The following is a 288,358-nucleotide window of genomic DNA, read 5'->3' on the forward strand; positions in this document are numbered from 1 at the left end:
TATCATCATTTCTCAGTAAAATCACAAAAAAAACAAAACCCAAAAAAAAAAAATCCTAAAATCCGAGAGAAGCGGCGCGATCGCGAAGGAGGAGGCGCGATCAAGGATCGCGAAGGCAGCGCGATCAAGGATCCTGGGGTGCGACGGCGCAATCGCGAGGGCTGGGGTGCGTCGGCGCGATCGCGAGGGCTGGGTGCGTCGGCGCGATCGCGAGGGCTGGGTGCGTCGGCGCGATCGCGATGCTGGGGTGCGCTATCGCGATCGGTGCTGGGGTGCGACTGCGCAAGATCGCAGTGCCAGGGTGCAACGGCGCGATCTCGCGGTGGGTGTGGCGGTGCTCGTCGGACGGGGGTGAAGATCGGACCGGCTTGAGGCTGCGTTTGTTGCTTGACTGGAGCTGTGTTTCTGGAGCTTGACTTGAGGCAGCGAGAACGCGAGGGGAAAATGAGGGCTGAATTCAATTGAAGGTAAAATACAAGTGGAAACGAATTTCCGGGTCAGAGGCCTAAGTTTTACAGTCAACAGAAAATATTTTCCGTTTGACCATATTTTCAGCACCTGCCAAACACCCGAAAACGCGGAAAACCATTTCCTGAAACCGTTTACCGTCGAAACAAACGCAGCCTAAGGGTAAAAAGTCATTACAATTACTAAACAAATAATAAAGAAAGATCCAGAAGGTGCTGGACAAGTCGGTCAAGAAAAAGAGATAACATGAAATAAATTAGGAGCAAAAGACAAAACAAACCCTTTCAGCCTGCTCGTATATTAAGGGTAAAAAGTCATTACAATTATTAAAAAAAAAAAAAAAAAAAATCCAGAAGGTGCTTGTTAGACACGGTCAAAAGAATCCCGCAAACAATAAAGAAATAACAATAAAGATAGAGGAAAAAGCTGGTGGACAAAGCTCAATTACAAGTTGATGAAAATGACAAAACAAAGACAGCAGCAATAAACACAAAACAAACACAGAAACAATAAACAAATAGCACGCATGGTGCTCGACAAAAGCACTGCTCACCAGGTGCATTCGCTCTTTTTAATATAGATAATAGAAGTAAGAATACAAAACTATTATGTTCTGTCATTTATTTCCACTCTTTCGTTTCCTGGAAATTGAAGAAGCGTGGGACTGCTTTCATACATGAAAGGCTCTTTTTTCAAAGCGTTCACACCCTTTCCCAAATGTTCTTGGATGGAAAACCGAAGACCCGTGATACTTTACATTGCTGTTGTCAAACAAATGCCAAATGCCAGCTCACAATTCCTTTACATACACCCACACCCACTCTCACTCTAAAACTTTCTTCTATTATTTAACTCCAAATTTCCATTTCGATTTGATCTCTCTGTCTGATTCAATTCACTCCTTTTATCAATTTCGCAATCAAACACTGATTCAGAGCATTTCAATCAAGTCTGAGCCTCACAGAACCCGGGGCTCTTCTGCTGCAAGACTCAATCTTCAAAACCGTGATCCTACTGTCAAAAAGGTATAGTTCATCAAAAGGTATAGTTCTCCCATTTCTTTTAGTTCCCCCACTTTATCAAATCTCTGATCTTCTCGATCTTTTGCTTATAGATCCCAATGGTTTTCCTGACCAACGAAGGAGCCTCCTCCTCTTCTTCCACTTGTCGAAAGAAGTATGATGTCTTCTTGAGCTTTAGAGGTGAAGATACCCGTACAGGTTTTACTACCTATTTGTATAAGGCTTTGGAACAAAAAGGCGTTAACACCTTTATGGACGATAAGCTTCCGAGGGGAGAAGAAATTTCTGCGGAACTTCTCAAAACAATCGAAAAGTCCATGATTTTAGTTATTGCGTTTTCTAAAAACTATGCAGGGTCCAAATGGTGTTTGGACGAACTTGTTAAGATTGTTGAGTGTTGGGAAAATGACCAAATGGTTCTCCTTCGACCGATTTTTTATAACGTAGAACCAAGTGAAGTACGTAAACAATTGGGAAACTTTGGGATAGCGCTAGCTAACCATGAAAAGGAGTTCAAGGAGAAGGGAAACTTTGGGATAACACTAGCCAACCATGAAAAGGAGTTCAAGGAGAAGATGCAGAGATGGAGGGAAGCCTTAAGTAAAGCAGCTAATGTGTCTGGATCACATTATCAGGAAGGGTATGTACCTTTTTTTTCTTTTTTTCTTTTTGAGAAAGATACGTATCTAATTGTTGATATAATGATTCATGCTTTTATACTTCTAATGGTTTACCAAAACCACTACAGGCAAAAGTATGAAAATATTTTTTGATCATATCATTTGGTAGGAAGATAGTTAGCCTACAAAGGTGAAGTTGAAAAATTTTAAACTTTCCGGTTAAGAGTTTCACCCATATATATATATATATATATATATATATTTTTTTTTTCCCAAAATTTTGTTGATTATTTCTTTCCAACATTGGTAGTGGACAACGGTGGCTCTAAATTTTTTTTTTCTAAGAAACTTAAATTATGCAAAATCTAATTTAAAAAAAAAAGAACTTGAATATATTATCAACCAAACCAAAAAAAAAAAAAAAACCACTCAAAAACATGAAATTTTACAATTTTTTATATCTTAAAATCTTCATTATTAATACTATTAGCTTCATTATTAGTTCTAAGATTAATTATTATTATTGTTAAGTGAAATGGAATACAATACACTTAGAGCCATGGGAATCCGAGTACAATACCATCAATTAAACAAACAAATAAAAAGCACAATTATGAAATTTATATATAAAATAATATAACATAAACTTCACAATAGTATTTTATAAGCTAGTGCCTATAACTACTACACACACTGATTTTTTCTGTCATTGAACAACACGTGTAGTGATCTTAGGTCACTGATTTTTCAAAAATATCAATTAATAAAATATAATATACACTTACTAGTTACTTTACTAAACAAGAGTCAAAATCAAACTTCACGTATAAAACTTACATTGAACACAGGCCGCACTATAGCATTAGTCATGTAAATGATTATTAAGTTCTCGATCCAAATCTTAGTATATTAAAATCCTACATCATTAAGACGTTTTAAATCTCTCTAGGATCTATACTAAAGTGGGATTTGTGTGGGATCCCGGTCTGGATCTTAGATTTTTATAAGATCGCGATCCTATAATGATACCAAAGATCTTGTGCTATTAAGGAAAATTCAAAAAAAAATTTCTTGTTCATTTTTAGCCTCCAAATGGAGCCTAAAGGCCCCAAACTGAAAAAATAAATAAAAAAATAGATCAACTTAGTAGCCCTTGCCTAGATTTATATTTTTAAAAAATGAAAATTTAAAAAAAAAAAAAAAAAAAACTCTTCACCTCACCCTAACCTAATCGACAAAATCACAAAAGATAGAAGAGAAGAGAAGAGAAGAAAGAGATTAGAGAGTAGAGGGCTAGTGCATGAAGGACTAGAGATTAGTAATGAATTTGAGTTTGATGATGCCAATGAAAGTGAAGTGAATGAACCTCCAAATGCAACATTAAGAGATTTCCATAATTATCCAATGGATGATGCGGTGTGGTTTCTAACAATGTTGAGAATGTTGTTTATGATGATCAACCTTAATTTGAAAAACCTAGTCAAGATAACCAAAACTTTGGTCATGATGTTTGAGTGTGTTTGTGGTGTTGTTTGAATCATTATTATTTAGTTTATGTTATTTATGTGAAACATTATGCATTGTTATTTGTTTTGTGTTGTTTAAAGTACCATTGTTTTATGTTTTTATAAAAATTAATTGTAAATTATAAATATAGGTTTTTTTTAGGTTTTTTAATTGGAAAGTAGGATTTTATGATCCTTGTCCCGATTCTACAATCCGATCCCCAAACCCTCTCATCGATTCTATGTGAGATCTCAATCCTAATAACCTTGGTCATATATGATAGGCCAAGAATGTATTGACCCGTAGTGATGAATTAACCAATTAATTTAGCCAAGTTAATTAATTAATCCAATTAACATGCAATAACGTGGTAGCATAAACAAATCACCAACTAAGTTAATATTCAGCGAAAAATAAAGTTGACACGGTGATTTGTTTACGAATAGGAAAAACCTCCAAGGCAAAAACCCCACCAAGCGATTTTAAGGTCACCACTCCTGAGACTCCATAATTATCACAACAAGCAATTACAAGTAAAGGAATCCTAATACCTTATACCAACCTATAGTTGAACCCTTACCCCAATACCCAATTGGACTTGTTCTGTAGTAACAATCTCTCCATTTAATGCACGGCTCCTAGTACGTGACTAACCAATTCGATGCACAGATCCAAGTACATGACTAACCACCAACTTGAGAAGGATGTTAGCTGCAAAGTTCATCAGTTCATCACATGATGAAGATCACGAAACTCTTTGGTTACAAAACCTTTCGGTGTACAATTGCAGGAGCTTCTTGAAGAGAAAAATGAACTAGGGCATATGTCTCTGATCACAATATGCTTGTGAAAAACTTTTGCACTGAGTTGCATTAACTGTGACGACCCTTAAAATAATCCTTATATATGTTTAAGGTTGTGAGAAAAGAAAGCCTAAACATGTATCCACAGATTGGAGTGAAATTAGATTTGAAAAACTGATTTTCATAAATCTCGATAGATAGGCTATATATTGAGAGTTGTCGAGCATCGGGCTTAAACAGTCTTCTAAACCTCGATAGATACTAGCTGTCGAGCTAGCTATCGAGTTTTAAAATCCAGCACTTCTTCACTTGATTCTTGGACCGATTTGCATGACTTTAACACTAGAACTTGAAACTTTGTTTCTTGAAGTATTAAACACATCCTAGATCTACCCAATTACAAGTAAAGTACGTTTTGTCAAATGATTAGCCAATTCTACATTTACATATGTTCCTAACACGGTTCACATATGTCCTAATAATTTTCCCCTTTGGCAATCCTTAACAAAACCACAATAAACAAATGAATATATGAGAGAAGTCATAAATCACTCAACTCATACTCACTTGTTGAATACAATAAAATCTATCCTAACACAAATTCTTGAAAAACTTTGCAAGAAGAGAGTTCATGGCAAGAAAGACTTTGACAATCTATATTTCTGATACACATTAATCAAAACCCATCACGGCAACTTAGTGTGAGATAGAGATAAAAGATTGCATACAATAAATAAGAAGCATGTGCATAAAGAGAGAAAAGAAACAACACATGAAGAGATAGGTGAAAGAATGTAATAACAACCTATATATATATATATATATATATATATATATATATCAAAAAGAATACAAGGTTTGCTATCACAATGTAAGAACAATGTATCTCAAAAGTAAAGAAAAGAAAAGATACAAAGAGTCCTCACTACATCCCTCAAAAAGAAAACACCCCCCTAACAATTATATCTTCTATAACTAACTCACCCTCTATGTACATGACTACTCTCATACCCAAAACTACTCTTCCCTTTTTGTTACGAATGACAAAGGGTAAATCACTACGAAACAGTCATCTCATCATCATTGGAAGAGCTAGCATCCTCATCCTCATTAGCAGCACCATTAGAGTCACCATCGTCGTCCTCGTCCTCAGAAGCCTCTAGAGAAGGAGAGGGAGACTCTACGAAGCTACCAAGGCGAGCCTGTCATCGTGCAATACGACTAACACGGGTGTTCACCTGGTACCACTTAGTAGTGAGCTTATCAAGGCGAGCATCCATGCGCTGAAGCTGCGCCATGACCACCTTAAGGGTCGCACCATCCGCAAAAGTAGAAGGAGTGGATGTGGATGAAGCAGAAAAAACAGAAGGAGTCGATGTCTTGGTCCGTGGCCACTTCGGTTGAAGCTGGGCCTCGCTCCGTCTAATGGCAGTAGCGTTTCTGGCACACATCACTGAAAAGTAAGGAGACTCGGGATGGGAGATAGACGCATGACGGAGAATCCTTGTGATAGTAGAAGAAAAAATGAGCATATTATGGGTCATTGTATCCTTATAGACTTCTATAAGGGATAATATGAAGTGAGAGGGAAAATCTATGGTGATTCCCTCAATAAGGGATAACAAAAGTCAAGCATGAGACTTAGTAATCGAATTATAGTGAGACAAGGGATGTAGAACAAATGTCATCACCATATTCCGCCAGTTTCAATCGAAGCTTCAACTGAAATCCTCAAAACTTTAATCACCATATTCCGCAAAAGTTTTTCATCCGACATTTGTTCTACATATAAATAAATATAAATATATATATATATATATATTTATATATATATATATATATATATATATATATATATATATATATATATATGTAGAACAAAGGAAGATGAAGGAAAAGATGAATAACAATATTAAAGTAGAGCGTAGTGGGGAGATAAAAAGGTAAGGGAAGAAGAAAGGTTGAAGAAAGTGTAAATATTTTTTAAAAAAGTGAATGTAAAAAAAATTATAGGAAAATTGGAAATAAAAAAGAATTATATATAGATATTAAAACCGACAAAAATGAATATATAAAGTCAATAATCTATTTATATATATATATAGTAAAAAAAATAGCAATAAATAATAAATAATAATTATGTGGCGAATAACGTGGCGATGAGGTGGCGCAATAGGAGCTCAGTAACAATAAATGTCACGCTTTAGTTTTTAGTAATATATAGATATAGATATAGATTGACAAATTTTTCTTTAGCTTGAAATTGGTAAGTTTGTTGTTGGGCTTCCCCCCCTCCCCCCAAAAATGATTTAAGATTGGCAATTATTAAATTTTGTTGTTGGCTTTGCTTTAAAAAAAATTAGATCAATAAATTTTATTGTTGGACTTTTTCTTTTTGTTTAAAAGGGCAAGAATATAATCAAGAGAGGCCAAATTTAATTATATTGGGCTTACTTCAATTACCTAAAAAAAATTTAGGGTGTTTGCAATTTTTTTAGGATGCACAATATATTAAATATGCTACCACTAGTAGTGGGTTTCCAATAAATATGATACCTCACGAGAGGTGAGTTTTCATGCAACTACTTGCTAAGATTCCAAAAGTAATCTAGAAGGCATATTTTTAAAGAGAAAAAAAAAAGATTATGTTAATATTAAGAGAAATGATATATCTGAAATCTACATGTACTTTATTTAAAAACGTGTTAGTTGTAACTTATGACTCACAAAACTAGATATCTTAAATTTCGTTCATCTGCTAATCTAACTCATTATATGTTATGTTTTCTTGTGCTATGTGATTGGCAGCCGCACTACATATAAATCTGAATATGAATTTATACAAGGAATTGTTGAAGAAATATCAAGTGCTACATTTAATGGGAGACCATCATATGATGCTGAAAACCTGGTTGGAATAAATTCTCGTGTAAAGGACATAATGTCACTTTTAAATATTGAGTCAAATGAAGTTGGCATTTTAGGGATTCATGGACTTCCTGGAGTAGGTAAGACTACAATTGCAAACGTTGTTTATAGCATAATTGCTCATCGATTTGAAGGAAGCTGTTTTTTGGAGAAGGTTAGAGAAGAGTCTATAAATTATGGCATGATACGACTACAAGAGAAACTTCTTTCAAAGATCTTACAAGATAACTATTTGAAGGTAGAAAGTGTATTCAAAGGAACCAATTTGATAAAGGAGAGAATTGGTTGTAAAAAGGTTCTTTTAGTTCTCGATGATGTGGATAATTTAGAACAAATAAAAAAATTGCTTGGAAAATGTGACTGGTTTGCTTCAGGGAGTATAGTCATTATAACAACAAGAGACAAACATGTGCTAACCACTCTTCCAAAAGGTCATCTAATTTACAAGGTCAAAGAACTAGGTCCATGTGAAGCTCGTGATCTTTTTAATATGCATGCCTTCCACACAAATGAGCCCAAGGAGGAAGATTATTCAGAACTTGCAGAGCTGATTATATCTTATGCTAAAGGACTTCCACTAGCTCTAAAAGTAATGGGTTCTAATTTGTGTGAAAAAAGTATATGTGAATGGAGAAGTGCATTTGAAATGTATAAGAACATTCAACATGAAAAAATTCAAGAGATACTCAAAATAAGTTTTCTTGGATTGAGTAAAAACGAAAAAGATATTTTTCTTGATATTGCATGTTTCTTTAAGGGACGCAACAAGGATTATGTTGTAAAGATATTAGATGCTTGCGACTTATTTCCAGATTTTTGTATTAGAAGGCTTATTGATAAATGTCTCATAACCGTTGAACATGGCACATTGGGGATGCATGACTTGCTACAACAAATGGGTAGAGAAATAGTTCAAGAAGAATCTGAAGGGCTTGAAAATCGTAGCAGAATATGGTGTCATGAGGATGCTAATAAATTACTAACTAGAAATAAGGTATAAGTTCTTTTGCTTAACCTTTTATTTTTCCCCAAATATATTTTTCATTTATTTTTTCCTTTTCAATATTGAAGAAAAAAAAATTTTTGTTTAAAGTTTTTAAAATAATTATACTTTTGTCGGATTTTGTTATGAAGTGCAACTAATTCTTTGTCTTATCTAGGGGTCGGATAAAATTCGAGGCATAATGTGGTGCGAACCTGAACCAATAACAGTATCATTAAAAGCTTCAGCTTTCAAAAAGATGGAAAATCTCAAATTTCTTATTGTTAAGAATGTACAAACTTCCAAAAAACTTAAATATTTTTTCCATGAATTAAGATTGTTTGAATGGTCAGACTATAATTTTTCCTTGCCATCCGAATTTTGTCCTCCAAAACTTGTTGGACTGGAGGTGTCTTGCATTAGGTTACCAAATTTATTCGGGCAGGTATGAGTTTATTTTTTGTGAATCTTCATTACCGTAAATGTTATTTTTAAAATTAGATGAAATGATTTTTTTTTTTTTTGGTTTTTTTTTAGGGGTGCCATAACAAATATTTGAGAAGTATCAAGTTGGAAGGGTGTCAATCCATCACAAGAGTACCTGACTTATGCGCACCAAACTTAGAGACACTGGACATTTCTTGTTGTGATGAATTAATTGAGATTCATGACTCTATTGGACTTCTTGATAAGCTTGAATTTTGGAGCCTCCGTTACTGCAAGAAACTTCAGACTCTTCCGAGGACCCTCAAGTTGAATAAACGTTTCGAGCTACGGAGCTGCCCAAGGCTTGAGAGGTTTCCCGATGTGCACCCTGGAACGAAATGTAATATCACTGTGACTGATTGTAATATCAGAGAATGGCCTTCATCACTAAGATATCTCACCAAAGGTATTATCAAATTAAAGATAAAGGCATGTGTAAACCTTGGGAAGTTTTTGGATAGCACCAATAAATTGCAACTGCTTGAGGAAATAGATACCCCTATTCTCGACTGCTTTTATATTATTGGGGCATATTCTGAAAATCCGGATTTCCTAAGCTATAATGGAATTTTAATTGATTTAGATTTTTGGTTGGAGTATGATTACTTCCCGGCATTGAGATACATGCGTATAGATAACTCCAATATTGTTAGTATCCCCGAATGCATTAGCAGATTATCTAGATTAAAAAGGATTTACATAGATAATTGTAAGGAGCTTCGGGAAATTCAAAATCCAAGGCTTCCACAATCTATTAGAGAAGTGAAAATAACAAATTGCCCATCGTTGCTTCCACAATCATCAAGCAGATTATTGAATGAGGTGAGGTCTCTCTCTTTGATAATTAAGTAGTAAATATACAATTTTTTTTTGTTAACTTCTTTCACAAACTTCAATTTCTTGTTTTTGTTTAATGCAAGCAGTTTGGAAAAATTCTAGGGATTCTACCGATTAGAGTCAGTGAAGGTGCAAGAACCGACATATTAATGGATCTCTTTGATGACTCTGAATCTGAATCTGAATCTGATTCTGAAATTGAGGATTATTGTATTTTTCTACCAGGAACTGAGATTCCAAAGTGGCTTAAATTCAACCATCAGAGTTTTGGAAATTACATATCATTCAAGGTTGGTTGCAAATTTCCAAAATTGGCCGTCTGTGTTGCTTTTCGTTCAACGGAGGCTCAGATACGCAGAGAATTTAGTGTTCACGTTTCCGTCAATGGTTGTAAGCAGTATTTCAATTCTACAGAAACAGAAGAAAGTTGCGAGGAACTGTGGTTATTTTCTCTAGGGCGTTGGAATAAACCAAATCTATCTGAACAGAATCAGGTGGAGGTGGAGGTGGAGGTGGAGGTTTATGAGGTAGGAAATCACACTGATTTTATAAAATGGTGGGGGGTGAATGTAGAATGCATCTGCTGTCCTCAGAAATCAGATATTACTTACTTGCCGCTTCTGAGTGACAGGAATGGTTGTGGGTCATCCTCAGTTTTGAATGACACTGAGCTCTCGCCTTTTCAACCTGTTTTCCCCACTTCTTATGGCTCAGTTATGGATTGCGGGGCTTTTAACAATGAAGGAGATTTAGGGAATTCAATGGAACCAACAAATACTGGTTTTGAACCTGGTTTGACAAATGGGTTTGACTTCGGCTTTGCCCAGCCAAATTTGGAGTTAGGCTCAGGTGTTAGTAGTGGGTTTCATTTGGGTTCGTCTTCAATGGCCCATGCCAGTGTAAATGATGACTCTGATTTCTATATGGGTTCGTCTTCAATGGCCCATGACTGTTTTCAACCTGTTTCCCCCACTTCTTATGGTTTTGAACCTGGTTTGAAGGGCTTTCTTGGTGATTTGAATGTGTCATTGTCAGCCCCTAATAACTCTGAACTCCTTGCATTGTTACCTGGTCCAAATATGGATCATCAGGTTTCCAATACCGTAAATGACTTGAGGCTTTTGAAGGGCATTCATAATGATGGGTGTGATTCAGATGAAAGAGAAAGTGAGCCTCCTCTGTTCCCTGATTCGACAAATGGGTTCGACTTCGGTTTGGCCCAGCCAAATTTGGATTTGGGCTCATGTGTTAGTGGTGGGTTTCATTTGGGCTCGTCTTCAATGGCTCATGACTGTGTAAATAATGACTCTGATTTCAATATGGGTCCACCACCGAAGAAAGCGAGGACATCTTGATCAGACTTCAAAGAATCATGCCTCTCTTTGTTTCCCTGATTCCCATCTGCTCCAACGCCAAGTTAGTCCCCTTCACTAGTAAGTATTACAACTCCAAACCCTCTCTTTTTTTGGTTGTTTGAATGGTAATGTTCTTAATATACAACGAGTGCTTGCTTTGTTTGTTGGACATATATACATAAATGAAGTGCTTTTATGGTCTTTTGCTTTTATTCAAGTTTATGTTGTGTTTTGCACGCTTGAATATTCTATGAGTAATAGCTTACGGCCCTTGTAGTCATGTGGTATTTGTTTTCCTTAAAAGCGGTTTATAAAGTAAAAGGTGTGATTTTGGAGTGAAAGTTGCTACTCTGTTGAGATTGTAGCATGCTATGTCTGTTTTATTAAGTAATCGCAATAGAAAAATTCCAGGAGCGAATTTGCAGTTTAACAAAGAACAATTTGCTTATTCATTGAACTGTTGTGTGACATAATTAAATTCTGCAGCTTGGAAACAATCAAGCATCGGAATTTCTGAGGACTTCATCAAATGATTGGTCTACATGACAATGGACTTGCAGCTGTAGCAAGTGATTCTATTCAATGCTTCTGGTCATCATTTCATAATGCCCTCGTATAACTTCTTTGCTGGTTAGCCTCTACTCAATAATAGTTCGTGATCAACTTGTAGAGTAAACCTGATTATCTTCTACTGCCAGGAACTGAGATTCCAAAGTTGTTCAAATTCAACCATCAGATTTCTGGAAATTCCATATCATTTAGGTTGGTTGCTATAGATTTTGGAAATTCAACCATCGTAATTGGCCATCTGTATAGCTTTTCATTCAACTGAAGCACATATGTGCAGAATTTTTCATGTTCACTTTTCCATCAATGGTTATAAATAAAAAACCGATTATCTAAAGTACAGGAGAAAGCTAGGAGGAACTGTGCTTATTTTCTAAATCTCTTGGGCAATAGAATAAACCAAATCTATCTGAACAAAATAAGGTTGAGGTTGAGACTGGGCTAAAGATGAAGCTTCATCTTCCTTTTGCAAACAACACATAATTATGATGTAAAAGAATATCCCTAAAGACATAGTGGCACCATTCTCTACCATTGTGTGCCTCCTTTAGTTACATATTTGGGTTCCTCTCTCTCTCTCTCTCTCTCTCTCTCTCTCTCTCTCTCTTCATTCATTAGGGAATCATGAATTTTAATGCAATTATAAATTATAAAATAAGTATTTAATTTCTTTTATTCATTTATTGTAATGTGGCTACCTGGCCTTGTTGCTGTGAAGTAATTGGTGGCGCCTAAGATATCTATCCACCTTGCAATTTGGATTTCTATTATTATGATATCTGTCTTTTATTGATCATATTTGTCTGCTTCTGGTGCATAATGTTTGCTTAGCTTAACATCAATCAAGAGCCAAGTAAGGTTACCTTCAATGTTTTGGAATGGCTCAAGACCTCTGTCGTTAACAGTGAGGCCCAATTTCTTCCTTTCTTGATTTTAAGTTTGGGTTATGTACCATATCCTTAGATATTCAATTTGGTTTTTTGTTTTTCATGTACATTTTTTTGTTGCTTTGGTGAAGGCATATTAATATTGAAATGTACTAGAATCTATGATGATTTTTTTTTTTTTTTTTTACTTATCAAAAAAAAAGAATCTATGATGATTTTTATAACATATATTTACTATGTATGCTGAATCTGTGTATTATTACTTTTTGACCGTAAAACAAAAATCTTGAGTTCAATTTGAATGAAGATTCAAGATGATATTGAGGTTTTCATAAATAAATTATAATTTTTTTTTTTTAAAAAAAGAGATGATATTAAGGTTATATATAGAAGCTGGGTGAGCTGTAAATCAACTTGAAGGAATAGACTTAAATAAGATTCTTATTATTTCCAATCTTCAGGTTTTGATATATGAATGTGGAGTGAAGGTATAGAGAATCGCTGTATTATGTCGTAAAGAAAGCTACCTTGATTTCATTTATTATTTTTTGTACTACTAGCTTCCAAGCCGTGAACTCTAAGTCTTAGACATCCCAGAATATTTCCTCCCTGCTCACTTACAGTTTTTCAACTAAGGGAGATAAATTTGTAAAATAAAATCCCACAATTTAAAACCTCCACTAAACCCACGTTCTCAGCAGTTTACAACCTCATCGTCTCTTATCCTTTTTGAAATTGAAATAGACGCACTCTCTTTTCTCTTAGCTCTTATCTTCTTGAAATTGAAACAGATGCAATCCATTATGTGAAACTTTTAAGCATCTCATGAATTTTTCAAACTCTGGGAGTTTCACAACAGAATGAGAAAATTTTCCACAAACAATGACTCAGAAGGTATTTATATTTTTTGGGTTTGGGGGGCAGGGGTGGTTTGATACCATTGTTTTTGGCTGCTTTCATTTTGTACTGGTATTATTTTAACAGTTATTAGTAGCTCATTTTTTTTTTTCCCTTTTCTGCATTAGATACAAACTTTTTTTGGGTTGAATTTGTTTGTTACAATTGCATCAGGTACTACATTCCTTTAACATTTATTAAATTATTGTTCTTTTTAAAATAAATTTATGAAAGTATCATGCAATTTAGAATCAAACGGAACACTAATGGGGGTGAGTATCGACTTACCATTGTTTTTTAGTGTTGCTACTTCAAGAGTAAGGTGAACAAGGATAGGACCTTGCTCCAAATATTTATCAAGAATGTGGGAAATAGTCAAACTTTATAACATCAACAAACTCAATTCACTACAGATTTTCAGTGCACAATAGTCAATCCAAAGGTATGTTCCTTGCAATTTTAATTCTTAATAAAGAACTTGATTACATTATGTGAAATTTAAAGATCTCACACTTCCTTATTCTTCATATTGAGCAGAGCAATCACCACTGGAAGTTTCAGCAAAAGGTGCATTCAACGAAATTTAATGAAAAATACCATGTCATCAATCAAAAGGTATGTTCTATCAAGTTTTCTTCATTCTCTTACATATTTGGTTTATGATTGGAATTTTTTTTTTAAATGCAACAGAGATACAATCGGGTTACATTTTGTCAACAATGATTCCACTTTCTGCTCTCTGCCAGATCCCAATGCCAAGAATGTAATTTTGTCATCTTTTTAGGTTTTCAAATAATGTCATTGATTTAAAATATTTATTTGGTTTTCAGTTGTATCTATAGTTGTGCTAAGGTTTTCGGTACTATCTCAAATTGGAAAGTATGGAAAATTATGACACTAAATCCAAAAATAAAAAGCCTCAGAGCATGCGTGAAGTGCATGTGATGTGGCTGCTTATTATTATTATTTTTTAACCTGAGTCAATAAGTAATTGCTTAATTTCCTTCAATGTTTGATTTCATTTAAGGTGTAGTTGCATTTTCCCTTCTAATTAAAGAATAATAAATAATGAATTGAGCCATGCAATGAGTAGTATGTAATGAGATTAATTTATATTTAGAAGAAAATGCTAAACTTTGCAGTTCTGTTGTAAATCAGATTGGCAGTAAATAGGAACTAGATTTCCTAAAGTGAAGTGGTAGAAATTGATCTTGCATTCATATATTAGGTGTCTCAGGTTCAATTCTTAGACACCAATATACCTTAGATCTATAAAGGCAGGCTGAATCAAGTAATGCATACTGTGATAAATTCTTGAAAGGTCCTATTAGTCTAAAGGATTATTTTTGTTGTTTCTTTTTTTGGTTTTAGTTTATCATGTTCAAGGGAGTTTAAAACCTCTGAGGCATCACTGTACAAGTTGTTTTGCAGATCCCCTGCTTTAGTGATGTTCTGGTGAATATTCAGGAATGGGAGGATCAGCACATACTCTACTTTGAAAATCTCTTTAACCAATTTTTCCTTCCATTTAATAGCATCTGATAGCTACAAAAATCCATACCTCTTTTCCCTTTTTGGTGCCTGGATCAACTTCAACACTTAAGAAGGAGACGTAAGGTGAAAAGTAAGCTCCTCTGCTATGGCATGAACTAAAATTTTATTATTCAGTCAATTAGGTTTAGAAATTTAATTCTATTTGTAAAAATTAATTTTTTAAATCTTTGCTTGTTTTTATGTTTGATAAACAATGCAAAATAGCTATTACAAAGGACTATATCTATGTTAAGGTCATCAAGATGTTACACTTCTACAGCTAAAAAGGTAGGTAACGTATTTGTATTTTGTTCTGGAAGGTATCTTTTGAAGTGCTTCTAGCTTTTGGAGTACTAAGAACAAGTTCACCATTTGAATTCAAATATTAAGACAATAATTTGATTCTTTTAAACCAAAAAGATATTTGGTCTGCTTGACAAGTACCAATCAATCATGTTAGCAGTTTTTTTTGATGTTCCATTATTTTGGACAAGATAGAAGAAATTCACGTAACTTATGGACCTTGTCTGACGAGTAAAAGATATTAAAACATAAGATCTGTGATATGCCTTGTAGGTGTTCTTTACCTTAATTTTCTTGGCCAAAAAAATTGAGATAGGTGTTTGTTGAGATTTTGGTTTTTCTAGTGATATTTCATTATTTTTAACCTGATAAATCCACGCTAGGTCTTACTAGAAAAGAACTGACATAATAAATTTTCAACATTAGACTACTCAAGCAGCTAATTGTTGGAAATTTGGGAGTGGTTGCCAAATGAAGATGACTTCTAGTTGAAAAGAATAGGGGTTACTAAGTTTGTTGATAAGACTAAATGCTTTGGGATCTATTCTCATAGAAGCTAAATGGATAGTGGGAATTGGGAACTCTATTCCTATCAGCCCTAACTTTTGGCCTAAAGTAAGATCCTTTGTGTTTTGGAGAACACATATTTCAAGGGTTTTTGAGTTTGTTGATTAAGTAGCATCACAATGGAACAGTGCATTGGTGACGTTATTATTTGCACCTCATGTAACCAAATCTATTGTTAAGAAGCCTCCTAGGTTGGGAGTTGCAAATAAATTGATTTGGTCCCATGTATCTGTCATGTCTCTTTAGAGTCATGTAAGTCTATTGGCTTCTCCAAAGTGAATGCTTAGACGGAAGAAGTAGAACTCAGACATAGTTCTCAGACGTCAGTTGCCCTGTGAGAGCTAAAACTTCCTTTCAAAGTCCTTACTTTTCTATTAAAACTACAAATGACTGTCTTCCACCGAGAAGGGAATTTGCTAAGAGGAATTTAATCAATGATGCTTCTTACCCTTTCTGTGCTACAATAGAGGAGTCCTTGGACTACCTACTTATTACCGAATTGCATAGTCAATTCAGAATTGGGTTGCTATTTGGTTGGATATAGTGTACAAGGCACAAGACATGTGTCATCAGTTCACTTTCTTCTTTTCCAACACTTGTTGGCCTATTGGATCCATAAAAAACAAAGTGCCTGCATGAAGCTATAAGTGTTGATGTTAGTGAAGTCCTGAGTCCCATTGTTACCTGTTTGCAATTTGTAGGGATGCAAGAAACACATGACGACAGGGATCCTATTAAATTTCAAAAAATTTAGTTCTGTTTGTAATAATTGACAAGCACTAATTGAAGGGAGTAAAAGCAATTGAAATCAATTGAGGAGTGCTGCACTTCTTTGTAGGGATTAAATTGGGAGACCCGTTTTGAATTGTTTTTACCAATAATGTGCTCTACAATGCTACAGTTGTTTGTTTGGTTATTAGTGAAGCACTACTTTTATGAATGTAAGGTGAAGGGTGTGGTTATGGGTTTAAGATTATGGGTACAAGTGTAATTACCATGTCCTTTTTATTTTTTTCTTTTTAAAGAGTAAAATGGAGGATGAAGTTGTGTGTTATAAGACCAACCAAGTGCACGTGTAAATTACTAATAAAGAAAATTATCTGCAGATGTATTAGTCAAATTTTCACCATATATATATATTGGTAGTGAACCTATCACTAATGGAAATGCATCTAACGCTGACACTTTAATGGTGCATCAAATGCTGACACTTTAATTTTGGTTTTTCTACTGCCTATTAAAGTGTAAAGTTGTGTTGGTAATTAGTACCAAGATATATCATATTTTTAGTGTAAGATATAAATTTTGTCATTGCTATCCTTCTTCTTTATCCTCACTATTCTTATTTAGGACTAGCAGCTATTAATCACTATACCAAGTTTTTAATCTATGTCTTTGTCTCCTAGCTTTTTCCCACAACAAAAAATTTCTTGGCAGTATAGCACATGAATAGATGTTGAAGGTGTGAATCACTCTCTTTCTCTCTTTCATAATATGTCTTTATGATGATGTGAAACTTGTAGAGAATTTGGTAAATATAATTATTGTTGGATGCTTCAAATGGTTGTGTATTGAGGTGTGTATGCTGACAATAATCAAATCCATAAGATATTTAATAATTAGAAACTCATGATTGGGGCATTTTCTTGAGTTGATATTTTTGGGGGAAAAAATGTCATTTTCTGTAGATTATTCTAGTGCATTGGTCAAATGGGTTGCATTTGTCCGCATGGTTCAATTTTTTGTCATTAAAGTGCAGTTTTTTTTTTTTTTTTAAAAAAAACATTAATGTCGAAGTAACCTTTGCCACACTTTATTGCAAACTTATATCTTTTAACTTGTATAAATATATATTTGATAAAGTAGATGGAGGTCAAGATAGTGGAATCAACACCTAGCAGATGCTTGTGTAACTTACTGATCAAAAAATAAATATTTAAAAGATGCAATATTTTCTTTGTATTATGAGCAAGCATCAACTCTCTGAATTTATTAATGCAACACTGGGATTTTGATTATTATTATTATTATTATTTCTTTTGAATAAATGAACATAACTTTAATTAATGAAGGTACAAGCAATCTACATAAAGAAACAGTCTAACAACCTGGACCAAACTAGAAGCCACTTAGGACGACCTAACACTATCAAACACAGAGGAGGGGCCATGCCTCAAGCTACACAAACATATAACTGGAGTAGTATTCTCGATGCTTTTATGCAAAAACAACATTTATATATCTGGCCTTATGCCTAAAAGCTTGGGATTTCGTTTATTTACTGTGAGGCTCTGGAAAAAGTCTTACAAGTCAAGCTAATGTGGCAAGTGGCAATTGTGATACGATAGTGTTGAGATGGACGTGGAAAACAGTGATCCAAGTATTAACAAATGTATACCTTGTCCTTTAGGGGATTTAATGTGAAAAAATCTCTCCTTCATCTATTGAGAAAACCCTTAGTTATCTTCATCAAAGATTATTTAGTTGGAATGCTTTTCAACCAAGTCATTTGAAGATGTGTTAAAAACTATTTGCTTTCCAGTGATTGAGAAAATAATATTTTCTTGAATAATCTTGTTCTAATCAAAATTTTGGGGGCAAATTGGCAAGGGATGGGGCTGTAGTTTAAAGCTCAATTAATCCCCAAATGAGTGTTTGTTTGCTCATCACTTGTTAAATGTCTGGTTTAGTGTTATGACATAGGACAAAACCAAAACTTGATACCACGAAATTGCAAAATGGAAACAATAAAGATCACCTAGGAGTCAGCGCCTAGTATTGTTTGGAGTCGACACCAAGCGAGATAGAAGACCTAGGAGTTAGCATCTAGCATTGGTGGGAGTCAACACTAGACCATTGAAAAATTCCCAAGAGAAATTGTTATTAATCAAGAAAATTGTAAATTGTCTCCAAAGGCGTAAAATATAGATTACTATGACCAAAAAAAAAAAAAATTCTATTAGACTTATGAAACCTGATTCTAGTTGATTTGGGAAATCCCGATGATTGATTCATAAAAATAACCTTGACTCTAGGAAATTAATAAAATAACCCAATTAACTTCTAAGGCTTAAAATAAAACACAATTGACTTCCAAAAATAAATATTTCTTTGCGCTTTATGCACTATGATCTTTCATCTTTACCTCAGATTTGGTGCAAATTATTGTTACCAGAACCTATGCATTTATGACTGCTTTGATAGCCAATGAAAAGTAAATTCATTCACTTGGAATTAGCATTTGACTTTGCAATAGAATTTGTAACCAGCACATGGTTTATAATTTGGATTTCTGCTTATTGGTTTTTTCATTGCATCTGAACAGCTTGCAACTTTTTCTTATAGCTTGTTTATATGGTGGACAATGTAACTGATCCTTGTAAATGACCAAATTTAACATCATTTTTTCATATAATCATATGCTAAATTGTCTTTTCAAGTGCTATTACTATGGGTCATTTATCGCTTTTGATCCTTTGTGCATTAACTATTATTTTGAGGGAATATCGTATGTGTAAATTTGATTTTAATGTTTGAATCTTTCAGGTACCAAGAGAGAGTGCAATTAAAGGAGCCGATTGTAGCAGTTCAAAGAGTTTCTTTGCTGATTATTAGATGGATGGTGGTGTAGGTCTTTTAGCGGTTCAAAGAATTTCTTTGTTGATTAGTTTCATCACAACTTTTCACTTTAGATTTCTTTGGTAATCCTATCCATGACCTTCATTTGGCATCCTGATGACAGAGTATTGTTTACCATGCCTTTTACATGGTGGTGTTGGTTGATATTTTTTGAGAGGATTATGATGTATTTATTTTTGGTGGATCATGTTTCTTTCCTTCATTTAAGTTTTTCTTTGTAATGTGTTATGTCTCTCTTTCTGTATTCAATCTTTATTTTCCCTAGGAGGACTTGGTGAGGATCATAAGGCATTTAATTTTGGTGTATCATGTTTTTACTTATAATTTCTTCTTTTCAGTTTTTGGACTTCTCCCTCCCATTTGTTTGAAACAAAGTAAGTTGAAGGCTTTTTGCTCAAGCTGGGAGAAAATTTAACGAGATAATTCCTGATTATGCAAAATTTGCATTGTTTATTCTTTAAGTTGAAGAGTAAAGCAGATATCATCTTTATCCCATAATATCCTGTCCTTTTAAATGGTTGTTGTTGATGACTTAGTTGGATTTTTATCATTATCATTATGATTGATGGATAAACATATCAAATAGAAGAGAATGAGTGATTAAACCAATCACAAGGGGTACTTTTACAGCTTCATACTGCCATTCATAGGCAAAAAAATTTATTCCCATGTCTAAATATAGCTAACCCTGATATGGATTGCGATGCCTTTCTTCCATGTAGATTTTGAATTTCTATCCAAAACAAAGATAAGGGAATCTTGATGTTCAATGTTTAGTGCCAATACTGGCCGATTGACCCTCTTTATCATATGTTCCTCTACAGGAGAAGGCTATACGTGATTAGGGCACCAGTCAAATTTACCATCAAAATATACAGTTGCTAGTAGGCTATTGGCAGTGTTGCCCCTAAGGCCTCTGTCTTTTGCTGATTACTGGGTTTTACGTATTCGTTGATTTTCTCCACATAGCTTAGCAGTGCCTTGTGGTGGGTAGTAAAAAAATTTGAAATGGCAGTGACTTGTGGGATGGCGGTTGTGTTTGATGTTTTTAGCTTAGGGGTAGAGATGCCAATTGGGGCTTCAAAGTGGACATATGGATTTTGGGTGTGCTATGAATGGGACAGAGGGTATACACCGATTTGATAAAGTGAGTGGTGGCATGCACTCACTTCGCTATACTTCATCATCATGTGCTAATTGAAGTCATTGGTTTTGTATGGGGTGCAATGAAAGGCATTGGTTTTCCATTACCTACATTATCTTCATGTGCTAATATAAGTCATAGGAAAAAGTTCCCTCTTTTTCTTGATATATAAATTGGAATAACTATCAAAATTTTGTGATATTCTGGCTCCAACTTTAGTTTAAATTTAATTGTTGGGATAAGCGCAAGAAGGAATTAGAGCTCCGGGGCAAAACGTAAAGTACTTTGGTGGGAATAGGTACTTCTAGATTTGGCAAGAAAGCTAATGTGTTTTATGATATACTGTTCATGATTTTTCTGGTACACTATGACACTAGATTTTGGGTTGTAGTCTTCTACAAGCCAAAAGATTATATATATTTCTTTAATCATTGTATTAAAAATTTTAATTTCTTACTAAATGGTTCATGCCTTGCATTTATAGTACAAATGTGGGCAACAAAGAAACACTTGTTTAAGAAATTTAGGACCCGTTTGGTACATGTGTTTAAACACATGTTTTCAATTTTTAAACAACATTACACATTTTTACACACTTTTTCATCCACACGTATTTCTAAAAAATACAAACAACGTTACCAAATGGCCCCTTAGGTTTGTTTTCATATATGTGTTAAAAGCAAATTGATTGATCTTGAATGTATGATTTGTTAAGCATCACCAGGGTGAGATCAGAGAAAGCTGTATTAAGTGGTTACTTGGTCAGTACAAAAAAAAAAAAAAAAAAAAATTAGTGGTATTGATTTATTTGGTTGATGAGTGTTAGAAAATGGTGAATGCTAGGAAAAAAGTGCATTGTGAAATATGCTGAAAAGATTTGGTGTCCTATGACTCAGACAAAAACTTTTGCGCAACATTTGTTTGAACCAGCTCAATAGTCAGTAGGTTACTATCAAAAAAAAAAAAAAAGTCCGTAAGTTTCATAGTCTTGGTAATTGGGATAAGGCTTTGTCTAGGTTTTGGTGTCTCCGTGCCTGTGTGTTGGTTTTTTTTTTTAATGATATCGGTTTATCTTGTTAAATTTTTCTTGAGAAGTAATTGTCTTATCAATGTGTGATGCCATTTAAGGTTACCAGTCGCATATCCGTGTGTTGCATGTGATAATTTTTTTTAGGATGGTCTCATTAAATATTTTATTAATTATATAATTTTAGTTATTAACTATTGGTTTTTAATTAGTTTTTAAGTTAACAAAAACCTTAAATATACCTTTTTTTACCGTTGTACACACACACAGAGTGAATCTTTACACATAAAACTCTATATATCCACTTTTTTGGATACGTAAAATTATAGACTACTACTCCATAATGATAGTGGCAAATTAATTTTTTATATATTTTTTAGTGATCTCATTTGTAATGCTTCTTATCATTATCATATATTTACTAACTGATGATTTGCATAACAAAGGCAATAAATGAGAGGTAACATTATTCATTAGATTTTCAAAAGTAATAGTGTTTGAAAAATATATATTAAATAAGGTTAAATGAAATGTCAAAAAATGGATTTTTAAATTTTTTAACTTTATTTCTTATGTAATTTCTACTACTATCAGATAACATCTCTTTTTTAGTTATAATTAATATAATTTCCATTGTTAGAGTATGATTAGTTTTAAATTTAAATTTAGTACGATGATTGTATTTAATGGTTGATTGTTAGTTTAATTTTTTAAGTGAATTTAACGGTTTATGTTACTATACTACAAAATTTTTAATGTTCTCCACACGGTAATCTCTATTTTATTTTTTACTTCTCCGTGCAACCTCTTTGTTTTCCAATCAATGATTACCAATTGAAGTTTGGTTTTTTTTTTTTTTCCCTTTTTCTACTCTTTATTACTTTGTATTGGTTTTTTCTATACCATCTCTCTCTCTCTCTCTCTCTATTGGCAACCTATCGTTTTCCAAAATTTGATGATGATTTTATGACACTAAGTATGCATTATTAGTTTTTTTTCTTTTTTTAATTTAGTGTTTCTAACTTGATTTTTTTTGTATTTCATTCCTCCTATGATGCATTGGGTGTGAGAATGAGTGTTTCCTTAGCATTACTCCACTTAATGTGGACAATTTTATTTATTTATTTTAGGCAAAATATTATATTTTAAAATTTTTAAAATAAAAAAGGAGTGGAAATATAAATAATTTAATGATATATATGGGGGATGTGGCTGAATTTAAATGTTAAATAAAACGATATGAGAAACAAATAAAAATAAAATACATAACAATAAACACTAACTTATCCAAATAATTCTATGTAATATAATGATAGTATATTCTTATATACTATTTTTAATTATTTATAATGCAATATGATAATATTTAACAATTAAAGGCATAAAAAAAATAAAAATAAAAACTTTAAACACAAAACTAAATCCCATAAACCAAAATAGAGTTCTATAGAATACAAAACTTTATCAAGCTAAAATAGATATGCAATAAAAATAAAAATAAAAATCTACCAAAAAATTGAGGGAGAAAGAGTGGGAAATAACCACTTTTTTTGTAAGTGAAAATTATGTAAAAAATGGAAGAGACAATGAAAAATTTATACTAAGAGGATGATAATAAAAAGAAACAAAATAAAGGAAGATAAAAGGAACAAAGAAGAGTGATATCAAGGTAGAATGTTTGGAGTGATAAAAAGGTAAAGAGAATGAGAAAGGTTGGAGAAAATGTAAATGTTAAAAAAATGAGTACAATTTGATGAGCACAATTTTCTTTTATTTGAATTTAAGTAAAATATTACATTTTTTTTATTTTTTAAAACAAAAAGAGAGAGAGAGAACATATAAATAATTTAATGATAAGGAGGATGTGATTGAATTTCAATATTGAGTAAAACAGAAGAGAAAAAAAATAAAAATTATAAGATATAAAAATAAATACTAAATTATCCAAATTATGCTATGTAATGGAATACTATTTTATTTTTATCTACTATCTTTAATTTTTTATAATGTAATCATATAAAATTTAACAATCAAAGAGCAAAATAATAATAATAATAACTTAAAACACAAAACTAAATCAGATCAACCTAATTTAGAGTTCTTAAAAACACAAAAATTTATCAACCTAAAGTAGAGATGCAATAAAAAATAAAAATCCACCAAAACATTGAGAGAGAGAGAGAGAGAGAGAGAGAGAGAGAGAGAGAGAGAGAGAGAACCTTTTTATGAGAGAAAACTATGCAAAAAATGTAAAAGCGTGACAAATAAAGCAAGATGAAAGGAAAGATGAATAGCAATATTAAAGTAGAGGGTAGTGGGAAGATGAAAAGGTAAGGGAAGATGAGATGTTGAAGAAAGAGTAAGTATTTAAAAAAATAAGTGAATGTAAAAAAAAAAATTATAATTTTAAGGACTTGATTTGGTTCCCAAGCCTTTAGGGAAAAATATTTAGGCTCAAAGAGCCCAATACAATAAATTTATAGAGAGTGGGCTGGAAAACCAGGCTCTACTGAATCTGAAAATATAAATAATTTAATGATAAGGAGGATGTGGTTGAATTTCAATATTGAGTAAAATAGAAGAGAAAAAAATAAAAATTATAAGATATAAAAATAAATACTAAATTATCCAAATTATGCTATGTAATGGAATACTATTTTATTTTTATTTACTATCTTTAATTTTTTATAATGTAATCGGATAAAATTTAACAATCAAAGAGCAAAATAATAATAATGATAACTTAAAACTCAAAACTAAATCATATCAACCTAATTTAGAGTTCTTAAAAACACAAAAATTTATCAACCTAAAGTAGAGATGCAATAAAAAATAAAAATCCACCAAAACATTGAGAGAGAGAGAGAGAGAGAGAGAGAGAGAGAGAGAGAGAGAGAGAGAGAGAGAGAACCTTTTTGTGAGAGAAAACTATGCAAAGAATGTAAAAGAGTGACAAATAAAGCAAGATGAAAGGAAAGATGAATAGCAATATTAAATTAGAGGGTAGTGGGGAGATGAAAAGGTAAGAGAAGAAGAGATGTTGAAGAAAGAGTAAGTATTTAAAAAATAAGTGAATGTAAAAAAAAATTATAATTTTAAGGACTTGATTTGGTTCCCAAGCCTTTAGGGAAAAAGATTTAGGCTCAAAGAGCCCAATATAATAAATTTATAGAAAGTGGGTTGGAAAACCATGCTCTAATGAATCTGATAATAATTATAGTGAGCCCAAATGAAAAGAAAACAGGAGTAAAGTGGTTTTGCTCAAGTAAATTGTTCTCGGCACAGTCCGAGAAGACTAGATCTTATATATGTTTCTTTTAAATTTGGTTACAAGTCCAGTTCTTAATGCTACAGTGGTTTTTCTCTCCTTAATTTCAAATACCCCAACTGTAAGGGGATTCCCTTCTCATTATATACCCCTCTTTTCTTCATCTTCACAGTCCACATGTAGGTCAAGCTATTGACTTTGATCTTTGTCCCATCAGCACTTTTTTGAAGTCTTTAGGAGTAGTTGTAAGGCTGCTTGCTACTGTTCAGGTATCACCTCCACATTAATACGGCTAAAGGATTAGTTGCAGAACATTCAATGCGGTGGTAGTAACTTTCCTTTAGATATTTCTTAAGTTCCTTTTGTTCTATGCTTCCCTGATGTTTATCCTTATCAATAGAACCCTTCGAAATGTTGCCCTTAAGGGTAGACCAATCCCTCAGACCTTTGCCTTGCTTAGCCGAGGAGGCACTCCTCCTCGGACTACCTTTCCAACAAAAGATTGTCCATGACGCTCTAATTCACACTTCTTCCCTATTATCTTCTAGTCCTCGGACTAATAGACGCCCTTTATATATGCTTATGGGCCCTTTATCCCTACAATAATAAAAAAGGAAATAAAAAAGAAATATATATAGATGTTAAAACAGACAAATATGAATATGTAAAGTCAATAATCTATTTATATTTATATATATATATATATTTTTGTAAAAAAAAAGGAATAAATAATAATTATGTGGCGAATGACGTGGTGATGAGGTGCGCAACAAGAGCTTGGTAGCTAAGAATGCCACGCTTCAGCTTTTAGTAATATATAGATATAGATTGGTGTGTTTCTTAGTTCGATGGATATGTTTGGATCGCCTAGTAATGAACCAATTATAAAAAGAAAGAGAAAAACTGGACCTTTTTGATGGTGTCAACCTTTCCACTCTTCAACTTGAAGTATTTATTTTTCAGATTTTTGTATGAGTAGATTCTTGTGGTTGGCTGCATCCAGTTTTCTCCTTTTCTAAAATTTATAGACTAGCTGAATATATGTATGTATTCTTTGGGTGAGATTTTGTATACGTCATTTCTACTTTAGGACTGGCATTTATTCTAACAAAATGTGTTCTTTATTAAAAAGAAGAAGAAGAAGATAAGTAATTATCTTATTCTTCTCAATGCACATTATTTTCCAAAATTTTCAGGTTCTATATCATAGATGAAAAGGTGCCTTTGTGCTTGGTCAAGAAATTGAGTTTTTGATAAATACTATTGACACAGTTTTTTTTTTTACATATTTAAATAAATAATTCTTTTTTTAGAGTGTTTCAATTTATGACATCCACTCCTGATGATAACTCTTTATCATCAGACTAAAACACCAATCAGTTTTTGGTGTAGACGAGGATTGAACCTCAGATCTATTATACAACCATCAGAAACTTTACCAATTGAGTTAATTGAAACCCATAAATAACACAAAAAACCAAAGCACACAAACAATGTGCTAATTAAGGGCAAAAAAAAAGAAAAAAAGAAAAAAACCAGAAGTGCTTGAAAAAAAGGGGCGTGTACAACGATGGTAGCGAGATAGAGAAAGAGGGGGAGACAGAGAGTGATTTGCTAATTCAAATATGGGGAAAGTGGGAACTAAATTTAGCACAAAGTTTAGAACTATGTATTTAGCACATCTTTTTATCGAGTTGTATTTTTTAGGACTTTATGTGATGATTTCTTGTCATTGCAATAGAACCATTTTATAGTGTCGGATGAAACAATTTGCCGTTGAACCCACATATTGTGGTAGGTTGAAGTTCTTGGAGGTTTTAGAGCTTGATTTTGGAAGAGCTCCGAGGCTTCTAAATGTGTGTGAATATCTCTCCACAAGAGAGAGGAGGGTCTCTATTTGTTGGAGTATTGGGAAGATGTGATGACACGTGATTGACTATCATTAAAGGGCTTTGCCTCTCCTTCTTCTTCCTCACACTCTTAACAGTTTCAGAAAGAGGGTTCAAATTGTGCATGGTTGGGTGGTTGCCCCTCTCTGAACCCAATGATTTCACCAACTTGGCTCTTCAAATCAACTACCCATGACCCTTCTCTTCCAAACCAAAACCCACAAAAAAAAAGGGCTATCATTAATGACATGTGTCATAATTTAAATGAAGGGACTTTATGTCTTATTCTCTAAGGGACACATGACATTATTTGATTAGTCATAGTGTTTTAATTTAAAATAACACATGGCAGCTTTTAATTATAATGCTTATGTCATTTAAATTAACACGTGCTAACATTTGATTGGTTCTTAGGTTTTCTATATAATCTTTATTCTTTGAGACTTAGAATATTGCCATTGGCTTTTGAATAATGACAGTGGAACCCACTAAGTAGCACGTGGTATCTTGTAATTAGCCGTTTTAAATGTATTACATGAATTTAGTGGTTTTACATGGCAATTTGAGGTTGGTATAAAATTTCACTCTCTACACCTATATTTTCAAAAATAATAAATTAAACATTTAAACTATAAGGTTTTTAAAAAGTGATAAATTAAATTTGAGATTTCAAAAGCTCAACAAGTCTCGAGTTGAATTTCTCATTTGCACGTATAAGTAATTGGATTTAATTTTATAGGTTTTTTTTTTTAATTTAAGTATATTAGATTTTTGCACTTGTTATTTCTGCTTCACTATGTGATTTTGTTAGTAAATTTAGCTTCATTGTGTTATTTCAACATATCTAAACTGGATGTTTGCTCTTTGTTTCAATTTTTATTTATTCATATTTATATTTTGAGTTTTATTTGGTAGTCATGTTTGAAAAATTGGAATGATGATATAGAGTATTTTATTTGTTACCTAACATTCAATTATTGGGTTTTAATGTTCTTGACCTATAACCTTATGGAAGCTTTGATGACAAATATACCTTTTGCATCTTGTTCTTCTTTATTTATTTATTTTGCTTAAAATGGTGTTTGATCACTAAAACTAAGTAAACAAAACATCGTAGCTAAACACATAAAATGTATGATGATAAAAAAGCAATATGAATAACAAAGTCCTCATTATGGATGGTTGCAGGTATTTGATAAAAAAAACTTCAATTGCAGCATATGACAACATTTATTGTGAAAATTAAATATTGTGACAATGTTTTAGTAAAATTCAATTACTGATTGTTGGAAGATGATATTTGTAAACTCAGTTTTGTGTAATCAAAATTCTTATATGAATGAGATTCTAATTTTATGAAAAACATTTTTTGGTACATGGTTTCATATTTCTACAAATAAAAAGCACTATCTTAATTTTCTCACTCGGGCAGCACATGCATGTACCACCCAAACTAGTCTTTTAAAAAGTTTCTTAAAATAAGTAATAATTAGACCATATAAATAAGAGTTTTACAAATGTATGCTTTTAGGACATACATTAGTTAACTATTTTAGAAAACTTTTTATTGAAAAATGAAAAAGTGACTAACTTTTTTTACACCATTTCAATTTCTCATAATTTTTTTTTTATAAAATGGACGATTAATGTGTGCCCTAATGGGCATACATTAACCTGACTGTAAAAATAAAAGGAAAATTGTTCTTTACTATGTAGTTGCAGCAAGGCAAATTTCTGTGATTGATGGAAGAAAAAAGATGTACATTGCATTGCGTGTTGTAGAAAAGTAAGAAAATTATTATGAGTCTCGTTAATGTATGCTCTTGGAGCATACATTAATCATCTATTTTAAGAAAGTTTTTATAGAGAATTGAGAAAGACATTAAAACAATTAATCATTTTTTCATAAAAAATTTTCAAAAAATGAATTATTAATGTATCCTGTAGGACATACAATAGTAAAACTTATTTATTATTTCTATCACCCTATCTAACCTCACAATTTTTATTTTTCAGTTTACTTTCGCTTTTAACTTTTCTTGACTTTTTTTTCTTAAACCTTTTTTAATCAATGGTTAAGATAGAAAGTTGTTTCTTGCAACCATCAATATCAACCACTCTTTTGTTTCTTGAAAACTAGAATATTGCACTTGATATAATTGGTATGGGTGGTCGAGATTTATAGTTGCAGCAAAAAGCAACTTTAAATCTCAATCATTAAATATAAAATATGAATAAAAAATAAATAAAAGTTAAAAAGTTAAAAAAAAATTGTGAAGGATTGGAGTGAATTGTACGATGCAATTGAATTATCCCAATACAAGAAGTGAATGTACCAAGAAACTGTACCTAAATTTTGCCTAAGAAAATAAGATAATTTGGGAAGGGTGTTTGGAAATTACATAATCGTTTCGGTTTTAATACAAAGTTAAATTAAACAGCAAAATCAGTTAAATTTATATCAATTTTAAATAAAATAAAATAAAAATTTGTTTTAGTTAGTATGTAAGTGAACTTCTCAAAAAAAAAAAAAAAATCCTATTCTGGTGGAAATATGCCTATGAAAACATTTATAATATATGTGTGTGTGGAGAGAAATGTATATTTGAAATACCAAATTTAAAGCTGTTTTTTTTTTAAAGGGAAATGCATTACAAAATGCTACAGCTCACTTGACACTTCTTAATATTTCTAACGGGAATGTCAATGGGTTAAATCCCTCTACCCTATTATTGTAACTATCATATAATTAAAAAAGTTTTTTTATTTTATTTTAACAAAACATATATCAAACTAGAAATAGTTTTTTTTTCCTCTCTTGTAAATAAGTGGGTGTGAAGAGATTTGAACCAAAGTTCTCCTCACAAAAAACCATATGGTTGGTGGCAACTCATATGATTGGTGGCAACTCGTAGATAAAATGGAGAAATAATAAATAGACTCATTAATGCGCACACATCACTTAAGCGTCCACACAATTCACACACGCCACAACTTGTCTCACCAAGAAACCATCAAGACATAAAGTGGTTTGGGCTGTTGGCCATCTAAATCTGGCAGAAGATGCTCATGTGGAGAAAAGATCACATGAATTCGACAGTTGAATCTTGCGGTCAAGGAAATCAAAGTTTCCAAAGGCTTATATGTGCTATTGAATTGGAAGATCATTGGAAAACATTCACCTTGGTGAAAGAATCATTGAGATTTTACGGTCATGGAACCCAAAGTTCTTTTTAAGGGCAGGGACAATGACTCGTGTCTAGAAGTGTGCTAGGATTTTTTGTTCGAGGGGCCAAATTGAAATACCAATATTTATATATATATATATATATATATATATATATATATATAAACTTTAATATTAAAGTAAGTGTTAATTCATAATTAATTGTATCCAAAATGAAAAACTTTGATGTATATATATTTACAAAATAATTCTTAGGAGAACTTATAATTTTTTAAACTATACTGACAAAAGTTGTTTAATTTGAACATTTAATACTAGACTTGTACAAAAATATCATAAAAATGAACTCTTTTTTTTTTTTGAGGAAATAAAAAGAACTTCTTATGCCCTACAAAATTTATACTCAATGATAATCTTTTTTAGAATAAATTTATACTCAGTAAACTTTTTAAAAATTTCAATTTCAATAAGAATTACAAAATTGTCTACCAAAGTGAATAAAAAAATCAATTTAATAGTCCCTAAGACATGAATGATACAAAACTTTAATAGATACAGCTGCAAAATTCACATTAAAAAATGAAATTTAGAAAAAAAAAAAAAAAAAACACATTGTTTCTATAATTAAGTGGCCAATTGTGAAATTCCTTCATTATTTTAAGAGCACCATTGGACTAAATCAAATATTTGGAGGGGCTATCTACTATTTTGTTGGCTACATTTTTAAAGTTTTTGATAATTATAAATACAATAAAAGAAATTTTAAAAATTTTATTGTGTCCATCTTAAGTTAGTCTCAGATTCAATATCTCACTATTGGATTAGAAGAATGTGGTGAAATGTCAATGTTGGTAAAGGATGGTGTCAATTAGATAGTCGGATTGTGACAACAAAGCGGTCAGAGTGTGCAAATGTTGGTCAAACATTGATCTAACTCAATCAAACTTTAGATCTGGTTTCTTGATCACAGTATTTGACTAGATTTGGCTGAGTTGAAAAGTTGGAGAAGAATTGGGGGGGGGGGGGGGGGGGGGGGTTGATTTGTGTTTCAAGTGAAATTAGGGTTTTCCCTATTTTTCTTGATTCATGTTTCAGATGGGCAAAACAAGATAGCAAGAAAATCCATGAAACACAAAGTCCTCTTTATTAAGACCACCTCTTCGCCACTGTGAATCACAGCTTCAGTTACTTATTAATTTCATTATAACTCTTTTTAAAATTCTTATGGGCAAGATACATAATTACTTTAAAAAAACCAAGTCCATCTAACTTAAAATATCATGTTCGATTAGACGTTAAAATTGTTAATATCTCTACCACTGCGAACCTTGGCACGGTAGTCACTCCACAAGTACAAAACTATAAATGCTTGTGGGGTGTGGGATAAGGACCGATGTTCAAGTCTCCAGAAAGAAGTTTCACACACATATACACTTAGATTAAGCTAGAGTAAAAATTCTATCTTGTATAAAAAAAAATTGTTAATATCTCTCAAATTAGGGGTAATTCTACGGTACTCCTTTTTTTTTTTTGGGTATTAGTTAGCAACCTACTATTCCAAGTTACCAAAACATCACATTTGACGGTTCTATTCTCATATTGTGCAATTCTAACATTATATATGACAGTTCTTTTATCACATTTGGCAGTTCTCTTTTTTTTTTTCTCACATTTAACGGTTTCATTCTCATATTGTGTAGTTCTAAATCGCATATAATAGTTATTTTGTCACATTTGATGGTTCCCTTGTTGTTTTTCTCACATTTTACGGTTTCATCCTCATATTGTACAGTTCCAACATCACATGTAATAGTTCTTTTGTCACATTTGACAGTTTCATTATTTTTTCTCACATTTGACAGTTTTATCCTCACATTGTACAGTTCCAACATCATGTGTGACAGTTCTTTTGTCACATTTGGCGGTTCCCTTATTTTTTTCATCACATCGTACGGTTCCATCCTCACATTGCCAACCAATGTCATCATTCAAAAACTTTAAAATTGTTTCATTTATTTATTTTTGAGAAAATTAAAACTTTAAAATTGTTTCTTTGATATTATATACTACGATTTGTGGTTCATTCATCCTTATACATTTACTTGATATTTATTGTTCTCTTAGGAGCATATATGACTTTTGTGAGAAAAAATCAGTTGTTAACATAAAAACATATTTTAAATGTTTTGATCCTAGCCAAACAAAATTATTGAAAGTGTAAATCACATAATTTTAGATTGCTTATATACTGCAAAATCCAAAATTATTAGAAAATACTTAGATTGCTTATACACTGTTCATGATTTTTTTGGTACACTATGACACTTAGATTGCTTATATGCATTATTGTCTTTTCAATAAGCCTCTGTTGTTGCCTTCATCATTGTCATCACCCTTGTCGAGAGAGTGAGATCAAGAGATAGAGATAGAGGTTTGGAGAGATTTGATGGGGACTGTGGAATAGCTTAGAGAGAGGAGAAGAGATTTTTTTTTTTATAAGTGGAGAAGAGAAATTGGTTTTGTTTGGTTTTAGTTAGGAATTGTAATTGGAAATGGAATTGGAAGAAAGAGATAGTTTGAACATGTTTCCAACCAAAGATTGGGGAAAAAATATGTTTTTTCAAATATTTTGTTTTTTTTAAACTTTGTTCAACATACTTTTTAGATCTTAATTTTAGTGGTTTTTGGTTTTTAATTCTGTTTTTTTTATTTAGTTAAAATTAAAAAAATAATTTTTTAAATTTTTATGCTGATGTGGCATTATATTCTGTATAATTATATTATTTATTTATTTCACTATCAGTCACGTTAGTTGTTACTGTTAGTTGGGTGGCAAAAATAACTTAAATATTAAACATTAATTAGTTTCGGCGAAAATGCACTTTTGGTCCCTACATTTTGGGTCAATTCTCATTTTAGTCCCAAAATTGATTTCGTTACAAATATCGTCCCTAAAAAAAGAAAATCGTTTTTAAAATGGTTCCTGCCGTCAACCCACTAACAGAAACTTCCTACGTGGCAGACGGAATGACTTGCTTGCTGACGTGGCTATTAAAATATTATTAAAAATAATTATTTGGCAATTTTAAAATAACACATCACCATTTTAATATTTTAAACAATGCCACGTCAGAAAATTTATATTAAAAAAATTAAATTTAAAAAAAACCTTAAATCTAATTTAATTAAAGAAATTATAACTTATCATTATTAATTTTCAAACATTACAACTTGTTCTTTGTTCTTTGTGTTCTTCCCAATCAAACCCAGATTACATGAACACAAACCTAGCACCCACTAACTCAAACCCAGATCACAACAACAAACGAAAATCACAAATAGAGATCAAACACAACGAAACCCAGATCACATCCCAAACGAAAATCATCAGCGAACCCAACCACCGATCCGTGTTCACAACTCCCACATGCAACACTCCAAAATTTTCCCATTGTTTTCACAGCATCAAGATCCCATGGCCTCCATGATCAAAACCTCGAAGATCAACCTCTTAATCTGCTCACCGTTGGTCAATATTGGGTGTAAGGTTTTGAGCGGAGATGAGATTATGAGATTTGAGAGTATGGGGTCATCTCGGCTTCACAACCACTAATCTAGGCTCCAATATCGAATCGGTGACTGGGGTTTCGTCGGTGATTGGGGTTTCGTACAACGGAGCCATACCGAATCAGCACATCTTCGTGATGGGTTTTCTTTCTTGAACGACTTCGAAGACAGTGGCGGTGAGAGTTTGGGTTTTCTTTCTTCGTGACGGTAGCGGCGGCCTCACTGAGTCTTGAACGACTTTGACGACGGCGACCTCATCACTAGATTAGAGAGAGTTTGGGTCTAAGAGATTTCGTTGAGGGTGAAGAGAGAAAGAGAGAATTAGAGACAGAGAGAGTTTAGAGATGAGATTAAAAGAAAAAGTAAAAGAAAAAGAATTAAGGTTAAAGAAAAAGAATTAAAAGGATAATTACATTTGTTTTATTAAAAATAGGGTTGCTACGATCAATTTTTTTGTTTTAATTATTTAAGGTTTTTTTTAAATTTAATTTCTTTTTTATATAAATTTTCTGACTTGGCATTGTTTAAAATATTAAAATGCTGACGTGTTATTTTAAAATTGCCAAATGATTATTTTTAATAACCACGTCAGCGCCACGTCAGCAAGCAAGTCATTCCGTCTGCCATGTAGGAAGTTTCTGTTAGTGGGTTGACGGCAGGGACCATTTTAAAAACGATTTTCTTTTTTTAGGGACGATATTTGTAACGAAATCAATTTTAAGATCAAAATGAAAATTGACCCAAAATATAAGGACTAAAAGTACATTTTCGTTATTAGTTTAAGAAGTAAAAGTAGTTAAAATAAAAGATGAGAATCAAAATAAAAAAAGTCCAAAATATAAAAACTAAAGGTGCGCCAAGTGTAAATTGTTTCTCTCTCATGTCGTAGCTGCTCTCTGTCAATCAGTGGAGTAGTTGGTAAAGCAGAGTCCTCTCCCACGTTCTTCTTCCCCCTCAAACGCGTGTCCTGCGTTCGTGTCAATGAATGGAGTTGTTGGCTGACTACAAAGGCTACCAAAGGGATAACATCAAATAAATTAAGAGCAAAAGACAAAACAAACCCTTTCAGCCTGCTTGTATATTAAGGGTATAAAAGTCATTAAAATTATTAAACAAATAATAAAGAAAGATCCCAGAAGGTGCTGGACAAGTCGGTCAAAAACAGAGATAACTCAACATGAAAGAGTTTAACTTCGGTCAGAGCTAGCACAAAAGTGAGGTTTTACGCCACCAATGAATAAACGCTACGTCATCACTTTGCTAAAAAAATCAATACACATTAGAACGCAGAATCATAACTCAATTAATCCTTACAATCCGCAAACGCGAATACACGACAGGCCTGAAGAGCTAAACACCTAAACCCCAAATCTCATTTCCTCCTTTCCTCTTAGCACCGGAGCTCCATACGCCGCCACACACGTCATTTCTGGAGCTGGGCCCACCGCACCGAACCTCAAGGTGTGTTCTTTTAAGATTTGTTATTTCTCCAAATTTTGGATTTCGAAATTTTAATGGGTTTGGGTTATTTTTTAGATATCAATCACTTGATTTGGTATGAGTTTTCTTGATTTGGTATGGATTTTGATTGAATTCTTAAGTGGTAGGTTCAAACCCTAAAAAAAATCTGATTTGGTATGATTTTTTTTTTTTGAGGTTTTTTATGTATTGTGGATCCCCTGTATTGCTCTGCCCGTTGTGCTTATTGACTGTATAACATTATCATTGTTGTTGACATCTCATAATATGCTCATTGTATTGTGATCAGATAGCACCTTCTCCCGCCCCATATATAAGGTTTAGAAGGTGAAGTCATGAGTTCAAATCTCCTAGGTTTGTGTGAGTTGTGTTTGTAATTCCTTGATTTTCTCAAACTTGTAAATGGTTCATTGTCCTATTTTTTGCCCAATACTAATAGCAATAGCACTGATTTTCTGTGTGTTGATTTAAGGGTGTTGTGAAATTCTTTTGCTCACATCTTCTCTTCTGAAATTGAGGATAATTTTATTTTACTACCAGATACTGAGATTCCAAAGTCGCTTAAATTCAACCATCAGAGTTTTGGAAATTCCATATCATTCAAGGTTGGTTACAAATTTCCAAAATTGGCCGTCTGTGTCGCTTCTCGTTCAGCGGAGGCACATATAGACAGACAGTTTTGTGAACACGTTTCCATCAATGGTTGTAAACAGATATTCAATTATCGATACCCAAGAGATAGCTGCGAGGAACTGTGGTTATTTTCTAAATCTCTAGGGCAGTTGTACAAACCAAATCTATCTGAACAAAATCAGGTGGAGGTTGAGGCTATATGTAGAATCAAAGACTACAATGTAATTGGTTCTCGTTTTGTGTTAGGAAATCACACTGATTTTATAAAATGGTTGGGGGTGAATGTAGAATGCATCTGCTGTCCTCAGAAATCAGATATTACTTACTTGCCGCTTCCGAGTGACAGGAATGGTTGTGGGTCATCATCAGTTTTGAATGACACTGAGCTCCCACCTTTTCAACCTGTTTTCTCCACTTCTTATGGTTTTGAACCTGGTTTGAGGGGCTTTCTTGGTGGTTTGAATGTGTCATTATCGGCCCCTAATAACTCTGAACTCCTTGCATTGTTACCTGGTCCAAATATGGATCATGAGGTTTCCAATACCATAAATGATTTGAGGCTTTTGAAGGGCATTCATAATGATGGGTGTGATTCAGATGAAGGAGAAAGTGAGCCTCCGCTGTTCCCTGATTTGACAAATGGGTTCGACTTCGGTTTTGCCCAGCCAAATTTGGAGTTGGGCTCAAGTGTTAGTGGTGGGTTTCATTTGGGTTCGTCTTCAATGGCTCATGCCTGTGTAAATGATGACTCTGATTTCAATATGGGTCCACCACCGAAGAAAATGAGGACATCTTGATCAGACTTCAAAGTCTTTGTTTCCCTGATTCCCATCTGCTCCAACGCCAAGTTAGTCCCCTTCTCTAGTTAGTATTACAACTCCAAACCCTTTCTCTTTTTTTGGTTGTTTGAATGGTAATGTTTTGAATATGCAATGAGTGCTTGCTTTGTTTGTTGGACATATATACATAAAGGAATAGCTTTTATGGTCTTGTGAATTGGGTTTGTTTCAGCTCGTCTTATTCAAGTTTTTGTTCTGTTGTGCACGCTTGAATATTCTATGAGTAATAGCTTACGACCCTTGTAGTCATGTGGTATTTGTTTTCCTAAAAAGCGGTTCATAAAGTAAAAGGTGTGATTTTGGAGTGAAAGTTGCTCTGCTGTTGAGGTTGTAGCCTGCTATGTCTGTTTTATTAAGTAATCGCAATAGAAAAATTATAGGAGTGAATTTGCAGTTTAACAAAGAACAATTTGCTTATTCATTGAACTGTTGTGTGACATAATTAAATTCTGCAGCTTGGAAACAATCAAGCATCGGAGTTTCTGAGGACTTCATCAAATGATTGGTCCGCATGACAATGGACTTGCAGCTGTAGCAAGTGATTCTATTCAACGCTACTGGTCATCATTTCATAATTGGCTCGTATAACTTCTTTGCTGGTTAGCCTCTACGCAATGATAGTTTGTGATCAGCATGTAAATATTTCAAAATTGATTTTGATTTCAGAGTAAACCTGATTATCTTGTACTGCCAGGAACTGAGATTCCAAAGCCGTTCAAATTCAACCATCAGAGTTTTGGAAATTCTATATCATTCAGGTTGTTTGCTATAGATTTTGGAAATTCAACCATCGTAATTGGCCGTCTGTATTGCTTTTCATTCAGCAGAAGCACATGTATGCAGATTTTTTCATGTTCATTTTTCCATCAATGGTTGTAAATAAAAAACCAATTATCTAAAGTACAGGAGAAACCTATGAGGATCTGTGGCTATTTTCTAAATCTCTTGGGCAATTGAATAAACCAAATCTATCTGAACAGAATCAGGTTGTGGTTGAGATTGGGCTAAAGATGAAGCTTCTCTTAACTCTTGCCACCTTCAGTATCCTTATTCAATCTCTTCATCTTCATTTTGCAAACAACAAATAATTATGATGTAAAAGAATATCCCTGAAGACATAGTGGCACCATTCTCTACCAAGGTTAGCGTCCTTTAGTTACATATTTGGGTGCCTCTCTCTCTCTCTCTCTTCATTCATTAGGGAATCATGAATTTTAATGCAATTATAAATTATAAAATAAGTATATCATTTCTTTTATTCATTTATTGTAATGCGGTTACCTGGCCTTGTTGCTGTGAAGTAATTGGTGGCGCCCAAGATATCTATCCACCTTGCAATTTGGTTTTCTTTTATTATGATATTTGTCTTTTATTGATCATATTTTTCTGCTTCTGGTGCATAATGTTTGCTTAGCTTAACATTAATCAAGTGCCAAGTAAGGTTACCTTCAATGTTTTGGAATGGCTCAAGACCTCTGTTGTCAACAGTAAGGCCCAATTTCTTCCTTTCTTGATTTTATGTTTGGGTTAGGTACCATATCCTTAGATATTCAATTTTGTTTTTTGTTTTTCGTGTCCATTTTTTTGTTGCTTTGGTGAAGGCATATTAATATTGGAATGTACTAGAATCTATGATGGTTTTTATAACATATATTTGCTATGTATGCTGAATCCACGTATTATTACTTTTTGACCAAAAAAAGAAAATCTTGAGTTCAATTTGAATGAAGATTCAAGATGATATTGAGGTTTCCATAAGTAAATTATTTAAAAAAAAAAAAAGGAGAGATGATATTAAGGTTATATATAGAAGCTGGGTGAGCTGTAAATCAACTTGAAGGAATAGACTTTAATAAGATTCTTATGATTTCCAATCTTCAGGTTTTGATATATGAATGTGAAGTGAAGGTATAGAGAATCACTTTATTATGTCATAAAGAAGGCTATCTTGATTTCATTTACTGTTATCTGTACTACTGGTTTCCAAGCCATGAACTCTAAGATTTGGATATTCCAAAATATTTCCACCCTGCTCACTTACAGTTTTTCAATTAAGGGGGATAAATTCGTAAAATAAAAGCCCACAATTTAAAACCTCCACTAAGCCCACGTTCTCAGCAGTTTACAACCTCATCATCTCTTATCCTTTTTGAAATTGAAATAGATGCACTCTCTTTTCTCTTAGCTCTGATCTTCTTGAAATTGAAACAGATGCAATCCATTATGTGAAACTTTTAAGCATCTCATGAATTTTACAAACTCTGGGAGTTTCACAACAGCATGAGAAAATTTTCCACAATCAGTGACTCAGAAGGTATTTATTTTTTTGGATGGGGGGGGGGGGTGGTTTGATATTATTGCTTTTGGCTGCTTTCATTTTATATTGGTATTATTTTAACAGTTATTAGCAGCTCAATACTTTTTTTTTTTCCCCCTTTTTTGCATTAGATACAAACTTTTTTTGGGTTGAATTTGTTTGATACAATTGCATCAGGTACTACATTCCTTTAACATTTATTGAATTATTGTTCTTTTTTAAATAAATTTATGAAAGTGTCATGCAATTTAGAATCAAATGGAACACTAATGGGGGTGAGAATTTTTAGGAGGTGGTACATGGTTTTTTAGTGTTTCTACTTCAAGAGTAAGGTGAACAAGGATAGGACCTTGCTCCAAATATTTATCAAGAACGTGGGAAATAGTCAAACTTTATAATATCAGCAAACTCAATTCACTACAGATTTTCAGTGCACACTAGTCAATCCAAAGGTATGTTCCTTGCAATTTAAATTCTTAAGGCAGAACCTGATTCCATTATGTGAAATTTAAACATCTCACACTTCCTAATTCTTCATATTGAGCAGAGTAATCACCACTGGGAGTTTCAGCAAAAGGTACATTCAACGAAATTTAATGAAAAATACCATGTCATCAGTCAAAAGGTATGTTCTATCAAGTTTTCTTCATTCTCTTACATATTTGATTTATGATTGGATTTTTTTTTAAATGCAACAGAGATACAATCGGGTTACATTTTGTCAACAATGGTTCCACTTTCTGCTCTCTGCCAGATCCCAACGCCAAGAATGTAATTTTGTCATCTTTTTAGGTTTTCAAATAATGTCATTGATTTAAAATATTTATTTGGTTTTCGGTTGTATCTATAGTTGTGCTAAGGTTTTCGGTAGTATCTCAAATTGGAAAGTATGGAAAATTATGACACTAAATCCAAAAAGAAAAAGCCTCAGAGCATGCGTGAAGTGCATGTGATGTGGCTACTTATTATTATTCTCTTTTAACAGGAGTCAGTAAGTAATTGCTTAATTTCCTTCAATGTTTGATTTCATTTAAGGTGTAGTTGCATTTTCCCTTCTATTTAAAGAATATTAAATAATGAATTGAGCCATGCAATGAGTAGTATGTAATGAGATTAATTCATATTTAGAAGAAAATGCTAAACTTTGCAGTTCTGTTGTAAATCAGATTGGCAGTAAATATGAACTCGATTTCCTAAAGTGAAGTTGTAGAAATTGATCTTGCATTCATATAGTAGGTGTCTCAGGTTAAATTCTTAGACACCAATATACCTTAGATCTATAAAGGCAAGCTGAATCAAGTAATGCATACTGTGATAAATTCTTGAAAGGTCCTATTAGTCTAAAAGATTATTTTTGTTGTTTCTTTTTTTGGTTTTAGTTTGTCATGTTCAAGGGAGTTTAAAACCTCTGAGGCATCACTGTACAAGTTGTTTTGCAGATCCCCTGCTTTAGTGATGTTCTGGTGAATATTCAAGAATGGGAGGATCAACACATACTCTAGTTTGAAAATCTCTTTAACCAATAATTTACCTTCCATTTGATAGCATCTGATAGCTACAAAAATCCATACCTCTTTTCCCTTTTTGGTGCCTGGATCAACTTCAACACTTAAGAAGGAGACGTAAGGTGAAAAGTAAGCTCCTCTGCTATGGCATGAACTAAAATTTTATTATTCAGTCAATTAGATTTAGAAATTTAATTCTATTTGTAAAAATTAATTTTTTAAATCTTTATTTGTTTGTATGTTTGACAAACAATGTGGAACAGCTATTACAAAGGACTATATCTATGTTAAGGTCATCAAGGTGTTACACTTCTACAGCTAAAAAGGTAGGTAACTTATTTGTATTGTGTTCTGGAAGGCATCTTTTGAAGTGCTTCTAGCTTTTGGAGTACTAAGAACAAGTTCACCTTTTGAATTCATATTAAGACAACAATTTGATTCTTTTAAACCAAAAAGATATTTGGTCTGCTTGACAAGTGCCAATCAATCATGTTAACAGTTTTTTTCTGATGTTCCATTATTTTGGACAAGATAGAAGAAATTCTCGTAACTTATGAACCTTGTCTGATGAGTAAAAGATATTAAAACATAAGATCTGTGATATGCCTTGTAGGTGTTCTTTACCTTAATTTTCTTGGCCAATAAAATTGAGATAGGTGTTTGTTGAGATTTTGGTTTTTCTAGTGATATTACACTATTTTTAACCTGATAAATTCATGCTAGGTCTTACTAGAAAAGAACTGACATAATAAAAGTTTCAACATTAGACTACTCAAGAAGCTAATTGTTGGAAATTTGGGAGAGGTTGCCAAATGAAGATGATTTCCAATTGAAAAGAATAAGGATTACAAAGTTTGTTGATAAGACTAAATGCTTTGGGATCTATTCTCATAGAAGCTAAATGGATAGTGGGAATTGGGAACTCTATTCCTATCAGCCCTAACTTTTGGCCTAAAGTAAGATCCTTTGTGTTTTGGAGAACACATAGTTTAAGGGTTTTTGAGTTTGTTGATTAAGTAGCATCACAATGGAACAGTGCATTGGTGACGTTATTATTTGCAGCTCATGTAACCAAATCTATTGTTAAGAGGCCTCCTAGGTTGGGAGTTGCAAATAAATTGATTTGGTCCCATGTATCTGTCATGTCTTTTTAGAGTCATGTAAGTCTATTGGCTTCTCCATAGTGAATGCTTAGACGGAAGAAGTAGAACTCAGATATAGTTCTCAGACGTTAGTTGCCCTGTGAGAGCTAAAACTCCCTTTCAAAGTCCTTACTTTTCTATTAAAACTACAAATGACTGTCTTCCACCGAGAAGGGAATTTGCTAAGAGGAATTTAATCAATGATGCTTCTTGCCCTTTCTGTGCTACAATAGAGGAGTCCTTGGACTACCTACTTATTACCGAATTGCATAGTCAATTCAGAATTGGGTTGCTATTTGGTTGGATATAGTGTACAAGGCACAAGACATGTGTCATCAGTTCACTTTCTTCTTTTCCAACACTTGTTGGCCTATTGGATCTATAAAAAACAAAGTACCTGCATGAAGCTATAAGTGTTGATGTTAATAATGTCCTGAGTCCCACTATTACCTGTTTGCAATTTGTAGGGATGCAAGAAACACATGACGACAGGGATCCTATTAAATTTCAACAATTTTAGTTCTGTTTGTAATAATTGAGAAGCACTAATTATGATTGAAGGGAGTAAAAGCAATCGAAATCAATTGAGGAGTGCTGCACTTCTTTGTAGGGATTAAATTGGGAGACCCATTTTGAATTGTTTTTACCAATGATGTGCTCTACAATGCTACAGTTGTTTGTTTGGTTATTAGTGAAGCACTACTTTTATAAATGTAAGGTGAAGGGTGAGGTTGTGGGTTTAAGATTATGGGTACATGTGTAATTACTATGTCCTTTTTCTTTTTTTCTTTTTTAAAGAGTAAAACGGAGGGTGAAGTTGTGGGTTATAAGACCAACCAAGTGCACATGTAAATTACTAATAAAGAAAATTATCTGCAGATGTATTAGTCAAATTCTCACCATATATATATTGGTAGTGAACCTATCACTAATGGAAATGCATCTAATGCTGACACTTTAATGGTGCATCAAATGTTGACACTTTAATTTTGGTTTATCTACTGCCTATTAAAGTGTAAAGTTGTGTTGGTAATTGGTACCAAGATATATCTTATTTTTAGTGTAAGATATAAATTTTGTCATTGCTATCCTTCTTCTTTATCCTCACTATTCTTATTTAGGACTAGCAGCTATTAATCACTATACCAAGTTTTTTAATCTGTCTTTGTCTCGTAGCTTTTTTTCCCACAACAGAAAATTTCTTGGCAGTATAGCACATGAATAGATGTTGAAGGTGTGAATCACTCTCTGTCTCTCTTTCATAATATGTCTATATGATGATGTGAAACTTGTAGAGAATTCGGTAAATATAATTATTGTTGGATGCTTCAAATGGTTGTGTATTGAGGTGTGTATGCTGACAATAATTAAATCCGTAAGATATTTCATAATTAGAAACTCATGATCGGGGCATTTTCTTGAGTTGATATTTTTGGGGGAAAAAATGTCATTTTCTGTAGATTATTCTAGTGCATTGGTCAAATGGGTTGCATTTGTCCGCATGGTTAAATTTTTTGTCATTAAAGTGCAGTTTTTTTTTTTATAATTTTAAAAAAAAATTAATGTCGAAGTAATCTTTGCCACACTTTATTGCAAACTTATATCTTTTAACTTGTATAAATATATATCTGATAGAGTAGATGGAGGTCAAGATAGTGGAATCAACACCTAGCAGATGCTCGTGTAACTTACTGATCAAAAAATAAATATTTAAAAGATGCAATATTTTCTTTGTATTATGAGCAAGCATCAACTCTCTGAATTTATTAATGCAACAATGGGATTTAGATTATTATTTTTATTATTTCTTTTGAATAAATGAACATAACTTTAATTAATGGAGGTACAAGCAATCTACATAAAGAAACAGTCTAACAACCTGGACCAAAGTAGAAGCCACTTAGGACGACCTAACACTATCAAACACAGAGGAGGGGCCATGCCTCAAGCTACACAAACATCTAATTGGAGTAGTATTCTCGATGCTTTTATGCAAAAACAACATTTATATATCTAGTCTTATGCCTAAAAGCTTGGGATTTCGTTTATTTATTGTGAGGCTTTGGAAAAAGTCTTACAAGTCAAGCTAATGTGGCAAGTGGCAATTGTGATACGATAGTGTTGAGATGGGCGTGGAAAACAGTGATCCAAGTATTAACAAATGTTTACCTTGTCCTTTAGGGAATTTTATGTGAAAAAATATCTCTCTTTCATCTATTGAGAAAACCCTTAGTTATCTTTATCAAAGATTATTTAGTTGGAATGCTTTTCAACCAATTCATTTGAAGATGTGTTTAAAACTATTGCTTTCCAGTGATTGACAAAATAACAAAATAATATTTTCTTGAATAGTCTTGTTCTAATCAAAATTTTGGGGGCAACTTGGTAAGCGATGGGGCTGTAGTTTAAAGCTTTGTACACCCCATTATTCTCTTGGTTGTATAAAAAGCTCAATTAATCCCCAAATGAGTGTTTGTTTGCTCGTCACTTGTTAAATGACTGGCTTAGGTGTTATGACATAGGAAAAAACCAAAACTTGATACCACGAAATTGCAAAATGGAAACAATAAAGATCACCTAGGAGTCAGCGCCTAGTATTGTTTGGAGTCGACACCGAGCGAGATAGAAGACCTAGGAGTTAGCATCTAACATTGGTGGGAGTCAACACTAGACCATTGAAAAATTCCCAAGAGAAATTGTTATTAATCAAGCAAATTGTAAATTGTCTCCAAAGGCGTAAAATATAGATTACTATGACCAAAAAAAAAAAAAAAATCTATTAGACTTATGAAACCTGATTCTAGTTGATTTGGGAAATCCCAATGATTGATTCATAATAATAACCTTGACTCTAGGAAATTAATAAAATAACCCAATTAACTTCTAAACTTAAAATAAAACACAATTGACTTCCAAAAATAAATAAAAATAAATATTGTTACCAGAACATATGCATTTATGATTGCTTTGATAACCAATGAAAAGTAAATTCATTCACTTGGAATTAGCATTTGACTTTGCAATAGAATTTGTAACCAGCAAATGGTTTGTAATTTGGATTTCTGCTTATTGTTTTTTTCATTGCATCTGAACAGCTTGCAACTTTTTCTTATGGCTTGTTTATATGTTGGACAATGTAATTGATCCTTGTAAATGACCAAATTTAACATCATTTTTTCATATAATCATATGCTAAATTGTCTTTTCAGTGCTATTACTATGGGTCATTTATCGCTTTTGATCCTTTGTGCATTAACTATTATTTTGAGGGAATATCATATGTGTAAATTTGATTTTAATGTTTGAATCTTTCAGGTACCAAGAGAGAGTGCAATTAAAGGAGCCGATTGTATCCGTTCAAAGAGTTTCTTTGCTGATTATTAGATGGATGGTGGTGTAGGTCTTTTAGCGGTTCAAAGAATTTCTTTGCTGATTAGTTTCATCACAACTTTTCACTTTAGATTTCTTTGGTAATCCTATCCATGACCTTCATTTGGCATCCTGATGATAGAGTATTGTTTACCGTGCCATTTACATGATGGTGTTGGTTGATATTTTTTGAGAGGATTATGATGTATTTATATTTGGTGGATCATGTTTCTTTCCTTCATTTAAGTTTTTCTTTGTAATGTGTTCTGCCTCTCTCGTTTTGTATTCAATCTTTATTTTCCCTAGGAGGACTTGGTGAGGGTCATAAGGCATTTAATTTTGGTGTATCATGTTTTTACTTATAATTTCTTCTCTTCAGTTTTTGGACTTCTCCTTCCCATTTGTATGAAACAAAGTAAGTTGAAGGCTTTTTGCTCAAGCTGGGAGAAAATTTAATGAGATAATTCCTGATTATGCAAAATTTGCATTGTTTATTCTTTAAGTTGAAGAGTAAAGCAGATATCATCTTTATCCCATAATATCTTGTCCTTTAAAATGGTTGTTGTTGATTACTTAGTTTGATTTTTATCATTATCATTATGATTGATGGACAAACATATCAGATAGAAGAGAATGAGTGATTAAAACAATCACAACGGGTACTTTTACAGCTTCATACTGCCATTCATAGGCAAAAAAATTTATTCCCATGTCTAAATATAGCTAACCCTGATATGGATTGCGATGCCTTTCTTCCGTGTAGATTTTGATTTTCTATCCAAAACAAAGGTAAGGGAAACTTGATGTTCAATGTTTAGTGCCAATATTGGCCGATTGACACCCTTTATCATATGTTCCCTTACAGGAGAAGGCTATACAGGATTAGGGCACCGGTCAAATTTGCCATCAAAATATACAGTTGCTAGTAGGCTATTGGCAGTGTTGCCCTTAAGGCCTCTGCCTTTTGCTGATTACTGGGTTTTACGTATTCGTTGATTTTCTCGACATAGCTTTGCAGTGCCTTGTGGTGGGCGGTAAAAAAATTTGAAATGGTAGTGACTTGTGGGATGGAGGTTGTGTTTGATGTTTTTAGCTTAGGGGTAGAGATGCCAATTGGGGCTTCAAAGTGGACATATGGATTTTGGGTGTGCCAGAATGAGACAGAGGGTATACACCGATTTGATGTGGTGAGTGGTGACATGCACTCACCTCGCTATACTTCATCTTCATGTGCTAATTGAAGTCATTGGTTTTGTATGGGGCGCAATGAAAGGCATTGGTTTTCCATTACCTACATTATCTTCATGTGCTAATATAAGTCATAGGAAAAAGTTCCCTCTTTTTCTTGATATATAAATTGGAATAATTATCAAATTTTTGTGATATTCTGGCTCCAACTTTAGTTTAAATTTAATTGTTGGGATAAGCGCAAGAAGGAATTAGAGCTCGAGGGCAAAACGAAGTACTTTGGTGGGAATAAGTACTTCTAGATTTGGCAAGAAAGCTAATGTGGTTTATGATATACTGTTCATGATTTTTCTGGTACACTATGACACTAGATTTTGGGTTGTAGTCTTCTAGAGGCCAAAAGATTATATATATTTCTTTAATCATTGTATTAAAATTTTTAATTTCTTACTAAATGGTTCATGTGTTACAATTACAGTACAAACGTGGGCAACAAAAACCCACATGTTTAAGAAATTTAGGTTTGTTTTCATGTATGTGTTAAAAGCAAATTGATTGATCTTGAATGTATGATTTGTTAAGCATCACCAGGGTGAGATCGAAGAAAGCTGTATTACGTAATTACTTGGTCATGTGTACAGAAAAAAAATTATTCTACTGGTATTGATTGATTTGGTTGATGAGTGTTAGAAAAAGGTGAATGCTAGGGAAAAAGTGCATTGCGAAATATGCTGAAAAGATTTTGTGTCCTATGGCTTGGACAAAAACTTTTTGCGCTACATTTGTTTGAACCGGCTCAATAGTCAGCAGGTTACTATCCAAAAAAAAAAAAAAAAAAAAAAAAAATAGTCAGTAGGTTTCATAGGCTAGGTAATTGGGATAAGGCTTTGTCCAGGTTTTGGTGTCTCCATGCTTGTGTGCTGGTTTTTCTTAATGATATCAGTTTATCTTATTAATTTTTTCTTGATAAGTACTTGTCTGATCGATGTGTGATGCCTTTTAAGGTTACTAGTCGTATACCCGTGCATTGTGCGTGATAATTTTTTTAGGATGGTCTCATTAAATATTTTATTAATACTATAATTTTAGTTATTAACTATTGGTTTTTCATTAATTTGAAAGTTAACAAAAACCTTAAATATACCTTTTTTTTTTACCTTCATACACACACACACACACACACATATATTGAATCTTTACACATACCTTTAAGAAAACTCTATATATTCCGCTTTTTTGGATGTGTAAAATTATAGACTACTACTCCATAATAATAGTGGCTAATTAATTATATATATATATATATATTTTAGTGATCTCATTTGTAACGCTTCTTACCATTATCATATATTTACTAACTAATGATTTGCATAACAAAGACAATAAATGAGAGGTAGCATTGTTCATTAGATTTTCGAAAGTAATAGTGTTTGAAAATTATATATATATATATATATATATATATATATATATATATATATATAGACACACACACACACATTATAAATAAGGTTAAATGAAATGTCAAAAAATGGATTTTTAAATTTTCTAACTTTATTTCTTATGTAATTTCTACTACTATCAGATAACATCTCTTTTTTAGTTATGGTTAAAATGATTTCCATAGTTAAAGTTTGATTAGTTTTAAATTTAAATTTAGTAATATGATTGTATTTAATTGTTGATTGTTGATTTAATTTTTTAAGTGAATTTAACGGTTTATGTTACTACACTGTAAAGTTTTTAATGTTCTCCACACGGTACCTCTATTTTATTTCTTACAATCTCTTTGTTTTCCAATCAACAATTACTAATTGATGTTTGTTTTTTTTTCTTTATCTACTCTTTATTACTTTGTATTGGTTTTTTTCCTATACCATCTCTCTCTCTCTCTCCATTGGCAACCTATCGTTTTCCAAAATTTGATGATGATTCTATGACATTAAATATGCATTATTAGTTTTTTTATTATTTTAATTTAGTGTTTCTAACTTGATTTTTTTTTTTTTTTTTGTATTTCATTCTTCCTTTGATGCATTGGGTGTGAGATTGAATGTTTCCCTAGCATTACTCCACTTAATGTGGACAATTTTATTTATTTAATTTAGGCTAAATATTATATTTTAAATTTTTTAAAATAAAAAAAGGAGTGGAAATATAAATAATTTAATGATATATGTGGGGGATGTGGCTAAATTTAAATGTTAAATAAAACGATATGAGAAAAAAATAAAAATAAAATACATAACAATAAACACTAACTTATCCAAATAATTCTATGTAATATAATAATAGTACATTCTTATATACTATTTTTAATTATTTATAATGCAATATGATAGTATTTAACAATCAAAGTCATAAAAAAATAAAAAAATAAAACTTTGAACACAAAACTAAATACCATCAACCAAAATAGAGTTCTAAAAAATACAAAACTTTATCAAGCTAAAATAGATATGCAAGAAAACTAAAAATAAAAATCTACCAAAAAATTGAGGGAGAAAGAGTGGAAAATAGCCACTTTTTTGTAAGAGAAAATTATGTAAAAAATGGAAGAGTGAATGACAAATTTATACTAAGAGGATGATAATAAAAAGAAACAAAATAAAGGAAGATAAAAGGAAAGAAGAAGAGTGATATCAAGGTAGAATTTTTGGGGAGATGAAAAGGTAAAGAGGAGGAGAAAAGTTGGAGAAAGTGTAAATGTTAAAAAAATTAGTACAATTTGATGAGCACAATTTTCTTGTATTTGAATTTAAGTAAAATATTACATTTTTTATTTTTTAAAACAAAAATAGAGAGTAAATATAAATAATTCAATGATAAGGAGGATGTGGTTGAATATCAATATTGAGTAAAATAGAAGAGAAGAAAAAAATAATAAAAATTATAAGATATAAAAATAAACACTAAATTGTCCAAATTATGCTATGCAATGGAATACTATTTTATTTTTATCTATTATCTTTAATTTTTTATAATGTAATCGGATAAAATTTAACAATCAAAGAGCAAAATAATAATAATAATAATAATAACAACAACAACAACTTAAAACACAAAACTAAATCATGTCAACCTAAATTAGAGTTCTTAAAAACACAAAAATTTATCAACCTAAAGCGGAGATGCAATAAAAAATAAAAATCCACCAAAACATTGAGAGAGAGAGAGAGAGAGAGAGAGAGAGAGAGAGAGAGAGAGAGAGAGAGAGAGAGAGAGAGAGAGAGAGAACCTTTTTGTGAGAGAAAACTATGCAAAGAATGTAAACGATTGACAAATTTATAGTAAGAGGGAAGGGATTAGAAGAGACAAATAAAGGAAGATGAAGGGAAAGATGACTAACAATATTAAAGTCAAGGAAGATGAAGGGAAAGATGACTAACAATATTAGAGTAGAGGGTAGTGGGGAGATGAAAAGGTAAGAGAAGAAGAAAGGTTGAAGAGAGTAAGTATTTAAAAAATAAGTGAATGTAAACAAAAAATTATAATAAAAATGATATAAAAAAGAAATATATATAGATGTTAAAACCGAAAAAGATGAATATGTAAAGTCAATAATCTATTTATATATATATATATATATATTTGTAAAAAAAAAAGGAATAAATAATAAATAATAATTATGTGGCGAATGACGTGATGATGAGGTGGCGCAACAGGAGCTCAACAGCAATAAATGTCACACTTCAGTTTTTAGTAATATATAGATATAGATTGGTGTGTTTCTTAGTTGGATGGATATGTTTGGACAGCCTAGTAATGAAGCAGTTATAAAAAGAAAGATAAAAACTGGACCTTTTTGATGGTGTCAAGCTTTCAGATTTTTGTACGAATGGATGCTTGTGGTTGGCTGCATCCAGTTTTCTCCTTTTCTAAAATTTATAGACCAGCTGAATATATTTATGTATTCTTTGGGTGAGATTTTGTATACATCATTTCTACTTGAGGACTGGCATTTATTCTAACAAAATGCGTACTTTATTCAAAAGAGAAGAAGAAGAAAAGTAATTATCTTATTCTTCTCAATGCACATTATTTTCCAAAATTTTCAGGTTCTATATTATAGATGAAAAGGCGCCTTTTTGCTTGGTCAAGGAATTGAGTTTTTGATAAATATTGTTGACACAGGTTTTTATATATATATATATATATATATATATTTATATTTATATTTAAATAAATAATACTTTTTTTTAGAGTTTTTCAATTTATGGCATCCACTCTTTATTATTAGACTAAGACACCAATCAGTTTTTAGTGTAGGCAAGGATTAAATCTCAGATCTCTTATACAACCATTAGAAACTTTATCAATTGAGCTAATTGAAACCCACAAATAACACAAAAAACCAAAGCATACAGACAATGTGCTAATTAAGGGAAAAAAAAAAAGAAAAAAAAACCGGAAGTGCTTGAAAAAAAGGGGTGCGGTCAACGATGGTGGCGAGATAGAGAAAGAGAGGGAGACAGAGAGAGTGATTTGCTAATTCAAATATGGGGAAAGTGGGAACTAAATTTAGCACAAAGTTTAGAACTATGTGTTTAGCACATCTTTTTATTGGGTTGTATTTCTTAGGACTTTATGTGATGATTTGTTGTCGTTGCAATAGAACCATTTTATTGTGTCGGATGGAACAATTTTCCGCTGAACCCACATATTGAGGTAGGTTTAAGTTCTTGTAGGCTTTAGAGCTTGATTTTGGAAGAGCTCCGAGACTTCTAAATGTGTGTGAATATCTCTCCACAAGAGAGAGTAGGGTCTCTATTTGTAGGAGTCTTGGGGAGATGTGATGACACGTGATTGGCTATCATTAATGACATGTGTAAGTGCACAATTGCACCTGGCCCCAAGAACAGTTATGGGCTCAGGCCCAATGAGCCTTAAACAATATGAATTTGTAGAGTGTGGGCTTGAAACCCAGGTTAGAAATGTTTGAGGATTAAATGACAAGCCAAAGATTGCAAACACTTGAAAACAATAAGGAATATTATAAATCAACCTGCTCGGACGTAAGCCGAGAGCTGTTCTTATATTATCTCTTTCCCCTTTTTTTTTCTTTTCCTTTTGGATTACAAAAAAGTCCGGTCCCTCTTTCTGTTCTAGGTTGCTCCTTAAATACTCTTCTTTTTGATACTTTGTACACGTGTTGCCCCAACTCCCCCTTAGCCTAGATATTTCTTTTCTCAGTGTCTTTGAATAGTAACTAGAAGTTTCCCTTCCACTGTTCAGGTGTCACTTCCCCATTAATGCGGCCAGGGTGGTAGATGCAGGGTCTTTAATGTGGAGGTGGCAACCTTTATCTTTGGTATTTCTCTAACACCGGTGCTTCTAGAACATTCAAGGGTTCACCCACTTTAACCATTGGTCTTGACCATGTCGTTCCCTAACCTTTACCGTGAAGTCCCGGGTTCTCCGGTGTCCGTCCGAAGGGAAATTCATCCTCGGCTGGATCCTCGGATCCTCGGCTTATGGGCCGACCCATAGCACTGACAAGATCTAAACCCAAGAGCAGGTCGACCTTCCTTAGCATGGCCCAATGACCCATATCCCCATCAGGGTCTTTTTGCTCCCCACAATAGCCCCTAAAAACTCTAATTTTCAACGTCCGAGGAGAAAAATAGGGTTTTGATATGATGAGAACCTACTCCACACACTTTGTGAATGATTGCACGCGTAGAAATCGTTTCACATCCCAAAAGATGCCACTTGGCGGTTTCATTTTCAAAAACGCGCGCATTTATTACCATAAGTTATACCTTGTCTCCCACGTTCAACGGTGAGATGAGCATCCAACGGTCCTTATCATTCCACGAAAATTTGGGCGGGACGAGCATAATTTCGGGGCCGCTTTTCCGCACATCGTGACGCTTCAGGAACCTGCGCCTTCATTTAATTCCCCAGGGGCTAATCCCATCAAAACATCAGCAATCATACTTTACCTATAGAAAACCATGGAAATTTGCACACCTTCAACTTTGTAAGTTCTTGCTCTCTCTATTCTTAACCTTTTCTCCTCGGACATAGTCCTCTACTGTCTTCGTAGATATTCTTCCTTTTAGAGTTTAGCCTTTCGTTCTTTTCTGATGGGTAGGTTCAAGTGTCTAGTTGATACCGCCGCTGGAATGGAAGGCTTTAGGGCCAAATATAACATTCCCGGCGATGTAGGTTTGAAATATTGCCCGGCAGAAGCCGTGGCCTATTCTAGAAAAGAGGGAGAGGTTATCATCCCAATGATAGCCTTCATAGAGGGTGGGATAACCCTCCCAATGAAACCTGTAACTAGGGAATACCTTCGCAACCACCGGTTGTGTCCCAATTAGTGCCTCCCAAACGTTTTTAGGGTTTTGGGTAGTGTTGATGCTCTGAACGAGCAAATGGGTTTGAACCTCACCTGGCACGATGTCGTTTTTCTATACGAGTCCCACAAACTTTCCAATGTAGGTTACTACATTAAATATCACTCCAGTGTCGTTAGGCTAATCTCGTGTCTGCCCAAATCCAACAAAGGTATGAAGGACGACTACCTGATCGTCTTTGGAAACTGGCACGACGGCCTCCACTGCCCAGTTGAGTGGGGAGATCCAAGTGTGACACCTTAGGATTAATCTCTCCCTCTCACACCTTCCTTTAATACTCATGGACATGAACACTAACATGTATTTATAGTTGTTTAACTTTATCACTTGCTGTTGGAATCTGACCATGTTGTTCACTTTCACGTCTTTCGTTGCAGATAAGCAACACGTGCGTCCACGCTTGAGCCATTGCAGCGTTGCCGACCTAAACCGAGTGCTTCACTCCGAGGTGTTCGTCAGCGAGGACTTACAACTTAGAGCTGCTCATCTGATTTTGGGGTACACTCCCATCTCCTCGGACTTCCAGGAGATAGAAAACGCCATCGTCGCGGGTGACCGAAGGCGAAGGAAAATAAACGTAGCCCGGCCCAACTTTTTGGACGACCGCGATCTCCCGGATGCCCCTCACACCGTTTTGTACAACCAGCCCATAGCAGCAATTCCCCTCGCCGTGCACTCACAGGCAACTGTCGTTCCAGAAGAGCAGGTGTCTTCTTCACATACACTAGACGAAGAAATAGATCAATTCCAATTTGAAGACACCGAAAGACCTCGAGGGAACCAGTTCGTCGTACTCTTTGACGAGGAAGAAGAAGCCACTGAAGCTTCTGGAATTGCAGGGTTAGTTGTCGCCCATCCAGAAGACGACTCCGAGGAAGATATGGACAGGATGAAGGGTCTCCTAACCAACAGATCTGCGAAGGTTGCTGGGAAAAAGACGGGGGGGTCCTAAGCTCTTCAAAATTTGCCACCTCCCCCTCCTCCAGCTGAGCCAAAACTTCCAGCCGAGGATCCCAAAAAGAAGAGAAAGGGGGAGGCCGAGGGGACGATCAACAAAGACCCCAAAAAACCGCGACAACAACTCCCACCGGTTCAGCAGCAGAAGCTGGACAAAGGCAAGGGTAGGGCCCCCTCAGTTGAAAGCGGGGAAATTAGGGACGAGGCCGAAGTGCGCCGAGCACCGACCACCTAGTCCCCTGACTTAAGACTGGACGGCACACCCATCTCCTGCCAATCCAGTATAAGGGCGGTTCAACAAGGCCATGCCCACCACTTGGCCGAAGTGTTGGAACGCCCTCTTCTGCTGCCCAAGGACATGGAGACCTTGAAAAAAATGAGCCAGCCACAACTATTCCTCTCTTTAAAAAGAGACTTAGCGCTGGTAAGTTTACCCCTTTTTAGGAAGATTCCACTTTTAACAATATACATTAATTTTTTACTATTCCTAATTCCATCACACTTTGTTGCAGGCCATTCAGGAGGTCTTTGTAGCCGAGAAGTTCATAGAAGACACTCGGAAGAAGGCTAGAACTGAGCAAGAGATTAGGATAGAGACTGAGAAGTCCTTGGGCACAGCCCTTGCCCAGAACGAGAAGCTTACCACGGAGGTGGCTGATCTAAAGAGAGAGAAGAATGGGGTCGAGGCGAATCTGAAGACCATGAAGACCCAGATAGAAGGACAGCGCAAGCTCCTTCGTGAAAGAGATGAAGAGCTCTCCCAAGCCCAAAGGGAGCGCTCGGATCTGGAAAAGGAACTTGCGCTGATGAAGGAATAAGCCAACTCATTCCAACGCTCTTTAGAGGCTGCCAAGCAGACGAGCTACGAGGAAGAGGTAGCAACAACCGAGGAGCAGCTGACAGAGACCTTCGCGGCTTTATGCTTGGAGTACTGTCAGAAGGTCTGGGGGGAAACCCTAAACGTAACCAGAGTTCCTCTATCCTCGGACCTGAGGAAATCCGAGAACGTTTGGCTTCCCCTGGAGATACAGGAGATTGAAGAGGCTCCTACTGCTACTCCTACCCCTGAGTCAACTCTCCCTGCTCTGCCTCCGATGGTCCGACAGCAAATTCCTGATCCTACAGAACCTTCAGGTTCCAACAAAGAGAAGGAAGGAGGAGGGGATGCAGAGAAGGACTTGAGCCAGATAGTGGAACCCAACGTCCTTCCAACGAAGACAACGGATAAAGGAAAGCAAGTCTTGACTCCCTTTGAGCTAAAGTTGAGAAAGACCGAAGCCACCAGTACCTCTCAGCAAGACCCCCCTCCAAAGGCGTAGGACCTAGCTTAGGACTTCTCTTCTTCCATGTTTGAATTAAATATGTAATATATATTTGAATGATTAATGAAAAACAATTTCATTTGATTCTCACCTATGTTACATCCATTTTACTTTACTCTTTTTGTATTTGTTATAAAGATTGCCATTAGTACATAGTCAAAAGGGAAAGAACAAAAAAATCTAACTCCAACTATCACACAATCATAACCTCCACGTAGTCATTTGCATGTTTTAGCATTAAAAATTTAACAGCAGATGACATGATTGAGATATTTTAAACAATGCCTTGATAAAAAGAAACCTCATATAACAGTTAAATCCTTATAATGTGTGGTATTGTGTTTAGTAGGATGTAAGATCCGAGGACCATTCCTTACCTAAATTTGCTTAACGCTTAAAGAGATAAAACTTAAGACCTGAGTTAATGACCAGTAAGGCACTAATTTCCAGACGCAATAAGAAATTAACTCTAATCAAGCTTGGGGTCCGAGGACCGGACTTAATCAATTTCCTATTTGATTCTTAAAGATTGTAACTTCAAACGTTAATTTTCCCAAAGTAGGAGGTCCGAGGACCCGACATAACTAAGGTTCTGTTTAACAAATGTTAAGACATCAATTTCCACAAGGTTTGTGGTCTGAGGACAATACTTAACCAATTTCTGTTTGATTCTTAAAGATTGTAACTTCAAATGTTAATTTTCCCAAAGTAGGAGGTCCGAGGACCCGACATAACTAAGGTTCTGTTTAACAAATGTTAAGACATCAATTTCCACAAGGTTTGTGGTCTGAGGACTACACTTAACCAAGTTTCTGTTTGATTCTTAAAGATTGTAACTTCAAATGTTAATTTTCCCAAAGTAGGAGGTCCGAGGACCCGACATAACTAAGGTTCTGTTTAACAAATGATAAGACATCAATTTCCACAAGGTTTGTGGTTCGAGGACTACACTTAACCAAGTTTCTGTTTGATTCTTAAAGATTGTAACTTCAAATGTTAATTTTCCCAAAGAAGGAGGTCCGAGGACCCGACATAACTAAGGTTCTGTTTAACAAATGATAAGACATCAATTTCCACAAGGTTTGTGGTTCGAGGACTACACTTAACCAAGTTTCTGTTTGATTCTTAAAGATTGTAACTTCAAATGTTAATTTTCCCAAAGTAGGAGGTCCGAGGACCCGACATAACTAAGGTTCTGTTTAACAAATGATAAGACATCAATTTCCACAAGGTTTGTGGTCCGAGGACTACACTTAACCAAGTTTCTGTTTGATTTTTAAAGATTGTAACTTCAAATGTTAATTTTCCCAAAGTAGGAGGTCCGAGGACCCGACATAACTAAGGTTCTGTTTAACAAATGATAAGACATCAATCTCCACAAGGTTTGTGATCCGAGGACTACACTTAACCAAGTTTCTGTTTGATTCTTAAGAACAGTAGCTTCAAGTGTCAGAGACACTCATAACTTTAAAATGTTCACTGAAAAAAGCACATTTTATTAATAATAATACCTTCTAAGATTGTTTACATTCCATGGGCGTGGTACAATTTTTTCATCTAGGTCAGTTAGCCGATATGACCCTATGCCGACTACTGAAACGATGCGATAAGGGCCTTCCCAGTTGGGTCCTCGCTTACCCCAAGCTGGGTTCTTAGAAGTGCCTACAACTTTCCTTAGTACAAGATCACCAGGTGCAAGTGGTCTTAGCTTCACGTGGGCATCATATCCCCGTTTTAGCTTCTGTTGATAATAAGCCATTTGGACCATAGCTGCCTCGCGCCGTTCCTCAAGCAAATCTAGGCCTTTCTCCAAGAGTCCCGCGTTATTCTCTGGATTAAAAGAGCTCGTCTTTAGGGTAGGAAAACCAGATTCCAGAGGTATCACCGCCTCGGCTCCATAAGTCATAGAGAATGGCGTTTCTCCAGTGGACCTGCGCGGTGTGGTCCGATACGTCCACAGAACATGAGGGAGCTCTTCTACCCATCTACCTTTCGCATCGTCCAACCTTTTCTTCAGCCCACTGACAATGACCTTGTTAACAGCCTCGGCTTGCCCATTTCCTTGAGGATAAGCTGGGGTGGAATATCTATTTATGATACCCATGTCACCACAATACTTCCTAAAAGCCTTACTGTCGAACTGAACACCATTGTCTGAGATGAGTGTGTGTGGTATACCGAATCTAGTGATGATGTTTTTCCAGAAAAACTTTTTGGAGTCAACATCTCTAATATTTGCTAAGGGCTCGGCCTCAACCCATTTAGTGAAATAGTCTGTTCCCATGATAAGCCATCTTTTGTTACCTGTTGCCCTCGGAAATGGCCCAACTATGTCTAGTCCCCACTGTGCGAAGGGCCAAGGACTGGAAAGGGGGTTAAGAACTCCTCCAGGTTGATGAATACTAGGGGCGAACCTCTGACACTGATCACATTTCCTGGCATAGTCTTGAGCCTCCCTTTGCATATTGGGCCACCAATAACCCTGAGTCAGAGCTCTGTGGGCCAATGACCTTCCTCCAGTGTGGCTGCCACAAATCCCTTCATGCAGTTCTTCTAGAAGCCCTTCCGTTGAATCAGGGTGTACACACAACAAGTACGGTCCTGAAAAGGATCGTTTGTACAGTTTCTGGTCTTCGGACAACCAGAAGCGTGGCGCCTTTCGGCGTATCTTATCTGCTTCAGATTTGTCCTCAGGAAGGACATCATTCCTAAGAAAAGATATGACCGGGTCGATCCAACTAGGTCCAGGCCTTATCAGATGGATGCGAGGCGCGTTGGTAATGACAAGAGAGGGTTCTAGTAAATCCTCAACGAGGATAACCCTAGGTAGACCTTGAGCCGAGGACGTTGCCAGTGTGGCTAAGGAGTCTGCATGGGTGTTTCCGCTCCGAGAGATATGAGTTAAGGCAAAAAAGTCAAATTCAGTTTGCTGGCGCTTGATCTGGGCCAAATATTCCTGCATCCTTGGATCTCTAGCCTCCATGGTCCCCGTGACCTGGCCAACCACCAGTTGAGAGTCCGAGAAGACATGGATTTCCTTTCCACCCATTCTACGCACCATTTTCATGCCTACCAAGACCACTTCGTATTCGGCCTCATTATTAGTGGCCGAGAATGCCAATCTCAAAGATTTTTCGAAAACAATTCCCTCAGGGGACGTCAGGACAAGTCCAACACCTGACCCTCTCTGATTGGCTGCTCCATCCACACACACTTCCCAAATCGGCGATACCGCAGCTGTGATTACACCAACTGATTTTTCACCCATGTGGGCCTCTTTTAAAGTTTCTTCCAGCAATGGCTCGGCAAATTCTGCCACCAAGTCAGCGAGGACCTGGCCCTTCACCGAGGTGCGAGGCTTGTATTTAACATCAAAAGCCCCCAGGATGGTCCCCCACTTTGCTATTCTTCCTAAGTAGTCGGCGCTACGCAACACTGCCTTGAGGGGCAATTGGGTCAGAACAATCACTGTGTGGGACTGAAAATAATGGGGAAGCTTTCGTGTGGCATGAACCACGGCTAGGAGCGCTTTCTCTAGGGGTTGATAACGCACCTCGGCTTCACCTAAAGACTTACTAACGTAATACACCGGTCTTTGCACCCCGTTATCATCTCTTATCAGGACCATGATGACCGCGTGGACGGCCACTGCCAGATAAGCAAACAAAATCTCATGTGCCTCAGGACGAGACAAAATGGGTGGCCGAGAAAGATATTGCTTGAGCTGTTGAAAAGCTAACTCGCAGTCCTCGGTCCATTGAAACTCTTTCCACTTATTCAACAGTTGGAAGAAAGGACGACACCGATCAGCTGACCGAGATATGAATCTATTCAAGGCAGCAATCATTCCTGTTAGCTTCTGGATTTCTTTTGGGTTCCGAGGAGACTGCAAGTCCTGAATAGCCTTAACCTGCACCGGATTTACCTCTATGCCTCTATGAGTAATCATATATCCCAAGAACGTTCCAGACCCCACGTCGAAAGAGCACTTTGAGGCATTGAGGCGCAACTTGTACTTTCTCAATATCTGAAAAGTGTCGGCCAAATCTTTCACGTGTGAGGGTATTGTTTTGCTTTTCACCACCATATCATCCACATATACTTCAATGGTTTTTCCCATTTGCTGTTCGAACATTCTAGTCATCATCATTTGGTAGGTAGCCCCAGCATTCTTCAAACCAAATGGCATGGCCTTATAATGATAATTCCCCGTCGGAGTAATGAAGACAGTCTTCTCTTGATCCTCCAACGCCAAGGGAATTTGGTGGTAACCCTGGAAGGCGTCCAAAAAACTCATCCGAGGATGTCCGACAGTGGCATCCACCAGTTGGTCAATACGTGGCATTGGGAACGAATCTTTAGGACAGGCCTTGTTTAGATCAGTAAAGTCCACGCATACTCTCCTTTTGCCGTTCTTCTTTTTAACAACAACAGTATGAGCCAACCATTCAGGGTAGAAAACTTCTTTGATAGCCCCCGCCCTTTTGAGTTTAAGAACCTCTTCCTTCACAGCCTCAGAATGTTCTCTGGAAGATCGCCGAGGTGGCTGTCTCCTCGGAACAATAGCTGGGTTAACATTTAAGTGATGACAAATGAAGCCCGGATCCACGCCTGGAGCCTCATAAGGATCCCACGCAAAAACATCAACATTGTCCTTCAAGAATTCTAACAATTCCATCTTCTCTGGGTGTGGCAAAAGTACACCGACTTGGAAGAATCTCTCTGGGTCATCGGCTACTGGAAACTTCTCTAACTCCTCGCAATGTGTCTCATCTCCTGTCACCATTCCAGATGAATCAAGAGCTGTTAACTGCTATAAGTCTTTGGTGATTAAAGCCGAAGACTTGGCTTCTGTCTGATGTAGTACCGCAGCTGATATGCACTGCCTGGCTACCGATTGGCTGCCGAGGATTTCCTCAACACATTCCCCAGAGGGGAATTTGACTTTAACGTGCAAGGTAGAGGAAACAGCCCCAAGCGCGTGCAGCCAGGGCCTGGTGAGGATGGCTGTATATGGAGAGTACGCGTCAACCACAATGAAATCCACCTCAACCGTTTCTGAGCCAGATTGAACGGATAAACGGATCTGTCCCTTCGGCACGACGGCTCTCCCTTCGAAGCTTATAAGCGGCGAGTCGTAAGGAGTTAGATCTTCCAACTCCAACCTTAGCCCCTTAAATAGATCAGGGTACATAATATTTGCACCGCTGCCCTGATCTATCATCACCCTTCTCACATCATAGTTCCCTATCCTGAGGGTGACCACAAGAGCATCGTCATGGGGCTGGATAGTCCCTACCTTATCCTCCTCAGAGAAACCTAAGACGGGCAAAGCGCCCTTCAACCTCTTCGGCCTACTACCCACATCCTCGGCCTGAGGATGTGAAACTGCCATCACCCTAGTGGGACCTGAGTCGGTCCTACCAGGTGCAGCGAAGATAACATTAATTGTTCCCAATGCTGGCCGAGATGAATTATTCCTCTGGTTGTTTGAGCCAACTTGGTGACACCGCCTGGGGGTGACACAAGTGCTGCTTTAACTTTCCCTCACTGACGAGCTGCTCCAGATGGTTCCACAGGGTCCGACAGTTCTCGGTAGTGTGGTCTACATCCTAATGGTACTGACAGAAAAGGTTTTGATTTCTTTTCGCAGGGTCCCCTGCCATCTTGCTGGGCCATCTGAAGAAGGGCTCCTTACGAACTTTCTCCAGCAACTGATGTACTGGTTCTCGGAACACCGTGCTTACGGCCTGAGGTGCTGCCGAGCCGGATTGCCCAACGTAATCTCTCCTTGGCTTGTTATTGTGGTACCTGTCCGACCTGAAATCCCTTCTCTCCTGCGGGATAACCTTCTCCTTACCCTTTCCTTGCTGTTGGTCTTCCTCCACCCTCTTGTACTCGTTAATACGATCCATGAGACGACGTACGCTGCGAACGGGCTTTTTGGTCAAAGACTTTCTCAAGTCATGATCAGTAGGAAGACCCACTTTAAAGGTATTAAGCGCCACCTCATCAAAGTCGCCATCTATTTCATTAAACATCTCCCAATAACGGTCAGAGTATGCTTTCAGCGTCTCCCCTTCCCTCATAGTCATGGATAACAACGAATCCAATGGCCGAGGTACTCTGCTACACGTAATGAACCGCGAAGCGAATGCTCTAGCAAGCTCTCCAAATGAACCTATAGACCCTGATTTAAGGCCGTTGAACCACCTCATAGCAACAGGTCCCAGGCTAGAGGGGAAAACTTTACACATCAAGGTCTCGTTGTGAGAGTGCACTGCCATCCTCTGGTTGAAGTGACTCACGTGCTCCACCGGATCAGTCTGGCCGTTATAAATGGTAAAAGTGGGCTGGGTAAACCTTCTGGGAAGCCTTCCTTTCTCAATCCTAAGTGTAAATGGAGATTTGGAGAGTTGGTGCAACGCCCTACTCATAGTATCGTTACCTAAGCCCCTAGAACGAAGCTTCTTACGTCGGCGGGTTGGCTGGTCGTCCTCCTCACCGGAAGATGTTGCACTGGTGGGAGAACGTGAGCTTAAGCTGTAGCCACCTCCCCTATCCTCCTCCGAGGAAGAATTAGATGAGGACGGTGAAGACCTATGCTTAGCACGGCGTAACTTTCTCTTCAAACGATTAATTTCCTTCTGCATGGATTTAGAACCCTCATCGTGGGTGGTGCTACCCCCCTCATGAATATGGCTAGCGCCTGGGTATTTTGTATGGACACTTCCCTCATGATCCCTATGACATTCAAGACGTTCGAAATGATCTTCCGGTTGTGATCCTTGTGATTCTGCATGGTGAGAGCCTAAGCCTGCCATCCTACCCCCACCTCTTCTAGACTAGGTTTCCCATAGACGGCGACAATTGTAAGTGCACAATTGCACCTGGCCCCAAGAACAGTTATGGGCTCAAGCCCAATGAGCCTTAAACAATATGAATTTGTAGAGTGTGGGCTTGAAACCCAGGTTAGAAATGTTTGAGGATTAAATGACAAGCCAAAGATTGCAAACACTTGAAAACAATAAGGAATATTATAAATCAACCTGCTCGGACGTAAGCCGAGAGCTGTTCTTATATTATCTCTTTCCCCTTTTTTTTTCTTTTCCTTTTGGATTACAAAAAAGTCCGGTCCCTCTTTCTGTTCTAGGTTGCTCCTTAAATACTTTTCTTTTTGATACTTTGTACACGTGTTGCCCCAACTCCCCCTTAGCCTAGATATTTCTTTTCTCAGTGCCTTTGAATAGTAACCAGAAGTTTCCCTTCCACTGTTCATGTGTCACTTTCCCATTAATGCGGCTAGGGTGGTAGGTGCAGGGTCTTTAATGTGGAGGTGGCAGCCTTTATCTTTGGTATTTCTCTAACATCGGTGCTTCTAGGACATTCAAGGGTTCACCCCCTTTAACCATTGGTCTTGACTATGTCATTCCCTAACCTTTACCATGAAGTCCCGGGTTCTCCGGTTTCCGTCCGAAGGGAAATTCATCCTCGGCTGGATCCTCGGATCCTCGGCGTATGGGCCGACCCGTAGCACTGACAAGTTCTAAACCCAAGAGCAGGTCGGCCTTCCTTAGCATGGCCCAACAGCCCATATTCCCATCAGGGTCTTTTTGCTCCCCACAACATGTGTCATAATTTAAATGAAGGAACTTTATGTCTTATTCTCTAAGGGACACATGACATTATTTGATTAGTCATAGTGGTTTAATTTAAAATAACACATGACAGCTTTTTATTATAATGCTTATGTCATTTAATTTAACACTTGCTAACATTTGATTGGTTCTTAGGTTTTCTATATAATCTTTATTCTTTGACACTTGGAATGTTGCCATTGGCTTTTGAATAATGACAGTGGAACCCACTAAGTAGCATGTGGTATATTGTAATTAGCCGTTTTAAATGTATTACATGAATTTAGTGGTTTTATATGGCAATTTGTGATTGGTATAAAATTTCACTCTCTACACCTATTAGTGGTTTTATATGGCAATTTGTGATTGGTATAAAATTTCTCTCTACACCTATATTTTCAAAAATAATAAATTAAACATTTAAACTTTAAGGTTTTTAAAAAGTGATAAATTAAATTTGAGATTTCAACAAGTCTCAAGTTGAATTTTTCATTTGCATGCATAAGTAATTGGATTTAATTTTATAGGTTTTTTTTTTTTTTTTTTTTAATTTAAGTATATTAGATTTTTGCACTTGTTGTTTCTGCTCCACTATGTGATTTTGTTAGTAAATTTAGCGTCATTGTGTTACTTCAACATATCTAAACTGGATGTTTGCTCTTTGTTTCAATTTTTATTTATTTATATTTATATTTTGAGATTTATTTGGTAGCCATGCTTGAAAAGTTGGAATGATGATATAGAGTGTTTTATTTGTTACCTAACATTGAATTACTGGGCTTTAATGTTCTAGACCTATAACCTTATGGAAGCTTTGATGACAAATATACCTTTTGTATCTTGTTCTTCTTTATTTATTTTCTTGCTTAAAATGGTGTTTGATCACTAAAACTAAGAAACAAAACATCGTAGCTAAACACATAAAATGTATGATGATAAAAAAAGCAAATGAATAACAAAGTCTTTGTTATGGATGGTTGCAGGTATTTGATAAAAAACTTCAATTGCAGCATATGACAACATTTATTGTGAAAATTAAATATTGTGACCATGTTTTAGTAAAATTCAGTTACTGATTGTTGGAAGATGATATTTGTAAACTCAGTTTTGTGTAATCAAAATTTTTATACGAATGAGATTATAATTTTATGACAAACATTTTTTGGTACATGGTTTCATATTTCTACAAATAAATAGCACTATCATAATTTTCTCACTCTGGCAGCACATGCATGTACCACCCATACTAGTATTTTAAAAAGTTTCTTAAAATAAGTGATAATTAGACGATATAAATAAGAGTTTTACAAATGTATGCTTTTAGGACATACATTCGTAAACCATTTTAGAAAACTTTTTATTGAAAGATGAAAAAATGACTAACTTTTTTTTACACCTTTTCAATTTCTCATAAATTATTTTTTAAAATGGACAATTAATGTGTGCCCTAATGGGCATACATTTTATTTATATCAATTTTAAATAAAATAAAATCATAATTAGTTTTAGTTAGTATGTAAGTGAACTTCTCCAAAAAAAAAAAAATCCTATTCTGGTGGAAATATGCCTATGAAAACATTTATAATATATATGTGTGTGTGGAGAGAAATGTATATTTGAAATACCAAATTTAAAGCTGATTTTTTTTTTTAAAAGGGAAATGCATTACAAAATCCTACAGCGCAGTGACACTTCTTAATGCTTCTAACGGGGATGTCAATGGGTTAAATCCCTCTACCATATTATTGTAACTATAGTATAACGAAAAAAGTTTATTTTTTTTAACAAAAAATTTATCAAACTAGAAATAGTTTTTTTTTCCCTCTCTTGTAAATAAGTGGGCGTGAAGAGATTTGAACCAAAGTTCTCCTCACAAAAAACTGTATGGTTGGTGGCAACTCAGATAAAATGGAGAAAAAATAAGTAGACTCATTAATGCACACACATCGCTTAAGCGTCCGCACAATTCACACACACGTCACAACCTGTCTCACCAAGAAACCATCAAGGCATCAAGTGGTTTGGGGTGTTGGCCATCTAAATCTGACATTAACAATCTAAAGGGTATCGAAGATGCTTATGTGGATAAAAGATCATAAGAATTCAACAGTTGAATCTTGCGTTCAAGAAAATCAAAGTTTCCAAAGGCTTGTCCATCTTGAGCTAGTTCAGATTAAAAAATGTACTATTGAATTGAAAGATCATTGGAAAACATTCACGTTGGTGAAAGGATCATTGAGATTTTATGGTCAAGGAACTCGAAGTTCTTTTAAGGGCAGAGACAATGACTTGTGTCTAGAAGTGTACTAGGATTTTTTGTTTGAGGGGCCAAATTGAAATGCCAATATATATATATATATATAAACTTTAATACTAAAGTAAGTGTTAATTAATAATTAATTGTATCCAAAATGAAAAACTTTGATGTATATATATTTACAAAATAATTCTTAGGAGAACTTATAATTTTTTAAACTCTAATGGCGAAAGTTGTTTAATTTGAACGTTTAATACTACACTTGTACAAAAATATCATAAAAATGAACTTCTTTTTTGAGGAAATAAAAAGAACTTCGTATGCCCTACAAAATTTATACTCGATGATAATCTTTTTTAGAATAAATTTATAATTAGTGAACTTTTTAAATTCATTTTCAACAAGAATTACAAAATTGTCCACCAAAGTGAATAAAAAAATCAATTTAATAGTCCCCAAGACATGAACGATACAAAACTTAAATAGCTACAGCTGCAAAATTCACATTAAAAAAAATGAAATTTAGAAAACAAAAACACATTGTTTCTATAATTAAGAGGCCAATTGAGAAATTCCTTCATTATTTTAAGAGCACCATTGGACTAAATCAAATATTTGGAGGGGCTAACTACTATTTTGTTGGTTAAAATTTTGAAGTTTTTGATAATTATAAATACGATAAAAGAAATTTTAAAAATTTTCTTGTGTCCATCTTAAGTTAGTCTCAGATTCAATATCTCACTATTGGATTAGAAGAATGCTGTGAAATGTCAATGTTGGTAAAGAATTGTGTCAATTGGATAGTCGGATTGTGACAACAAAGCGGTCAGAGTGTGCAAATGTTGGTCAAACCTTGATCTAACTCAATCAAACTTTAGATCCGGCTTCTTGATCACATTATTTGACCAGATTTGGCCAAGTTGAAAAGTTGGAAAAGAATTGGGGGGGGGGGGGGGGGGGGGGGAGGGGTTGATTTGTGTTTCACGTGAAATTAGGGTTTTCCCTATTTTTCTTGATTCATGTATCAGATGGGCAAAACAGGATAGCAAGAAAATCCATGAAACGCAATGTCCTCTTTATTAAGACCACCACTTCGCCATTGTGAATCACAGTTTTAATTACTTATTAATTTCATTATAATCTTATGGGCAAGATACATAATTACTTTTTAAAAAAAGTCTATCTAACTTAAAATATCATGTTCTATTAGACGTTAAAATTGTTAATATCTCTATCACTACGCACCCTTGGTACGGTGGTCATTCCACGAGTATAGATGCTTGTGGGGTGTGAGGGGCAAGGGTCGGGGTTCAAGTTCCCAAGAGGAAGCTTCACACACATATACACTTAAATTAAACGAGAGTAGAAATTCTATCTTGTATTAAAAAAAAAAATTGTTAAATCTCTCAAATTAGGGGTAATTCTACGGTACTCCTTTTTTTTTGGTACGATACCCATTAGTTAGCAACCTGCTCTGACATCACATGTGACAGTTCTTTTGTCACATTTGGCGGTTTCCTTATTTTTCTCACATTTAACGGTTTCATCCTCATATTGTGCAGTTCTAACATCACATGTAACAGTTCTTTTGTCACATTTGATTGTTCCCTTATTTTTTTTCTCACATTTTATAGTTTCATCCTCACATTGTGCAGTTTCAACATCACATGTAATAGTTCATTTGTCACATTGGACAGTTTTCTTGTTTTTTCTCACATTTGATGGTTCCATCCTCACATTGTGCAGTTCCAATATCACGTGTGACAGTTCTTTTGTCACATTTGGCAGTTCCCTTATTTTTTTTCCTCACATCGTACGGTTCCATCCTCACATTTCCAACCAATGTCATCATTCAAAAACTTTAAAATTGTTTCATTTTTTTTTTATTTTTGAGCAAATTAAAACTTTAAAATTGTTTCTTTGATATCTTATACTACGATTTGTGGTTCATTCATCCTTACACATTTACTTGATATTTATTGTACTCTTAGGAGCATATATGACTTTTGTGAGAAAAATCAGTTGTTAACATAAAAAACATATTTTAAATGTTTTGACCCTAGCTAAACAACATTATTGAAAGTGCAAATCACATAACTTTAGATTGCTTATATACTAAAAAATCCAAAATTATTAGAAAATACTTAGATTGCTTATATGCATTATTGTCTTTTCATAAATGAATAATTTGGACTTCATATAGTCTAATATGTATGATGCTTTGCTAACCAATATCATCAATCAAAAATTTTAAAATAGTTTCTTTGATATTATATATTACGATTTGTGGTTCATTGATTCTCACATGTTTACTTGATATTTATTGCACTCTTAGGAGCATATGTAGCCTTTGTGTGAAAAATCACTAATTGACCCTATCCAAACGACATTACTGAAAGTGTAAGTCACATAACTTTAAATTGCTTACACATTCTAAAAGTCAAAATTATTATAAAAAAAAAATTATTTGAACAAAAATATTTTAAGACTAAATAGTTTTATTTTTATAGCTGTTTCAAAAATGTCTAATCTTAAATGGTATATAAGATATAAGAACTAAAGGGTTAGTTATGATTCTAAATTTATCTTTTAAATAAAAATATATCTTAAGTGGAAGCAAATCTAAGAATAAGAAATTTATGAGTAAACTTTTGTTAGGAATAATGGTGTTTGTTATTCTTAATCTTTTTGAAATGCAAGCTACCGACCTTGGCTCTTCCTTTTTTCATCCATTTTCAGCTCCAATCTCACTCTCTCATTTCTCAAAACTTGATTATGTTTATTACTCAATTCATAATTGTATTGAGAATGAATTTATAATGTGTATGCAGACATTTGAAAAGTTTGAAAAATCAAAATTTTAAATATGGAGTATGTGTTTCAAGAAGTTTTTTAGTCACTGCGTTTTGAACAATATTTACAACCCTAATTTGGATCTCATTTTTCGATGCTTGGATGAATGCAAAAACAAAGAATCATAAGGTATCCGTGTTCAGGGACCTTGCTTAGAAGAATGTTACACAATGCACGTTGGGAAGCACCATTAGATTTAGCAGGTACTCTCTCTCTCATAGAAACTAAATTTGACCCTACTGGAAAAATTCCATAATTATCTCAATTGTGCTTGATTTTACTCTATGGTAATGTGTGAAGGTGGTAGGTTAAAAAAAAAAGTCACAGAGAGTAACAAATCCCCCCAAAAAAAGAAGCACCTAAATTTAGGAAATGATAATAAAATAAGGAGTAAGTTAAGTGCCACAAGGCCCAAAACGATTTCTACTACTTTTACCACAATTTGCTTACTTGGTGAGTTGTAAGTGGTGAAAATAAATAGTGGGTTCATGATTCCATCACTCACGAGTCGCCATAGGATAAAGTTGTGGAATTAGTTACGGTACCAGACTTACTCTAAAATAAGGGTAGTGTTAACGAGCACCGTACAATGCCCATTAATAAATAATTTTATGTTAATAAAGTTAACTTTTTTACCAATTTTATAGGGCGTAGAGCCAATAAAACCAACTTTTCGAGTTTCATTGTCACTTCAGTATTATTTTAAGTCATTTTATCAATTTGTACAAATATTTTATTAAGTGAACCCAACAATAATTCATCTTTAATGGACACGGTCACCACCATGCTAGGTACCCACTCTTCACTCATGTTACCTTAGATGGTACAATGAACCCATACTTCAAAAGCATAAAAGAAAATAAATTATATCAAAACTTTATCTCCCTAATATTTAAAACGTGAAAAAATTATGTTAAAAGAATAATAAAGTCAACAGAAAAAATGCAGCAAAGATTCAATACAATATATATGAAATTCTACAATTCCTCTCTTTGATATCCAAAACACAAACTACATAGTTAAAAAAAATAAAATCGATGAAAAGGAAAATGAGATGAATAAGAACTTTTTGTTTGTAAGTTCAACATATATTAAACATAGTCTACATTTTGTATTGTACAATTTTTTTCTTCTTTTGGCTTTTTTTTAATATAATAATTTGTTTCAATTATGATGGTTTGTAGGTACTATGAACTCCTCTTATTTTGCACAATCGAGAAAAATGATAATTATGACATGTAGGAGAAATCAAAATTTTGTAAGCAATCTAGATGCTCCTGCAATATAAGAAAAAGTAAGGCTATTACATTTCGACAAAAGACCCACACCCAAGTTCCATAGTTTTGGGTCCGCTATCCTGGTCATAATTTTCCTACCCCAAAGGTAAAAGCCCTTCCCTTTTTGGCCGGTTGTGGGCGAGGAGGGTTTTAAACCCCCCGACATTGTGGTTCATAGGCACATGCTCTATTCCTTTGGCTATGGGCCCCACCCTGTCTCCACTGGATATGTTCCCGAGAGTACCCTAAAAATAAAGAACCTTTTCTCTCCCTAGCCATTTTGGGTATTTTTGCTAACTTGGAGTTGAAAATGAGTAGTGTGTTGGATAGAGACATGAATATGAGTTATTGAGCATACAATAGAAGTAATTTACTACTAAATAACTTTAACAATTAATGTTGATACTTTTCAAAGAGAGATTTTTGTAGAAAGATGAGTTGTTTTATTGACAATTGTGTCATTTTTTTAGTGTAATGTTAGTAGGCTTTTGATAAAGTTACATTTTTCTTATATTAATAAAGTAGTGTGTGTGTGTGTGTGTGTATTCATAATATAAGTGTAAGTGCACAATTGCACCTGGACCCAAGAACAGTTATGGGCTCAGGCCCAATGAGCCTTAAACAATAAGAATTTGTAGAGTGTGGGCTTGAAACCTAGGTTAGAAGTAAGTGAGGATTAAATGACAAACTAAAGATTGCCAGTATTTGGAAACAGCAAGAAGTAATGTAAATAGGTCTCCTCGGACGTAAGCCGAGAGCTATTCTTATATTATCTCTCTCTCTTTGTCTTTTTTCTTTTTAGGTTACAAAAAGTTCCCCCATGTTTCTGTTCTAGGTCCCTCCTTAAATACTCCCCTTTTTAATACTTTATACACGTGTTGTCCCCAACTCCTCCCTTAGCCTAGATATTTCTATTCTTAGTGCCTTTGAACAGTAACTAGAAGTTTCCCTTCCACTATTCAAGTGTCACTTCCCCATTAATGCGGCCAGGGTGGTAGGTGCAGGGTCTTTAATGTGGAGGTAGCAGCCTTTACCTTTGATATTCTTCCAACATTAACGCTTTTAGGACATTCAAGAGTTCACCCCTCTTAACCATTGGTCTCGACCGTGTCATTCCCCAACCTTTACCATGAAGTCTTGGGTTCTCTGATGTCAGTCCGAGGGGAAAACCATCCTCGGCTAGATCCTCGGATTCTCGGCATATGGGCCGACTTAAAGTACTAACAATTGCTAACTCCAGGGTCAGGTCGGCCTTCCTTAACACGGCCCAAAAGGCCCACGTTCCCACCAGGATCTTTTTGCCCCACACAATAGCCCCTCAAAACTCTAATTTTCAACGTCCGAGGAGAAAAATAGGGTTTTGATCCGACGAGAACCTACTCTACTCACTTTGCAAGTAATGGCACGTGCGGAAATCGTTTCGCGTCCCAGAAGATGACACTTGGCGGTTTTATTTTCAAAAATGCGCGCATTTATTACTGTAAGTTACTCTTTGTCTCCCACGTTCAACGGTGAGATGGGCATCCAACGGTTCTTATTACTCCACGAAATTTTAGGCGGGATAGACACAATTTCGAGGCCGCCTTTTCGCACATCGTGACGCTTCGGGAACCCGCGCCTTCATTTAAGTCATCAGGGATCAATCCCATCAAAACAACAACAATCATTCTTCACCAGCAGAAAACCGTGGAAACCCGTACCTTCAACTTTGTAAGTTCTTACTCTCTCTATTCTTAACCTTTTCTCCTCGGATACAGTCCTCGGCTGTCTTCGTAAACACCCTCCCCTCTAGAGTTTAACCTTTCGTTCTTTTCTAATGGGTAAGTTTAAGTGTCTAGTTGATACCGCCGCTGGGATGGAAGGCTTTAGAGCTAAATACCATATTCCCAGCGACGTAGGGCTAGAATACTGCCCGGCAACAGCCGTGGCCGGTTCTAGGAAAGAGGAAGAGGTTATCATCCCTATGATAGCCTTCATAGAGGGTGGGATGACCCTTCCAATGAAACCCGTAATGAGGGAGTATCTTCGCAACCACCGGTTGTGCCCCGACCAATGCCTTCCAAACGTTTTTAGAGTTCTAGGTAGTGTAGATGCTCTAAACGAACAGATGGGTTTAAACCTCACATGGCACGATGTCGTGTTCCTATTAGAGTCCCACAAACTTTCTAAGGTAGGTTATTACATGAAATCTCGGTCCGGCACCGTTAGGTTAATCTCCTGTCTGCCCAAATCAAACAAAGGCATGAAGGACGACTACTTGATCGTGTCTGGGAACTGGCACGACGGCCTCCACTGCCCAGTTCAGTGGGGGGATCCAGGTGCGACGCCGTAGGATTAATCTCCCCACAACACAACTTCTCCTAACACTCACACAGAAATGCGTATTTGTATTTACTTATATTTGTTAAATATTTGTGTGAATCTGACCAGGTTTGTTTGTGTTGACGTCTTTTCTGCAGATAAGCAGCACGTGCGTCCTCGTCTGAGTCACTGTAACGTTGCCGATCTAAACCGAGTACTTCGCTCCGAGGTGTTCGTTAGCGAAGACTTACAACTCCGGGCGGCTCACCTCATTCTCGGATACACTCCCCTTTCCAAAGACTTCCAGGAGATAGAGGACGCCATTATTGCAGGCGACCGAAGAAGAAAGAGGATAAACGTAGCTCGGCCCCACTTTTTGGACGACCGTGACCTCCCGGACGCTCCTAACACCGTTTTGTACAACCGGGCGATAGCAGCAGTCCCCCTTGCCGTGCACGCACAAACGGTGTCATTCCGGAAGAGCGGTGTCTTCTTCACACACCCTTGACGACGAGATAGATCAATTCCATCTCGAAGACACCGAGAGACCTCGCGGAAACCAGTTTGTGGTACTTTCCGACGAGGAGGAAGAAGGCACCGAGGCCTCTGGAATTGCAGGGTTTGTAGTTGCCCTTCCCGAGGACGAATCTATAGAAGACATGGGACGAATGGAGGGTCTTCTCACTAACAGGGCTGACAAAGTTGCAGAGAAGAAGAAAACGGTGACGTACCAAGTTCCCCCAGCCTTACCTCCTCCTCCTCCTTTAGCTGAGCCAAAACCGCCGGCCCGAGGATCCCAAGAAGAAGAGGAAGGGTGATAATGACGGGGCGATCACTAAAGACCCCAAGAAACCACGCCAACACCTCCCACCGGCCCAGCAGCAGAAGCTGGACAAGTGCAAGGGTAGAGCACGTTCAGCTGAACTTGGGGAAATCAGGGATGAGGCTGTAGTGCACCGAGCACCGGCCACTGGTCCCCGATCTAAGGCGGGACGGCGCTCCTATCTCCTGCCGGTCCGGTATAAGGGCGGTTCAACAAGGCCACGCCCACCACCCGGCCGAGGTCCTAGAACGCCCTCTTCTCGCCCAATGACATGGAGACCTTGTAAAAAATGGGCCAACCACAACTATTCCTCTCTCTAAAAAGAGACTTAGCGCTGGTAAGTGTTTCTCCTTTTAACAATATTTATAAGTAAATTAGTTTTTGTTATTCCTAACTCCATCATGCTTTTTTACCGGCTATTCAGGAGGTCTTTGTAGCTGAAAAGTTGATTGAAGACGCTCGGAAAGTAGCCGGGGCTGAGCTCGAAACTAGGGTGGGCGAGAAGACCTTAGGTACGGCCCTTGCCGAGAACGAGAAGGCGACCTTGGAGGTAGCAGAGCCGAGGAGAGAGAAGAATGGGGTCGAGTCAAACTTGAAGACCATGAAGACCCGGATAGAAGGACAACGCAAACTCCTTAAGGAAAGAAATGAAGAGCTCTCCCAAGCTCGAAGGGAGTGCTCGGATGCGAAGAAACAGCGGCTCGATGAAGGAAGAAGCCGGCTCCTTCCAACTCTCTCTTCAAGGCGCAAGCAGGCAAGTTTTGACGAAGGGGTAGCGACCACCGAGGAACAGCTGACAGAGGAATTCGCGGCTTTATGCCGCGAATACTGTCAAAAAGTATGGGGGGAAGCTTTAAACGTAGCAGGAGTTCCCCAGTCTTCAGATTTGAGGAAGTCCGAGAACGTTTGGCTTCCCCTAGAAATACAGGAGATTGAAGAGGCTCCTGCTGCTACTCCTACCCCCGAGACAACTCTTCCTGCCCTACCTCTGATGGTCCCACAGCAAATTCCTGATCCTACAGAACCGTCTGGTTCCAATAAAGAGAAGGAAGGAGGAGTGGATGCAGAGAAGGACTTGAGCCAGACAGTGGAACCCATCGTCCTTTCAACAACGACAGTGGATAAAGGAAAGCAGATTATGACTCCTTTTGAGCTGGAGTTGAGAAAGACCGAGGGCACTAGTACCTCTCAGCAAGATCCTCCTCCAACAGCTTAGGACTTAGCTTAGGGCTTCTCTTTTTCCATTCTTTTTTTTTGTTTTTGAATTATATATTGTAATGTATATTCAACTTGATTAATGAAGAACAATTTCGTTTGCTTTTCACTTGGATTGTGTCTACTTTTTCTTTATTCTTTATGTACTTATTACAAAAGTTTTCCCATTAAGTCATATCAGAAATTTCTCAGAGCATCAAAATCTAACTCCAAGGATTGCACAATCATAACTTCCACATAATCATGCTTATATTACTAAAGATTTAATACAATGTGACATAGTTAACACGTTTGAATAATGCCTTGATTAAAAAAGGAAAGAGGACTTCATATAACAATTAAGCCCTTATAATGCATAACACTGTTTCTAGAAGGATGTAAGATCCGAGGACAATTCCTTACACAAATTTGCTCAATCCTTAAAGATATAAAACTTAAGATCCGAGTTAATAAACAGTAAGGTATTAACATCCAGACACAATCAGAAGTTAAGTTTAATCAAAATCATAGTCCGAAGATAAATCTTAAGCAATCTTTCGTTTAATTATTCAAAATTGTAACTGTAAATGATAAGACATCAATTTCCACAAGGTTTGTGGTCCGAGGACTACACTTAACCAAGTTTCTGTTTGATTCTTTTAAACAGTAACTTCAAATGTTAATTTTCCCAAAGTAGGAGGTCCGAGGACCCGGCATAACTAAGGTTCTGTTTAACAAATGATAAGACATCAATTTCCACAAGGTTTGTGGTCCGAGGACTACACTTAACCAAGTTTCTATTTGATTCTTTAAAACAGTAACTTCAAGTGTTAATTTTCCCAAAGTAGGAGGTCCGAAGATCCGGCATAACTAAGGTTCTGTTTAACAAATGATAAGACATCAATTTCCACAAGGTTTGTGGTCCGAGGACTACACTTAACCAAGTTTCTGTTTGATTCTTTAAAACAGTAACTTCAAATGTTAATTTTCCCAAAGTAGGAGGTCCGAAGACCCGGCATAACTAAGGTTCTGTTTAACAAATGATAAGACATCAATTTCCACAAGGTTTGTGGTCCGAGGACTACACTTAACCAAGTTTCTGTTTGATTATTTAAAACAGTAACTTCAAATGTTAATTTTCCCAAAGTAGGAGGTCCGAAGACCCGGCATAACTAAGGTTCTGTTTAACAAATGATAAGACATCAATTTCCACAAGGTTTGTGGTCCGAGGACTACACTTAACCAAGTTTCTGTGTGATTCTTTAAAACAGTAACTTCAAATGTTAATTTTCCCAAAGTAGGAGGTCCGAAGACCCGGCATAACTAAGGTTCTGTTTAACAAATGATAAGACATCAATTTCCACAAGGTTTGTGGTCCGAGGACTACACTTAACCAAGTTTCTGTTTGATTCTTTAAAACAGTAACTTCAAATGTTAATTTTCCCAAAGTAGGAGGTCCGAAGACCAGGCATAACTAAGGTTCTGTTTAACAAATGATAAGACATCAATTTCCACAAGGTTTGTGGTCCGAGGACTACACTTAACCAAGTTTCTATTTGATTCTTTAAAACAGTAACTTCAAATGTTAATTTTCCCAAAGTAGGAGGTCCGAAGACCCGACATAACTAAGGTTCTGTTTAACAAATGATAAGACATCAATTTCCACAAGGTTTGTGGTCCGAGGACTACACTTAACCAAGTTTCTGTTTGATTCTTTAAAACAGTAACTTCAAATGTTAATTTTCCCAAAGTAGGAGGTCCGAAGACCCGACATAACTAAGGTTCTGTTTAACAAATGATAAGACATCAATTTCCATAAGGTTTACGGTCCGAGGACTACACTTAACCAAGTTTCTATTTGATTCTTTAAAACAGTAACTTCAAATGTGAGAGCTGGCCATAACTTTGAAATATTAATTGACAAAAGCTTATTTGATTAATAATAATACCTTTTAAGATTATTTACATTCCAGGGACGTGGTACAACTCGTTCATCTAGGTCAGCTAGCCTATACAACCCTATGCCTGCTATTGAAACAATGCGATAGGGGCCTTCCCAGTTAGGTCCTAGCTTACCCCATGCTGGGTTCTTAGAAGTGCCTACAACTTTCCTTAATACAAGATCACCAGGTGCAAGTGGCCTTAGCTTCACGTGGGCATCATACCCTCGTTTTAGCTTCTGCTGATAATAAGCCAATTGGACCATAGCTACCTCACGCCGTTCCTCAAGTAAATCAAGATCTTTCTCTAGAAGTCCCTCGTTTTTCTCTGGACGAAACGAACTTGTCTTTAGAGTAGGAAAACCGGATTCCAGTGGTATCACCGCCTCGGCTCCATAAGTCATAGAGAATGGAGTTTCTCCAGTGGACCTACGCGGTGTGGTCCGATACGTCCACAGGACATGAGGGAGCTCTTCTACCCACCTGCCTTTCGCATCGTCTAACCTCTTCTTAAGCCCGTTGACTATGACCTTGTTAACGGCCTCGGCCTGCCCATTTCCTCGAGGATAAGCTGGAGTAGAGTATCTATTTATAATACCCATCTCACCACAATATTGCCTGAAGGCCTTCTTTGTCAAATTGAACGCCATTGTCCGAGACGAGTGTATGTGGTATACCGAATCTAGTAACAATATTTTTCCGGATAAATTTCTTGGAATCAACATCTCGGATATTGGCCAAAGGCTCGGCCTCGACCCACTTAGTAAAGTAGTCTGTTCCCACGAGCAACCATCTTTTGTTTCCAGCAGCTCTCGGAAAGGGCCCTACAATGTCCAAGCCCCATTGCGCGAAAGGCCAAGGGCTGGAGAGAGGGTTAAGAACCCCTCCAGGTTGGTGGATATTAGGGGCGAACCTCGACACGATCACATTTTCGGCATAGTCACGAGCCTCCCTCTGCATATTGGGCCACCAATAACCCCGAGTCGGGGCTCTATGGGCTAAGGACCTTCCTCCGGTGTGGCTTCCACAAATTCCCTCATGCAATTCCTCCGGTAATGATTCGTTGATTCGGGGTGTACACACAACAAATACGGTCCCGAAAAGGATCGTTTGTATAGCTTCAGTCCTCGGACAACCGAAACGCGGCGCCTTTCGACGTACCTTTTACGCTTCAACTTTGTCTTCGGGAAGGATGTCATTTTTGAGAAAAGATATGATCGAATCCATCCAACTAGGACCAGGCCTTATTAGATGGATGCAAGGTGCGTTAGCAGCTATAAGAGAAGGTTCTACCAGATCCTCAACGAGAATCACCCTTGGTAGACCTTGAGCCGAGGATGTGGCCAATGTAGCCAAAGAATGCGCATGAGTGTTTCCACTCCTAGAGACATGAGCTAAGGCAAATGAGTCGAATTCGGCTCGGCGACGTTTAACACAGGCCAAATATTCTTGCATTACGGGGTCTCTAGCCTCCATGGTCCCCATGACTTGGCCGACCACTAATTGAGAGTCCGAGAACACATGGATTTCCTTGCCACCCATCTTATGTACCATTTGCATGCCTACCAAGGCTGCTTCATACTCGGCCTCATTATTAGTAGCCGAGAAAGCCAATCTCAAAGATTTTTCAATGACAATTCCTTCTGGGGACATTAGAACAAATCCAACGCCAGACCCTTTATGATTCGCAGCCCCATCCACATAAACTTTCCAAGCCGAGGGCGATCCGGTACGTGATCACACCAACTGATTTTTCACCCATGTGTGCTCCCTTTGAAGTTTCTTCTAACAATGGTTCGGCAAACTCGCCACCAAATCGGCGAGGACACGACCTTTCACCGAGGTACGAGGCTTGTACTTAACATCAAAGGCTCCCAAAATGGTTCCCCATTTTGCCACTGCAGAATAATCGGCACTACGCAACACGGCCTTGAGCGGCAACTGGGTCAAAACAACCACAGTATGAGATTGGAAATAATGAGGAAGTTTGCGCGTGGCGTGGACTACAGCCAGAAGTGCTTTTTCCAAGGGCAAATAGCGCACCTCGGCTTCATTCAAGGACTTACTAACATAGTAGATCGGCCTCTGCACTCCATTTTCATTCCTTATAAGGACTAGGCTCACCGCGTGAATAGCCACGGCCAGATAAGCGAATAAAACCTCGTCCACCTCAGGGCGAGATAAAATGGGTGGCCGAGAAAGATATTGCTTAAGCTGTTGGAAAGCTACCTCGCAGTCCTCGGTCCCTTTGAAACCCTTTCCACTTGTTCAACAACTGAAAGAAAGGACGGCACCGGTCAGCTGACCGAGAAATAAATCTATTCAGCGCAGCAATCATTCCGGTCAATTTCTGAATCTCCTTTGGGTTCCGAGGGGGCTGCAAATTCTGAATAGCCTTAACCTGCATTGGGTTCACCTCTATGCCCCTATGAGTGATCATATACCCTAAGAACTTTCCAGATCCCACGCCAAAAGAACACTTGGAGGCGTTAAGGCGCAACTTATACTTCCTCAGCATCTGGAAGGTGTCGGCCAAATCTGTCATGTGCGAAGGTACCGTCTTACTCTTTACCACCATATCATCCACGTATACTTCTATGTTTTTCCCCGATTCTTTGTTCAAACATTCGGGTCATCATTCTTTGATAAGTAGCCCCAGCATTTTTTAACCCAAATGGCATGACCTTATAATGATAGTTCCCCGTTGGAGTAATGAAAGCAGTCTTCTCCTGATCCTCTAACGCCAAGGGAATTTGGTGGTAACCCTGAAAGGCGTCCAAGAAACTCATCCGAGGATGTCCGACGGTAGCATCTACCGGTTGATCAATCCGTGGCATTGGGAAAGAATCTTTAGGACAGGCCTTGTTCGGATCGGTAAAGTCCACACATACTCTCCACTTGCCGTTTTTCTTCTTAACGACAACGGTATGAGCCAACCATTCGGGGTAGAAAACTTCTTTGATAGCCCCCGCCCTTTTGAGTTTAAGAACCTCTTCCTTCACGGCCTCGAATGCTCTCGGGAAGATCGCCGAGGTGGCTGCCTCCTCGGAACGATGGCCGGATTGACGTTTAAACGATGACAAATAAAGCTCGGATCTACGCACGGAGCCTCATAAGGGTCCCACGCAAAGACATCTACATTGTCCTTCGAGAATTCCAACAACTCCATCTTCTCTTGGTATGGCAAAAGTATGCCAACTTGGAAGAACCTCTCTGGATCATCTGCTATCACAAACTTCTCTAACTCCTCGCAAACAGCCTCATCTTCTGTCATCGCTCCAGGTGCCTCCGGAGCTGTTAATTGCTATGACTCCTGGATGGGTAAGGTTGATAACTCGACTTCTGACTGACGAAGTACTGCAGCCGATATGCATTGCCTGGCCACTACCTGGCTGCCGAGGATTTCCTCAACATGTTCCCCCGAGGGGAACTTAACCTTAACGTGCAAGGTAGAGGAGACGGCTCCCAGAGCGTGCAGCCATGGCCTGGCGAGAATGGCTGTATATGGAGAGTACGCATCTACCACAATGAAATCTACTTCAACCGTTTCTGTGCCGGATTGTACGGGTAAACGGATCTGTCCTTTCGGCACAACGGCTCTCCCTTCGAAGCTAATAAGAGGTGAGTCATAAGGAGTTAAATCTTCCAACTCCAACCTTAACCCCTTAAATAGATCAGGGTACATGATATCTGCACCGCTGCCCTGATCTATCATCACCCTCTTCACGTCATAATTCCCTATTCTGAGGGTAACCACAAGAGCATCGTCATGGGGCTGGATAGTCCCTACTTTATCCTCCTCGGAGAAACCCAAGACAGGTAAAGTGCTCTTTAATCTCTTCGGCCTGCTACCCACATCCTCGGCTGCGGATGGGAAACCGCCATAACCCTAGTGGGACTCGAGCCGGTCCTACCAGTGCGGCGAAGATAACATTAATCGTCCCCAATGCCGGCCGAGATGAACTATTCCTCCGGTTGTTTGAACCAACCCGACCGACCCGCCCGCAGGTGACACAAGTCTTGCTTTAACTTTCCCTCACCGACGAGCATTCTAAATGGTTCCACAGGGTCCGACATTTCTCGGTAGTGTGGCCCACATCTGATGGTGCGACGAGAAAAGGTTTTGATTTCTTCTCGCGGGGTCACCTGCCATTTTGCCGGGCCATCCGAAGAAGGGCTCTTTACGAACTTTTTCTAATAGCCGATGCACCGGTTCTCGGAACACGGTATTTACTGACTGGGGTCTGCTGCCGAGCCGGATTGTCCGAAGTAATCCCTCCTCGGCTTGTTGTTGTGGTATCTGTCCGACCTGAAATCCCTTCTCTCCTGCGGGATAACCTTCTCCTTTCCTTTTCCCTGCTGCTGGTCTTCCTCTACCCTTTTATATTCATCAATACGATCCATAAGACGGCGTACGCTGCGGACGGGCCTTTTCGTCAAAGACTTTCGTAGGTCGTGATCAGGAGGGAGGCCCACCTTAAAGGTATTAAGTGCCACCTCATCAAAGTCGCCGTCTATTTCATTAAACATCTCCCAGTATCTGTCGGAGTATGCTTTTAGTGTCTCCCCTTCCTTCATGACCATGGATAGCAACGAGTCCAATGGCCGAGGGACTCTGCTACAAGTAATGAACCGCGAAGCAAATGCCCTAGTTAGTTCCCCAAACGAGCCTACAGACCCCGATTTGAGACCGTTGAACCATCTCATAGCCACAGGTCCCAAGCTGGAGGGGAAGACTTTACACATCAAAGTCTCGTTGTGTGAGTGCACTGCCATCCTTTGGTTGAAGTGACTCACGTGCTCCACCGGATCAGTCCGGCCATTATAGATGGTAAACGTGGGCTGGGTGAACCTCCTGGGAAGCCTCCCCCTTTCAATCCTACGTGAAAACGGAGATTTAGAGAGTTGGTGCAACGCCCTACTCATGGTATCGTTGCCTAAGCCCCTTGGACGAAGCTTCTTACGTCTGCGGATTGGCTGGTCGTTCTCCTCACCAGAGGATGTTGCACTGATGGGGGAATATGACCTTGAACTGTAGCCATGTCCCCTATCCTTCTCTGAGGAAGAACTAGATGAGGACGGGGAAACCTTACGTTTAGCACGGCGTAACTTCCTCTTCAAACGATTGATTTCCTTCTGCATGGATTTAGAGCCCTCATCGTGGGTAGTGCTACCCCCGCCACGAGTATGGCTAGCCCCTGGATATTCTGTATGGACGCTTCCCTCACGATCCCTACGTTGTTCAAGACGTTCAAAATGATCTTCCGGTTGTGATGCTTGTGACTCTGCATGATGAGAGCCTAAGCCTGCCATAATATCCCTACTACTTCTAGACTAGATCCCCACAGACGGCGCCAATTGTAAGTGCACAATTGCACCTGGACCCAAGAACAGTTATGGGCTCAGGCCCAATGAGCCTTAAACAATAAGAATTTGTAGAGTGTGGGCTTGAAACCCAGGTTAGAAGTAAGTGAGGATTAAATGACAAACTAAAGATTGCCAGTATTTGGAAACAGCAAGAAGTAATGTAAATAGGTCTCCTCGGACGTAAGCCGAGAGCTATTCTTATATTATCTCTCTCTCTTTGTCTTTTTTCTTTTTAGGTTACAAAAAGTTCCCCCATGTTTCTGTTCTAGGTCCCTCCTTAAATACTCCCATTTTTAATACTTTATACACGTGTTGTCCCCAACTCCTCCCTTAGCCTAGATATTTCTATTCTTAGTGCTTTTGAACAGTAACTAGAAGTTTCCCTTCCACTATTCAAGTGTCACTTCCCCATTAATGCGGCCAGGGTGGTAGGTGCAGGGTCTTTAATGTGGAGGTAGCAGCCTTTACCTTTGATATTCTTCCAACATTAACGCTTTTAGGACATTCAAGAGTTCACCCCTCTTAACCATTGGTCTCGACCGTGTCATTCCCCAACCTTTACCATGAAGTCTTGGGTTCTCTGATGTCAGTCCGAGGGGAAAACCATCCTCGGCTAGATCCTCGGATTCTCGGCATATGGGCCGACTTAAAGTACTAACAATTGCTAACTCCAGGGTCAGGTCGGCCTTCCTTAACACGGCCCAAAAGGCCCACGTTCCCACCAGGATCTTTTTGCCCCACACAATAAGTGAAGAATTTAATTATATTTGCTTCATCTTTATGCCATTCAAAACATATAGAAGATGAATCGTTTGTAAGGAGTACTAGAAACAAATTCTAATCACACTTATAATTATTTACAAAATATCTCACCTTCTATAATAATTGAATATAAAAGCATTATGTTTCCTTAAAAAAATTATATAAAAATTACAAAATTTAAAAAACTTTCAAATAACAAATATAGATAACTTAATTTAGAAAATCTAATATATCAATTATATTTTGTTAGAAAATAATCACTTCATTTAAGAATTGTTTGGGACTAACACTTATAAGTCTGATCTACTATTTTCATTTTTTCCTTAACAAAACAAACAAATTGTCAAATTTTTCATTGCATCGAATGAGCCTGTAACTAGTGATATATAAAAATTAAAGTATAGTATTTAATGTTGTTATATTCCTGTTGTGCCGCATTATTATCCATATCCGTATCATCATTTTTCCTATCAATTTATGTTGTGAAATACTAACGGATTCCCTTAGGGTAATGGTTAATAATCAATTTAAAGAAAGTTTTTGTGGGAAAAGAAAAGAAAAGAAAAGAAAAGAAAAAACAATTAATATTTTGACAGATTTTTTCATTTCTCAAAAAAGTTGTGTCAAAACTTTCCTAAAATGGATTATTAATTATTACCCTAAAGACACCCATTAGCATTACCCATTTAGTTTATGATGTTTATTATATCCCAACAACTATTCGGCTACTTTAGCCCACATTTAAAAATCTATACATGCAATTACCGTTTCTTTCTTGGTTGACTCTCGGTATGCTGGCCATCTCTCAAAGTTTGTTTGTCTTCTTCAATTAATGAGATGTTTTCACATTGGAGGCCTTCAATTAATAGTTTAATGGTTCTTATGGTATCTCCCCAAACTCGATTATCCACGTATGATGTTCTCTCTTCTTTTATTGAGTCGCTAATCTGTACATTACATCAGATAGTTAGCAAATGTTAAATATATTCACTTTATTCAATCATATAATGAATTAAAAACGAATAAAATTGAGTAATTTTAGTTCAAAAAAAAGGTTGAAAATAATGACTTCTGATTAGCTCAACTAGTAAAGTCTCTTTGAGTTGTCCCACATCGGTAAAATGTGATATTGAGAAGGGGTTTATCACTTGCTCCGCGACACTAACTGCCACGTGCAGTTTTGGTGTTGGCGTGTAAGTGTATTCCCTTATCCCATCCCCTTTCCCCTATATATATATGTGTGTGTGTGTGTGGTGTGTGTGTTTGTTTCTCAAAAAAAAAAAAAAATTAGTAAAGTCTTTGATGGTTGAATAAAAGATCAGAACAGATTTCATAAGTTGAAACTTTCTCAAAGAAAAAAAAGTTGAAAATAGATATAAAAAATTGGTCATACATATATACAACTTTAATCTCAAGTATAATTTGAGAATGAACTTATAAGACAAAACAAAAATATACACATCTTGAGGAAATTTTTTTTCTTTTTTATAAGATGAAACAAAAACACATCATTTATGTTTCTACCATTATTCACATTAGTGCTCTAGTTGTTCTTTCGGGAAACCTAGAGTTTCAATGGGAAGTTTGGGCGATTTAACACCAAAGTTTCTATCTTTCCTTCTATTCACCTCAATTCCATCTCTCCCATTTAATCTTTAGGAGACTACCTAAACTACCATCTTCTTTCTCTAACAAACAGTGATATAATTTTTTGTATTTTGATATGAATTTTGGATTTAAATTGATCAGTCCATATAGGAGGAAGCGGCATTAAATAGCATCAAAACAGGGAGGCTAACATCAATCATTGCTATTGTACCATGTAATTAATGAATACAAATCTTCTATACCATTTTTTCTGTATCACTTTATATTCCACCAATAGCAACTTGTTATGTATTGATTTTTTTTTTTTCATTTTAAACTTCAGTTATTTTATAAGGAAAATAAAATCAATATATGACAAGTTGTGATTGATAGAATATAGAGTAGCACACAACAAATGATATAGAGGATATGTATTCGTAATTAATAGTAGCCAAAATAACATGGATAATCGATGGAATATGATACATATACATAGAAGTGAAATACAAATCTCAAATTTCTAAATGGTGGAAGAAAATATTGATGTTTGGATTTTATTGCATATATACAGCATCAAAAGAACTCTGCCAGTGGTTGGAGATGTTTGGTTTGCATTCTGATGGTTCCTTGAATTCCCATTGGCACATATCAGATGCAACCCTCCACGTCAGCCTGTTGAAACCATTTCAACCAATCCCATATATATCATAAGCATTCTAAACCTTTTATATATCTATACTACCCATGGTACAAAATTTTCATCTGTGAGTGACAGAAATGAAACCACAAAAAAAAAAAAAAAAAACACCTATACTATTTTGGACCAAAAAAAAATTTATATATATGATAAAATTTTAATTTGAATTGTTGTAGGTAAAACTAGGTTAGGTATAAGGCTCAATGTTTATAATGAGGATAATTCTAAATTAACCTTGGCTACATGTATTAAAGTTAAGATCATAGCATAACTGGGATTTAAGACAATATAATAATTCAACTGGCTTTTGGACCTTGGGCTATATTTCTAATGCTATCAAATAAATAAATGATACATGTCGTTCTCTTGTTTCTAAAAAGAATCGTTCTCGCATATATTGATTAAAAATTGTTTCAGCCTATGATCATAAGAGTTAGTGAGAGTTAGTGATTGCTATGGACTAAAAAAAAAAGAAAAAAAAAAGAGTTAGTGCTTACTGGTTGGAAGTAAAAACAATTCCGAGGATATCACTTCACATCACATAATTAAATGACGTTGAAAGTTTTATCACTCATTGCTCATTGGTATTTAGTTGATTGACTAGTCTATATTATGAGGATAAATATATTTCAAATCTTCCTTCTTACTTTTTGAAACAATTGAATTATTGGTATTAAGTGATTCCCTTTATAATTCAGTTGTGCGAATCTTTTCCATTCTAAACTTCTAAACACTTTAGTGATAAAATAAACCTAGGTATTGTACAGTAAGGATTCACTTTGTTTGTTCTAAGAATAAACTAGGACTAGATTGATTGATTTTAAGAATCAATTAGAACTAGATTGATTGATTTCCCTCAAAAGACACATGTCCCACTCCACAATTGGAAAAATAAAATAAAATTGTATTTAATTGTTGTCCCTTAAAAAAATGCCATCTGGACTTTGCCGTTGATTGGGTCATAAATCATAAGAAACATGCCAAGTTAGGCAAAGTGGACTAATAAAAGTGCCCTTACTTAAAATATATATTAACAAACACCAAAATCCTTTTTTATTGGGGTAATTACACATCATAATCCACTTAAGAAGGTGTCAAACACCTCCTTCCCCTATATATATGTGTGTGTGTGTTTGTTTCTAAAATAAAAGATACTCAGTGTTGTTGAGTTGTCCCACATCAGTAAGTTGTGATATTGAGAAAGTTTTTATCACTTGCTCCGCGACATTAACTGCCGCATGCAGTTTTGGTGTTGACGTGTGAATGTATTCCTTTATCTCATCCCCTTCCCCTATATATATGTGTGTGTGTTTGTTTCTCAAAAAAGGTGTCAAAAATACTTGTATCAATAATTCACTTTTGGTCAAATTAGGCAACTCAGGCAAAACTTCCTTACACAATGGACTACTTTTCTAAAATTTGCACACTTGTTCTCTTTTTTTCTAAAACAATTATGCTTTTCTTTTTTTCTTTTCTTTTTTTTTTCTTTTTTTTATCCTAATCTTATAGATCTTTTGATAGACTGATGTCCACAAAACACCCGTAAATGTACACGCACCAAAGATCTTATAGCTATCTACTCAATCTAAAATTTAAAAAATGTTAGAAAAATTATACAAAAATTAATACACTTTAATACAAAATAAAACAAAAAATATAATGGAAAAAAATAGTGATAGAAACGGACAAAATGGCCCATAAAAGAAGTACAAATAGATTGGTTAAAAGAGACAGTCAAATAATGTTAGAGACAAATATTTTTTTAAAATTTTTTTTATATTTTGTTAAGATAACAAGTTATGATTAATGGAACATTATTTTTACTAGCTTCACAACTAGTCTTAATTTGTAATTTTTTGAACTTCTCATCATCCAATTGGTCACTATCTTGGGGGAATCCTTCTTTTGAACACACATACTCTCGTTGTCTTATACCATCTTTTGAATATCTAAGTTTGTTTTTTCAAACACTAAACCCCATTCATATGGCATAATCACTTTACAATTTATATGCTTCATTCTCATTGTGTACCAACATTCCGAGCAAATTTTCATTATCTTGGAGGTCTTCATCATTGACTCTAATATCTATGATTATAAAACACCACTGTGATTATAAAACACCACAAAATATGTTTCTTCGGGAACTCAAATCAAAAGCATATTAAAAAACAAGAGTGATGAGAATGGTGTGTACAAACTATTAACCCATAAGAAATAGTTCATTTTTTTTACTATTCACTTTTTTTAATTTTATTAAATAGTTAAAGGAAACACCACACATACACACACACACACACACACAAGAGAGAGGGAATGCGTTTTATCACAAAGACATATCATAAACTTATAAAAAAATTATCCTCTTTACATCTATAAACTAGATAGGAAGAAAACAACACACACACACACACACACACACACATTAGTACACTCATATTGGACTTTTATGAAATACATAGAAGGCACCAATTAATAAACTAGTTAGAGCAAGAAAAATAAACATTGAAGAGTGAAATGAGTTTTTGTTAAATACTTTGATCAGTCATGGTTAGTTGCAATGTTGGAGTTTGGACAACCACCTAAAACAATCCAGCAATGCAAAAGTAGGGAGATGATATTTGATGATGATGAATTAGATCTGTGAAACTTAGTTCAAGACTATCAAAATTTAAAAAGTTGACATTGAGAAGGATTTGTATTACAGGAAGACTGAAAATTTTAGTGCTTTTTGAAAAAATAACTTGGATTCAAAAGATAGAATTGTTATTGGCGAAAAACCCAATTAAAGCATTCACATCCAGAAATTGTATCCTATCTTATTTTACCATCTCAAAAAACTACTTTATCAATTATACCATACCATTTTACAATATTCCCAGCATCTCAACTTTTATTTTACAATACAACATATTAAAATAATATTTCTACACAATAAATAATATATCCCAAAATCATATCTATTATCTCCCATCTCTCTCCTCTCTCTAATTTTTACCTCTCTTCCAGCTACAACTTCCACCAAAGCCTTCATTTCCGACAAGGTGGTGAAATAGTCCAAAGCCATAATCTTATTCAGCCTCTCTCTTAATGCCGAATCTACAACAACACACAAAAAATCAAAATCACACACTCCAATTATTCAAAATTGATTCAAAACAAAGAGAATAATATTCAAATAAAATATTATACAAGTAAGGCCTCACTGCCCACCACTACCAAAACAAAACCCACAAATGACCAACAAAAACCCAGCAACATGGGACCCAAACCCAACAAAATCGGACCTAAACACCGACGATCTCCAACGACTAACAAAACCCAGCAACACCAGACCCAAACCCAGCAAAATCGGACCCAAACACCAACGATCTCCAACAACCAACAAAACCTAGCAACACCAGACTTGAGAGAGCCATGACCCACAACCCACTTCAGCCATACCTAATTCAGCCATACCCACCACTACCTTTGAGCACAGGTCACAAAAAAAAAAACCCACAAAACACAGAACTCCAAACTCGCCAATCCACCGATTCGCTAACCAATGACCCACACACCAGCGTGGAGGCCTAACCACCGGCACAAAGAGAGAGAGTGAGAGTTGAGAGCAATTCAGAGAGAGAGAGGAAGACAAAATGAGGAAAAAGAGAGAGTTGAGAAGTCTGACAAAGGAGAGAGAAAGAATTAAAAAGATTAAAAAATAAATACAATAGTCTACAGTGCCATCATAAAAGTAGGATGGCATTGTAGCAGTATTGGAAATTTTTTTACAATTCTAGATGTTGAAGGTTTTTGAGAGACAAATGATAAATAAAAGCAACATATGGAATTTAGCATTCCGGATGCGAATGCAAGGGAGGGAATGAAACTATTCTATTATAATGAAAATGTGTGGGTTTGGTTTGCTTTGGTGGTTTGGGTTAAAGTGGCTGATGGCTTAACTTTGGTTTTGGTTTTAAGAGGTAAGCTGTTTAGATTAATCTCAACTAGAGTTAAGTTTGTATTTATTGCGTGGTTAAAGTTGATATCTGCTAATTGTCCAAATGGCAGATCACCATTGGTTGGGAGGACCACATCAGCACATCCATGTGGTCCTCCGTTATGGCTAATAATTTCTCGAGAGTGAAGGAAACCAAATCCCTCTAGGCCTATATTTTGTGTTCGCCTAATTTGGGCAAAAATGGAGAGAAATCTCCTGTAGCCACAAATGTTGACTTTTCTGAACTCCAAAAATTACTTTTGTGCTAATTTCCCTATTTCGTTAGGATATAAATGCAAAAAGAGTTATGCTAACAGGTGCCCTTAAGGCAATGGTTAACAATTCATTTTAGGAAAGTTTTGACACCACTTTAATGAAAAATGGAAAAAATTGTCGAAACATTAATTGTTTTTTTTTCTTTTCCCATAAAAACTTTCTTTAAATGGATTATTAATCATTGCTTTAAGGGCATCCGTTAGCATTTCTCAAAAAAGAAAACATTTTTCTTTTTATTTCTCTATTATTTGCAACCCAAACCAAAAAAAAAAAATGTTCAGTATATTCCATTCTTTTCTTTTCTCCTTCCCTCCTTGGTACCAAACATGCATGTGAGAAACATTTTCTATCCTTTCTTTTCCCATTCTCTTTTTTCGATCTTTTCCCAGCCCTTAATTGCAAGTTGCAACCAAACACAGTGTTAGTTTCCTAGAAATTCAAAAAGCATGGGACTCCTCCATACATGAATACCTTTTTTCCTTTTCAAAGCGTTCACTTTCCCTTTCCTAATTGTTAACTTTTTATATATATATATATATATATTTTAATCAATGATTGAGATTAAAAGTCACTTTTTACAATTACCAATCTCGACCACTCTTTAGTTTCCTGAAATCTGAAAAAGTGTGGATCGTGGAATAAATTTGTATACTGCATTGCGCGTTGTCAGGAAAAAGTAAGAATAGATAATTATTATGTTGTGCAATAAGCGCTGGACCCAAAAAAAAAAAAAAAAAAGGCTGAAAACATAGACGCACAGTCTGTAAACGCAAACCAGACGCACTGTTTATGAAATGCATTTACATGGGAAAGCATCACACACCTTTCTCTCCGGACTTCTTCTTTTCCTCTTTTTATTTTTTTTTTATTTTTTATTTTTTATTCTCTTTCTTGTTTCTTATCTCTAAGTCTCTAACTTTATCTCAGTCCCTCGATCCTGTGTTTGTGTTTATGAACAGAGCAACCATATCAGCTCGTTCAAATTTTTTGTCTATTTTACACGAAAAAACTTACTTTTTCTATTTTACACATTCACTTTTACAAAACACCCACATCAGTTTATCTATTCTACACATTTATTCAATAAAATATTCATTCTTTTCCCATAAAAACTTTCTTTAAATGGATTATTAATCATTGCTTTAAGGGCATCCGTTAGCATTTCTCAAAAAAGTAAACATTTTTCTTTTTATTTCTCTATTATTTGCAACCCAAACCAAAAAAAAATATGTTCAGTATATTCCATTCTTTTCTTTTCTCCTTCCCTCCTTGGTACCAAACATGCATGTGAGAAACATTTTCTATCCTTTCTTTTCCCATTCTCTTTTTTCCTTTTTTTCCCATCCCTTACTTGCAAGTTCCAACCAAACACAATGTTAGTTTCCTGGTAATTCAAAAAGCATGGGACTCCTCCATACATGAACAACTTTTTTATTTTTCAAAGCGTTCACTTTCCCTTTCCTAATTGTTTACTTTTTTTATATGTATTTTTTAATCAATGATTGAGATTAAAGGTTACTTTTTACAATTACCAATCTCGACCACTCTTTAGTTTCCTGAAATTTGAAAAAGCGTGGATCGTGGAATAAATTTGTATACTGCATTGCGCGTTGTCAGGAAAAAGTAAGAATAGAAGACTATTATGTCGTGCAATAAGCGCTGGACAAAAAAAAAAGGCTGAAAACGCAGACGCATAGTATGCAAACGCAAACCAGACACACTGTTTATGAAATGCATTTACATGGGAAAGCATCACGCACCTTTCTCTCCGGACTTCTTCTTTTCCTCTTTTTTTTTTTAATTTTTTTTTATTCTCTTTCTTGTTTCTTATCTCTAAGTCTCTAACTTTATCTCAGTCCCTCGATCCTGTGTTTGTGTTTATGAACAGAGCAACCATATCAGTTCGTTCAAATTTTCTGTCTATTTTACAAGAAAAAACTTACTTTTTTCTATTTTACACATTCACTTTTACAAAACACCCACATCACTTTATCTATTCTACACATTTGTTGAATAAAATATTCATTCTTTTTACATTCTTTTCCCATAAAAACTTTCTTTAAATGGATTATTAATCATTGCTGTAAGGGCATCCGTTAGCATTTCTCAAAAAAGTAAACATTTTTCTTTTTATTTCTCTATTATTTGCAACCCAAACAAAAAAAAAAATGTTCAGTTTATTCAATTCTTTTCTTTTCTCCTTCCCTCCTTGGTACCAAACATGCATGTGAGAAACATTTTCTATCCTTTCTTTTCCCATTCTCTTTTTTCCTTCTTTTCCCATCCCTTACTTGCAAGTTGCAACCAAACACAGTGTTAGTTTCTTGGAAATTCAAAAAGCATGGGACTCCTCCATACATGAATAGCTTTTTTCTTTTTCAAAGCGTTCACTTTCCCTTTCCTAATTGTTAACCTTTTTTTTATATATTTTTTAATCAATGATTGAGATTAAAAGTTACTTTTTACAATTACCAATCTCGACCACTCTTTAGTTTCCTGAAATCTGAAAAAGCGTGGATCGTGGAATAAATTTGTATACTGCATTGCTCGTTGTCAGGAAAAAGTAAGAATAGAAAACTATTATGTCGTGCAATAAGCGCTGGACCAAAAAAAAAAAAAAGGCTGAAAATGCAGACGCATAGTCTGCAAACGCAAACCAAATGCACTGTTTATGAAATGCATTTACATGGGAAAGCATCACGCACCTTTCTCTCCGGACTTCTTCTTTTCCTCTTTTTATTTTTTTTATTTTTTATTTTTTATTTTCTTTCTTGTTTCTTATCTCTAAGTCTCTAACTTTTATCTCAGTCCCTCGATCCTGTGTTTGTGTTTATGAACAGAGCAACCATATCAGCTCGTTCAAATTTTCTGTCTATTTTACACGAAAAAACTTACTTTTTCTATTTTACACACACTTTTACAAAGCACCCACATCAGTTTATCTATTCTACACATTTATTCAATAAAATATTCATTCTTTTTACATTCTTTTCCCATAAAAATTTTCTTTAAATGGATTATTAATCATTGCTTTAAAGGCATCCGTTAGTATTTCTCAAAAAAGTAAACATTTTTCTTTTTATTTCTCTATTATTTGCAACCCAAACCAAAAAAAAAAAATGTTCTGTATATTCCATTCTTTTCTTTTCTCCTTCCCTCCTTGGTACCAAACATGCATGTGAGAAACATTTTCTATCCTTTCTTTTCCCGTTCTCTTTTTTCCTTCTTTTCCCATCCCTTGCAAGTTGCAACCAAACATAGTGTTAGTTTCCTAGAAATTCAAAAAGCATGGGACTCCTCCATACATGAACAACTTTTTTCCTTTTCAAAGCATTCACTTTCCCTTTCCTAATTGTTAACTTTTTTTATATATATTTTTTAATCAATGATTGAGATTGAAAGTTACTTTTTACAATTACCAATCTTGACCACTCTTTGGTTTCCTGAAATTTGAAAAAGCGTGGATCCTAGAATAAATTTGTATACTGCATTGTGGGTTGTCAGGAAAAAGTAAGAATAGAAAACTATTATGTCATGCAATAAGCGCTGGACCAAAAAAAAAAAAAAGGGCTGAAAACGCAGATGCACAGTCTGCAAACGCAAACCAGACGCACTGTTTATGAAGTGCATTTACATGGGAAAGCATCATGCACCTTTCTCTTCGGACTTCTTCTTTTCCTCTTTTTATTTTTTTTTTATTTTTTATTTTTTATTCTCTTTCTTGTTTCTTATCTTTAAGTCTCTAACTTTATCTCAGTCCCTCGATCCTGTGTTTGTGTTTATGAACAGAGCAACCATATCAGCTCGTTCAAATTTTCTGTCTATTTTACAAGAAAAAACTTACTTTTTTCTATTTTACACATTCACTTTTACAAAACACCCACATCACTTTATCTATTCTACACATTTATTCAATAAAATATTCATCCTTTTTACATTTTTTATTATTTCCTTCCCTCTCCTCCTCTCTGAACCCTCTCACAGACCCAACCTAAATCCAACCACCAGCCAGCTAGCCACCACCATCAAACCCACCCAGCCACCACCATCAACCCACAATCATCAACCACCATCACCCCATAGAAAATCTAAACAGAAATTTCAAACCCCACCGTAAATCCAAACCCCAAAGAAAATTGAGACCCCTGAACCCATCATCAACAACTCATCGTCTCGATCTTCGGCGGCGTTGGAGTTCGAGACCTTGGCCCCACGAAAAACCCCATGGCACCAGAGGAGGCACTGGAGCTGTCCAGGTAGTAACGAGCTTCGCCCTCCATGTCCAATCAATTCTCCGTCACCGTCTCCGTTTCCAAACGGATTGTTGGATTGGAGAGGCTGATCGGCGTTCCCAACTAATTCGCCGCCCAAACTCGCCGATCGGACTCAGTCTATGGCGCGCGAGATCTCCGCCAGACTCTGTCCATGGCGCGCGAGATTTCCGCCGAGATCAGCCTAAGATTTTGAAGAAGAAGGAGAAGCTGATCGGGAAAGAGATGAGAGGAAGAGAGAGTTGTGATGAATGGTAAAGAGAGAGCTGAGATGAGAGAGTCAAGCGTAGTATGAGAGAGAAGAAATTATTAAATTAATCTATACACGAGCTACGGTGACCGTGTATATATGCACGGTCACTGTAACATTTTTACATTTTTGCACCATTTTAGACAACTTTACATCTATTGATATGAATATTTTTTGAGCAAAATGTATAAAATAAAAAAAATTATGTATTATAAAATATTTTCCACCATCTGAAATTATAAATTGTTTCTCTCTCGTGTTTGTTTTATGATTTGCTCATAGCTACTCTATGTCAATCAGCGGAGTAGTTGGTAAAGCAGAGTGCTCTCCACCGTTCTTCTTCTCCCTCAAACGCGTGTCCTGTGTTCGTGTCAATGAATAGAGTTGTGGCTGACCACAAAGGCTACCAAAGAGATAACATCAAATAAATTAAGACCAAAAGACAAAACAAACCCTTTCAGCCTGCTTATATATTAAGGGTAAAAAAGTCATTACAATTATTAAACAAATAATAAAGAAAGATTCAGAAGGTGCTGGACAAGTCGGTCAAAAAAAGAGATAACATGAAATAAATTAGGATCAAAAGACAAAACAAACCCTTTCAGCTTGGTTGTATATTAAGGGTAAAAAAGTCATTACAATTATTAAAAAAATAATAAAAAATGATCCAGAAGGTGCTGGATAAACACAGTAAAAAAAATTAAAAAAAAAGGTGGACAAAAGAATCCCACAGACAATAAAGAAATAACAATAAAGATAGAGGAAAAAGGTGGATGACAAAACAAACACAGAAACAATAAACAAATAGCACACAAGGTGCTCGACAAAAGCACAGTTCACCAGGTGCATTCGCTCTTTTTAATATAGAAGATAATAGAAGTAAGAATAGAAAACTTTTATGTTCTGTTATTTATTTCCGCTCTTTAGTTTCCTGGAAATTGAAGAAGTGTGGGACTGCTTTCATACATGCTCTTTTTTCAAAGCGTTCACACCCTTTCCCAAATATTCTTGGATGGAAACCCAAAGACCCGTGATACTTTACATTGCTGTTGTCAAACAAATGCCAAATGCCAACTCACAATTCCTTTACATACACCCACTCTCACTCTAAAACTTTCTTCTATTTAACTCCAAATTTCCATTTCGACTTGATCTCTCTGTCTGATTCAATTCACTCCTTTTATCAATTTCGCAATCAAACACTGATTCAGAGCATTTCAATCAAGTCTGAGCCTCACAGAACCGGGGCTCTTCTGGTGCAAGACTCAATCTTCAAAACCGTGATCCTACTGTCAAAAAGGTATAGTTCATCAAAAGGTATAGTTCTCCCATTTCTTTTAATTCCCCCACTTTATCAAATCTCTGATCTTCTCGATCTTTTGCTTATAGATCCCAATGGTTTTCCTGACCAACGAAGGAGCCTCCTCCTCTTCTTCCACTTGTCGAAAGAAGTATGATGTCTTTTTGAGTTTTAGAGGTGAAGATACCCGTACAGGTTTTACTACCTATTTATATAAGGCTTTGGAACAAAAAGGCATTAACACCTTTATGGACGATAAGCTTCCGAGGGGAGAAGAAATTTCTGCGGAACTTCTCAAAACAATCGAAGAGTCAATGATTTTAGTTATTGTGTTTTCTAAAAACTATGCAGAGTCTAAATGGTGTTTGAACGAACTTGTTAAGATTGTTGAGTGTTCGAAAAATGACCAAATGGTTCTACTTCGACCAATTTTTTATAATGTAGAACCAAGAGAAGTACGTCATCAATTGGGAAACTTTGGGATAGCGCTAGCAAACCATGAAAAGGAGTTCAAGGATAACATGGAGAAGATGCCGAGATGGAGGGAAGCCCTAGGTAAAGCAGCTAATGTGTCTGGATCATATTATCAGGATGGGTATGTATCTATTTTTTTTATTTTGAGAAAGATATATATGTAATTGTTGATATAATGATTCATGTTTTTATACTTCTAATGGTTTACCAAAACCACTGCATGCAAAAGTATGAAAGTATTCTATTTTGATCATATCATTTGGTAGGAAGATAGCCTACAAAGGTGAAGTTGAAAATTTTTAACCTTTCCAGTTAAGAGTTTTACCCATATATATATCCAAAATTTTGTTGATTATTTCTTTTCAACATTGGTAGTGGACAACGGTGGCTCTAAATTTTTTTTTTAAGAAACTTAAATTATGCAAAATTTAATTTTAAAAAAAGAACTTGAATATATTATCAACCAAACTAAAAAAGAAAAAAAAAAACCACTCAAAAACATGAAATTTTACAATTTTTTTTTACAAATTTTTATATCTTAAAATCTTCATTATTAATACTATTAGCTTCATTATTAGTTCTAAGATTAATTATTATTATTGTTAAGTGAAATGGAATACAATACACTTAGAGCCACGGGAATCCGAGTACAATACCATCAATTAAACAAACAAATAAAAAGCACAATTATGAAATTTATATATAAATAATATAACATAAAGTTCACAATAGTATTTTATAAGCTAGTGCCTAGAACTACTACACATACTGATTTTTTCTGTTATTGAACAACACGTGTAGTGATCTTAGGTCACTGATTTTTCAAAAATATCAATTAATAAAATATAATATACACTTACTAGTTACTTTACTAAACAAGAGTCAAAATCAAACTTTAAGTATAAAACTTACATTGAACACAGGCAGCACTACAACATTAGTCATGTAAATGATTATCAAGTTCCCGATCCAAATCTTAGTATATTAAAATCCTACATCATTAAGACATTTTAAATCTCTCTAGGATCTATACTAAAGTGGGATTTGTGTGGGATCCCGGTCCAGATCTTAGATTTCTATAAGATCGTAATCCTATAATGATACCAAAGATCTTGTGCTATTAAGGAAAATTCAAAAAAAAAATTTCTTGTTTATTTTCAGCCTCCAAATGGAGCCTAAAGGCCCCAAACTGATAAAAAAATAAAAGATCAACTTAGTAGCCCTTGCCTAGATTTATATTTTAAAAAAATTAAAATGTAAAAAAAAAAAAAAAAAAAAAAAAACTCTTCACCTCACCCTAACCTAATCGACAAAATCATAGAAGAAAGAGACTAGAGAGTATAGGGCTAGTGCATGAAGGACTAGAGATTAGTAATGAATTTGAGTTTGATGATGCCAATGAAAGTGAAGTGAATGAACCTCCAAATGCAACATTAAGAGATTTTGATAATTATCCAATGGATGATGCGGGCCATGTGGTTTCTAACGATGTTGAGAATGTTGTTTATGATGATCAACCTTACTTTGAAAAACCTAGTCAAGATAACCAAAACTTTGGTCATGATGTTTGAGTGTGTTTGTGGTGTTGTTTGGATCATTATTATTTAGTTTATGTTAATTCTGTGAAACATTATGCATTGTTATATGTTTTGTGTTGTTTAAAGTACCTTTGTTTTATGTTTTTATAAAAATTAATTGTAAATTATAAATATAGGTTTTTTTTAGGTTTTTTAATTGGAAAGTAGGATTTTACGATCCTTGTCCTGATTCTACAATCCAATCCCCAAACCCTCTCATCGATTCTATGTGAGATCTCAATCCTAATAACCTTGGTCATATATGATAGGCCAAGAATGTATTGACCCGTAGTGATAAATTAACAAATTAATTTAGCCAAGTTAATTAATTAATCCAATTAACATGCAATAGCGTGGTAGCACAAACAAATCACCAACTAAGTTAATATGCAGCGAAAAATAAATTTGACATGGTGATTTGTTTACGAATGGGAAAAACCTCCAATGCAAAAACCCCACCAGGTGATTTTAAGGTCACCACTTCCGAGACTCCACTATTATCACAAGCAGTTATAAGTAAAGGAATCTCAGTACCTTATACCAACCTATAGTTGAACCCTTACCCCAATACCTAATTGGACTTGTTCTATAGTGACAATGTCTCCGTTTAATGGACGGCTCCCAGTACGTGACTAACCAATTCGATGCACGGATCCAAGTACATGACTAACCACCAACTTGAGAAGGATGTTGGCTGCAAAGTTCATCAGTTCAACACATGATAAAGATCACGAAACTCCTTGGTTACAAAACCTTTCGGCATACAAATGCAGCAGCTTCTTGAAGAGAAAAATGAACTAGGGCATATGTCTCCGGTCACAATATACTTGTGAAAAACTTTTGCACTGAGTTGCATCAACTGTGACGGCCCTTAAAATAATCCTTATAGATGTTTAAGGTTGTGAGAAAAGAAAGCCTAAACATGTATCCACAGATTGGAGTGAAATCAGATTTGAAAAACTGATTTTCATAAATCTCGATAGATAGGCTATCTATCAAGAGCTGTCGAGCATCGGGCTTAAAAAATCTTTTAAACCTCGATAGATACTAGCTGTCGAGCTAGCTATCGAGTTTTAAAATCCAGCACTTCTTCACTTGATTCTTGGACCTATTTGCATGACTTTAATACTAGAATTTGAAACCTTGTTCCTTGAAGTATTAAACACATCCTAGATCTACCCAATTACAAGTAAAATACGTTTTGTCAAAGGATTAGCCAATTCTACATTTACATATGTTCCTAACATGGTTCACATATGTCCTAATAATTTCCCCCTTTGGCAATCCGTGACAAAACCACAATAAACAAATGAACATATGAGAGAAGTCATAAATCACTCAACTCATACTCACTTGTTGAATACAATAAAATCTATCCTAACACAAACTCTTGAAAAAATTTGCAAGAAGAGAGTTCATGGCAAGAAAGACTTTGACAACCTATATTTCTGATACACTTTAATCAAAATACATCACGGCATCTTAGTGTGAGACAGAAATAAAAGATTGCATACAATAAATAAGAAGCATGTGCATAAAGAGAGAAAAGAAACAACACATGAAAAGATAGGTGAAAAAAATGTAATAACAACCTATATATATATATATATATATATATATATATATATATATATATATAAAAGAATACAAGGTTTGCTATCACAATGTAAGAACAATGTATCTCAAAAGTAAAGAAAAGAAAAGATACAAAGAGTCTTCACTACATCCCTCAAAAAGAAAACACTCTCCCTAACAAATATATCTCCTATAACTAACTCTCTCTCTCTATGTACATGACTACTCTCATATCCAAAACTACTCCTCCCTTTTTGTTACGAATGATATAGGATAAATCGTTGAGAAACAGTCATCTCATCATCATTGGAAGAGCTAGCATCCTCATCCTCATCCTCATCAGCAGCACCATCAGAGTCACCATTGTCGTCCTCGTCCTCAGAAGCCTTTGGAGAAGGAGAGGGAGACTCTACGAAGCTACCAAGGTGAGCCTGTCATCGTGCAATACAACCAACACGGGTGTTCATCTGATACAACTCAGTAGTAAGTGTATCAAGGCGAGCATCCATGCACTGAAGCTGCGCCATGACCGCCTCAAGGGTCGCACCACCCGCAGAAGTAGAAGGAGTGGATGTGGATGAAGCAGAAAAAACAGAAGGAGTCGATGTCTTGGTCCGTGGCCGCTTCAGTTGAAGCTGGGCCTCGCTCCGTCTAACGGTAGTATTGTTTATGGCACACATCACTAAAAAGTAAGGAGACTCAGGGTGGGAGATAGACGCATGACGGAGAATCCTTGTGATAGTAGAAGAAAAAATGAGCATATTATGGGCCGTCGTATCCTTATAGACATCTATAAGGGATAGTATGAAGTGAGAGGGAAAATCTATAGTGAGTCCCTCAATAAGGGATAACAAAAATCGAGCACGAGACTTAGTAATCGAATTATAGTGAGACAAGAGATGTAGAACAAATGTCATCACCATATTCAGGAACCTTAGACCTTTAGCAAAGCTCGAGCAAGGGGTGTTTTGACGTTCACCCCAAAATGAAGGTCACGAAGTTCCTTGGTTACAAAACCTTACGGTGTACAAATGCAACAGCTTTTTGAAGAGAAAGATGAACTAGGGCATATGTCTTCGGTCACAATATGCTTGTGAAAAACTTTTGCATTGAGTTGCATTAACTGTGACGGCCCTTAAAATAATCCTTATATATGTTTAGGGTTGTGAGAAAAGAAAGCCTAAACATGTATCCACGGATTGGAGTGAAATCAGATCTGAAAAACTGATTTTCATAAATCTCGATAGATAGGTTATCTGTTGAGAGTTGTTGATCGAGATTTAAAATCCAGCACTTCTTTACTTGATTCTTGGACAGATTTGCATGGCTTTAACACTAGAACTTGAAATCTTATTTCTTGAAGTATTAAACACATCCTAGATCTACCCAATTATAAGTAAAGTGCGTTTTGTCTAAGGATTAGCCAATTCTAAATTTACATATGTTCCTAACATGATTCACATATGTCATAACAATATATACATAGTCATGGAGAGAGAGAGAGAGAACTATGCAAAGAATGGAAAAGAGTGACAAATTTATAGTAAGAGGGAATGGATAAGAAGAGACTAATAAAGGAAGATGAAGGGAAAGATGAATAACAATATTAAAGTAGAGGGTAGTGGGGAGATAAAAAGGTAAGGGAAGAATAAAAGTTGAAGAAAGTGTAAATATTTAAAAAATAAGTGAATGTAAAAAAAATTATAGGAAAATTGGAAATAAAAAAGAAATATATATAGATATTAAAACCGACAAAGATCAATATAAAAGTCAATAATCTATTTATATATATATATATATATATATATATAGTAAAAAAAATAGCAATAAATAATAATTATGTGGCGAATGACGTGGCGATGAGGTGGCGCAATAGGAGCTCAGCAGCAATAAATGCCACGCTTTAGCTTTTATTAATATATAGATATAGATATAGATTGACAAATTTTTCTTTAGCTTGTAATTGGTAAGTTTGTTGTTGGGCTTCCCCCCCTCCCCCCAAAAATGATTTAAGATCGGCAATTATTAAATTTTGTTGTTGGCTTTGCTTTAAAAAAAATTAGATCAATAAATTTTATTGTTGGACTTTTTCTTTTTGTTTAAAAGGGCGAGAATATAATCAAGAGAGGCCAAATTTAATTATATTGGGCTTACTTCAATTACCTAAAAAAAATTTAGGGTGTTTACAATTTTTAAAAATACACAACATTTTAAATATGCTACCACTAGTAGTGGGTTTCCAATAAATATGATACCTCGCAAGAGGAGAGTTTTCATGCAACTACTTGCTAAGATTTCGAAAGTAATCTACAAGGCATATTTTTAAAGAGGAAAAAAAAAGATTATGTTAATATTAACAGAAATGATATATATGAAATCTACATGTACTTTATTTAAAAGCGTGTTAATTGTATCTTATGACTTACAAAACTAGATATCTTAAATTTCGTTCATCTGCTAATCTAACTCATTATATGTTATGTTTTCTTGTGCTATGTGATTGGCAGCCGCACTACATGTAAATCTGAATGTGACTTTATACAAGGAATTGTTAAAGAAATATCAAGTGCTATATGTAATCGGAGACAATTATATGATGTTGAATACTTGGTTGGAATAAATTCTCGTGTAAAGGAAATAAAGTCACTTTTAAATATTAAGTCAAATGAAGTTTGCTTTTTAGGGATTCATGGACTTCCTGGAATAGGTAAGACTACAATTGCAAACGTTGTTTATTGGATAATTGCTCATCAATTTGGAGGAAGTTGTTTTTTGGAGAAGGTTAGAGAAAAGTCTATAAATTGTGGCATGATACAACTACAAAAGAAACTTCTTTCTAAGATCTTACAAGATGACTCTTATTTGATGGTAGACAGTGAATTTGAAGGAACCAATTTGATAAGGGAGAGAATTTGTTGTAAAAAGGTTCTTTTAGTTCTTGATGATGTGGATAATTCAGAACAAATAAAAAAATTGCTTGGAACATGTGATTGGTTTGCTTCAGGGAGTGTAGTCATTATAACAACAAAAGACACACATGTGCTAACCGCTCTTCCAAAAGGTCGTCTAATCTATAAGGTCAAAGAACTGGGTCAATGTGAAGCTCGTGATCTTTTTAATATGCATGCCTTTCACCCAAATGAGCCCAAGGAAGATTATTCAAAACTTGCAGAGCTGATTATATCTTATGCTGAAGGACTTCCACTAGCTTTGAAAGTAATGGGTTCTGATTTGTGTGAAAAAAGTATATGTGAATGGACAAGTGCATTTGAAATGTATAAGAACATTCAACATGAAAAAATTCAAGAGATACTCAAAATAAGTTTTATTGGATTGAATAAAAACGAAAAAGATATTTTTCTTGATATTGCATGTTTCTTTAAGGGACGCAACAAGGATTATGTTGTAAAGATATTAGATGCTTGCGACTTATATCCAGTTTTTGGTATTAAAAGGCTTATTGATAAATGTCTCATAACCGTTGAAGATGGCACATTGTGGATGCATGACTTGCTACAACAAATGGGTAGAGAAATAGTTCTAGAAGAATCTAAAAGGCTTGAAAATCGTAGCAGAATATGGTGTCATGAGGATGCTAATAAATTACTAACTAGAAATAAGGTATAAGTTCTTTTGCTTAACCTTTTTATTTTTCCAAATATATTTTTCATTTATTTTTTCCTTTTCATATTGAAGGAAAAAATATATATATATATATTTTTTGTTTAAAGTTTTTAAAATAATTATACTTTTGTCGGATTTTGTTATGAAGTGCAACTAATTCTTTGTTTTATCTAGGGGTCGGATGAAATTCGAGGCATAATGTGGTGCGAACTTAATCCAAAAACAGTAACATTGGAAGCTGAAGCTTTCAAAAAGATGGAAAATCTCAAATTTCTTATTGTTAAGAATGTACAAAATTCCAAAGAACTTAAATATCTTTCTAATGAATTAAGATTGTTTGAATGGTCAGGATATAACTTTTCCTTGCCATCCGAATTTTGTCCTCCAAAACTTGTTGGACTGGAGGTGTCGAATATTGCAAATTTATTCGAGCAGGTATGAGTTTATTATTTGTGGATCTTCATTTCCCTAAATGTTATTTTTAAAATTAGATGAAATGAATTTTTTTTTTTTAGGGGTGCCACTACAAATATTTGAGAAATATCCAGTTGGAAAGGTGTCAATCCATCACAAGAGTACCGGACTTATGCGCTCCAAACTTAGAGAGATTGTACATTTTTAATTGTGAAAATTTAATTGAGATTCATGACTCTATTGGACTTCTTGATAAGCTTGAAAGTTGGTTCCTCAGTCACTGCAAGAAACTTCAGATTCTTCCGAGCACCCTCAAGTTGAATAAACGTTTCAATCTATGGAACTGCCCAAGGCTTGAGAAGTTTCCCAATGTTCACCCTGAAAGAAAATGTTTAATCGATTTCACTGTGTATGATTGTAATATCAGAGAATGGCCTTTATCACTAAGATATCTCACCGAAGGGATTATCAGATTAGAGATACGGGAATGTGAAAACCTTGGGAAGTTTTTGGATAGCACCAATAAATTGCAACTGCTTGAGGAAATAGATACCCCTATTCTCAACAGCTTTCGTATATTCAACCACAATCCGGAGGAACTCGTATGCTCTGGAGATATTTTAATTGATTTAGATTTTTGGTTGAAGAATGATTTATTCCCGGCATTGAGATATATAACTATAGAAGACTCAAATATTGTTTGTATCCCCGAAAGCATATTTAGCTTATCAAGTAGATTAAAAGGGATTTACATACATAAGTGTAAGGAGCTTCGGGAAATTCAAAATCCAAGGCTTCCACAATCTATTAGAGAAGTGCAAATAACAAGATGCCCATCGTTGCTTCCACAATCATCAAGTAGATTATTGAATGAGGTGAGGTCTCTCTCTTTGATAATTAAGTAGTAAATATACAATTTTTTTGTTAACTTCTTTCACAAACTTCAATTTCTTGTTTTTGTTTAATGCAAGCAGTTTGGAAAAATTCTAGGGATTCTACCGAATAGAGTCAGTGAAGGTGCAAGAAGCGACATATTAATGGATCTCTTTGATGATTCTGAATCTGAATCTGAATCTGATTCTGAAATTGAGGATTATAATATTTTATTACCAGGAACTGAGATTCCAAAGTCGCTTAAATTCAACCATCAGAGTTTTGGAAATTCCATATCATTCAAGGTTGGTTGCAAATTTCCAAAATTGGCCGTCTGTGTTGCTTCTCGTTCAGCAATGCCACGTCTACAAATATTTTCTGTTCACGTTTCCATCAATGGTTGTAAACAGACATCCAATCATCTATATGGGTCAGATAGCTACGCGGAACTGTGGTTATTTTCTAAATCTCTTGGGCAGTTCGATAAACCAAATCTATCTGAACAGAATCAGGTGGAGGTGGAGGTGGAGGTTTATCCTTATGAGCTAGGAAATCGGATAAAATGGTTGGTAGTGAATGTAGAATGCATCTGCTGTCCTCAGAAATCAGATATTACGGTTAACAGATTTGAATGTAAAAGAGTGTCAGTTTGAATGGTAAGTATTACAACTCCAAACCCTCTCTTTTTTTGGTTGTTTGAATGGTAATGTTTTTAATATACAACGAGTGCTTGCTTTGTTTGTTGGACATATATACATAAATGAAGTGCTTTTATGGTCTTTTACTTTTATTCAAGTTTTTGTTGTGTTTTGCACGCTTGAATATTCTATGAGTAATTGCTTACGGCCCTTGTAGTCATGTGGTATTTGTTTTCCTTAAAAGCGGCTTATAAAGTAAAATGTGTGATTTTGGAGTGAAAGTTGCTACGCTGTTGAGATTGTAGCCTGCTATGTCTGTTTTATTAAGTAATCACAATAGAAAAATTCCAGGAGCGAATTTGCAGTTTAACAAAGAACAATTTGCTTATTCATTGAACTGTTGTGTGACATAATTACATTCTGAAGCTTGGAAACAATCAAGCATTGGAATTTCTGAGGACTTCATCAAATGATTGATCTGTATGACAATGGACTTGCAGCTGTAGCAAGTGATTCTATTCAATGCTTCTGGTCATCATTTCATAATTGGCTCGTATAACTTCTTTGCTCGTTAGCCTCTACTCAATAATAGTTTGTGATCAACTTGTAGAGTAAACCTGATTATCTTCTACTGCCAGGAACTGAGATTCCAAAGTCGTTCAAATTCAACCATCAGATTTCTGGAAATTCCATATCATTTAGGTTGGTTGCTATAGATTTTGGAAATTCAACCATCATAATTGGCCATCTGTATTGCTTTTCATTCAGTTGAAGCACATATGTGCAGAATTTTTCATGTTCACTTTTCCATCAATGGTTGTAAATAAAAAATGATTATCTACAGTACAGGAGAAAGCTAGGAGGAACTGTGGTTATTTTCTAAATCTCTTGGGCAATAGAATAAACCAAATCTATCTGAACAGAATAAGGTTGAGGTTGAGACTGGGCTAAAGATGAAGCTTCATCTTCCTTTTGCAAACAACACATAATAATGATGTAAAAGAATATCCCTAAAGACATAGTGGCACCATTCTCTACCAAGGTGTGCCTCCTTTAGTTACATATTTGGGTGCCTCTCTCTCTCTCTCTCTCTCTCTCTCTCTCTCTCTCTCTTCATTCATTAGGGAATCATAAATTTTAATGCAATTATAAATTATAAAATAAGTATTTAATTTCTTTTATTCATTTATTGTAATGTGGTTACCTGGCCTTGTTGCTGTGAAGTAATTGGTGGCGCCCAAGATATCTATCCACCTTGCAATTTGGATTTCTTTTATTATGATATCTGTCTTTTATTGATCATATTTGTTTGCTTCTGGTGCATAATGTTTGCTTAGCTTAACATCAATCAAGAGCCAAGGAAGGTTACCTTCAATGTTTTGGAATAGCTCAAGACCTCTGTTGTTAACAGTAAGGCCCGATTTCTTCCTTTTTGGATTTTATGTTTGGGTTATGTACCATATCCTTAGATATTCAATTTGGTTTTTTGTTTTTCATGTCCATTTTTTTGTTGCTTTGGTGAAGGCATATTAATATTGAAATGTACTAGAATCTATGATGGTTTTTATAACATATATTTGCTATGGATGCTGAATCTGTGTATTATTACTTTTTGACCGAAAAACAAAAATCTTGAGTTCAATTTGAATGAAGATTCAAGATGATATTGAGGTTTTCATAAATAAATTATTATTATTATTTAAAAAAAAAAGAGATGATATTAAGGTTATATATAGAAGCTGGGTGAGCTGTAAATCAACTTGAAGGAATAGACTTAAATAAGATTCTTATTATTTCCAATCTTCAGGTTTTGATATATGAATGTGGAGTGAAGGTATAGAGAATTACTGTGTTATGTCGTAAAGAAAGCTACCCTGATTTCATTTATTATTTTTTGTACTACTAGCTTCCAAGCCGTGAACTCTAAGTCTTAGACATCCCAGAATATTTCCTCCCTGCTCACTTACAGTTTTTCAACTAAGGGAGATAAATTTGTAAAATAAAATCCCACAATTTAAAACCTCCACTAAACCCACGTTCTCAGCAGTTTACAACCTCATCGTCTCTTATCCTTCTTGAAATTGAAATAGACGCACTCTCTTTTCTCTTAGCTCTTATCTTCTTGAAATTGAAACAGATGCAATCCATTATGTGAAACTTTTAAGCATCTCATGAATTTTTCAAACTCTGGGAGTTTCACAACAGAATGAGAAAATTTTCCACAATCAATGACTCAGAAGGTATTTATTTTTTTTGGGTTTTGGGGGGGGGGGGGGGTGGGTTGATACTATTGTTTTTGGCTGCTTTCATTTTGTGTTGGTATTATGTTAACAGTTATTAGTAGCTCAATCTTTTTTTTTTTTTCCCTTTTTGCATTAGATACAAACTTTTTTGGGTTGAATTTGTTTGTTACAATTGCATCAGGTACTACATTCCTTTAACATTTATTAAATTATTGTTCTTTTTAAAATAAATTTATGAAAGTATCATGCAATTTAGAATCAAACGGAACACTAATGGGGGTGAGTATCGACTTACCATTGTTTTTTAGTGTTGCTACTTCAAGAGTAAGGTGAACAAGGATAGGACCTTGCTCCAAATATTTAACAAGAATGTGGGAAATAGTCAAACTTTATAACATCAACAAACTCAATTCACTACAGATTTTCAGTGCACAATAGTCAATCCAAAGGTATGTTCCTTGCAATTTAAATTCTTAATACAGAACCTGATTCCATTATGTGAAATTTAAACATCTCACACTTCCTTATTCTTCACATTGAGCAAAGCAATCACCACTGGGAGTTTTAGCAAAAGGTACATTCAACGAAATTTAATGAAAAATACCATGTCATTAGTCAAAAGGTATGTTCTATCAAGTTTTCTTCATTCTCTTACATATTTGTTTTATGATTGGAATTTTTTTTAAATGCAACAGAGATACAATCGGGTTACATTTTGTCAACAATGGTTCCACTTTCTGCTCTCTGCCAGATCCCAATGCCAAGAATGTAATTTTGTCATCTTTTTAGGTTTTCAAATAATGTCATTGATTTAAAATATTTATTTGGTTTTCAGTTGTATCTATAGTTGCGCTAAGGTTTTCGGTACTATCTCAAATTGGAAAGTATGGAAAATTATGACACTAAATCCAAAAAGAAAAAGCCTCAGAGCATGCGTGAAGTGCATGTGATGTGGCTGCTTATTATTATTTTTTTTAACCTGAGTCAGTAAGTAATTGCTTAATTTCCTTCAATGTTTGATTCATTTAAGGTGTAGTTGCATTTTCCCTTCTAATTAAAGAATAATAAATAATGAATTGAGCCATGCAATGAGTAGTATGTAATGAGATTAATTCATATTTAGAAGAAAATGCTAAACTTTGCAGTTCTGTTGTAAATCAGATTGGCAGTAAATATGAACTAGATTTCCTAAAGTGAAGTGGTAGAAATTGATCTTGCATTCATATATTAGGTGTCTCAGGTTCAATTCTTAGACACCAATATACCTTAGATCTATAAAGGCAGGCTGAATCAAGTAATGCATTTTGTGATAAATTCTTGAAAGGTCCTATTAGTCTAAAGGATTATTTTTGTTGTTTCTTTTTTTGGTTTTAGTTTATCATGTTCAAGGGAGTTTAAAACCTCTGAGGCATCACTGTACAAGTTGTTTTGCAGATCCCCTGCTTTAGTGATGTTCTGGTGAATATTCAGGAATGGGAGGATCAGCACATACTCTACTTTAAAAATCTCTTTAACCAATTTTGCCTTCCATTTAATAGCATCGGATAGCTACAAAAATCCATACCTCTTTTCCCTTTTTGGTGCCTGGATCAACTTCAACACTTAAGAAGGAGACGTAAGGTGAAAAGTAAGCTCCTCTGCTATGGCATGAACTAAAATTTTATTATTCAGTCAATTAGGTTTAGAAATTTAATTCTATTTGTAAAAATTAATTTTTTAAATCTTTATTTGTTTTTATGTTTGATAAACAATGCGGAACAGCTATTACAAAGGACTATATCTATGTTAAGGTCATCAAGATGTTACACTTCTACAGCTAAAAAGGTAGGTAACTTATTTGTATTGTGTTCTGGAAGGTATCTTTTGAAGTGCTTCTAGCTTTTGGAGTACTAAGAACAAGTTCACCATTTGAATTCAAATATTAAGACAATAATTTGATTCTTTTAAACCAAAAAGATATTTGGTCTGCTTGACAAGTACCAATCAATCATGTTAGCAGTTTTTTTTTTATGTTCCATTATTTTGGACAAGATAGAAGAAATTCATGTAACTTATGAATCTTGTCTGATGAGTAAAAGATATTAAAACATAAGACCTGTGATATGCCTTGTAGGTGTTCTTTACCTTAATTTTCTTGGCCAAAAAAAATTGAGATAGGTGTTTGTTGAGATTTTGGTTTTTCTAGTGATATTTCATTATTTTTAACCTGATAAATCCACGCTAGGTCTTACTAGAAAAGAACTGACATAATAAATTTTCAACATTAGACTACTCAAGCAGCTAATTGTTGGAAATTTGGGAGAGGTTGCCAAATGAAGATGACTTCTAGTTGAAAAGAATAGGGATTACTAAGTTTGTTGATAAGACTAAATGCTGTGGGATCTATTCTCATAGAAGCTAAATGGATAGTGGGAATTGGGAACTCTATTCCTATCAGCCCTAACTTTTGGCCTAAAGTAAGATCCTTTGTGTTTTGGAGAACACATATTTCAAGGGTTTTTGAGTTTGTTGATTAAGTAGCATCACAATGGAACAGTGCATTGGTGACGTTATTATTTGCACCTCATGTAACCAAATCTATTGTTAAGAAGCCTCCTAGGTTGGGAGTTGCAAATAAATTGATTTGGTCCCATGTATCTGTCATGCTTTAGAGTCATGTAAGTCTATTGGCTTCTCCATAGTGAATTCTTAGACGGAAGAAGTAGAACTCAGACATAGTTCTTAGACGTTAGTTGCCCTGTGAGAGCTAAAACTTCCTTTCAAAGTCCTTACTTTTCTATTAAAACTACAAATGACTGTCTTCCACCGAGAAGGGAATTTGCTAAGAGGAATTTAATCAATGATGCTTCTTGCCCTTGCTGTGCTACAATAGAGGAGTCCTTGGACTACCTACTTATTACCGAATTGCATAGTCAATTCAGAATTGGGTTGCTATTTGGTTGGATATAGTGTACAAGGCACAAGACATGTGTCATCAGTTCACTTTCTTCTTTTCCAACACTTGTTGGCCTATTGGATCCATAAAAAACAAAGTGCCTGCATGAAGCTATAAGTGTTGATGTTAGTAAAGTCCTGAGTCCCATTGTTACCTGTTTACAATTTGTAGGGATGCAAGAAACACATGACGACAGGGATCCTATTAAATTTCAAAAATTTTAGTTCTGTTTGTAATAATTGACAAGCACTAATTGAAGGGAGTAAAAGCAATTGAAATCAATTGAGGAGTGCTGCACTTCTTTGTAGGGATTAAATTGGGAGACCCATTTTGAATTGTTTTTACCAATAATGTGCTCTACAATGCTACAATTGTTTGTTTGGTTATTAGTGAAGCACTACTTTTATGAATGTAAGGTGAAGGGTGAGGTTGTGGGTTTAAGATTATGGGTACAAGTGTAATTACCATGTCCTTTTTATTTTTTTCTTTTTTAAAGAGTAAAATGGAGGGTGAAGTTGTGGGTTATAAGACCAACCAAGTGCACGTGTAAATTACTAATAAAGAAAATTAATCTGCAGATGTATTAGTCAAATTTTCACCATATATATATATTGGTAGTGAACCTATCACTAATGGAAATGCATCTAATGCTGACACTTTAATGGTGCATCAAATGCTGACACTTTAATTTTGGTTTATCTACTGCCTATTAAAGTGTAAAGTTGTGTTGGTAATTAGTACCAAGATATATCATATTTTTAGTGTAAGATATAAATTTTGTCATTGCTATCCTTCTTCTTTATCCTCACTATTCTTATTTAGGACTAGTAGCTATTAATCACTATACCAAGTTTTTAATCTATGTCTTTGTCTCGTAGCTTTTTCCCACAACAAAAAATTTCTTGGCAGTATAGCACATGAATAGATGTTGAAGGTGTGTTTCACTCTCTTTCTCTCTTTCATAATATGTCTTTATGATCATGTGAAACTTGTAGAGAATTTGGTAAATATAATTATTGTTGGATGCTTCAAATGGTTGTGTATTGAGGTGTGTTTGCTGACAATAATCAAATCCATAAGATATTTAATAATTAGAAACTCATGATTGGGGCATTTTCTTGAGTTGATATTTTTGGGGGAAAAAATGTCATTTTCTGTAGATTATTCTAGTGCATTGGTCAAATGGGTTGCATTTGTCTGCATGGTTCAATTTTTTGTCATTAAAGTGCAGTTTTTTTTTTTTTTTTAATTTTTAAAAAAACATTAATGTCGAAGTAATCTTTGCCACACTTTATTGCAAACTTATATCTTTTAACTTGTATAAATATATATCTGATAGAGTAGATGGAGGTCAAGATAGTGGAATCAACACCTAGCAGATGCTTGTGTAACTTACTGATCAAAAATAAATATTTAAAAGATGCAATATTTTCTTTGTATTATGAGCAAGCATCAACTCTCTGAATTTATTAATGCAACAATGGGATTTAGATTATTATTTTTATTATTTCTTTTGAATAAATGAACATAACTTTAATTAATGGAGGTACAAGCAATCTACATAAAGAAACAGTCTAACAACCTGGACCAAAGTAGAAGCCACTTAGGACGACCTAACACTATCAAACACAGAGGAGGGGCCATGCCTCAAGCTACACAAACATATAATTGGAGTAGTATTCTCGATGCTTTTATGCAAAAACAACATTTATATATCTGGCCTTATGCCTAAAAGCTTGGGATTTCGTTTATTTACTGTGAGGCTCTGGAAAAAGTCTTACAAGTCAAGCTAATGTGGCAAGTGGCAATTGTGATACGATAGTGTTGAGATGGACGTGGAAAACAGTGATCCAAGTATTAACAAATGTATACCTTGTCCTTTAGGGAATTTTATGTGAAAAAATTTCTCCTTCATCTATTGAGAAAACCCTTAGTTATCTTCATCAAAGATTATTTATTTGGAATGCTTTTCAACCAAGTCATTTGAAGATGTGTTTAAAACTATTTGCTTTCCAGTGATTGAGAAAATAATATTTTCTTGAATAATCTTGTTCTAATCAAAATTTTGGGGGCAACTTGGCAAGGGATGGGGCTGTAGTTTAAAGCTTTGTACACCCCGTTATTCTCTTGGTTGTTTAAAAAGCTCAATTAATCCCGAAATGAGTGTTTGTTTGCTCATCACTTGTCAAATGACTGGTTTAGGTGTTATGACATAGGACAAAACCAAAACTTGATACCACAAAATTGCAAAATGGAAACAATAAAGATCACCTAGGAGTCAGCGCCTAGTATTGTTTGGAGTCGACACCAAGCGAGATAGAAGACCTAGGAGTTAGCATCTAGCATTGGTGGGAGTCAGCACTAGACCATTGAAAAATTCCCAAGAGAAATTGTTATTAATCAAGAAAATTGTAAATTGTCTCCAAAGGCGTAAAATATAGATTACTATGAAAAAAAAAAAAAAAAAAAAAAAATTCTGTTAGACTTATGAAACCTGATTCTAGTTGATTTGGGAAATCCCAATGATTGATTCATAAAAATAACCTTGACTCTAGTAAAATTAATAAAATAACCCAAGTAACTTCTAAGACTTAAAATAAAACACAATTGACTTCCAAAAATAAATAAAAATAAATATTTCTTTGTGCTTTATGCACTATGATCTTTCATCTTTACCTCAGATTTGGTGCAAATTATTGTTACCAGAACATATGCATTTATGACTGCTTTGATAGCCAATGAAAAGTAAATTCATTCACTTGGAATTAGCATTTGACTTTGCAATAGAATTTGTAACCAGCACATGGTTTATAATTTGGATTTCTGCTTATTGGTTTTTTCATTGCATCTGAACAGCTTGCAACTTTTTCTTATAGCTTGTTTATATGGTGGACAATGTAATTGATCCTTGTAAATGACCAAATTTAACATCATTTTTTCATATAATCATATGCTAAACTGTCTTTTCAAGTGCTATTACTATGGGTCATTTATCGCTTTTGATCCTTTGTGCATTAACTATTATTTTGAGGGAATATCGTGTGTGTAAATTTGATTTTAATGTTTGAATCTTTCAGGTACCAAGAGAGAGTGCAATTAAAGGAGCCGATTGTAGCAGTTCAAAGAGTTTCTTTGCTGATTATTAGATGGATGGTGGTGTAGGTCTTTTAGCGGTTCAAAGAATTTCTTTGTTGATTAGTTTCATCACAACTTTTCACTTCAGATTTCTTTGGTAATCCTATCCATGACCTTCATTTGGCATCCTGATGACAGAGTATTGTTTACCATGCCTTTTACATGGTGGTGTTGGTTGATTTTTTTGAGAGGATTATGATGTATTTATTTTTGGTGGATCATGTTTCTTTCCTTCATTTAAGTTTTTCTTTGTAATGTGTTATGTCTCTCTTTTTGTATTCAATCTTTATTTTCCCTAGGAGGACTTGGTGAGGATCATAAGGCATTTAATTTTGGTGTATCATGTTTTTACATATAATTTCTTCTTTTCAGTTTTTGGACTTCTCCCTCCCATTTGTATGAAACAAAGTAAGTTGAAGGCTTTTTGCTCAAGCTGGGAGAAAATTTAACGAGATAATTCCTGATTATGCAAAATTTGCATTGTTTATTCTTTAAGTTGAAGAGTAAAGCAGATATCATCTTTATCCCATAATATCCTGTCCTTTAAAATGGTTGTTGTTGATGACTTAGTTGGATTTTTATCATTATCATTATGATTGATGGATAAACATATCAAATAGAAGAGAATGAGTGATTAAACCAATCACAAGGGGTACTTTTACAGCTTCATACTGCCATTCATAGGCAAAAAAATTTATTCCCATGTCTAAATATAGCTAGCCTTGATATGAATTGCGATGCCTTTCTTCCATGTAGATTTTGAATTTCTATCCAAAACAAAGATAAGGGAATCTTGATGTTCAATGTTTAGTGCCAATACTGGCCGATTGACACTCTTTATCATATGTTCCTCTACAGGAGAAGGCTATACGGGATTAGGGCAGCGGTCAAATTTACCATCAAAATATACAGTTGCTACTAGGCAATTGGCACTGTTGCCCTTAAGGCCTCTGTCTTTTGCTAATTACTCGGTTTTACGTATTCGTTGATTTTCTCCACATAGCTTAGCAGTGCCTTGTGGTAGGTAGTAAAAAAATTTGAAATGGCATTGACTTGTGGGATGGTGGTTGTGTTTGATGTCTTTAGCTTAGGGGTAGAGATGCCAATTGGGGCTTCAAAGTGGACATATGGATTTTGGGTGTGCCATGAATGGGACAGAGGGTATACACCGATTTGATGTGGTGAGTGGTGGCATGCACTCACTTCGCTATAGTTCATCATCATGTGCTAATTGAAGTCATTGGTTTTGTATGGGGTGCAATGAAAGGCATTGGTTTGCCATTACCTACATTATCTTCATGTGCTAATATAAGTCATAGGAAAAAGTTCCCTCTTTTTCTTGATATATAAATTGGAATAACTATCAAAATTTTGTGATATTCTGGCTCCAACTTTAGTTTAAATTTAATTGTTGGGATAAGCGCAAGAAGGAATTAGAGCTCCGGGGCAAAACGTGAAGTACGTTGGTGGGAATAGGTACTTCTAGATTTGGCAAGAAAGCTAATGTGGTTTATGATATACTGTTCATGATTTTTCTGGTACACTATGACACTAGATTTTGGGTTGTAGTCTTCTAGAAGCCAAAAGATTATATTTATTTCTTTAATCATTGTATTAAAAATTTTAATTTCTTACTAAATGGTTCATGCGTTACATTTACAGTACAAATGTGGGCAACAAAGAAACACTTGTTTAAGAAATTTAGGGCCTTTGGTACATGTGTTTAAACACATGTTTTCAATTTTTAAATAACATAACACATTTTTTTACACATTTTTTCATCCATACGTATTTTCAAAAAATACAAATAACGTTACCAAATGGTCTTTAAGTTTGTTTTCATATATGTGTTAAAAGCAAATTGATTGATCTTAAATGTATGATTTGTTAAGCATCACCAGGGTGAGATCAGAGAAAGCTGTATAAAGTGGTTACTTAGTACACAAAAAAAAAAAAAAAAAATTTATTGGTATTGAATGATTTGGTTGATGAGTGTTAGAAAAAGGTGAATGCTAGGAAAAAAGTGCATTGTGAAATATGCTGAAAAGATTTGGTGTCCTATGACTTGGACAAAAACTTTTGCGCTACATTTCTTCTCCTCGCTAGCGTAGGAGCCTTTCTCTCTCGCCTGGGGCGAGTTTTCTTTTTCTTTTCTTCCCATTGCTGATCGGATCGTTGGCAGTAGGGCCGTTGTCAGTAGAGCCCACCACCCTTATCCCCATCCAACCCAATCTAAACCTTTTCCACTACCCACTCAGCTTGGCTGCAGCCTTGTCCACGAACCACTACTAGGATGGACCCAGACTTTCTTGACCGAATTCAATGCATATCGTTGACTGCGGAAGAGAAAGCCGATATTGTAGTCAAACAAAGCCACCGCGAGAAGACTTTAGAAGAATGTTCCCTCAGCCTCCTTGGACAACTACTCACAGATAAGCCGTACAATCAAAAGGCAGCCAAGAACCTCTTTCGATCTGTTTGGAAGCTTGGAAATGACTTAAAGATCATCGGCGTAGGGAATGGAGTGTACCAGTTCCGCTTCAAACTTGAGAGCCAGCTAAGGTGGGTTGTCGAGAATGGCCCTTGGAGCTTCAACAACCACCTCTTAGTAGCTTTGCGATGGGAGAAGGGCATGTCGGCACAGAACATCACCTTCCCTAGCATCTCCCTGTGGGTCCAGTTGTGGGGCTTGCCATTCGACCTACTTAATGCTGAAGCGGCCGAGGATATAGGTAGCAGTTTGGGGAGAGTTGTCAGCGTAGACCAAACGGCCCTCTCCTCGGACCAACCTAGGTTCCTCCAGGTTCACGTGGAGATACCTCTCAACCAACCGCTACGTCGGAGGGGTCCGGTGGTCTGTCCCGAGGGTGAGAGGGCATGGGTGGAGTTCAGGTATGAACACATCGATGGGTTGTGTTTTTCATGAGGAAGACTTGGGCATGAGACAAAGACATGCACACTGACTACACCATGCGCCATGGATGGAGAACAACCCTATGGAGATTGGCTTTGGGCAGGGGGACGACGGAGACTAGCCGGAGCGAACAGGCAATCCAAGAGCCCTCCTACGAGGCCCACTGCTGAACCCACTTCACATCAAACGGCGCCGCAAAGCCCGAGGATAAATTCGTTGATTTTGGTGACAGGATCTTCGGATGGAAAAGGCCAGGAAAAGAATCCCGAAAATTGGGGAGACCGCCAAAACCGGGAAAAGGTCTTAGGCCCCACACCAAATGATTTGTCCCATCAAAATGAACCTAACGAGGAGGACGCTGACATAGGCAAGCCAGCTTTAGGGCCAAAAGCAAGTGAGACAGATCAACAAGTTTCAGGGACAAGCATGCAAGGTGATGTACCCCTGGTACAAAACCATGCAACGTCCCCTAACCCCTTAGAAACTCCAAAAAAGTGGACGAAAATAGAAAGACCACAAAATTTCAACATGGAGATAACTGAGTCACTCCTATCAGGGGAGGTGGGACACAAGAGAAAAAATACAGTGGCCTTTGGCTCAATAGAGGAGGAGGCAGGTGGAAGTGGAAAGTGACACAGGAGCATGGAAGTGGCTCATCCTATCACAGTTACAATAGCGGCGGCTGGGACCCAGCCTCGCCGACCCCAATGATCATCATGAGCTGGAACTGCAAGGGGCTTGGGAACCGCCGTGCAGTTCAAGTACTCGCCAACTTGGTCAGATCGAAAGGACCCACAGTTTTGTTTCTAATGGAAATGAAGCTGTCTATATAGGAAATGGAACCCATAAAGAACGAGATTGGCTTTCATTCCATGCTAGCAATTTCGAGTGTTCGTCGAAGTGGAGGGGTCGCGCTCTTATGAAAGGATACAATCACGGTAGACCCACAAACTTTTTCTCTCAACCATATTGATGTACACGTTACTGTCTCTCATCAGGAACCTTGGAGGTTGACTGGAGTGTATGGCCACCCCGAGGAACAGCAGAAAAAAGAGACATGGACCATGCTAAAGAACCTCCATACTCGGGCAGCTCTACCATCGGCATGTATCGGGGACTTCAACGAAGTTCTCCAATCCTCAGAAAAGAGTGGCGGGCTGTCCAAACCGCTTGGGGTAATGCAGGAGTTTCGAAACACCCTACTACAATGTGACTTGGTCGATATAGATTACCAAGGCTATCCATATACTTGGCGGAATGAGAGGTTTAGCAACGCATTCGTGGAACTTCGCCTTAACCGAGCTTTAGTGAACTTGAAATGGAAGGAAAGGTTTCCTATGGCAAAGGTTTGGCACAAAACGGCTTCATATTCGAACCACGACCCCATCACATTGCATACTGACACCAAGAGTAACCCAAGGGACCGAAGGAAGAAGTTACAGAGGTTCGAAGAGAAATGGGCCACGCATGAGTCGTGCGAGGGGCTCATTCGAACATCCTGGTCACAAGCCCAACCAATGGGGAGCCCGATGTTTCGCTTGTTCGAAAAAATAAAGAGATGTAGACAAGACCTGGTGAGGTGGAGCCGAGAGACTTTTGGGAATACACACACCAAGCTGACTGCAAAGCAGAGTGAGCTACAAGAGTTGGCTTCTACAAACTACGGCCTCAATCTTGAGCGTATCAACTCAATGAGAAAGGAGGTGAATGGGTTGTTGCATGATGAAGAAGTTTTTTGGAGGCAGTGCTTTCGCGCTATCTGGCTTCCGGCGGGTGACAAAAATACTAAGTTTTTCCATCTAAAAGCCAGTCAGCGGAGGAGGAAGAACCACATAGAAGGGCTAATAGATGAAGCAGGAGTATGGCAAGTCGATGGGAACAAGGTTCCAGGAATGATTGAGGAGTATTATCAGAGACTTTTTACAACCTCAAACCCAACACACATGGAGGCAGTGCTCAACTCTGTGGAACGTGTCGTGACAAATGGGATGAGACATTCTTTGCTGATACCATATACGGGAGATGAGGTACGAGTGGCCCTGTTTCAAATGCATCCCTCCAAGGCACCAGGGCCCAATGGAATGTCTCCGTTCTTCTTCCAACGGTTTTGGCCCATCGTAGGGCCGGATGTCACCTCGGCGGTTCTCTCGGTGTTGCACTCAGGTCACTGCTTGCGGAAGATGCAACACTCCCACGTGGTGCTCATACCCAAAAAACCAAACCCGAAATACATCACTGAATATCGGCCCATTAGCCTGGGAAACGTGGTTGCCCGCGTGGTTTCAAAGGTATTAGCAAATCAAATAAAGAAAATCCTGCCAAGCGTCATCTCTGACTCCCAGAGTGCATTTATCCCTAGCAGACTAATCACAGACAATACCTCGGTGGCATACAAAATGTTGCACCGCATGCAAAACAGACGAAAAGGAAAAATAGGACATATGGTAGTAAAGTTGGATATTAGCAAGGCCTACGATAGAGTTGAGTGGAACTTTCTCAAACAAATTATGCTAAAGATCGGTCTACCTGAACAATGGGTTGCCTTGGCCATGGAAACGGTGTAAACGGCCTCCTATTCTTTCCTCATAAACGGCGAGCCAAGGGGGCATATCACACCAACCCGGGGGATCAAACAAGGTGACCCTCTTTCCCCTTATCTTTTCCTTTTGTGTGCTAAAGGCTTTTCTTCTTTATTAAAGCAGGCCACCTCATCAGGACAGTTGCATGGCATCCCTTCATGTTGGGGGGGAGTGCAGATTTCGCACCTCCTCTTCACCGATGATAGTCTTCTCTTCTGCGAGGCCACCCCAAACGACTGTCAGAAACTCCTGAGCATCCTCGGTGCTTATGAAGCAACCTCAGGGCAAGCCGTTAACTGACATAAAACTTCCCTTTTCTTCAGTCAAAATACAAGGCCTGAGACTAGAGAGGAAATCCGAAGCATGCTGGGTGCCCATGTGACTATCGATTTTGATAAATACCTTGGATTACCTATGGTGGGAGGGAAATCTAAAGTCAATACATTTAAGGAGCTGCAAGAGAAGATTACAAAAAGGGTGATAGGGTGGAAGGAGAAGAATATATCGAAGGCCAGACGAGAGGTCTTAATTAAAATGTTGCTAAGGCCATTCCAATGTACTCTATGAGCTTATTCAAAATCCCTAAGACAATTTGTGATGGGATAAACTCTGCCCTCTCTAAATATTGGTGGGGGCAGACCCGTAATGAGAAAAAAATTTACTGGATAAAGTGGAGCAAGCTTTGCGGACCGAAATGGAAAGGGGGAATGGGATTCAGGGATATACATGCATTCAATTTAGCAATGCTGGCCAAACAAGCATGGCGACTGCTCACAGATACCCACTCACTTTTTTACCGAGTTTACAAGGCTCGCTATTTCCCATCATGCACTTTTATGGCGGCCAAACTGGGAACAAACCCTTCCTTTGTATAGCGAAGTTTGCTTCAGGCCAGCGAGGTGATCAGAGAGGGTTCGATTTGGGAAGTGGGCGATGGGAGATCAATTGGGGTTAGTTCTCACAAGTGGCTACCCCGACCCCCACAGTTCTTGGGTGGAGTAAATACATGCTTGAAGGTACGAGACTTGGTTAGTGAAGAAACAAACAAGTGGAACCTCAGCTCGTTGGCGGCCACGTTTACCCAGTCCACAGTGAAGGACATTTTGCGGTGTAAGAAGGGGACCTTGAACTCGAGGGATAGTTTGAAGTGGAAGGAAAGCAAAAACCGGGTCTTCTCAGTTCGAACAACATATCAGGTGGCGCTCAGACTAAACAAACCTCCTACTGGGGAACACTCCTTGGAAGCACATGACCAGCGCATGTGGAAGAAGTTATGGTCACTCAATATTCCCCCAAAGGTCCGCACCTTTATGTGGCGGGCATGCTTGGATGTCCTCCCCACCAAAGCTAACCTCGCTTGGCGGAAGGTGCAAATAGATGACAGATGCTCTATATGTTGCCAGCAGAGTGAAACTACGAGCCACATCTTATGGGAATGCCCGCTAGCCCATAACGTGTGGGCCTTAGCACGGGGAAAGCTTCAAAAGAGCAGCTCAGTTACTGTCAACTTCTTTATGCTGGCACGTCAAATGACAGGGAGGCTTGACAGAAAGGAGCTCGAAGTGTGGTCTATTACAGCGTGGTCTATATGGAATGCAAGGAACCGTGTCCAATTCAAGCAAGTGCAGACCCACCCCACTGATAATATAGGCAAGCGTCTGAGTTATTAGAAGAGTACCAACGGTTAGCCAAGCCTCCCTCAGGTACACCCTGAATATCAGGGGTTGGTGTGGCTCAAAGAAGGACGATATTGGCCTTAGTGGGGCTGTGCAAGCTTCGCATGGTTGGACGTGGAAAATCTTTGCATGGTTTTATCAGGCGGGGGCGTAGTGGGAAACCAGCAGGCAAATTTTGCTTTAGAAGGGATTGGGGATGTGATGTTTCCCTGCTTTTTCTTTGTCCTGGGTGTCAGGCTAGGCTGTGTAGGCCTGAAATATCTCAGGACCCTTACTTACTCTTGTACCTTGTTATTGTTTTAATATAAATTCTAACTTTTCAGTCAAAAAAAAAAAAAAAAAGGCTACTATCAAAAAGAAAAAAAGGTCTGTAAGTTTCATGGTCTTGGTAATTGGTATAAGGCTTTGTCTTGGTTTTGGTGTCTTCGTGCCTGTGTGCTGGTTTTTTTTTAATGATATCGGTTTATCTTGTTAAATTTTTCTTGAGAAGTAATTGTCTTATCAATGTGTGATGCCATTTAAGGTTACCAGTCGCATACTCGTGTGTTGCGCGTGATTATTTTTTTTTAGGATGGTCTCATTAAATATTTTATTAATTATATAATTTTAGTTATTAACTATTGGTTTTTAATTAGTTTTTAAGATAACAAAAACCTTAAATATAGCTTTTTTTACCTTTATACACACACACACAAAGAGTGAATCTTTACACATAAAACTCTATATATCCACTTTTTTGGATGCGTAAAATTATAGACTACTACTCCATAATGATAGTGGCAAATTAATTTTATATATATTTTTTAGTGATCTCATTTGTAATGCTTCTTACCATTATCATATATTTACTAACTGATTATTTGCATAACAAAGACAATAAATGAGAGGAAACATTGTTCATTAGATTTTCAAAAGTAATAGTGTTTGAAAATTTTTTATATATATTTTAAATAAGGTTAAATGAAATGTCAAAAAATGGATTTTTAAATTTTTTAACTTTATTTCTTATGTAATATCTACTACTATTAGAGAACATCTCTTTTTTAGTTATAATTAATATGGTTTCCATAGTTAGAGTATGATTAGTTTTAAATTTAAATTTAGTACTATGATTGTATTTAATGGTTGATTGTTAGTTTAATTTTTTAAGTGAATTTAACGGTTTATGTTACTACACTGTAAAATTTTAATGTTCTCTACACGGTAATCTCTATTTTATTTTTTACTTCTCCGTGCAACCTCTTTGTTTTCCAATCAATGATTACTAATTGAAGTTTGGTTTTTTTTTTTTTCTACTCTTTATTACTTTGTATTGGTTTTTTCTATACCATCTCTCTCTCTCTCTCTCTCTCTCTCTCTCTCTCTCTCCATTGGCAACCTATCGTTTTCCAAAATTTGATGATGATTCTATGACACTAAGTATGCATTATTAGTTTTTTTTTTTTTTTTTTAATTTAGTGTTTCTAACTTGATTTGTTTTGTATTTCATTCCTCCTTCGATGCATTGGGTGTGAGAATGAGTGTTTCCTTAGCATTACTCCACTTAATGTGGACAATTTTATTTATTTATTTTAGGCAAAATATTATATTTAAAATTTTTTAAAATAAAAAAGGAGTGGAAATATAAATAATTTAATGATATATATGGGGGATGTGGCTGAATTTAAATGTTAAATAAAACGATATGAGAAACAAATAAAAATAAAATACATAACAATAAACATTAACTTATCCAAATAATTCTATGTAATATAATGATAGTATATTCTTATATACTATTTTTAATTATTTATAATGCAATATGATAATATTTAACAATTAAAGTCATAAAAAATAAAAATAAAAACTTTAAACACAAAACTAAATCCCATCAACCAAAATAGAGTTCTATAGAATACAAAACTTTATCAAGCTAAAATAGATATGCAAGAAAAATAAAAATAAAAATCTACCAAAAAATTGAGGGAGGAAATAACCACTTTTTTGTAAGAGAAAATTATGTAAAAAATGGAAGAGTGAATGAAAAATTTATACTAAGAGGATGATAATAAAAGAAACAAAATAAAGGAAGATAAAAGGAACAAAGAAGAGTGATATCAAGGTAGAATGTTTGGAGAGATGAAAAGATAAAGAGAAGGAGAAAGGTTGGAGAAAGTGTAAATGTTAAAAAAAATGAGTACAATTTGATGAGCACAATTTTCTTTTATTTGTATTTAAGAAAAATATTACATTTTTTTCTTTTTTAAAACAAAAAGAGAGAGAAAAAATATAAATAATTTAATGATAAGGAGGATGTGGTTGAATTTCAATATTGAGTAAAATAGAAGAGAAAAAACAAATAAAAATTATAAGATATAAAAATAAATACTAAATTATCCAAATTATGCTATGTAATGGAATACTATTTTATTTTTATCTACTATCTTTAATTTTTATAATGTAATCGGATAAAATTTAACAATCAAAGAGCAAAATAATAATAATAATAACTTAAAATACAAAACTGAATCATATCAACCTAATTTAGAGTTCTTAAAAACACAAAAATTTATCAACCTAAAGTAGAGATGCAATAAAAAATAAAAATCCACCAAAACATTGAGAGAGAGAGAGAAAACCTTTTTGTGAGAGAAAACTATGCAAAGAATGTAAAAGAGTGACAAATAAAGCAAGATGAAAGGAAAGATGAATAGCAATATTAAAGTAAAGGGTAGCGGGGAGATGAAAAGGTAAGGGAAGAAAAGATGTTGAAGAAAGAGTAAGGATTTAAAAAATAAGTGAATGTAAAAAAAAATCATAATTTTAAGGACTTGATTTGGTTCCCAAGCCTTTAGGGAAAAAGATTTAGGCCCAAAGAGCCTAATACAATAAATTTATAAAGAGTGGGCAGGAAAACTAGGCTCTAATGAATCTGATAATAATTATAGTGAGCCCAAATGAAAAGAAAATAGGAGTAAAATGGTTTTGCTCAAGTAAATTGTTCTCGGCACAGTCCGAGAAGGCTAGATCTTATATATGTTTCTTTTAAATTTGGTTACAAGTCCAGTTCTTAATGCTATAGTGGTTTTTCTCTCCTTAATTTCAGATAACCCAACTATAAAGGGATTCCCTTCTCATTATATACCCCTCTTTTCTTCATCTTCATCGTCCACATGTAGGTCAAGCTATTGACTTTGATCTTTTTCCCATTAGCACCTTTTTGAAGTCGTTGGGAGTAGTTGTAAGGTTGCTTGTCACTGTTCAGGCATCACCTCCACATTAATACAGCTAGAGGATTAGCGGCAGAACATTCAATGCGGTAGTAGCAACTTTCCTTTAGATATTTCTTAGCTTCCTTTTGTTCTATACTTCCTTGATGTTTATCCTTATCAATAGAACCCTTTGAAATGTTGTCCTTAAGGGTAGACCAATCCCTCTGACCTTTGCCTTGCTTAGCCGAGGAGGCACTCTTCCTCGGACTACCTTCCCAACAAAAGATTGTCCATGACGCTCTAATTTGCACTTCTTCCCTATTATCTTCTAGTCCTTAGACTAATAGACGCCCTCAAACAAGGCCCACAACCCAATATACGCTTATGGGCCCTTTATCCCTACAATAATAAAAAAGGAAATAAAAAAGAAATATATATAGATATTAAAACAGACAAATATGAATATGTAAAGTCAATAATCTATATATATATATATATATTTGTAAAAAAAAAAGAATAAATAATAATTATGTGGCGAATGATGTGGTGATGAGGTGCACAACAGGAGCTCAACAACTATAAATGTCACGCTTCAGCTTTTAGTAATATATAGATATAGATTGGTGTGGTTCTTAGTTCGATGGATATGTTTGGATAGCCTAGTAATGAACCAATTATAAAAAGAAAGAGAAAAACTGGACCTTTTTGATGGTGTCAACCTTTCCACTCTTCAACTTGAAGTATTTATTTTTCAGATTTTTGTATGAGTGGATGCTTGTGGTTGGCTGCATCCAGTTTTCTTCTTTTCTAAAATTTCTAGACCAGCTGAATATATCTATGCATTCTTTCAGAGTTTAACTTCGGTCAGGAGCTGGCGCAAAAGTGAGGTTTTACGCCACCAATGAATAAACGCCACGTCATCACTCTGCTGAAAAATCAATACACATTAAAACACACAATCATAACTCAATTAAACCTTACAATCCATAAACGCGAACACACGACAGGCTTGAAGAGCTAAACACCTAAACCCCAAATCTCATTTCCTCCTCTCCTCTTAGAACCGGAGCTCCATACGCCACCACACGTCATTTCTGGAGCTGGGGCCGCCATACCGAACCTCAAGGTGTTCTAGTACTTCATTTTCTAAATCTTTTAGTAAATGGTGCCAACTTTAGCTTGTGGTTCAATCTTTTTTCTGTCACTATTTTTAATTTTGTTGTTGACAGCTTTATCTATCCATCTAAACTTTTCAAACGAAACCTTTTACACCCATATGAATGATGGCTGAACTCACGCTTCCTTGTAAATTCATAATAGGCTTTGGGTGCTGAATCAAAAACAGGAAAAATATGGGTGAGAACTACTGAACTGATCAGTGTACAAATGGTTTTTCTTTTCACATGTTGAATAGCTACATTGTTGTCTTCCACTGTAATCGCCTCATGAATTCATAAGATGCTAGTTTATCACTGTAATTATTCCTAGTTACTTTTTTTTTTTTTTTTGATAATTCAATAGTTGGGGGAGGGAGACTTGAACTTTGGACGTCACCTTTAGAAATACTAGGAGTCCACTAATTGAGTTACAAGGCTCTTGGCTAAATTTATTAGAGCTGTTTTTCGGCAGATACCTATAATTTATTCATTGTTTCAGATATGACATATCTCTGGCATGTCTAATTCACTGTATAACATTATCATTGTTGTTGACATCTCATAATTTGCTCATTGTGTTGTGATCAGCTAGCACCTTCTCCCGCCCCATATATAAGGTTTAGAAGGTGTAGTCATGAGTTCAAATCTCCTAGGGATTGATTGAGATTTTCTTGATTGAAAGTTCATAACTTTCTGGTTAGATAATATAGAACTTTGTATCAGGTTTACATAGAAGTTGAGGTCTGGTTGCATCCTATACAGCTGTGATCTGTTTGGATCGTGTGAATCTTTGAAAGAATGCAAGGTTTCAAATTGCCTTCTCATCTGTTTACAAAAGCAAAAGTAAATGGAAGGTTTGATCTTTATATTCTAAAATATTTTTTTTACATTTTTTCCCTCACCTCTTTGAATTTGTGTGATAGAATTTAAACTTTGTAAAGGGTCTATTGTATGATATTTGGATTATGTGCATGCTCATAACTGTCCCCAATCAAATAAGTTTGCTAATGGGTTTGCAAGCTAACCATCTCCTAAATACAACTAATCAAGATTCCACAAATAACAAAATTGGAGTATTTTGTGAATTTCATTATATGGAGAGCAAAATTTGACCCCCTAAATATGGTTGTTTATTTATAAGCAATGAAGAGTTGTAATAATAATAATAATAATAATAATAATAAACACATTTGAAAGTGACTTATACCTTCATTGCCAAAGAAAATACACATTTTAAAAGTCACTTATGTTGAAACAAACACTTGAAAATGTTGCCAATGCTCTCTTGTTTTTTTACAAAATTTTCTAGTAAACATTTTTTTTTTTTTTTTGCAATTGTTTCTTGAGTGAACGACCCTTCTTACTCGAGTAAATTCTTCAATAATAGAAAAAAAAATTTAGACTAAAAGTCTCACTTATCCCTCACTCAAGCAAGGTCTTTACAGAAAGTTTGCTTGTCCTTTACTAGAGCCGAACTTAAATCGCTTGAGCAAAACTAAATTTTGCTAGAGAAAATTTAAATCTTGATTAAGTGAGATTTTGAAATTAATTTTACATTACAATACAACCATGTATAACTTCAATGTGGTAAAGGGTAGGAAATATAATGATAGTATTATACAACTCTTTCATGTGCATAATCAATAACAATGCTTTCTGTGCATCCTATCAACAGTCCTTTCCAGCAACACCAATAACTGCTCCAACTTTAGTCTTCCCTATTGCAAACCAACATAAAGAAATAACTCAAGTTAATAACAGAAGTGGGTCTAGAAATGGCCTTACATCTAATTATAAACATCAAGTTTAGATTGAATTAAAACTCAAATTCAAATTGACTCAACTAGAACCACTTTTTCTTAATTAAAGTGACATACATATGAAATCAACTGATGGTTAATCCAAGATAACATAGGATACTAAGGATATAGTATGCAAACTTTGGAAAATTTGATCTAAAAGAAAGTTAAACAGAGCAAATACATCAATTTAGATATGATAAATTTTTGGTAACAGTTGAAAGTTTTGTCCATCAAATTAAAAAAAAAAATTATACATACTTAATACACACACACACACACACACACACACAAGATTTTATTAGAATTTTGCTCCCTGGCCCTAACATAGATCTGCCAATGTAACAAATTTTGGAAGCAGGACTGAGTTTACTGAAAGACTCTCAGCAAGCCAACATGCGAGGCCAGCTGTGATAAACCCAACTGGTTGTCCTGATATGATGGGGCTAATGAACTAAGAATATAGGCAGAATCTTTCCTATATTTTAATTATTTTGCTAAAATAAAATACTTACAGCCCTCTCAATTACAATAATGTGTACTCTTCAGTATAGTCCTGTTGATGGTTTGGCTTTTGTTGATTGTTGGGGTTGTGATTCACTGGACTACAAGTGACATAAAACTATAGGTTCTATTAGTCCACAAATATTGCGTAGAAACCCATGTTTTGCAAGTTTTGAGTTTTGACCTCAATACCTTTTACTCTTATCTTTAAATGGTCACACACCCTGATTGACTTAATCAACCTATATGGCTAACTAATGTACATCATAAAGAACAATTCTACCAACTAAATCAACACATACCAAATCAAGTGATTGATATCTAAAAAATAACCCAAATCCATTAAAATTTCAAAATCCAAAATTTGGGGAAATAACAAATCATAAAAGAACACACCTTGAGGTTTGGTGCGGCGGCCCCAACTCTAGAAATGACGTGTGTGGCGGCGTATGGAGCTTTGGTTCTAAGAGGAGAGGAGGAATTGAGATTTGGGGTTTAGGCGTTTAGCTCTTCAGGCCTGTCATGTATTCGTGTTTGTGGATTGTAAGGTTTAATTGAGTTATGATTGTGTGTTCTAATGTGTATCAATTTTTCAGCAAAATTGTGACGTGGCGTTTATTCATTGGTGGCTTAAAACCTCACTTTTTTGCCAGCTCCTGACCGAAGTTAATTTAATCCCTACATTTTGACAACAGTCAATTTGGTCCCTATTACTTTCAACATACAATCAATTTGGTTTCTACCGTAAACTTAATGGAAAATGTCTACGTGGCAAACACTTTGTAAGGTTGGCATGTCTAATATTAAAAAATGAGAGATGCTATGTCCATAATATTTTTACAATATTTTCACAACAAATCATAAGTGGTTAGTTATTATTGGTTCAAATTTGAACCTAGCATTAAGATTACTTTTTTACCCTAACAATAACAACCAGAAACAAACTGTTACTTATGATTTGTTGTAAAAATGTTGTAAAAATATTGTGAACATATCATTTTTAAAAAAAAATTAAATGAGATGACGATGTTTCTAAATTTTATTGGCCATGTCAATGAATAGTTGGCAAAAAATGCATAGCTTTTACAAATATATTTCTTTTATTTTTTTTTCCTCTCTTTTTTTTTTTCTTAACTTTCTTTAGTCAAACATATATATAATTTTCATTTTATTTTCAATAACAATTTTCTTCATTGTTTCGGCAAACAACAATTGAACGTGCATAGCTATCTCACCTGGTGGAGACCGTGATTTGGAAACCCCTCTATCTCAATAATTGTGGGTTATTGTGTTGTGCTGTATTGTATACCAAGTGAATGTATTGCAGCCAAAGCCACTAGAAACCCATATAGAGGAAAAACTTTCATATGCAGTTGCTAACCAAATGGAGAGGACATGGATCTAATCCGAGTTTTATGTCAAATTGGCAAACTTGAACAGAGCAATCGTTCTAGACTATTTTGAATAAGAATCGGGGGTCCACTAGGGGGCTGGATTTGGAGCAATTGGGATTTGGATCCACATGGGAGAGGAGGATGAGGAGGAGAAATCCCAAGAAGGTTAGTTTCTAAGGCATGAGATCCGGGTCTGGCACAGTTGTGGTAGTTGATGATGGGATTTTTCTTTCTGATTTTGTTTGAGCGAGTGGTTTGGAGAGAGGGAGAGAACCCATAAAGGACTTGATTGTGCTATCTCTAGAGAGATAACAGTGGCAGTGAGTGCGGTTCTAGTGGTGGCGGTAAAAGAGTTGTCCTAACATGGGAGAGACGGAGTAGGAGATTGGGAGAGACGGAGGGTTGTCCTGGGGTTGGGGAAAGAACAATGAAGAATGTTCTGGGTTTGGGAAGAAGAACAATGAAGTATGTGGGAAAATAAAATTAATTTTTATTAAAGAAATTGTTCGAAAAATTGAAAGAAAAAATAGAGGAAAAAAATTGGAAAAGAAAAATAAATATATTTGTAAAGGTAGATGTGGTTTTCTTGTTTTCCAACTAAGCACTGACATGACCAATAAAATCTAAACATATTAGCATCTCACTTAATTTTTTAATTTAGTCATGTCAACTTTACACACGCAAACATTTTTTTTGTTTTGTTAATAAGCTAGTGGAGGCTAAATTGATTGCTACTAAAATATAAGGATCAAATTAACATGTGAGTTTTAACACAATAATTTAAATTTTAAACAACATTACACATATTTTTATCCATATGTATATCAAAAATATCCGAATAATATAACTCAAACTATTCTACCAAACACCCTTTAAAATATAATAACCAAAATAATATTTTTGCATTTTTCTTTCTTTTTCACCTTTTTCTTTCTTTGCCCTTCCCCTACTTGCAAAGTGTTAGTTTCCTGAAAATTCAAAAAGCGTGGGACTGCTTCATACATGAAAAAGGCTTCTTCTTCTTTTTTTCAAAGGGTTCACTTCTCCTTTCCTAATTGTTAACTTTTTTTTTTATACTTTTTTTTAATCAATGGTTGAGATTAAGGTGGTGCTTGCGTTTTTTTTTTTTTTTTTTTCCTGAACAGCATCTCTGGCCCTGTTTATTGTCCATAAACAATAATTTTAGGCTTATAAACAGCATCAAGCGTATGAACAATAACTTTTTTATTATTTTCAATTTTTAACAAATTAAGTAATATCTAAACGGACCTCAAAATTACTTTTTACAATTATCAATCTCGACTACTCTTTAATTTCCTAAAAATTGAAAAAGCGTGGATCATGAAATAAATTCGTCTATTGCATTGCGCGTTGTGAGGAAAAAGTAGAATTGCGCATTGTCAGGAAAAAGTAGAATTTGTATGTTGCATTGCGCGTGGATTATGCTTTGTCATTTATTTCCACTCTTTTTAGTTTCCTGGAAGATGAAAAAGCGTGGGACTGCTTTCATACATGAGGCTCTTTTTCAAAGCATTCACACTCGTTTCCAAATGTTCTTGGATGGAAAACCGAGACCCATGATACTTTACATTGCTGTTGTCAAATAAATGCCAAATACAAAATAAAATTGTATTTAATTAGAACTAGATTGATTGATTTTAAGAATCAATTAGAACAAGATTGATTGATTTCCCTCAAAAGAAACATGTCCCACTCCACAGTTGGAAAAACAAAATAAAATTGTATTTAATTGTTGTCCCTTACAAAAATGCCATCTGGACTTTGCCGTTGATTGGGTCATAACTCATAAGAAACATACCAAATTAGGCAAAGTGGACTAATAAAAGTGCCCTTACTTAAAATATATATTAACAAACACCAAAATCTTTTTTTATTGGGGTAATTACACATCATAATCCACTTAAGAAGGTGTCAAACATATTTGTAATAATAATTCACTTTTGGTCAAATTAGGCAACTCAGGCAAAACTTCCTTACATAATGGACTACTTTTCTAAAATTCCCACACTTGTTCTCCTTTTTTTCAAAACAATTATGCTTTTCTTTTCTTTTCTTTTTTCTTTTTTTAAAAAATCCTAATCTTCTGGATCTTTTGATAGACTGATGTCCACAAAACACCCGTATAAATACACGCACCGAAGATCTTATAGCTATCTACTAAATCTAAAATTTATAAAATGTTAGAAAAATTATACAAAAATTAATACACTTTAATACCAATATAAATATATATATATATATATATAAATTATACAAAAATTAATACACTTTAATACCAATATATATATATATATATAAATTATACAAAAATTAATACACTTTAATACAAATATATATATATATATATATATATATATATATATATATAATGGAAAAAAAATATTGATAGAAAGGGACAAAATGGCCCATAAAAGAAGTACAAATAGATTGGTTAAAAGAGACAGTCAAACAATGTTAGAGACAATAATTTTTTTTTTAATTTTTAATATTTTGTTAAGATAACAAGTTATGATTAATGGAACATTATTTTTACTAGCTTCACAACTAGTCCTAATTTGTAATTTTTTGAACTTCTTATCATCCAAACGGTCACTATCTTGGGGGAATCCTTCTTTTGAACATCTAAGTTTGTTTTTTCGAACACTAAACTCCATTCGTATGGCGTAATCATTGTACAATTTATATGCTTCATCCTCATTGTGTACCACCATTCCAAGCAAATTTTTAATATCTTGGGGGTCTTCATCATTGACTCTAATATCTATGATTATAAAACACCACTGTGATTATAAAACACCACAAAATATGTTTCTCTGGGAACTCAAATCAAAAGCATAGTAAAAAACAAGAGTGATTAGAATGGTGTGTATAAACTATTAACCCATAAGAAATAGTTCATTTCTTTACTATTCACTTTTTGAATTTTATTAAATAGTTAAAGGAAACACCACACACACACACACACACACAACAGAGAGGGAATGCGTTTTATCACAAAGACATATCATAAACTTATAAAAAAATTATCCTCTTTACATCTATAAACTAGATAAGAAGAAAACAATACACACACACATATTAGTATACTCATATTGGACTTTTATGAAATACATAGAAGGCACCAATTAATAAACTAGTTAGAGCAAGAAAAATAAACATTGAAGAGTGAAATGAGTTTTTGTTAAATACCTTGATCAGTCATGGTTAGCTGCAATGTTGGAGTCTGGACAACCACCTAAAACAATCAGGCAATGCAAAAGTAGGGAGATGATATTTGATGATGATGAATTAGATCTGTGAAACTTAGTTCAAGACTATCAAAATTTAAAAAGTTGACATTGAGAAGGATTTGTATTACAAGAAGACTGAAATTTTAGTGCTTTTTGAAAAAATAACTTGGATTCAAAAGATAGAATTGTTATTGGCAAAAAACCCAATTAAAGCATTTGCATCCGGAAATTGTATCCTATCTTATTTTACCATCTCAAAAAGCTACTTTATCAATTATATCATACCATTTTACAATATTCCCAGCATCCCAACTTTTATTTTACAATACAACACATTAAAATAATATTTCTACACAATAAAATAATATATTCCAAAATCATATCTATTCTCTCCTATCTCCCTAATTTTTACCTCTCTTCCAACTGCAACTTCCACCAGAGCCTTCATTTCTGGCGAGGTGGTGAAATAGTCTGAAGCCATAATCTTATTCAGCCTCTCTCTCAATGCCGAATCTACAACAACACACAAAAAATCAAAATCACACACACCAATTATTCAAAATTGATTCAAAACAAAGAGAATACTATTTAAATCAAATATTATACAAGTAAGGCCTCACTGCCCATCACCCACCACCCCCATTGCCAAAACAAAACCAACAAAAACCCAGCAATACCGGACCTAAACCTAGCAAAATCGGACCCAAACACCGACGATCTCCAACGACCAACAAAACCTAGCAACACCGGACTTGAGAGAGCCACGACCCATGACCCACTTCAGCCATACCCAATTCGGCCATACCCACCTCTTTCTTTAAGCACAGGTCACCAAAAAAAAAAAAACCCACAGAACCCAGAACTCCAAACCCGCCAGTGCACCGATCCATTAACCCACGACCCACACACTGACGTGGAGGCCCAACCACCGGCACAAAGAGAGAGAGTGAGAGTTGAGAGCAATTCAGAGAGAGAGAGAGATAGAGAGGGAGACGAAATGAGGAAAAAGAGAGAGTTGAGAAGTCTGACAAAGGAGAGAGAAAGAATAAAAAAGATTAAAAAATAAATACAATAGTCTATAGTGCCATCATAAAAGTAGGATGGCACTATAGCAATATTGGAAAAAATTTTACAATTCTTTACTTTTACAATTTTGAATGTTAGAGGTTTTTGAGAGACAAATGATAAATAAAAGAAATATATGGCATTTAGCATTCCAGATGCAAATGCAAGGGAGGGAATGAAATTATTCCATTATAATGAAAATGTGTGGGTTTGGTTTGCTTTGGTGGTTTGGGTTAAAGTAGCTGATGGCTTAACTTTGGTTTTGGTTTTAAGAGGTAAGCTGGTTAGATTAATCCAAACTAGAGTTAAGTTTGTATTTATCCCGTGGTTAAAGCTGACATTTTCTAATTGTCCAAATGGTAGATCACCATTGGTTGGGAGGATCACATCAGCACATCCACGTGGTCCTCCGTTATGGCTGATAATTTCTCGAGAGTGAAGGAAACCAAATCCCTCTGGGCCTACATTTTGTGTTCGCCCAATTTGGGCGAAAATGGAGAGAAATCTCCTGTAGCCACAGATGTTGACTTTTCTGAACTCCAAGAATTACTTTTGTGCTAATTTCCCTATTTCATCAGGATATAAATGTAAAAAGGGTTATGCTAACAGGTGCCTTTAGGGCAATAGTTAACAATTCATTTTAGGAAAGTTTTGAAACCATTTAATGAGAAATGGAAAAAGCTGTTGAAACATTAATTGGTTTTTTTTTTTTTTTTTTTCATAAAAACTTTCTTTAAATGAATTATTAATCATTGTTTTAAGAACATCAGTTAGTATTTCCCAAAAAAATAATTTTTTTATTTCTCTTTTATTTGCAACCCAAAAAAAAAAAATTGGTATATTCCATTCTTTTCTTTTCTTCTTCCCTGCTTGGTACCAAACATGCATGAGAGAGACATTTTCAATGTAAAGTATAACGAGTCTTCGGTTTTCCATCCAAGAACATTTGGGAAAGGGTGTGAACGCTTTGAAAAAAGAAGCAGTCCCATGCTTTTCAATTTCCAGGAAACTAAGGAGTGGAAATAAATGACAAAACATAATCCACGCGCAATGCAATATACGAATTCTACTTTTTCCTGGCAACGCCCAATGCAATTGACGAATTTATTCCATGATCCACATTGAAGCGTCAGTACACCCTATCACACAGGATTGTAGCTCAAACAAAACCAAAAAAACCAAACACGTTACGTTCAGAAGAAGCCCTTACCTGGAGAAAACAGAGACCGGTGCTAACGCCTCCTCTCCTCTGCTCCTCTGACCAACGGAGCTCCTCCCCAAATACTGCGGTTTGTTCCGATTTCCCCTTTATTGTTTGCTTAGTTATCTCCCCAATATTTAGGTTTCGAAATTTTGATGGGTTTGGGTTATTTTTTGGATATCAATCTGTTCATATTGGTATAGGTTTTGTTGATTTATATGGGTTTTGCCTTTATTTTTTTTTTTTTTGGGGTATTTTCATGGGTTTTGATTAGATTCTTAAGTGATAGGCCACCCACCTGTACAGACATAAATTTCTTGGAAGTTCATGGATTTCGTTTTAATGGATACAGACTTAAATTTCTTGTACCACTCTTGAATTTGGCATCTTCTTCCTTCATTTTGTAAATTAAGTATATAATAAAAAAGTTGAGCTTCCTTTCTTCCTGCTGTCAATTAGAACTGCAGTCTGTTACAAGAAAGCCATACACAAATGATAAGTAACTAGCAATCTGTTAGATTTTTCTTTTGGACTCAATAAGTCATTCCTGGTTCCTGATCATCAAATAATTCAGAACACACGCGCACACACATACTCTCTATTGCTTCACTGCTCATAATAAAGAAGCTCGTACCTGTAAATAGGCTTATCAAAAGAAAAATCTAACAGATTGCTAGTTACTTATCATTTGTGTATGGCTTTCTTGTAACAGATTGCAGTTCTAATTGATAGCAGGAAGAAAGAAGCTCAACTTTTTTATTATATACTTAATTTACAAAATGAAAGAAGAAGAAGTGAATCGATGCCAAATTCAAGAGTGGTACAAAAAATTTAAGTCTGTATCCATTAAAATCGAAATCCATGAACTTCCCAAGAAATTTATGTCTGTACAGGTTGGTGGCCTATCACTTAAGAATCTAATCAAAACCCATGAAAATACCCCAAAAAAAAAAAAAAAAAAAGCAAAACCCATATAAATCAACAAAACCTATACCAATGTGAACAGATTGATATCCAAAAAATAACCCAAAACCATCAAAATTTCGAAACCTAAATTTTGGGGAAATAACTAATCAAACAATAAAGGGGAAATAAAAAAATAAAGGCACCGGACTCTGTTTTCTCCAGGTAAGGGCTTCTTCTGAACGTAACGTGTTTGGTTTTTTTGGTTTTGTTTGAGCTACAATCCTGTGTGATAGGGTGTACTGAGGCTTCAATGTGGATCATGGAATAAATTCATCAATTTCATTGCGCGTTGTCAGGAAAAAGTAGAATTGCGCGTTGCCAGGAAAAAGTAGAATTGAAAAAGTAGAATTGCGCGTTGTCAGGAAAAAGTAGAATTCGTATATTGCATTGCGCGTGGATTATGTTTTGTCATTTAACTCCTTAGTTTCCTGGAAATTGAAAAGCATGGGACTGTTTGAAGGGCTCTTTTTTCAAAGCGTTCACACCCTTTCCCAAATGTTTACAAATGCCAAATGCCAACTCACAATTCCTTTACATACACCCACTCTCACTCTAAAACTTTCTTCTATTTAACTCCAAATTTCCATTTCGACTTGATCTCTCTGTCTGATTCAATTCACTCCTTTTATCAATTTCGCAATCAAACACTGATTCAGAGCATTTCAATCAAGTCTGAGCCTCACAGAACCCGGGCTCTTCTGCTGCAAGACTCAATCTTCAAAACCGTGATCCTACTGTCAAAAAGGTATAGTTCATCAAAAGCTATAGTTCTCCCATTTCTTTTAATTCCCCCACTTTATCAAATCTCTGATCTTCTCGATCTTTTGCTTATAGATCCCAATGGTTTTCCTGACCGACGAAGGAGCCTCCTCCTCTTCTTCCATTTGTCGAAAGAAGTATGATGTCTTTTTGAGCTTTAGAGGTGAAGATACCCGTACAGGTTTTACTGCCTATTTATATGACGCTTTGAAACGAAAAGGCATTAACACCTTTATAGACAATAAGCTTTCGAGGGGAGAAGAAATTTCTGCGGAACTTCTCAAAACAATCGAAGAGTCCATGATTTTAGTTATTGTGTTTTCTAAAAACTATGCAGGGTCCAAATGGTGTTTGGACGAACTTGTTAAGATTGTTGAGTGTTGGGAAAATGACCAAATGGTTCTCCTTCGACCGATTTTTTATAACGTAGAACCAAGTGAAGTACGTAATCAAGTGGGAAACTTTGAGATAGCGCCAGCTATCTCAAAGTATAACATGGGGAAGATGTTAAGATGGAAGGAAGCCCCAAGGAAAGCAGGAAGGGTATGTATCTTTTTTTTCTTTTTTTCTTTTTGAGAAAGATACGTATCTAATTATTGATATAATGATTCATGCTTTTATACTTCTAATGGTTTACCAAAACCACTACAGGCAAAAGTATGAAAATATTTTTTGATCATATCATTTGGTAGGAAGATAGTTAGCCTACAAAGGTGAAGTTGAAAAATTTTAAACTTTCCAGTTAAGAGTTTCACCCATATATATATATATATATATATATATATATATTCCAAAATTTTGTTGATTATTTCTTTCCAACATTGGTAGTGGACAACGGTGGCTCTAAATTTTTTTTTCTAAGAAACTTAAATTATGCAAAATCTAATTTTAAAAAAAGAACTTGAATATATTATCAACCAAACCAAAAAAGAAAAACAAAACCACTCAAAAACATGAAATTTTACAATTTTTTTTTACAAATTTTTATATCTTAAAATCTTCATTATTAATACTATTAGCTTCATTATTAGTTCTAAGATTAATTATTATTATTGTTAAGTGAAATAGAATACAATACACTTAGAGCCACGGGAATCCGAGTACAATACCATCAATTAAACAAACAAATAAAAAGCACAATTATGAAATTTATATATAAAATAATATAACATAAAGTTCACAATAGTATTTTATAAGCTAGTGCCTATAACTACTACACATACTGATTTTTTCTGTTATTGAACAACACGTGTAGTGATCTTAGGTCACTGATTTTTCAAAAATATCAATTAATAAAATATAATATACACTTATTATAATAAACAAGAGTCAAAATAAGAGTCAAGAGTCAAAACAAGACAAGAGTCACTGATTTTTCAAATAATAAACAAGAGTCAAAATCAAACTTTAAGTATAAAACTTACCTTGAACACAAGCAGCACTACAACATTAGTCATTTAAATGATTATCAAGTTCCCGATCCAAATCTTAGTATATTAAAATCCTACATCATTAAGACGTTTTAAATCTCTCTAGGATCTATACTAAAGTGGGATTTGTGTAGGATCCCGGTCCAGATCTTAGATTTCTATAAGATCGCAATCCTATAATGATACCAAAGATCTTGTGCTATTAAGGAAAATTCAAAAAAAAATTTATTGTTTATTGTCAGCCTCCAAATGGAGCCTAAAGGCCCCAAACTGATAAAAAAAAAAAAGATCAACTTAGTAGCCCTTGCCTAGATTTATATTTTAAAAAAATTAAAATGTAAAAAAAAAAAAAAAACTCTTCACCTCACCCTAACCTAATCGACAAAATCACAGAAGAAAGAGACTAGAGAGTATAGGGCTATTGCATGAAGGACTAGAGATTAGTAATGAATTTGAGTTTGATGATGCCAATGAAAGTGAAGTGAATAAACCTCCAAATGCAACATTAAGAGATTTTGATAATTATCCAATGGATGATGCGGGCCATGTGGTTTCTAACAATGTTGAGAATGTTGTTTATGATGATCAACCTTACTTTGAAAAACCTAGTCAAGATAACCAAAACTTTGGTCATGATGTTTGAGTGTGTTTGTGGTGTTGTTTGGATCATTATTATTTAGTTTATGTTAATTCTGTGAAACATTATGCATTGTTATATGTTTTGTGTTGTTTAAAGGACCTTTGTTTTATGTTTTTATAAAAATTAATTGTAAATTATAAATATAGGTTTTTTTTAGGTTTTTTAATTGGAAAGTAGGATTTTACGATCCTTGTCCCGATTCTACAATCCGATCCCCAAACCCTCTCATCGATTCTATGTGAGATCTCAATCCTAATAACCTTGGTCATATATGATAGGCCAAGAATGTATTGACCCGTAGTGATGAATTAACCAATTAATTTAGCCAAGTTAATTAATTAATCCAATTAACATGCAATAGCGTGGTAGCACAAACAAATCACCAACTAAGTTAATATGCAGCGGAAAATAAATTTGATATGGTGATTTGTTTACGAATGGGAAAAACCTCCAATGCAAAAACCCCACCAGGTGATTTTAAGGTCACCACTCCCGAAACTCCACTATCATCACAACAAGCAGTTATAAGTAAAGGAATCCCAGTACCTTATACCAACCTATAGTTGAACCCTTACCCCAATACCTAATTGGACTTGTTCTGTAGTGATAATCTCTCCGTTTAATGGACGGTTCCCAGTATGTGACTAACCAATTCGATGCACGGATCCAAGTACATGACTAACCACCAACTTGAGAAGGATGTTGGCTGCAAAGTTCATCAGTTCATCACATGATAAAGATCACTAAACTCCTTGGTTACAAAACCTTTCGGCATACAAATGCAGCAGCTTCTTGAAGAGAAAAATGAACTAGGGCATATGTCTCCGGTCACAATATACTTGTGAAAATTTTTTGAACTGAGTTGCATGAACTGTGACGGCCCTTAAAATAATCTTTATATATGTTTAAGGTTGTGAAAAAAGAAAGCCTAAACATGTATCCACAGATTGGAGTGAAATCAGATTTGAAAAACTGATTTTCATAAATCTCGATAGATAGGCTATCTATCGAGAGCTGTCGAGCATCGGGCTTAAACAGTCTTTTAAACCTCGATAGATACTAGCTGTCGAGTTAGCTATCGAGTTTTAAAATCCAGCACTTCTTCACTTGATTCTTGGACCTATTTGCATGACTTTAATACTAGAACTTGAAACCTTGTTCCTTGAAGTATTAAATACATCCTAGATCTACCCAATTACAAGTAAAGTACGTTTTGTCAAAGGATTAGCCAATTCTACATTTACATATGTTCCTAACATGGTTCACATATGCCCTAATAATTTCCCCCTTTGGCAATCTGTGACAAAACCACAATAAACAAATGAACATATGAGAGAAGTCATAAATCACTCAACTCATACTCACTTGTTGAATACAATAAAATCTATCCTAACACAAACTCTTGAAAAAATTTGCAAGAAGAGAGTTCATGGCAAGAAAGACTTTGACAACCTATATTTCTGATACACTTTAATCAAAATCCATCACGACATCTTAGTGTGAGACAGAAATAAAAGATTGCATACAATAAATAAGAAGCATGTGCATAAAGAGAGAAAAGAAACAACACATGAAAAGATAGGTGAAAAAATGTAATAACAACCTATATATATATATAAAAGAATACAAGGTTTGCTATCACAATGTAAGAACAATGTATCTCAAAAGTAAAGAAAAGAAAAGATACAAAGAGTCTTCACTACATCCCTCAAAAAGAAAACACTCTCCCTAACAAATATATCTCCTATAACTAACTCTCTCTCTATGTACATGACTACTCTCATATCCAAAACTACTCATTCCTTTTTGTTACGAATGACAAAGGATAAATCATTGAGAAACAGTCATCTCATCATCACTGGAAGAGCTAGCATCCTCATCCTCATCAGCAGCACCATCAGAGTCACCATTGTCGTCCTCGTCCTCAGAAGCCTCTGGAGAAGGAGAGGGAGACTCTACGAAGCTACCAAGGTGAGCCTATCATCGTGCAATACAACCAACACGGGTGTTCATCTGATACAACTCAGTAGTAAGTGTATCAAGGCGAGCATCCATGCACTGAAGCTGCGCCATGACCGCCTCAAGGGTCGCACCACCCGCAGAAGTAGAAGGAGCGGATGTGGATGAAGCAGAAAAAACAGAAGGAGTCGATGTCTTGGACCGTGGCCGTTTCGGTTGAAGCTGGGCCTCGCTTCGTCTAACGGTAGTATTGTTTATGGCACACATCAATAAAAAGTAAGGAGACTCGGGATGGGAGATAGACGCATGACGGAGAATCCTTGTGATAAAAGAAGAAAAAATGAGCATATTATGGGCCGTCGTATCCTTATAGACATCTATAAGGGATAGTATGAAGCGAGAGGAAAAATCTATAGTGAGTCCCTCAATAAGGGATAACAAAAATCGAGCACGAGACTTAGTAATCGAATTATAGTGAGACAAGGGATGTAGAACAAATGTCATCACCATATTCAGGAACCTTAGACCTTTAGCAAAGCCCGAGCAAGGGGTGTTTTGACGTTCACCCCAAAATGAAGGTCACGAAGTTCCTTGGTTACAAAACCTTACGGCGTACAAACGCAACAGCTTTTTGAAGAGAAAGATGAACTAGGGCATATGTCTTCGGTCACAATATGCTTATGAAAAACTTTTGCATTGAGTTGCATTAACTGTGACGACCCTTAAAATAATCCTTATATATGTTTAGGGTTGTGAGAAAAGAAAGCCTAAACATGTATCCACGGATTGGAGTGAAATCAGATCTGAAAAACTGATTTTCATAAATCTCGATAGATAGGTTATCTGTTGAGAGTTGTTGATCGAGATTTAAAATCCAGCACTTCTTCACTTGATTCTTGGACAGATTTGCATGGTTTTAACATTAGAACTTGAAATCTTATTTCTTGAAGTATTAAACACATCCTAGATCTACCCAATTATAAGTAAAGTGCGTTTTGTCTAAGGATTAGCCAATTCTAAATTTACATATGTTCCTAACATGATTCACATATGTCCTAACAATATATACATAGTCATGGGGAGAGAGAGAGAGAGAGAGAGAGAGAGAGAGAGAGAGAGAGAGAGAGAGAGAGAGAGAGAGAACTATGCAAAGAATGGAAAAGAGTGACAAATTTATAGTAAGAGGGAATGGATAAGAATAGACAAATAAAGGAAGATGAAGGAAAAAATGAATAACAATATTAAAGTAGAGGGTAGTAGGGAGATAAAAAGGTAAGGGAAGAAGAAAGTGTAAATATTTAAAAAATAAGTGAATGTAAAAAAAATTATAGGAAAATTGAAAATAAAAAAGAAATATATATAGATATTAAAACCGACAAAGATCAATATAAAAGTCAATAATCTATTTATATATATATATATAGTAAAAAAAATAGCAATAAATAATAAATAATAATTATGTGGCGAATGACGTGGCGATGAGGTGGCGCAATAGGAGCTCAGCAGCAATAAATGCCACGCTTTAGCTTTTAGTAATATATAGATATAGATATAGATTGGCAAATTTTTCTTTAGCTTGTAATTGGTAAGTTTGTTGTTGGGCTTCCCCCCCTCCCCCAAAAAATGATTTAAGATCGGCAATTATTAAATTTTGTTGTTGGCTTTGCTTTAAAAAAAATTAGATCAATAAATTTTATTGTTGGACTTTTTCTTTTTGTTTAAAAGGGCAAGAATATAATCAAGAGAGGCCAAATTTAATTATATTGGGCTTACTTAAATTACCTAAAAAAAATTTAGGGTGTTTACAATTTTTAAAGATACACAATATTTTAAATATGCTACCACTAGTAGTGGGTTTCCAATAAATATGATACCTCACAAGAGGAGAGTTTTCATGCAACTACTTGCTAAGATTCCGAAAGTAATCTACAAGGCATATTTTTAAAGAGAAAAAAAAAGATTATGTTAATATTAAGAGAAATGATATATATGAAATCTACATGTACTTTATTTAAAAGCGTGTTAATTGTATCTTATGACTTACAAAACTAGATATCTTAAATTTCGTTCATCTGCTAATCTAACTCATTATATGTTATGTTTTCTTGTGCTATGTGATTGGCAGCCACACTACATGTAAATCTGAATGTGACTTTATACAAGGAATTGTTAAAGAAATATCAAGTGCTATATGTAATCGGAGACAATCATATGATGTTGAAAACCTGGTTGGAATAGATTCTCATGTAAAGGAAATAAAGTCACTTTTAAATACTAAGTCAAATGAAGTTTGCTTTTTAGGGATTCATGGACTTCCTGGAATAGGTAAGACTACAATTGCACACGTTGTTTATTGTATAATTGCTCGTCAATTTGAAGGAAGTTGTTTTTTGGAGAAGGTTAAAGAAAACTCTATAAATTGTGGCATGATACAACTACAAAAGAAACTTCTTTCTAAGATCTTACAAGATGACTCTTATTTGATGGTAGATAGTGAATTTGAAGGAACCAATTTGATAAGGGAGAGAATTTGTTGTAAAAAGGTTGTTTTAGTTCTTGATGATGTGGATAATTCAGAACAAATAAAAAAATTGCTTGGAACATGTGATTGGTTTGCTTCAGGGAGTGTAGTCATTATAACAACAAAAGACACACATGTGCTAACCGCTCTTCCAAAAGGTCGTCTAATCTATAAGGTCAAAGAACTGGGTCAATGTGAAGCTCGTGATCTTTTTAATATGCATGCCTTTCACCCAAATGAGCTCAAGGAAGATTATTTAAAACTTGCAGAGCAGATTATATCTTATGCTAAAGGACATCCACTAGCTCTGAAAGTAATGGATTCTGATTTGCGTGAAAAAAGTATAGGTGAATGGACAAGTGCATTTGAAATGTATAAGAACATTCAACATGAAAAAATTCAAGAGATACTCAAAATAAGTTTTATTGGATTGAATAAAAAAGAAAAAGATATTTTTCTTGATATTGCATGTTTCTTTAAGGGACGCAACAAGGATTATGTTGTAAAGATATTAGATGCTTGCAACTTATATCCAGTTTTTGGTATTAAAAGGCTTATTGATAAATGTCTCATAACCGTTGAAGATGACAAATTGTGGATGCATGATTTGCTACAACAAATGGGTAGAGAAATAGTTCTAGAAGAATCTAAAAGACTTGAAAATCGTAGCAGAATATGGTGTCATGAGGATGCTAATAAATTACTAACTAGAAATAAGGTATAAGTTCTTTTGCTTAACCTTTTTATTTTTCCAAATATATTTTTCATTTATTTTTTCCTTTTCATATTGAAGGAAAAATATATATATATATATATATATATATATATATTTTGTTTAAAGTTTTTAAAATAATTATACTTTTGTCGGATTCTGTTATGAAGTGCAACTAATTCTTTGTTTTATCTAGGGGTCGGATGAAATTCGAGGCATAATGTGGTGCGAACTTAATCCAAAAACAGTATCATTGGAACCTGAAGTTTTCAAAAAGATGGAAAATCTCAAATTTCTTATTGTTAAGAATGTACAAAATTCCAAAGAACTTAAATATCTTTCTAATGAATTAAGATTGTTTGAATGGTTAGGATATAACTTTTCCTTGCCATCCGAATTTTGTCCTCCAAAACTTGTTGGACTGGAGGTGTCGAATATTACAAATTTATTCGAGCAGGTATGAGTTTATTATTTGTGAATCTTCAATTTCCCTAAATGTTATTTTTAAAATTAGATGAAATGAATTTTTTTTTTTTTTTGGTTTTTTTTTTAGGGGCGCCATTACGAATATTTGAGAAATATCAAGTTGGAAAGTTGTCAATCCATCACAAGAGTTCCTGACTTATGCGCTCCAAACTTAGAGACATTGTACATTTCTTATTGTGATGAATTAATTGAGATTCATGACTCTATTGGACTTCTTGATAAGCTTAAATGTTGGAACCTCCGTTCCTGCAAGAAACTTCAGACTCTTCCGAGGACCCTCAAGTTGAATAAACGTTTCGATCTATGGATCTGCCCAAGGCTTGAGAGGTTTCCCGATGTTCACCCTGAAACGAATTGTTTAAGCGAGTTCACTGTGTCTAATTGTAATATCAGAGAATGGCCTTCATCACTAAGATATCTCACCAAAGGGATTATCGGTTTAGTGATACAGAAATGTGAAAACCTTGGGAAGTTTTTGGATAGCACCAATAAATTGCAACGGCTTGAGGAAATAGATACCCCTATTCTCGACAGCTTTTATATTCGTGCGGAATATTCTGATATTCCGGATGTCCTAAGGTATAAGGGAATTTTAATTGATTTAGATTTTTGGTTGAAGAATGATATCTTCCCGGCATTGAGATATATATATATATATATATATATATAGGACTCCAATATTGTTAGTATCCCCGAATGCATTTTTAGATTATCTACATTAAAAGGGATTTACATAAATAATTGTAAGAAGCTTCGGGAAATTCAAAATCCAAGGCTTCCACAATCTATTAGAAAAGTGAAAATAAAAAATGCCCATCGTTGCTTCCACAATCATCAAGTAGATTATTGAATGAGGTGAGGTCTCTCTCTTTGATAATTAAGTAGTAAATATACAATTTTTTTCTGTTAACGTCTTTCACAAACTTCAATTTCTTGTTTTTGTTTAATGCAAGCAGTTTGGAAAAATTCTAGGGACTCTACCGAATAGAGTCAGTGAAGGTGCAAGAAGCGACATATTAATGGATCTCTTTGATGACTCTGAATCTGAATCTGAATCTGAATCTGAATCTGGATTCTATCCTGATTCTGATTATGAAATTTTACTACCAGGAACTGAGATTCCAAAGTCGCTTAAATTCAACCATCAGAGTTTTGGAAATTCCATATCATTCAAGGTTGGTTGCAAATTTCCAAAATTGGCCGTCTGTGTTGCTTCTCGTTCAGGGGAGGCACGTTTCGTCTGGGTTTACGTTTCCATCAATGGTTGTAAACAGACATTCAATGAGCGATACAAGGTAGATAGCTGCGCGGAACTGTGGTTATTTTCTAGATCTTTTGGGCAGTTGAATAAACCAAATCTATCTGAACAGAATCAGGTGGAGGTTGAGGTTAGATGTACAATCGAAAACTGCAATGGAAATCACACTGATATTATAAAATGGTGGGGAGTGAATGTAGAATGCATCTGCTGTCCTCAGAAATCAGATATTACTTACTTGCCGCTTCCGAGTGACAGGAATGGTTGTGGGTCATCCTCAGTTTTGAATGACACTTCTTATGGTTTGAAGGGCTTTCTTGGTGATTTGAATGTGTCATTATCGGCCCCTAATAACTCTGAACTCCTTGCATTGTTACCTGGTCCAAATATGGATCAAGAGGTTTCCAATACCGTAAATGATTTGAGGCTTTTGAAGGGCATTCATAACGATGGGTGCGATTTGAGTTTGTCACTAAATGATTCAAATGAAAGAGAAAGTGAGCCTCCTCTGTCCCTGATTTGACAAATGGGTTTGACTTCGGCTTTGCCCAGCCAAATTTGGAGTTAGGCTCAGGTGTTAGTAGTGGGTTTCATTTCGGTTCGTCTTCAATGGCCCATGCCAGTGTAAATGATGACTCTGATTTCTATATGGGTTCGTCTTCAATGGCCCATGACTGTGTAAATGATGACTCTGATATCAATATGGGTCCACCACTGAAGAAAGCGAGGACATCTTGATCAGACTTCAAAGAATTATGCCCCTCTTTGTTTCCTTGATTCCCATCTGCTCCAACGCCAAGTTAGTCCCCTTCACTAGTAAGTATTACAACTCCAAACCCTCTCTTTTTTTGGTTGTTTGAATGGTAATGTTTTTAATATACAACGAGTGCTTGCTTTGTTTGTTGGACATATATACATAAATGAAGTGCTTTTATGGTCTTTTGCTTTTATTCACGTTTTTGTTGTGTTTTGCACGCTTGAATATTCTATAAGTAATAGCTTACGGCCCTTGTAGTCATGTGGTATTTGTTTTCCTTAAAAGCGGTTTATAAAGTAAAAGGTGTGATTTTGGAGTGAAAGTTGCTACGCTGTTGAGATTGTAGCATGCTATGTCTGTTTTATTAAGTAATCGCAATAGAAAAATTCCAGGAGCGAATTTGCAGTTTAACAAAGAACAATTTGCTTATTCATTGAATTGTTGTATGACATAATTAAATTCTGCAGCTTGGAAACAATCAAGCATCGGAATTTCTGAGGACTTCATCAAATGATTGGTCTGCATGACAATGGACTTGCAGCTGTAGCAAGTGATTCTATTCAATGCTTCTGGTCATCATTTCATAATTGGCTCATACAACTTCTTTGCTGGTTAGCCTCTACTCAATAATAGTTGGTGATCAACTTGTAGAGTAAACTTGATTATCTTCTACTGCCAGGAACTGAGATTCCAAAGTTGTTCAAATTCAACCATCGTAATTGGCCATCTGTATTGCTTTTCATTCAGCTGAAGCACATATGTGCAGAATTTTTCATGTTCACTTTTCCATCAATGGTTGTAAATAAAAAACCGATTATCTAAAGTACAGGAGAAAGCTAGGAGGAACTGTGGTTATTTTCTAAATCTCTTGGGCAATAAGGTTGAGGTTGAGACTGGGCTAAAGATGAAGCTTCATCTTCCTTTTGCAAACAACACATAATTATGATGTAAAAGAATATCCCTAAAGACATAGTGGCACCATTCTCTACCAAGTTGTGCCTCCTATAGTTACATATTTGGGTGCCTCTCTCTCTCTTCATTCATTAGGGAATCATGAATTTTAAATTATAAAATGAGTATTTAATTTCTTTTATTCATTTATTGTAATGTGGTTACCTGGCCTTGTTGCTGTGAAGTAATTGGTGGCGCCCAAGATTTCTTTCCACCTTGCAATGTGGTTTTCTTTTATTATGATATTTGTCTTTTATTGATCATATTTGTCTGCTTCTGGTGCATAATGTTTGCTTAGCCTAACATCAATCCAGTGCCAAGTAAGGTTACCTTCAATGTTTTGGAATGGCTCAAGACCTCTGTCGTTAACAGTAAGGCCCAATTTCTTCCTTTCTTGATTTTATGTTTGGGTTATGTACCATATCCTTAGATATTCAATTTGGTTTTTTGTTTTTCATGTCCATTTTTTTGTTGCTTTGGTGAAGGCATATTAATATTGGAATGTACTAGAATCTATGATGGTTTTATAACATATATTAGCTATGTATGCTGAATCTGTGTATTATTACTTTTTGACCGAAAAACAAAAATCTTGAGTTCAATTTGAATGAAGATTCAAGATGATATTGAGGTTTTCATAAATAAATTATTATTTTTTTTTAAAAAAAAGAGATGATATTAAGGTTATATATCCCACACCCCACAAGTATAAGTGCTTGTGGGTTGTGGGGGGCAAGGGTCAGGGTTTAAGTCTTCAGAAAGGAACTTTACATACATATACACTTAGATTAGGCTAGAGTAAAATTCTATCTTGTATCAAAAAGAAAAGAAAAGGGTTATATATAGTAGCTGGGTGAGCTGTAAATCAACTTGAAGGAATAAACTTGAATAAGATTCTTATTATTTCCAATCTTCAAGTTTTGATATATGAAAGTGGAGTGAAGGTATAGAGAATTGCTGTATTATGTCGTAAAGAAAGCTACCCTGATTTCATTTATCATTTTCTGTACTACTGGCTTCCAAGCCGCGAACTCTAAGTCTTAGATATCCCAGAATATTTCCTTGCTGCTCACTTACAGTTTTTCAACTAAGGGAGATAAATTTGTAAAATAAAAGCCCACAATTTAAAACCTCCACTAAACCCACGTTCTCAGCAGTTTACAACCTCATCATCTCTTATCCTATTTGAAATTGAAATAGACGCACTCTCTTTTCTCTTAGCTCTTATCTTCTTGAAATTGAAACAGATGCAATCCATTATGTGAAACTTTTAAGCATCTCATGAATTTTACAAACCCTGGGAGTTTCACAACAGCATGAGAAAATTTTCCACAATCAATGACTCTGAAGGTATTTATTTTTTTTGGGTTGGCGGGGGGGGGGGGGGGGGTTGATACTATTGTTTTTGGCTGCATTCATTTTATACTGGTATTATTTCAACAGTTATTAGCAGCTTAATACTTCTTCTTTTTTCCCTTTTTTGCATTAGATACAAACTTTTTTTGGGTTGAATTTGTTCGATACAATTGCATCAGGTACTACATTTCCTTAACATTTATTAAATTATTGTTCTTTTTTAAATAAATTTATGAAAGTATCATGCAATATAGAATCAAATGGAACACTAATGGGGGTGAGAATTTTTAGGAGGTGGTATATGGTTTTTTAGTGTTGCTACTTCAAGAGTAAGGTGAACAAGGATAGGACCTTGCTCCAAATATTTATCAAGAATGTGGGAAATAGTCAAACTTTATAACATCAGCAAACTCAATTCACTACAGATTTTCAGTGCACAATAGTAAATCCAAAGGTATGTTCCTTGCAATTTAAATTCTTAATACAGAACCTGATTCCATTATGTGAAATTTAAACGTCTCACACTTCCCTATTCTTCATATTGAGTAGAGTAATCACCATTGGGAGTTTCAGCAAAAGGTACATTCAACGAAATTTAATGAAAAATACCATGTCATCAGTCAAAAGGTATGTTCTATCAAGTTTTCTTCATTCTCTTACATATTTGATTTATAATTGGATTTTTTTTTTTAATGCAACAGAGATACAATCGGGTTACATTTTGTCAACAATGGTTCCACTTTCTGCTCTCCGCCAGATCCTAACGCCAAGAATGTAATTTTGTCATCTTTTTAGGTTTTCAAATAATGTCATTGATTTAAAATATTTATTTGGTTTTCGGTTGTATCTATAGTTGTGCTAAGGTTTTCGGTAGTATCTCAAATTGAAAAGTATGGAAAATTATGACACCAAATCCAAAAAGAAAAATCCTCAGAGCATGCGTGAAGTGCATGTGATGTGGTTACTTATTATTAGTCTTTTTTAACAGGAGTAGTAAGTAATTGCTTAATTTCCTTCAATGTTTGATTGCATTTAAGGTGTAGTTGCATTTTCCCTTCTAATTAAAGAATAATAAATAATGAATTGAGCCATGCAATGAGTAGTATGTAATGAGATCAATTCATATTTAGACACCAATATATTAGGTGTAATGAGTAGTATGTAATGAATTGATCATGCATTCATATATTAGGTGTCTCAGGTTCAATTCTTAGACACCAATATACCTTAGATCTATAAAGGCCAGCTGACAGTTCAATCCTTATCTTGCAGGTACAAGACCTCTTTCAATGCACAGGAACCTCTCCCCAGAGTCTCAAACACGGATGTTGAACCCCAATCTGCATTAGGAGCTTGGCAACTTATCCTAAAAGTTGCTGGTTTCCAGAGTAAAAGGAAGAAAAGACTTGCTTATGTATATGAAGTTGTTAACCTACAGGGAGCATGTGTGTTTTTGGTATCAGCAGTAGTGTAGCTAGGACAGCATTGGTGGTGTTGCTTGAAGCTGTGGTGGAAGCATGTTTCACTGCTTTTCATCGTGGTCTTCAGCAGATTTTGATTCTAAGTGATAACAGAGGCCTCCTCCAAACTTTGCACAACAGAAGAACCTCTAGTTGGCAGGACAATATTAGACTTGCGGATCTCAATTTTTGTTTTCAAGCTGGCTTATTCTGCAAAATGATCTTAGTCCTCTCTTTGCTTATCAAACCTTTATATGTTTTAGCCAAAAAGGCAACCTGTGCGCCTATAAACTTTAGCTGGTTTAATCCAGCTCTTTTGTGAATGTTTCGTGTTTGTATTCTCTGTTTTATGTACTCCCTGTTCTTATGGTATCATAAAAACAAAAAAAAAATCTATACATGCAATTACAGTTTCTTTTCTTGGTTGCCTCTCGGTATGCATGCCATCTCTCAAAGTTTGTTTGTCTTCTTCAATTAAATAGATGTTTTCACATTGGAGGCCTTCAATTAATAGTTTAATGTTTCTTATGGTTTCTCCCCAAATTTGATTATCCACATATGATGTTGTCTCTTCATTTATCGAGTCGCTAATCCGTGCATTGCATTAGATAGTTAGCAAATGTTAAATATATACACTTTATTCAATCATACAATTAATTAAAAATGAATGAAAATAAGTAATTTTAGTTTAGAATAAAGTTTGAAAATAAATATAAAAAATTGGTCATACATATATACAACTTGAATCTCAAATATAATTTGAGAATGAACTTTTTATAAGACAAAACAAAAATACACACATATTGAGGGGAAAAAATTGTCTTTTTTATAAGATGAAACAAAAACACACTATTTATGTTTCTACCATGCTATTCACATTAGTGCCCTTGTTGTTCTTTCGGAAACCTAGAGTTTCAATGGGAAGTTTGGGCCATTTAACACCATAGTTTCTTTCTTTCCTTCAATTCACTTGAATTCCATCTCTCCCATTTAATCCTTACAAGACTACCTAAATTATCATCTTCTTTCTCTAAGAAACAATGATAAAATTCTTTGTATTTTGACATGAATTTCGGATTTAAATTGATCAGTCCATATAGGAGGAAGCTGCATTAAATAGCACCAAAATAGGGAGGTTAACAACATAACATCAATCATTACTATTGTACCATGTAATTAATGAATACAAATCCTCTATACCATTTTTTTTGTACTACTTTGGGTTTCTTTGGATACCGCTTATTGCTGAAAACTAAAAACAATGTAGCCAAATAATTTTTAAATGTGTGAATAGTGTCGTGGGACTCAGTTTTAAAGTTGATTTTGCCAGATTTTGTACTTGTGGGTCCTGTGAACAGTGCATGGGACCTAGGAAAAAAAATGCAGACGCGCAAAACGTGTAACTTGAAACTATCCAAACTCACACTTTGTGTTCCACTAATCATAACTTGTCATGTATTGATTTTTTTTCCATTTTAAACTTCAGTTATTTTATAAGGAAAATAAAATCAATACATGGCAAGTTGTGATTGATGGAACATGATAAGTTGTAATTGGTATAAAGGATATGTATTTGTAATTAATAGTAGCCAGAATAACATGGATAATCTATGGAATATGATATATACATAAAAGTTAAATGCAAATCTCAAATTTCTAAATGGGGAAGAAAATATTGATGGTTGGATTTTATTGCATACAGCATCAAAAGAACTCTGCCAGTGGTTGGAGAAGTTTGGTTCACAGTCTGATGGTTCCTTAAATTCCCATTTCTGGCACATATCAAATGCAACCCTCCCCATCAACTTGTTGAAACCATTGCAACCAATCCCATATAGATCATAAGCATTCTATACCCTTTATAAATCTCTACTATCCATGGTACAAGATTTTCATCTATGAGTGACACAAATGAAACCATTAAAAAAAAAAAAAACACCTATGCATATATGATAGAATTTCAATTTATAACACTCGCAGAAAGACTGGCTCTAATACTATAAAATAATAAAATATTATTGAATTGTTGTAGGAAAAACTAGGTTAGGTATAAGGCTCAATGTTTATAATGAGAATAATTCTAAATTAACGCTGGCTACATGTATTAAAGTTAAGATCCTAGCTAACTGGGATTTAAGGTAGTTTTTAATTTGGTAGGTGTGTTTAAATAACAGTTTTCAGTTTTTTTTTTTTTTTATAAATACGTGTGGGTGAAAAAGTATGTGGAAATACATGTAATGTTGTTTAAAAACTGAAAATGTACCAAACATGTGTTAGATAAATAAATGATACACGTCGTTCTCGCATATATTGATTTAAAATTGTTTTAGCCAGTGATCATAAGAGTTAGTGCTTACTATTGACTCAAAAAAAAGAAAAAGAAAAGAGAGAGAGAGAGAGAGAGAGAGAGAGAGAGAGAGAGGGAATTAGTGCCTATTGGTGGGAAGTAAAAAAAAAAAAAAAATCTGAGGATATTTCTTCATATCAAATGATTAAATGATGTTGAAAGTTTTTATAACTCAATGCTATTAACTCTATTGACTAGTCTCTTTTATGAGAATAAATATAATTCAAATCTTCATTCTTCACTTGTTGAAATAATTGAATTATTGGTATTAAAAGTTATTCCTTTTGTTATTCAGTTGTTCGAACTATTTCCTTTCTAAACCTCCAAACACTTTGTGCATGAGAAGATGCTGATTAAGCTATAAGGTTCTTGGCCCCCCTTTCACTTATTGTAAAAATTGAATTATATAATAAAAAAAACAATTAAATTAAAATATCAAAAAAATAAAAAAATTCAGCAAATGTGTTATTTTTCTTTTAATATTATTTTTTTGAGAAAAAGGTAAGGAAGTTTTATTAGCGTAAATCAATTTGGAATACATTCTCGAAATCAAATGGTAGGTCTTCTATCCAAACATCTAACCCTACTACAAATGAAACTGCTCTTCGCACAAGGGCATGAACTAAACAATTGCCCTCCGTCTTAACATGCTTAAAAGTAAACCAAAAACCAAAAGTTTGGATAGAAGATGTGTTTGTTAGGTACAAAGGAAAATAATAATCCTATAAAACAACTACAGAGGATTTGTTAGGTAAGAAGATTAGTGGATCAAATAAACCTGGGTATTGTAAAGTAGGATTCACTTTGGTTGTTCTAAGAATAAACTAGGACTAGATTGATTGATTTTAAGAATCAATTAGAACTAGATTGATTGATTTCCCTCAACAGAAACATGTCCCACTCCACAATTGGAAAAACAAAATAAAATCAATATATATCTATATCTATCTATCTATATATATAATAACAGAAGCTAAGAGAAAGTGGGTTCCTATAATTAATCAGGTGCTGGAAAATAGGAAAAGTGTCTATCTAAAATTCAAACATGTTTTACTTTAAAAAGCGATACATTACATTTTTTGGTAATGCTAAAACACCGCTTCAAAGCTACAAATTATAATTTTTCACTGCGTTAAAACACTTTTTGGGAGCCCGGTATAAAAGGAAACTAACCGCTTAAAAAAAAAAAAAAAACTTGCTCCATGGTGATAGAAATAGAGAGGCGATGAGACCTGGAGAAAGAAATAGAGAAAGAGGCAGAGTTAGAGACATCTCAGGCCAGTACCACTGTCGGACTCTGACCACCAAAATTCTTGCTTCCCTCAACTAGCGATGCACTGTTACAGAGTGAGTTTTCTTTTTTTGCTTTCTTTGTTTTTCGATTTTTTTTATAAATTTTTATAAGTAAAAACCTAAATCTGTGATAACTATAATTTATGTTTACTGCAATTTGGGTCGCTCACCAGACTTAGACCGCTGGAACTGCAAGCACACAGAAAGAAATCGTCAAGCCATACATCCGCCACCCAGATCGTCGAAACCGGCTCCGGTCTTTTTTCTTTCCATTTTTTAGATTTGGGTATGAAATGTTACTTCAATTGATTTTTTTTTTTGTTGAATGGGTTTAGATTTGATTCATTTTTGTTTTGGGATTTTGGGTTTTCTATCAAAATGTTTGTTTCCTCAATTTTAGATATTTGCTTTTGTTTTGTTTTTTGTTTTCTGTTTCATTGAGATTATTGAAACTCTTCCCCTGTTCGTTCTCTGGCCGTTTCGTTTCTGCAACTCCATACACACAAGGTCAGTATAGCTTTGTTAATTTTGCTATTTCGGATACTAAATCTGTGTAGTTTACCAAATTTGGCCCACTTTCGTTCCATTTATGTTTTCCGTTTCAAAACAACAGACATAGGGAATGGAAAATCCAAAATCACAAACCAATCTTACCTCTTCAAAAATTGAAAAGAACCCTTTTCTTTTATCAAGGAACAATAGCATCTCTTACAATCTGACCCATTTTGTAACTATCAAATTCTCCCATTTGATCAGACACACATGGATAAACCCTTTCCTCCATCAAATTCCTTACGCATATTTATTCCTTATTAATTGTTGTTGCTCTCTATCAATTGGTAAGCCCTATATCTTCTCTAAATTTCATTGACTTCCTATGCATTTCATGCATCAAAGTAAGGTATTTCCATGCTCATGCATAATGATTAATTTAGCATTAGTCAAAAACTTGGGTTAGCAGATTTTCATATGAATGTTAGGATTGTGAAAGGGAAGTTTGTCCTACCCATTGCATTTGGGTGTAAAAATTTGACAGAATCAAAATATGCTGTTGTTTTTTACAGTAGCAGGTTTAATTATGCACTTGAAGTGTTCAATAAAATGCCTAAAAGATGCAAGGTTGGTTTTTATTGGGATGCTTTGGTCTCAAATTAACGTCTCTATTTTTTTGTTTTGAGAATTTTTCCAAAGTGAAATTTTGAGCAGAAACAAACAAATAAATAGCAAATAGTTTGTTAAATAAATGTGTTACTGCATATTAAGGGATTATTTACTTAATATGGTTGTGTGATTATTTACTTTTTGATAGTTTGTTTGGCATGTGTCTATCTTTCATCTCTCTTCTGTCATTTTAAAAAACCTTCTTACCCTTTCCTTTTTTGTTGAAATTCAGATTCGCTGAGTTTTTCCTATCAAGTACTAATAATTCATTAATATGCCAAATTTTCGAGGGCCTCAATTACATTTTCACTTATCAGTAATTTTGTATATTCAATGACATTTTTTTCCTCACGTGCTAATGTAGATCTATCATCTCGGCTCTGGCTTATAAGACAGTTGGTAGCTATTCAAGAAGAGCTACTTGATTAAATAGAAGGGTCAGGCCAGCCTAATTTTCCTTCGTTGCTTTCATTTAAATTTGTATCTCTTTATCATTTGTTAATATTTGATTAAAAAAAACTTTAAATAAAAACAGTTTAAAAAAGATGGGTTTAGTATTTTTCTTTGAATTCTTTGGTCTCAAAATATCATCATTACTATTTTTTTTTAAAGCACTGGGAGTATCACCCTATTGAAAATAGATGTGTTTACAAAAGGCCTAGGAGAAGATAGAACTATGAGAAATTTAGAAAATATAGCTACTGATGGAAGAGAAAACTAATTGCCATTAACACGTTACCATCAGATTGTCGGAACTACCATCGGTAAAGGTTTGCTTTTCTTTCTTTCTTAGATCTGGGTATGAGATTGGTTGGATTGAATTTATTTAGGTATTTGGATTACACTAGGTTTTGATTTTTGATTTTTTTTTTTTTGGGTTTTCACCGTAAAGAAACAGGATTTTTTTTAGATTACAGAATCACTAAAAAATATTGGTTTTAGTTTGGGTACTTCTATTTCTAATCTTAACCAAATTTTTGTGATTAAATAAGTATAGGATTGAATGTTGCATTTGATATTTTTTTTTTTAGGTTTTTTTGCCGTATACCCATAATCAGTAAAGTTTTTGTTTTTTTTTTTTTCCTTTTCTTTTTCAAATCTGGGGTTTGAATATGATTTAGGTTTGGATTTTTTGGTTCGATTGCTTTAGATTTAGTTATTTGAGTTAAAAAATTAAAATGCAATTGGAACTCGAAAGGCTTGAGATATAGAGATAGGAGAGACAGTGTTCATAGGGCGCCAAGAGATAAATATTTAAGGCCGGCCAAAACCATTAACTTTTCCTCTACCATCCATTCCCTTGCCAATCTTAGACCACCGGAACCACAATCACAAATAGAAACAATTTGTAAGGCGCACAACGGAATGAGAGAGACTCAAAGTTCTAAGGGAAAAAAAAATCAACTTTGATTCTTATTTTTCAGATTTGTATATATATATATATATATATATATATATATATTTTGTTAATGCTATTTTTCTCTTCTTGCTTTCTTCTTATTCTCTGAATTATATTTGGTTTTCCTTTTCTTTCTTCTTACTTTTTCTTTTTTCTCTGCAGCCGTTCTATGGCATTTTCTGTTGAAATGTTGAACTGCAATTGCTGTTAAAAACTGTTTCAGTATCAAACATGAAAAATTTGGGGATTTTAGAATAACGACATAGATATTTGAGATTATAAAGTAGAGAGAAAAATTAGAGTCTTCACACAGTCAAATTGCCGAAATCGTTACCTGTAAAGTTCTTTTTTTAATTTTTAAAATCTTTGAAATACTTTGTTTGATAGGAGCACATTGCATTAGAAGAAATTTTTGAAGAACGAAGTGGATTTTCAACAGAAAATGCTAAAGCGATGGTACAAATTCAGTGGCTATGGCCAAGAGAAGAAGTAAGATTGATCTTTATTTGTCCAATTTTGAATACTTGGCACTGATTATTTACCAGTGGAAATGATATGAACTTTTTTTTCTCCTCAAAATTCTTAATGCATATAACAGTGAAAGCCAATTTTGGATTCATAAACAAGCTTGGAGTTGATTGGTGGTGCTTCCATGACAAGGATATACCCCTTGATGGCAAACCCTAGCGGTGAGTCATCTTTTAGGTCATTGTGCTAATAGAAGGTGAAATTCCTGTTGCTTACTTATTTTAATCAATGGAATCAGAAGCAGATGTGAAAATTTTGATATTTTGTTGTTTCTAATTTTTTTTAATAATATTCAGCTTTTTTTTTAATAGAATTTAAGAATCTCCCACAAAACCAGTCATTTGGCATTGTTATCTTTGTACAAGGAAAGTGACGCAAACATGGATGAAGTAGTGGCCCTTGCCAAGAAGCTTCAGGTAATTTTATATGAATTGTCTTTGGATTTAAATTTTTGGTGGTGGGGGAATTCTTTGTACTTTTGGAGCTTCTGGGTATATATAGATGTTATACTTGGTTCAAATTTTGTGTGTATTTGACAATGCATGTGTCATTCTCAATTTTTGTGAAGTTTTGGTAGGAATGAGCTTTGGCACAAATGGTACTTCCTTCCCCCAAGTTGTAGGGTGAGATCATGGATTTTAAAACCTATTGGGTGTTTGTGTAACTCAACAATAAGTTTGTTTTTTTTGGTTATTCAAAGTTTTTATAAGAAAACAGATTTGTTATTTAAAGTTTGGTTTTTGTTAATTGTTTACTTGGGTTGTAGTTTATAAATGTGTTATCTTTGGGATGTTGTTAGTTGAAAATGGGAGTTTTTTGGGGTCAATGTTCCAATGGAGTCTGCTTTTTGGTTAGTGAATGTGTTGTTTGTTTTACTGGATGCCTAATTATGACATGCTAAAGGAGGAAATTTTTATATTTGTAGAATGCATGCTTGTTTTCCCATTAAGTTTGTAAATGGACTCCTTTCCCCCTCTCTGTCTGCACATGGGGTTCTATCCCCATACTTAGTTCTTAGTAATAAACCTTTAATTCTTCTTCTTTTGATTTATGTAGATAATCCTTTATATATATATATATATATATATATATATATATATATATATATATATATATATATAATTTTCTAGGCTGCTGCAAAGTACGAACATCGGAGAGAGAACTTTTTCAATGAGCTGGAGATTGTCTTTGCTGATGTGGTATGGATATATCGATCATCATCATCATCATCATACATAAATACATACATATATGCATTTAAAATCACAGTAAGCTTGGCTTACATCACTGCTTGGTATTGGGCATGATCTGGAAGAGAAACCTTGGTGTATGATAATTGTCAACATTATAGCATTACTTGAAAATTTTGAGTATATTAAAAACGAAGTTCAGTTTTTGAACCCATTTATAAAGAACTAGAGTTTTTATTTATTTTATTTTATTATTATTATTTTTTTTTAATAATTTATAAAGGTTTAAATCAATTCCCCCCCCCCCCCCTTTCTTCCCCCTTTTCCATCTAAATTTATTAGAATCTGATAGTTATAGGTAACCAAAGCTGAGAACATATGGAGTTTAACTTTAGTCTTATTTGATTTCCCAAAAATTGATCAATAACTTGCTGAGATGGGGGAGACTCCAGTGCAATTTGTTCGTGTAATCATGTGTAGTGAATTGTGGATATAAATCAAACTTTTACTTCCTATATTAAATTTTAATTGAAATAGCTTTATAGTCTCAATAAGGATCAAGAACGCCCTGACTCTCTTGAGGCTCAAATATCCACACATTTCCTTTTTCTTGATTTTATCAATTTGAGTACTCATTGACCAACTAAAAACCTTAATAATTTAAGTATATGAATTGTGGCATTAAACCATGTGCTATTTTTGTCATATCCTGGAAAAGAAACCAAGCATACCCAACCTTCAATGACCTGTGAAGCTTAATCCTGTGTTTTCCTGCCAAGTAGAAGCAAGTTAAGGTGGAAAATTAAATTTTATGATGCATACATTGATGTAAACATTTTTGTTATTGTCAACCCTTTAATTTCTTGGACCCGTTTGGGCTTATAGTTGTCAATCGGACTCAAATTAGAGTTGTGAATGGGATTTACATTACTTTGATTCAAAAGAACAAAATCAAGCCCTCTCTCAAAACTCTTTTTAAAAAACAGAGAATGCCAAGAAGAAACCTGCACTTGACCATAAATTAGTACTCAAAATAGCTAAATTGAGATTCAGTGACTGATAGAAGTCAGTTCTTTACATGGCAGGAAGAAAAAGAGAAAGAAAGTCATGCCCCCGTCAGACATCCAATTTATCTACTTTTTTCCTTTCTCTGCTTTCTACAAATCCTTTGGAGATTGGTACCCCTCTCCTGGCTTATTAGATATTTACTGAATAACCTGCTTCACAGTGAGCATAAAGCATTTTTGTAAATCAGTATCACAAAAAATAGTGTCATCTCCTCATACATTCAATTGTTCTTCTTCCACGTGTTCACAAAAAATAAAATAAAGGTATCAATGGTTGAGTTCTTAACTGAAATCTCTTATCTATGTATATGAACTGTGTTTTGAAGCATATTTGAATGCCAAATGTTTGTTGAAATGAGTGATAAATGAGTGATAGAAAATCTAATAGCCTATGTGCAAATAAATATTAGCTACAACACATTGCCAAACCATTTAGACCAACTTTATAGCAATTCATTATTGTTGTCTCTTTTACTTTCCACAAAGTTTTATGCTTAGAGCTTTAACATAATATGTAATTCATATCTATGAGAAATACCTAATTCGAGGCAACTGGCCTCCAAGAATGAGAAATAAGATTTAGAGAGAATAGAGAAGATTAGGAGAGAACCGTTGCTTATTTCATTCAACGGTCCTTACAATCACCACTCAAGCAAACCACTAATATCCAATTTTCTTGAGTATTCAAAGCTATTCCAAGTAAAGCCATATATGTTGCATTCTAACAACCTATATATCTAACTAACTGACAGCAACTAACAGATGTTAACAGCTTTTATGGTAAAAGACTAACAACTCCCTAACTCTAATGCAGCGGGTTAGGACAAGTGTACGTTAGGCAACATCAACAATAACAGCTATGGCAGCAAGTCAACTTTAGCAGCAACATCACAGGTGTTGCTTGATGACTCTTAACATATACTATATTGTTAAGTAATAAAATAGTTTACTATATTTTAATATACAAGTTACAAGGAAATTTATAATGCATGGGTTAAATATGATCTGTCATGATTTATTATTGCATAATATTTTCCTTGAGTTTGGCAATGATTTGATTTGATGCAATGATTTTCTCTGTTTGGGTTTTTACCAGAATGAGACCGATTTTCAGAATTTATGATGGCTGAACCAATGCTCATGACTGGTGGCAATAATGCTCAACATAAGTTGCTGCATAACTCATGTTGGTGGTGCTGCTGGAGGTTTAAGTAGCTGCATAATTGTTGGTGTTGTTGTTGCTTAAAGTCAAATTCCTTTTTCAGACACTATATGCTTAAATATACTACATTATTTAAGTTTGAATGTATGCCGTGGAAGTATCATAACTAAGTTTATGTCGAATGCAAAGCTCATAATTAAAATGTAAAATGTTCCAGCGCATTGCGCGAGTTAAACACTAGTACATATAAAAGCAGAGACCTCATGTGAGAGTACATGAGGTCCTGCCACATGGCACTCTAATATTGCATTTAACTTTTTTTTACCTTTTTTTCATTAAGTTTTTTTAACCGTTACCCAATAGATCATAGTAACTTCTTTTTACTGTCTTGCCACATGGCACTCTAATATTGCATTTAACTTTTTTTACCTTTTTTCATTAAGTTTTTTTAACCATTACCCAATAGATCATAGTAACTTATGTTTACTATTGTATAAATTTAGCATTTTTTACCTCTTTTTATTAAGTTTTTTTTTATTGTTACCAATTGATCATAGTAACTTCTTTTTACTATTATATAAAATATGGGTTGTTCTTGACAATTAGACCCATTAGACCAAAATTAATTCACTATAAAATAAACTACCTTTTAAAAGTAGACCAAACCTTATGAATAACTCAAGTCAGTTCTTACTTTACATATTATGACCCAAGTTTGACCATTTTCACATGTAAATCAAAGCAAAAACTCTTACCCTCTTACAATCTCTCTTCTTCCTCCCCCACGTATAGGTGATACTTCTAGAAAATCTCATTCTCATGAAATCATGTCTTCATTTTTCCCCAATTTCAATTCAATATACTTTTGTCTATTAATAATGTTCTATGCAATTTATGCAGACTAATTCTCTGTCATCGACCAGTGCAACAAAAGTATATATAAATTTTAAGATCCCTGAGGTTGCTGAAATAATTGACAAGTGCATATTTCTAAAATTTATAATAATAAAAAAGTCTAATAAATATCATATACGATCTCACAAAATGCCATTAACTTAATATTTTCTCTAAAAAAATTCAATGATAGGAATGGTAAAAAACATGATCCTATACAAGAAATACTAAAATTACATGCAATAAAATTTTCATAGGAGGATTTATCTTTAAATATTATAAAGACAATAGTAAAGATAAAATGCATTGAATGAGATCCTACGAAACAGGTTTGTTAATCATTTCAATTTATACTCATCATTTATGTAAAAAAAAATAATCATACATTATATTATTTACATTAAAAAAATAATACATATTAATTTCAAAGTCCATTGCAAGATGTAAACTATTAGGGTATTGCAATAATAAGTAATATTGATACAACAATATGTTGATATTACATTTTATGCGTACTTTGTGAAATGAATGTCAAACCACAAGCAAAATCATTTTGGGATGCAAAATGTGAAACAAAAATAAATCTTTCTATCCCAAAGTTAGAGGCACTCACATTAACTACATACTCTCCAAATATTTATAATATATTTATCTCACTATAACTACTATATATATACAATTGCAAACTACTTCAGATACATGATTCAAATTGAAGTTTTTGATGCAACTATCAAAACAAATTTTGTGATATTTGATTGAGATGCCGAGAAAATCCTAATTGAATTTACAAGATATTTTGTTGAAAAATAAACTGAAGTACAACTTATTTAAATTATTGTAAAAAGTATTGATATTGGAGAACGAATTCCACGTGAGTTGAAAAAAATATTAGGAAAAAAATGGATTTCTCTACTTCATTTGAATGAATTCAATCTAAAGGATAGTTTGAAAATTACATAGTTGCTAAGATTTTTTATGCACTCTCAAATGATAAAAAGGTATGGAAGAAAAAAAAAACACATTTTAATATGCTATATTAATTCTTTTTTCTGCACTATTTCAAAATTAACAAAAATAAAAAATAAAAATATTTACAAAAAACTGTAACATCATTAAAATTTAATATAAATGGAAATACTATGAAAAATCTTAGTAACAAAGTCCAAATTTTGTAAGATCCAATTAAGAATCTCTCGATGCCAATTCATTAGTGAGTAACACAAATGATGCAACAAAAGGAAAAAAAATGATAAAAGCTCAAAAATTGAACAAATATGTACGGACTAAACTTCAAACGTTGAAGATAAAGAAACTGATGATGATAACAAGCATCACCATACCTTAATAACAAAGATTGAAAGAAAAAAAATCGTAATAAAACTTTTTATTACATCATATAATAAAAATCAATAATATAGAATGAATTAATATGCTTTTATTAACTTTTATTATACAATATTACTCCAAGTTGTTTTAATTATTGCTCATTACTTGAACAAAATAATTATAATAGATATATGTGAACAATTTATAATTGTTACTTTTTATAATAAACTTATTACTAACAAAATTTTATAATAAATATGCTATAATATATGTTTAATATTTTTCAAAAACAAATTTACATAAAACATTACAACAGTATCCGTGCATCGCACAAAAAACTTACTAGTTGTATTTAATTGTTGTCCCTTACAAAAATGCCATCTGGACTTTGCCGTTGACTGGGTCATAACTCATAAGCAACATGCCAAAGTAGGCAAAGTGGAGTAATAACAAACACCATAATCCTTTTTTATTGGGGTAATTACACATCATAATCCACTTAAGAGGTGTCAAGCATACTTGTATCAATAATTCACTTTTGGTCAAATTAAGCAACTCTGGCAAAACTTCCTTATATAATGGACTACTTTTCTATAATTTGCACACTTGTTCCCCTTTTTTTTCAAAACAATTATGCTTTTTTTTTTTTTTTTTAATCCTAATCTTCTGGATCTTTTGATAGACTGATGACTGATGTCCACAAAACACCCGTAAAAGTACAAACACAAAAGATCTTATATCTATCATACTACCCTATCTACTACATCTAAACTTTAAAAAAATGTTAGAAAAATTATACAAAAATTAAGGGGTCTTTTGGTATGAGATTTTAAGCAACAATTTTCAATTTTTAAACAATATTAGACGTATTTTTACACATTTTTTTCGCTCACACGTATTTTTAAAAAATACAAACAACATTACTAAAACAATGTTACCAAACGAACCCTAATACACTTTAATACAAAATAAAACGAAAAATATAATGAAACAAAATGGCCCATAAAAGAAGTATGAATAGATTGGTTAAAAGAGACCGTCAATCAATGTTAGAGACAATTTTTTTAAAATTTTTTTTTAAAATTTTGTTGAAATAACAAGTTTTGATTAATGAAACATTACTTTTACATAGATCAATCATTAAAATGTTTTTTTTTTATTATGCACAAATTATAATATAAAGCCTTATATGATGAATCGGTGTCAATGAATCTATCACTCAGGTTAATCCACTCCTCACATCACAAGTATATATAAAAATAAACTGTAATTTTTTTTTGAGGGAAAAATAAATTGTAACTAATATATATAGTACCACGCTTTTATAGACTTACCATATATTATTTTAATACACCCAATATAACTTAGTAGACCATTAAATTTTATTATACACTGATGTGGCAACCACGTCAGTTTTTGTTATTAATTAAGTGACAAAAATGACTTAAATATTAGGCGTTAATTAATTTAAAGACTAAAAATAGTAAAAATAAAATATAAAAATTAAAATATAAAAATTAAAATATAAAAAATTACAAAACATAGAGACTAAAAGTTTACGCCCATTATAAATTGTTTCTCTCTCACGTTTGTTTTATGATTTACTCATAGCTGCTCTCTGTCAATTAGTGGAGTAGTTGGTAAAGCAGAGTCCTCTCCCGCGTTCTTCTTCTCCCTCAAACGCGTGTCCTGTGTTCGTGTCAATAAATAGGGTTGTTGGCTGACCACAAAGGCTACAAAGGGATAACATCAAATAAATTAAGAGCAAAAGACAAAACAAACCCTTTCGGCCTGCTTGTATATTAAGGGTAAAAAAGTCATTACAATTACTAAACAAATAATAAAGAAAGATCCAGAAGATGCTGGACAAGTCGGTCAAGAAAAAGAGATAACATGAAATAAATTAGGAGCAAAACACAAAACAAACCCTTTCAGCCTGGTTGTATATTAAGGGTAAAAAGTCATTACAATTATTAAAAAAATAATAAAAAAAGACCCAGAAGGTGCTTGTTAGACACGGTCAAAAAAAAAAGAGGTGGACAAAAGAATCCCGCAAACAATAAAGATAGAGGAAAAAGCTGGTGGACAAAGCTCAATTACAAGTTGATGAAAATGACAAAACAAAGACAGCAGCAATAAACACAAAACAAACACAGAAACAATAAACAAATAGCACGCATGGTGCTCGACAAAAGCACTGCTCACCAGGTGCATTCGCTCTTTTTAATATAGATAATAGAAGTAAGAATACAAAACTATTATGTTCTGTCATTTATTTCCACTCTTTAGTTTCCTGAAAATTGAAGAAGTGTGGGACTGCTTTTATACATGAAAGGCTCTTTTTTCAAAGCGTTCACACCCTTTCCCAAATGTTCTTCGATGGAAAACCGAAGACCCGTGATACTTAACATTGCTGTTGTCAAACAAATGCCAAATGCCAACTCACAATTCCTTTACATACACCCACACCCACTCTCACTCTAAAACTTTCTTCTATTATTTAACTCCAAATTTCCATTTCGATTTGATCTCTCTGTCTGATTCAATTCACTCCTTTTATCAATTTCGCAATCAAACATTGATTCAGAGCATTTCAATCAAGTCTGAGCCTCACAGAACCGGGGCTCTTCTGGTGCAAGACTCAATCTTCAAAACCGTGATCCTACTGTCAAAAAGGTGTAGTTCATCAAAAGGTATAGTTCTCCCCTTTCTTTTAATTCCCCCACTTTATCAAATCTCTGATCTTCTCGATCTTTTGCTTATAGATCCCAATGGTTTTCCTGACCAACGAAGGAGCCTCCTCCTCTTCTTCCACTTGTCTAAAGAAGTATGATGTCTTTTTGAGCTTTAGAGGTGAAGATACCCGTACAGGTTTTACTACCTATTTATATAAGGCTTTGGAACAAAAAGGCATTAACACCTTTATGGACGATAAGCTTCTGAGGGGAGAAGAAATTTCTGCGGAACTTCTCAAAACAATCGAAGAGTCCATGATTTTAGTTATTGTGTTTTCTAAAAACTATGCAGGGTCCAAATGGTGTTTGGACGAACTTGTTAAGATTGTTGAGTGTTGGAAAAATGACCAAATAGTTTTACTTCGACCGATTTTTTATAACGTAGAACCAAGTGAAGTACGTAATCAATTGGGAAACTTTAAGATAGCGCTAGCTAACCATGAAAAGGAGTTCAAGGAGAAGGGAAACTTTGGGATAGCGCTAGCTAACCATGAAAAGGAGTTCAAGGAGAAGATGCAGAGATGGAGGGAAGCCCTATGTAAAGCAGCTAATGTGTCCGGATCACATTATCAGAAAGGGTATGTATATTTTTTTCCTTTTTTTCTATTTGAGAAAGATATTTATCTAATTGTTGATACAATGATTCATGCTTTTATACTTCTAATGGTTTACCAAAACCACTACATGCAAAAGTATGAAAATATTTTTTGATCATATCATTTGGTAGGAAGATAGTTAGCCTACAAAGGTGAAGTTGAAAAATTTTAAACTTTCTAGTTAAGAGTTTCACCCATATATATATATATATATATATATATATATATATATATATATATATATATATATATTCCAAAATTTTGTTGATTATTTCTTTCCAACATTGGTAGTGGACAACGGTGGCTCTAAATTTTTTTTTTAAGAAACTTAAATTATGCAAAATCTAATTTTAAAAAAAGAACTTGAATATATTATCAACCAAACCAAAAAAGAAAAAAAAAACCACTCAAAAACATGAAATTTTACAATTTTTTTTTACAAATTTTTATATCTTAAAATCTTCATTATTAATACTATTAGCTTCATTATTAGTTCTAAGATTAATTATTATTATTGTTAAGTGAAATAGAATACAATACACTTAGAGCAACAGGAATCCGAGTACAATACCATCAATTAAACAAACAAATAAAAAGCACAATTATGAAATTTATATATAAAATAATATAACATAAAGTTCACAATAGTATTTTATAAGCTAGTGCCTATAACTACTACACATACTGATTTTTTCTGTTATTGAACAACACGTGTAGTGATCTTAGGTCACTGATTTTTCAAAAATATCAATTAATAAAATATAATATACACTTATTATAATAAACAAGAGTCAAAATAAGAGTCAAGAGTCAAAACAAGAGTCACTGATTTTTCAAATAATAAACAAGAGTCAAAATCAAACTTTAAGTATAAAACTTACATTGAACACAGGCAGCACTACAACATTAGTCATGTAAATGATTATCAAGTTCCTGATCCAAATCTTAGTATATTAAAATCCTACATCATTAAGACGTTTTAAATCTCTCTAGGATCTATACTAAAGTGGGATTTGTGTAGGATCCCGGTCCAGATCTTAGATTTCTATAAGATCGCAATCCTATAATGATACCAAAGATCTTGTGCTATTAAGGAAAATTCAAAAAAAAAATTTTTGTTTATTGTCAGCCTCCAAATGGAGCCTAAAGGCCCCAAACTGATAAAAAAAAAAAAGATCAACTTAGTAGCCCTTGCCTAGATTTATATTTTAAAAAAATTAAAACGTAAAAAAAAAAAAAAAAACTCTTCACCTCACCCTAACCTAATCGACAAAATCATAGAAGAAAGAGACTAGAGAGTATAGGGCTAGTGCATGAAGGACTAGAGATTAGTAATGAATTTGAGTTTGATGATGCCAATGAAAGTGAAGTGAATGAACCTCCAAATGCAACATTAAGAGATTTTGATAATTATCCAATGGATGATGCGGGCCATGTGGTTTCTAACAATGTTGAGAATGTTGTTTATGATGATCAACCTTACTTTGAAAAACCTAGTCAAGATAACCAAAACTTTGGTCATGATGTTTGAGTGTGTTTGTGGTGTTGTTTGGATCATTATTATTTAGTTTATGTTAATTCTGTGAAACATTATGCATTGTTATATGTTTTGTGTTGTTTAAAGTACCTTTGTTTTATGTTTTTATAAAAATTAATTGTAAATTATAAATATAGGTTTTTTTTAGGTTTTTTAATTGGAAAGTAGGATTTTACGATCCTTGTCCCGATTCTACAATCCGATCCCCAAACCCTCTCATCGATTCTATGTGAGATCTCAATCCTAATAACCTTGGTCATATATGATAGGGCAAGAATGTATTGACCCGTAGTGATGAATTAACCAATTAATTTAGCCAAGTTAATTAATTAATCCAATTAACATGCAATAGCGTGGTAGCACAAACAAATCACCAACTAAGTTAATATGCAGCGGAAAATAAATTTAACACGGTGATTTGTTTACGAATGGGAAAAACCTCCAATGCAAAAACCCCACCAGGTGATTTTAAGGTCACCACTCCCGAAACTCCACTATCATCACAACAAGCAGTTATAAGTAAAGGAATCCCAGTACCTTATACCAACCTATAGTTGAACCCTTACCCCAATACCTAATTGGACTTGTTCTGTAGTGACAATCTCTCCATTTAATAGACGGTTCCCAGTACGTGACTAACCAATTCGATGCACGGATCCAAGTACATGACTAACCACCAACTTGAGAAAGATGTTGGCTGCAAAGTTCATCAGTTCATCACATGATAAAGATCACTAAACTCCTTGGTTACAAAACCTTTCGGCATACAAATGCAGCAGCTTCTTGAAGAGAAAAATGAACTAGGGCATATGTCTCCGGTCACAATATACTTGTGAAATTTTTTTGCACTGAGTTGCATCAACTGTGACGGCCCTTAAAATAATCTTTATATATGTTTAAGGTTGTGAGAAAAGAAAGCCTAAACATGTATCCACAGATTGGAGTGAAATCAGATTTGAAAAACTGATTTTCATAAATCTCGATAGATAGGCTATCTATCAAGAGCTGTCGAGCATCGGGCTTAAAAAATCTTTTAAACCTCGATAGATACTAGCTGTCGAGCTAGCTATCGAGTTTTAAAATCCAGCACTTCTTCACTTGATTCTTGGACCTATTTGCATGACTTTAATACTAGAATTTGAAACCTTGTTCCTTGAAGTATTAAACACATTCTAGATCTACCCAATTACAAGTAAAATACGTTTTGTCAAAGGATTAGCCAATTCTACATTTACATATGTTCCTAACATGGTTCACATATGTCCTAATAATTTCCCCCTTTGGCAATCCGTGACAAAACCACAATAAACAAATGAACATATGAGAGAAGTCATAAATCACTCAACTCATACTCACTTGTTGAATACAATAAAATCTATCCTAACACAAACTCTTGAAAAAATTTGCAAGAAGAGAGTTCATGGCAAGAAAGACTTTGACAACCTATATTTTTGATACACTTTAATCAAAATCCATCACGGCATCTTAGTGTAAAACAGAAATAAAAAATTGCATATAATAAATAAGAAGCATGTGCATAAAGAGAGAAAAGAAACAACACATGAAAAGATAGGTGAAAAAATGTAATAACAACCTATATATATATATATAAAAGAATACAAGGTTTGCTATCACAATGTAAGAACAATGTATCTCAAAAGTAAAGGAAAGAAAAGATACAAAGAGTCTTCACTACATCCCTCAAAAAGAAAACACTCTCCCTAACAAATATATCTCCTATAACTAACTCTCTCTCTATGTACGTGACTACTCTCATATCCAAAACTACTCCTTCCTTTTTGTTACGAATGACAAAGGATAAATCATTGAGAAACAGTCATCTCATCATCACTGGAAGAGCTAGCATCCTCATCCTCATCAGCAGCACCATTAGAGTCACCATTGTCGTCCTCGTCCTCAGAAGCCTCTGGAGAAGGAGAGGGAGACTCTACGAAGCTACCAAGGTGAGCCTGTCATCGTGCAATACAACTAACACGGGTGTTCATCTGATACAACTCAGTAGTAAGTGTATCAAGGCGAGCATCCATGCACTGAAGCTGCGCCATGACCGCCTCAAGGGTCGCACCACCCGCAGAAGTAGAAGGAGCGGATGTGGATGAAGCAGAAAAAACAGAAGGAGTCGATGTCTTGGTCCATGGCCGCTTCGGTTGAAGTTGGGCCTCGCTCCGTCTAACGGTAGTATTGTTTATGGCACAAATCACTAAAAAGTAAGGAGACTCGGGATGGGAGATAGACGCATGATGGAGAATCCTTATGATAGTAGAAGAAAAAATGAGCATATTATGGGCCGTCGTATCCTTATAGACATCTATAAGGGATAGTATGAAGCGAGAGGAAAAATCTATAGTGAGTCCCTCAATAAGGGATAACAAAAATCGAGCACGAGACTTAGTAATCGAATTATAGTGAGAAAAGGGATGTAGAACAAATGTCATCACCATATTCAGGAACCTTAAACCTTTAGCAAAGCCCGAGCAAGGGGTGTTTTGACGTTCACCCCAAAATGAAGGTCACGAAGTTCCTTGGTTACAAAACCTTACGGCGTACAAACGCAACAGCTTTTTAAAGAAAAAGATGAACTAGGGCATATGTCTTCGGTCACAATATGCTTGTGAAAAACTTTTGCATTGAGTTGCATTAACTGTGACGGCCCTTAAAATAATCCTTATATATGTTTAGGGTTGTGAGAAAAGAAAGCCTAAACATGTATCCACGGATTGGAGTGAAATCAGATCTGAAAAACTGATTTTCATAAATCACGATAGATAGGTTATCTGTTGAGAGTTGTTGATCGAGATTTAAAATTCAGCACTTCTTCACTTGATTCTTGGACAGATTTGCATGGTTTTAACACTAGAACTTGAAATCTTATTTCTTGAAGTATTAAACACATCCTAGATCGACCCAATTATAAGTAAAATGCGTTTTGTCTAAGGATTAGCCAATTCTACATTTACATATGTTCCTAACATTATTCATATATGTCCTAACAATATATACATAGTCATGGGGAGAGAGAGAGAGAGAGAGAACTATGCAAAGAATGGAAAAGAGTGACAAATTTATAGTAAGAGGGAATGGATAAGAATAGACAAATAAAGGAAGATGAAGGAAAAAATGAATAACAATATTAAAGTAGAGGGTAGTAGGGAGATAAAAAGGTAAGGGAAGAAGAAAGTGTAAATATTTAAAAAATAAGTGAATGTAAAAAAAATTATAGGAAAATTGGAAATAAAAAAGAAATATATATAGATATTAAAACCGACAAAGATCAATATAAAAGTCAATAATCTATTTATATATATATATATATATATATAGTAAAAAAAATAGCAATAAATAATAAATAATAATTATGTGGCGAATGACGTGGCGATGAGGTGGCGCAATAGGAGCTCAGTAGCAATAAATGCCACGCTTTAGTAATATATAGATATAGATATAGATTGGCAAATTTTTCTTTAGCTTGTAATTGGTAAGTTTGTTGTTGGGCTTCCCCCCCTCCCCCCAAAAATGATTTAAGATCGGCAATTATTAAATTTTGTTGTTGGCTTTGCTTTAAAAAAAATTAGATCAATAAATTTTATTGTTGGACTTTTTCTTTTTGTTTAAAAGGGCAAGAATATAATCAAGAGAGGCCAAATTTAATTATATTGGGCTTACTTCAATTACCTAAAAAAAATTTAGGGTGTTTACAATTTTTAAAGATACACAATATTTTAAATATGCTACCACTAGTAGTGGGTTTCCAATAAATATGATACCTCACAAGAGGAGAGTTTTCATGCAACTACTTGCTAAGATTCCGAAAGTAATCTACAAGGCATATTTTTAAAGAGAAAAAAAAAGAAAAGATTATGTTAATACTAAGAGAAATGATATATATGAAATCTACATGTACTTTATTTAAAAGCGTGTTAATTGTATCTTATGACTTACAAAACTAGATATCTTAAATTTCGTTCATCTGCTAATCTAACTCATTATATGTTATGTTTTCTTGTGCTATGTGATTGGCAGCCGCACTACATGTAAATCTGAATGTGACTTTATACAAGGAATTGTTAAAGAAATATCAAGTGCTATATGTAATCGGAGAAAATCATATGATATTGAATACCTGGTTGGAATAGATTCTCGTGTAAAGGAAATAAAGTCACTTTTAAATACTAAGTCAAATGAAGTTTGCTTTTTAGGGATTCATGGACTTCCTGGAATAGGTAAGACTACAATTGCAAACGTTGTTTATTGTATAATTGCTCGTCAATTTGAAGGAAGTTGTTTTTTGGAGAAGGTTAGAGAAAACTCTATAAATTATGGCATGATACAACTACAAAAGAAACTTCTTTCTAAGATCTTACAAGATGACTCTTATTTGATGGTAGATAGTGAATTTGAAGGAACCAATTTGATAAGGGAGAGAATTTGTTGTAAAAAGGTTCTTTTAGTTCTTGATGATGTGGATAATTCAGAACAAATAAAAAAATTGCTTGGAACATGTGATTGGTTTGCTTCAGGGAGTGTAGTCATTATAACAACAAAAGACACACATGTGCTAACCGCTCTTCCCAAAGGTCGTCTAATCTATAAGGTCAAAGAACTGGGTCAATGTGAAGCTCGTGATCTTTTTAATAGGCATGCCTTTCACCCAAATGAGCACAAGGAAGATTATTCAAAACTTGCAGAGCAGATTATATCTTATGCTACAGGACATCCACTAGCTTTGAAAGTAATGGGTTCTGATTTGCGTGAAAAAAGTATAGGTGAATGGACAAGTGCATTTGAAATGTATAAGAACAGTCAACATGAAACAATTCAAGAGAAACTCAAAATAAGTTTTATTGGATTGAATAAAAACGAAAAAGATATTTTTCTTGATATTGCATGTTTCTTTAAGGGACGCAAGAAGGATTATGTTGTAAAGATATTAGATGCTTGCGACTTATATCTAGATTCTGGTATTGAAAGGCTTATTGATAAATGTCTCATAACCGTTGACAAACATGGCACATTGGAGATGCATGACTTGCTACAACAAATGGGTAGAGAAATAGTTCAAGAAGAACCTGGAGGGCTTGAAAATCGTAGCAGAATATGGTGCCATGAGGATGCTAAGAAATTACTAACTAGAAATAAGGTATAAGTTCTTTTGCTTAACTTTTTATTTTTCCAAATATATTTTTCATTTATTTTTTCCTTTTCAATATTGAAGAAAATATATATATATATATATATTTTTTTTTTTGTTTAAACTTTTTAAAATAATTATACTTTTGTCGGATTTTGTTATGAAGTGTAACTAATTATTTGTCTTATCTAGGGGTCAGATAAAATTCGAGGCATAATGTGGTGCGAACCTAAACCAATAACAGTATCATTAAGAGCTTCAGCTTTCAAAAAGATGGAAAATCTCAAATTTCTTATTGTTAAGAATGTACAAACTTCCAAAAAACTTAAATATTTTTTCCATGAATTAAGATTGTTTGAATGGTCTGACTATAATTTTTCCTTGCCATCCGAATTTTGTCCTCCAAAACTTGTTGGACTGGAGGTGTCTTGCATTAGGTTACCAAAATTATTCGGGCAGGTATGAGTTTATTTTTTGTGAATCTTCATTACCGTAAATGTTATTTTTAAAATTAGATGAAATGATTTTTTTTTTTTTGTTTTTTTTTTTAGGGGTGCCACAACAAATATTTGAGAAGTATCAAGTTGGAAGGGTGTCAATCCATCAAAAGAGTACCGAACTTATGCGCTCCAAACTTAGAGACATTGTACATTTCTAATTGTGAAAATTTAATTGAGATTCATGACTCTATTGGACTTCTTGATAAGCTTGAATGTTGGAACCTCCATTACTGCAAGAAACTTCAGACTCTTCCGAGGACCCTCAAGTGGAATAAACGTTTCAATCTAGGGAGCTGCCCAAGGCTTGAGAGGTTTCCCGATGTTCACCCTGAAACGAAATGTTTAGGCGATTTCATTGTGTTTGATAGTAATATCAGGGAATGGCCTTTATCACTAAGATATCTCACCAAAGGGATTATCAGATTAAAGATACAGGAACGTGAAAACCTTGGGAAGTTTTTGGATAGCACCAATAAATTGCAACTGCTTGAGGAAATAGATACCCCTATTCTCAACAGCTTTGATATTCTTTTGGGATATTCTGAATTTCGGGATGTCCTAAGCTATAAGGGAATTTTAATTGATTTAGATTTTTGGTTGGAGAATGATTTCTTCCCGGCATTGAGATATATACATATAAAAGACTCCAATATTGTTATTATCCCCGAATGCATTTTTAGATTATCTACATTAAAAGTGATTTACATAAATAATTGTAAGAAGCTTCGGGAAATTCAAAATCCAAGGCTTCCACAATCTATTAGAAAAGTGAAAATAAGAAATTGCCCATCGTTGCTTCCACAATCATCAAGTAGATTATTGAATGAGGTGAGGTCTCTCTCTTTGATAATTAAGTAGTAAATATACAATTTTTTTTTGTTAACGTCTTTCACAAACTTCAATTTCTTGTTTTTGTTTAATGCAAGCAGTTTGGAGAAATTCTAGGGACTCTACCGAATAGAGTCAGTGAAGGTGCAAGAAGCGACATATTAATGGATCTCTTTGAGGATTATGAAATTTTACTACCAGGAACTGAGATTCCAAAGTCGCTTAAATTCAACCATCAGAGTTTTGGAAATTCCATATCATTCAAGGTTGGATGCCAATTTCCAAAATTGGTCGTCTGTGTTGCTTCTCGTTCAGTGGAGGCACATGAAGCCAGAAATATTTATGTTCACGTTTTCATCAATGGTCGTAAGCAGTATTTCAGTCATATACGCACAGAAGAAAGCTACGAGGAACTGCGGTTATTTTATAAACCACATCTAGGGCAGTACAATAATCTATTTGAACAGAATCAGGTGATGGTTGAGGTGGAGGTTGATGATACTTATAGACTGGTGTTTGAACAGAATCAGATAAAATGGTTAAAGCTTCCCCATTTTACTGATACTATAAAATGGTGGGGGGTGAATGTAGAATGCATCTGCTGTCCTCAGAAATCAGATATTACTTACTTGCCGCTTCCGAGTGACAGGAATGGTTGTGGGTCATCCTCAGTTTTGAATGACACTGAGCTCTCGCCTTTTCAACCTGTTTTCCCCACTTCTTATGGCTCAGTTATGGACTGCGGGGCTTTTAACAATGAAGGAGATTTAGGGAATTCAATGGAACCAACAAATACTGGTTTTGAACCTGGTTTGGCAAATGGGTTTGACTTCGGCTTTGCCCAGCCAAATTTGGAGTTCGGCTCAGGTGTTAGTAGTGGGTTTCATTTGGGTTCGTCTTCAATGGCCCATGCCAGTGTAAATGATGACTCTGATTTCTATATGGGTTCGTCTTCAATGGCCCATGACTGTTTTCAACCTGTTTTCCCCACTTCTTATGGTTTTGAACCTGGTTTGAAGGGCTTTCTTGGTGATTTGAATGTGTCATTGTCAGCCCCTAATAACTCTGAACTCCTTGCATTGTTACCTGGTCCAAATATGGATCATGAGGTTTCCAATTCCATAAATGATTTGAGGCTTTTGAAGGGCATTCATAATGATGGGTGTGATTCAGATGAAAGAGAAAGTGAGCCTCCTCTGTTCCCTGATTCGACAAATGGGTTCAACTTCGGTTTTGCCCAGCCAAATTTGAAGTTGGGCTCAAGTGTTAGTAGTGGGTTTCATTTGGGTTCGTCTTCAATGGCCCATGCATGTGTAAATGATGACTCTGATTTCAATATGGGTCCACCGCCGAATAAAGCGAGGACATCTTGATCAGACTTCAAAGAATTATGCCTCTCTTTGTTTCCCTGATTCCCATCTGCTCCAACGCCAAGTTAGTCCCCTTCGCTAGTAATTATTACAACTCCAAACCCTCTTGTTTTTTGGTTGTTTGAATGGTAATGTTTTTAATATACAATGAGTGCTTGCTTTGTTTGTTGGACATATATGCATAAATGAAGTGCTTTTGTGGTCTTTTGCTTCTATTCAATGCTTCTGGTCATCATTTCATAATTGGCTCGTATAACTTCTTTGCTGGTTAGCCTCTACTCAATAATAGTTTGTGATCAACTTGTAGAGTAAACCTGATTATCCTCTACTGCCAGTATCTGAGATTCCAAAGTCGTTCAAATTCAACCTTCAGATTTCTGGAAATTCCATATCATTTAGGTTGGTTGCTATAGATTTTGGAAATTCAACCATCGTAATTGGCCATCTGTATTGCTTTTCATTCAGCTGAAGCACATATGTGCAGAATTTTTCATGTTCACTTTTCCATCAATGGTTATAAATAAAAAACCGATTATCTAAAGTACAGGAGAAAGCTAGGAGGAACTGTGGTTATTTTCTAAATCTCTTGGGCAATAGAATAAACCAAATCTATCTGAACAGAATAAGGTTGAGGTTGAGACTGGGCTAAAGATGAAGCTTCATCTTCCTTTTGCAAACAACACATAATTATGATGTAAAAGAATATCCCTAAAGACATAGTGGCACCATTCTCAACCAAGGTGTGCCTCCTTTAGTTACATATTTGGGTGCCTCTCTCTCTCTCTCTCTCTCTCTTCATTCATTAGGGAATCATGAATTTTAATGCAATTATAAATTATAAAATAAGTATTTAATTTCTTTTATTCATTTATTGTAATGTGGTTACCTGGCCTTGTTGCTGTGAAGCAATTGGTGGCGCCTAAGATATCTATCCACCTTGCAATTTGGATTTCTTTTATTATGATGTCTTTTATTGATCATATTTGTCTGCTTCTGGTGCATAATGTTTGCTTAGCTTAACATCAATCAAGAGCCAAGTAAGGTTACCTTCAATGTTTTGGAATGGCTCAAGACCTCTGTCGTTAACAGTGAGGCCCAATTTCTTCCTTTCTTGATTTTATGTTTGGGTTATGTACCATATCCTTAGATATTCAATTTGGTTTTTGTTTTTCACGTCCAATTTTTTGTTGCTTTGGTGAAGGCATATTAATATTGAAATGTACTAGAATCTATGATGATTTTTATAACATATATTTGCTATGTATGCTGAATCTGTGTATTATTACTTTTTGACCGAAAAACAAAAATCTTGAGTTCAATTTGAATGAAGATTCAAGATGATATTGAGGTTTTCATAAATAAATTATTATTATTATTATTTTTTTAAAAAAGAGATGATATTAAGGTTATATATAGAAGCTGGGTGAGCTGTAAATCAACTTGAAGGAATAGACTTAAATAAGATTCTTATTATTTCCAATCTTCAGGTTTTGATATATGAATGTGGAGTGAAGGTATAGAGAATCACTGTATTATGTCGTAAAGAAAGCTACCTTGATTTCATTTATTATTTTTTGTACTACTAGCTTCCAAGCCGTGAACTCTAAGTCTTAGACATCCCAGATTATTTCCTCCCTGCTCACTTACAGTTTTTCAACTAAGGGAGATAAATTTGTAAAATAAAATCCCACAATTTAAAACCTCCACTAAACCCACGTTCTCAGCAGTTTACAACCTCATCGTCTCTTATCCTTTTTGAAATTGAAATAGACGCACTCTCTTTTCTCTTAGCTCTTATCTTCTTGAAATTGAAACAGATGCAATCCATTATGTGAAACTTTTAAGCATCTCATGAATTTTACAAACTCTGGGAGTTTCACAACAGAATGAGAAAATTTTCCACAAACAATGACTCAGAAGGTATTTATATTTTTTGGGTTTGGGGGGGGGGGGTGGTTTGATACCATTGTTTTTGGCTGCTTTCATTTTGTACTGGTATTATTTTAACAGTTATTAGTAGCTCAATCTTTTTTTTCCCTTTTCTGCATTAGATACAAACTTTTTTTGGGTTGAATTTGTTTGTTACAATTGCATCAGGTACTACATTCCTTTAACATTTATTAAATTATTGTTCTTTTTAAAATAAATTTATGAAAGTATCATGCAATTTAGAATCAAAAGGAACACTAATGGGGGTGAGTATCGACTTACCATTGTTTTTTAGTGTTGCTACTTCAAGAGTAAGGTGAACAAGGATAAGACCTTGCTCCAAATATTTATCAAGAATGTGGGAAATAGTCAAACTTTATAACATCAACAAACTCAATTCACTACAGATTTTCAGTGCACAATAGTCAATCCAAAGGTATGTTCCTTGCAATTTTAATTCTTAATAAAGAACCTGATTCCATTATGTGAAATTTAAAGATCTCACACTTCCTTATTCTTCATATTGAGCAGAGCAATCACCACTGGAAGTTTCAGCAAAAGGTGCATTCAACGAAATTTAATGAAAAATACCATGTCATCAGTCAAAAGGTATGTTCTATCAAGTTTTCTTCATTCTCTTACATATTTGGTTTATGATTGGAATTTTTTTTTAAATGCAACAGAGATACAATCGGGTTACATTTTGTCAACAATGATTCCACTTTCTGCTCTTTGCCAGATCCCAATGCCAAGAATGTAATTTTGTCATCTTTTTAGGTTTTCAAATAATGTCATTGATTTAAAATATTTATTTGGTTTTCAGTTGTATCTATAGTTGTGCTAAGGTTTTTGGTACTATCTCAAATTGGAAAGTATGGAAAATTATGACACTAAATCCAAAAAGAAAAAGCCTCAGAGCATGCGTGAAGTGCATGTGATGTGGCTGCTTATTATTATTATTTTTTAACCTGAGTCAATAAGTAATTGCTTAATTTCCTTCAATGTTTGATTTCATTTAAGGTGTAGTTGCATTTTCCCTTCTAATTAAAGAATAATAAATAATGAATTGAGCCATGCAATGAGTAGTATGTAATGAGATTAATTCATATTTAGAAGAAAATGCTAAACTTTGCAGTTCTGTTGTAAATCAGATTGGCAGTAAATATGAACTAGATTTCCTAAAGTGAAGTGGTAGAAATTGATCTTGCATTCATATATTAGGTGTCTCAGGTTCAATTCTTAGACACCAATATACCTTAGATCTATAAAGGCAGGCTGAATCAAGTAATGCATACTGTGATAAATTCTTGAAAGGTCCTATTAGTCTAAAGGATTATTTTTGTTGTTTCTTTTTTTGGTTTTAGTTTATCATGTTCAAGGGAGTTTAAAACCTCTGAGGCATCACTGTACAAGTTGTTTTGCAGATCCCTTGCTTTAGTGATGTTCTGGTGAATATTCAGGAATGGGAGGATCAGCACATACTCTACTTTGAAAATCTCTTTAACCAATTTTGCCTTCCATTTAATAGCATCTGATAGCTACAAAAATCCATACCCCTTTTCCCTTTTTGGTGCCTGGATCAACTTCAACACTTAAGAAGGAGACGTAAGGTGAAAAGTAAGCTCCTCTGCTATGGCATGAACTAAAATTTTATTATTCAGTCAATTAGGTTTAGAAATTTAATTCTATTTGTAAAAATTAATTTTTTAAATCTTTATTTGTTTTTATGTTTGATAAACAATGCAGAACAGCTATTACAAAGGACTATATCTATGTTAAGGTCATCAAGATGTTACACTTCTACAGCTAAAAAGGTAGGTAACTTATTTGTATTTTGTTCTGGAAGGTATCTTTTGAAGTGCTTCTAGCTTTTGGAGTACTAAGAACAAGTTCACCATTTGAATTCAAATATTAAGACAATAATTTGATTCTTTTAAACCAAAAAGATATTTGGTCTGCTTGACAAGTACCAATCAATCATGTTAGCAGTTTTTTTTTATGTTCCATTATTTTGGACAAGATAGAAGAAATTCACGTAACTTATGAACCTTGTCTGATGAGTAAAAGATATTAAAACATAAGATCTGTGATATGCCTTGTAGGTGTTCTTTACCTTAATTTTCTTGGCCAAAAAAATTGAGATAGGTGTTTGTTGAGATTTTGGTTTTTCTAGTGATATTTCATTATTTTTAACCTGATAAATCCACACTAGGTCTTACTAGAAAAGAACTGACATAATAAATTTTCAACATTAGACTACTCAAGCAGCTAATTGTTGGAAATTTGGGACTGGTTGCCAAATGAAGATGACTTCTAGTTGAAAAGAATAGGGGTTACTAAGTTTGTTGATAAGACTAAATGCTTTGGGATCTATTCTCATAGAAGCTAAATGGATAGTGGGAATTGGGAACTCTATTCCTATCAGCCCTAACTTTTGGCCTAAAGTAAGATCCTTTGTGTTTTGGAGAACACATATTTCAAGGGTTTTTGAGTTTGTTGATTAAGTAGCATCACAATGGAACAGTGCATTGGTGACGTTATTATTTGCACCTCATGTAACCAAATCTATTGTTAAGAAGCCTCCTAGGTTGGGAGTTGCAAATAAATTGATTTGGTCCCATGTATCTGTCATGTCTCTTTAGAGTCATGTAAGTCTACTGGCTTCTCCAAAGTGAATGCTTAGACGGAAGAAGTAGAACTCAGACATAGTTCTCAGACGTCAGTTACCCTGTGAGAGCCAAAACTTCCTTTCAAAGTCCTTACTTTTCTATTAAAACTACAAATGACTGTCTTCCACCGAGAAGGGAATTTGCTAAGAGGAATTTAATCAATGATGCTTCTTACCCTTTCTGTGCTACAATAGAGGAGTCCTTGGACTACCTACTTATTACCGAATTGCATAGTCAATTCAGAATTGGGTTGCTATTTGGTTGGATATAGTGTACAAGGCACAAGACATGTGTCATCAGTTCACTTTCTTCTTTTCCAACACTTGTTGGCCTATTGGATCCATAAAAAACAAAGTGCCTGCATGAAGCTATAAGTGTTGATGTTAGCAAAGTCCTGAGTCCCATTGTTACCTGTTTGCAATTTGTAGGGATGCAAGAAACACATGACGACAGGGATCCTGTTAAATTTCAAAAATTTTAGTTCTGTTTGTAATAATTGACAAGCACTAATTGAAGGGAGTAAAAGCAATTGAAATCAATTGAGGAGTGCTGCACTTCTTTGCAGGGATTAAATTGGGAGACCCGTTTTGAATTGTTTTTACCAATAATGTGCTCTACAATGCTACAGTTGTTTGTTTGGTTATTAGTGAAGCACTACTTTTATGAATGTAAGGTGAAGGGTGTGGTTGTGGGTTTAAGATTATGGGTACAAGTGTAATTACCATGTCCTTTTTATTTTTTTATTTTTTAAAGAGTAAAATGGAGGATGAAGTTGTGGGTTATAAGACCAACCAAGTGCACGTCTAAATTACTAATAAAGAAAATTATCTGCAGATGTATTAGTCAAATTTTCACCATATATATATTGGTAGTGAACCTATCACTAATGGAAATGCATCTAACGCTGACACTTTAATGGTGCATCAAATGCTGACACTTTAATTTTGGTTTATCTACTGCCTATTAAAGTGTAAAGTTGTGTTGGTAATTAGTACCAAGATATATCATATTTTTAGTGTAAGATATAAATTTTGTCATTGCTATCCTTCTTCTTTATCCTCACTATTCTTATTTAGGACTAGCAGCTATTAATCATTATACCAAGTTTTTAATCTATGTCTTTGTCTCGTAGCTTTTTCCCACAACAAAAAATTTCTTGGCAGTATAGCACATGAATAGATGTTGAAGGTGTGAATCACTCTCTTTCTCTCTTTCATAATATGTCTTTATGATGATGTGAAACTTGTAGAGAATTTGGTAAATATAATTATTGTTGGATGCTTCAAATGGTTGTGTATTGAGGTGTGTATGCTGACAATAATCAAATCCATAAGATATTTAATAATTAGAAACTCATGATTGGGGCATATTCTTGAGTTGATATTTTTGGGGGAAAAAATGTCATTTTCTGTAGATTATTCTAGTGCATTGGTCAAATGGGTTGCATTTGTCCGCATGGTTCAATTTTTTGTCATTAAAGTGCAGTTTTTTTTTTAATTTTTAAAAAAACATTAATGTCGAAGTAACCTTTGCCACACTTTATTGCAAACTTATATCTTTTAACTTGTATAAATATATATCTGATAAAGTAGATGGAGGTCAAGATAGTGGAATCAACACCTAGCAGATGCTTGTGTAACTTACTGATCAAAAAATAAATATTTAAAAGATGCAATATTTTCTTTGTATTATGAGCAAGCATCAACTCTCTGAATTTATTAATGCAACAATGGGATTTTGATTATTATTATTATTTCTTTTGAATAAATGAACATAACTTTAATTAATGAAGGTACAAGCAATCTACATAAAGAAACAGTCTAACAACCTGGACCAAACTAGAAGCCACTTAGGACGACCTAACACTATCAAACACAGAGGAGGGGCCATGCCTCAAGCTACACAAACATATAACTGGAGTAGTATTCTCGATGCTTTTATGCAAAAACAACATTTATATATCTGGCCTTATGCCTAAAAGCTTGGGATTTCGTTTATTTACTGTGAGGCTCTGGAAAAAGTCTTACAAGTCAAGCTAATGTGGCAAGTGGCAATTGTGATACGATAGTGTTGAGATGGATGTGGAAAACAGTGATCCAAGTATTAACAAATGTATACCTTGTCCTTTAGGGAATTTAATGTGAAAAAATCTCTCCTTCATCTATTGAGAAAACCCTTAGTTATCTTCATCAAAGATTATTTAGTTGGAATGCTTTTCAACCAAGTCATTTGAAGATGTGTTAAAAACTATTTGCTTTCCAGTGATTGAGAAAATAATATTTTCTTGAATAATCTTGTTCTAATCAAAATTTTGGGGGCAACTTGGCAAGGGATGGGGCTGTAGTTTAAAGCTTTGTACACCCCATTATTCTCTTGGTTGTTTAAAAAGCTCAATTTATCCCCAAATGAGTGTTTGTTTGCTCATCACTTGTTAAATGTCTGGTTTAGTGTTATGACGTAGGACAAAACCAAAACTTGATACCATGAAATTGCAAAATGGAAACAATAAAGATCACCTAGGAGTCAGCGCCTAGTATTGTTTGGAGTCGACATCAAGCGAGATAGAAGACCTAGGAGTCAGCGCCTAGTATTATTTGGAGTCGACATCAAGCGAGATAGAAGACCTAGGAGTTAGCATCTAGCATTGGTGGGAGTCAACACTAGACCATTGAAAAATTCCCAAGAGAAATTGTTATTAATCAAGAAAATTGTAAATTGTCTCCAAAGGCGTAAAATATAGATTACTATGACCAAAAAAAAAAAAAATTCTATTAGACTTATGAAACCTTATTCTAGTTGATTTGGGAAATCCCGATGATTGATTCATAAAAATAACCTTGACTCTAGGAAATTAATAAAATAACCCAATTAACTTCTAAGACTTAAAATAAAACACAATTGACTTCCAAAAATAAATAAAAATAAATATTTCTTTGCGCTTTATGCACTATGATCTTTCATCTTTACCTCAGATTTGGTGCAAATTATTGTTACCAGAACATATGCATTTATGACTGCTTTGATAGCCAATGAAAAGTAAATTCATTCACTTGGAATTAGCATTTGACTTTGCAATAGAATTTGTAACCAGCACATGGTTTATAATTTGGATTTCTGCTTATTGGTTTTTTCATTGCATCTGAACAGCTTGCAACTTTTTCTTATAGCTTGTTTATATGGTGGACAATGTAATTGATCCTTGTAAATGACCAAATTTAACATCATTTTTCATATAATCATATGCTAAATTGTCTTTTCAAGTGCTATTACTATGGGTCATTTATCGCTTTTGATCCTTTGTGCATTAACTATTATTTTGAGGGAATATCGTATGTGTAAATTTGATTTTAATGTTTGAATCTTTCAGGTACCAAGAGAGAGTGCAATTAAAGGAGCCGATTGTAGCAGTTCAAAGAGTTTCTTTGCTGATTATTAGATGGATGGTGATGTAGGTCTTTTAGCGGTTCAAAGAATTTCTTTGTTGATTAGTTTCATCACAACTTTTCACTTTAGATTTCTTTGGTAATCCTATCCATGACCTTCATTTGGCATCCTGATGACAGAGTATTGTTTACCATGCCTTTTACATGGTGGTGTTGGTTGATATTTTTTGAGAGGATTATGATGTATTTATTTTTGGTGGATTATGTTTCTTTCCTTCATTTAAGTTTTTCTTTGTAATGTGTTATGTCTCTCTTTTTGTATTCAATCTTTATTTTCCCTAGGAGGACTTGGTGAGGATCATAAGGCATTTAATTTTGGTGTATCATGTTTTTACTTATAATTTCTTCTTTTCAGTTTTTGGACTTCTCCCTCCCATTTGTTTGAAACAAAGTAAGTTGAAGGCTTTTTGCTCAAGCTGGGAGAAAATTTAACGAGATAATTCTTGATTATGCAAAATTTGCATTGTTTATTCTTTAAGTTGAAGAGTAAAGTAGATATCATCTTTATCCCATAATATCCTGTCCTTTAAAATGGTTGTTGTTGATGACTTAGTTGGATTTTTATCATTATCATTATGATTGATGGATAAACATATCAAATAGAAGAGAATGAGTGATTAAACCAATCACAAAGGTCAAAGGGTACTTTTACAGCTTCATACTGCCATTCATAGGCAAAAAAATTTATTCCCATGTCTAAATATAGTTAACCTTGATATGGATTGCGATGCCTTTCTTCCATGTAGATTTTGAATTTCTATCCAAAACAAAGATAAGGGAATCTTGATGTTCAATGTTTAGTGCCAATACTGGCCGATTGACACTCTTTATCATATGTTCCTCTACATTATCTTCATGTGCTAATATAAGTCATGGGAAAAAGTTCCCTCTTTTTCTTGATATATAAATTGGAATAACTATCAAAATTTTGTGATATTCTGGCTCCAACTTTAGTTTAAATTTAATTGTTGGGATAAGCGCAAGAAGGAATTAGAGCTCCGGGGCAAAACGTAGAGTACTTTGGTGGTAATAGGTACTTCTAGATTTGGCAAGAAAGCTAATGTGGTTTATGATATACTGTTCAAGATTTTTCTGGTACACTATGACACTAGATTTTGGGTTGTAGTCTTCTACAAGCCAAAAGATTATATATATTTCTTTAATCATTGTATTAAAAATTTTAATTTCTTACTAAATGGTTCATGCGTTACATTTATAGTACAAATGTGGGCAACAAAGAAACACTTGTTTAAGAAATTTAGGGCTCGTTTGGTACATGTGTTTAAACACATGTTTTCAATTTTTAAACGACATTACACATATTTTTACACACTTTTTTATCCACACGTATTTCCAAAAAATACAAACAACATTATCAAATAGACCCAGAACTCCAAACCCGCCAATGCACCGATCCATTAACCCACGACCCACACACTGACGTGGAGGCCCAACCACCGGCACAAAGAGAGAGAGTGAGAGTTGAAAGCAATTCAGAGAGAGAGGGAGACGAAATGAGGAAAAAGAGATAGTTGAGAAGTCTGACAGAGGAGAGAGAAAGAATAAAAAAGATTAAAAAACAAATACAATAGTCTATAGTGCCATCATAAAAGTAGGATGGCACTGTAGCAATATTGGAAAAAATTTTACAATTCTTTACTTTTACAATTTTGAACGTTAGAGGTTTTTGAGAGACAAATGATAAATAAAAGAAATATATGGCATTTAGCATTCCAGATGCGAATGCAAGGGAGGGAATGAAATTATTCTATTATAATGAAAATGTGTGGGTGGTTTGCTTTGGTGGTTTGGGTTAAAGTGGCAGATGGCTTAACTTTGGTTTTGGTTTTAAGAGGTAAGCTAGTTAGATTAATCCAAACTACAGTTAAGTTTGTATTTATCTCTTGGTTAAAGTTGACATTTTCTAATTGTCCAAATGGTAGATCACCATTGGTTGGGAGGATCACATCAGCACATCCACGTGGTCCTCTGTTATGGCTAATAATTTATCGAGAGTGAAGGAAACCAAATCCCTCTGGGCCTACATTTTGTGTTCGCCCAATTTGGGCGAAAATGGAGAGAAATCTCCCGTAGCCACATATGTTGACTTTTCTGAACTCCAAGAATTACTTTTGTGCTAATTTCCCTATTTCATCAGGATATAAATGTAAAAAGGGTTATGCTAACAGGTGCCTTTAGGGCGATAGTTAACAATTCATTTTAGGAAAGTTTTGAAATCACTTTAATGGGAAATGGAAAAAGTTGTCGAAACATTAATTGATTTTTTTTTCCCATAAAAACTTTCTTTAAATGGATTATTAATCATTGTCTTAAGAACATCGGTTAGTATTTCTCAAAAAAATAAATATTTTTCTTTTTATTTCTCTTTTATTTGCAACCCCAAAAAAAAAAAAAAAAAAAGTTTCGTATATTCCATTCTTTTCTTTTCTCCTTCCCTGCTTGGTACCAAACATGCATGAGAGAAACATTTTCAATGTAAAGTATAACGAGTCTTCGGTTTTCCATCCAAGAACATTTGGGAAAGGGTGTGAACGCTTTGAAAAAAGAAGCAGTCCCATGCTTTTCAATTTCCAGGAAACTAAGGAGTGGAAATAAATGACAAAACGTAATCCACGCGCAATGCAATATACGAATTCTACTTTTTCCTGACAACGCGCAAATGCAATTGACGAATTTATTCCATGATCCACATTGAAGCCTCAGTACACCCTATCACACAGGATTGTAGCTCAAACAAAACCAAAAAACCAAACACGTTACGTTCAGAAGAAGTCCTTACCTGGAGAAAACAGAGACCGGTGCTAACGCCTCCTCTGACCAACGGAACTCCTCCCCGCCGCACACGTTAGTAGAATTGCGCGTTGTCAGGAAAAAGTAGAATTCGTATATTGCATTGCGCGTGGATTATGTTTTGTCATTTAACTCCTAGTTTCCTGGAAATTGAAAAGCATGGGACTGTTTGAAGGGCTCTCTTTTTCAAAGCGTTCACACCCTTTCCCAAATGTTCTTGGCTGGAAAATCGAAGACCCGTGATACTTAACATTGCTGTTGTCAAACAAATGCCAAATGCCAACTCACAATTCCTTTACATACACCCACTCTCACTCTAAAACTTTCTTCTATTTAACTCCAAATTTCCATTTCGACTTGATCTCTCTGTCTGATTCAATTCACTCCTTTTATCAATTTCACAATCAAACACTGATTCAGAGCATTTCAATCAAGTCTGAGCCTCACAGAACCGGGGCTCTTCTGCTGCAAGACTCAATCTTCAAAACCGTGATCCTACCGTCAAAAAGGTATAGCTCATCAAAAGGTATAGTTCTCCCATTTCTTTTAATTCCCCCACTTTATCAAATCTCTGATCTTCTCGATCTTTTGCTTATAGATCCCAATGGTTTTCCTGACCAACGAAGGAGCCTCCTCCTCTTCTTCCACTTGTCGAAAGAAGTATGATGTCTTTTTGAGCTTTAGAGGTGAAGATACCCATACAGGTTTTACTACCTATTTATATAAAGCTTTGGAACAAAAAGGCATTAACACCTTTATGGACGATAAGCTTCCGAGGGGAGAAGAAATTTCTGCGGAACTTCTCAAAACAATCGAAGAGTCAATGATTTTAGTTATTGTGTTTTCTAAAAACTATGCAGAGTCCAAATGGTGTTTGGACGAACTTGTTAAGATTGTTGAGTGTTGGAAAAATGACCAAATGGTTCTATTTCGACCAATTTTTTATAACGTAAAACCAAGTGAAGTACGTAATCAATTGGGAAACTTTGGGATAGCGCTAGCTAACCATGAAAAGGAGTTCAAGGATAACATGGGGAAGATGCCGAGATGGAGGGAAGCCCTAAGTAAAGCAGCTAGTGTGTCTGGATCACATTACGAGGAAGGGTATGTATTTAATTTTTTTTTGAGAAAGATATGTATCTAATTGTTGATATAATGATTCATGCTTTTATACTTCTAATGGTTTACCAAAACCACTACATGCAAAAGTATGAAAATATTCTATTTTGATCATATCATTTGGTAGGAAGATAGTTAGCCTACAAAGGTGAAGTTGAAAAATTTTAAACTTTCCAGTTAAGAGTTTCACCCATGTGTGTATATATATATATATATATATATAAATTTTTTTTTTCCAAAATTTTGTTGATTATTTCTTTCCAACATTGGTAGTGGACAACAGTGGCTCTAAATTTTTTTTTCTAAGAAACTTAAATTATGCAAAATCTAATTTTAAAAAAAAGAACTTGAATATATTATCAACCAAACCAAAAAAGAAAAAAAAAACCACTCAAAAACATGAAATTTTACAATTTTTTTTTACAAATTTTTATATCTTAAAATCTTCATTATTAATACTATTAGCTTCATTATTAGTTCTAAGATTAATTATTATTATTGTTAAGTGAAATGGAATACAATACACTTAGAGCCACGGGAATCCGAGTACAATACCACCAATTAAACAAACAAATAAAAAGCACAATTATGAAATTTATATATAAAATAATATGACATAAAGTTCACAATAGTATTTTATAAGCTAGTGCCTATAACTACTACACATACTGATTTTTTCTGTTATTGAACAACACGTGTAGTGATCTTAGGTCACTGATTTTTCAAAAATATCAATTAATAAAATATAATATACACTTACTAGTTACTTTACTAAACAAGAGTCAAAATCAAACTTTAAGTATAAAACTTACATTGAACACAGGCAGCACTACAACATTAGTCATGTAAATGATTATCAAGTTCCCGATCCAAATCTTAGTATATTAAAATCCTACATCATTAAGACGTTTTAAATCTCTCTAGGATCTATACTAAAGTGGGATTTGTGTGGGATCCCGGTCCAGATCTTAGATTTCTATAAGATCGCAATCCTATAATGATACCAAAGATCTTGTGCTATTAAGGAAAATTCAAAAAAAAAATTTCTTGTTTATTTTCAGCCTCCAAATCAGGGTAGCTAGTTTCGTACCGTACCGGCCGGTACGGCCGATATTTTCCGTTTCGGTGCCTGAAACGGTACAAAGACTTCCTCATTTCGTACCGGTTTAAATACCGGCAGTACCGGGAGCGTTTCGGCTGTACCGGCAGAAATACTGGATTTCGGCCGGAAAATTGATACCGGCCTGAAACAAAAACACAGATTTCTTTGTAGTTTTTCACTCACCTAATCTGCGTTCCTCTAATCTTTGTGACTCTGTGTTCGTCTAATCTTCTTCTTCTTCTTTTTCTTGCTGTTGATTTCGTCATCAAAATCCATATCTTCTTCATCTTCAAGGTCTCGCATAAGCTCCTCAACATTGATAATGTCAGGCTCTTCCACTGTCACACCTGTCTCTATGCTCTGCTTCTGCTCTGTTTCTTCACAAATCAACTCGATCTGAGCTCTGAGCTCTGAGCTCTGATACTCGGACTCTTGGGGAGAAAGTCAGCATACCCATCTGACGCATTTACTTGGAGAACTTGATCTTGTTTTAGATAGCCAATGCTTTCTTTATTTTTCTTTTTTATGTCTTGTTGCAGGTGCCCACATGATGGTCAGTCAAGGAGTACTAGCCTTTTGAAATTTGAATTGAGACAAGACCTAGTAGTAGAGTTAAACATGTGGAGGAGATAAAATCAAGATAGAAATAAAGAAAAATAACTTGTAAAAGTAAAAGAGAATGAATGGAGGTGAAAAAAAAAGTGAGTTATTAAAAAATATTTGTTGGCAGAGATTAATGGAAAGTCGAGATACGTATATCTAAAAAAATTCTTTACAATATTTTCACAATAAGTTTTAAGTTTTAGGTTGTTATGGGTTTTTATTGGTGGAGCAAAAAAGTTATTTTAGTAGTAGGTTCAAATTAGAACTAATAAAAAATAGTCACATATGATTTATTGTATTAAGTGTTGAGAAAATATTGTGGACGTAGCACATTTATAATTTATATATATTAAATATATAAAATAGCGGTAAACCCGAAACGGTACACCGGTATTGACCGGTACCCGAAATATATCGTACCGCTAGCCAAACCGGTACAGCCTCCGGTACGATATTGACTTCCTTGCTCCAAATGGAGCCTAAAGGCCCCAAACTGATAAAAAAAAAAGATCAACTTAGTAGCCCTTGCCTAGATTTATATTTAAAAAAAATTAAAATGTAAAAAAAAAAAAAAAAACTCTTCACCTCACCCTAACCTAATCAACAAAATCACAGAAGAAAGAGACTAGAGAGTATAGGGCTAGTGCATGAAGGACTAGAGATTAGTAATGAATTTGAGTTTGATGATGCCAATAAAAGTGAAGTGAATGAACCTCCAAATGCAACATTAAGAGATTTTGATAATTATCCAATGGATGATGCGGGCCATGTGGTTTTTAACAATGTTGAGAATGTTGTTTATGATGATCAACCTTACTTTGAAAAACCTAGTCAAGATAACCAAAACTTTGGTCATGATGTTTGAGTGTGTTTGTGGTGTTGTTTGGATCATTATTATTTAGTTTATGTTAATTCTGTGAAACATTATGCATTGTTATATGTTTTGTGTTGTTTAAAGTACCTTTCTTTTATGTTTTTATAAAAATTAATTGTAAATTATAAATATAGGTTTTTTTTAGGTTTTTTAATTGGAAAGTAGGATTTTACGATCCTTGTCCCGATTCTACAATCCGATCCCCAAACCCTCTCATCGATTCTATGTGAGATCTCAATCCTAATAACCTTAATCATATATGATAGGCCAAGAATGTATTGACCCGTAGTGATGAATTAACCAATTAATTTAGCCAAGTTAATTAATTAATCCAATTAAAATGCAATAGCGTGGTAGCACAAACAAATCACCAACTAAGTTAATATGCAGCAGAAAATAAATTTGACACGGTGATTTGTTTACGAATGGGAAAAACCTCCAATGCAAAAACCCCACCAGGTGATTTTAAGGTCACCACTCCTGAGACTCCACTATTATCACAACAAGCAGTTATAAGTAAAAGAATCCCAGTATCTTATACCAACCTATAGTTGAACCCTTACCCCAATACCTAATTGGACTTGTTCTGTAGTGACAATCTCTCCGTTTAATGCACGGCTCCTAGTACGTGACTAACCAATTCGATGCACGGATCCAAGTACATGACTAACCACCAACTTGAGAAGGATGTTGGCTGCAAAGTTCATCAGTTCATCACATGATGAAGATCACGAAACTCTTTGGTTACAAAACCTTTCGGTGTACAATTGCAGCAGCTTTTTGAAGAGAAAAATGAACTAGGGCATATGTCTCTGATTACAATATGCTTGTGAAAAACTTTTGCACTGAGTTGCATCAACTGTGACGGCCCTTAAAATAATTCTTATAGATGTTTAAGGTTGTGAGAAAAGAAAGCCTAAACATGTATCCACAGATTGGAGTGAAATTAGATCTGAAAAACTGATTTTCATAAATCTCGATAGATAGGCTATCTATCGAGAGCTGTCGAGCATCGGGCTTAAACAGTCTTCTAAACCTCGATAGATACTAGCTGTCGAGCTAGCTATCGAGTTTTAAAATCCAGCACTTCTTCACTTGATTCTTGGACCGATTTGCATGACTTTAACACTAGAACTTGAAACCTTGTTCCTTGAAGTATTAAACACATCCTAGATCTACCCAATTACAAGTAAAGTACGTTTTGTCAAAGGATTAGCCAATTTTACATTTACATATGTTCCTAACATGGTTCACATATGTCCTAATAATTTCCCCTTTTGTCAATCCTTAACAAAACCACAATAAACAAATGAATATATAAGAGAAGTCATAAATCACTCAACTCATACTCACTTGTTGAATACAATAAAATCTATCCTAACACAAACTCTTGAAAAACTTTGCAAGAAGAGAGTTCATGGCAAGAAAGACTTTGACAACCTATATTTCTGATACACTTTAATCAAAACCCATCACGGCATCTTAGTGTGAGACAGAGATAAAAGATTACATACAATAAATAAGAAGCATGTGCATAAAGAGAGAAAAAAAAACAACACATGAAGATATAGGTGAAAGAATTTAATAACAAACTATATATATATATATATATATATATATATATATATATATATATATATATATATCAAAAAGAATACAAGGTTTGCTATCACAATGTAAGAACAATGTATCTCAAAAGTAAAGAAAAGAAAAGATACAAAGAGTCCTCACTACATCCCTCAAAAAGAAAACACTCCCCCTAACAAATATATCTTCTATAACTAACTCTCCCTCTATGTACATGACTACTCTCATACCCAAAACTACTCCTCCCTTTTCGTTACGAATGACAAAGGGTAAATCACTGTGAAACAGTCATCTCATTATCATTGGAAGAGCTAGTATCCTCATCCTCATTAGCAGCACCATTAGAGTCACCATTGTCGTCCTTGTCCTCAGAAGCCTCTGGAGAAGGAGAGGGAGACTCTACGAAGCTACCAAGGTGAGCCTATCATCGTGCAATACGACTAACACGGGTGTTCACCTGATACCACTCAGTAGTGAGCTTATCAGGGCGAGCATCCATGCGCTGAAGCTGCGCCATGACCACCTTAAGGGTCGCACCATCCGTAGAAGTAGAAGGAGTGGATGTGGATGAAGCAGAAAAAACAGAAGGAGTCGATGTCTTGGTCCGTGGCCACTTCGGTTGAAGCTGGGCCGCGCTCCGTCTAACGGTGGTAGCGTTTCTGGCACACATCACTGAAAAGTAAGGAGACTCGGGATGGGAGATAGACGCATGACCGAGAATCCTTGTGATAGTAGAAGAAAAAATGAGCATATTATGGGTCGTTGTATCCTTATAGACATCTATAAGGGATAGTATGAAGTGAGAGGGAAAATCTATAGTGATTCCCTCAATAAGGGATAACAAAAATCAAGCACGAGACTTAGTAATCGAATTATAGTGAGACAAGGGATGTAGAACAAATGTCTTCACCATATTCCGCCAGTTTCAATTGAAGCTTCAACTGAAATCCGCAAAACTTTAATCACCATATTCCGCAAAAGTTTTTCATCCGACATTTGTTCTACATATAAATATATATATATATATATATATATATATATATATATATATATATATATATATATATATGTAGAACAAAGGAAGATGAAGGAAAAGATGAATAACAATATTAAAGTAGAGGGTAGTGGGGGGATAAAAAGGTAAGGGAAGAAGAAAGGTTGAAGAAAGTGTAAATATTTTAAAAAAAAGTGAATGTAAAAAAAATTATAGGAAATTGGAAATAAAAAAGAAATATATATATAGATATTAAAACCGACAAAAATGAATATATAAAGTCAATAATCTATTTTTATATATATATATATATATATTGTAAAAAAAAATAGCAATAAATAATAAATAATAATTATGTGGCGAATGACGTGACGATGAGGTGGCGCAATAGGAGCTCAGCAACAATAAATGTCACGCTTTAGCTTTTAGTAATATATAGATATAGATATAGATTGACAAATTTTTCTTTAGCTTGTAATTGGTAAGTTTGTTGTTGGGCTTCCCCCCCTCCCCCCAAAAATGATTTAAGATTGGCAATTATTAAATTTTGTTGTTGGCTTTGCTTTAAAAAAAATTAGATCAATAAATTTTATTGTTGGACTTTTTCTTTTTGTTTAAAAGGGCAAGAATATAATCAAGAGAGGCCAAATTTAATTATATTGGGCTTACTTCAATTACCTAAAAAAAATTTAGGGTGTTTGCAATTTTTTTAGGATACACAATATATTAAATATGCTACCACTAGTAGTGGGTTTCCAATAAATATGATACCTCACGAGAGGTGAGTTTTCATGCAACTACTTGCTAAGATTCCAAAAGTAATCTAGAAGGCATATTTTTAAAGAGAAAAAAAAAAGATTATTTTAATATTAAGAGAAATGATATATCTGAAATCTACATGTACTTTATTTAAAAACGTGTTAGTTGTAACTTATGACTCACAAAACTAGATATCTTAAATTTTGTTCATCTGCTAATCTAACTCATTATATGTTATGTTTTCTTGTGCTATGTGATTGGCAGCCGCACTACATATAAATCTGAATATGAATTTATACAAGGAATTGTTGAAGAAATATCAAGTGCTACATTTAATGGGAGACCATCATATGATGCTGAAAACCTAGTTGGAATAAATTCTCGTGTAAAGGACATAATGTCACTTTTAAATATTGAGTCAAATGAAGTTGGCATTTTAGGGATTCATGGACTTCCTGGAGTAGGTAAGACTACAATTGCAAACGTTGTTTATAGCATAATTGCTCATCGATTTGAAGGAAGCTGTTTTTTGGAGAAGGTTAGAGAAGAGTCTATAAATTGTGGCATGATACGACTACAAGAGAAACTTCTTTCAAAGATCTTACAAGATAACTATTTGAAGGTAGAAAGTGAATTCAAAGGAACCAATTTGATAAAGGAGAGAATTGGTTGTAAAAACGTTCTTTTAATTCTCGATGATGTGGATAATTCAGAACAAATAAAAAAATTGCTTGGAAAATGTGACTGGTTTGCTTCAGGGAGTATAGTCATTATAACAACAAGAGACAAACATGTGCTAACCACTCTTCCAAAAGGTCATCTAATTTACAAGGTCAAAGAACTAGGTCCATGTGAAGCTCGTGATCTTTTTAATATGCATGCCTTCCACACAAATGAGCCCAAGGAGGAAGATTATTCAGAACTTGCAAAGCTGATTATATCTTATGCTAAAGGACTTCCACTAGCTCTAAAAGTAATGGGTTCTGATTTGTGTGAAAAAAGTATATGTGAATGGAGAAGTGCATTTGAAATGTATAAGAACATTCAACATGAAAAAATTCAAGAGATACTCAAAATAAGTTTTCTTGGATTGAGTAAAAACGAAAAAGATATTTTTCTCGATATTGCATGTTTCTTTAAGGGACGCAACAAGGATTATGTTGTAAAGATATTAGATGCTTGCGACTTATATCCAGATTTTTGTATTGGAAGGCTTATTGATAAATGTCTCATAACCGTTGAACATGGCACATTATGGATGCATGACTTGCTACAACAAATGGGTAGAGAAATAGTTCAAGAAGAATCTGAAGGGCTTGAAAATCATAGCAGAATATGGTGTCATGAGGATGCTAATAAATTACTAACTAGAAATAAGGTATAAGTTCTTTTGCTTAACCTTTTATTTTTCCCCAAATATATTTTTCATTTATTTTTTCCTTTTAAATATTGAAGAAAAAATATATATATATATATATATATTTTTGTTTAAAGTTTTTAAAATAATTATACTTTTGTCGGATTCTGTTATGAAGTGCAACTAATTCTTTGTCTTATCTAGGGGTCGGATAAAATTCGAGGCATAATGTGGTGCGAACCTAACTCAATAACAGTATCATTAAGAGCTTCAGCTTTCAAAAAGATGGAAAATCTCAAATTTCTTATTGTTAAGAATGTACAAACTTCCAAAAAACTTAAATATTTTTTCAATGAATTAAGATTGTTTGAATGGTCAGACTATAATTTTTCCTTGCCATCCGAATTTTGTCCTCCAAAACTTGTTGGACTGGAGGTGTCTTGCATTAGGTTACCAAAATTATTCGGGCAGGTACGAGTTTATTTTTTGTGAATCTTCATTACCGTAAATGTTATTTTTAAAATTAGATGAAGTGATTTTTTTTTTTTTGGTTTTTTTTTAGGGGTGCCATAACAAATATTTGAGAAGTATCAAGTTGGAAGGGTGTCAATCCATCAAAAGAGTACCGGACTTATGCGCTCCAAACTTAGAGACATTGTACATTTCTAATTGTGAAAATTTAATTAAGATTCATGACTCTATTGGACTTCTTGATAAGCTTGAATGTTGGAACCTCAGTCACTGCATGAAACTTCAGACTCTTCCGAGGACCCTCAAGTTGAATAAACGTTTCGATCTATGGAGCTGCCCAAGGCTTGAGAGGTTTCACGATGTGCACCCTGAAACGAAATGTTTAAGAGATTTCACTGTGTCTGATTGTAATATCAGAGAATGGCCTTCATCACTAAGATATCTCACCAAAGGGATTATCAGATTAAAGATACAGGAATGTGAAAACCTTGGGAAGTTTTTGGATAGCACCAATAAATTGCAACTGCTTGAGGAAATAGATACCCCTATTGTCGACTTGTTTTGTCTTATTGGGGGATATTCTGAAAATCGGGATTTCCTAAGCTATAGTGGAATTTTAATTGATTTAGATTTTTGGTTGGAGAATAATTTCTTCCCGGCATTGAGATATATACATATAGGAGACTCCAATATTGTTAGTATCCCCGAATGCATTTTTAGATTATCTACATTAAAAGTGATTTACATAAATAATTGTAAGAAGCTTCGGGAAATTCAAAATCCAAGGCTTCCACAATCTATTAGAAAAGTGAAAATAAGAAATTGCCCATCGTTGCTTCCACAATCATCAAGTAGATTATTGAATGAGGTGAGGTCTCTCTCTTTGATAATTAAGTAGTAAACATACAATTTTTTTTTGTTAACTTCTTTCACAAACTTCAATTTCTTGTTTTTGTTTAATGCAAGCAGTTTGGAGAAATTCTAGGGACTCTACCGAATAGAGTCAGTGAAGGTGCAAGAAGCGACATATTAATGGATCTCTTTGATGACTCTGAATCTGAATCTGAATCTGATTCTGATTCTGAAATTGAGGATTATGAAATTTTACTACCAGGAACTGAGATTCCAAAGTGGCTTAAATTCAACCATCAGAGTTGTGGAAATTCCATATCATTCAAGGTTGGTTGCCAATTTCCAAAATTGGCCGTCTGTGTTGCTTCTCGTTCAGTGGAGGCACATGAAGCCAGATATTTTTATGTTCACGTTTTCATCAATGGTCGTAAGCAGTATTTCAGTCATATACGCACAGAAGAAAGCTACGAGGAACTGCGGTTATTTTATAAACCAAATCTAGGGCAGTTTCATAAGCTATTTGAACAGAATCAGGTGGTGGTTCAGGTGGAGGTTGGTGATACTTATAAAATGGTGTTTGAACAGAATCAGATAAAACGGTTAAAGCTTCCTCAGAACCATTTTACTGATACTATAAAATGGTGGGGGGTGAATGTAGAATGCATCTGCTGTCCTCAGAAATCAGATATTACTTACTTGCCGCTTCTGAGTGACAGGAATGGTTGTGGGTCATCCTCAGTTTTGAATGACACTTCTTATGGTGATTTGAATGTGTCATTATCGGCCCCTAAAAACTCTGAACTCCTTGCATTGTTACCTGATCCAAATAAGGATCATGAGGTTTCCAATACCGTAAATGATTTGAGGCTTTTGAAGGGCATTCATAATGATGGGTGTGATTCAGATGAAAGAGAAGGTGAGCCTCCGCTGTTCCCTGATTCGACAAATGGGTTCAACTTCGGTTTTGCCCAGCCAAATTTGGAGTTGGGCTCAAGTGTTAGTGGTGGGTTTCATTTGGGTTCGTCTTCAATGGCTCATGCCTGTGTAAATGATGACTCTGATTTCAATATGGGTCCGCCACCGAAGAAAATGAGGACACCTTGATCAGACTTCAAAGTCTTTGTTTCCCTGATTCCCATCTGCTCCAACGCCAAGTTAGTCCCCTTCTTTAGTAAGTATTACAACTCCAAACCCTTTCTCTTTTTTTGGTTGTTTGAATGGTAATGTTTTGAATATGCAATGAGTGCTTGGTTTGTTTCTTGGACATATATACATAAAGGAATAGCTTTTATGGTCTTGTGAATTGGGTTTGTTTCAGCTCGTCTTATTCAAGTTTTTGTTCTGTTGTGCACGCTTGAATATTCTATGAGTAATAGCTTACGGCCCCTGTAGTCACGTGGTATTTGTTTTCCTTAAAAGCGGTTTATAAAGTAAAAGGTGTGATTTTAGAGTGAACGTTGCTACGCTGTTGAGATTGTAGCCTGCTATGTCTGTTTTATTAAGTAATCGCAATAGAAAAATTCCAGGAGCGAATTTGCAGTTTAACAAAGAACAATTTGCTTATTCATTGAATTGTTGTGTGACATAATTAAATTCTGCAGCTTGGAAACAATTAAGCATCTGAATTTCTGAGGATTTCAACAAATGATTGGTCTGCATGACAATGGACTTGCAGCTGTAGCAAGTGATTCTATTCAATGCTTCTGGTCATCATTTCGTAATTGGCTCATATAACTTCTTTGCTGGTTAGCCTCTATTCAATAATCTTCTGTGATCAGCACGTAAATATTTCAAAATTGATTTTGATTTCAGAGTAAACCTGATTATCTTGTACTACCAGGAACTGAGATTCCAAAGTCGTTCAAATTCAACCATCGGAGTTCTGGAAATTCCATATCATTTAGGTCGGTTGCTATAGAATTTGGAAATTCAACCATCGTAATGGCCATCTGCATTGCTTTTTGTTGAAGCTGAGATAGAGATAGAAGACAATAAAGCTAATTCCCAAATTGAGACAAACGACAGATATAATAGAGTTGGGCGAAACGGCAGTAGCAGTAGAGACAGCACAAGCAAAACGACAAGAAAAAGACCAAAAGGGAAAACGCACCGTATCACTTAACTATTCAGTTGTTAGTTAGTTATTGGTTCTGCCAGATGTCATCAGTTCATTTGTTGAAGCTTGAATTAGTTAGTTATGATTTTTGGAACTAATTACAGAGTCTCTAGAGCCCTCTGTTTTCGTGTGTATATAAATATCTTGTATAGCTGATTATTGATTAGGATCTTGTAACAAAACTCTTTTGCAATTAACAGAGTTAGTTTTCTCTCAATTCTCTCTATTTCTCTTTGCTTTGTGTTTCAGTTTTTCACATGGTATCAGAGCGAATTTTCTTTCATTTTCCTACCTACCAAACAGAATTTTTCTTTCAGAATTAGTTTTTCTTTGTTTTCATGGCCTCAGATTCTTCGAGTGTACCTTCTTCCTCATCTACGCAAACTGCAAGTGCAGCCATGGTAGATGAATCAGCCAACAACCCTTATTTCTTGCCAGCGAATGAGAATCCTGGTTTGATTCTTACATCTCAGCCTCTCACTGGTCCTGAGAATTACATGACTTGGGCAAGATCTGTGTTTCTGGCTCTGAGTTCCAGAAACAAGTTTGGATTTGTTAATGGCTCAATTGCAGAACTTGATCCAACTTCACCTCTATTCAACTCCTGGAATAGATGTAATACCACGATCCTTTCATGGCTAACCAACTCACTCAGTCCTGATCTTAAAGCAAGTGTGATGTACATCAATTCTGCAAAAGACTTGTGGATTGATCTCAAGAACAGGCTATCTCAAGACAACACACCAAGATTATTTGAGTTGGAAAAGGAGATTTCACATTTGGTTCAAGGATCACTCTCAGTGAGTTCCTATTTTACCAAATTCAAGACTTTGTGGGATGAGTTTGTGAATAACCAACCTTTCACTGTTTGCAATTGTGCCTGTGTTTGTGGTTCTAAATCATCTCAGTTAGATGCACAACAAAAGGAACATGTTTTTCGTTTTTTGATGGGCTTAAATGATAGCTATGGCAATTTGATTGGGCAAATCTTGCTTATTGAACCTTTTCCTTCTCTTAGCAAAGTTTGTTCTTTGGTTTTACAAGAGGAAAAAAGGAAAAATATAGGCAGTTCTGTTAATATGGTTCAACAGTTGGATGCTGTGGTAATGTATGTGAATAACAATAGGTCTTTTCAAGGGAATCAAGGACAAAATAGAAATGGTGGGAAAGGAAAGAAAGATAGACCTGTTTGTACTTATTGTGGCTTTACTGGACATATAGCAGACAAGTGCTATAAGCTTCATGGATATCCTCCTGGATATAAGCCTAAAGGAGGTAACAAGTCAATGGCTAATCAAGTTTCAGGTTCTTTTGGTTTTGATACTAATAACATTGGTTTTCATAATGCTCAATCCAATGTTCTTCCTGCCTTGGGAGTTCAATCTGATGGTATGATTCAGAATATGGTAGCTGCTTCTTATGCTGCTCAAAGTGGTTTTCAGAATGGTGTTGGAACTACACCCTTTGGTGTTACACATGGTGTATCTGGTGGTTCTAGCAGTGGTGGTGCTGGTATCTCTATGCAGCAGTCTTCTCACTCACTGCAGCCTCAATGTCCTATTTCATCAGCTCAATGTGAGCAATTACTCTCTTTTCTCAAAGGGTATGTAGGAACTAGTTCAGGGTTTGGCACTCAACCTAGTCATGTTGCTTCTATCATGAATTCCAATAGCATTTCTGGTTCAACACAGCCACTCCTGCCCTCACCTTCTTCCAATTTCCCTAGTTTCTCAGGTAACCCTTTTTGGATCCCTCCTAATTTCTCCCATTCTATGTTTTCTGCTCAAGTAGTTGATAGGACTACTTTGAAATCTACTTCTTGGATCATAGATACTGGTGCTACAGATCATATGGTCTATTCAGTCACACATTTCACTTCTATTACATCCATTGTCAATACTTGTGTCTATTTGCCAAATGGGGATCAAGCCTTAGTCACACATGTAGGCACTGTTCAAATTTCACCTACTTTTGTCTTAACTGATATGTTGTGTGTTCCCACATTTGGTTTCAATTTAATCTCAATTAGTAAACTTACCAAAAACCTGTCTTGTTGTCTCATGTTTTTTGGTCAATGTTGTTTCATTCAGGACCTTGCTCAATGGAGCATGATTGGTCAGGGTAGAGAGAGCAATGGCTTATATTTGTTGGATTCCTCATCTCAGCACAAGTCTTCTGCTCTCACTGCTGCTACCAATCCTTCAAGTACTGATCTATGGCATACTAGACTAGGGCATCCCTCCTTTTCTAAACTTCATTTGCTAAAAGGTGTTGTAAACATTGATATTTCTAATAAAACTGCTTGCTGTGACATTTGTCATTTTGCAAAACAGAAAAGATTACCTTTCCCTATTAGTACTCATGTTTCTACTGCTCCTTTTGAATTAATGCATTGTGATCTTTGGGGGCCTTTTGCTACTTGTACTACTGAGGGTTTTAAATACTTTTTAACCATTGTAGATGATTTTTCTAGGTGTACTTGGATGTATCTACTTAAACTCAAGTCTGACACTAAGTTTTTACTTCCCAATTTCGCTTATATGGTAAAAACTCAATTCAATAGTTCCATTAAGACAATTAGGAGTGATAATGGTACTGAGTTTTACCTCAAAGATTTCTTTCAATCCAATGGTATTTTGCATCAGTTGTCTTGTGTTGACACACCTCAACAAAATGCCATTGTTGAAAGGAAACATCAACATATTCTTAATGTTGCTAGAGAATTGAAGTTTCAATCTCAAGTTCCCTTATGTTTTTGGGGTGACTGCATTCTCACTGCAGTTCATTTGATTAATAGGATTCCTTCTAAGTCTTTAGGTAATAAAACACCTTATGAAATGTTATTTCATGTTTCCCCTTCTTATCAACATCTTAGGTGTTTTGGTTGCTTGTGTTTTGTTTCTACTTTACCTTCTCACAGACATAAATTTGATCCTAGGGCCAGAAAATGTGTGTTCTTAGGTTATCCTCATGGCATTAAAGGTTACAAAGTATTGGATCTTGCAACTAATTCTATTTACATCTCTAGAGATGTTGTGTTCTATGAGTCAATTTTTCCTTATGCTTCTGACTCTTCTCCTTCTACTTCTTCCTTAACTGATTTTTTCTTCCCTCATGTCATTTCTAATCCTTCTTGTTCTTCAGATTGCTTTCTTCCTACTACCTCTAATCCCTCTATCTGACATTCTCAAGATTCTATTACTCCTTCATCTGCTCCATCTGTTTCTGAACCTCTCACTACTTCTACACCTGATCCTATTACTTTGGACTCTCCAAAGTTATCAGATCATGGTCATGAACCTGTTTCTGATTCAGCTGTTTTGAATGATCCTCCTCCTTTAAGAAGATCTACCAGACCTCATGTTCCTCCCTCTTATCTTTCAGACTATTCTTGTAAGAGTGTTAGTGCTAAACCTCAATCTGGTCTCCCTTATGCTCTTTCTGATTACTTGAGTTATTCTCACTTGGGTTCCACTTTCAAGTCTTTTGTTCTAGCAGTCAGTGCTGCTCCATCCGAGCCTGTTTCTTTTCATCAAGCTGTTCAATTTCCTGAATGGAGGGCTGCTATGGACAAGGAGATTGAAGCTTTGGAGGTCAACAACACATGGACTTTAGCTCCTTTACCTCCTGGTAAGACTGCCATAGGCTGCAAATGGGTCTATAGACTCAAATACTTGCCTGATGGATCTATTGAAAGATACAAAGCACGTTTGGTTGCCAAGGGTTTCACTCAAAAACTTGGTCTTGATTATTATGAAACCTTTTCCCCTTTTGCAACATCTGTTTCAGTCAGAATTGTCTTTTCCTTGGCTGCTGTGAATGGTTAGTCTTTGCATCAAATGGATGTCAATAATGCCTTCTTACATGGTGACTTAGTTGAGGATGTTTACATATCTCTACCACCTGGTTTTCACAGCAAGGGGGAGGGTTTAGTTTGTAAGCTGAATAAAAGTCTTTATGGTCTTAAACAAGCATCAAGACAATGGTTTCAGAATCTTTCAACTACCATATTGCAGCTGGGGTTTGTGCAGTCCAAATCAGATTTTTCCTTGTTCACACATTCACAAGGAAGCTCTTTTACTGTGCTTTTGGTTTATGTTGATGATATCTTGCTTACAGGAAATAATCCCACTTGTGTTACTGCCTTGAAGAAGTTGCTTGATGATCAATTTGGTTTGAAGGATCTTGGTTCATTAAGGTATTTTTTGGGTTTAGAGGTGGCAAGGACTGATGCAGGCATTAGTTTGACACAAAGGAAATATGCCTTAGACATCTTGAAAGACACAGGTTTTATTTTTTGCAAGCTTGTGAAGTTTCCTATGGAACAAAACCTGAAGTTGTCCAAGTATAAGGGTAAGTTACTTGCTGATCCAGGTATGTACAAAAGGCTTATAGGGAGATTATTGTACCTGACCTTAACTAGGCCTGATATAACATATGCTGTGCACAAATTGAGCCAATTTGTTTCACAACCTAGAGAACCTCATTTATTGGCTGCACATAGAGTTCTTCAATTCATTAAAGCTTCTCCAGGAAAAGGGATTTTCTTCCCTAGTAATACTGAATTGCACATTAAGGCATTCTGTGATGCAGATTGGGCTGGTTGCCCTGATACTCGTAGGTCTCTCACTGGATATGCAGTTTATTTAGGGGATTCTTTGATATCCTAGAAATCTAAGAAGCAAGGGGTTGTGTCTCGGTCATCTGCAGAAGCTGAATATAGGGCCATGGCAAGTGTAGCATGTGAGATTACTTGGGTCATGCAATTGCTCAAGGATTTGAGTATTGATCATCATAGGCCTGCCATGTTGTTCTGTGATAACCAAGCAGCTCTTTACATAGCTGCCAACCCAGTGTTCCACGAACGTACCAAACACATAGAGGTTGACTGTCACTTGGTTAGGGACAAAATTTTGGAGGGTAAGATCAAAACATTTCATGTCACCACTAATTCTCAAGTTGCAGACATATTTACAAAACCTTTGGGAATAGCAGCTTTTTCACGATTGTCAAGCAGGTTGGGCTTGAAGGATATATTTCAACCCAAGATTTTAGAAGTCCAAGTCACAGAGCCTCAGCCACTAGACTTGAGGGGGAGTGTTGAAGCTGAGATAGAGATAGAAGACAATAAAGCTAATTCCCAAATTGAGACAAACGACAGATATAATAGAGTTGGGCGAAACGGCAGTAGCAGTAGAGACAGCACAAGCAAAACGGCAAGAAAAAGACCAAAAGGGAAAACGCACCGTATCACTTAACTATTCAGTTGTTAGTTAGTTATTGGTTCTGCCAGATGTCATTAGTTCATTTGTTGAAGCTTGAATTAGTTAGTTATGATTTTAGGAACTAATTACAGAGTCTCTAGAGCCCTCTGTTTTCGTGTGTATATAAATATCTTGTATAGCTGATTATTGATTAGTATCTTGTAACAAAAACTCTTTTGCAATTAACAGAGTTAGTTTTTCTCTCAATTCTCTCTATTTCTCTTTGCTTTGTGTTTCAGTTTTTTACACTTTTCATTCAGCTAAAGCACATATGTGTAGAATTTTTCATGTTCACTTTTCCATCAATGGTTGTAAATAAAAAACCAATTATCTAAAGTACAGGAGAAAGCTATGAGGAACTGTGGCTATTTTCTAAATCTCTTGGGCAATTGAATAAACCAAATCTATCTAAACAGAATAAAGTTGTGGTTGAGACTGGGCTATAGATGAAGCTTCTCTTAACTCTTGCTACCTTCATCATCCTTCTTCAATCTCTTCATCTTTCATTTTGCAAACAACAAATAATTATAGATGTAAAAGAATATCCCTGAAGACATAGTGGCACCATTCTCTACCAAGGTGTGCCTCCTTTAGTTACATATTTGGGTGCCTCTCTCTCTCTCTCTCTCTCTCTCTCTCTCTCTCTCTCTCTCTCTCTCTTCATTCATTAGGGAATCATGAATTTTAATGCAATTATAAATTATAAAATAAGTATATTATTTCTTTTATTCATTTATTGTAATGCGGTTACCTGGCCTTGTTGCTGTGAAGTAATTGGTGGCGCCCAAGATATCTATCCACCTTGCAATTTGGTTTTCTTTCATTATGATATTTGTCTGCTTCTGGTGCATAATGTTTGTTTAGCTTAATTTAAGGGTATTGTGAAATTCTTTTGCTCACATCTTCTCCTCTGCATTAATAAGTCAGGAATTGCTGGTATCAAGGGAGCAAACAGGATTGATTTACTTGACCTGGAAACGTATGATCTTACTATCTGGGTTGCTGGGGGAAATGCAAATGACTACACTGATCAGAAGACCTTTACAAGATGCTGTGTTAGTGTATTGTTTTTAAAAGAAATTGGAAAAGGGGTGTTGTGAATAGAAGCAACCATATCCTGTTCATGAACTTGTCTTATCATTGTTCTGATTGTCTTGTCTTATTATTTTGTTCACTGGATGAAATGGATTCAACTTGGGGTGTGCAACACTTGGTCTTTGTTAAATATCTGCATATAATGATTTCAATCTATATCATTCATTGTCTACAAGTGATTTTTTCTGTAGTTCAGAGAACAGTTGTGCTGTCATGATCATGGGGCTTGTATTTTTGTAGCTTCAAATGAATGTCATATCGATCTAAACATTAAAACTTCAATGAGAGGAGTAACTGTTTTCTGATTTTAACAAAACTGGAGGGGTCCTCTCTCAATCCCTTGAGCTGAAAAAATCTTAGAGCCTAGCCAATGTCTTTTTTAATGTTAAGTCTATCTTTGTACATACATGTAGGGGATTTAACATGATGCCTAACAAATCAAGAATTTGTGTCAAAAAAAAAAAAAAAAAGGGATTGATTGAGATTTTCTTGATTGAAAGTTCATAACTTTCAGGTTAAATAATATAGAACTTTGTATCAGGTTTACATAGAAGTTGAGGTCTGGTTGCATCCTATACAGCTGTGATCTGTTTGGATCGTGTGAATCTTTGAAAGAATGCAAGGTTTCAAATTGCCTTCTCATCTGTTTACAAAAGCCAAAGTAAATGGAGGGTTTGATCTTTATATTCCAAAATATTTTTTTTTATATTTTTTCCCTCACCTCTTTGAATTTGTGGGATAGAATTTAAACTTTGTAAAGGGTCTATTGTATGATATTTGGATTATGTGCATGCTCGTAACTGTCCCCAATCAAATAAGTTTGCTAATGGCTTTGCAAGCTAACCATCTCCTAAATACAACTAATCAAGATTCTACAAATAACAAAATTGGAGTATTTTGTGAATTTCATTATATGGAGAGCAAAATTTGACCCCTCTAAATATGGTTGTTTATTTATAAGCAATGATGAGTTGTAATAATAATAATAATAATAATAATAATAATAATAATAATAATAATAATAATAATAATAATAACACATTTGAAAGTGACTTATACCTTCATTGCCAAAGAAAATACACATTTTAAAGGTCACTTATGTTGAAACAAACACTTGAAAATGTTGCCAATGCTCTCTTGTTTTTCTACAAAATTTTCTAGTAAACATGTTTTTTTTTTTGCAATTGTTTCTTGAGCGAACGACCCTTCTTACTCGAGTAAGTTCTTTAATAATAGAAAAAAAATTTCAGACTAAAAGTCTCACTTATCCCTCACTCAAGCAAGGTCTTTACAGAAAGTTTGCTTGTCCTTTGCTAGAGCCGAACTTAAATCGCTTGAGCAAAACTAAATTTTGCTAGAGAAAATTTAAATCTTGATCAAGTGAGATTTTGAAATTAATTTTTCATTACAATACAACCATGTATAACTTCAATGTGGTAAAGGGTAGGAAATATAATGATAGTATTATACAACTCTTTCATGTTCATAATCAATGACAATGCTTTCTGTGCGTCCTATCAACAGTCCTTTCCAGCAACACCAATAACTGCTCCAACTTCAGTCTTCCCTATTGCAAACCAGCATAAAGAAATAACTCAAGTTAATAACAAAAGTGGGTCTAGAAATGGCCTTACATCTATTTACAAACATCAAATTTAGATTGAATTAAAACTCAAATTCAAATTGACTCGACTAGAACCACTTTTTCTTAATTAAAGTGACATACATATGAAATCAACCGATAGTTAATCCAAGATAATACAGGATACTAAGGATACAGAGCAAATACATCAATTTAGATATGATAAATTTTTGGTAACAGTTGAAAGTTTTGTCCATCAAATTAAAAAAAAAAAATTATACATACTTAATACACACACACACACACACACACACAAGATTTTATTAGAATTTTGCTCCCTGGCCCTAACATAGATCTGCCAATGCAGATGCCAATGCAACAAATTTTGGAAGCAGGACTGAGTTTACTGAAAGACTCTTAGCAAGCCAACATGTGAGGCCAGCTGTGATAAACCCAACTAGTTGTCCTGATATGATGGGGCTAATGAACTAAGAATATAGGCAGAATCTTTCCTATATTTTAATTATTCTACTTAAAGAAAATACTTATAGCCCTCTCAATTACAATAATGTGTACTCTTCAGTACAATCCTGTTGATGGTTTGGCTTTTGCTGATTGTTGGGGTTGTGATTCAGTGGACTACAAGTGACATAAAACTATAGGTTCTATTAGTCCACAAATATTGCGTAGAAACCCATGTTTTGCAGGTTTTGAGTTTTGACCTCAATACCTTTTACTCTTATCTTTAAATGGTCACACACCCTGGTTGACTTAATCAACCTATATGGCTAACTAACGTACATCATAAAGAACAATTCTACCAACTAAATCAACCCATATCAAATCAAGTGATTGATATCTAAAAAATAACCCAAATCCATTAAAATTTCGAAATCCAAAATTTGGGGAAATAACAAATCATAAAAGAACACACCTTGAGGTTCGGTGCGGCAGCCCCAGCTCTAGAAATGACGTGTGTGGCGGGGTATGGAGCTTTGGTGCTAAGAGGAGAGGAGGAAATGAGATTTGGGGTTTAGGCGTTTAGCTCTTCAGGCTTGTCGTGTATTCATGTTTGCGGATTGTAAGGTTTAATTGAGTTATGATTGTGTGTTCTAATGTGTATTGGTTTTTCAGCAAAGTGATGATGTGGCGTTTATTCATTAGTGACGTAAAACCTCACTTTTTTGCCAGCTCCTGACCGAAGTTAATTTAATCCCTACATTTTGACAACAGTCAATTTGGTCCCTATTACTTTCAACATACAATCAATTTGGTCTCTACCGTAAACTTATTAACGGAAAATGTCTACGTGGCAAACACTTTGTAACGTTGGCATGTCTAATATTAAAAAATGAGAGATGCTACGTCCATAATATTTTTACAATATTTTCACAACAAATCATAAGTGGTTAGTTATTATTGGTTCAAATTTGAACCTAACATTAAGATTACTTTTTTACCCTAACAATAACAACTAGAAACAAACTGTCACTTATGATTTGTTGTAAAAATGTTGTGGACGTATTATTTCTCTTAAAAAATTAAATGAGATGATGTTTCTAAATTTTATTGGCCATGTCAATGATTAGTTGGCAAAAAATGCATAGCTTTTACAAATATATTTCTTTTTTTTTTTTCCTCTCTTTTATTTTTTTTCTTAACTTTCTTTAGTCAAACATATATATAATTTTCATTTTATTTTCATAACAATTTTCTTCATTGTTCCGGCAAACAACAATTGAACGTGCATAGCTATCTCACCTAGTGGAGACCATGATTTGGAAACCCCTCTATCTCAATAATTGTGGGTTATTGTGCTGTGCTGACATGCTGTATTGTACTATTGTTTACCAAGTGAACGTATAGCAGCCAAAGCCTATTTGACTAGTCAACCATTTATGAAAATTTTTAAAATAAAAAATAAACAAAAACAAAAGCTAGAAGAGTCCAGAGAAACCATTAAAATATTTGATAAAATATAGAACAAAAACCAATAACATTCTCAAAAGAAAGTGGTTGACAGCAAGTATTTAGTGGGTGATAGGAAAGGAAGGTCTCCTTCATGCTGAGTAGAGTCGGTAGACCAGAAGACTCTGGAGTGTAAAAGCAAAAGTAAAACGCAGGATGAGAGAAATATACACAAACAATACATTTAAATTAGATAGAATAAAATTTTATTTTATATATAAAAAAAATTGTTAATATCTTTCAAATTAGAGGTAATTTTATGGTACTCTTTTCTTTTTTTTTCCTGGCTGCATTGCGCGTTGTCAGGAAAAAGTAAGAATAGAAAACTATTATGTTCGGTCATTTATTTCCATTGTAGTTTCCTAGAAAAAACGTGGGACTGCTTTCATACATGAAAGCCTCTTTTTTCAAAGCGTTCACACCCTTTCCCAAATGGTCTTGGATGGAAAACCGAAGACCCATGATGCTATACATTGCTGTTGTCAAACAAATGCCACCTCAGCTTTATTTTTCTCTTAACTTTTTTTAGTCAAACATAATATTCATTTTGATGGGAAATCCCAAGAAGGTTAGTTTCTAAGGCATGAGATCCGGGTCTGGCACAGTTGTGGTAGTTGATGATGGGATTTTTCTTTCTGATTTTGTTTGAGCGAGTGGTTTGGAGAGAGGGAGAGAACCCATAAAGGACTTGATTGTGCTATCTCTAGAGAGATAACAGTGGCAGTGAGTGCGGTTCTAGTGGTGGCACAAGCATCATTGATTAAGTGAGGAGTGGGAGATTGGGAGAGACGGAGGGCTGTCCTGGGTTTGGGGAAAGAACAATGAAGAATGTGGGAAAATAAAATTAATTTTTAAAGAAATTGTAGGAAAATTGAAAGAAAAAATAGAGGAAAAAAATTGGAAAAGAAAAATAAATATATTTGTAAAGGTAGATGTGGTTTTTTTTTTTCCAGCTAAGCACTGACATGACCAATAAAATTTAAACATATCAGCATCTCACTTAATTTTTTAATTTAGTCATGTCAACTCTACAAACTTTTTTTGTTAATAAGCTAACGGAGACTAAATTGATTGTTACTAAAATATAAGGATCAAATTGACATGTGAATATTAACATAATAATTCACATTTTAAACAATATTACACACATTTTCATCTACATGTATATCAAAAACACCCAAACAACATAACTCAAACTATTCTACCAAACACCCTCTAAAATATAAGAACAAAAATAGTATTTTTGCATTTTTCTTTCTTTTTCACCTTTTTCTTTCTTTCCTCTTCCCCTACTTGCAAAGTGTTAGTTTCCTGAAATTTCAAAAAGCGTGGGACTGCTTCATACATGAAAGGCTTCTTCTTCTTTTTTCTCAAAGCGTTCACTTCCCCTTTCCTAATTGTTAACTTTTTTTTTTTAATACCTTTTTTAATCAATAGTTGAGATTAAGGTGGCGTTTGCGTTTTTTTTTTCTTTCTTTTTCTGGACAGCGCCTCTGGCACTGTTTATTGTCTATAGACAGTAATTTTAAGCTTATAAACAGCACCAAGTGCATGAACAATAATTTTTTTATTATTTTTAATTTTTAACAAATTAAGTGATATCCAAACTGATCTCAAAAATTACTTTTTACAACTATTAATCTTGACTGCTCTTGAATTTCCTAAAAACTGAAAAAGCGTGGATCATGGAATAAATTCGTCTACTGCATTGCGCGTTGTGAGGAAAAAGTAGAATTGCGCATTGTCAGGAAAAAGTAGAATTGCGCATGTTGCATTGCGCGTGGATTATGTTTTGTCATTTATTTCCACTCTTTTTAGTTTCCTGGAAGATGAAAAAGCGTGGGACTGCTTTCATACATGAAAGGCTCTTTTTCAAAGCACACACCCTTTTCCAAATGTTCTTGGATGGCAAACCGAAGACCCATGATACTTTACATTGCTGTTGTCAAATAAATGCCAAATACAAAATAAAATTGTACTTAATTAGAACTAGATTGATTGATTTCCCTCAAAAGAAACATGTGCCACTCCACAGTTGGAAAAACAAAATAAAATTGTATTTAATTGTTGTCCCTTACAAAAATGCTATCTGGACTTTGCCGTTGATTGGGTCATAACTCATAAGAAACATGCCAAATTAGGCAAAGTGGACTAATAAAAGTGCCCTTACTTAAAATATATATTAACAAACACCAAAATCCTTTTTTATTGGGGTAATTACACATCATAATTCACTTAAGAAGGTGTCAAACATACTTGTAATAATAATTCACTTTTGGTCAAATTAGGCAACTCAGGCAAAACTTCCTTACATAATGGACTACTTTTCTAAAATTTGCACACTTGTTCTCCTTTTTTTCAAAACAATTATGCTTTTCTTTTTTCTTTTCTTTTTTTTTTTTTATAAAAAATCCTAATCTTCTGGATCTTTTGATAGACTATGTCCACAAAACACCCGTAAAAGTACACGCACCGAAGATCTTATAGCTATCTACTAAATCTAAAATTTATAAAATGTTAGAAAAATTATACAAAAATTAATACACTTTAATACAAAAAACAAAAAATATAATGGGAAAAAAAATTGATAAAAAGGGACAAAATGGCCCATAAAAGAAGTACAAATAGATTGGTTAAAAGAGACAATCAAACAATGTTAGAGACTATTTTTTTTTTAATTTTTAATATTTTGTTAAGATAACAAGTTATGATTAATGGAACATTATTTTTATCATCCAAATGGTCACTATCTTGGGGGAATCCTTCTTTCGAACACACATAATCTTGTTGTCTTATACCATCTTTTGAATATCTAAGTTTGTTTTTTCGAACACTAAACCCCATTCATATGACATAATCATTGTACAATGTATATGCTTCATCCTCATTGTGTACCACTATTCCAAGCAAATTTTCAATATCTTGGAGGTCTTCATCATTGACTCTAATATCTATGACTATAAAACACCACTGTGATTATAAAACACCACAACATATGTTTCTACGGGAACTCAAATCAAAAGCATGGTAAAAAACAAGAGTGATGAGAATGGTGTGTACAAACTATTAACCCATAAGAAATAGTTCATTTTTTTACTATTCACTTTTTTGAATTTTATTAAATAGTTAAAGGAAACACCACACACACACACACACACACACACACACACACACACACACACACAAGAGAGAGAGGGAATGCGTTTTATCACAAAGACATATCATAAACTTATAAAAAATTACCCTCTTTACATCTATAAACTAGATAGGAAGAAAACAACACACACACACACATTAGTATACTCATATTGGACTTTTATGAAATACATAGAAGGCACCAATTAATAAACTAGTTAGAGCAAGAAAAATAAACATTGAAGAGTGAAATGAGTTTTTGTTAAATACCTTGATCAGTCAAGGTTGGCTGCAATGTTGGAGTTTGGACAACCACCTAAAACAATCCGACAATGCAAAAGTAGGGAGATGATATTTGGTGATGATGAATTAGATCTGTGAAACTTAGTTCAAGACTATCAAAATTTAAAAAGTTGACATTGAGAAGGATTTGTATTACAAGAAGATTGAAAATTTTAGTGCTTTTTGAAAAAATAACTTGGATTCAAAAGATAGAATTGTTATTGGCGAAAAACCTAATTAAAGCATTCGCATCCGAAAATTGTATCCTATCTTATTTTACCATCTCAAAAAGTTACTTTATCAATTATACCATACCATTTTATAATATTCCCAGCATCCCAACTTTTATTTTACAATACAACACATTAAAATAATATTTCTACACAATAAAATAATATATTCCAAAATCATATCTATTCTCTCCCATCTCTCTCCTCTCTCTAATTTTTACCTCTCTTCCAAGTGCAACTTCCACCAGAGCCTTCATTTCCGGCGAGGTGGTGAAATAGTCTGAAGCCATAATCTTATATAGCCTCTCTCTCAATGCCGAATCTACAACAACACACAAAAAATCAAAATCACAACACCAATTATTCAAAATTGATTCAAAACAAAAAGAATAATATTCAAATAAAATATTATACAAATAAGGCCTTACTGCCCACCACCCACCACCCACCACTGCCAAAACAAAACCAACAAAAACCCAGCAACACCGGACCCAAACCCAGCAAAATCGGACCCAAACACCGACGATCTCTAACGATCAACAAAACCTAGCAACACCGGACTTAAGAGAGCCACGACCCACGACCCACTTCAGCCATACCCACCTCTTTCTTTAAGCACAGGTCACCAAAAAAAAAAAAAAAACCGTAGAACCCAAAACTCCAAACCCGCCAATGCACCAATCCATTAACCCACGACCCATACACTGACGTGGAGGCCCAACCACCGGCACAAAGAGAGAGAGTGAGAGTTGAGTGCAATTCAGAGAGAGAGGGAGACGAAATGAGGAAAAAGAGAGAGTTGAGAAGTCTGACAGAGGAGAGAGAAAGATTAAAAAAGATTAAAAAACAAATACAATAGTCTATAGTGCCATCATAAAAGTAGGATGGCACTGTAGCAGTATTGGAAAAAATATTTACAATTCTTTACATTTACAATTCCGGATGTTGGAAGTTTTTGAGAGACAAATGATAAATAAAAGCAATATATGGCATTTAGCATTCTGGATACGAATGCAAGGGAGGGAATGAAATTATTCTATTATAATGAAAATGTGTGGGTTTGGTTTGCTTTGGTGGTATGGGTTAAAGTGGCTGATGGCTTAACTTTGGTTTTGGTTTTAACAGGTAAGCTAGTTAGATTAATCCAAACTAGAGTTAAGCTTGTATTTATTGCGCGATTAAAGTTGACATTTGCTAATTGGCCAAATGACAGATCACCATTGGTTGAGAGGACCACATCAGCACATCCCCGTGGTCATCCATTATGGCTAATAATTTCTCGAGAGTGAAGGAAACCAAATCCCTCTGAGCCTACATTTTGTGTTCGCCCAATTTGGGCGAAAATGGAGAGAAATCTCCCGTAGCCACAAATGTTGACTTTTTTGAACTTCAAAAATTACTTTTGTGCTAATTTCCCAATTTCATTAGGATATAAATGTAAAAAGGCTTATGCTAACAGGTACCTTTAGGACAATAGTAAACAATTTATTTTAGGAAAGTTTTGACACCACTTTAATGGGACTGTTTGGTCTCTACTCTCAAACTCACATTTTCACATTTTAAACAATATTACACAAATTTCTACACACTTTTTCACCCATGTTTTTTACATTTTTACCCATGTTTTTTACATTTTGTTTGAGAAACAAGGGTATCCATGAAAGATTATTTTTAATGCTTTAAAACTTACAAAATAAAACGTAATGCATTCATTTCATTGATTGAACAACGTCATACATTTAAACCATTTAAGTACTGATCTGATCAGACAGATATTATGGAATCACGGTAAAATCAACAAATTTAGCTCTTAGCTCTAGCCAAAGATGCAAAACTGTGTGCAGCTATGCAAAACTGTGTGCAGTATAGGGAACAATGAGAGTGGGTGATACATAAAGAATATAAGCAGCTTTAGCAATAAAAGACAGAGCAAGCAATCAACTGGGTTGGATACAACAATGAGAGTGATTGATACATATGGAACTTTCACTTTATATTGTAAGTGTTAATGTTAACTGTTAAACTGTTAAATAGGTACATTTTAGTTAAAAATCTAGTGGCATAAACTAATCATACCCAAGCAATCAAGTGAACATAATTCATTTAACCCCTATATCACATGGGTCTACTTGCAATTCCATAAAGTATTCCATGTATTTTAGCTGTAGCCATTAACCAAGTCATTCTTACTGTTCTTCACTGATATTCTTCTAAACTAAACCTAACCATTCTAACTGTTCTTCACTGATATTCTTCTAAAAAAGGAGCAGCATCATAGATAATTAGATTCTTGTAAGGCACGAACAATCCAGGAAGCTGCAGAATTTTGTGCTTCCTTTCATATCTATATATATAAAATACCATCTACTGTTGGTATTTGAACTGATGAAACATATTTCTTGTCGTGTGGTGGACCCTCATGCTTCTCAAGGCTGCAAGTTATAGCAAAAGTACATTCAGATTCAATATCTTACAATATAGATATGAAAGTGAGAATTTGAAAAAACAGTGAATACTTGAGAAGAAAAAAAGCATGAAAATTTTATATCCAACATAGGTGGTGGTTTAACGGTACACACATGGAGGAGATTAAAAAAAGCATGTCATTGCAAGATTAAAAACTGCAATGAACGTGTGAGTGCCCACAAGCCAATAGAACAAACTACAAAGCCTATTAGTCTATGTTCATTTGACATGCCATAGAGATCAGTATTCCTGGTTCCAGTCATTGTGAACCCAGTAATCAAGCTCTTCAAAACATTCCATGCCATCCTTATGAAATTCTAAATCATAAACTATGGCCTATGGGAGAGAGAGGAGGGAGGGAGGGAGGGGGAGAGAGAATACAGAAGGCCTGATCGTGGTTCAACTCACTAACTAACAGGCTCATCATCAAATAATTCAGAACACACACACACACATACTCTCTATTGCTTCACTGCTCATAATAAAGAAGCTCGTACCTGTAAATAGGCTTAGACCATTTTTTCTTGACACAAAGCTCATGTAACTTCTGCTTTGCTCCATCAATCTCAAATGACTTATTGAGTCCAAAAGAAAAATCTGACAGATTGCTAGTTACTCATCATTTGTGTATGGCTTTCTTGTAACAGACTGCAGTTCTAATTGACAGCAGGAAGAAAGGAAGCTCAACTTTTTTATTATATACTTAATTTACAAAATGAAGGAAGAAGATGCCAAATTCAAGAGTGGTACAAGAAATTTAAGTCTGTATCCATTAAAACCGAAATCCATGAACTTCCCAAGAAATTTATGTCTGTACAGGTGGGTGGCCTATCACTTAAGAATCTAATCAAAACCCATGAAAATACCCCCAAAAAAAAGGAAAAATCCATATAAATCAACAAAACCTATACCAATATGAACAGATTGATATCCAAAAAATATCCCAAACCCATCAAAATTTCGAAACCCAAATATTGGGGAGATAACTAAGAAAAAAATAAAGGGGAAATCGGAACAAACCGCAGTATTTGGTGCGTTTGAGGAGCTCCGTTGGTCAGAGGAGGCGTTAGCACCGGTCTCTGTTTTCTCCAGGTAAGGGCTTCTTCTGAACGTAACGTGTTTGGTTTTTTTTGGTTTTGTTTGAGCTACAATCCTGTGTGATAGGGTGTACTGAGGCTTCAATGTGGATCATGGAATAAATTTCAATTGCATTGCGCGTTGCCAGGAAAAAGTAGAATTCGTATATTGCATTGCGCGTGGATTATGTTTTGTCATTTATTTCCGCTCCTTAGTTTCCTGGAAATTGAAAAGCATGGGACTGTTTTCATACATGAAAGGCTCTTATTTCAAAGCGTTCACACCCTTTACCAAATGTTCTTGGATGGAAAATCGAAGACCCGTGATACTTACAAACAAATGCCAAATGCCAACTCACAATTCCTTTACATACACCCACTCTCACTCTAAAACTTTCTTCTATTTAACTCCAAATTTCCATTTCGACTTGATCTCTCTGTCTGATTCAATTCACTCCTTTTATCAATTTCGCAATCAAACACTGATTCAGAGCATTTCAATCAAGTCTGAGCCTCACAGAACCGGGGCTCTTCTGGTGCAAGACTCAATCTTCAAAACCGTGATCCTACTGTCAAAAAGGTATAGTTCATCAAAAGGTATAGTTCTCCCATTTCTTTTAATTTCCCCACTTTATCAAATCTCTGATTTTCTCGATCTTTTGCTTATAGATCCCAATGGTTTTCCTGACCAACGAAGGAGCCTCCTCCTCTTCTTCCACTTGTCGAAAGAAGTATGATGTCTTTTTGAGCTTTAGAGGTGAAGATACCCGTACAGGTTTTACTACCTATTTATATAAGGCTTTGGAACAAAAAGGCATTAACATCTTTATGGACGATAAGCTTCCGAGGGGAGAAGAAATTTCTGCGGAACTTCTCAAAACAATCGAAGAGTCCATGATTTTAGTTATTGTGTTTTCTAAAAACTATGCACAGTCCAAATGGTGTTTGGACGAACTTGTTAAGATTGTTGAGTGTAAAGAAAATGACCAAATGGTTCTACTTCGACCGATTTTTTATAACGTAGAACCAAGTGAAGTACGTAATCAATTGGGAAACTTTAAGATAGCGCTAGCTAACCATGAAAAGGAGTTCAAGGATAACATGGGGAAGATGCTGAGATGGAGGGAAGCCCTAAGTAAAGCAGCTAATGTGTCTGGATCACATTATCAGGAAGGGTATGTATCTTTTTCTTTTTTTTTTTCTTTTTGAGAAAGATACGTATCTAATTGTTGATATAATGATTCATGCTTTTATACTTCTAATGGTTTACCAAAACCACTACAGGCAAAAGTATGAAAATATTTTTTGATCATATCATTTGGTAGGAAGATAGTTAGCCTACAAAGGTGAAGTTGAAAAATTTTAAACTTTCCGGTTAAGAGTTTCACCCATATATATATATATATATATATATATTTTTTTTTTCCAAAATTTTGTTGATTATTTCTTTCCAACATTGGTAGTGGACAACGGTGGCTCTAAATTTTTTTTTCTAAGAAACTTAAATTATGCAAAATCTAATTTTAAAAAAAGAACTTGAACATATTATCAACCAAACCAAAAAAGAAAAAAAAAAAAAACCACTCAAAAACATGAAATTCTACAATTTTTTTTTACAACTTTTTATATCTTAAAATCTTCATTATTAATACTATTAGCTTCATTATTAGTTCTAAGATTAATTATTATTATTGTTAAGTGAAATGGAATACAATACACATAGAGCCACGGGAATCCGAGTACAATACCATCAATTAAACAAACAAATAAAAAGCACAATTATGAAATTTATATATAAAATAATATAACATAAAGTTCACAATAGTATTTTATAAGCTAGTGCCTATAACTACTACACATACTGATTTTTTCTGTTATTGAACAACACGTGTAGTGATCTTAGGTCACTGATTTTTCAAAAATATCAATTAATAAAATATAATATACACTTACTAGTTACTTTACTAAACAAGAGTCAAAATCAAACTTTAAGTATAAAACTTACATTGAACACAGGCAGCACTACAACATTAGTCATGTAAATGATTATCAAGTTCCCGATCCAAATCTTAGTATATTAAAATCCTACATCATTAAGACGTTTTAAAACTCTCTAGGATCTATACTAAAGTGGGATTTGTGTGGGATCCCGGTCCAGATCTTAGATTTCTATAAGATCGCAATCCTATAATGATATCAAAGATCTTGTGCTATTAAGGAAAATTCAAAAAAAAATTTCTTGTTTATTTTCAGCCTCCAAATGGAGCCTAAAGGCCCCAAACTGATAAAAAAAAAAAGATCAACTTAGTAGCCCTTGCCTAGATTTATATTTAAAAAAAAATTAAAATGTAAAAAAAAAAAAAAAAAAAAAAATCTTCACCTCACCCTAACCTAATCGACAAAATCACAGAAGAAAGAGACTAGAGAGTATAGGGCTAGTGCATGAAGGACTAGAGATTAGTAATGAATTTGAGTTTGATGATGCCAATGAAAGTGAAGTGAATGAACCTCCAAATGCAACATTAAGAGATTTTGATAATTATCCAATGGATGATGCGGGCCATGTGGTTTCTAACAATGTTGAGAATGTTGTTTATGATGATCAACCTTACTTTGAAAAACCTAGTCAAGATAACCAAAACTTTGGTCATGATGTTTAAGTGTGTTTGTGGTGTTGTTTGGATCATTATTATTTAGTTTATGTTAATTCTGTGAAACATTATGCATTGTTATATGTTTTGTGTTGTTTAGAGTACCTTTCTTTTATGTTTTTATAACAATTAATTGTAAATTATAAATATAGGTTTTTTTTAGGTTTTTTAATTGGAAAGTAGGATTTTACGATCCTTGTCCCGATTCTACAATCTGATCCCCAAACCCTCTCATCGATTCTATGTGAGATCTCAATCCTAATAACCTTGGTCATATATGATAGGCCAAGAATGTATTGACCCGTAGTGATGAATTAACCAATTAATTTAGCCAAGTTAATTAATTAATCCAATTAACATGCAATAACGTGGTAGCACAAACAAATCACCAACTAAGTTAATATGCAGCGGAAAATAAATTTAACACGGTGATTTGTTTACGAATGGGAAAAACCTCCAATGCAAAAACCCCACCAGGTGATTTTAAGGTCATCACTCCCGAGACTCTACTATTATCACAACAAGCAGTTATAAGTAAAGGAATCCCAGTACCTTATACCAACCTATAGTTGAACCCTTACCCCAATACCTAATTAGACTTGTTCTGTAGTGACAATCTCTCCGTTTAATGGACGGCTCCCAGTACGTGACTAACCAATTCGATGCACGAATCCAAGTACATGACTAACCACCAACTTGAGAAGGATGTTGGCTGCAAAGTTCATCAGTTCATCACATGATAAAGATCACGAAACTCCTTGGTTACAAAATCTTTTGGCATACAAATGCAGCAGCTTCTTGAAGAGAAAAATGAACTAGGGCATATGTCTCCGGTCACAATATACTTGTGAAGAACTTTTGCATTAAGTTGCATCAACTGTGACGGCCCTTAAAATAATCCTTATATATGTTTAAGGTTGTGAGAAAAGAAAGTCTAAACATGTATCCACAGATTGGAGTGAAATCAGATTTGAAAAACTGATTTTCATAAATCTCGATAGATAGGCTATCTATCGAGAGCTGTCGAGCATCGGGCTTAAACAGTCTTTTAAACCTCAATAGATACTAGCTGTCGAGCTAGCTATCGAGTTTTAAAATCCAGCACTTCTTCACTTGATTCTTGGACCTATTTGCATGACTTTAATATTAGAACTTGAATCCTTGTCCCTTGAAGTATTAAACACATCCTAAATCTACCCAATTACAAGTAAAGTATATTTTGTCAAAGGATTAGCCAATTCTACATTTACATATGTTCCTAACATGGTTCACATATGTCCTAATAATTTCCCCATTTGGCAATCCGTGACAAAACCACAATAAACAAATGAACATATGAGAGAAGTCATAAATCACTCAACTCATACTCACTTGTTGAATACAATAAAATCTATCCTAACACAAACTCTTGAAAAAATTTGCAAGAAGAGAGTTCATGGCAAGAAAGACTTTGACAACCTATATTTTTGATACACTTTAATCAAAATCCATCACGACATCTTAGTGTGAGACAGAAATAAAAAATTGCATATAATAAATAAGAAGCATGTGCATAAAGAGAGAAAAGAAACAACACATGAAAAGATAGGTGAAAAAATGTAATAACAACCTCTATATATATATATATATATATATATATAAAAGAATACAAGGTTTGCTATCACAATGTAAGAACAATGTATCTCAAAAGTAAAGAAAAGAAAAGATACAAAGAGTCTTCACTACATCCCTCAAAAAGAAAACACTCTCCCTAACAAATATATCTCCTATAACTAACTCTCTCTCTATGTACATGACTACTCTCATATCCAAAACTACTCCTCCCTTTTTATTACGAATGACAAAGGATAAATCATTAAGAAACAGTCATCTCATCATCACTGGAAGAGCTAGCATCCTCATCCTCATCAGCAGCACCATCAGAGTCACCATTGTCGTCCTCGTCCTCAGAAGCCTCTGGAGAAGGAGAGGGAGACTCTACGAAGCTACCAAGGTGAGCCTGTCATCGTGCAATACAACCAACACGGGTGTTCATCTGATACAACTCAGTAGTAAGTGTATCAAGGCGAGCATTCATGCACTGAAGCTGCACCATGACTGCCTCAAGGGTCGCACCACCCACAGAAGTAGAAGGAGCGGATGTGGATGAAGCAAAAAAAACAGAATGAGTCGATGTCTTGGTCCGTGGCCGCTTCGGTTGAAGCTGGGCCTCGCTCCGTCTAACGGTAGTATTGTTTATGGCACACATCACTAAAAAGTAAGGAGACTCGGGATGGGAGATAGACGCATGACGGAGAATCCTTGTGATAGTAGAAGAAAAAATGAGCATATTATGGGCCGTTGTATCCTTATAGACATCTATAAGGAATAGTATGAAGTGAGAGGGAAAATCTATAGTGAGTCCCTCAATAAGGGATAACAAAAATCGAGTACGAGACTTAGTAATCGAATTATAGTGAGACAAGGGATGTAGAACAAATGTCATCACCATATTCCACCAATTTCAACCGAAGCTTCAACCAAAATCCGCAAAAGTTTAATCACCATATTCCGTAAAACTTTAATCACCATATTTCGCAAAAGTTTTTCATCCGACATTTGTTATACATATATATATATATATATATATATATATATATATATATATATAGAACAAAGGAAGATGAAGGAAAAGATGAATAACAATATTAAAGTAGAGGGTAGTGGGGAGATAAAAAGGTAAGGGAAGAAGAAAGGTTGAAGAAAGTGTAAATATTTTTAAAAAAAAAGTGAATGTAAAAAAAATTATAGGAAAATTGGAAATAAAAAAGAAATATATATAGATATTAAAACCGACAAAAATGAATATATAAAGTCAATAATCTATTTATATATATATATATATATATATATATATTGTAAAAAAAATAGCAATAAATAATAAATAATAATTATGTGGCAAATGACGTGGCGATGAGGTGGCGCAATAGGAGCTCAGCAGCAATAAATGTCACGCTTTAGCTTTTAGTAATATATAGATATAGATATAGATTGACAAATTTTTCTTTAGCTTGTAATTGGTAAGTTTGTTGTTGGGCTTCCCCCCCTCCCCCCAAAAATGATTTAAGATTGGCAATTATTAAATTTTGTTGTTGGCTTTGCTTTAAAAAAAATTAGATCAATAAATTTTATTGTTGGACTTTTTCTTTTTGTTTAAAAGGGCAAGAATATAATCAAGAGAGGCCAAATTTAATTATATTGGGCTTACTTCAATTACCTAAAAAAAATTTAGGGTGTTTGCAATTTTTTTAGGATACACAATATATTAGATATGCTACCACTAGTAGTGGGTTTCCAATAAATATGATACCTCATGAGAGGTGAGTTTTCATGCAACTACTTGCTAAGATTCCAAAAGTAATCTAGAAGGCATATTTTTAAAGAGAAAAAAAAAAAGATTATGTTAATATTAAGAGAAATGATATATCTGAAATCTACATGTACTTTATTTAAAAACGTGTTAGTTGTAACTTATGACTCACAAAACTAGATATCTTAAATTTCGTTCATCTGCTAATCTAACTCATTATATGTTATGTTTTCTTGTACTATGTGATTGGCAGCCGCACTACATATAAATCTGAATATGAATTTATACAAGGAATTGTTGAAGAAATATCAAGTGCTACATTTAATGGGAGACCATCATATGATGCTGAAAACCTGGTTGGAATAAATTCTCGTGTAAAGGACATAATGTCACTTTTAAATATTGAGTCAAATGAAGTTGGCATTTTAGGGATTCATGGACTTCCTGGAGTAGGTAAGACTACAATTGCAAACGTTGTTTATAGCATAATTGCTCATCGATTTGAAGGAAGCTGTTTTTTGGAGAAGGTTAGAGAAGAGTCTATAAATTGTGGCATGATACGACTACAAGAGAAACTTCTTTCAAAGATCTTACAAGATAACTATTTGAAGGTAGAAAGTGAATTCAAAGGAACCAATTTGATAAAGGAGAGAATTGGTTGTAAAAAGGTTCTTTTAGTTCTCGATGATGTGGATAATTCAGAACAAATAAAAAAATTGCTTGGAAAATGTGACTGGTTTGCTTCAGGGAGCATAGTCATTATAACAACAAGAGACAAACATGTGCTAACCACTCTTCCAAAAGGTCATCTAATTTACAAGGTCAAAGAACTAGGTCCATGTGAAGCTCGTGATCTTTTTAATATGCATGCCTTCCACACAAATGAGCCCAAGGAGGAAGATTATTCAAAACTTGCAGAGCTGATTATATCTTATGCTAAAGGACTTCCACTAGCTCTAAAAGTAATGGGTTCTGATTTGTGTGAAAAAAGTATATGTGAATGGAGAAGTGCATTTGAAATGTATAAGAACATTCAACATGAAAAAATTCAAGAGATACTCAAAATAAGTTTTCTTGGATTGAGTAAAAACGAAAAAGATATTTTTCTTGATATTGCAAGTTTCTTTAAGGGACGCAAGAAGGATTATGTTGTAAAGATATTAGATGCTTGCGACTTATATCTAGATTCTGGTATTGAAAGGCTTATTGATAAATGTCTCATAACCGTTAAACATGGCACATTGGAGATGCATGACTTGCTACAACAAATGGGTAGAGAAATAGTTCAAGAAGAATCTAAAAGGCTTGAAAATCGTAGCAGAATATGGTGTCATGAGGATGCTAATAAATTACTAACTAGAAATAAGGTATAAGTTCTTTTGCTTAACCTTTTATTTTTCCAAATATATTTTTCATTTATTTTTTCCTTTTCATATTGAAGGAAAATATATATATATATATATTTTTGTTTAAAGTTTTTAAAATAATTATACTTTTGTCGGATTTTGTTATGAAGTGCAACTAATTCTTTGTTTTATCTAGGGGTCGGATGACATTCGAGGCATAATGTGGTGTGAACCTGAACTAATAACAGTATCATTAAGAGCTTCAGCTTTCGAAAAGATGGAAAATCTCAAATTTCTTATTGTTAAGAATGTACAAACTTCCAAAAAACTTAAATATCTTTCCAATGAATTAAGATTGTTTGAATGGTTAGGATATAATTTTTCCTTGCCATCCAAATTTTTTCCTCGAAAACTTGTTGGACTGGAGGTGTCGAATAGTTGCATTAGGTTTCCAAAATTATTCAAGCAGGTATGAGTTTATTATTTGTGGATCTTCATTTCCCTAAATGTTATTTTTAAAATTAGATGAAATGATTTTTTTTTTTTTTTTGGTTTTTTTTTAGGGGTGCCATAACAAATATTTGAGAAGTATCAAGTTGGAAGGGTGTCAATCCATCACAAGAGTACCTGACTTATGCGCTCCAAACTTAGAGACATTGGACATTTCTTTTTGTGATGAATTAATTGAGATTCATGACTCTATTGGACTTCTTGATAAGCTTGAATATTGGAACCTCTTTTACTGCAAGAAACTTCAGACTCTTCCGAGGACCCTCAAGTTGAATAAACTTTTCCATATATGGAGCTGCCCAAGGCTTGAGAGGCTTCCCGATGTTCACCCTGAAACGGATTGTTTATGCGATTTCATTGTGTTTGATAGTAATATCAGGGAATGGCCTTTATCACTAAGATATCTCACCAAAGGGATTATCAGTTTAAGGATACAGGAATGTGAAAACCTTGGGAAGTTTTTGGATAGCACCAATAAATTGCAACTGCTTGAGGAAATAGATACCCCTATTCTCGACACCTTTTGTTTTCGTGCGGGATATTCTGGATTTCGGGATGTCCTAAGCTTTAAGGGAAATATAATTGATTTAGATATTTGGATGGAGTATGATTACTTCCCGGCATTGAGATACATGCGTATAGAAAACTCCAATATTGTTAGTATCCCCGAATGCATTTTTAGATTATCTACATTACAAGGGATTTACATAAATAATTGTAAGAAGCTTCGGGAAATTCAAAATCCAAGGCTTCCACAATCTATTAGAGAAGTGAAAATAACAAAATGCCCATCGTTGCTTCCACAATCATCAAGTAGATTATTGAATGAGGTGAGGTCTCTCTCTTTGATAATTAAGTAGTAAATATACAATTTTTTTTTTGTTAACTTCTTTCACAAACTTCAATTTCTTGTTTTTGTTTAATGCAAGCAGTTTGGAAAAATTCTAGGGATTCTACCGAATAGAGTCAGTGAAGGTGCAAGAAGCGACATATTAATGGATCTCTTTGATGATTCTGAATCTGAATCTGAATCTGATTCTGAAATTGAGGATTATAATATTTTATTACCAGGAACTGAGATTCCAAAGTCGCTTAAATTCAACCATCAGAGTTGTGGAAATTCCATATCATTCAAGGTTGGTTGCAAATTTCCAAAATTGGCCGTCTGTGTTGCTTCTCGTTCAGTGGAGGCACGTTTCGTCTGTGTTTACGTTTCCATCAATGGTTGTAAACAGACATTCAATGAGCGATACAAGGTAGATAGCTGCGCGGAACTGTGGTTATTTTCTAGATCTTTTGGGCAGTTGAATAAACCAAATCTATCTGAACAGAATCAGGTGGAGGTGGAGGTGGAGGTGGAGGTGGATGTGGGGTTTGGTTTTCCTTATAATCTAGAAAATAATATAAAATGGTTGGGGGTGAATGTAGAATGCATCTGCTGTCCTCAGAAATCAGATATTACTTACTTGCCGCTTCCGAGTGACAGGAATGGTTGTGGGTCATCCTCAGTTTTGAATGACACTTCTTATGGTTTGAAGGGCTTTCTTGGTGATTTGAATGTGTCATTATCGGCCCCTAAGAACTCTGAACTCCTTGCATTGTTACCTGGTCCAAATATGGATCATGGGCTTTTGAAGGGCATTCATAATAAATTGTCTGATTTGAGTTTGTCAGATGAAAGAGAAAGTGAGCCTCCTCTGTTCCCTGATTCGACAAATGGGTTCGACTTCGGTTTGGCCCAGCCAAATTTGGAGTTGGGCTCAAGTGTTAGTGGTGGGTTTCATTTGGGTTCGTCTTCAATGGCCCATGCCTGTGTAAATGATGACTCTGATTTAAAATGTGGGTCCACCACCGAAGAAAATGAGGACATCTTGATCAGACTCTGAAGTCTTCGTTTCCCTGATTTTCATCTGCTCCAACGCCAAGTTAGTCCCCTTCTCTGGTAAGTATTAAAACCCCAAACCCATTCTCTTTTTTTGGTTGTTTATATGGTTATGTTTTGAATATCCAATGAGTGCTTGCTTTGTTTCTTGGACATATATACATAAATGAAGTGCTTTTATGTTCTTATGAATTGGGTTTGTTTCAGCTCGTCTTATTCAAGTTTTTGTTCTGTTGTGCACGCTTGAATATTCTATGAATAATAGCTTACGGCCCTTGTAGCCATGTGGTATATGTTTTCCTTAAAAGTGGTTTATAAAGTAAAAGGTGTGATTTTGGAGTGAAAGTTGCTACGCTGTTGAGATTGTAGCCTGCTATGTCTGTTTTATTAAGTAATTGCAATAGAAAAATTCCAGGAGTGAATTTGCAGTTTAACAAAGAACAATTTGCTTATTCATTGAACTGTTGTGTGACATAATTAAATTCTGCAGCTCGGAAACAATCAAGCATCGGAATTTCTGAGGACTTCATCAAATGATTGGTCTGCATGACAATGGACTTGCAGCTGTAGCAAGTGATTCTATTCAATGCTTCTGGTCATCATTTCATAATTGGCTCGTATAACTTCTTTGCTGGTTAGCCTCTACTCAATAATAGTTTGTGATCAACGCGTAAATATTTCAAAATTGATTTTGATTTCAGAGTAAACCTGATTATCTTCTACTGCCAGGAACTGAGATTCCAAAGTCGTTCAAATTCAACCATCCTAATTGGCCATCTGTATTGCTTTTCATTCAGCTGAAGCACATTGTGCAGAATTGGTCATGTTCACTTTTCCATCAATGGTTGTAAAGAAAAAACCAAACAGGAGAAAGCTATGAGGAACTGTGGTTACTTTCTAAATTTCTTGGGCAATTGAATAAACCAAATCTATCTGAACAGAATAAGGTTGAGGTTGAGACTGGGCTAAAGATGAAGCTTCTCTTAACTCTTGCTACCTTCATCATCCTTCTTCAATCTCTTCATCTTCCTTTTGCAAACAACACATAATTATGATGTAAAAGAATATCCCTAAAGACATAGGGCCACCATTCTCTACCAAGGTGTGCCTCCTTTAGTTACATATTTGGGTGCCTCTCTCTCTCTTCATTCATTAGGGAATCATGAATTTTAATGCAATTATAAATTATAAAATAAGTATCTAATTTCTTTTATTCATTTATTGTCATGCAGTTACCTGGTCTTGTTGCTGTGAAGTAATTGGTGGCCCCCAAGATATCTTTCCACCTTGCAATTTGGTTTTCTTTTATTATGATATTTGTCTTTTATTGATCATATTTGTCTGCTTCTGGTGCATAATGTTTGCTTAGCTTAACATCAATCAAGTGCCTAGTAAGGTTACCTTCAATGTTTTGGAATGGCTCAAGACCTCTGTTGTTAACGGTAAGGCCCAATTTCTTCCTTTCTTGATTTTATGTTTGGGTTAGGTACCATATCCTTAGATATTCAATTTGGTTTTTTGTTTTTCGTGTCCATTTTTTTGTTGCTTTGATGAAGGCATATTAATATTGGAATGTACTAGAATCTATGATGGTTTTTATAACATATATTTGCTATGTATGCTGAATCCGTGTATTATTACTTTTTGACCGAAAAACGAAAATCTTGAGTTTAATTTGAATGAAAGATTCAAGATGATATTGAGGTTTCCATAAATAAATTATTTTTAATAAAAAGAGATGATATTAAGGTTATGTATAGAAGCTAGGTGAGCTGTAAATCAACTTGAAGGAATAGACTTAAATAAGATTCTTATTATTTCCAATCTTCAGGTTTTGATATATGAATGTGGAGTGAAGGTATAGAGAATCACTGTATAATGTCGTAAAGAATGCTACCCTGATTTCATTTATTATTTTCTGTACTACTAGCTTCCAAGCCGCGAACTCTAAGTCTTAGATATCCCAGAATATTTCCTCCCTGCTCACTAACAGTTTTTCAACTAAGGGAGAAAAATTTGTAAAATAAAAGCCCACAATTTAAAACCTCCACTAAATCCACGTTCTCAGCAATTTACAACCTCATCATCTTTTATCCTTTTTGAAATTGAAATAGACGCACTCTCTTTTCTCTTATAGCTCTTAGCTTCTTGAAATTGAAACAGATGCAATCCATTATGTGAAACTTTTAAACATCTCATGAATTTTACAAACTCTGGGAGTTTCACAACAACATGAGAAAATTTTCCACAATCAGTGACTTAGAAATTTTTTTTTTTTTTTTGGGTTTGGGGGGGGGGGGGGGGTTGCTATTATTGTTTTTGGCTGCTTTCATTTTATACTAGTATTATTTTAACAGTTATTAGCAGCTCAATACTTTTTTTTTCCCCTTTTTTGCATTAGATACAATTTTTTTTTGGGTTGAATTTGTTTGATACAATTGCATCAAGTACTACATTCCTTTAACATTTATTAAATTATTGTTCTTTTTTAAATAAATTTATGAAAGTATCATGCAATATAGAATCAAACGGAACAATAACGGGGGTGAGAATTTTTAGGAGGTGGTACATGGTTTTTAGTGTTGCTACTTCAAGAGTAAGGTGAACAAGGATAGGACCTTGCTCCAAATATTTATCAAGAATGTGGGAAATAGTCAAACTTTATAACATCAACAAACTCAATTCACTACAGATTTTCAGTGCACAATAGTCAATCCAAAGGTATGTTCCTTGCAATTTAAATTCTTAATACAGAACCTGATTCCATTATGTGAAATTTAAACGTCTCACACTTCCCTATTCTTCATATTGAGTAGAGTAATCACCATTGGGAGTTTCAGCAAAAGGTACATTCAACGAAATTTAATGAAAAATACCATGTCATCAGTCAAAAGGTATGTTCTATCAAGTTTTCTTCATTCTCTTACATATTTGATTTATGATTGGATTTTTTTTTTTTTTTTAATGCAACAGAGATACAATCGGGTTACATTTTGTCAACAATGGTTCCACTTTCTGCTATCTGCCAGATCCTAACGCCATGAATGTAATTTTGTCATCTTTTTAGGTTTTCAAATAATGTCATTGATTTAAAATATTTATTTGGTTTTCGGTTGTATCTATAGTTGTGCTAAGGTTTTCGGTATTATCTCAAATTGGAAAGTATGGAAAATTATGACACTAAATCCAAAAAGAAAAATCCTCAGAGCATGCGTGAAGTGCATGTGATGTGGTTACTTATTATTAGTCTTTTTTAACAGGAGTAGTAAGTAATTGCTTAATTTCCTTCAATGTTTGATTGCATTTAAGGTGTAGTTGCATTTTCCCTTCTAATTAAAGAATAATAAATAATGAATTGAGCCATGCAATGAGTAGTATGTAATGAGATCAATTCATATTTAGAAGAAAATGCTGAACTATGCAGTTCTGTTGTAAATCAGATTGGCAGTAAATATGAACTAGATTTCCTAAAGTGAAGTGGTAGAAATTGATCTTGCATTCATATATTAGGTGTCTCAGGTTCAATTCTTAGACACCAATATACCTTAGATCTATAAAGGCAAGCTGACAGTTCAATCCTTATCTTGCAGGTACAAGACCTCTTTCAATGCACAGGAACCTCTCCCCAGAGTCTCAAACACGGATGTTGAACCCCAATCTGCATTAGGAGCTTGGCAACTTATCCTAAAAGTTGCTGGTTTCCAGAGTAAAAGGAAGAAAAGATGTGCTTATGTATATGAAGTTGTTAACCCACAGGGAGCATGTGTGTTTTTTGGTATCAGCAGTAGTGTAGCTAGGACAGCATTGGCGGTGTTGCTTGAAGCTGTGGTGGAAGCATGTTTCACTGCTTTTAATCGTGGTCTTCAGCAGATTTTGATTCTAAGCGATAGCAGAGGCCTCCTCCAAACTTTGCACAACAGAAGAACCTCTAGTTGGCAGGACAATATTAGACTTGCGGATCTCAATTTTTGTTTTCAAGCTGGCTTATTCTGCAAAATGATCTTAGTCCTCTCTTTGCTTATCAAACCTTTATATGTTTTAGCCAAAAAGGCAACCTGTGCGCCTATAAACTTTAGCTGGTTTAATCCAGCTCTTTTGTGAATGTTTCGTGTTTGTATTCTCTGTTTTATGTACTCCCTGTTCTTATGGTATCATAAAAACAAAAAAAAAAAAATCTATACATGCAATTACAGTTTCTTTTCTTGATTGCCTCTCTGTATGCTGGCCATCTCTCAAAGTTTGTTTGTCTTCTTCAATTAAATAGATGTTTTCACATTGGAGGCCTTCAATTAATAGTTTAATGGTTCTTATGATTTCTCCCCAAATTTGATTATCCACATATGATGTTGTCTCTTCATTTATCGAGTCACTAATCCGTGCATTGCATCAGATAGTTAGCAAATGTTAAATATATTCACTTTATTCAATCATACAATTAATTAAAAATGAATGAAAATAAGTAATTTTAGTTCAGATTAAAGTTTGAAAATAAATATAAAAAATTGGTCATACATATATACAACTTGAATCTCAAATATAATTTGAGAATGAACTTTTTATAAGACAAAACAAAAATACACACATATTGAGGGAAAAAAAATTGTCTTTTTTATAAGATGAAACAAAAACACACTATTTATGTTTCTACCATGCTATTCACATTAGTGCTCTTGTTGTTCTTTCGGAACCCTAGAGTTTCAATGGGAAGTTTGGGCCATTTAACACCATAGTTTCTATCTTTCCTTCAATTCACTTGAATTCCATCTCTCCCATTTAATCCTTACAAGACTACCTAAATTATCATCTTCTTTCTCTAACAAACAATGATAAAATTCTTTGTATTTTGACATGAATTTCGGATTTAAATTGATCAGTCCATACAGGAGGAAGCTGCATTAAATAGCACCAAAATAGGGAGGTTAACAACTTAACATCAATCATTACTATTGTACCATGTAATTAATGAATACAAATCCTCTATACTATTTTTTTTGTACCACTTTGAGTTTGTTTGGATATCGCTTATTGCTGAAAACTAAAAACACTGTAGCCAAATAATTTTTAAATGTGTGAATAGTGTCATGGGACGCAGTTTTAAAGTTGATTTTGCCAAATTTTGTACTTGTGGGTCTTGTGAACAATGTATGGGACTTAGGGAAAAAAATGCAGATGCGCAAAACGTGTAACTTGCCGCTATCCAAAATCACACTTTGTGTTCCACCAATCACAACTTGTCATGTATTGATTTTTTTCCATTTTAAACTTCAGTTATTTTATAAGGAAAATAAAATCAATACATGGCAAGTTGTGATTGATGGAACATGATAAGTTGTAATTGGTATAAAGGATATGTATTTGTAATTAATAGTAGCCAGAATAACATGGATAATCTATGGAATATGATATATATACATAAAAGTGAAATACAAATCTCAAATTTCTAAATGGGGAAGAAAATATTGATGGTTGGATTTTGCTGCATACAGCATCAAAAGAACTCTGCCAGTGGTTGGAGATGTTTGGTTCACATTCTGATGGTTCCTTGAATTCCCATTTATGGCACATATCAGATGCAACCCTCCCCATCAACCTGTTGAAACCATTTCAACCAATCCCATATACATCATAAGCATTCTATACCCTTTATAAATCTCTACTGTCCATGGTACAAGATTTTCATCTGTGAGTGACACAGAAATGAAACCATAAAAAAAAAAAAAACCTATGCATATATGATAGAATTTCAATTTATAACACTCGCAGAAAGACTGGCTCTAATACTATAAAATAATAAAATATTATTGAATTGTTGTAGGAAAAACTAGGTTAGGTATAAGGCTCAATGTTTATAATGAGAATAATTCTAAAGTAATGCTGGCTACATGTATTAAAGTTAAGATGCTAGCTAACTGGGATTTAAGACAGTTTTCAATTTGGTACGTGTGTTTAAATAACAGTTTTCAGTTTTTTTTTTTTTTAAATACATGTGGGTGAAAAAGTATGTGGAAATACGTGTAATGTTGTTTAAAACTGAAAATGTACCAAACATGTGTTAGATAAATAAATGATACATGTCGTTCTCGCATATATTGATTTAAAATTGTTTTAGCCAGTGATCGTAAGAGTTAGTGCTTACTATCGACTCAAAAAAAAAGAAAAAGGAGAGAGAGAGAGAGAGAGAGAGAGAGAGAGAGAGAGAGAGAGAGAGAATTAGTGCCTATTGGTGGGAAGTTAAAAAAAATCTGAGGATATTTCTTCATATCAAATGATTAAATGATGTTGAAAGTTTTTATAACTCAGTACTATTAACTCTATTGACTAGTCTCTTTTATGAGAATAAATATAATTCAAATCTGCATTCTTCACTTGTTGAAATAATTGAATTATTGGTATTAAAAGTTATTCCTTTTGTAATTCAGTTGTTTGAACTATTTCCTTTTTAAACCTCCAAACACTTTGTGCATGAGAAGATGCCGATTAAGCTATAAGGCTCTTGGCCCCTCTTTCACTTATTGTAACAATTGAATTATATAAAATAAAAAAACAATTAAATTAAAACAGCAAAAAATAAAAAAAATTCAGCAGATGTGTTATTTTTCTTTTAATATTATTTTTTTGAGAAAAAGGTAAGGAAGTTTTGTTAGCGTAAATCAATTTGGAATACATTCTCGAAATCAAATGGTAGGTCTTCTATCCAAACATCTAACCCTACTATAGATGAAACTGCTCTTCGCACAAGGGCATGAACTAAACAATTGCCCTCCGTCTTAACATGCTTAAAAGTAAACGTAAGGTTGTAAGGGTATTTTGGAACAAAAGAAATCTGGTCCAAACAGGGAAAACCCCCTTAAATAGTTGTATCTATACTACTATTTAAATAACATGAGTTACTTTTTGTAATTATCAATCTCGACCGCTCTTTAGTTTCCTGAAAATTGAAAAAGCGTAGATCATGGAATAAATCCGTATATTGCATTACGCCTTGTCAAGAAAACTAGTTTTGAAGCACGTGTTAGCCAGTGAAAAGATTACAATTACGGATAGAAATAGAATTTATTTATAGTTATTTAATTATTGGACTGCCTAAAAATTATACTATTAAATGTTTCAAAATATTCAGATATATTATCAAATCTATGGGAGTAATGTTACAGACACCAATGCTTTAGCCCTGTTCCCGTCGCTTTTCTCCTAAATGCTATTATTTATTATATTTTACTGTCAAAGATCACATACATAAAAAAAAAATGTAGTGTTTTTTATATTAAGTAGATCGTGTAATTTTTATATGCTATATTTTATGTCAAAATCTAAATACAGGAAAAAAAATTTATATATAAATTAACTATAATAATAACATAGACCATATTAGATTTTATACAAAAAAGAGCTTCAATATCACAAGCATAGTTTATAAAAATGGGTATATATTGTGTACATGCAAAAAGAGGTCTAAAAAAACGAATGTATCCATATCTACACCTTTGATCTACAAAAGGGAAGACAAATTGATATATAATTGAGTAATAATTATGTGTCTATCTGTCTTCCATGATCTTCAAATTTTCGTTTTTTTTTTACCTCTAGTGAAGTTTTCAAACACGTATACATAAGAATTTAATTGTCACTGTATCTTAAATTTATTCACTTTCATTTGGCACATCCATTTTCCACAACACAAACTTTCACTTTCCAATAATTAGTTATCATTATATATTACACATATATTAGTTATCATTATATATCTAGTTTAATTTTAAACTATACTATTTTATACATGTGTAAACTTACCTCTTTGCTGCGAGCTACCAGTTAACATGACCAATGCATCTGCAGCAATAGCATTATCATAAATAATGCTTTGCACTTCATCAACTCTTGATATGGCTTTCCTTTTTGGGATAGATTTATAGGAATTTCTCCTAGCTGAACTATCATCTATGTCCTTAGGCTCTATATAATCTTATGCTACTAAGCTAAAAATGAATAGTAAAATTAGAAAAGGGGAAAATATATATATTTTTTAAAGTAACCAAAAATTATGCAGCAATGAGGGAAAACGGAATACACATGAATGATAAAAATTTGAGTTCAAAAATTCAGAAAGAAATGGCAAAATATATAAAAAAACATAAACAATAATATCAATGTTAAAAAATATGACCAAACAAACAAGATACAATACTGGACTTACCTGTTACTTTGAAGCTTTAACGCAAATCAGATAGAATCCGAAGATTAACGCATCCAACCAACTGTTAAGAAAGAGACAAGAATTTTGTTTTGGAATCAAAGAAAGGAAAAAGGAAAGATGAAAGAGTTTATGAAATGCATTTACATGGGAAAGCATCACGCACCTTTCTCTCCGAACACTTTTTTTTTTTCTCTAACCTTATCTCAGTCCCTTGATCCTGTGTTTGTGTTTATGAACAGAGATAACTCTAACTATTGAAATTATAAAGGTATAAATGCATTTTTAGTCCCTACATTTTGTACTTTCATTTTGGTCCCTACATTTTATTTTTATCACTTTTAGTCCCTAAACCAATTAACGTTTGACATTTAGGTCTATACCGTCATCCAACTAACAGCAAAAACTGACGTGGCTGACGGTGGAATAAAAAAAATATAATCACACACATTAATTAATTAAATTAAAAACAAATATTAAAATAAATTAAAAATTAAAAAAAAAAACTCATTAGTTTTTGGGAAGAACATGAAGATCACAAAAACTCGAACTCAGATCAAAGAACACAAGAACACACGTCTCTCTCTTCCTCTCTCTCTATCCATCATGCTCACGACCAGTAATCACCACCACCACCAACAACCCACCAAAGCCAACAACAACCTAAACTCAACCCAACTACCAAAAGCTAGCCACCACCACCATCGAGACACCACAGAATCCTAAATTTTTACAGATACCCACATGAAAAAAACACATTTGATTCGAACTACATCAACACACTTCCCAGAAATCTTACAATGGAAATCACACACACAAATAAAAACAAAAACATGCCAGTAGCTCAGATCTGAACCCAAAGACAACAAAAAATAATAATAATATACAAGAAAAAGAATTTTCTAGGAGTTGATAAATATTGTTAGCAAATTTGGGTTCGTGAGAGAGAGAGAGAGAGAGAGAGAGCAAATCTGGGTTCGTGGATATTGTTATGGATTTTTGTTGTTTTTTTTTTTTTCTTTGTTTCAATTGGGTTCGATTGGAAAAGAGAGAGCAAATATGGGTTCGTGAGAGAGAAATCATGAAGGGAAAAATGGGTAGAGGGGTTAGAGTGCTGGGCTGAGCGGCAGTGGAGCTTCGGTTTGAAACCAAGAAAAACTCAGAACAAGCATAGAAGCATTGATCTATATCCAAAACCCATGCGAGCAAAACCCAGAACAACCAATCTTCAAGCCGCCGCCGCCGCTATCACCTTCAATCTTCAAGCCTCTACCGTTGCCTTCATTGTTGTCGTCACCCTTGCTGAGAGAGCAAGATCGAGAGGTAGAGATAGAGGTTTGGAGAGATTTGATAGGAACTGTGGAATAGTTCAGAGAGAGGAGAAGAGAATTTTTTTTTTGATAAGTGGAGAATAGAAATTGGTTTTGTTTGGTTTTAGTTAGGAATTGTAATTGGAAATGGAATTGGAAGAAAGAAATAGTCCGAACATGTTTCCAACCAAAGATTGGGAAAAAAACATGTTTTTTCGAATTTTTCGAATATATATATATATTTTTTAAACTTTGTTCAAGATACTTTTTAAATCTTAATTTTAGTGGTTTTTGGTTTTTAATTCTGTTTTTTTATTTAGTTAAAATTAATAAATTAATTTTTTAAATTTTTATGCTAACATGGCATTATATTTTGTGTGATTATATTATTTTTTTATTTTACCATCAGTCACGTTTGCTTTTGCTGTTAGTTGAGTGACGAAAATGATCTAAATATTAAGCATTAATTAGTTTAAGGACTAAAAATGATAAAAATAAAATATAAAAACTAAAATAAAAAAAAGTGCAAAATATAAAGACATAAAGTGTATTTATGCCAAATATAAATTGTTTCTCTCTCATGTTTGTTTTATGATTTACTCATAGCTGCTTTCTGTCAATTAGTGGAGTCGTTGGTAAAGCAGAGTCCTCTCCCGCGTTCTTCTTCTCCCTCAAACGCGTGTCCTGTGTTCGTGTCAATGAATAGAGTTGTTGGCTGACCACAAAGGCTACCAAAGAGATAAGATCAAATAAATTAAGAGCAAAAGACAAAACAAACCATTTCAGCCTGCTTGTATATATGTGTGTTTCTCACAAAAAAAAAGTCGGTAAAAAAAAAAGAGATAACATGAAATAAATTTGGAGCAAAAGACAAAACAAACCCTTTCAGCCTGGTTGTATATTAAGGGTAAAAAAGTCATTACAATTATTAAAAAAATAATAAAAAAGATCCAGAAGGTGCTGGATAAACACGGTCCAAAAAAAAAAAGAGGTGGAAAAAAGAATCCCACAAACAATAAAGAAATAACAATAAAGATAGAGGAAAAAGGTGGTGGACAAAGCTCATTTACAAGTTGATGAAAATGACAAAACAAAGACAGCAACAATAAACACAAAACAAATTAACACAGAAACATTAAACAAATAGCACACAAGGTGCTCGACAAAAGCACTGTTCACCAGGTGCATTCGCTCTTTTTAATATAGGTAATAGAAGTAAGAATAGAAAATTATTATGTTCTATTCTCTCATTTATTTCCACTCTTTAGTTTCCTAGAAATTGAGAAAGCGTGGGACTGCTTTCATACATGAAAGGCTCTTTTTTCAAAGCGTTCACACCCTTTCCCAAATGTTCTTGGATGGAAAACCGAAGACCCGTGATACTTTACATTGCTGTTGTCAAACAAATGCCAAATGCCAACTCACAAGTCCTTAACACACATCCACTCTCACTCTAAAACTTTCTTCTATTTAACTCCAAATTTCCATTTCGATTTGATCTCTCTGTCTGATTCAATTCACTCCTTTTATCAATTTCGCAATTAAACACTGATTCAGAGCATTTCAATCAAGTCTGAGCCTCACAGAACCGGGGCTCTTCTGGTGCAAGACTCAATCGTCAAAACCGTGATCCTACTGTCAAAAAGGTATAGTTATTTTTTCCATGCGTTCACTTTCTCCCATTTCTTTTAATTCCCCCACTTTATCAAATCTCTGATCTTCTCAATCTTCTGCTTATAGATCCCAATGGTTTTCCTGGCCAACGAAGGAGCCTCCTCCTCTTCTTCCACTTGCCGATGGAAGTATGATGTCTTTTTGAGCTTTAGAGGTGAAGATACCCGTAGAGGTTTTACTACCTATTTATATAATGCTTTGGAACAAAAAGGCATTAACACCTTTATGGATGATAAGCTTCCGAGGGGAGAAGAAATTTCTGCGGAACTTCTCAAAATAATCGAAGAGTCAATGATTTTAGTTATTGTGTTTTCTAAAAACTATGCAGAGTCCAAATGGTGTTTGAACGAACTTGTTAAGATTGTTGAGTGTTCGGAAAATGACCAAATGGTTCTACTTCGACCGATTTTTTATAACGTAGAACCAAGAGAAGTACGTAATCAATTGGGAAACTTTGGGATAGCGCTAGCTAACCATGAAAAGGAGTTCAAAGATAACATGGGGAAGATGCCGAGATGGAGGGAAGCTCTAAGTAAAGCAGCTAGTGTGTCTGGATCACATTATGAGGAAGGGTATGTATCTATTTTTTATTTTTTATTTTTTGAGAAAGATATGTATCTAATTGTTGATATAAAGATTCAAGCTTTTATACTTCTAATGGTTTACCAATACCACTACATGCAAAAGTATGAAAGTATTCTTCTTCTTCTTCTTTTTTTGATGGGAGAAAGTGTTCTATTTTGATCATATCATTTGGTAGGAAGATAGTTAGCCTACAAAGGTGAAGTTGAAAATTTTTAACCTTTCCAGTTAAGAGTTTCACCCATGTGTGTGTGTGTCTATATATATATATATAGATGTATATATTCCAAAATTTTGTTGATTATTTCTTTCCAACATTGGTAGTGGACAATGGTGGCTCTAAAAATTTTTTTTTAAAGAAAATTATATTATGTAAAATCTAATAAAAAAAAAAAAAAAGAACTTGAATATATTATCAAACAAACCAAAAAAAAAAAAAAAACCACTCAAAAGCATGAAATTTTACAATTTTTTTTACAAATTTTTATATCTTTAAATCTTCATTATTAATACTATTAGCTTCATTATTTTTTCTAAGACTAATTATTATTATTGTTAAGTGAAATGGAATACAATACACTTAGAGCCACGGGAATCCGAGTACAATACCATCAATTAAACAAACAATTAAAAAGCACAATTATGAAATTTATATATAAAATAATATAACATAAAGTTCACAATACTATTTTATAAGCTAGTGCCTATAACTACTACACGTACTGATTTTTTCCGTCAGTGAACAACATGTGTAGTGATCTTAGGTCACTGATTTTTCAACCATTTATATTATAGATAATTATACTATACATATTTGATCATATGATTTGGTAGGAAGATAGTTAGCCTACAAAGGTGAAGTTGAAAAATTTTAACCTTTCCAGTTAAGAGTTTCACCCATGTATATGTGTGTGTATATATATATATATATATATTTATTTATTTATTTATTTATTTATTTTCCCAAAATTTTGTTGATTATTTCTTTCCAACATTGTTAGTGGACAATGGTGGCTCTAATTTTTTTTTTAAGAAACTTAAATTATGCAAAATCTAATAAAAAAAATAAGAACTTGAATATATTATCAAACAAACCAAAAAAGAAAAAAAAACACTCAAAAACATGAGATCGCCAATTATTAAATTTTGTTGTTGGCTTTGCTTTAAAAAAAATTAGATCAATAATTTTTATTGTTGGACTTTTTTTTTTTTTTTTTTAAAAGGGCAAGAATATAATTAAGAGAGGCCAAATTTAATTATATTAGGCTTACTTCAGCTACGTAAAAAAAATTTAGGGTGTTCACAATTTTTTTTAGGATACACAATATCTTAAATATGCTACAACTAGTAGTGGGTTTCCAATAAATATGATACCTCACTAGAGGTGAGTTTTCATGCAACTACTTGCTAAGATTCCGAAAGTAATGTACAAGGCATATTTTTAAAGAGAAAAAAAAAAAAGATTATGTTAATATTAAGAGAAATGATATATCTGAAATCTACATGTACTTTATTTAAAAACGTGTGAGTTGTATCTTATGACTCACAAAACTAGATATCTTAAATTTCGTTCATCTGCTAATCTAACTCATTATATGTTATGTTTTCTTGTGCTATGTGATTGGCAGCCGCACTACATATAAATCTGAATATGACTTTATACGAGGAATTGTTAAAGAAATATCAAGTGCTACATTTAATTGGAGACCATTATATGATACTGAATACCTGGTTGGAATAGATTCTCGTGTAAAGGACATAAAGTCACTTTTAAATATTAAGTCAAATGAAATTCGCATTTTAGGGATTCATGGACTTCCTGGAGTAGGTAAGACTACAATTGCAAACGTTGTTTACTGCATAATTGCTCATCAATTTGAAGGAAGCTGTTTTTTGGAAAAGGTTAGAGAAAAGTCTATAAATTGTGGGATGATACAACTACAAGAGAAACTTCTTTCTAAGATCTTACAAGATAACTATTTGAAGGTAGACAGTGAATTCGAAGGAACCAATTTGATAAAGGAGAGAATTTGTTGTAAAAAGGTTCTTTTAGTTCTCGATGATGTGGATAATTCAGAACAAATAAAAAAATTGCTTGGAAAATGTGACTGGTTTGCTTCAGGGAGTATAGTCATTATAACAACAAGAGACAAACATGTGCTAACCACTCTTCCAAAAGGTCATCTAATTTACAAGGTCAAAGAACTGTGTCCATGTGAAGCTCGTGATCTTTTTAATATGCATGCCTTCCACACAAATGAGCCCAAGGAAGATTATTCAAAACTTGCAGAGCTGATTATATCTTATGCTAAAGGACTTCCACTTGCTCTAAAAGTAATGGGTTCTGATTTGTGTGAAAAAAGTATATGTGAATGGAGAAGTGCATTTGAAATGTATAAGAACATTCAACATGAAAGAATTCAAGAGATACTCAAAATAAGTTTTATTGGATTGAATAAAAAAGAACAACATATTTTTCTTGATATTGCATGCTTCTTTAAGGGATTCAACAAGGATTATGTTGTAAAGATATTAGATGCTTGCAATTTATATCCAGATATTGGTATTGGAAGGCTTATTGATAAATGTCTCATAACTGTTGACAAATATAGCACATTGTGGATGCATGACTTGTTATAACAAATGGGTAGAAAAATAGTTCAAGAAGAATCTGAAGAGCTTGAAAATCGCAGCAGAATATGGTGTCATGAGAATGGTAATAAATTATTAACTAGTAATAAGGTATAAGTTATATTGCTTAACCATTTATTTTTCCAAATATATATTTCATTTATTTTTTCCTTTTCAATAGTGAAGAAAATATATATTTCGTTTATAGTTTTGAAATAATTATATTTTTGTCGATTTCTATCATGAAGTGCATCTAATTCTTTGTCTTATCTAGGGGTCGAATAAAATTCGAGGCATAATGTGGTGCAAACCTGAACCAATAGCAGTATCATTGAAAGCTTCAGTTTTCAAAAAGATGAAAAATCTCAAATTTCTTATAATTAATAATGTACAAAATTCCAAAATATTTAAATATCTTTCCAATGAGTTAAGATTGTTTGAATGGTTAGGATATCATTTTTCCTTACCATCCAAATGGTGTCCTCAAAAACTTGTTGGACTGGAGGTGTCAAATGGTTGCATTAGGTTTGCAAAATTATTCAAGCAGGTATGAGTTTATTATTTGTGAATCTTCATTTCCCTAAATGTTATTTTTAAAATTAGATGAAATGATTTTATTTTTTTTTGGTTTTTTGGTTTTTTTTTTTAGGGGTGCCATTACAAAAATTTGAAAAGTATCGATTTGAATAAGTGTCAATCCATCACAAGATTACCTGACTTATGCGCTCCAAACTTAGAGAGATTGGACATTTCTTATTGTGAAAATTTAATTGAGATTCATGACTCTATTGGACTTCTTGATAAGCTTGAATGTTGGATCCTCAGTCACTGCACGAAACTTCAGATACTTCCAAGCACCCTCAAGTTGAATAGACGTTTGATTCTAAGTAACTGCTTAAGGCTTGAGGAGTTTCCCAATGTTCACCCTGAAATGAAATGTTTAGGAATTTTTATTGTGATTGATAGTAATATCAGAGAATGGCCTTTATCACTAAGATATCTCACCAAAGGGGTTATCAATTTGGAGCTATGGAAGTGTGAAAACCTTGGGAAGTTTTTGGATAGCACCAACAAATTGCAACTGCTTGAGGAAATAGATACCCCTACTGTCAACTCCTTTGATATTCTTCGGGAATATTCTGGAAATCAGCTACTCCAATGCTTTGGAGGAAATATAATTGATTTAGATATTTGGATGAAGTATGATTACTTCCCGGCATTGAGATACATGCGTATAGATAACTCCAATATTGTTAGTATCCCCGAATGCATTTTTAGATTATCTAGATTAGAAGAGATTTACATACGTACCTGTAAGGAGCTTCGGGAAATTCAAAATCCAAGGCTTCCACAATCTATTAGACATGTGGATATAAAGAAATGCCCATCGCTGCTTCCACAATCATCAAGTAGATTATTGAATCAGGTGAGGTCTCTCTCCTTCATATTTAAGTTGTAAAGATACAATTTTTTTGTTAACTTCTTTCACAAACTTCAATTTCTTGTTTTTGTTCAATGCAAGCAGTTTGGAAAAATTCTAGGGATTTTACCGAATAGAGTCGGTGAAGGTGCAAGAAGCGACATGTTAATGGATCTCTTTGATGACTCTGAATCTGAATCTGAATCTGTGTCTGAAACTGAGGATTATTATATTTTACTACCAGGAACTGAGATTCCAAAGTCGCTTAAATTCAACCATCAGAGTTTTGGAAATTCCATATCATTCAAGGTTGGTTGCAAATTTCCAAAATTGGCCGTCTGTGTTGCTTTTCGTTCTGCGGACGCACCTATAGGCGGACGAGATTTTTATATTCAGGTTTCCATCAATGGTTGTAAACAGTGTTTCAGATACACAAGCACAAATGACAGCTACGAGCAACTGTGGTTATTTTCTAAATCTCTAGGGCTGTTGAATAAACCAAATCTATCTGAACAGAATCAGGTGGAGGTTGAGGTTACATGTAAAATCGAAAACCGCAATGTAAGTGGTCATCCTTTTGAGCTAGAAAATCACACTGATTTTATAAAATGGTTGGGGGTGAATGTAGAATGCATCTGCTGTCCTCAGAAATCAGATATTACTTACTTGCCGCTTCCGAGTGACAGGAATGGTTGTGGGTCATCCTCAGTTTTGAATGACACTTCTTATGGTTTGAAGGGCTTTCTTGGTGATTTGAATGTGTCATTATCGGCCCCTAATAACTCTGAACTCCTTGCATTGTTACCTGGTCCAAATATGGATCATGAGGTTTCCAATATCGTAAATGATTTGAGGCTTTTGAAGGGCATTCATAACGATGGGTGCGATTTGAGTTTGTCACTAAACGATTCAAATGAAAGAGAAAGTGAACCTCCTCTGTTCCCTGATTTGACAAATGGGTTTGACTTCGGCTTTGCCCAGCCAAATTTGGAGTTAGGCTCAGGTGTTAGTGATGGCTTTCATTTGGCTTCGTCTTCAATGGCCCATGCCAATGTAAATGATGACTCTGATTTCTATATGGGTTCGTCTTCAATGGCCCATGACTGTGTAAATGATGACTCTGATTTCAATATGGGTCCACCACCGAAGAAAACGAGGACATCTTGATCAGATTTCAAAGAATTATGCCTCTCTTTGTTTCCCTGATTCCCATCTGCTCCAACGCCAAGTTAGTCTCCATCACTGGTAAGTATTACAACTCCAAACCCTCTCTTTTTTTGGTTGTTTGAATGGTAATGTTTTTAATATACAACGAGTGCTTGCTTTGTTTGTTGGACACATATACATAAATGAAGTGCTTTTATGGTCTTGTCAATTGGGTTTGTTTCAGCTCGTCTTATTCAAGTTTTTGTTGTGTTGTGCACGCTTGAATATTCTATGAGTAATAGCCTACGGCCCTTGTAGTCATGTGGTATTTGTTTTCCTTAAAGCGGTTTATAAAGTAAAAGGTGTGTTTTTGGAGTGGAAGTTGCTACGCTGTTGAGGTTGTAGCCTGCTATGTCTGTTTTATTATTTAATCGCAATAGAAAAATTCCAGGAGTGAATGTACAGTTTAACAATGAACAATTTGCTTATTCATTGAACTGCTGTGTGACATAATTAAATTCTGCAGCTTGGAAACAATTAAGTATCTGAATTTCTGAGGATTTCAACAAATGATTGGTCTGCATGACAATGGACTTGCAGCTGTAGCAAGTGATTCTATTCAATGCTTCTGGTCATCATTTCGTAATTGGCTCATATAACTTCTTTGCTGGTTAGCCTCTATTCAATAATCTTCTGTGATCAGCATGTAAATATTTCAAAATTGATTTTGATTTCAGAGTAAACCTGATTATCTTCTACTGCCAGGAACTGAGATTCCAAAGTCGTTCAAATTCAACCATCCTAATTGGCCGTCTATATTGCTTTTCAGTTTTCATTCAGCTGAAGCACATTGTGCAGAATTTTTCATGTTCACTTTTCCATCAATGGTTGTAAATAAAAAACCAATTATCTAAAGTACAGGAGAAAGCTACGAGGAACTGTGGTTACTTTCTAAATTTCTTGGGCAATTGAATAAACCAAATCTATCTGAACAGAATCAGGTTGAGGTTGAGATTGGGCTAAAGATGAAGCTTCTCTTAACTCTTGCCACCTTCAGTATCCTTATTCAATCTCTTCATCTTCATTTTGCCAAAAACACATAATTATGATGTAAGAGAATATCCCCAAAGACACAGTGCTACCATTCTCTACCGAGGTGTGCCTCCTTTAGTTACATATTTGGGTGCCTCTCTCTCTCTCTTCATTCATTAGGAAATCATGAATTTTAATGTAATTATAAATTATAAAATAAGTATTTAATTTCTTTTATTCATTTATTGTAATGCAGTTTCCTGGCCTTGTTGCTGTGAAGTAATTGGTGGCCCCCAAGATCCCTTTCCACCTTGCAATTTGGTTTTATTTTATTATGATATTTGTCTTTTATTGATCATATTCGCCTGCTTCTGGTGCATAATTTTTGCTTAGCTTAACATCAATCAAGTGCCGAGTAAGGTTACCTTCAATGTTTTGGAATAGCTCAAGACCTCTGTTGTTAACAGTAAGGCCCGATTTCTTCCTTTTTGGATTTTATGTTTGGGTTATGTACCATATCCTTAGATATTCAATTTGGTTTTTTGTTTTTCGTGTCCATTTTTTTGTTGCTTTGATGAAGGCATATTAATATTGGAATGTACTAGAATCTATGATGGTTTTTATAACATATATTTGCTATGTATGCTGAATCCGTGTATTATTACTTTTTGACTGAAAAACGAAAATCTTGAGTTTAATTTGAATGAAAGATTCAAGATGATATCGAGGTTTCCATAAATAAATTATTTTTAATAAAAAGAGATGATAGTAAGGTTATATATAGAAGCTGGGTGAGCTATAAATCAACTTGAAGGAATAGACTTAAATAAGATTCTTATTATTTCCAATCTTCAGGTTTTGATATATGAATGTGGAGTGAAGGTATAGAGAATCACTGTATAATGTCGTAAAGAATGCTACCCTGATTTCATTTATTATTTTCTGTACTACTAGCTTCCAAGCCGCGAACTCTAAGTCTTAGATATCCCAGAATATTTCCTCCCTGCTCACTAACAGTTTTTCAACTAAGGGAGAAAAATTTGTAAAATAAAAGCCCACAATTTAAAACCTCCACTAAATCCACGTTCTCAGCAATTTACAACCTCATCATCTTTTATCCTTTTTGAAATTGAAATAGACGCACTCTCTTTTCTCTTAGCTCTTAGCTTCTTGAAATTGAAACAGATACAATCCATTATGTGAAACTTTTAAACATCTCATGAATTTTACAAACTCTGGGAGTTTCACAACAGCATGAGAAAATTTTCCACAATCAGTGACTTAGAAGGTTTTTTTTTTTTTTTTTGGGTTTGGGGGGGGGGGGGTTGATAATATTGTTTTTGGCTGCTTTCATTTTATACTGGTATTATTTTAACAGTTATTAGCAGCTCAATACTTTTTTTTTCCCCTTTTTTGCATTAGATACAATTTTTTTTTGGGTTGAATTTGTTTGATACAATTGCATCAAGTACTACATTCCTTTAACATTTATTAAATTATTGTTCTTTTTTAAATAAATTTATGAAAGTATCATGCAATTTAGAATCAAACGGAACACTAATGGGGGTGAGAATTTTTAGGAGGTGGTACATGGTTTTTTAGTGTTGCTACTTCGAGAGTAAGGTGAACAAGGATAGGACCTTGCTCCAAATATTTATCAAGAATGTGGGAAATAGTCAAACTTTATAACATCAACAAACTCAATTCACTACAGATTTTCAATGCACAATAGTCAATCCAAAGGTATGTTCCTTGCAATTTAAATTATTAATACAGAACCTGATTCCATTATGTGAAATTTAAACATCCCATACTTCCTTATTCTTCATATTGAGCAGAGCAATCACCACTGGGAGTTTCAGCAAAAGGTACATTCAACGAAATTTAATGAAAAATACCATGTCATCAGTCAAAAGGTATGTTCCATCAAGTTTTCTTCATTCTCTTACATATTTGATTTATAATTGGATTTTTTTTTTTAATGCAACAGAGATACAATCGGGTTACATTTTGTCAACAATGGTTCCACTTTCTGCTCTCCGCCAGATCCTAACGCCAAGAATGTAATTTTGTCATCTTTTTAGGTTTTCAAATAATGTCATTGATTTAAAATATTTATTTGGTTTTCGGTTGTATCTATAGTTGTGCTAAGGTTTTCGGTAGTATCTCAAATTGAAAAGTATGGAAAATTATGACACCAAATCCAAAAAGAAAAATCCTCAGAGCATGCGTGAAGTGCATGTGATGTGGTTACTTATTATTAGTCTTTTTTAACAGGAGTAGTAAGTAATTGCTTAATTTCCTTCAATGTTTGATTGCATTTAAGGTGTAGTTGCATTTTCCCTTCTAATTAAAGAATAATAAATAATGAATTGAGCCATGCAATGAGTAGTATGTAATGAGATCAATTCATATTTAGAAGAAAATGCTGAACTATGCAGTTCTGTTGTAAATCAGATTGGCAGTAAATATGAACTAGATTTCCTAAAGTGAAGTGGTAGAAATTGATCTTTCATTCATATATTAGGTGTCTCAGGTTCAATTCTTAGACACCAATATACCTTAGATCTATAAAGGCCAGCTGACAGTTCAATCCTTATCTTGCAGGTACAAGACCTCTTTCAATGCACAGGAACCTCTCCCCAGAGTCTCAAACACGGATGTTGAACCCCAATCTGCATTAGGAGCTTGGCAACTTATCCTAAAAGTTGCTGGTTTCCAGAGTAAAAGGAAGAAAAGATGTGCTTATGTATATGAAGTTGTTAACCTACAGGGAGCATGTGTGTTTTTGGTATCAGCAGTAGTGTAGCTAGGACAGCATTGGTGGTGTTGCTTGAAGCTGTGGTGGAAGCATGTTTCACTGGTTTTAATCGTGGTCTTCAGCAGATTTTGATTCTAAGTGATAACAGAGGCCTCCTCCAAACTTTGCACAACAGAAGAACCTCTAGTTGGCAGGACAATATTAGACTTGCGGATCTCAATTTTTGTTTTCAAGCTGGCTTATTCTGCAAAATGATCTTAGTCCTCTCTTTGCTTATCAAACCTTTATATGTTTTAGCCAAAAAGGCAACCTGTGCGCCTATAAACTTTAGCTGGTTTAATCCAGCTCTTTTGTGAATGTTTCGTGTTTGTATTCTCTGTTTTATGTACTCCCTGTTCTTATGGTATCATAAAAACAAAAAAAATCTATACATGCAATTACAGTTTCTTTTCTTGATTGCCTCTCTGTATGCTGGCCATCTCTCAAAGTTTGTTTGTCTTCTTCAATTAAATAGATGTTTTCACATTGGAGGCCTTCAATTAATAGTTTAATGGTTCTTATGGTTTCTCCCCAAATTCGATTATCCACATATGATGTTGTCTCTTCATTTATCGAGTCGCTAATCCGAGCATTGCATCAGATAGTTAGCAAATGTTAAATATATTCACTTTATTCAATCATACAATTAATTAAAAATGAATGAAAATAAGTAATTTTAGTTTAGAATAAAGTTTGAAAATAAATATAAAAAATTGGTCATACATATATACAACTTGAATCTCAAATATAATTTGAGAATGAACTTTTTATAAGACAAACCAAAAAAACACAGATCTTGAGGGAAAAAAACTGTCTTTTTTATAAGATGAAACAAAAACACACTATTTATGTTTCTACCATGCTATTCACATTAGTGCTCTTGTTGTTCTTTCGGAACCCTAGAGTTTCAATGGGAAGTTTGGGCCATTTAACACCATAGTTTCTATCTTTCCTTCAATTCACTTGAATTCCATCTCTCCCATTTAATCCTTACAAGACTACCTAAATTACCATCTTCTTTCTCTAACAAACAATGATATAATTCTTTGTATTTTGACATGAATTTCGGATTTAAATTGATCAGTCCATACAGGAGGAAGCTGCATAAATAGCACCAAAATAGGGAGGTTAACAACTTAACATCAATCATTACTATTGTACCATGTAATTAATGAATACAAATCCTCTATACTATTTTTTTGTACCACTTTGAGTTTGTTTGGATATCGCTTATTGCTGAAAATTGAAAACACTGTAGTAAAATAATTTTTAAATGTGTGAATAGTGTTGTGGGACCCAGTTTTAAAGTTGATTTTGCCAGATTTTGTACTTGCGGGTCCCATGAACAGTGCATGAGACCTAGTGAAAAAACGCAGACGCGCAAAACGTGTAACTTGCCGCTATCCAAACTCACTCTTTGTGTTCCACCAATCACAACTTGTCATGTATTGATATTAATTTTTTTTTTTTTCCATTTTAAATTTTAGTTATTTTATAAGGAAAATAAAATCAATACATGGTAAGTTGTGATTGATGGAACATGATAAGTTGTAATTGGTACAGAGGATATGTATTTGTAGTTAATAATAGCCAGAATAACATGGATAATCTATGGAATATGATATATATACATAAAAGTGAAATACAAATCTCAAATTTCTAAGGGTCTGTTTGGATAGAACTTATTTTGCTGAAACTGAAAACTGAAAACTGAAAACACTGTAGCAAAATAATTTTTAAATGTGTGAATAGTACTGTGGAACCCATTTTTAATGAAAAAGTTGCTGAAAAGTGAAATTTATGAGACCCGTGAACAGTGCATTTGTGCACTGTTCATCACTGAAAAGTCAATCTATGCGGCTGGGTTAAAAAAAAAAAAAACAAAAACAAAAACGCGGACGTGAACGCCAGATGCGGATCCAAACGCCCTCTAAATGGGGGAAGAAAATATTGATGGTTGGATTTTGCTGCATACAGCATCAAAAGAACTCTGCCAGTGGTTGGAGATGTTTGGTTCACATTCTGATGGTTCCTTGAATTCCCATTTATGGCACATATCAGATGCAACCCTCCCCATCAACCTGTTGAAACCATTTCAACCAATCCCATATACATCATAAGCATTCTATAACCTTTATAAATCTCTACTGTCCATGGTACAAGATTTTCATCTGTGAGTGACACAGAAATGAAACCAAAAAAAAAAAAAACACCTATGCATATATGATAGAATTTCAATTCATAACACTCGCATAAAGACTGGCTCTAATACCATAAAATAATAAAATATTATTCAATTGTTATAGGTAAAACTAGGTTAGGTATAAGGCTCAATGTTTATAATGAGAATAATTCTAAATTAACGCTGGCTACATGTATTAAAGTTAAGATCCTAGCTAACTGGGATTTAAGACAGTTTTCAGTTTGGTACGTGTGTTTAAACAACAGTTTTCAGTTTTTTTTTTTTGAAAATACATATGGGTGAAAAAGTGTGTGGAAATACGTGTAATGTTGTTTAAAAACTGAAAATGTACCAAACATGTGTTAGATAAATAAATGATACACGTCATTCTCGCATATATTGATTTAAAATTATTTCAGCCAGTGATCATAGGAGTTAGTGCTTATTATCGACTCAAAAAAAAAAAAAAAAGAGAGAGAGAGAGAGAGAGTTAGTGCTTATTGGTGGGAAGTAAAAACTAAAAAATCTGAGGATATTTCTTCATATCAAATGATTAAATGATGTTGAAAGTTTTTATAACTCAGTGCTATTAACTCTATTGAACCATCGCACACCCTTGGTGCGATGGTCACTCCACAAATATAAGTGCTTGTGGAGTGTGGGGGGTAAGGACCGGGTTACAAGTTTCTAGGAGGGAGCTTCACACACATATACACTTAGATTAGGCTAGAGTAGAATTCTATCTTGTAAAAAAAAAAAAACTCTATTGACTAGTCTCTTTTATGAGAATTAATATAATTCAAATCTTCATTCTTTACTTGCTAAAATAATTGAGTTATTGATATTAAGTGATTCCTTTTGTAATTCAGTTGTTCGAACTATTTCCTTTCTAAACTTTCAAACACTTTGTGTATGAGAAGATGCCAATTAAGCTATAAGGCTCTTGACTCCCCTTTCACTTATTGTAACAATTGAATTATATATATAAAAAACAATTAAATTAAAACAGCAAAAAATAAAAAAATTCAGCAGATGTGTTATTTTTCTTTTAATATTATTTTTTTGAGAAAAAGGTAAGGAAGTTTTATTAGCTTAAATCAATTTGAAATACATTCTCGAAATCAAATAGTAGGTCTTCTATCCAAACATCTAACCTTACTACAAATGAAAATGCTCTTCGTACGTGGGCATGAACTAAACAATTGCCCTCCCTCTTAACATGCTTAAAAAGTAAACCAAAAACCAAAAGTTTGGGTAGAAGATGTGTTTGTTAGGTACAAAGGAAAATAATAATCCTATAAAACAACTACAGAGGATTAATTGTTAGGCAAGAAGATTAGTGGATCAAATAAACCTGGGTATTGTACAGTAGGATTCACTTTGGTTGTTCTAAGAATAAACTACAACTAGATTGATTGATTTTAAGAATCAATTAGAACTAGATTAATTGATTTCCCTCAACAGAAACATGTCCCACTCCACAATTGGAAAAACAAAATAAAATTGTATTTAATTGTTGTCCCTTACAAAAATGCCATCTGGACTTTGCCGTTGACTGGGTCATAACTCATAAGCAACATGCCAAAATAGGCAAACTGGACTAATAAAAGTGCCCTTACTTAAAATATATAAGTATTAACAAAAACCATAATCCTTTTTATTGGGGTAATTACACATCATAATCCACTTAAGAAGGTGTCAAACATACTTGTATCAATAATTCACTTTTGGTCAAATTAAGCAACTCAGGCAAAACTTCCTTATATTAGTGGACTACTTTTCTATAATTTGCACACTTGTTCCCCTTTTTCTCAAAACAATTATGCTTCTTTTTTTTTTAATCCTAATCTTGTGGATCTTTTGATAGACTGATGTCCACAAAACACCCGTAAAAGTACACACACAGAAGATCGTATATCTGTCTACTACTCTATCTACTAAATCTAAAATTTAAAAAAATGTTAGAAAAATTATACAAAAATTAATACACTTTAATACAAAATAAAACAAAAAATATAATGGAAAAAACATAGTGATAGAAAGGGACAAAATGGCCCATAAAATAAGTACAAATAGATTGGTTAAAAGAGACAGTCAAACAATGTTAGAGACAATTTTTTTTTTAAATTTTTTATATTTTGTTGAGATAACAAATTATGATTAATGGAATATTACTTTTACATAGATCAACCATTAAAATATTTTTTAGCACAAATTATAATATAAAACCTTATATGATGAATTGGTGTCAATTAATCTATCACTCAGGTTAATCCACTCCTCACATCACATGTATATATAAAAATAAACTGTAACTTTTTTTTGAGGGAAAAATAAATTGTAACTAATATAATACCACTCTTATATAGACTTATCATATATTATTTTAATACACCTAATATAACATAGTAGACCATTAAATTTTATTATGCACTGATTAATAAATGTGTACATAGGGTTTAAAAAAAAATTGTGCCTAGTAAAAGAAAAGACCCGGACGAGGAACAAACATACATTGTGGTGTTTTGTATACTCCTTACTCTTTAGTACCTTTTCCATCATTCTTATCCTCCTTTAAATGTCACAAAAGTTGTCAAGTGTTTCTTGATGTTCTTTGGGGAATTTTTTTAAATAAATATTATTTATTTTTTCGTTTGTTTTAGTTTGAGAAGGATGAGTATGTGGTTCGCAAATAGTAGATGTATAATTACGGTACTACATTTACGAATTTCCAATTCTTGGATATCCCCTTGTGTTACCAAATCTAGCAACATGCATGATATGAAGAATTTCCACTTCTTGGATATCCCTTAGTTTTTCCAAATCTAGCTACATACATAATAGAAGTATAGAACCGGACATTGGATTGAGAACCTGAGATCAAGTGTAATGTCCTAAGTATTGAACCTAATGCAATTGCTATGAGTGGCTGGGATTTAAATATCAGCCATTGAATATAAAAAATGAGAAAAAGTAAAAAAGTAAGATTAATAAATAATTGCATCAAATCTCAATCCCTAAACATTTGCACATGCGAGGAATAGATATGGGAAATCCTGGTACTTTCGAATATTAAAAAATGAATAGTGCTAGAGATACAAGCTATTTTACAAACTTTTTTACAAATGACTGATGTGGTGAGTGATTATTGGTAAATGAAAAAATGATATTAATAGTGGGCTAAATAAAAACTAATAAAAAGTTTGCCACATCAACAATTTGTAAAAATATTGTAAAATAGTTTGTAGCTGTAACATTATTCTTAAAAAATATCTAATATGTTTACAAAATATTAATTATGTATATATATTCTTAATGATGTAATTAATATAATACCCATTTTGTATAAATTTTTCAGATATTTTTTAGTACACCATATATAAAATAATATGGTACCTCATTAAATTCTATTATTATTAGGGTCTAGTTATTAGACATATATTAACAAATTCATTTTTAAAAATAATTTATCTGAAATTAAAAAAATTGTCAAAATTTTTAATAATTTTTTTTCTCAAAAGTGGTATGCTATTGTACCCATTACTATTATGCATACATATATTATGTGAGTGTATGTTGTGTTCCTGGCAAAAAGAAAAAGACCCGTACGAGGAACAAACACATACACATTCATGTTTTGTACGCTCCTTTAGTACCTTTGTCCTTCATTTTGAATTTGAAACAGTCTCTCTCTCTCTCTCTCCGTCTTTGTCTGTGTTTCTGTCTTGTCTCTCTTTTTCTCTCTCTGCCCCCAAATATCAGAAGCCCCGCGCTTTTCTCTCTCTCTCTCTCTCTCTCTCTCTCTATATATATATATATTTCACGCTTTCCTTGGTTCTCTGGTTTTGGGTTTTTGCGTTGGACTTTACCTTTCTTTCAATTCTCTCCAAGACCCACCACGCAAAAACCCTACTTTGGTCCCTCTCGCCGCGTACCCAAGTCGTGTTTTTTCGTTTACCAAACGAGTCCTCTTTGACAAATTCGCTTTCTTTGGAATAGCTGAGCCCCTGCCTGGTGACCATGATGATGATAATGGACTCATGGGACCCTGATGACTTTCTTATTTATTGCTTTCAAATTCAATGCCTTTGGGTTTGATTTTTTTGTATTCCCTACCGACCCTTTTGTTCCTTTCCTTTCACTTTCCATCTTTCAAAGTCAACTTTTTTTTTTGGTGGGTTTTGTAGTTTGTACTTGAAAGTTCATTTTTTTTTTTAATTTAAAATTTTGGGTCTTCGGTCTTGGCTGTGGAATGGTGGGAAATGGGTCGTTTTCTTTAGCTTTGTAGCATAAGGGTTTACTTTTTTTTTTTGGTTTTTGATAGTTATGCATATAGATACATAAATATTTTTAATTGAGAAAAAATGAAAGATGGTTGGTGATGAAGAAATTTGGGGTTTTGAACTAGGAAGGTCAGTTGTTTTTTAATATAAATACTAATTAAGAGCGTTTTTCTTTCTCTTTCTTTGATTTTTTCTTATTTGGTGGGCTTTTTACAAATATTGATTTTTAGGTTGCCAGGTCAATATTGGAGGGAATTGGAATAGGAATTGGGTTGTTGAGACTGGGTTTTGATTGGATAATTTTTTTCTTTGGTTGGTGTTCTTTCATCTGAGAAAAGCTTTGTTGCTTAAAGTTTATTGTTGATTGGAGGAGGGTTTGTAAATTTTAGAGCATTATAGTTTTTCATGATGATGATGAAGATTTAATAGGTATTTTGATTTTTTTAAGATAACAAATAGATAAATTTGTGTCTGGGTTTTGCTATTTCTTTGTTTTTCTTTGGAATTTGAGGCTTCTGATTGGGTAGTTGAGGTTTTCAATTTGGGTTCTTTATGATGGATTTGAGGGCAAGTGAGGATATTGGAGGTATTAAGACTCTAAAGAAGATGGATAATGAAGAGGCAGGCATGAATTCAAAAGTGAAGTGTACAGGAGGTGTTAGTAGCAAAGAAATGATGTTCAGAGCAGATAAAATTGATTTGAAAAGCTTGGATTTGCAGCTGGAGAGGCACCTGAGCAAGGTCTGGTCTTCGACAAACGCTAGTTCCCAAAGGCCCAAAGAAGAGTGGGAGATTGATTTGTCTAAAATGGATATCAGATATGTTATAGCTCATGGGACCTATGGTACTGTATACAGGGGTACCTATGATAACCAAGATGTTGCAGGTGATCTTTCTATTGTCTTTTCTTCTCATTTGTATGTTTTCTTTTTCTTGGTGCAGAAAAGATTAGGATGTCTGGAATTTCTAGGTGCTGTACATAGGTGCTTGAACGTCCTGGTATAATTGCCTGTTAAAGGCAAACATAGGTGCTGTACCTTAGTTTTCTCACAACCATGTGGTTGCATTGGTCAATAATCACTTGATTGAATTTAATTTTATTTGGGAAAGATGACACTGTTTATGTTGCATTGATCAATGTGGCTATGCGTTTGAATTTATTTAGGGAATCTAAGGTACATCGCCTAAGGAATTGTAGCTAAATTTTGCCCACCTATTAATATATTTTATATTTTCCTGTCATCATGTTCTAGCTTTACATGCATATGTATGGGAAAAAATATGTGAACTTGTAGAAAGATCTTCTATGTAACACTGGTATCAGTTTGATATGAGTAGCCCTTAGGATGAGCTTTCGGAGTTGTTTTAGCCTCCTCTGGTGGTAAATTGAGATTTATCAAAGAAACGTGAGAACAAAATTTAAAACATGTGTACCAATTTATTTTGATTTTCTTTTGAAATGGAGAGTGCTTTAATTGATAGACATCATCTTATTGTCTGGGGTTTTTAGTTTAAATTTGATCAGCACATTAGTCACGTTTTTTAATTTTGAAATTAAGCTGGAGTGAGTTCTAGCTTCTAACTAATACTAATCATGTGCTTTTGGGTTTTGTGGTTGAGGTTTATATAAATGATTTAAGGCTGCGTTATTTTCTTGTTATGTGATTGGAAGTTGATGAGAACCTGAGTGGGTTTAATTCGCTATTGAATTAGTTTATGCAGACTTGTAAATATCCAAACCATTTCTCTAGAAACCAACTTTTTGTCACTTATGGTTATTGCAATGGGCATCAAGCTGCAGTTTAATAATCTTGTTACTCTTGTAGCTTGTAAAAAGTTCTGTTCTTGCCTATTTTGAACCAGTTTTGCTCTGCTTTTTGTTAAATTGATTTACTCAGTAATTTTCATTGATTATTTAAATATTCTCCTCTGAATTTTTTTGTCTTGTTATACTTGATAGTGTGTGTGCTGTGGGGAAGTAATTTTCTGGTACTTTTTTTGTCTTGTGTCTACAAAAAAGATTTGGTAATTTTCTGGGGAAGTAACTTTTTGTTTGTTATGTAGAGAAGTTTTTTTTTATTTTTTATTTATATTTTTTTGGCATTGTATGTTTGTTAATTGTGCTCCATATGATTTTACTCATGGCACTTTCCGTCTTGATGCAAATGTAGTATCACTTGTGTATCATAGGTATTTTGTTATCTACTAAGCATTTCACAACCATAGAAATGACGCTCCCCATCATTTGCAGTTGTGAGCAAATTTGAGTCTCCAATGATATTAAATTTTTGTTAGAATTCCTATTACACTAGCATAGATATCTTACTTCTTGAAAATTTAGGTAGTAGGTTGTAATTGTGAATAAATTGGTTTGATTTTAAAATGATTAAGGGTAAATTTTGATCTTGGGTTTTTATTTTGTTGGGGGTGGGGGGGGGGGGGGTGTTGTGAGTTGTTGAAAGAAAACTTGTTAATTATCATTTGTATTTGTGACATTTATGAACCGCTAAGTTATATCATTGTGGTATTTATGCATTAAGTTGTATTTATCTTAAAAAAATTTATGCATTAAGTTGTGTCTAATTTAGGATACAATATTGATTAAAAACTTGGGGAAATTACGAAAAAAAAAGATGGAATTTTATCCTTGTTTCAGATTAAGTCTTGGGTTCTTTATTTTTTCAATTAAAGTCCTAATGTTTTTAAACAATTACAAAATGAAGTCTCCCGTCATCTATAGAGATGACGGCACTAATGGAGGGAAAAAAAAACTTCAAATTTTTTCTTTGTGTCTCACCTTTCACCAAATAAGTAACAAACTAGATTTTTAAAAATAAGCTGACTTTATCTTTTTGTCTCACCTTTAGCAAATAAGCTACCCGAAAATTACAGGATGCCACACTCTCTCTCGTTCTCTCCTTTGAATGACCTGTCTCTATTTCTCTCTTTGATGCTCCCATGAAATACAGAAATAGTGATGGTTTGGCTACTGTCGTGGCCTAAGGGAAATGATTGGGTGAGTGAGTTTGTGTACAGGCTCGGTGATGACTTTAGGATGGATAGTGGCTTCAAAAATGTTCTTTTCTATTGCTTTTTCTTAGGCATCAGTGCAAGTCAGTGACAATCTTGATTCCTCAACACTGGTGGAGATGACAATGTGTGTGATAGCAATGAATGGATCTTGGCTTTTGGTGGGATCATGAGTGACCTAAGAAGCTTGGTCACTCCAAAAGCTCTGGTCATTCCGTATGGGACATGGACACACCAAGGACTCCACTACATGTGTCCTCATTGTGTGGGTGGAAAAAATATATACTATTTTGAAAATTTCATTTGATTTTAGATGTGAATATTTTGATAGTCATTATTTATTTTGAAAACTTTAAAATAAACATAAAATATGCATAAAATAAATGAAATATACCTAAGGATATGTGTTACCTATTTAAAGGTCATACCCAATGCACAAATCTCTTACTTTTGCGGGGTTTGGGAGAGGTCATGGTAGGCAGCATTAACCTCTCTTAGACCTCGCAAAAGTGGGAGCTTTGTGCACTAAGTAGAATCTTTTATGGTGGTAATACAACAATTAAATAAGTAATATATATATATATATATATAGTTGTATTACTACCATCTCATGTCCTAATTTTTCAAGAATTGTTGTGTCGTCATATCTCGTCTTCTGTGTTGTGTTGGTGTCTATTTTTGTTTCCATGCCTCTTTAGGTCACGATGGTAGGTTTGGGTGGTGGCGTAGGTGTGGTTTCTTGGATAGCCAGTGAAATGGTTTCAAGTGAGGGTTGATAGGTCATCTGCAGTCACCTGGGTTTCTTGGTTTTTATTTTGGGAATTTTGGGTGGTCAATGTGAATGGTGGATTTTGCTTATGGGGATTTGGGGGTTGTATGGGTCTTGGCAGTTTTGGCCGTGGACTAGTGGGATGGGGTGGTGTTTGGTGGTTGTTTTGATTATGAGTGACAAAACGGTCATTTTGGGTATGGGCATATGATTGGGTGATGGGATTTATAGTTTTGGCTGCCATGGAGGTGTTATGGAGGTTGTTTGATTGTGGGTTTTGAGTGGTGCGAAGTGGGTTTGCCGAGTTTTTAAAAATGTATGGATAGAGGCAGTTGAGCCTTGGTTGAGTTGGGTTTTAAATGGAAGGATGAGCAGACTTTTCAAGGAGGCAGCAGGGCTTTGACTTCCTGTGGGGGTAGGGTGCTATGAAAGAAAGTTTGGGTGATGAGAAGGCTGGGGGTGGTGGTTTCTGGTGTGATATGGGTGATTTGAGAGGGAGTGTTGTGTTTGGCTTTGAAGATTTTGGGTGTTGTGTTGATTAAATGACATCAGTGTCAAATGGATGGAGGGCTAACACTGACATATCTTGTAAATCATAAAGATCTAAACTGGAAAAATTAAAAATCTATGACTTAATCTGAAAGTAGGTCAAACTATTATTATTATTTTTTTTTTTGGGGGTTGGGGGAGGGGGGATTGGTTCCATTTCTTTCTGCTAGCTTAGAGTAGTAGCTCTTTAACACTAGATTTATTTTGATGTCAATTTCTCACCACACTCTCATGTTTGATATTATAGTGAAGCTGTTGGACTGGGGGGAGGATGGTATGAATACAGGTGCTCAAAATGCTGCTCTGCGGGCATCGTTTAAGCAAGAGGTTGCTGTTTGGCACAAGCTTGACCATCCTAATGTTACAAAAGTAAAACTCATATCTTCAATGTCTTATGTTCAATTTATTGACATCTACATGATTAATTAAATTAGCGTAAATTGTGGCTGCTGCAGACTTCACTACTTCCATTTTGTATTACTTGTGAAAGTTTACATTGTTGTCTTTATGGTGTTTTCCTTACCTACTTTATAAGATATAATACAAAATTGTATTACAGATTAGTTTTTCAATGTGGTAGGACCTAAATTTTTAGTTCATTTTGTTTCATAATCTTTTCAGTTATAATGGTTTTATTTTATAATTTTTTTATTACAGTTTGTTGGAGCTTCAATGGGAACTTCAAATCTTAAGATTCCTTCTAAAAACCCTTCAATTGATGGTCACAATTCCCTTCCTTCTAGGGCATGTTGTGTTGTTGTGGAGTATCTCCCTGGTGGGACACTAAAACAGTTCTTGATAAGAAATAGGCGCAAGAAACTTGCTTTTAAGGTTGTGGTCCAACTTGCTTTGGATCTCTCAAGAGGGTGAGCTCCAATTTTTCTGACATTCTTATTATCAAAAAAATATTTCTGATATTCTTATATAAGAGTTCATATATATATATATATATATATATATTTGTTTTCAGTTGGCAAGATATGTGAATAAAATTGACAAACTGATGATGAATCTTTCTGATTTGCAGTCTTAGCTATCTACATTCAAAGAAGATTGTACATCGTGATGTCAAAACAGAAAATATGTTAATTGATGCTAACAGAACTCTAAAAATTGCTGATTTTGGCGTTGCCCGGGTTGAAGCTCAGAATCCAGGCGACATGACTGGAGAAACTGGTACCCTTGGATACATGGCACCAGAGGTATCATGCCAAAACCTTATATGTTATCTTTAAATGTTTTTGTGGGGGCAGAAATAGTCAACAGCTGAAACTTTTATATGTTATGACGAACATCAACATGTGAGAAAATAGAAATGTCATTCTACTATAATGATTTTTATGAGCCAAGGAGACTATAAAATTTTAGGAGTACTTTGAATGACACCTTTTCAATTTTGATTTAGATGATGTTTTTCCAACTTTTATTGTTGGTAGATATTCCTCTATTATGGGGTAGAATTGATTTGGTTGGACCCTCAGGGTTTGTGTCCCCATGTGAACTATCAAAAAGATAAGTGAATAAAAACTTGAATCAAACTTGAAAAGAAGTAGAAAAATAAATTATTTGCATTCTTACGTTATTGGGCTCCATTTGAATTACAAATTCTTTTTGTTTGTTTGTTTGTTCTCTCTCTCTCTCTCTCTCTCACTCTCACGTGCGCCTAGGCGCGCACACACACACAACCCTCTAATAAATAATTGATGAGATAACATGTTTAAGTTCTCATGGTATGCTATATAAAACTAACAAGAACTTTATGTAGGTTCTTGATGGTAAACCTTACAATCGAAGATGTGATGTCTACAGCTTTGGCATATGCTTATGGGAAATCTATTGCTGTGATATGCCTTACCCGGATCTTAGCTTCGCTGATGTGTCATCTGCAGTAGTTCGACAGGTCAGTTCATCTAATGAATAAATTATCTCTGTAGAAAATTTTTCCTGGTTTCTGCTATCTGTTTTGTATCAATATTTAAATTGTGATAGGTTTACCATTGCATTGAGTTAGTGGGTTTCAGACAGCACCTGGGAATGGTACCCTTTTGCTTGTTTCTAATAGCATTAGAACTGATATCAATGAGCTCTAGTTCAAATGACACCTCTTTCCCTGGTAAGAGAAAGGTGGAGGGTGAGCTCATGGATTTGAGATCCACTAGGTGCATGTGTAACTTACTAATCTGGGAAAAAAGAAGCAGCGTTAGAACTGCCAGTTGATGGAGGAGCACTTTTACATATTTAGGATATCATCTTTGGAATTTAAGAATAAAATGATGATTATGTTCCTGTAACTAATCCATTTTAAAGCATGTAGTAGTGCCTTTGAATGCTACTGATGTTAATAGGAGTTATATGATTTACATTCGATTTTTAACTAGCTTCAGCATATTATATCACTGGTGCAAGTTCTTTTTGCTTTCAACTTTGAAGAAAGCTTGTTAGCCAAAAAAAGAATAAAAGAAAAGAAAAACGATATGAAAGCTTATTATAGTTGCTAGTTCTGGCCATTTGAAACATTGATCTTATGGTTTTATTTTTTGTTTCTGTTTTTAATCCTATTATTTAAAACTTATAGGAGAGTCTATCTACTCAGCCCATGCTAACTAGAGGAATCACAAGACTGAATGTGTGTTTTATATTTATTGATTTATGCATGTTTTTAGAAGTTCCTTTAACTTTAATCATAGAAGTGATTCGTTAACTTTTCATTAAACTATAAATTGTCAGCTTGCATATGATGCTAGTTACATTGAGTCTGTGATTACTTTCTTTGTTTATTTCTCAATTAAGTAATTCTTACAAAAAATAAAAGTTTTAAATGGCAATATGAATTCTGTTATACAGTAAATGTTTGACATCTAAATCTTCTGAGGGAGTTTCACACTGTGTGGTTTTATTGACAGAACTTGCGACCAGAAATCCCCAGATGTTGTCCAAGTGGTTTAGCAAGTATAATGCGAAAATGCTGGGATGCAAATGCAGATAAACGTCCGGAAATGGATGAGGTGGTGAGAATGTTAGAAGCAGTTGATACAAGCAAAGGAGGAGGGATGATACCGGATGACCAGGCTTCAGGCTGTTTTTGTTTTGCCACGGCTCGTGGTCCCTGATCATTTTTATCTTCCATTTGCAAGCATTGTTGAATTGATGGTGCGAGGAAAATAATAAGAAATTGATGGAGCTGTTCATTGGATTTATTGCTCTGGCAGTTTTGTCTTAGGTCTGCAAAATTGTTTTTAGTGCATCAATAGAGATAGGTTTATTGAAATTTAAATTAAATTATTTTCCAACTTGAATGTGTTTGTGCTAAGGGTTTTCTCTTGGTGATTGAAGAGTCATGCTATAGCATGTAATGGTTGTCACTCAATACATATAAGAGGGGATGATTCATGGTCTGGACTCTGGAGGTCGAGGTAGAGATTGGGGCAGATGCTGGAAGTAATCAAGAGCTTAGGCAATCCGTGCCTAGGAAATTTAGGTTGTCTATTGTATAGACAGAAAGGAACAATATAATATGTAATATAATAAAAGTTGGGTTTTTAGTTTTTACATTTGCTTATGTTATACAGTACATTATACATATCAGAAACGTAGTTTTGTTTTGGAGTCTCACATTCTCTGATGCCTCACCCAAATAAAATCAAGTATGAAAATTTCACTTTTTTCTTATTTTGAGCCTCACATTGCAGTATTAGAAACAAAATCAATTTTCTATAAATAAAAATTAAATCAAAATCTAGTGGTGCACTGTTTCCAATAAAGACATCCATGATCAGTTCCTCTCTTAGGTGTCCATATAATTGATAGAAAATGCATGTAGTTTAATAAAGATGTCCATGGCCATGTTTAATAGAAAATGCTTGTAATACAAAAACCTTGGGTGGGGACACAATTTATTTGTTTATTTATAGTTTATACTCACCCAAAAAAATCTCATTTCACCACTGTATTCCAAATAAAATCAAGTGCGAAAATTTCACTTTTTTCTTATTTTGAGCCTCACATTGCAGTACTAGCTAGAAACAAAATCAACTTTCTATAAATAAAAATTAACTCAAAATCTAGTAGTGCCTTTTGGTGTTTCCAATAAAAATGTCCATGTTCAATTCCTCTTTCTTGGTGTCCATATAATTGATAGAAGATACATGTAGTTCAATAAAGACGTCCATGTTTAATAGAAAATACATGTAATACAAAAACCTTGGGCGGGGAACTTTCTCAAGCTATTCGTATATCTTTTTAATGGATTTTGAATTTTGAAAATCTAATTGTTGGATTGCATGTTCATATTATATTCTTTATGCTTGTAAAATTTCAAGAAGATCAAAGATCAAATGTTATATCATCAATCAAATATTTAAATTTCAAGATTTTGTGGTCTAAAATTATGCATAAAAAATAAATTTATTAATTGAAAAGCAAATAACATTTTATTTGAACAAAATTTGATATGCATATTAAAAACATAAAGAATAATATATGAGATAAAAGATTTGGACATGTAATATAATTCACTATTGCAACAAGTTATGGCAAAAATTATGACAAAATGTTTGATTATAGGAAATGCATCTCTTAGAGCATCCGCATTGATCATGGTATATGCCAATGCCAAGCCATTTTTTCCATTTTCAGCCAAAAAAGTGGCTCCCTCAAATCTTGTAAAATTTTCCAATTGTAAAAATTTTTACAATATTGCTACAGTGCCATTCTACAAGTAGAATGCACTGTAGCACTATGGTATAAATTTTTTAATCGTTTTTATTCTTTCTCTCTCTCCTCTGTCTTTTCTTTCTCTTTTCTCTGGGTTGAGAAGTCTTCTTTCTTTCTTTCTCAACTCACTCTTCCTGTTTTCTCATCTACCCTCTCTCACTCTCTGACTCGCTGTTGGCCGAAGCAAAGGTCCGACGAAGGCGTGGCGGTGATGGCGTTTGCTGATCGGTGATGGCGTGGGTTTCAAATCGGTGGCTTGTGGAGATCAGTGGCGTGGGTTTCTGATTGGTGGCTTGTGGAGATCGATGGCGTGGGTTTGCTGATCGGTGATGGCGTGGGTTTCAAATCGGTGGCTTGTGGAGATCGGTGGCGTGGGTTTCGACGGCCTGGGTTTCAAATTGGCGGTGTGGGTTTGCTGATCAGTGGCTTGTGTTTGCTGATCGGTGACTTGGGGTTGTTGATCGGTGGCTTGTGAAGATCAGCGAGTCAGCGTGGTGGGTTTGAAGTGATTTCCTCGTGGGTTTGAAGTGGCTTTTTCTTTTAGTGTGTTTCTGGCAATTTCTTGTGTTTCTTGGCAATTTTTTGGCAATTTTCTTGATCGTTGGTGGTGGTTTTTGGCAAATTTTTGTGTTTCTTTTCCTCTTTGTGGTTGTTTCTTGTGGTTGTTGTTGGTGTGGAGTTTGGTTGTGGTGGTGGTTGCTGGCCGGTGGCTGGTGGCTGGTGGCGTGGTGGTGGCAAGGTGGATTTCTGGGTTTTTGTTTTTTGGAACGGGGTTTCTCTGGGATGCATTTTGTTGGTTATATATTTTAATGTGTAAATATATTATTTTAATGAGTAGAATGGTAAAATAGAAGTTTGGATGTTGGGTGCAGTGAAAAATGGTATTGTATAATTGAAAAAGTAACTTTTTGAGATGGTAAAATAGGATAGAATTGAAATAATGAATGTAGATGCTCTTAAGATTGGAAAATTTTCTCATTGATCTTTTAAAAAATGTTTTTCTATTTTTTTTTTTAATTCAAAAGCACCCTTATATGTTATTTTTATTTTTCAAATTAAAACATAATAAACATTTAAAATACACTCTTATGTATGTGTGTGTGTGTGTATATATATATATATATATCTCTGAAAAAACTATCATTCTCTCACCCCATTGGGAATGCTAGCCGGGTGGGAACTCTTGGAGCCCCAGAAGCGTAAGGAGCTCGTGCATTCCGTTACTCTTCATGAAATCGATGTCATCAACACCAGCTACTTTCGCTCTCTCTATTTCATGTTGCTTGCTTCTATCTGCTGCTGCTGTTGTTGTTTTGTTTGCTACATTCATACTAGATAGAAAAGCTTTGAGCTTCTTTTATGTTACTTACTCTCCTGAATAAGTTAAACAAAGGCATCCACTCTCTTAACTATTATGTTATAATCAATGATTATTAGTAGAGCCAAGTTACACAAATTCTGTTGTTTTTCTTGCCTCTGCTTTTATATATATATACAGGGCCGGCCCAAGATAATTTGAGGCCTAAGGCGAAAATTATAAATGGGCATTTTACATCTAAATATCACTTAAATAATACAGTTTTTTAGTTTATTTTTTATTATATTTTTCTATTTCAAATTTATTACTAATTCATACTTATTAATATAGATAATTCACCCAAAGTGAGCTAATGATACTTACTATATAAGTTTTATAAACTAACATATCACCAATTATAAAAAAATACATATTTATTTAAACATTCATTTATTATACTGTCTAAGTAACACCAATCATATTAGTGTCACATCAATTTGTAAGATTTTTGTCGCAAAATTTGTATTACTTTTAGCATTTTTCATTCACTTAATGGAGATTAGGTTGCATTTCTATTAATTCTTTTTTTTTTTTTGTGGAAAAAATGCTAAACTTACTATTAATTTTATTGCAAAAAGCTTACAAACTGACGTGGTAATGAGGTGACACTTCAACAAAAGAATAAATGAGTATTGAATTATTTCATGTGATTGGTGAATGTCAATTTATAGGACTTTATAATAAAACTTATAACATACTAGCATTACTCTAATATCTTAGGCATTTGAAAAAAAAAAAAATGTACACTCAACTCACATTTTTTTAATTGAAAAAAAAAAAAAAACACTTACTGCCCCCATATTTGGGGGCCTTAGGCCATGGCCTAAATGGCCTATGCCTAGGGCCTGCCCTTACTTCTGCACAAGGTAAATTGCCAAATGGGTCCATAATAAGTTCAACAACGTGACCAATAATTTCGTCAAATATGATTTCCACATCTTGACATGTTCCCCCCATCAAATACCTTCTGTAGGAAGCGACAACCATATTGATCCTTCGCCATGAAGTATATACAACCACCCTGGACCTCAGCCAAAGAACTAAAAGTTTGTGGCAAGGGCAAAGGATAATCACTACTCCAACCATTTTCGCGAATTCTTCCAATACTAGTGAATGTGTGAATTCTTCTTATGGCTCCTTGAAGTGTTTGATTTCTTGTTGATGGCATAATTCAAACTGTATCCCTCGTATGATGCAATCATCCTCACAAGTAAATGCCTCAATACCACTTGCACCTTTCTTTCATGGACATAATAGATTGAGGAACCATGCTGTTTGGAATTGCTCTAGTTATTCAGAAACATTGGATGCATTCTCCACAAGCTTCCTCAACAGTCTAACACCTGTGCAGAAATCAATCACATCAATTGTTTAATCTTATCTATAATGTAATAATAGTTAAATGATTAAATTTACTGTAACTTTAAAATAATATCGAAACATGTCATGGTATCAAACAAGCAATCCTATATTCCCATCTCCAATTAGTATAGTAATGTTAGAAGACATACTAATTTGGCTGTCCATTGTTTGGCTTAGTGGGCTTTTTGTTGTAACAAGTTTTGGCTCATTTAAACTCTCAGAGCTCCTTGATAGTGTTATTGTAGAAGAAGTTTAAGTCGTTTAAGAAATTTTCGAATTGTAAATAGTGAGAGAGAGGCATTTGTAACTCAAGCAACACAAAATATTACAACTTTTGCCAAAATTATCTATCATGGTAGATTGTGACAGGCTATCTGTCACTTTCACATGAACCTACTACTTTTTCTCTACCACTCACAATCTATTATGAATAGTTGTGGCACAAATTATGGTGTTGTAGTCTTAGAATATTTGTTAGTTTAGAAACAAGCATGCATGTGATTTTAGAAACTCAGTTTAGTTTAGTTTTTAAAAAAAATTTAAGACAATGCGACATCCCACATGACATTGAAATTAATATTTTAATGCTACCATTAGCCACGTCAAATGTTTTCATCCACTACTTATTAACAACTTGACACAGTGACACATTTAAAACGTTGGAAACCATTTTGAAAAATGATACAAGGATTAGGATAAAATATCAATAAAACCAAACAAAAATTACTTCAAAGTATGTGAAGAAAAGAGCATAGCGTAAGATCAAATTTAAAAAAAAAAAAAGTTATAATATTTATTATTAAAATAAAACTCATTTTAATTTTGTTATGAAAATCTTGATATTTAGTTTTAAAAATTCGAATATTCTATTTAAAAAAAAATAAAAATGTTAATGAAATTTTATTTAAAACAAATTATATTAATAATTTTAAGGCTTTTAAGTTAGTGCTATTGGTTCATCATAAGTTAGTGCTATTGGTTCATCAGGTTTAGTACTTTCCTCACTTCAAATTAGGTGAGTAATAAAAATGGGATTTAAGCTTCTGTACTTTTTTAATAATAAAAAATTGCCACCAATTGAAAAGTGTTGTATTCCATGGTTAAACATACAGGTAACGAAACTAACGAAAGTTGACAAAGTCAACAATAATGCTTGTACAAATAGTGCAAGCTTCAAAATTTTATGGACCAAAAAACAGTAAAACACTCAATGAATAAACTTTGGGGGAGCAACACTATATTTCGGCCTAAATTTAATGGTTTAACTATCTATAGCATGTCATTTGACGCAATTGTAGTACAGTTATTTGCCACACTTCCACAACCCTCACAGCAGAGGCCAATTAGTGGAATAAAAATATTAACTATTTTCCCAGCACTTCCACAATCCTCAAGCAATGGACGCAAGCATTAGTATTGGTGTTGCTAAAAGGCTATATTGTTATTTTTAGCTCCGCCGATACTAAAAAGCATGCTGGAATTGTGATGTTTGACCACTTCATCACCAAAGTGGGAAACCATAAAGAACTAAACATTGTGTTTTAAAGATTCTGTTGTGAAGTAAACACCAGCTATTGGTAAAAAAAAGCTTCTACTGTAATTGTATAATCATTTACTGTAATTTTTATTATGATAAAACTTGGTCTTATAAGATGTGTTCCTTTTGTGTAATTTGAGGTAGCCTTTTCTTTTCGTTTTACTATCCATTTTAGTATTGATTTCAATGATATTAGTAGATATTTTCTCGTCTAAATTTATATACAACTTTTAATTAATCTATGCATTCCATAAATTTTATGCTGCGTTTTTTTTTGCTTTGTAAATAATTTGATAGTTCAGAAAGGGAGGTTTGAACAATTATATAGTACTAATTGAACTATAAAGCTCTGTTGTTATTCCAGAATTTAGTTATAGGTAGTGTATTATATGCATATTTGTAAGGATTTCTTAAAGAACTCCCAACCCAGCTCCATACAGGTTTGCGCAGTCCACAAAGAGGTCATTTTTTTTAGGGCCATTTTGTTTTGGGTCCAGTGGACCAGACCTATAATTAGTCCTTTGGACTTACTCAAGAGAAAGTAGTCCTCTAGCAGCACGAAGATGCATTTGTGTGCGTGGCTTTTTTTTAGATCTCATTTTAGACTAACCCTCTCGTTAATAAGTTGTTCCAAAAAGCCTTAACAAGTGCATTTCTAGTAGGATCACATTGGTATGGGACTCAGGGGGTGAGATCTCACATGTCTGCCATTTTCGTTAATGTGTGATGTGACAAATCTTTTGCTTTTGGTTTGGATAAATTGCATTTTTGTTCCTCAAATATGAGGGTAGTTTGATCTTTATTCCTTTTTTTTTAAAGGTATGATTTTGCTCCTTCAAATTTTTGAAAATGTAATAATTTAGTTCATAATTAATTTATTACCTTGTCTATTTCTAACTTGCATTTTCCTCCCTTTCCAATGTTGGGCTGATTTGAATTTGGTCTCTTAGATACAAGGTATGTTTGTTTTTTTGTTTAGAATACTAAGTATTTTTAACACACACATGGGGAGAGGGGAGAATGTCTTAAAAAAACTTACAGTGGTCGGTTCAATTTTGATTTTGATTTTGATGTATGAGAGAATAATTCTTAGATACTTCCGGAGTATGGAGAATGGTGCAACCTCCTCTCACATTCATGGTGGGGTTTATTCACTAAATTCATAATGGGGTCCACTATGAATGTGAGAGGAGGGAACACTATTTCTCCGTGTTTCGGGAGTACTTAAGAATTTTCTTGTATGAGGGCAAGCATTTCATTAGTCAATTAAACGAAGTGACTAAATTGTTACATTTAATAAAATTTGAAAGGTCAACATCTAATAAAAACCACATTTGAGGGACTAAAAAATGCAATTGACTTTTTTTAGAAATATTTTTGGAGGAGTGTTAATGGATGTCCTAAGGGCAATGAATTATTTTTAGAAATATTTTATGAGAAAATGATAAAACAATTAATTTTCTTCACATTTTTTTTTTCTATGAAAGTAGTGTCAAAATTTTCCTAAAATGATTTATTAACAATTTTTTTAAGGGCACCCGTTAACATAACTCATCAATAAAAGTTACTCGGATATTAAATTGTATTGATAATAATGTATTAATGATGGTGAAATTGAGGCTAATTAAAACTTTAATATATAACATAACAATAGCATGGAGGTGCAATTTTATTTCTTATACATTGATAATCAGGGGTTGGGAAATTGAACATTAGATGTCCCCTGTTAAAGAAAGAGTGCATAGAGTACGAAATTAACAATAGTTTTCTACCCAAAAAAGAAAAAAAAAAAAAGGAAATAACAATTGAAAGCTAGCACCCTATTCGGTTTTAATCTTATCCCCATATCTGATGGCAGACAAAGCATCCTCACCATTTTCATTTCATTTTTCTATGTCAATATAAGCAAAGCACCTTTTTTATTTATTTTTATAATTTTTATTGTTCACTTTGATTGTTGCGTAAGACAATCAAAATTCACCAAAATATGCCACCGGGTGCTGTGCGTTTGCGTAGCACTAAAATTATTTCAGGGCTGCGTTTTGCATTTTTTGAGCTCTCATAGCACTATTTATGGGATCCACAAAAGTCATTCAAACACAAATTTCAACATAAATTTGAGTCTCACAATACTATTTATATATTTAAATATTATTTTGTTATAATTTTTTTAGTAATAAATTTTTAATTTTTAACAAATAAATAGTATCTAAACACACATTTGAGCAAACAAATAATTTTCAGTTCCTCCCTCTTGGATTGAAACTTGCTAGTAGTGGTGTCTCCACTTCTCATGTCTATTTCCTCGTGTACAGCTACTACTTCCACCTTATCTTAAGGCAAAGACAAAAAAGAAATCAAACAAAACGAAGAAAGAAACTTTACCGGATGAGAAAGAAACTTTATCTGATGATAAAGAACAAATCGAATGGAGACACTTTACTCCAAGAAATTTCGAGTCAAGTGTCCTTTTCCATTTTTTCTTATAGAATTTGGACACCTGTATGACTACATACAAGCTGCTATATATTGGTGCTATATATCACATCATTAAATTTGTTCAGGAAAAGCCAAAACTGTTCTCTAATTTTTACTACGCCCTAAGTGGACAATTAGTGATAATTACTTTTTTTTCCCCAAGGTTTGTATGTATTGGTGTGTAAAATTATTATGTGCATATGGTGTTCTGCATCTTTCTCACACAAAAAAAAATCTACCAATTTATTGTAAAATAAATGGATTGAATTTAAATATATCATCAATAACTTATTAATATATAAGACATGATAAAATAGAATCAGCACATCTTATAATAAATAAATAAGATTTAGACTCTTGAGTCATTTTATGAATACAAACTTAGGTATATATTTTGCCATAACTTACTTCGATGTTTGTTGGTGATTGGATTACATCACTTACACATGAGTCTATAACTCAAATAACTTCAATCACTAATTGGCACCAAAGCAAGTTGTGATAGAAAGTGTGTATGAAGGTGTGTCCTTAATTTTTTGGATTCTTCCACGCAAGATAGCTAGAACATCCACTCATCTAAATCTTATCATAAATAAATAAGATTTAAAATCTTCTCGAGTTATTTTAAGTACACAACCTTAATTTGGTTCACATTTAGTCATAGCTTGCTTGGATGTCAATTAGTTATTAAATTACATCACTTACACATAAGCCTATAACTTAAATAACTTCAATCACTAATTGTCTAATTGACACCAAAACAAGTTGTGAGAGTAGATAGATGGTGTGAACAAAGTTGCGTCCTTTAGATTTTTTGGACTCTTCCATACAAAGACAGCTAGAACATCCACTCATCTTTTTTGATGAGTGCATCCACTCGTCATGCACATAACAAAATACGTAGAATATTTTATATCTCATTTCTCAAACAATAAGAAAGATTACATACGTGATTTTACTCAAAACGAAAACTTTGGGACAACTTAAGAGAGAATATTAAGGCAGAAAGGTAGGAACATAGTACGATAATGATGATTCATTAATTTTGGGGGTTTGGAATTTTCTACACGGCATGTGTAGGAGATTTGATGTATATCTCAACAAGGATCATCTAACTTGTTAGGGAAATATGTCAAATTGTCAATTACTTGTGCTGTTATGCAAAACCTCATTTCTTTAACTTCCGTCTTCTGTCTCTTCTCTCTTCACGTTTTTTGAGAAAACTATTTACTTCTGCTAATATGATACATTATTAGCGAGATTTAAGAGGTGAATTTACATGAAATTAGTAAAAGTTTATGAATTCAATTATTACGAAAAATATTGTAAATTTTTTGTGTACATAGCATTGCCCTTCAAAACCAAAACCATGTAAAAATTTCCAAAATTCAAGACAAGTCTATAGCATTGTTAAGAATAACAAGAAGAACAATTTTCATTTAGAGATGGAAAACAAGAAAAACATTACTACGTTGTCATTATATATATGAAAAAACATGGTACTTCTATGCTTTCCCTTACTAATTAAAATTAAGAACAAAAAAATGACAAAACCACCTCATCAATTTTGGGTTAAAATCGTTTCAAAAAAATAAAAATAAAAAAGGGTTAAAAGCAAACTAATTTTCTATATTTCTAGTTTGAAATTATAGATTTCATAAACTTCAATAAATGTCTAGAGTTTTAACACAATTTTTATTAATTTTAAATCCAATTTTTTTTTTTTTTTTTTACAATATTATCATGTTTAAAACACTCGTAGCACTTTCCATCCATTGCAGTTATTAATGGAATGAGAACAAAATGTGTGATTTTTTATTATTCATAATTCAATCATTACTATAAGTGGGGGTGGGAGGAAGATTAGAACTTGAGATTAGAAGAATAGACAATACTATTGAGTTACAAGACTCATAGAAGTTAAAACCATAAAGTTTACTACCGACATTTTATAAAAGTTGATGGATTTACTACTTCAAATTATAAGTACAAATGGTTATTAGTTTGATTTTGACCCAAAATTCATGATGTTTATGCTTCTTTCTTTTTTTGCTTGCTTAAAAGAATGGTTAAAGACAATTATAATAGTGGGTTCTGCTACTTTTCTTTTGATGCTGATATACATAAATTACAACTTGCAAGACAATTCATGCGATGGAAAAAAAAGTTGTGTGTTTTATTGGAAAAAACTCCTAATGATATTCTTAATCATATCACACTCAATGTAAATAAATCATATAAAATAAAATTTAGACTTAATTGCTACGATGATTGGGGATAAGGACAAGACTCACTAACTATTGGGAAAGATTAGTCCGAATCTTGTTATTATTATTGGACGAACAAAAAACATAATGGGTATGGGGGCATATTCGTAACTTGATATGTTGTATTCCCTCTATAAATTGTTGTTTTCAATGTAAGAAGATTGGACAGTAAGGCACGCCTGTTTAACTTAGTTTCTAGTACTCTATAAAAGTGTGGTTCGGTTTCAATTTTACGCACACACTTCCAAGTTTTGCATTTGAAGTTACATAAACCGCCACGAGAAAAACAAACACCACCGAGTGATCACAACATGGGTTCAAGAAACGTGGTGGAGACGACAACGACGACGACAACAACAGCAACAACGACAACGTCGTCGACTTTTATGTGGGATTTCATCGGAAAGTGCGGTGGCAACGTTGTCATTGACGGTGGCTTTGCGACAGAGCTGGAAAGACATGGGGCTGATCTCAATGACCCTCTTTGGAGCGCCAAGTGCCTTGTCGATTCCCCTCATCTTGTCCGAAGGGTACTCTCTCTCTCTCTCTCTCATGATGTGGTTCTTCTTAACTTCTTAGAAAAATACGTACCTAAATTTTATTTTTTTAGATACTATAAATTACACTTTTAACCTTCAAGTTTAGTTCATTTTTATGACTAATATTTTTTAATGAACTAATATTTTTATAACTAATATGACGGTTAAGTGTCAACAAAATGATAGAGTGAGTATTACATGTTTCGGAAATATGCATCTTTTTGCTTATGTCAGAGTGGGCCTTACATGATAGATTTTGGAGGTCATAATTTGATTTTTAGATATTAAATTACTTTTTTAGCCTTCAAGTTTAGGATTGTTTTCATTTAAATGGTTATTTAGTTCATTTTAATGAGTAATTTGACTGTTAAATGTCAATAAAATGATGTTGTCAGTTGAGATTAGTTATAGTTACAGAGCTAACTAGAAGTTTTATTTTGAAAACAAAATCAAAATTGATGGACCAAAAATTTAAAAAAAAATCTTAAATTTAGAAGATGATGATTCCAAAATTTTATTTAATTATAAAATTTTGTATTCTATTATGCAAGGTAAATCCCTTTAAATCTGCTAGAATTTTCGTCCAAGTTTTTTTTTATAGAACGTTAAGGGAGTATATTTCTGTCACATATATGCAAAATTTTAATTTCTAAGACCATAATATAATTATATTTTTAGAAAAAAAAATATCATAATATAATTCCGTGAACATCGATAGAAAGTTTGATTTGATTACATTTCTTATATTTCCTTGTCTTTTCCATCCACGTTATTAATTGTACATATATATAAATTGTCATCTAATTGCTAATTAACTTTTTGAATAGAATAAAGTTACAATGATATTTTTTTTTTACTATTTCTATTTTTTGCCCCGAACATTTTGTGGAATTTCACGGATTAGTCACAAGTATCATGATAAGTGATAAGCACACACGTTTGGAGGACTTTGATACACGTGTTCTGAGAATACAATTCCTATGCTATATGCAAATTGCACCTTGCAAGAAGTTGATTTTGTTGTTTTTATATAATATTATATTATATATAAAAGATAAGCACAGTTGGATAGTCATGATTTATAGAAAGAAGAAAACAAAAGGAAAGGAATACAATAATTTTTTTTCTGACACTGAGGTGTCGAAAGCTATCCTGTCTGCTCCTGAGTATTTGTACTAAAGTGAACTGGTCTTGAATTTTCGTGACATCTGTCTCTTTCATGCAATTGAGGTTACAACTACAATTTGTTCTTTAAAACACTGTTAACACAATAATATTATAGATAGTAACTGGTAAGTAGGATGAGGTTGTCTAAGTCTAACTTGTAATTAATGAGTGAAAAAGAAAATGGGATCTTATGCTTATTATACAAAAATCAAACAACCATTTATTCCACAATAGGTCCCATTACTCGGCAAGTGTCACACGTCCTTATCTTAGGTTAGGAGTGTTATCTTTATCGTCGGCAAAAATTACATTGTAACATAAGTGTAGCAAAATTATAAGGTTGAATTTTCCTTCAAACCAGTTTGAATGAATCCCTTTAACCCATTATGAAACAATTCATAAAACTATCATCGGTTTGTTTTAAATAGGTAAGATGATTCATTAAATAAGTCATGTGATTTTACATTAAAAAAAAAATAAGAGTTAAGTGACTAAAAGTTTGAGTAGTCATTTGAAATGCCATGTAATGGATTAGAGGAATTTTTCAAGATTATATTATATTTAGTGCTCTTCCCACCAAAATTATCATCCCCCTCAAATCTTTCAAGATTTTTTGACAAAGTGATCCCCTTTCATTTGTAAAAAAAAAAGGCTAAGATTGATTTAACAGTTGATATGCCATTTTTGTTAATGGACTTGATTGATTTAACAGGTTCATCTAGATTATCTTGATGCTGGAGCTAATATCATACTTACAGCATCTTATCAGGTAATTTTTCAGACCCCCTTTCCATGTTACTTTATGTTCACCTATAGCATTTTTTCTTATTAATCAAAGTTACCATGTTTCATGTTTGGCATAGGCCACGATTCAGGGATTTGAGGCTAAAGGCTTCTCTAAGGAAGAAGCTGAAGCTTTGCTTAGGAAAAGTGTAGAAATTGCGTGTGAGGCAAGGGAAATTTACTATGACCGATGCACAAAAGACTCCTGGGATTTCATGGAAAATGGAAGGACTTCGAGACGACCAATTTTGGTTGCAGCTTCTGTTGGAAGCTATGGAGCTTATCTAGCTGATGGTTCTGAGTATAGGTGTGTGGACTTGATCTTCAGGGAGTAATTAATTTCTAAAGTTGGTCTTCATTGATTTGACATTTGCTTTATATCTAAGTACAAGCAATAGCTCTAGTGACATAAAGATTTTCACAACTCTATGTTGTGATTGGCGCATAATAGAAGTAACGTTAACAGTGACAGTAAGTTGTGAAAAAGGATAAGTTTATAGCATCGGTCACAAAGCTCATCGCTATGTACGTGAATGTGACTGATGTATGTGAGTCACTTGTTATTTAATTGCATGGCTCGAATGATAATGGTAGAGATGCTTGCACATTTGATGTGTACAACATGAATGATTGGCCATTTCTTTTAGTAGTGGACAGTTGGACATGATTATATATGCCTGTCTTAATTTTGGGCAAGAATTTTTTTCTTAAAGCAAGTATAGTGTCCAACATGGCTTGGCTTGTTGGCCAGGGTTGTGGTGCATTTTCTTTTACTTTTTGGTATTATATTATCTTATTGTGATACATCAACATGCCACTATAACTTTTCTTATTCTCTGTTCACAGTGGTAACTATGGCGATGCAATTACTTTGGAAAAATTGAAGGATTTTAATAGGAGAAGGGTACAGATTCTAGCCAACTCAGGTGCTGACCTGATTGCTTTTGAAACAATTCCAAATAAGCTAGAGGCAAAGGTACCATGCTATTTTTTTTTTTTTTACATGTGCTAGCCATCGAACCTTTTAATCTACTTACAGTATATGTCTGTCTATACTTCCAGCGGATAATTCTTGCCAAAATGCCTCAATTTTGCTTTCTGACATGTGCTAGCCATCGTTCTTTTTTATCTGTAGTTTCACTGGAGGTTCTCTCATGAAAGAGCACATTCATTAATATGTTAGCTAGTTCCTTATAAAATCATATATTGAATACTATGTGAACCTCATATATACTTTGCTTACATTTGTTCTTTTTTAATTCCAAAATCAACTTGATAGCTTTAATTCGTATCTTAATTATGCCTTTCTGATTTAACAAATTTCGTCCTTACTCAAGTGAAAATAACAAGCCATTTGTCCTTTTTTCACTTTCTTTTTCGGTCTGTGAAGAAAACAAGTCAAATGTGAATTTCATCATTTTAATTGAAAACTTAAGTGGTGGGACAAAGTCCACAGGGTCTTGAATTGTTCCAAAGTCCACATGATGCCAATGCATTGAAAGGAATTAGTTGGTATCACACATTAATAAGGTTATAAGTCTTTCAATCATCTCATTTGTTGTCAAAATTTGTAATCCAGAAATGAGATTGTCACTCTAGTCAGAAGTCAGAATACCTATCTACATTTTTGCTATTAAAATTTGGAAAAATCTATCTTGATATTTTGGTATTTTTCCTTTTTCTTTTTAATTATGTGCATATGCACTAGTTCCAATATGACCTTTACCTCTGGCTGTAACACATTCATTGATTTTTCTTTATAATGCAGGCATATGCTGAGCTTCTGGAAGAAGAAGGCATAGAAATTCCAGCCTGGTTTTCGTTCAATTCTAAGGATGGAGTTAATGTGGTTAGCGGTGATCCTATTTCGGAGTGTGTCTCCATTGCAGATTCATGCAAGCAGGTTGTTGCTGTTGGGATCAACTGTACCCCTCCTAGATTTATCCATGGACTGATTACATCTATTCGAAAGGTACAATTTTCGGGGTTGATGCTTATTTATGAGATTACATTCTGATAGAGATTCTGTATCTACTTATTTTATCCAGAACTTTTGAAGGAATTGGGTTAGGTGCCCTTATAATTCATTACAAAGCATATATTCTTTGTGACAAGATCTTCATGTGATCTCAGATTTTAATAATTCAAACTGCAGCACACCTCTTACAAAAAGATTCTTTAGTTTTATGGCTTATAAAATTAACAATACTCCTGCTGTTTGCCTTTGATTGTTTGTTTATTTCTTGGTTAACTTCCAAACACTTGCAAACATTAGTTCTTCCTCCTGTTCCTCTAGGTACAGGATTTTATGCCAGTCATGCCTGCATTCTATTATTCGTTTTGCAACAATTTACTCTTATGGTCACTTCAAATTAAAAGACAAATGAAGCATTAGGGTTATAATGCTGCCGATAAATTTGACACTTATTCTGCTTAACATTTGTGATGATATATCTCTAGCTTGTCTCTTCTAATGATCTCTCAAGTGAAGCATTATGATTATAATTTACTGCTACTGATGAATTTCAAAATTACCTTCTTAACATTTTGAAAATTTTGAAATGATGTCTCTGGCCAACTCTTTGGCAGGTAACGAGTAAACCGGTTCTGATATATCCCAACAGCGGTGAGACTTATGACGGTCAGACCAAGCAATGGGTGGTGAGTTGCTTGCCTTACTCTATTGCTTATTGCTTTTAGGACAATTGTTTATTAATACACCATTTAGGATCACTAAGAATAATTGCATATTCACGATGTAAGGCATAGTTTAACAGAATTAGCTTATATCAATCCTTCATTGACACTAATCTCCAGTCTTCTGAAAACACGCTTGTCAATAATTTACCATTAGAGTGATGCGAGAGAGTAATTTTTATTACATAAACCTTACAAAATGATATGCCATTGTAACAGTGTAGCCTATCACAAAAAAAATACTTCAGACATAATTATTATGTAGTTGAAGTGACACCAATCGCATTTATTGCATGTTACTTTGTAAGCCTTTTCTTTTACAAGTATGTAATTCTTAATCTTCCAAGTTGAAAATGGGGGCATTTCTCGAAATATATACTCAATCCACCTGCTGCATGGTTTACTCTTTGATGGATGTATGAGCTCCTAGATAGTAGGTTCTGATAATGCTTAGTATTTCCTCAAAGCACTAAAGTTAAATGATTTTCTATTGCAGAAATCAAGTGGGAATGTAGATGAAGATTTTGTATCATACATAGTCAAGTGGAGGGAGGCTGGGGCTTCTCTTTTTGGTGGGTGCTGCAGGACAACTCCCAAGACTATTAGAGGCATAGCCACGGCTCTCTCTGATAAAAACTAGTTCTGTTACCACCCCAAATTTTCAAGAATGTTGAGATGTAATTTAATAATAGTAAGATGGAATGGTTCTTTTGACTTGCTTCCTAGTCTCATACAATCAAAGAAATAAACAACAAAATGTGGAGAATGGTTATCTGAGATTCTCACTCTCAATCCTTCATAAAAAAAGCATGACTGGCATAAAAGAGAAGAAAGAAAAAAGACAGGCTCATTGTAGCATGATTGTTCCATTTTACGCTGCATTAATTGCCAAATGTCGCACATTCTTTTTTTTTCTTTTCCCTCTTTAAGTAACCAAAGTTTAAATTAGCAGAGAAATTAGACACGTAACATACTGCACTTGATAGAGCATAAAATGAAATAGTAAGAGTGGGACAACAATAATTTAATTTGTGCAGATAAGCTTTCATAGAAGTTCTATTAATAGATAATGAAAAGCACCTTTTCTTTGAGTGTCCTTTCCCAAGAACATGACCTCTATTTAGTATTATTGGTTTTTTAAAAGGCTGAGATAGAGGTGGGTTATGGTTGCATAACGAATTTAATCTCAATTAGGTAAAGTGATTCTTTTTAAACCATAGGTAGGCAATGTGTAATTGTCACAAATCACAAGTGAATTAAGTGAAATTACCCCTTTTTTATAAGTAAAATTCCATAAAAAATGCAAAAGGATGCTATCCAAGTATATGGTATACAAGAAAAAAGACAAGGCAATAAACAAAAAGTAAAAAAGAAAAAGAAAAATTCAATAAAGGATCAACTCCAGCTCAAGCTATCTAGGAACTTTAGAAAGTCTGCGGTGGTTTTAAATTGGAGACATTGGAGCTAACTGCATAATCAAGTGATTACACTTGCAGCTTGAAGACTACTTTTTAAATTAGTTGATTATCCCCACTTGTCCATGAGAACCTAATTATAAAATAAAATTTTAATAGTAAGTCTAGCATGATATGAGACGTGCTTAATATAAACTTATTGTGCACACCATAGACTTCACGAAGCTATATATTGGGGCAGGGAATAATAGTGCTCCCCCCTCTCAAAAAGAACTTTAATCTTTTAAATTCTAATATTCAAGAGATTTGAACTCTTAATTAAGCAACAATCGTATGATAAATGAGAATAAAGCAATATGTGCCCTTGGGCATGAGCATAAATTGCTTAGCTTATCAGGGTTAAATGCTCCTAGATTACTTGGCCATTGATTTTGGACATGGGGTTAGTTGCTCATAGGTTTTACTGGATTGAGACTAGTCCAAATTGCTCTCTCTTTAGAAAGTTCCCTATGTTATATATGTGTGTATATATATATAAACAATGAAGCAATATGTATATTATAAATTCAATGCAAATTTGTAATTTATATTCATTTTTTAGGTATAGAAAAAGTTCTCAATATTTTATGATGATTTCTTACTGATCTTCATACGATCTTATATGAAAGAATGATATCTAAATAAAGCTTATAATGTTCCAAAGTCCAAAAGATAAATTGATTTAAGAACCTTTCATTTCGTGTTAGTTTACTCCTTTCTCGTAAAGCATGAAATTGTTCGCTACCAATTATTTCAAGCAAACACATATACATGCATGCATATATGCACATGTACATATGAGTGTGTGAGTATGCCTACATGAATGTTTTTTTAATTATATTTTGATATTACAGTCTGATTCCTGAAGCAAATATCCCTGGCTTCTTCTATATATTAACACAGCCAATTTGTCCAAAATGGGAAAAGCACAGAACTCTCTAACATTAGAATATTAGAATCGAACTTGTGGAGGAAATGGTGAATCAAAAGCATTTGGATCATGTGATTGTTGTTTTATAATATCTATAGTAATCACCTTAGTACGACCATTGCATCAATTGTAATTCCTTAACTTCTCTATGTAAAAAAGGTCAAATTTTCTTTCTTCTTTGAGTTCCTGTTTGTGGTTTATATATATTTTACATATACAAATGCATTACCAAGATCCTAGATTTGGTTAGTTCCAACCAAACCGCAGTCACAAGAGACAGGTAAAACACTACAATAGAAGTAAAGGTGTGGCCAGATGTGCAATCAAGGAAGATTTGAAGAAGGCTTATGATTCCTTAGTTTGGAACTTCATCCTTATGTGCCTCATATCAGCTGGAGTTCCCCCAAGGTTTGTCAATTGGGTAAAAGAATGTATAACTACTACTCAATACTATCACTATCAATGGCTCTTTAGTGGGGTATTTTCATGGAGGCAAAGGTCTTAGACAAGGAGATCCACTATCCTCCTATCTATTTTTGATTCTATGGAGGCCTTTACAAGACTTATGCATTCTAAAGTTAAAAAATTTAGCCAATTTACATTTCATCCTCAGTGTTAAGAGTTGCAAATCACTCATCTCAGCTTTGCAGATGATCTTTTAAACTTTACAGCAGCCAATCTAGTAATTTACCCTCAATGCAGTTGATTAAAGACACTATTGGAGTTTGAGGAGATATCTGGGCTGGCTGTCAATCCATGTAAAAGTGAGGTTTTTTTTGTGCGGTTACCCCAGATGTTTTAAAGCAGCAGAATTTGAGTATTCTTCAGTTCAAAGAAGGGGTTTTACCTGTCAGATATCTTGGCATTCCCCTTATTGAAGGGAGGCTCAGTATGAAAGATTGTCAATCTTTTATAGACAAGATTCTAACCAGGATCAATGCTTGGTCAGTTAGTAACTTATCATTTGCTGGCAGGTTACAGTTGCTGCAATCTGTTCTTTATAGTATTCAAAGATTCTGGTGAAGTATGTTCATTCTTCCTAAGAAGGTAATTGCTTCTATTGAACAATGCTTTAACCGGTTTATTTGGAAAGGAAGAGGGGCAGGTATAGGTGGCATCAGAATGGCTTGGGATAAGGTGTGCTTACCAAAGCAAGAGGGAGGGCTTGGCTTGAAGAGAGTTGGGTCTTGGAATAAAGCTGCAGTGTTGAAGCTCATTGGGAAACTATTTACTCAAATGCTGGTTCCTTATCTTTGCTAGGGTGCATAACTATTCCCAAATAGCATCTAGGGGTGGATATCTTTACTTAAGCTGAGGCAAGAAGCTAGGAATTCTTGAACTTTGATATAGAGTCAATTATGATGAAGCTAGGCACTCTGACGCTAAAGTTGATTCTGTCCTTAAGAACAAACAGTGGCTTTGGAGGGCAGCTAGATCTGAGCAACTTGTTAGCATTCAGAGCAAGCTCAGCTTGAACAAATTTAGTTGTGCTAATACTTAGAAAAAAAAAATTAAAGAAAAGGGGCAAATAATATATTGGTGGAAACTGCTGTGATTTGATCTCACTATCCCTAGAAATATTTCATTGGTTAATTAGCATTGAGGAATAAGCCACCAACTAAAGAAAGAGTGATTAAATGGGTTATAATGGGGAAAGCAAGTGTGTGCTATGTAATGCCTTCACAGAAAACAGAGAGCACTTATTTTTCCAATGCTCCTTCACTAAAAGAATTTGAGGAAGTATTATGAATCTATGGTTGGTATCAGATGTTGAGTGTACATGGCAGATTTTGATTGATTGGTCTGTAAACCAACTCAAAGGGCGCAGTCTCAAAGTTACCATTTGCAAGTTGGCTTGGTGGGCAACTGTTTATCATCTGTGGCAGCAAAGAAATGCAATTATCCATTCAAAGAATGTAAGGAATGAGTAGAGTAGCAAATTATCAAAGACATCAAGAAGGATGTTAAAGGTAGAATTGAGAGCAAAAGAGGTCTTGGTGACTCAGTACTTAAAAAGGAGTCTATGCTGCAAATGGGGCATGAACCTGTTTGTACTATGAACATTGCTCAATTTTTCTGTCACTGCTCTCAGGGGTTAATGTTGTTTTTCTCAATTTGTTTTGAATAGAATTCTTTAAGGGTACAACATGTGCAGGTGGCTCTCGCTTCCTCAATCTATCATGTGGGGTTGTATGATGGTGGAATATGAAAACTCACATAGTGTATAAAACACTTGTAAATGTTTAGACCAAAACAAATTTTCCAATACAAACTTATATTCAAACAATATATGTGCAGAATATGAAATATAAGCAATACCTAAATTAGCAAACTACTCTAAGCCATTAATTAATTACAACCAGTAGAAATTAAAAGTTAAGAGTAAGGGAAAGAGAGATGCAAACACAAGATAACACCGACATGTATTATCAAAGAGGAAACCGAAGAACTTGGCGAAAAACCTCTCTGCCACCCTCCAAGTGGTAAATGATCCACTAGAAAATCAGTTGGAACACATGAATAGCAATAGGCCCTCCAACCTAATCTCCCCAATGCACCTAAGTCCTCCAAGCTTGTTGCTCCAACAAGGTTACGCCGAACCGTGTCTTCTCTAGCTTTCTGGATCCCGCAATTAGCCTATTGTATCAACCAATATGAATTGGTTCCCTCTTGAACTGCTTCCCAAACACCAAGAACCTTCTCACTACTCTGAATTTGGTGAGGTAAGGATTTGGTTTATGATCCTCTCACAATGAAGAGGATGAAAGTAGAGGAATTTAGAGAATCAAGTGTATAAGATTGTGGATGAATCAATCTTGTTTTTCTCTAGGGTTCCTCTCTCAAAATTCTCTCTTGAAACTCTCTACATTTCATGAGTATAATGGTATTTATAGTAGGGTATGAGATGGAATGTGAAAAGTCACTTTTTAGCAAAATAGGGTGCACTAGCAAGTTACTCGAGACTGGGATGAGTCACGAGTTCCAATCGCCAGTTACTAGACTAGGCCAGACTCTACTTTTTGTCATGTAGTGATCCAGCTAGCCTGACTCTTTATCTTCCTGCATGCTTTACACGTGTGCTTCATTTTGGCGAGTTACCACTCGCGAGTTAGTCACGAGTCACCTTCTTGTTGCACACTCTTGATCAAATCTTCATACTCTTTCACATACAATCCTTACATTATTCCCACCTAAATACAGGGTTTTTAAATTTTGAATTACAAGCAAATTTGGTACAGAATAAAGTTGATACATAATTGAATAAATTCAACTTTACACAATAAATAGAGGAGGCCTTTTTTGAGCTATAAAAAGAGCTCAGATAGAGAGTTACAAGAAAATTAAAAATTCTATGCAGCTCGTGCTTCTTCTGGTTTTGAGTTATACATATTACTGTATGATTGCTTTTTTTTTGTCAATGATTCTACCTATTCATTAAGATAAATATATAAGTAAATAAATATATTCTCAGCTGGCTTTATTCTAGAAATTAAATTGTTCACAAATATGTGTACAGATTCTTTTGTATTCATCATTTATCATCAAATTTTTTTCATGTTAAATTCTTGCTATTTCAAAAAAAATCCATGAGCAAGCAATGAAAACTTTTAACCTCATGTAACATGTATGATATCTCCAATTTCAGTATTGAAAACTCCTAGGTCGGTATCATATCCGTACCACCCCAACGTTTTTCTTTAGGTCAATTGTACTCAACAAATTGATCCACTGTATAACCAACTGCATGACATTGCAAGATATGTTCCATTGAAAATTGGGTGTTGGTTTTTGTCAGTTCAATGGTTTGTTTGTTTTAGTTCAAAATCTCATCTTATTTTCATTGCCGACTTAGTTAAAACCTCTAAAAGTTTTCTACGTACAATTCTACTTGTATTTATTTTTTAGGAAGAAAAAAAAATCAAGATTTAAAATTAAAAAAAAAAAAAAAAAAAACTGATTCAAACATACAAGGCCGTTTGGTAACGTTGTTTTAATAATGCTGTTTGTATTATTTGAAAATACATATGGATAAAAAAAAGTGTAAAAATACGTATATTGTAATATTATTTAAACAAATATTCCAAAAAGGGCCCACAATTTCAGTCAACCAATATATAAATAGAGGGAGCCCATTCAAGAACTTTCAGTTTAGTTAGTTAGCACCCAACACCATAATGAACACTATGGCTGTAACCCTTCTTCCACTGCCTCCTCTGGTCTCAGCCACTCCAACCTTCATAACTCCCACCAACCAAAATGACCCCAAGACCACACCCAAAGACCCCTCTCCAACTGGGTCTTTCCAGAATTGCAAATCCATCAAAGAACTCAAGCAAGTACACTCACACTTCACAAAGAAAGGCCTCACTCATAGTCCCTCTACTGTGTCCAAGCTAATTGCTGCGTGTGCCCAAATGGGCACTCTTGAAAGCTTAGATTATGCTCAAAAGGCATTCAAACTTTATAGAGAAGATGAGGGGAGTATTGGGTCTTTGTTCATGTACAATTCTTTGATTAGAGGTCACTCTTCAGCTGGGTTTGGTGATGCAGCTATCTTGCTATATATTGAAATGGTGATTGCGGGTATTGTGCCTGATAAGTTCACATTTCCTTTTGTACTAAGCGGGTGTGCGAAGATTGTTGGGTTTTGTGAGGGAATTCAAGTTCATGGGGTAGTTGTTAAGATGGGTTTGGAGGAAGATGTGTTTATTGGTAATTCTTTGATTCATTTGTATGCAGAGTGTGGGAAGATGGAGTATGCACGGAAGGTGTTTGATGGGATGCTTGAGAGAAACGTTGTGTCGTGGACTAGTTTGATTTGTGGTTATGCTAGGAGGAATTGTCCCGAGGAGGCAGTTTCTTTGTTTTTTGAAATGGTGGAGACGGGTATTACACCCAATTCGGTTACGATGGTGTGTGTGATTTCGGCTTGTGCAAAGTTGAAGGATCTTGAATTGGGTGAGAAGGTAAGTGCTTATGTGGGTGAGGAAGGAGTAAAGTGTAACACGCTTATGGTGAATGCGCTTGTTGATATGCACATGAAATGTGGAGCTATTGGTAGTGCAAAGAGGCTTTTCGATGAATGTGTTGATAGGAATTTGGTTCTATGCAATACTATCATGTCAAATTATGTGCGGCAAGGACTTGTGAGAGATGCTCTTGCTGTTTTTGGTGAGATGCTGCAACAGGGACCACGACCAGACAGAGTTACAATGTTATCAGCAATCTCAGCATGTGCACAATTAGGCGATCTTTTATTTGGAAAGCAGTGCCATGGTTATGTTTTAAGAAATGGACTAGAAAGTTGGGATAACATTTCTAATGCCATGATAGACATGTACATGAAGTGTGCTAAACAAGAAATGGCTCACAGAGTTTTTAACTGTATGTCAAAGAAGACTTTGGTGTCATGGAACTCATTGATTGCAGGTTTAATTGGAAATGATAATGTAGAGTCAGCTTGGGAGATTTTCAATGAAATTCCAGAGAATGATCTTGTGTCCTGGAACACAATGGTAAATGCTTTGGTCCAAGAGAGCATGTTTGAGGAGGCAATTGATCTTTTCCGAGAGATGCAGAATGAAGGGATTAAAGCAGATAGGGTGACAATGGTGGGCGTTGCATCTGCTTGTGGGTATTTAGGAGCTCTTGAGCTGGCAAAGTGGATCCTTACCTACATAGATAAGAATAATATTCACTGTGACATGCGGCTTGGCACAGCCTTGGTTGACATGTTTGCCAGGTGTGGTGACACTCAAAGTGCAATACAAATTTTCAATGAGATGGCAAAAAGAGATGTTTCTGCTTGGACTGCAGCCATTGGAGCAATGGCAATGGAGGGAAATGGGGAACGAGCTGTGGAGCTTTTCAATGAGATGCTTAGGCAAGGGGTGAAACCCGATGAGGTAGTCTTTGTGGCGCTACTGACGGCATGCAGCCGTTGCGGGTTTGTGGATCAAGGGTGGCATCTTTTCAGGTCAATGGAGGAAATCCATGGAATCTATCCTCAAATTGTCCATTATGGGTGTATGGTTGATTTACTTGGCAGAGCTGGGTTGTTGGAAGAAGCGATTGATCTCATAAAGAGCATGCCCATGGAACCTAATGATGTGATTTGGGGGTCTCTTTTAGCTGCTTGCCGGACACATAAGAACGTCAAGTTGGCAGCACATGCAGCTGAAAGGATAACTGAATTGGCCCCTGATAGGACAGGGATTCATGTGCTTCTCTCAAACATATATGCATCTGCTGGGAAATGGAATGAAGTTGCAAAAGTGAGGTTACAATTGAAAGAAAAAGGCATCCATAAAGTGCCTGGATCAAGTTCAATGCAGGTTAATGGCATAATCCATGAGTTCACCTCTGGTGATGAATCACACCCAGAAAAGGCCCACATTGCAATGATGCTACAAGAAATAAACTGCAGACTCAAAGATGCAGGCCATGTTCCTGATTTAACCAATGTTATGCTTGATGTTGATGAGCATGAGAAAGAGTACTTGCTCAGCCAACATAGTGAGAAATTAGCCATAGCTTTTGGTCTTATCAGTACAGGACAAGGAATGCCAATTCGTGTTGTCAAGAATCTCCGTATATGTGCTGATTGCCACTCGTTTTCCAAATTAGTATCAAGAATATATGAAAGGGAAATTATTGTCCGAGACAATAGCAGGTTCCACTTTTTTCGGCAAGGTAATTGTTCTTGTTGTGATTATTGGTAGTGAAACTTTACAAAAAGAAAAAAAGAAAGAAAATGATTCATTTGTAATTAAACACTTCTAGATTATCTTTAGCTAATTGTAAGCTTCAGTATAATACATATATTTGTTAATAATGTCAATTAAAAGTTCACCAGACTATGTATCAGTTTAATTTCAATTTTTTGCAGCAAAGAATGACCATTGCAATTTTAAACTCCGACCAAGAGAACATTGTTGGATATAAAATAAACAAATCAAGAATAAATGAGAGAGAGCAGATATTCTTCCAACAGCAACTTATGTTAAAAGTAAACAATTATGGGAGAGGGGGAAAATAGAATGCAAGAACAAGAGAAAAGCTCTCTTTCATACTGAATTTATTAGATACAGGTCCTGATCAAATCTAACAGATATAGATCACATTTTACAGAACCAGCGCAAAGGCCAGTGAAAACTGAAGGGCCTGGCCTTTCAGTATATGGTTCATAATTTAGGGAAAATGGAATCAACAAAAGTATGGTGCATTGGATCGGAAAGCCAAAGTTTGGCTAAATGAAAATGAGAGGAGGTGTGCCGGTGGACTTCTTCAATAAGCCAGATGGTGGCTTCAGCTTTACGAGGGTGAACTAAGGTGTCCAAAGGCTTACGTTCATCCTCACTGCCAATCCTCAATTGATCCCACTGTTTTAGGAGAATATTGGTGAGGTAGTGCAAAGGCTGATCATATAACTGCTTAATGGATTTGCCTAATCCCATCCATGTGGTAAATGGAATAACAGAGCCACGGTGTGTTGGAATTGGGATATGCTTCATGTATTCCTGATACATTTCTGCACTTTTGATTAATGCATCTGCGACATGAACAAAAGAATGTTTATGAAAGAAAGGCGTTTGTGCAAATGAGATCAATGCTAGGGACTCATGAAGGTAAAACAGAGGTGCAATGAAAGATGGGAACATTGCAATTTGAAAAATGGGGTCCACAATTGTTATGAACCAGAGAAAGCTTCTAAGAGGTTCCTGCATGCTGAGTCCTAAGCATAATATGTCAACAAAAGCAAGCACACTCAAACAAACAACATAATAACTTGAAGTTTTTTTTTTTTGTTTTTCATCTTGATCAGCATGCAAGATTCAGGTATCAAATATTTCCCATTTGTTTCATCCAACTTGCAGAATCTCAAAATGATCTAGCAGATAACATGTGCATATGGCATGACTAGCAATATAAGGAGAATCGGTCTTTTTAAAAGGAAAACAGCTTCTGAACAACGGGGGGCAAGAAACTTAAACATAAGTTTCTTTGGAGCGACAAAGTGTTTTCATGATGATAACAGAAATGTTAAAAAAAAAAAAAACATTAGTTGTCCCAAAATACAGTATTCACTATCACCATATATGATAGATTCTTTAGATTCTCATACTACAAAGGTTAAAACAGAAAGCAACTTACTTATGAGTCACTCTGCTGCAAAATCAATGGACAAGCAAATTAGTTAATCTTAATCAACTGAGACTGTCATGCCAAAACTGCTTCACCATAAAACCCATTTTATAGAACGAATAGCATTGAAACACCAGATTATGGCCTATTAAGATATTTACATAATCATGCTTCATTTATGTTGGATACATTAAATAAATGAAAAATATAAGTTACAAACTCCATTTATTCAATGCAAACTGATGGTAGGCGATTATAATTAGAGAAATTTAGACAGATAAAAAGGGCTATTTTTAAAACAGAGGAGAGGCATACCTGGTTTCAACTGAATAGGTAGTTCCTAAAAGGTTATTCTAAAAAAAACCCAGACTAAGGTTCTTTCTATAATATGAATTGATATGAAGGATACTAATACCTTCATATGATAATTCTTTGCCATTGTACTCATCGTCGATTGGCTGCTTGCTGTCACACTCCTCATCAACTGGCTGCTTTCCATCACACCCATCCATTTCTGAGTCTGAGGAAGAAGAATCATCATCTGATGATATAACATCAATTTGCTCATTCCATGGCAATGACCTCTTCATGGTATAGAGAATGTATCCTGTAGAAGGTAAACCGCCAACTATTCATCCATGTCAATGAAACCAAGAGATCTTAAATACGGTAATGCAATTAGATGGATCAAAGTAACTTCTTTTAGTGTGACAACAAGCATGCTACCCACATAAACATGCAGAAAGAGGAAGAAACATTAAATACTGCACATATTAATACAGAAAGTTCTGGTACTGTTTTAAACCATAAAGCTTTATAACTATAGAATGAGCAAATGCAAAAGAAATCAAACAGGGTGAACGCTTTTAGAGAGACTTCATACATCTATTCATTACTTCATCAGCTAAGTGATAGATATAGATAAATTAGTGTCACTATTAATTTGGATACATGTCAATGCCTTCAAATCAGATTCAAATCATGGTTTTTAAATTATTATTGTTTGGATGAACAATAGTTTTGCCATGCTGAACACTTTTTCCTTTTGCTTCAAGACTACAAATGTCATACAAGTGAAGACTTGAATTGATGTTTCACACCATTTACACTGATTCTCTTAAAAGCTTTGATGGCCAAAGTTAATCCAAAAATAAACCCAAGCACACCATTAAATAGCCTTTATAAAAGAACTATGACAACGAAACAAAAGGCCATGCAGTAATTAACTAGGCACAAAACAAACTAATAGCAAGCAATAATCTAAGTACTCTCAAACTAAACCTTAGTTCTGCTGAGTACATATAGCAAAACATTTAAATGGGTCGCTCTAAAAAACCATTTTAGGCTCTGCTATTTCCATATCTTCAAAGCAGGTCTGTCTTCCAATACCCAGCAAAGCTCTTTCTTTTCTCTTTTTTAAACTTATTCTTTCCCCTTTATCTCTGGCGAGAACAAAAAATCCAACCACACATCTGCTTTTCAAGTTTGCATGTCAATCTAAAACAACTTGTTATGCACAAAAGACACCCATTTGATTATAGACACTTTACAACATGCACAAAAAACACCCATTTACTCCAGAATCATTCTTGCTTCTAAATTTGTTCATATTTCCAAACCTTCTTAATTTTCCAATCATGGGTCTAAATCAAAATTTCAAAAACCAAGTGACCACAGCTGTTGGTGACAGATTCAGAAAAAGAAAAAGAAAAAGATATTTGGGTCATCATGATTTTGCAGAAATTGAAACACTGTTAAAAGTAACAAAGACAAGAAAACCAGTAAAGAAGGAAAAAGGACTTACCTTTGAACAGCAATATTTCTCTTCAGGGAAATGAGATTTTAGCCTTTGTTGGTTTTGATTTTGATTTTACCAAAGTGGGTCCATTTGCCGAGAGAGTGAGTGAGTGAGAGTGTAAGAGAGGTGACTGTCACAGAGGCGTGGACCTTTTATATGGGACAAGCTACACTAAAAAGGCCCCAACCGGTCAGTCTCGGACCTCATATGCTATGCCAATTTTTTTGCTTTATTCAGAAATAAAGGATTACGAGGTCCAATCAGAATTTTTTTTAATCAAATTTTAGGTCCAATTATAATCAGTTTTTTTTTTAATGTTATTTATTTGATTACTGAATAATATTTATTTTGAACTCCAGAAAATAAAAGAATTATATTTATTTAAATGTAAATAAATTTTAGAAAAATATTTCCCCTTATGTTTCACAATTCCCTTTTTAAACTTCAAAATCGAGCAATTTTCTACCTAGTATGATTAGACAATGATTAAATAGCCAAATATACACTACATCATACCCTACAGGTTAAACATTAACGAAATATTTTATTAAGCTATTTTGATTTTAAAAATATTTTATTGTGTAATGCCTAAAATACCTAATTAATTATTAAATCTTGAAAATACCCCAACATTAAACTCATGTATATTAATCAAACCCAAGTAACCCACTTGCTAACTTAACCAAAATTTTAGATTGCGGGGTTTGAGTAAGATTGGAGGACGTAGAGTTGTAAACGACCTAAGTTTTTATCGAATAATGAGTATTTAGGCTTGACTTGATAACGAGTGTAAAATGTTTAAGCTAAGCTTGAGCTCAAACCAAGCCTATAAATGATATTCAAGCTTGAACTCATAAAATTTTTTGAAAGCTCGAACTCAATATCAAGCTTTTGAGTTTAAGATCTAACACAAATACATTATCAATCCCATATCAAGTTATTATTGTAAGGGCGAGTTTTGGATCTTGAGCCTAAGGAGCAACAGGATTAGGGCCCAAAAAGCACAACACAATAAATTTGTAGAAAGTGGGCTTAAAAACTGGGGTTCAATGGATTGAACATTGCACACAGTGGATTAAAGATGATAAAAAAGTGAAGACAAACAAGCTTTATGCAGAGAAATCCTTCCTCGACAAAGTCCGAGGAGAGTAGTTCTTGAATATATTCTTTTTAGACTTAGCTACAATTTCAGCTCTTATTGCTACAGTGTTTTCTCTCTAGATTTTCAGATCATCCCCTCCCTCTAGAGGGTTTCTTATGTTATATAGCCTATTTCTCCTGATCTTGGCCCTCCATTTGTTAATCATGTAGGCTGCTACTCTAGTGTTTGTCCCATCAGACGTCTCCCCAAATCTTTTTTGAGTTGCGGCAACCAAGACAACACTGTTCAGGGTCTTTTCCACATAAATGCGGCTAAAGGGTTTGGTGGGGTGCAATAATTGTAGTGGTAGCTTCCACCCCTTTAGATACGACAGGACTGACCCCCTTCTTGAGGCCTTTTCTCTACAGTGTGATCTTCTTTGGTAATGTGTCATTGACGTGGTCAAGACCCGCCTCCTCGGCCTGGCCATCCAAGGGTAGGGTCTTCTCAACATAGACATGGCATCCTCGGCCTCGATATGACACGTGGCACTGTTACCTTACTAGATTTTTGCATCCCACAATTATCATGCCTAATTAATTTGGACTAGTAATCTCAACTCCTAATTACTTAAAGTCTTAGTAGGATATGAGTTTGATTGTTAAGCTCATATCAAACTTATTTTCTAAGCCTATAAACGAGTCTAGATTCAGTTTATTTTGTATCTAAACCATAAATTTATCCAATAATTTTCAAAATAATAAATAATTAGTAATGGTGAAAAATCTAAGCCTTCTATCTTCCTCTTCAACCATAACTCCTTTTGCGACACAACTTCCTCTATTCATATCCTTAACATCTTCCTCTTTTTTATCCTCTTTAGATTCATGATCCTCATCTTCTACCCTTTCAAATATGTAGTAATTAGGCCCAAGACTTTTGAGTAGATCAGTTTTTAACTTACCACCTTGAAACTTTCATTAAAGTTTCTTTATATATATATATATATATATATCTAAAAGTTGAAGCGTAGAATTTATTGTTGTTATGTTCCAGTTGAGTCACATTAGCTCCACGTTATTATCTTTTTTTCTTTATAATTTCACTATAATTGTTTTTAACATTTACTTTTTAAATATTTACACTTCTCCAGTCTTTCTCCATCTCTTACATTTTCATCTCCTTACTACCCTCTACATTAATATCATTCTTTCTCTTTTCCTTCATCTTTCTTTGTTTTTGTCTCTTCTTATTCACACCCTCTTATTATAAATTTATCACTACCTCGTCCATTCTATACATAGTTTTCCCACGCAAAAAAGGTTCTCTCTCTCTCTCTCTCTCAATTTTTTAGTGGATTTTTTTTTCTTGCATCCCTACTTTAGGTTGATAATTTTTTATATTCTTTAAAACTCTACTTTAGGTTAATACGATTTAGTTCTGTTTTTAAATTTTTTTTTTTTTTTGTTCTTATTAATTGTTAAATGTTATCCTATATAGGCATGTTCATTGATCCACCAGCACCGACGGAAACCGGTTTGACCGAACTCTTTAGGCTGAATCTCTTAAATTACCCCTGAAATTACAAGAATATAACCCAAACAAAACAAAAATTTGAATCAACAAGAAATATTCAGTGAACTCAAAATAAAACCAAAAAAATTAGGAGTTAGGGTTACCAAAGATAGAACTATATAGTGGCAAAGCCATGGTGGAGAACGGAGATGAGAAGGAGACTAACTAAGAGAAAAGTCTTTCTTTGTGAGAGAGAGACTGAGAATCAGAGACGAGTCTTTATGAGAGTGTGACACTAAAAGCTTGTCACGCTTGTGTTCTTAAAGAGTAGAAGGTTAGCTCATAGGTTGGAATAGGAGCCTAAGATTAGAATTTGAGAGGGAAAAACTACTGTTTGCTCGGCGAGATTAGGGTATGGAAAAAAAATTATGTGGCTAAGGACAAAAGATTAGAGAAAAATGGTTAGGTGGGAGCCTGAGAATTTGAGATTGAGAGGGAAACTTTACTATTTGTTCAGCGGGATTAGGGTTTGGAGGAAAAATTATGGACTGAGGGCAAAAGAGAAGAAAAATGGTTAGGTGGGAGAATGACATTCTGAGATAGTGAGATTGAGAGACTTTGTTCGGTGAGATTAGGGCTAAGGGGTTGGATCTGGGAAGAAAATAAATGTGACTGAGCTGAGTGATTTGAGTGAGTTGAGTGAGTCTGAGAGCTTAAGTCTAAAAAAGAGAGAAAGAGAAGAGACAAGCTAGAGTCTAACTTAGTCAGGGAGTCGTACATGTGTGGCTGAAATTAAACAAGAAAAAAAAAATCTTACATAGTGACTTATACATTACCAAACTATCTTAACTTGTTTTTAAAATATAAAATCAGTTAGACTTGTTTAGTGTGTGTGTGTGTGTGTGTGTGTGTGTGTGTGTGTGTTTGGATCTGTGTGCTTACATTTTTCTTGATTGAGAGATGTTTTGAGAGATTAAAATGTTGTTTGGATCTTTGGTTGAGTTGCATGTTTGATTGCATTCACGTCTGTGTTTTTCTTTTCTTAAAAAATTATTTTTAAAGCAATCTCGACAACTCCTCTACACCTCTTGACAGCTAGGCTATCTATCGAGCTCTTCAGCTTTTTTTTTTTACAATCTCGATAGCTTCTTGATAACTCCTCAATCCATCGAGAAAGTTTTTGTCTCCTCGATAGATATTTGATAGCTCCTCGATCCATCGAGACCTTTTTGCTGTGGACACCTCTGGATAGCTGCTCGATAGCTAGATCTCTTCAAGCCTTTAAAGCTCAACACCTCTTGATCTGTAGAGAATTAAGAGGTTCTATTAATAGGATCTGCATGACATTTCTTCATTTATCCCCGATCTCTCTCGATTGTTTTCAGTCTTTTCACCTCCCAAACATACTCTTCTCACTCCAAACTTCATCCTCAAGGGTTTTTCGGCCTAGATCAAGTATTTCTTCATTGGTAAGGGTCCTAAATCCTT

At 34.4% G+C, this 288,358-nt stretch overlaps 12 protein-coding genes, 3 long non-coding RNA genes and 1 pseudogene across 52 annotated transcripts; 15 read left to right on the forward strand and 1 right to left on the reverse strand.

Moving 5' to 3' along the window:
- Positions 1-1,087: 1,087 nt before the first annotated feature.
- Positions 1,088-147,187, forward strand: LOC142624584 (TMV resistance protein N-like). 33 transcript variants are annotated; one of them, XM_075798199.1, is made up of 17 exons: positions 1,088-1,493; positions 1,583-2,130; positions 7,228-8,341; positions 8,508-8,774; positions 8,867-9,637; positions 9,739-11,085; positions 11,494-12,110; positions 12,406-12,478; positions 13,253-13,355; positions 13,487-13,532; positions 13,660-13,800; positions 13,896-13,973; positions 14,049-14,121; positions 14,790-14,982; positions 15,117-15,179; positions 17,168-17,223; positions 19,308-19,861. In XM_075798199.1, exons 1-6 carry the CDS (start codon positions 1,251-1,253, stop codon positions 11,005-11,007), a joined length of 4,212 nt encoding a protein of 1,403 aa, XP_075654314.1. In that variant the 5' UTR covers positions 1,088-1,250; the 3' UTR covers positions 11,008-11,085; positions 11,494-12,110; positions 12,406-12,478; positions 13,253-13,355; positions 13,487-13,532; positions 13,660-13,800; positions 13,896-13,973; positions 14,049-14,121; positions 14,790-14,982; positions 15,117-15,179; positions 17,168-17,223; positions 19,308-19,861. The 33 variants fall into 33 exon arrangements, with proteins under 33 accessions (XP_075654314.1, XP_075654321.1, XP_075654334.1 ...); XM_075798206.1 differs by having other exon boundaries at positions 11,494-11,769; XM_075798219.1 differs by lacking the exon at positions 12,406-12,478 and having other exon boundaries at positions 11,494-11,637; positions 11,706-11,769.
- On the forward strand, positions 34,769-111,331 carry LOC142624590 (uncharacterized). Of its 2 annotated transcripts, XM_075798233.1 has the most exons (12): positions 34,769-34,943; positions 35,251-35,315; positions 35,434-35,573; positions 35,648-36,458; positions 36,889-37,032; positions 103,183-103,246; positions 103,394-103,586; positions 105,096-105,409; positions 106,211-106,414; positions 106,549-106,611; positions 108,601-108,656; positions 110,800-111,331. In XM_075798233.1, the coding sequence occupies exons 2-4, from the start codon at positions 35,297-35,299 to the stop codon at positions 36,389-36,391; spliced, it is 903 nt and encodes a 300-aa protein (XP_075654348.1). In that variant the 5' UTR covers positions 34,769-34,943; positions 35,251-35,296; the 3' UTR covers positions 36,392-36,458; positions 36,889-37,032; positions 103,183-103,246; positions 103,394-103,586; positions 105,096-105,409; positions 106,211-106,414; positions 106,549-106,611; positions 108,601-108,656; positions 110,800-111,331. The 2 variants fall into 2 exon arrangements, with proteins under 2 accessions (XP_075654348.1, XP_075654349.1); XM_075798234.1 differs by lacking the exons at positions 103,183-103,246; positions 103,394-103,586; positions 105,096-105,409; ... (2 more) ...; positions 108,601-108,656; positions 110,800-111,331 and adding an exon at positions 102,147-102,209.
- On the forward strand, positions 92,918-95,414 carry LOC142624261 (toll/interleukin-1 receptor-like protein). Its single transcript, XM_075797789.1, has 3 exons — positions 92,918-93,369; positions 93,459-94,003; positions 95,165-95,414. Exons 2-3 carry the CDS (start codon positions 93,465-93,467, stop codon positions 95,412-95,414), a joined length of 789 nt encoding a protein of 262 aa, XP_075653904.1. The 5' UTR covers positions 92,918-93,369; positions 93,459-93,464.
- On the forward strand, positions 99,480-102,548 carry LOC142624588 (TMV resistance protein N-like; the record flags this gene model as incomplete). Its single annotated transcript, XM_075798232.1, has 5 exons — positions 99,480-100,616; positions 100,794-101,054; positions 101,135-101,908; positions 102,008-102,215; positions 102,287-102,548. Coding segments are annotated over 5 exons (2,406 nt in total), but the record flags the coding sequence as incomplete, so codon positions are not given.
- Positions 113,151-113,783, forward strand: LOC142624262 (uncharacterized protein At4g02000-like). Its single transcript, XM_075797790.1, has one exon. The coding sequence runs from the start codon at positions 113,151-113,153 to the stop codon at positions 113,781-113,783; it is 633 nt and encodes a 210-aa protein (XP_075653905.1).
- LOC142624263 (TMV resistance protein N-like) lies at positions 132,716-180,325 on the forward strand (annotated as a pseudogene).
- LOC142623521 (uncharacterized) lies at positions 150,645-153,725 on the forward strand. Its single transcript, XR_012842162.1, has 4 exons — positions 150,645-150,769; positions 152,009-152,081; positions 153,431-153,532; positions 153,642-153,725. It is a non-coding gene; the product is annotated as an uncharacterized LOC142623521 (long non-coding RNA).
- LOC142626431 (uncharacterized) lies at positions 153,932-157,292 on the forward strand. Its single transcript, XR_012842504.1, has 4 exons — positions 153,932-153,987; positions 154,702-154,770; positions 156,643-156,722; positions 156,925-157,292. It is a non-coding gene; the product is annotated as an uncharacterized LOC142626431 (long non-coding RNA).
- Positions 161,477-242,644, forward strand: LOC142624592 (TMV resistance protein N-like). Of its 3 annotated transcripts, XM_075798237.1 has the most exons (13): positions 161,477-161,886; positions 161,976-162,523; positions 168,120-169,236; positions 169,420-169,686; positions 169,779-170,555; positions 170,657-171,989; positions 221,938-222,081; positions 222,177-222,549; positions 222,680-222,889; positions 241,014-241,176; positions 241,272-241,349; positions 241,424-241,496; positions 242,041-242,644. In XM_075798237.1, the coding sequence occupies exons 2-6, from the start codon at positions 161,982-161,984 to the stop codon at positions 171,926-171,928; spliced, it is 3,975 nt and encodes a 1,324-aa protein (XP_075654352.1). In that variant the 5' UTR covers positions 161,477-161,886; positions 161,976-161,981; the 3' UTR covers positions 171,929-171,989; positions 221,938-222,081; positions 222,177-222,549; positions 222,680-222,889; positions 241,014-241,176; positions 241,272-241,349; positions 241,424-241,496; positions 242,041-242,644. The 3 variants fall into 3 exon arrangements, 1 of the variants encoding a protein (XP_075654352.1); XR_012842352.1 differs by lacking the exons at positions 161,477-161,886; positions 161,976-162,523; positions 168,120-169,236; ... (3 more) ...; positions 221,938-222,081; positions 222,177-222,549 and adding an exon at positions 200,130-200,454; XR_012842353.1 differs by lacking the exons at positions 161,477-161,886; positions 161,976-162,523; positions 168,120-169,236; ... (4 more) ...; positions 222,177-222,549; positions 222,680-222,889 and adding an exon at positions 239,746-239,899.
- On the forward strand, positions 182,924-194,089 carry LOC142624591 (TMV resistance protein N-like). Its single transcript, XM_075798235.1, has 6 exons — positions 182,924-183,286; positions 183,376-183,881; positions 190,080-191,193; positions 191,377-191,643; positions 191,735-192,511; positions 192,613-194,089. Exons 2-6 carry the CDS (start codon positions 183,382-183,384, stop codon positions 193,597-193,599), a joined length of 3,645 nt encoding a protein of 1,214 aa, XP_075654350.1. The 5' UTR covers positions 182,924-183,286; positions 183,376-183,381; the 3' UTR covers positions 193,600-194,089.
- LOC142624587 (disease resistance protein RUN1-like) lies at positions 212,036-219,718 on the forward strand. 2 transcript variants are annotated; one of them, XM_075798231.1, is made up of 4 exons: positions 212,036-212,306; positions 212,379-212,884; positions 217,963-219,076; positions 219,252-219,718. In XM_075798231.1, the coding sequence occupies exons 2-4, from the start codon at positions 212,385-212,387 to the stop codon at positions 219,528-219,530; spliced, it is 1,893 nt and encodes a 630-aa protein (XP_075654346.1). In that variant the 5' UTR covers positions 212,036-212,306; positions 212,379-212,384; the 3' UTR covers positions 219,531-219,718. The 2 variants fall into 2 exon arrangements, with proteins under 2 accessions (XP_075654346.1, XP_075654345.1); XM_075798230.1 differs by having other exon boundaries at positions 212,039-212,289; positions 219,252-219,715.
- Positions 238,337-239,202, forward strand: LOC142626046 (uncharacterized). Its single transcript, XR_012842441.1, has 3 exons — positions 238,337-238,500; positions 238,928-239,071; positions 239,167-239,202. It is a non-coding gene; the product is annotated as an uncharacterized LOC142626046 (long non-coding RNA).
- A 5,588-nt stretch (positions 242,645-248,232) lies between the features above and the next one.
- LOC142624677 (serine/threonine-protein kinase 52-like) lies at positions 248,233-256,658 on the forward strand. Its single transcript, XM_075798359.1, has 6 exons — positions 248,233-249,584; positions 253,294-253,415; positions 253,704-253,912; positions 254,074-254,248; positions 254,812-254,946; positions 255,950-256,658. The coding sequence occupies exons 1-6, from the start codon at positions 249,251-249,253 to the stop codon at positions 256,154-256,156; spliced, it is 1,182 nt and encodes a 393-aa protein (XP_075654474.1). The 5' UTR covers positions 248,233-249,250; the 3' UTR covers positions 256,157-256,658.
- Positions 256,659-266,922: 10,264 nt separating this feature from the next.
- LOC142625403 (homocysteine S-methyltransferase 3) lies at positions 266,923-272,666 on the forward strand. The gene is made up of 7 exons (XM_075799071.1): positions 266,923-267,290; positions 269,179-269,235; positions 269,330-269,556; positions 270,096-270,225; positions 271,018-271,221; positions 271,839-271,910; positions 272,443-272,666. The coding sequence occupies exons 1-7, from the start codon at positions 267,072-267,074 to the stop codon at positions 272,584-272,586; spliced, it is 1,053 nt and encodes a 350-aa protein (XP_075655186.1). The 5' UTR covers positions 266,923-267,071; the 3' UTR covers positions 272,587-272,666.
- A 5,840-nt stretch (positions 272,667-278,506) lies between these two features.
- LOC142624127 (pentatricopeptide repeat-containing protein At3g22690) lies at positions 278,507-281,162 on the forward strand. Its single transcript, XM_075797634.1, has one exon. It carries the CDS (start codon positions 278,507-278,509, stop codon positions 281,051-281,053), a length of 2,547 nt encoding a protein of 848 aa, XP_075653749.1. The 3' UTR covers positions 281,054-281,162.
- Positions 281,163-281,372: 210 nt separating this feature from the next.
- LOC142623688 (protein RDM1) lies at positions 281,373-284,426 on the reverse strand. 2 transcript variants are annotated; one of them, XM_075797132.1, is made up of 3 exons: positions 284,281-284,426; positions 282,892-283,083; positions 281,373-281,883 (listed from the first exon to the last, which is right to left on the reverse strand). In XM_075797132.1, the coding sequence occupies exons 2-3, from the start codon at positions 283,064-283,066 to the stop codon at positions 281,516-281,518; spliced, it is 543 nt and encodes a 180-aa protein (XP_075653247.1). In that variant the 5' UTR covers positions 283,067-283,083; positions 284,281-284,426; the 3' UTR covers positions 281,373-281,515. The 2 variants fall into 2 exon arrangements, with proteins under 2 accessions (XP_075653247.1, XP_075653248.1); XM_075797133.1 differs by lacking the exon at positions 284,281-284,426 and adding an exon at positions 283,758-284,113.
- Positions 284,427-288,358: the final 3,932 nt, after the last annotated feature.

Source organism: Castanea sativa, chromosome 2 (assembly GCF_040712315.1).
Source record: "Castanea sativa cultivar Marrone di Chiusa Pesio chromosome 2, ASM4071231v1".
Classification (NCBI taxonomy): Eukaryota; Viridiplantae; Streptophyta; class Magnoliopsida; order Fagales; family Fagaceae; genus Castanea; species Castanea sativa.

Bases quoted from the DNA above. Each gene is read 5' to 3' on its own strand.
- LOC142624584 (XM_075798226.1), top strand. From the start codon at position 1,251: ATGCCAGCTCACAATTCCTTTACATACACCCACACCCACTCTCACTCT. The intron at 1,494-1,582 runs GTATAGTTCATC...TTTTGCTTATAG, and splicing joins GTGATCCTACTGTCAAAAAG to ATCCCAATGGTTTTCCTGAC. The intron at 8,342-8,507 runs GTATAAGTTCTT...TGTCTTATCTAG, and splicing joins AATTACTAACTAGAAATAAG to GGGTCGGATAAAATTCGAGG.
- LOC142624590 (XM_075798233.1), top strand. The intron at 35,574-35,647 runs ACAAATTTCCAA...CAGTTTTGTGAA, and splicing joins CATATCATTCAAGGTTGGTT to CACGTTTCCATCAATGGTTG.
- LOC142624261 (XM_075797789.1), top strand. From the start codon at position 93,465: ATGGTTTTCCTGACCAACGAAGGAGCCTCCTCCTCTTCTTCCACTTGT. The intron at 94,004-95,164 runs GTAATTGTTGAT...ACAAAATCATAG, and splicing joins ATTTTGAGAAAGATATATAT to AAGAAAGAGACTAGAGAGTA.
- LOC142624262 (XM_075797790.1), top strand. From the start codon at position 113,151: ATGGACCCAGACTTTCTTGACCGAATTCAATGCATATCGTTGACTGCG.
- LOC142624592 (XM_075798237.1), top strand. From the start codon at position 161,982: ATGGTTTTCCTGACCAACGAAGGAGCCTCCTCCTCTTCTTCCACTTGT. The intron at 162,524-168,119 runs GTATGTATATTT...TGTGATTGGCAG, and splicing joins GGATCACATTATCAGAAAGG to CCGCACTACATGTAAATCTG. The intron at 170,556-170,656 runs GTGAGGTCTCTC...TAATGCAAGCAG, and splicing joins CAAGTAGATTATTGAATGAG to TTTGGAGAAATTCTAGGGAC.
- LOC142624591 (XM_075798235.1), top strand. From the start codon at position 183,382: ATGGTTTTCCTGACCAACGAAGGAGCCTCCTCCTCTTCTTCCACTTGT. The intron at 191,644-191,734 runs GTACGAGTTTAT...GTTTTTTTTTAG, and splicing joins TACCAAAATTATTCGGGCAG to GGGTGCCATAACAAATATTT. The intron at 192,512-192,612 runs GTGAGGTCTCTC...TAATGCAAGCAG, and splicing joins CAAGTAGATTATTGAATGAG to TTTGGAGAAATTCTAGGGAC.
- LOC142624587 (XM_075798231.1), top strand. From the start codon at position 212,385: ATGGTTTTCCTGACCAACGAAGGAGCCTCCTCCTCTTCTTCCACTTGT. The intron at 212,885-217,962 runs GTATGTATCTTT...TGTGATTGGCAG, and splicing joins GGATCACATTATCAGGAAGG to CCGCACTACATATAAATCTG. The intron at 219,077-219,251 runs GTATAAGTTCTT...TGTTTTATCTAG, and splicing joins AATTACTAACTAGAAATAAG to GGGTCGGATGACATTCGAGG.
- LOC142624677 (XM_075798359.1), top strand. From the start codon at position 249,251: ATGATGGATTTGAGGGCAAGTGAGGATATTGGAGGTATTAAGACTCTA. The intron at 253,913-254,073 runs GTGAGCTCCAAT...TCTGATTTGCAG, and splicing joins GCTTTGGATCTCTCAAGAGG to TCTTAGCTATCTACATTCAA. The intron at 254,947-255,949 runs GTCAGTTCATCT...TTTTATTGACAG, and splicing joins CATCTGCAGTAGTTCGACAG to AACTTGCGACCAGAAATCCC.
- LOC142625403 (XM_075799071.1), top strand. From the start codon at position 267,072: ATGGGTTCAAGAAACGTGGTGGAGACGACAACGACGACGACAACAACA. The intron at 267,291-269,178 runs GTACTCTCTCTC...TTGATTTAACAG, and splicing joins CCCCTCATCTTGTCCGAAGG to GTTCATCTAGATTATCTTGA. The intron at 269,236-269,329 runs GTAATTTTTCAG...TGTTTGGCATAG, and splicing joins TACTTACAGCATCTTATCAG to GCCACGATTCAGGGATTTGA.
- LOC142624127 (XM_075797634.1), top strand. From the start codon at position 278,507: ATGAACACTATGGCTGTAACCCTTCTTCCACTGCCTCCTCTGGTCTCA.
- LOC142623688 (XM_075797132.1), bottom strand. From the start codon at position 283,066: ATGAAGAGGTCATTGCCATGGAATGAGCAAATTGATGTTATATCATCA. The intron at 281,884-282,891 runs GTATTAGTATCC...TTCATGTCGCAG, and splicing joins CAAAGAATTATCATATGAAG to ATGCATTAATCAAAAGTGCA.